Source organism: Drosophila busckii, chromosome 2R (genome assembly GCF_011750605.1).
Source record: "Drosophila busckii strain San Diego stock center, stock number 13000-0081.31 chromosome 2R, ASM1175060v1, whole genome shotgun sequence".
Classification (NCBI taxonomy): Eukaryota; Metazoa; Arthropoda; class Insecta; order Diptera; family Drosophilidae; genus Drosophila; species Drosophila busckii.
In genome coordinates, this window is record NC_046605.1 from 9,788,564 (window position 1) to 10,009,623 (window position 221,060).

Sequence of the window (221,060 nt, forward strand, 5' to 3'; positions counted from 1 at the left end):
GTGTCCCAACTGACTGTAACCCAATGCGCACTACAGGCTGTCAATGTCCTGGGCAAACATCCTGGCCAATATTGCAGTTTCCAGTTCCGCTTTGGCGTTCGTGATGCGCTGGCTGTGAAATTATTGGCACTGTTCCACACTTAGCTATGGTCATGTCGTCAGTCAGCCATTGTTTGTGCAGTGTCCACTGTGCACAGTGGGCTGGGAACACCCGCCAGGCCTTGTGTCTGCCTTCGAGCCTTAATTTGTTCAAGGCAAATGCAATTTCAACGCTTTCAAAAGGCGGCGACGCGTCTGTTTACGGCAAATAGAGTTGGCAACAGCAAGTAGCATGGCAAATTGCATTGCCTACGGCCAGAGCTCAGTGCATCCAGTTTGGGCCAGTAGCTGCTGCTGCTCTAATCTCTGCCAAACAATGTTAGATTAAAGCAAAATCATTTAGTATGCGGTTCGCTTGCTCTACGTGCTTTACTTTGCTTTATGCAAAGCACAATAATTTCGAAGACTCCAACACTTGACTGCACTCAGCTGAGCTATCTAATATACAAACAAAGCAACTGATTGGCTTACTCTAGATACTTGACACCTATCAGGTGTCACTTCTTTTTTTATAAATGTTTAGCTTATGTGGCAGTTTTCATAGATACAAGAAATTATTTCCAATTTGAGTATAATTGAGTATATCATAAATTCAGAATTATGTTCAAGCATAATTGAATTTGAATATTTGACATAAATCATTTTAAAGAGTTATAAAGATTAATAAGCACTTAAGCAAATTGTATTTCAATAATTTTTAAGTTTATTTGAATGTAAAAAGAAATAAAATTGATTTCTGTTTTCAGTTAAGCTGTAAGAAAAATATTTTAGTAATAGCATATTTTTTAAAAATATATAATACTATTTATATTAATATTATAATACTTAGACTTAGCTACGAATATTTATAATTGAAAAAAAAACTTTTTTTATAACAATTTTGTTAAGCAGTGTAAAGCAATCTAAATAACATACATAATGTATATCATATTAACAAACAAAAAACCTCAATTCCGGGCTAAAGAAAAAAAAGAAATGAGAGCACCAACTGCTATAGTAATAAATATTTATTTTTTCTATATAACTTTGGCGCATTCGTTTGTGCGATTCCACAAAATTTTGCCAAATCATTTGTTAACTGCATAAACACACATAAGATTTTATTATTGCTCGATACCAAGTAAACAATCAACAATTGTTAGCAGCTAATTTATCCATCAGTAACATGTGCGATAAGTAACTTAACAGCTGCCGAAACTACAACTAAATTTGCAGCAACTTTGTCTAAATGTCTAAACATTACATTGACCTTGCTACACACCCAAGCACACACACTTAGACAGGCAATCAAAACAGCCATTAAAAAAACAAGTTCATTACGATAGTGTTGCTTAGATAATCAATGGAGCCTAATCTAATGTGTAATATGCCCATGTAACCGAGTATCCCACACATATAAGCATTTCTCGAAAATGAAAAATATAAATTCAAATCTTATTAATGGCAGCATCAGCGCATGCTGTGCACAGTTTGCTGCAAAGTGAAGCTTCGATAACAACCCAAAAAATAAAACATAGAGTTTGAATTTTTATGACGCTAAGCCGGCTCACGCTACGGCTACGGCTCATAGTCGATACAGCTACAGATAGACACATGTACAAGCTGTAGCCCGGCACAAGCTAATGAAAAATCAATTTGATGCTAATGCAGTCGCATAGCCAAGGCCAGGGGTGTGGGTGTGTGTGGGGAGCTCCAACAGAGACGACAACTGTGCAAGATCAAAAGGTAGACACCAAAAAAAAAAAAAAAAAATGTTTTTTAACTTTTTTTTTCGCAGCATCATAAAAATGTACATTAACTTTTTTTTTTTCATCTTTGGCTGTTGTTGTTATTTTAGGTTTACCCAAATAACTCGAGTGGCCCATACACGTGCACATGTTGCTGCAATAAACAAACAAATGGCAACAAAATAAACAAATTGACGTAGTCACAAAACTCTTTGAATTGTAGATAGATTCTATCGGATGCAGCGGCTCTAGTCAAATATAAGTTTTGACGCTAAAATGCAAGAAAATGTTAAGTGCAGTCTTAGAAAATAAAAAAAAAGAGAGTTGAGCAGACTTAGAGATATGCTGTAAATAGGCAAATCTAAAATAAAATGATTTAATTAAGAGTCGATAGCCTTAGCAACAAGCTTCACTACACTTTAGTTTTTATATTATGTAGTGTATAAATAAATATTTAATTAATTTGTTCAAAAAAAAGCTAGAAACGAGTGAATTGGAATTTGTACAGAGTTCAAACAAACAAATCATGCATAGAAAATAGAGATAAAATAAAAATCACAGCTCAGCGCCAATTGAAAAAATTAACATTAATAACAAGCTATAAATTGGTAAAGATTATGCCATCAATAAATTAATACATTTATTTACAGGGTATCAATTGTAAATATTTTTTAATCAATTAATTTTTACATTTACTTACAGGGTATCGACTACTTCCATGCATATCAAGCAACTTTTTTAAGCGCTCGCTTCGCATCTTTTCAAGCGAGAAGCCTTTGTTTGGCTCGAGCTAAATGCTATGCTAATCTCCGCCGGCTACTGCTCTGGCTGCCACTCATCATCATAATATATTAGCATAGTAGAGTGTTGCATTCAAAGCGAGTTGGCTACTGCGATTTGTGCCAATTAATACACAGTCAATCAAATGCCAACTGGATTTTGTTTTCGATTAACATAGTTTACATTTAAATGTAAATTGCATGCAAGCGGCGTAGCTATGATTTGTTTTTTGTTTGTGCGGAAACGTTTGTTGTTTTTTTTTTTTAAAATTTGACCACCGGAAACTTTGGTGCTGTTGAAATTTAAAACATTAGCTTGTGGTTTTTTGCTTACAGCGTCGTCGTCGTCGTCGTCGTCGCCATGCGATAAGCAGGATTTGAATTTTGAATTTGAGCTTGATAGACAGCTACAAGTTCAAGCGTCGAATGTTGCATGCAACGTGACCACAGGCAGCAGCATGAGACAGCAAACACGCTGGAGGAGTCAACCAAGCCATCCATCATTTCGACCATGGCCAAGACGTGTTGAGCGCTGGCCGCAACGAAAAATTGAAAAGCATCTAATTGGTAATTATGAGCTGAGCGCGTGCTTGTAGCCCAAACACAAAAAACAGTCTAAAAAAAAGCTGTAAGCAACATAAAAATAAAACTAAAAATATATGTATATGCTACAAGTCTAAAGTGTAGGGTCGGGTCAGTCCCGGGCTTTATGATCAAGCAACATTTTCGTCTGGCTGCCAAAAAATACAAAAATAATATGTACCAGAGCATTTTAAGTTTTAAAGGTAAAAGGCAAGCCAAATTATATGGCTCTGGCACATGCGAGAGAGTATTCTGAGCAAATTGGTAATTGTCTAAAGTGTACGCCGCTCCACGCTATGCCGTGACTTTGATATTTGGCTATAATGCTTGCCACAAGTGGCGCTAATTTGCTCGAGAGTGCCAGTGCCAGTGTCGAACTTATTAGCTTAATGGTTATTAAGCTAATAACGCTTAAAATCCACAACTAAGCTCGAGCCAAAGTCAACACAATTCAACATTTTGCAGCATTGCCCCAAATTAAGTTCTTAGCTGCGGTCGCTGCAAAAATAATAACAAATATTTGTGCACTCGCCCAGTTCGCCACTCGGCGTGTCACTTGAGCCAAAGCTAAAGCCAAAATTGAAGTGTACTCCAAAGCAAAGAGAAAAGAATAACATGCAATTGTATATTTTAACATTTTAATTAAATGTCTGTGGCAGTGTTGTGAGAGCAAAAAAATAGAAAATTTAAGAAAAGATTTCATTGAAATTGTCCTGCAGCATAATAACAATATTTCACCCTCGCCAAAAACTGATGCGGCATTCAAACAAATGGTTGCTGTTTGCCCTGTGTCTGTCTCCCTGCGTATCTGTGTGTGTGCGTCTCTGTCTGTGTGTGTGTGTAGATAGATTTTTGTTGCACTCTGTTATATTGTGGTGTTTTGTTTCGAGCGCTATGGCTATCCCCAGGTCCCTTTGGTTGGCCACAGTTCTTGTTTGGCTTCGCTTACATTTTGTTTCTTCTTTTATTTTTACTTTTACTCCAGCCACAGAGAGTTAGAACTGTAGCGTAAGCGGGGTGCTAACCAAGGAGAGCGGGGGAGAGAGAGAGAGCATAACAAGCCAAGCAACGCTCACGCTGTTCTTTTAGTAAAAGTGCCAGCAGATGAGCGGCACTTAAATACAGTAGCAGCTCTTAGGCTTAATTTAATCCACAACAAAATTAGCTAATATTTTTATATATATATTTTAATTTTATTTATTATTTTTAAACACTAATACTGTAATGCACATCAGCTGGAGAGATAAACAACATAAGCAAAACAGAGCAATAGGCAGCAAAATAAGCAAGAGAGTAAGCAAGAGCGTAAGTGCGTTTTCAAACTCTGTACATAAAGCATGAACGAAAGGGTCTAAAAATGCGGCATGTAGAGCGCTGTAACTTCTAAATCAATTTAAGCATTTTATTTAAATATTAATTACTATAGATAATTTTTATTGAAAGATGTTCGATGGCCTTACACACATACACAACGCGCTGTACAGCGTCTCACACTGTCGGTTGCAGCCGGCTGTACAACTGCCAAAATGTACAGCCCAAAACTTGTCAGTCGTCTTTCTTTTGGAGCAGAGAGTGAGGGCGAGGGTGTTTTACTCGACTGCAAGAGAGAGGCGTTGTCAATGAGATGAGCTGCATCATTGAGCTGAGTTGATTTGGTGGTGGTTTCTGCTTACGAGCGAGCGTGAATGTGAGCGTGAGTGTGAGCGTAAGCAGCGACTGAGAACGCAAGTGTGGGAGAGAAGTTGCTTAACCAGAAGAGCCGTAAACACAACAAACGCTGCAACAATTCAAATCAGTTTTTGGCGGTACGCGCACCAAGGCGGTTCGTTCGTTTAGCTGCGGCGCACAAATAAAATTTAACTTGAAAACTCTCGCAGTCGAAGTCGAACAGCTCATTGCTGAGTTTAGTGTGCGTATAAATTTTTGGCGCGTAGAGCCAAACAAAAATTTGTTTTAAAACGAGTTCTGTGCAAATAAATTAAGCAAAGAGGCAAACTATGCATTAAGCTGGCTAATTTGAGAGTTGGGAACTTTGCTAATTGAAGTGGAATTCTAGTGAAATTTATATGTGATGGCTGCCACGCCTACAATTGTGTTTGAAAACGGCACCATGCTGGGCGCCATGAGCGAGCAACGGAAGCTGCCAGCGACGGCAACTCCAACATTTGTCATACCGGAAATTGTGATTAGCAGCAGTCAAAGCAGCAACAGCCTCAATCGCAGTCGCAGCGATATGACTGCGATGCAGCCAAATGCCCATGAGGAATGCACTGCACTCTTGGACTATCAGCAGCAGCAACAGACACAACAACAGCAGCAGCAGCTGGGCGAGGAGGATACAGAGTTTGAGCAATTCATTTTGAATCGCACCACATCCGAGAGTAATATGCTCGAGTCAAGCATCTACAGTGAGCTGCAATTTCCGCACTCAGTGCCAGCAGCACAAACAACAACAACAACAACAGCAGCAGCAACCAACAATATGACGGCGGCAACACAACCACCCACCACGCTGGTTGACATGCTTAATACGAGCGCCTGTTCGCGCTCCGATTCACGCCAGAGCAAGCGCACGCGTCGCAAGCTGCACAAGTCGCGGAGTAAGTGCAGCAGCAATGTGGCAATTGCGGTTGCTGGCGCGGGCGCCACAACGGCAGCGACAACAACCAGCGTGGCGCCACCTGTTGGCAGCTATCCACCGCAATACACAACCATCTTTCTGGATCACAATGGAGCAGCAGCCGGCGCAACGCCATTCCTCAACGCCAGCGCCGTCAATCCGGAGTCCGCTGCCAGCTATCTGCAGCAGTATCAACAGTTTTATCAACAGAACGTTGGACTAACCCATGCCCATCATCATCATCATTTGCATCATGCGCGCAGGTAACGTTGCAACCTCCAAGTGCCATAAAATTGACATTAAAATGACTTTAAACGGACAGCGCTTGGCCTGTAGCTTGGCCACGGCTACTGTGCGGACTGCAGAGAAACTGAAAGTTTGACAGACGCATTTAAAATTATAATTGGCAGGCTGGGGCTGCGGCATACAAAAAAAAAAGAAGAAAAAACTTTTATCATGCAACAAAAATCATGTCACGCAGCAGAGAAAATAAAAAAAGACTGCTCCATTGTTGCCCCTATTCAAAAGTGGAGCAGAGATTCAATGTGGCAGCTTCTGCGACTGTCTGTCCGTCTGTCTGTCTGTCTGATGGGCTGTCAAGAGGCAAGGGCACGCAGACAGCAGCGCAGCATTCGTTGCTATGCCTAGGCACAGGCACTTCATGCCTTATTGGGCAGATTAACTGACATTGATATGCCCAGACCCAAATGTACTTACTAGACTCGCCATAAAGCTTTACAGATATACACGCCCCAGCGTCTTGTACGCGCACTTGGGTCTGGGTTGGGGTCTGGGTCTGGGTATGCGTCTTGGGCTTATGTTTGCATATATATGAGTATGAGATACTTGTAGGCTGATTGTCTGTGGAGCTCAAGCTGAAGCTGTTTAACATGTCACATGTTTAGCCTTCGTGATTATCACAAATGCTGTTTTGCATGCTCTACAAAAGCAAAGCCAGAACGGGTATATTAACTACAAAGTCAAACTTAATAGACACGCACATTGATTTGACTCAAAAGATCAATTCAACTTGCATATTTCATCATCAATTGCTGTCATTCTTCTAAATAAAATAAAAGTATTATTTAGCAACTTTATATTTAAAATTTACTTTCATTTTCTTTATAGAGCATCAGCTAGTCTATTCTAATTTCACTTACAATTCTCAGAACTTGCTGCTAGGCGCATAAAAATTAATAGTGGCGCATAAATTTTGTACGAGCAACAAAAAACATGAAACAAGTTGCCCAAAAAACAACAACAAAAACTGCCTTTGATTAATTGCCATAGTTATTTTTAGGGAAGTTTTTAACTAAGAAAACGCAAGAGCAACAACTAAAATAATAATTAAAATAACAGCTGTGATTAATGGAATACAACACAGCAGCTACCAAAACAATTTCAAGCGAAACAGAAACAGAAGCGTTGGAAATTCCTAAGTTGTAATCTCGGCATAACGAATTTTTGATAGACAGCTAATCAAAAAGAAAATAAAACTTGCAACGAGCAGCTTGTTGTCTATGCTAATTGACAAAACCAATAAAAAATTGATGGACAGCAAATTAGACAGTGCAACTTACAAGCTGTCGATGCATTTGATAAGGCCGGCCCAATGGAGCTCGAGTCAGAGAGTCATGAAGTTAACGAGACTGGCAATCAAATATTTACTGTCATAAAAGAAAGAAAGGAAAAAGCCAATATAAAGCACTCGACTGGTAATTGAAGGTGGCAGCAATAACAATATCAAAAAAAAGTTCAAAAGAAAAATAACAATTTTTAACAAACTATTTGTATGTCTGTGTGTGTGTGTGTGTCAACAAAATCAATATATTGTGACGCTTGAGCGCGTTTGAGGCACGTTTGCTGGTTCTTTGAACTTACAACTACAGCTGTGTGGCAGTCATTTGACACCGCAGCAAGGCAAAGTCTGTGGGGCAAGAGGAAGTGCCATCAATCGTGCGCCTTGGGTTTCATATTTGTGGTCAACTGTGTCTTCGTCCTTTTGCCGCAGCCAATGTGTGTTGAATGAACAAAATGCTGCCACTGCCACCGGCTTCATTCATGCAGCAGCAAATATCAAATAACTTTATGCCTCTTAATCTGCGACACGCACTAGAAACTTATCAGACCATAAAATACTCATTACTTTGCCCAAGTTCCTGCTTACCCCTGAGTACGTTAACCTTCAACCCTTAGCAACTTAAAAAAAACACGTCTTGAGCTCAAAATTGAATTTAAATTGCATATTTTATCAGCCCTGAAGCAGGCAAATGGAGCTGGGGGCGCAGCAAATTTGATTTGAAGTTGGCTCAAGGGTTGTGCCTACTACTTCTAATAGTTTTCAACAACCTCAAGCTGTCAGTTGCAGCTAACGCTGCTCTAATGACATTTCTATATACAGAACTTGCCTCAAACTTAAGTGCAGCTTAATGTGGGCATTCATTAACGGAAAGTAGGCGGCGGCATATAAAAAAAAAATACATTAAATCTATATATAACAGCAGCTTAAAGATAGCCCAGCAGGCAAGCTAATGATAGGCCCGCTGCCCCAGCTTAGGCGACTCATCATCATTTTTCTTCTTATGCTTTTGCTTTTTTTTTGTTGCATTGTAAACAGTAGCTCCACAAATTGTGGCAGGCAGCGTGCTTTTGGTTAAGCTGCCAACAATGGGGCAGCCGTAGACTGCGGCTAAGCAGCTTAACTGTAACACTTAAGACATGAGCGCGCGACTCTTGAGCTGCCTACAATAAATTTAAATAATTCTAATGCATTATACAAGCTTTGGACATTGCCGGCTTAATTATACGCCGTATTTACATTTACAGCTGCGTCAACACGCATTTCCTATCAGTTTATACGTTTTTTTTTGGCAGTCTGTTTGTGGCTGTGGCGGCAACTGTTTGTTGCACGTAGCACAAACCATTTGCGCTCTAATGACATTTCTAATTGTGCCTTTCTTTCGCTCTCTTCGTCGCTACTTCTTTTCTATTGCTTTCTTCATTACAAACTGGCTACGCATGCGCAATGTAATTTGTTTGTGTTGTCTGTCCATTAGCCAAATTTCCAAAGCGTAAGTAGGCAACGCTATTAAGGAAGTAATTATGCCTAATGACAGGGCCAACTGTTGCTTCACTCAGCGCTCAGGCAAAAAGTGGGTCAGCAAGTGCAGTCGCGCTAATGACAGAGCGGCCAAGTCAGAGTCAGAGTTGAAGGCAATTGAGGCCAGCGGAAGTTCAAGCTGAGATTTCCTGTTATGACAAAATTTTCAAAAAACATTTTCCAACACCTCAGTATCTTAGACACCTGGCTAGAACGTCTGCTTATCAATAAAAATATCTACAGGATAGCTGCGGCTGTGCCTATAAATACACCCAAGTGTCGCCTCTTGCCGCATGTGGCACATTATGCTTATAGTCTGCGCCTCCATTTTCATTTCAATGCACCGCTGATTGAGTCCAAGACACGAACAATTCGAAACGAGAAACTGACAAGAGGCCCCGACAAACGAAATCTTTATGAGCCAAGCGAGTGCAGTCAACAATTTTCGAACAATAAAATGTTATGCCACACCAAAGCACATAAATTAGCTGCGCTTATGTGTGTGTGTGTGTGTCTTGCCTGTGTGTGTGTGTGTATCATTAAAAATGGTGGCAGTGTCAAGCGTTCTGAAATCTATACCATAACTCACACAGCAAACAAATCAAGCGTGCGTGCGTGTGTGTGTGTGTGTGTATCTGTATCTTTAGCTGTATCTTGCTATTAGTTTGCTGCATCTTTCAATAGTCGGCTGCTGTTTTGGGCGCTGCAATTCGCTGCGCTTGGCTAATGAACTCTTTGACAAATGGATACAAAATATATTTTATACAGTTAGTTGCACTTTGATTGACAAATGCGCTTTAAGCTTTAAGCAGCAGCCATTATTTATTTTCGAGCTAAAAATAATAAGCAGCTGCAACTTAAAACATGCGCGTATTTCATTTATTAATAAAAAGCTCCCTTTGATAAATATCTAATTAATGTGTTGCTACATGCCACAGCGCTGCGGCAAGTTTGTCGTTTCTTTTTGTTTTCCTCCACTCTCTTCACTCTTTGCTGCTTGACAAATTGCAGTCAATTGGTCTGTGCAGAGGGCGTCAACCCGCGCCCGCAGCTGCCGCCGCTGCGCTTGTAATTAAAATGAAAATCTTTAGCTATTTTTTAAGGCTTTTCAAACGCTTTTGCTGCGGTTGATTTTTTATGCTGCCCGCATTGATTTATGCGCCTCATAAAAACTTATTTTCACACCTAAGCACAGGCTTTTGATAATATTTAGCCTGCGGCGTGGCGCATAAAAAACATTTCAAGCATAGTTTTTATAAATTTATAAACCAGTTGCAACTGACCTTTTGTTTTTGGCTAAAAGCAAACAGAAAACGAAGAGCGCACTAAAAGCAAATCAAATGAATAACAGCTGCTAGTTTTTCTATAAAACAAAAATCAAACACACACACGCACAGCGAGGGGCAGCAAGGAATTGAAAAAAAGAGCAGATACATTCAATACAGGCTCAGAATTCTAACTGCGACAGGCAGGTGCAGTTTGTATCTTAGAAATTTATGCAGGCAACAACAACCGGACAACAACAACAATGCGCTTGTGTGTGTTCCAAATCATAGATTTAGTGGCAGACAAGGGCAGCGACGAGATAAATGTGTGCCTAAGTAAAAAGGATAACAGCAACATGTGGTCCAAGGCACTTTAGAGCTATGCTATGACGTAATGTGAGTGTGTAAAAAGTCCTTGGACTACCTGCCCAACAGGTAGGCCAGAGCTAATAATGCACTCTACACTGTAAGAAATTAAAGAGCAACACAAAAAATACTTTTAGTTTTATTTTTTAGCACCAGAAACTCACGTTTAGTTCTCTCTCTCTTAACTTGCAGAACGCTTTTGGACGTTGCTGTACCGCTGGCCGGCAGCAGCGCCGACGGTTTGAGCGCCGCCGGCAACAATTTGGCCAGCACGAATCTCAACATGTCCAACTTGGCTAATGGTGTGCTGAGCAACGCGGAGCTGGGCTCAACGCCCCTGGGCTATAATTTTCGCAAATGGTTTGCGCGTCCTTCGTTGCCTTTTGTGATTGGCATATTTGCTCTGGGGGGCGTGGCCTGCACGCTGGGTGGCATTGTGCTGGGCTCCACGGGTCTGATTGAGCACTCGACGCAGTATCTGAGCGCAGCGCTGCTAATGATTGGCATTGGTGTATCCTTGCTGGTCATTTCGGGCGCCATTTGGCGTCTGAGTCTGCCGGACGATGTGGATGATTGTCCCTGCTTCAGACGCATGGAAACCTGCCGCAATTGCAACAGTCCGCACTGCAATAATCGACTGCTGCCCGGCAGTTATCTCTATCCAGAGTTTCAGCATCGTCCGCCGCCGCCTTCGTATCTAACCTCGCTGAATGAGTATGCGTTTGTCTATCATCCGGGTGCACATGCTCAGGCCGCCGCTTATGCCACAGTGCGCATGAATACGCCGCCGCCGCTCTACCGCTCCACCTACTCCTTGAAGTGAGTTCAACTAAACAACGCATAGCTAAAGCTGTAACTAATTTTCCAATTTGCTTTACAGCACGTCGGCTGCACACATGCTTAATGCTGGCATCTCGCTGCCGCCCACTGGGGAGCTGCAGGGTGAGGAGCCGTGCCAAGTGATTTGCACACGTGAGGCGCTGAGTCAAACCTCGTTCAAGGAAATCGACATTGATGAGGAGCAACAGGCGAATGTGCCGCTGACGCGCGAGGCGCAAAGTCAAACGCTTTTCAAGGAGGTGGAGCTGGACTAAAGCAGCGGCAACTCTCAATCTATTTAACACAACAAGAACAAGCAACTCTGACTGATTTTTATACTAAACATATTCACAAACGTAACTTTAACACATATTGACAACTGTACAAATTTAATGTTAGTAGCAATTAAGTAGTACCCAAGTGTATATAATTTACATATATATTTATAAATGTCTGAGCATCCTATACACACACATATGTAGCGTAGACTGTGCGTTATTTTTTTAAATGCGCGCAAGCAACGTTTTTGTTTTTAAGTTTTAGCCAAATGCTGCCTACGGCTACTTTGGCTTTTATTTTATTATGTTGATCATATATTCCAAAATGCCAAATTTAATAATAAATGTCATCGAGTGGCCTGAATGTGAATTTGCTGTGTGTTTTACTTTAAATGAACAGCTGCTCTGACTATTATTTTGGACAGCACTGTAGGCAGCTTGAACGATTTGAATTTAACAGTCATGTTAATGTTAGCGCGCTGTTATGAAAATGTTACTGCAAGCACTTGTTGCAAATATGTTTTTACTAATATAAATGTTATGGGAAGCAATCAAAAACAAGCTAACGGTAAAAATAACCTACAATTACCTTAACCCAATTTCTGTATAATTTTGATTTTTTAATAAGCTTGTTGTTATATACGCCAAACTAATAATTCGTATATGCGTGCGTGTATCCCAGTTAATTAAATAAGTTAGTAGCAGCCAGCAATATGCTGGGCTGGGCTAATTAACAATTTATGAAGCACGCATTAAAAATGCTCAAACACTGTAACAGGCAAAGTCTTAAATGAGGACAGCTTTATCTAAGCCAAATCAAAACGCCTTGAGCAGTCGAAGGAAAATGTATCTACAAGTGATAGTTGTGTCTTTTTTGATTTTATTGCTAGGCGGGCTTATAGGTTTTCTAGGCTTTCCTATGCTTTTTGAAACAATGGTGAAAAAGGTATATTTTTCACTGTATTATTGGTTAAAGTGCTTAAAATTTAATTTGTCATAGAGCGTTACTTTGAAGCCAGGCAGCGAAACGCGTCAGATATGGGAGAAGCTGCCATTTCCCATGACTTTTAAGGTTTATGTTTTTAATGTAACCAATGTGCAGGAAATACAAAATGGTGGCAAGCCCGCATTGCAGGAAGTGGGACCATTTGTATTCGAGTAAGTTTCAAAAACAAAGTTTAAATAAATTGACGTGCATATTTGTCTTAGAGAGTGGAAGGACAAGTACAATGTGCAGGACATTGAGGACGAAAACGCTGTAAGCTTTAATATGCGCAATACTTTTAAGTTGCGCATAGATTTAGGTCTAAGTGGCAAGGAAATTATAACTCTGCCACAGCCACTGCTGCAGGTGAGTGACAGCAGCTCAGTAGCGTCATAAATACAGTTATTTTTCATAGTTTATGGCCATAGCGACGCTAGGACAATCAGCTGAAGTGCACGCTGCTGTGGCGTTGGGTTTAAATGCGCTCTTTAAGCCACAAACTGCTTTCATAACCAGCACGTTTATGGAGCTATTCTATGAGGGCTTTGATATAAACTGCGCTCAGGTGGAGCCCGCTGCTGAGGCCATTTGCCAGCAGCTGCAAGCTGGCGCTGTCGCTGGTGCTGTGCCCGTCAATGCAACACACTATAAGTTCTCATTACTTGGCGCCGTAAGTTCGAAATGACTTTAAAAAGCGCATTAAACTTGCATATTCCTTTGCAGAGCAATCACAGCAATGCTGGACACTTTAAGGTGCAACGCAGCAAGCCTGTGGGACGAGTGCTGCAGTTTAATGGCCTGCAGCAGTTGCATAATTGGCCAGAGGTTAACGCTAGCTGCAACAGCTTACGCGGCACAGATGGCACCATCTTTGCGCCATTGATGAGACCACAACAAGGCTTATGGAGCTACTCTGCGCAGCTTTGTCGCTCGCTGTCACCCAAGTGGATGGGCAAGACCAAATATGCTGAACTGCCCGCTCAACGCTATGAGCTAGACCTTGATGCAAGCGAAGTAGATTAAGTCTACGCATGTTATTCAATTACTTAAAAACTATTTTGAATTCTAGTTGAGTTGCTTTTGCACAACATATCCCACGGATTGTCCAGCGCAGGGCACAATGGATTTATTGCGTTGCAGTGGCGCACCTTTAATCGCTTCCTTGCCTCATTTTTATCAAGCAGATCAGCAACTGCTGCAGCAGGTCTCAGGACTAGCGCCCACAGCGTCCAAGCATGCATCAGTCATAATCTTTGAACAGGTTTGCTTACAACTAGACTACAACTTACCATATGCAAAAAGTTAATTCTGTTCTTTGTTGCTTAGTACTCCGGCACTGTGCTCTCTGTATACAATCGCTTGCAGTTCAGTTTGAAAGTAGCGCCTGTTGAGCAAGTGCCGGTCATGTCCAAGCTGCGTCCATTAGCTATGCCGATTTTCTGGATTGAAGAATCGCTGCAGCTGGATGAGTCCATTACCAAAGTGCTGCACAAAAAGATATTTGCGCAAGTTGAGCAGCATTCATTTTATATGCATATTTTTAAATTGATTTTCCTTGTAGCGTGCTGAATGCCAACAATATATTCCGCTGGCTGGCCATTTGCATAGGCTCCCTGGGCCTTGTGCTGGGCATCCTCTTTAGGCAGCTAACTCGCAACGATGCCAAGCGTGTGGGGAATACAACAGACCAACCTGAGCTCCACTAGGAATTCAAGCATTAACAAGCAATGGTTTACAGTTTACAGTCATCTGCAGGAATCATCCGTTTTATATAGTTTGATGCTTTTCGTTGCTTTGCCATGGTTACAATTTAAAATAGTTGATATTTATGTTAAATGAGAGTGCGCTGGGCTGGCATCAGCCTTAAGTGTACATACAATTTAAGAACTTATTGTAAAACATTCATATGTCCTATGCTTAATTAAAGTGTACGAATGTGTGTGAATGTAATTGTGTGGCATAAAATGATAATGCTTAAGCATTTGAATTAATTTTGCCGTCGTGACTGTCGCATGTTTTTTTCGATCTCAAACTGACGTAGATCGGTGCGCTGCAAAAAGTCCTGGCGCTCCAAGAAGCTGGAATCAAACCAATAATTGTTAAACACAAATACTTAAAATGTAAGCTAAGCACTTACCCATCCTTGCCCATGTTGTGGGTGCGTAGCTCTTCCTCAATGCCCTCTTCGCTTTTAAATGACTTCCAATCATGCTGCGATTTTTCCAGCACAGACATTTTTTTCTTTTTGCCCAGCTGATTTAGCAGCGAGTCCAAGCCAAGTGCTGGAGGCGCGTTTGCCGTACGTTTGGCTGTTCCAAAAGTCTTGGGGCTAACGGAAGACTGCTTTTGATTCTCTTTTGCGCTCGAGCTGGAACCGTTCAGGGGCCGTGCTACCACTACTTGTTCGCCGGCAAAGTCTAGAATCTCTGTTTTCGTGTCAGCCACAGCTGGCTTTTTCTCTAGCTTAGCCGATTTGGGCGACTCCTTGGGCTTGACTGCTTCTATCTTTTCCATAGGCTTTGCTACTGGTTTACTAACTGTGCCTACATCACCCAGAAAATCTGCCCACAACGCATCGGAGCGGGACTTTTCTGCCTCCTCGTCAGATTCCAATTCATCTTTTTCAGCTGCTTCACGACCATTTTCTTTTGCTTCAGTTTGTCGCGTGCTGCGTTTACTGCTTTCAGGCTCTGTTTTCAAGTCTTTCTTTTTTGTTAACTTCGGCGCCTCCTCATTGTCAGAATCATGTTCGCTATCGCTTTCTTCTTCTTCGTCACCAGAGTCAGCTTCCTTTTCGTTTTCTAGACAAAAGTCCTCGTCACTTTCATCGCTATCTGATGCGTAGTCTTGTTCCTTGCTCATATTTCTATTTTATCTAAAATCACTGATTAATTGCACGCCCAATAAGTTCGTTTCCGGCAATTTTTTCGTGCAATACACACAATTTATGTGACACAAAACACAAGCGGCACGAAAATTCGAAAAACAGCTGATTATGCTGGATGATACATGTTGGCTCACAATCGATTGTGTGATCGATATTTGTCCTTCTGCGCAAAATCAATATTTGAAAATAAAAACAAGACTAGTTTTCAAGCAAATATGATTTTCATTTATTAAAAGCTAAGAAACAAAAGTAATATGTAATATAATATATGAATATTGTAACGCAAATAATACTTTTTAAGTTCAAGTTAAGGCCGTTTGATTTGATCCGCAAATGCTTTTAAGGCATAAGCACTGACGAGCGTGATGTAGAGTCAATGGACTGCTGGAATGTTTTATAGGCAACATTTTCGTCATCTAACTCTGTGGCACTATCCGTTTCATACCCATATCTTGGAGTCGGCTTCCGCGACTTCTCTAACGATTTTCTGCCAAGACTACGTCTACCTAGGCCTGAGCTTCGACGCACAATGTGGTCCAGCACATAGACACGCTTTAGCGGCGGCTTTCGGACATTCATGGTGTTCAGTGTTTTGATTAGATTACGTTTGACGTTGGGTGTGTGAGCCTTCTCAGTTTGAACAGCATTAGGCAGCTTTCTTTTATTCAAATTGCCAGTCGTTTTGGAAACCAATTCATGCTTTCGATTGGACGGAGTTTTATGCAAGTTCACTGTTGATGATGTATTCTTTAAGGGCGTGCGTAGTGGCATCAGTTTGACCGCCTGTTTACGAGCCGAACTCTGCTGCTGCTTCGCCTGACGAAGCTTTTCCCAATCCTTAGCCATTGCTTCCAGTATGTTCTCACCGTCCACCAGAAATTTGGAAATATATCGTTTCTCATAGTCTGCAACTAGCTGCGTGATCTGCTGCTCGATCTTGGGCAGTTTGCTGGCCAAGGCCTTGCGTTCCCGCTCCTCCCTCAGCAGTTTGCCGCCACGATTAGTAAAACGATTGGGATCATTAGATTTTTCCGTCATGCTTTGCATACGCTTCCACAACTCTAAGCGCTCTGCATAAAGCTCGAAGATTTGTTTATTGACGTTATAGTTACTCTTAAGATCCTCCAGTTCGAGCTCATGTAGCTCCAACAAATCCTCATTGTAAAGCTCATTGTGCATATTTACAAAACGTTTACGCTCCTGCTCCGACTTTAGGTTCAAATCCCACCAGTGCCTAATCTCCACACGCAGCTGTTCGATATACGTTTTAAGCTTCTGTCGACGCAGCTGCCTACAGCGCTGCAGCTCTTCATCAAGTATATTGTAAGTATGCTGTGTATAAGCTTCAGCATCAAGCACACGCCGTTTAATAGCCTCGTCAGACTGAGGCAGGCGCTGCCAGAGCACCTTAATCTGCTGGCGCATGCCATCAATGCGTTCACAGAGCTCGGTGACACGATCAGCGTAATCACTGTGCAATAGTGACAGTTTTTTCAGTTTTAAAGGCGACAAGTTCGGATTGGCCTGGTTAAGCAATAGCTCCTCCTCGACTGTTTGTGGCGTCAACTCTAGCTGCTTCATATCTCGCTTAATTTCAGTACGCAGTTGGAACAGCCTTTCCATGCGGCACTTATGTTCAACCTGTAGACGCTCCAGATTTATACGAAAAGCGGTCATCTCCTGCGGATCGGGTAACGGATCCTCCAGCAAAGTAAGTGGCGTTTGGCCAAGCTCATCACACAGAACCTTTTGTTCCTGTAACAGCTCGCATATCTCCATGCGACGCAAATGCAATTCCTCACGTAGCTCTTCAATACTCTCGTCCAGTTTTTGCTGCCACACCCGTAAAGGCATGTCATGTGGACGCTCGCCCACATCTATACTCTTATGCAGCAGACGTCCAACATATGCTGCCTCTCTCTGCAAATCAATTATGTCCTCATTAAGTAAGTGCAGCTTCTCGTCGGACTCTTCTGACAAATCCTTGAAAAAATTTTCCACTCTTTCCTCCAGTCTCAGCATCAGCTCCTGGCTGTAATTGGCGTCAAACATTTGCGCCCATTTGCTGCTGAGGAGATCCACCTGTTCGCTTGTTACACATAATATGTTTGCTTTTGTTGCTGTATGCCCGTTCATGTTATTTATTTTGAACATTTAACAAATAGACGCCAACAGGTAGACACAGTTGCTCAAATTTGAATGTTGTGCACAGAGCTGCCAACTTTTTTCCAGAAAAAAAGCTGTAAAAGCTAAATTATTTCAGAAAGAAGGCGGCATTACAGCGCTCGATACATGTTCGATAGGCTTAATTTGCCTTAGTTGTAGGGAAAGTGTGCTATCGACTATTTCATCTTATCGAACCGGTAGCGATAATATAGCTATATTTATCGTGAAAATAGCTAAATTGGCAACTCTGTACCTGTTTGTGTTTGGCAGCTGTAAATCTTCTTAAAATTAAAAAAAAAAATAAACAACAAAGAGATTCGGGTTTGAAAAGTGCATTGTATGGATTTCGTTTATTGTGGCAGCGCCGATCAAATCGGCGATGCTGAGGATATTCTAAGTATGTTTGTTTGTGTGCTTGCAAACTTTCTCTTTCTCCTGTTGGATAAACGGATAATTCATTTTGTTTATTGTTGCATACACTTATACATGCATGTATGTTTGTGTTTCTAGGTGTCTACGAGACAGATCCTGCGCGCTCTGAACACTATTCGCCTAGCTATAATGGCTTTAATATAGGCTCCGCCGATGCCGACTATGTTGCAAGCCCACTTCCAATTCTTGCTGACGGTGGTGAAAATTTTGGGGTTTCAACCGTGGCATTTGATGACTACGAAGAGCTGCTATGGATGGGAAACCAAGGCGTAAGAATGCAAATAAATAGAAAGAACGTCGATAATAAAATTTAATGTACTGCTTCATCACAGGGTCATGTTACTTCATACTACACCAGTTCGCTGCAGAAGTACACATCGTTTCAAGTGCACGCCAGCGATATAGTGCGCCAAATTATCACAATAGATGCGGGCGTGCTAGTGCTAACGCAAACTTCTCTACGTCACCAAATACGGCGTGGCTTGCCAAAGTTTACGCACAAGTAAGCATTTTTTGGTGCTCATTGCTTGTATATTACTTTTACTTGCCACTTGCCATAGATCACCCAACATGTTGGAAATGGTGTGCATGCTGCAGTTGGCACCACATCGCTTGGTCATGGCTGGCTTGCAGGAGGAATTGGTTGAGCTGGACATGAGCACGCTGAAGGAAACTACTCTGGAGCATGTTGGCCCAGCCGGCATAACAGTGCTGCGCAAAAACTCTCGTTTTCTCTTTGCAGGTGATCAGTTTGGTACGGTGACATTGCGCGATGTCAACAACTTAAGTGTGGAGCATACAATTAAGACACATACACATAGTCTATCGGACTTTGATGTGCAAGGAAATTATCTAATATCATGCGGCTATAGCGGACGTCAAAATAATCTGGCCATAGATCGGTTTCTCATGGTTTATGATCTGCGTATGTTGCGTCCAATATCGCCCATACAAGTACTTATTGATCCACAGATGTTAAAGTTCTTGCCATCGCTCACATCACGCTTGGCGGTTGTATCGAGCTATGGCCAGTTTCAGCTGGTTGATACGGTTGAGCTTAGTGAACCGCGCGTCTCCATGTATCAGATCAACACAAATGGCAGTCAGTGTCTAAGTTTCGACATTAGCTCTTCTTCACAGGCAATGGCGTTTGGTGACCAATCTGGGCATATAAATACCATCACCTCCATACAAACGCCGCAGCCACAATTCAATGCATTCTCGCGTAATACTGAATTTGCTGTGGTGCCCCCATTGCCTATGGTGTCACTAACGGACACAAATTTTCCATTGTCATCGGTTATGCTGCCACATCTGACAACAGGCACGCGCTGGTTTTCCGACTGGCCCGAGGAACTGCTACATTACAGCTATCATCGCCCAAAGACAATTGATGTCGATGTGCTTAGCAGTATGAAAATGCAAGGACCCATTGGCTACTCGCCCAATCCGCGAACAGCGCGTCGCAATCAAATTCCCTATTGTCTAGTAGAGCAAGGACAAGGCGGCGTCTGCAATGCAAATGCAAATGGCAGTGCGGCAACAGCCAAGGCAGAAAATGGTGTCAAGATTATACCCAGGCGTTATCGCAAAGTGGAGCTAAAATATACCAATCGTGGCACACAAGATTTTGACTTTGAGCAGCATAATCAAACTTGCTTTGCAGGTCTTGAAGCCACCTTGCCAAATTCATACTGCAATGCCATGCTACAGGTGAGCATTATTTAATAGCTATGTATACATTTGTTTATATTTTATATATTTTGTTTTAGATATTGTACTTTACGGAGCCTTTGCGTGTTAAGCTTATTGGTCACAGCTGCTCCAAGGAGTTTTGTTTGTCCTGCGAATTGGGATATCTGTTTCATATGCTGGATAAATGCACTGGTTGGTTTAGTACGCATTCATATTATGGCTATTAGATGATGTACGCAAAACTTTATTGTAGCTTCTACGCCTTGTCAAGCGAGCAACTTTTTGCGCTCATTTCGCACAGTGCCCGAGGCTTCAGCATTGGGTCTAATACTTTCGGATCGTTCATCTAATGTTAATTTGATAACTCTAATTCAGGCAAGTGTAAGCCATAACATCAAATTGTGCTTGTTAAAAATGCTTCTAACTTTTAGAACTGGAATCGTTTTATACTGCATCAAATGCATTATGAAATACTGGATTCGGGCAAGAACTCTCTATTAAATGGTGAGCATATTGTAGTCATGCATTCAACATAATTTGATTCCGACTCTTTTAGCTGAAAGTATGAACACTACAGAGAATTCCACACACTCGTCCTTTTATGAATCCATGGCTGGTTAGTGTCAAGCTTTAAACCTTAATTATAGTTAATTAAATAGATTTATTTGCTGCCTACAGATGACAGCGCCAAAGAAGAAGAAAGAGAACGCTGCAAAATCAATGCGGAAACGGAAATAAGTAAAATCTTTGGCACCAAACAAATCTGCATAAATCGTTGCATTAAATGCCAAGCAGAGGTAAGTTCTCAAATATTTTTAAGTTTAAGACTACAATATATTGTAATGTTAACTTGCATTTTTATAGAAATCGAAGGAAAATATTTTGCTGGCATGCAATTTGACTTACCCCACGCATATCAAAGATAGTGAGCAGTATTTTGATTTTGGCAGTATATTAAAGCGTTCGCTGAGCTCAGAAAAAAATATACAAGCATTTTGCGAGAGCTGTAAGAAATTCTCACCAACCAATCAAAGCGTTAAGGTAAGCTCACCAACATAAACATTTTAGATACAAATTAATATGAATATCATGCCTTTAACAGGTCACACAACTACCGCAAATGTTGGCAATTAATTGCGGCCTAAATAATGATAAAGACATAAACTTCTTGAAGCATCAACTGAATCGTAGCACGGATAGACCAACTGTGGAGACAGCAGCTTTAAGCACCAGCAAACCATGTCGCTATGGTATGAACTGCTCACGCAGCGATTGCCATTTCATGCATCCCGATCGGTTAGTTCTTGCAGTGTAGTGTGCGAACTCCCTTTACTTAACTTAATGCAATTTCAGTAAGTCTCCATTGCATACCACACAAGCGCCTGCTACTGCAAATGCCACTAATGTAAACAGTTCGCCAAGCGCGCGTCAGAAATCCTGGTTCCCATTGACCTTTGGCATGGGCATAAGCGAGCAGGGCGAGTTGCTTGTGCAATCGCATATGGAATGTGGCAAAGCCGAGCAGGAAGACGATGACAAATCGGAGGAGCAAGAATCAATGTCCGCAAGCCAAGAGAAACGCATGTATGCCTTGCATGCCGTTGTTTGTCAAATTGATGATGGCACACAAAAGAATTTGGTCTCTTTGGTAAATGTGCAGTCGAAATATCATCTGATGAAGACTGCGGAAACCCCTGACGATGCACAACATCAATGGTATATTTTTAATGACTTTAGGTAAGCATAGTCTTATATGTAAATGTTGAGCAGCTTAATAATTATGGCTTTTGTAGCATATCACCTGTTGCGCCGCAAGAATCAGTTTGGTTCACGCTGGACTGGAAGGTGCCGTGTGTGCTTTTCTATCGCAGCCTCGAAGATGACGCCGATGCAAGTATGTCATCTGCCAATGCCGATGAAACTGAGACCACAATATCAAGCATGGCAAGCGAGCCTGCCAATACACCCATTACTAATCCATTTATGCAAGTAAGTATTAATCATTTATGCCTACAATTAAATTTGCTTAAACTTACATGCATTTTTACAAGGACATACTGAAGCCGGCGACAAGCAACTTGGGCACTGATGCCACATTGAAAGCGCTGCAAGCGGATGAGATGCCACAAGCTGGTGATTTAATTGCCATGGATGCCGAATTTGTTACTCTGAATCCGGAAGAGAACGAAATACGGCCGGATGGCAAGACAGCAACTATAAAACCCTGTCATATGAGTGTGGCACGCATCTCCTGCATTCGTGGCCAAGGACCTGACGAGGGCGTACCGTTTATTGATGACTATATATCCACACAGGAGAAGGTTGTCGATTATCTAACACAATTTTCCGGCATTAAGCCTGGCGATTTGGATGCCAATTTTAGCAATAAGCGCTTAACAGCCCTGAAATATTCGTATCAGAAACTGAAATTTCTTGTTGATATTGGCGTCATATTTGTAGGACATGGTTTAAAAAATGATTTCAGGTAAGCAGCATTGTGCATATATTGAATAGTAAACAGCTGTGAACAAGTTTATTTTTATAGAGTTATTAACATACACGTACCGTCGGAGCAGATAATTGATACAGTGCATCTGTTTCATATGCCCCACCATCGCATGGTCTCACTTCGCTTTTTAGCTTGGCATTTCTTGGGTAAGTCTGATGCCTTATATCTTAGATTTGGATTACTAAATGCATTTGCATATTTCAGGCACCAAAATTCAATCCGAAACACACGATTCTATAGAAGATGCACGCACAACGCTGCAGTTATACAAACATTATCTAAAGCTGCAAACTGAGAATAAATTTACAACGGCATTGAAAAATCTTTACGAACGCGGCAAGCAGCTGCAATGGAAGGTCCCGGAAGAGTAATCAATCAACAAGTTAGAACACCGGAAGAAAGGAACGCAGTTTGTCAAATTATTGTGTGTATTTTGAAATTTAATTCCATTTACCTTGTAAGCTCTTTTATTCGGGCTTGCAATATATGTATGTATACTTAAAATAAAATCAAAAAACATTTATTTTTATAAAATTGTAATCACATAAATCGTTTGATTTGTTGCACTGATTGTCGGCTTGTAATAAATTGTTATCAAGTCTATAATTATGGTATAATAGAAGCAGCAGAGCATCAAAGTCAACACATACATTTGTGCACTTAAGTGTAGTATGTAGATTCTATACTACTTAATCGAACTTGTTTGTGTCTTGGGTATTGCCCATCTGATTTCTATGTAAAATGCTTCGAGCGCAAAAATAAAACAAAGCAATACGCAATAAATATTAAAAGCAGCAGAGTGTAGTGTAAACGACATGAATGGACTCTGTACATAGAATAAAATTATAATAATCATTTAAGTACGAGAGCAAACTTGATTTCCACAGCTGTCAAAGCACAAATCTTTAACGAAACTAATAGACTAATATAATCTTTTTACAGAGTCGAACGAGCTGTATTATAATCTATCAATATGTTCATCCATATAATGTCACAGCTTAGCAGGAACCAACTAATTTGTTACAAATATTTTGTCAATATTTACTGTTATATATATATATATATATATATATATTATTTTAATAGATTGGTGCTATGTAGGTCAGTAAAGCCAACTAGTATATATAGTACATATATGTATACTATATACATTGCAAGCTCAGAAATTCCCAAGCGCAATGGGGAAAATCACTTGCTCGCCGGCGAAACAAGCTCCCATAGCTATAAATACTTTGTGTAGAGCCGCGTTCTTGGCATTCAGATTAAAGTAGAAGATGAAAACATCACTGATAATTGGATTGAGCGCTTGCCTCTTGCTCGGTGCGGGTAAATTAATAACAAATGCTAACAAATCTATCCATGCTAATTGGTTAATCTTTCCCAGCAGCTGTGGATGCGCAGCAGACTTATGATGGCCGCAATGGACCGCATGTTTTTGGCAAGCCGGGCGAACAGGTTTATATTCGCGGTCAAAATGAGGGACCTTACACTGTGCCCGGTGTGGGTGGCACTTTCCAGAATTCAGCCGGCGGCGTTCATGCCTATACGGACGAGCGTGGCAACACTTATGTGCATAACAAGAATGGCGGCAAGGGACAGTCTACACATAGCATAAGCGGACCCGATCTAGTGGCTCATCGCGGCCCACCTAGTGCTGGCGGCAATCCAAGCACTGGCGACTATCGTGGTAGTCGTCAAACGCATATATCCCGTGGTGATGGACGCTCTGTCAGTTATGGACCTGGTGGTTTCCATGCCAGTGGAGCTGATGGACGCACTGTATCTTATGCTCGTGGTCGTCGTCAAACCCATATTCAGCGTGCTGATGGACGCTCTGTCAGTTATGGACCTGGTGGTTTTCATGCCAGCGGAGCTGATGGACGCAGTGTATCTCATTCTCGTGGTCGTCGCGACACATACATAGGCCGCCCTGATGGACGCTCTGTTAGCCTTGGACAAGGTGGTTTTCATGCTAGTGGAGCTGATGGACGCAGTGTATCATATTCTCGTGGTCGTCGTTACGTCGACTTTAGTGATCCTGATAGCTACACTCTCACCTATACACCAAATGGTATCCATGGCCTAAGTAGGACACGCACAAATCCCAACGCTCATTCACGCCAGCGTCGATCAAGCTGGAGTTTGGAATGATCGAGTTTCAGTTTGGAAACGTCCCGATGGACGCACAGTAACTGTGGATGCGGCTGGCAATGTTATCACATCGGGCAGTCCCAATGGACGCGGTCCACAATACGTAAGTGATATTCATAATATAATATCTTGACGTTTATTAATTGTATTTTCTACAGTATCGAGGTTAAAAATAGAACTGAGCGGAGCCTGTATACTACTTAAATGAAATAGATGTGTATTAATTAGGAAAATGAACCTAAAAATTTCGAAAAACAATAAAATAGTTACAATATTTAAAGAAGAAAATATTCTTTTATGTAAACTCAAGTTTACAGATTCTTTTTTTTTATGCTTGTTCTATTTAGATTTACCTAACAAGCAGAGCATTTATTGAACGCTTTTGAAAATAGTTCACCTTGTTGCGCTCTTATTTGGCGAGAGCTGCAATATTTAAATTTAGAAAATCAGGACTGTTGATTAGCTTGTACAAAAGTACGAACGTATGCACATATGTACGGCGTACACATATTATAAATTACATATTGAATACATACAATGTAAAAACAAATTGGCATTTTCAGTTTGATTCTCAGCCTGTGCCCCAACACTTTTGGAAAACATTTCATATTAAATTGGCAGCAAAATACAATATTTCAGTAATTTTAAAAAGTATAGGAAATGGAGACAATTTGTCAATTTTTTCGCAGTAATTACATCTTGGCCAACTGCGAGGATGTAATTTGCAAAAAGGCATTTTGCTTAAATCTATCGCACTTTCAAATGTCCGAGCTGCCTGAAATTATTAAGCACTGCGAGACGTTGATGAAATTGTTTCTAAATCAGAACAAACTCACAAAGGTAAAGCGATGTAACAAATACAAAAGGCTCAACTATATTTGTGACGTATTTATAGTTGCCCTCAAGCCTGGGTACCCTAATACGCTTGCAAGTGCTGACACTGGACTACAATAAGCTGGACGAGTTTCCAGAGTGCGTTTGTCAGTTGGTTCGATTGAAATTCCTGAATATAAGCTGCAATAACATAAGCCGCTTGCCGCCAGAATTCGGGCAGTTAACAAATTTAGAGACATTCTGGTGCAATCATACGGGTCTGCTACAACTGCCTACGGAAATAACCAACTGTGAGCATCTCCAAACTCTGGGCATTCGTGGTAATCGTTTGCGTTCCCTTCCCGATGCCATTGGATTGCTTTCTGAGCTGCGCTGGCTAACGGTGGAGTGTAATCAGTTAACGGATTTGCCGTCATCATTTGGCTTGCTGCAAAACTTAATACACTTGAATCTGAAGGGCAACCAACTTAGACAATTTCCACGCAGCATGCTGACCATGCGTAAGTTACGTTTCATATTCCTCAATGAGAATCGCATAAATGATCCGCCAAATAACATTGATTTCGATGAGCTGCAATCTGTGCGCATGTTAAACTTGTCCAAGAATCCAATTGCACTAAATGTGGAACTGCAGCGCTTGGCTTTGGTAAGTGACTAGCTGTTGTACTACCTTGATAAGTAGAGCTTTACACTGGCAACGTTATACAGCTTCACAACAATCTGTATGTGGAAATAGAGAGTGAGTCAGCAACACAGCCTGGCCTTATGCTCAACCGATCCTCAGCCAACTTGGCAGACGAGTTGAACGTTGAACAGGAGCAAGATTCATCCTCTGATTGGGAGAACAGCGTACGCACCAGCCAACTGAACAGTTCCGATGAGAGCGAATTGGAGAACACCATTGAGGATTTAAGCGTTATGCTGCCTGAAATGTCGCGCTTTGTTACCACCTTTTAAGCTATAATTCTAGGGCAAATAAATCTCACGTGTACTGTTTACTTGTGTTTACGTTCTAGTTTTTGTTTATCTGTAACGAAACAATGTAACGACAACTGAAATGCACTTGAGAATTGCATCAATATGAACAATTCGTTGTAACTAATATTTAACTAGACATTTTCTTCATAAGCTCCTCATCCTGCATGGACATAGCCGTCAGTTTCTTGCCAATTTTCTCATGTATATCCAAATATTTCGCCACACAACGGTCTATGCACACCATCTCTCCCTTGCCTGCAAGCAACAATACATTTTAAGAATATTAAATACGTTTTAATTGTTTCATAAACAGTCCTCACCCAATTCAGATTCGCCGTAGCGCGGTGGTATACACTTCTTATGACAGGCATTTGTCATGCGGTTATATAAATCCGACATCATTTCGATTTCCATTTCTTGCATCAGCTGAAGCTTTGCTTGGTCGTTGGCGCTTATTTGTGGCATAGCCATTGTTGCAGTGTTGTTTTTATTAAAGTTTTCGTCTAGTTATAAAATGTTTTGGGTTTTTTAGTCAAAACGCCTGTCCGCAATAGTGTGATCGTAGTCGCCGTGATTTGCCTTCTTCATGCGCTCGCGTACACGTAAAGTTTCAACTCGCCGGGTGTCCACAGATTTTTTTGACAACACAAATGCGTACACTCCACCAATTGTTAGAAATCCCCTGATCAACACGAAATATTAAGTTTTCATTTAGAATTTGACAATTTGCTGAAAATTGTTACACACCAACAAATAGCAATACGGCCTGCGTTTCCAATCGGCATGTTAGTTCCAATTGAGTAGAGGTGTACAAATTTTCGTTCAAGTCACGCCAAGTCACGAGCTAGAAACTTGCTTCATGTCAAAAAATAAATAAATAATCTACGGCACACTGCGTTTACTTGTGTAAAGTAAAGCTTACGTGTATTATAAATCTTATTGAATCAAGTCAAAAACATAGGTATTTTTAATTCACTTGTAATTGTGATTTTAATTTAGTTATTGTAAGCACAGTCAGAGCACATCTCTATTACAAATAATTTATCGATTGTGGCGGTTGGCTAATAAATATTTCTTTCATAAGAAATTAAAGTAATCGTAGTGGCTGTTAACGTTCGTTTCAACGGTTTGACGAGAAATATATAAGTTCATATATAAAATATAATTGTTAACAATATTTTGATACATAAAAGTGCACTGATAAATATTTGCACATATAAAAAAACATTATAAAAATCAATTTAAGCATTTGCATTGCATTTATGCTTAGATGTAAATGTAAACAATTTTGATTGCAAATTGAAAGACTTCGGCTTGCCAAAACAATACTTATTTTAATATACATGTAAGTTTTTGGTTAAATTTTGATATTTGAACAAAAAATTCTACATCACAATAAAATGCTTGATATTCTTGTAACTCTACTTTCCAAAATTATTGTACATGGTACAAATTACGATTAGAGATAAAGGTGTACATATAGGAATGTAATTGCACATGTTGATCCATAAAGAATTACCCTTAAGTAACCTGGCAGCCTTACAGCTTAGCTTGGCTTTACGCCAAACCAGCTCATTTTCCAATTTAAAGTATCATGCAGAAGTTTCTCTTCCTCCGCAGAAAGCTGAAGCAGCGTGGACACAGCTCTCACTAGATGCCGTGCTTCGACCTGGAATGAGTAAAATATAAAATATACATATAAGTATATAATTATGTTCAGTACATACCTCTCGGCTGGTTAGGAATTTGACAATGACGTGTTTTAAATACTTAAAATTTACTTCATCCATAACTATGCAATTTGGTTTATTGCCTGGTTGAAAGGGCTCGGATATTGCGTTGGGAAATTTAAAGGCGGCTGACAATTGATCAGCTTCTATGTCTGGAGCTGTCGATTGCGAGCTACGGAATTCTTTTTGCAGCGTCTTCTTTAGATCTCCTAAACGTTGATTAAGCGTTTTGATTGTCTGAAATGCAAGCGTAAAGAATGTGACTGACTCTTTAATTGAAATATTTGTCTTACCTTATTCTTTTCGACAATTTCGCGTTGAGTAAGCTCGTACTTGGCCAAGTCAACAGCATGCTGCTGTGTAGCATTTGTAAGTATTTCCAATGCCTGCCGTGCCTCTTTCACCTCATGCTCTAGCTGCTTGTTTTTATCGTGTAAATCATTCGATTCGTTTTGCTCCAGGCGCAATTCTTTTTTAAGAATCTCTTCGCTTTGTGAGATCTCGGCATTTCGCAATAATGCTGTTAGTTTCTCTTCGCGTTCGGTTTCTAACTTAATTAGCGACTCACTTAACTCTTCTTGTTTTTCCATAAACTGAGCTCGTAACTTTTGTGCGATTTGTTCAGCATTTTTAACATATTCACTGAATCTTTCATCAGCGGTGGTTAGACGTAAGCCTAAGTCTTTTACTTCAGCTGCCAGTGTTTCCTAAATTTGTATTTAACATTAAGACATATAAATCTAAATTTGCACATAAATAAACGTTTATTGGCTTTGAAATTATAAAAAAGCAATTTAATAACGAAGGTTTAGATTAAATTACAATGTGTTAAGGAGCATGCAATCCGAAAGCAATTTATGAAATGTACATGCTAACAAAAAATGTTGGTTAGTATTAAAATTAAATAGTTAGATTTACTAATAGAAATGTCTGTAGGTGTGAGTGTGTGCTTGTATTTTCTAGCTGCCATAGTTAACCGCCAACATCAGAAGTGATACTCACGGATTTATTGCGCTCAAAGATAATTTGCTGTTCATTTTCCTCACGGCACTCCTTCAACGCAACATTTAGCTCATCGACCTCGTCCTCTAAAAGTTTGATCTAACATGCAATAGAAAACTAAGTGTTGGCACATAAAACTGTAACTCATTTACCTTTTCATCCCTTTGCTTAATTTCAAGATTTGCCTTTTCCAGCTCGAATTCCAAGTGTTTCCGAGACTCGTTGGCATCATCACGTGCTTTGAAGGCTTTGCGTTTTTCTGTCGTTTCCTCGGCTACTTGCTGTGACAAGCGACTGACTTGTTTCTCTAGCGCAAAGTTCTGGCCACTCCAAGAGCTCTTTATGTCAGACAGCTGAAGGTGAGCCTCTTCTAAATGCTGTTCGAGTAACTTGTGCTCGTGTACAAGCGCCTGCACTTGTTGTTCAGCATTGAGCTGTGTCAATGTTTCTAGTCTGGATTGCTCAACAATTCTGAAGCGCAATTGCATATTACGATTCTCTTCCTGCACGGCAGCCAGTGTCGTCGTTAAATGTATTTTCTCCTGTTGGGAAGCATGACGCAACTGTTCGAGCTCATCGCGTAAATCTTCCGCAATTGGTTCCAGATTACGTAAACGTTCCAGCTCTTGACTGAGGTTTTCAATTTGCTGTTGATACTGACGCATGGCACTCATATGGTCAACACCTTCTTGCTCTCGAAATCCGAGCAGATTCTTTAGCTTATCAATTTCTACTTGTTGCAAATTTTGAATTTTCTCTTGCTCCTCGCAATAAATGTCCTTTTGCGTTTGAGCAACTTTCACTGTTTCCAATAAAATTTCATTGGTTTTGTCCACGCGTATCTTTTCCTCCTGCAACTGCTGTAGACCTTGACTAAGATTGGCCACCTTCGATGAAAGCTCGTTGCACTGACTGCGTAATTGGCACAGCTGCTCAGACTACAACAAAAATACAACAAGAACCAAAACAGGTACAGATGTTTAATAAAACTGTGTTTAACCGAAATATCGTGTTTGCATTTACTTTACCTCATTATAAGCCCCACCCCCGCCCACACCAACACCCAACTCGTCAGCAAAGTTTGAATTAATGCTCACACGTCGGCTACGTATGCGATAATTGTTGTTATTATTGTTGGCGTAGCGCTGCAGTGGCTGGCTTGGCGACGTGGACACATCTTCTCCAGTTTCTTCCTTAATTTTGTTTTTTAACGTTGCAAACATGCTTAGCGCTTTTACCACTTTCAACAAATAGTGTATCGTATGTATTAACTGGGTTTATTGTGCAGCGGCAACGGGGTTATGTTAACTTGATATTGTTCATTGCTCCAATTAACGCCTGTGGTTCGTGGTCTTATCAATAACAAATGTAAATTGTTTCAAAATTTTAGCTTTAGTGAATGTTGATAAGTTGTGAGCAATGTTGCCACATTAATGTCATCGTTGCCGTATTGTTAAAAATAAGACAGAGAGCGTTGCAATTTATCGAGCACCTGCTCGATATTCTGAGTATTGCAATAAGCCGTACATTTGTCATCTTTAGCATCTAACAAGCGCGCAAATTTGTTATAATTGTTTGTGTATGACTATTTATTTCCAATCTGTCAACAATTAAACCATATATATATAAAAGTCTGCCGTGATATCAGCATGGATCAGAATCAAGCAAAACACAGGATACAGGAGAGTAGCGAAAGTGCATACAACTGCACCTCGTCCTTAAAGGAGATTTCTCTTATTGAGACTGTGACAAGTTTCTTGGCCGAAAATGGAGCTGCCGAAGTAGATCCAAAAGTGTTGAAACATTTGGCTGAAGCCTTATCCAAGCGCATTGACACCGATGCCTGCGAGTAAGTTCATTAATTTTATTTTATGCATTTTGTGCATGTGCCTTTGAAGTTTGCGTTTGCTGCACCTTTGGCCAAGCGCCAACACTTTGTATTAATAAGCGTCTAACAAACTAACACAAACTTAGATGTCAATGCTCAGTCGTGCGTGTAACCGCACAGCTTGTTGACAGAAATGCACAAATTACAGTAAAAGATCACAAATAAAACGGGCAATAGAAACGACCGCGAGTGCTCTCAGTAGCGGCACATGCTCCCGCTCCCCAAGCTAAAGGGAGCTGATTAAACACATACACACGTATTTGCCTTTGTGCACCGTACTCTTAATTTACACGCACACAAGTTATAGGTGTATGTGTGTGTGTACATTACCCACCCCATTTTCTGTGAGAGAAAATTGAGAGGCCATATGGCTGGCGGGTGCGTTGAGCGTTTTGAGCACGCTACGGAAAACATGAGCAACATCTGGCGTGCATTTGTATGCGAGCTGAGCGTACTTTCCTTACGGAGCGAGGAACGATGATGCTGATGTTCTAGCAAAACAGTGGGGGTTTGCTCTCAGCCTTGCTCATCGCGCATTTTTAGTTCAATTTCGTCTTTCGGTTCATTTGGACGCGCTGCTATATATTTTCGAATTTAAAGCGCATTGTAATTTTATTCGTTTGTTGTGCTCTTGCTTCGTTTCGTTTATCAGTTCTATAAGTGTGTGCGTCTGTCTACATATATGCAAAGCATAAACATACAATAATAAACAAATATATGAACATATATGTACATATGCAAAGTAAACGCTGCGGTCAAGACAAAGTAAATAATTACTTACAGTGAGAATAATATACATAAAGCAGATAAAATCGTAACATTTAGCGATGAAAGCTTTGCTTCTGTAAAACCAAAATAATCTTATATAAATTAATCTTGTGTAAGTGTGTGTGTGTGTACTTGCCTCATACGTGTTGTTGATTTGATGCTTTGTCGTCGTCGTGCTGCTGCTGCTGCTGCGTCTAAATATAGTTGAGAGAAAAATATACTTACATATATACGCATTTTAGATACGATATTTATGGCTGCATATTGCATTAATGCTTTTTATTAAGGGCGCGTTTAACTTTTAATCACAACAGAGCAGGATGTGCTGAAAGTTCATACACGCATACATGCATACAGCTGCTTGTGTATATGAATTTACAGTGTCTCACAAGTGGCTCTTAGTTCTTTTACACTAGCAGAGGCTGCTGTGTTGTGTCCTTTGTCCTGGCGCCTATTGTGTAAAGCACCACCAAATGCCACTTACGCGCCTGCAGGCAATAGTAGTACAGTTGTTTTTGTTGTTGTTGTTCGGCAACTTTTGTTTTACTGTACAGTTTGTTGATGCACAACGCTAATTACAACAAAATGCGTTTATTTATGGGCAAAAAATGTGAAAACAACTATTTGATTAACGTAATTTTACAAACTAGATTCACATTGTTGTATTATTTATTTCACGGTCTTGCTAAAAATCAAAACAATACAAGCTACTGGCGCCTGTTTGCACATGTTTTGCTCTGATTTATAATTCAGGTAGTGTGTGTGTGTGTGTGTTCTTGAAGATATATACCTGTATAGCTGCAGTATAGATAAAGATAAAGGCTGCTCATTAGAGGATGAATGCAGTAAATTAATACACTTTTATATGCAAATGTTAAAATGCGTTTGAAATTCAATTCATTTGATGGCAGTGCAATAATCATACGCATAGTTGTATTTACTGGGTCATAATAGTTACACCTGTTGTTTTCTTCATGCATACCTGTTACACATATTGTATATCGTATATAAAATTGATTTTTGAGCAGCCGTAGTTACCAATTATTCGTATACGTAGCTATGGCAAGTCAAAACAAAACGTTTTAGCAACAACAACAACAACGAGCACACAATTTTGTTAGCCCAGAATTTTGCTAGTTTCAAGCAGAGTGTGTCAATTTGTTCTTTATTTTTTTTTTTGTTGTGCTTTGTGATTTTTGCTCATTTCTTAAAATAATTACAAACGCACGTGAACTGCGCCAAAATGCGTGGCCCACAAATGTCGCTTTTCACCGGGCCTCATGCGAAAATTGACAAACCAAAATTGTCGGCTGCAAAAGTTTTTATTTTTTACAAAGCTTGCCACCAACAAAAAAATTTGCAACTTGCCACGCCAACGACAACTGCACGGCATCTTGCGCACTTACACGTTCAATTAATTGCATGCCATATTTAAGCGTATATATGTACATTTGTATGTCTCTCAATGTGCTCCTGAGTGATGTGCAATCTCAATTTGGTTCACATGCGCCTTGGCAGCAGCAACAGCGCCGCGTCAATGACTCATTTGCCGCCTGTGAAGTACGTGACGTATACGTAATGTAACCACAATACTACGCATACTTTTTCCTATACCCACAGTGAAGTTGCATTTATAGACAGTGGTTTCTGTGTGTGTGTGTGTGTGCCAAGCTATTTAGCATAGGCCTCAACGCGAACAAGAAGACGCCGCATGGTGACGCATACGCTTCCTAACAATTTACAACAAATCGTCAGTATTTGAAATGTACTGGAGTAACAAATAGCAAATCGCCACATTAATGCAAAAAATACCGTACGTAAATACAAAAGATAATGGCGGGCATGTATCGGTCCACATCTCTAAATAGTTCAAATGATGTACGCAGTCCAATGCGTAAAAGATTCTCAGTCTGCACCGGAGCTGGTGCTACCTTCTGGTAAGTTCTTGATGGACAGCACAGATGTATTTATAGTTTATGGACTGTGTGATTAAAATTTTATTATAATTTTTGTAACATTTGCTAAGATATTGTCAAGAATTTAAAAAATGTAAAGTGGGCCGTAAATTAGAAACTTGAAGCTAAAAATATTCCAAATAAAATCTTTAAGCATAAAAAAAACTTTTTCAAATAAAAGTGCAAGCGTATTAAGAAATAAACTCTCAAATCTTCAGCCTAAAATTGAATTCAGCCAATTCCAACAGCCGATCTTAAATGATAACGAACACAATGATATCACGCTCAATATTCTAATTACAGACAATTTTAAGATGTGATCATGCACTTTGTACTACTCTAGACAAATTCAACAAGCTCAAATTAACTTAATTAATGTTTATTCAAATGTAGGCAAGCATTGTAGAAGATTGTGTTTAATTAAAAAAACAAAAACAAAAACTAGGTGTGTTGTAGAATTTTTACGCTTGACTAAATTGAGAGCAAATTTTATGTTTTTGGGTTTTATTTGCTTAAAAGTACATACAAAATTTTGTAATAGGGAATAGTTTACCTGAAGCTATGAAGCATAAAGGCAAAGGCTTTATAAGGAGCACACTAGGCATGTCTAAAAGAAATAATAATTCAATACTAATTGAATTTGAAGAATAGTTGTAATAAATATTTATATAGTAAAAGCCTCATGATTAGTTTGAATTAAATCGCTGCCTATAATATATAGTTAGGTTGAATAAACTACAGGCTAATTATAGTTGTTAAGAACAGCATTTTAAACAATTCAAACCTGTTTTAATTGACCTCTACATTGACACTAGAGATGTAAATTTAACGTGACGTGAGAAATTTCAAATAATATTGTCAAAAACTTAATGTTATTGATGACATGATTAAACAAGTTTATTTGCAATGGAGTTTTGTTATTCAAATATACTACCCATCTCTACTTAATGCTGTGAATGACAAGCGTTAACTTTTAATCATAAAACAAACTTAGTTGTATCTTAAACGCTGCCAGCGTAAAATGTTTAGAATCGCTTGCGGATTAATGTTTTGCTTATTAACATGGGCGGCGAGCTTGGCGCGTCGCTTGGAGCCTTGTGAGCTGGCTGGCCAGCTTTATATATTAGACGTGCCCAAGCCGGAACTAGCCCAGTGGCTGTGCATTGCAGACTTCGAGAGTCGCTTCAACACCCACATTGTGGGCCAGGCTAACGCGGATGGCTCCAAGGACTATGGCATCTTTCAGATCAGCGATCGCTTCTGGTGTGCTCCGCCCAAAGAGACATCCTACTATGCATTCAATGAGTGCAACATCAACTGCACTCAACTGCTGAGCGATGATATAACAAAAGCTGTACAATGTGCAAGGCTTATCAAGAGACGGCAGGGCTGGGGCGCTTGGTCGGTCTATCCAGAATTCTGCAATGGCACTTTATCGGATACCGATAAATGCTTTCAGCATAATGTTACTGACATTAGTGGGCAGACAAGTGGGACGCAAGCGGGCGACGAAGAGGGGGAGGCAATGCAAACAACTGCGGAAGCAGATACAGCTGTAGAAACGACAACGAACATGAATGAAATTTGAATTTATAATTATAAATATTTCTACTTAATACACTGCCAGCTGCAATTTGTTTAATTTATCATTAAATTTTGTAAAAACTTAAAATTAATGCAATTTTTTTTATATGCATAAATAATAAGCATACAATTTATTCACTGCCAGCTGCAAAAAATAAAAAACTTGACAAAAATGCATTTAAATATTTTTACTTAAACCTAAAAAGTGAAATTAAGTAAGAAAGTTTTTATACACTTTGACATTTTGTTTGCTGACATGCACTAGTCAAAGTGTATCTAAAATTTGGTTGCGCCCAACTTTCACTTGTCCACTTGTTTATTTTAAAAATAATCTTTTTTATACTTTCTTTTACTTTTAGCACAAGTCCTGGTGGTCTGCATGACGTAACAATGGAAAGCTCATGTAAGTAGTAACTTAATATAATTATTTAAACACTTTGTTATATTTATTTATGTTGCTGTGAATATTGTCAAATTGTTAGCAGTCGTTGTGGGGCAAATCTATTTTTTTTTTAAATGCACAGTTTAGTTTTTGTTAGTTTTTTGTAGCAAGTAGTATACTGGACTTAATATTTCTATAATGCCATAATTATTACGAATTTAGTTTGGCTACACCCATCGTAACAATTACAACGCAACTCAAATTTTCCAAAACTATATATATATACATACTATATATTTTTTAAACTTGACGAAATGGGAAAAAGTAGTTTTCGACCAATAGTGTCGCCGATAAAGAATTCAGCGGATGGCGCTAGCAATACACAAGGTGCCTCCTTTGACCACAGTCGAAATGCTTTATTAACAAACTGATTGCTTCTACGCTTGCAGATAATAGTTTCGATGCAGCACGTGCACCAGTTGGTGGCAATCACTCGCCACTGGTGCTGCAGGGACGTTCGGTGCGTGAGCTGGAGGAGCAAATGTCGACGCTGCGCAATGAGAACTTCAATCTAAAGCTGCGCATCTACTTCATGGAGGAGAATCAACATGGTGGTGCGCGTGAAAAGAATGCGGGCGATGCCATGGCCAAGCAGCTGATTGATGCCAAAGTTGAGGTCGAAGTGCTGCGCAAGCGCATCACAGAGAAGACTGAGCTGCTCAAAGATGCGGCACATGCCATAACACTGCACGAGGAGGCGCAAAAGAAGTCGGATGCCGAAAGTCAGGCAATGCTTGAGCATATGCAGCAGTATATTCAAACGCTGGAGGTAAGTGCTCCACATTACACATTAACAAGCGCCAAGTGCTAAGTGAATGTATTTTAATTGCAGGCACGACTAGAGAACACAACGCAGCAGCAGACGGCTGAACAGTCGAGGCCTATGCAGACAGATATTTTAAGGCTGGAGGAAGCGCTGAGTGCGGCGGAGAGGCAATCAAGCGAGTTCCAGGCACAGCAATCGTTGCTGCAGAAAGCGCTTAACGAGAGCCAAGAATCGCTGCAGAACTGTGAGGCTAAGATTACGGAGCTTGCCATCAAGAATTCCGAGCTGGTTGAGCAAATGTCGCAGCTGGCAGAGCTGGAGAAGGTGGCCAATGTAAGTGTCCATGTGTATTTTAGAGTGTAGTAGGATTAAGCTTCAACTCGCAGCAAACGATTAAGAACCAAAAGCTAGAGCTGCATGCCTGCTTAAAGGAAAATAAATCCATTTTGTACAACATCAGCGCTGTCGAGCTTGAGTTGTTGCAACAGCAGCGTTGGATGAACGATGCGGCAAGCGTGTTGCATAGACATGGCAAGACCCTGAACCTAATGGAAGTAAGTGTTGTCGCTGAGCGTTTTCTCTGCCTTAACGTCAACTCTTTTTAAACCTAAGAACATAAACCATCAAAAGGATCGTGTTTATAGCCATCTGTTTGAACGAATTCTACGCAAGCAATGCGAGCTTGGCTGCTTGACTAGTTATTACTGTAGAGACAGCAGCAGCAGCATTCCACGTGTCGACAATGCCATGAACAGTTTATTGCTTGCCAAACGTTTGGCCAACTGTGGCAAGGTCGCAAACAAATTTCAGTTTCCCATAACAAAGGTGCACTAAAAATTCTTAGATAAAGCTTTCAAGGTTTTGATTTGATTTGTTCCCTAGCATGGAAACACTTTGGCAAGACAAACCATATCCGTTGCTGCACCCAGCACTGCATTTACCAACTATTCCGTGCCGGTATTTCCTGGGCTGAATAAGTTCTTGTGGCGCTGGTATCGTCCCTATGGAAATAGTAGCTTCTAAAGCAGCAACTATGTGCTTGCAAGCTATGAATGCCACTGCGCATTGTTGCGTCATTTTACACACACACACACGCATACACACAACGTGTTGCATCTGCACGGTTGAGCGGTAAGTGCATCATGGCGCAGCTGCTGCACAGTGGCATCATTTGAAAGCAAGCGAGTGTCCTTTGTCGTTTAACGTTTTGGTTATCAATTCTTGTTAGTAAAGCGCGCGCGTAGTTATGCAATTTAAATTCATTGTTCACACACACACACTGCATAAATCAAGTGTAAATCAAATAAAAATGTAATAAATAATTATAATAAATATATCTATAATGCGCATTGCTTTGTTCTTACTTGCAGCTTGGTCCACAGCTGCGAGCTCAGTTGGCCGACACTGCGTGCGAGCTGCAGGATACGCAGGAGAAGCTAACGGAGTCTGAGCGTGTGCGTGAGCAAGCTTGCCGCACCATACAGAAGCTAATGCACAAGATAAGCAGCCTGGAGAACGAACTAAAACTGGCCAAACAACAGCAAGCCAAACAGTTGGTAAGTAATCTGCGCTTAAGATGGCAATAGAAAATGATAAATTCTCTGCTCTTTTTATTCCCAGAACGCCAATGACAAGCCAATAAAAGCAGCTCATTCACAAAGCGATACGGAGCTGTGTCCGGAGGGCGGCATGTCGGCTGGCCTAAAGCAGCGCTATGAGCAGCAACTTGCCGACCAGGCGGAGCTCATCACGCAGCTGCAATCGGAAGTGAACAAACAAACATCCAATCTGCAGCAGCTGGTCAACAATGAGCTATGGGAGAAGAATCGCGAAGTGGAGAGACTCACCAAGCTTGTCAGCAGTCAGCCAGCAGCCGAAACAACTGCTGATGACTCTGCGGGCGAGAAATCCTTCACCGAAGCGGACTACACAAAGGCGTTAAAGCGCAGTCAATTGCTGCAGCGCAAGGTGGACGTGTTGCTGCATCGTCTGGCGGACGTGCAGCAGCATAGTTCGCTGACTGAGCATCTGCGTCAGGAGCTGCAGGCAACGCAGGCGGACATGGAAAGTGCCAATAAGTGGCGCATTGAATGCGCTGAGGTATGCAGTGTGCTAACCAATCGACTGGACGAGCTGGCAGGTTTTCTCAATTCGCTGCTTAAGCACAAGGATGTGTTGGGCGTATTGGCGGCGGATCGCTGTCGCGCCATGCGACGTGCCATTGATCGCAGCTTGGACTTGTCCAAGAGTCTCAACATGACGCTCTCCATCACGGGCACAACGCTGGCTGATCAAAGTCTAGCGCAGCTGAGCAAGCTCTCGGAGCTGTTGTACACAGAGGCGGATAATTGTGATCGCACATACAACTCGCATGAGGAGAATCAATCGGCTGTGAAAACGGAAGGCAAGGTACTTAAGTCGGATGCACAGCCGCGCAAGGAGCGACGTTCGCTGATCGTGCCTGTGGACAATCAAAGCGAATCAGAGGCTTGGTCTGAGCCAGATCGCAAGGTGTCGCTGGCGCGCATTGGACTGGAAGACACCTCCAGCAGTTTGGTCGGCGAGCAGCAGCACAGTGAATCCGACAGCGAGGAACAGGCATGCTCGGCTAATACCGCTAAGCAGGAGCGCAGTCGTCAAAGCGAGCGCATTACACAACTGGAGGCGCTGATTGCGCAGCGTGATGAACGCTTGCTGCAAGTGCAGTGCCAGCTTGTGGATGCAGATAATCGTCTGAAGCAGGAGCAGCTGCGCGTCTTAGAGTTAACTCAACAGTTGGAGCAAGTGCGTGCACAAAATGAGGCGCTCGTAGCGGATCTGCGTGCAATTGGCACGCAGGAAGAACAGGAGATGGTGGAATTGCAGCAACAGTTGCAGTCAAAGGCAGAAGCGCTGCAGCAGCAGCAAACAGCATATAAGACACTCTATGCCGATGCCAAGGTAACGGAGCTGCAGCTGGAAGAGGCACAGCAGATGCTCAAAAACATGGAGGCGGAGCACATGGCAAGTCTGGAGCATGCGCGCGCTGAGCTAGCGCAAGCCAAGCTAACAGCTTCAGAAGCGCTGGAGCAGCAGGCGCAGCAGCAACAGGAAGATTTAGCACGTGATTGGGTAGCCGTGGATCGCTTTAAGCAAATCAGCAGTCAGCTGCTCGAACTACAACGCACATCGGAGTGCCAACAAGAAACTGAGCGCGAGCTGAAGCAAACGCTGGTGGAAAGCGAATTGGCCACTCGTGCGCTTAAAAAGGAACTGCATGAAAGTACGCTGCAGGCTTCCAAGGCTATAATGGAGCGCACCAAGGCCTATAACGATAAGCTGCAGCTGGAGAAACGCTTGGATGAGCTTAAACTGCAGTTGACTCAACTGCAGCAGGATGAGCAGCGTCAACAGTCGCAGTCACAATCGGGCTATACCTCTGAGGAAGTACCAAATGCCAATGCACCCAATGCTTGCTCCACAGCTGTCGCACGCGTTGACAATCCGTCGCCAGACTTGGGCATTGAAAGCGATGTGGGACGCGTTGTCAGCGTGGAATTGTCCAACGCACAGCGCACACAGCTTAAGACAGTAGAATTAAAGGCTGCCGACTCGCAGCAATTAATCATAAATGAGGGTAAGTTAATGTTAAATTATTTTTTACTGAACTTGAGCTAAATTTTGCACTTTTCTCTTTAGATACAGCGCTCTCTGATGAGGCGGCTGCACCCGAGACTACGGCTGCGATGGCAACTGGTGCTGCAACGCCCGCAACTCATGATTGTGCCAAGGTAGATCAAGAAGTGGCCGAATTACGGCGCAAACTAATACGCACCAAGCGCGCATTTGAAGACACATATGAGAAATTACGTATTGTTAACCTTGCTAAAGCACAAGTTGAAAGAGACATCAAAAATCAAATACTCAAAACGCACAATGTTCTGCGCAATGTGCGCTCAAATATGGAGAATGTCTTATAACACAACACAAGATGATCCATTAGCATCCTTTCTTCTACCAGCAACATCAACGAAATTCAAACACACATATTTCATTTATCAAACACAAAATTTACTTATTTTCTTTGGCTTTTGTTTTTCTAATACTAACGATTAATGTTCCTTTTTGTACATGTTTCGAGTTAAAATTACGTTAGTAGCCAATGTTAATAACAAACAAATGCTGCTTGCATTTTCTTAAGACTGTAAAATAAAAATATATCATGTAAACAATGCAAGTTCGTTCTCGCACAACTCTAATGTATACATATATGTATATTGACTAAACCAACTCCTACTACTACTACTACTTAACTGGTCCAAAAGCCATACAAATTCGTTCATATTGAATGACTTAAGCGTTAATAGCCCCTAACTAACCACCTTAAAATGTAAAAACTATTTATGTACATACGAATGCATGTAAACAAACTGCTTTAGCATTAACTAAACACTGATTACCTGGAAGTCCTCTTGCCATATCAACATAATTTACTGTATACAAATTTGCAGTCGAAAAATGCTTGAAAACTACTTAATAATTTGCTTGAATACTTCTTTTTATTTCACACACAATGGAACCCTCTTGAATCTAGTTAACAATCGAAACGGACATTGAAATAATATTATGATTTTATCTATCCAAGATTGCTTGCCGCCCTAAGACATATTATATGGTGTACAAACTTGTATAATCTGTAAAAATCTGATCTTATAGTGCTTAGACCTTAAGTGTTTTGTACCAAGATATTTTATTAAATAAATTAATTTTAAATGAGCTATTGTTTTCCATTTGCTAATGATTTTGGGGATCGGTGTATAAGCTATAATTTGAAAAGATTTATTAGCGAAAAGGTTACAATTTAGCTAACATAAGTTATATTCATAGTTTTAGGCTGGATTTAACGAGATACTTTTTTATTAGTTTATATTAGACTGATTAGCAAGCCAGTTACAATAAATGTCCGTTATAGAATTTTAAAATTTATAGCTAGAGATGACCAGAAAAGAACTAAATTCGCAACACTGTCTGAATTCCGTCGATTATAAGAAGTGTTGGGAAAAAATTAAAATATATAATCGATTATTGTATACCATGTAATTAATCGAGCCATCACTACTTATAGGGCTTCGGAGTCGCTTTTTTTCTGCGTAGATGTTTTGCTTATCAATTAAAAGTTGTTAAATAAAGAAAAGTACACAAGTGTGAATTATAAAGATAGAGATGTAAGCTTATAGTTACACAGAGGGCAAAAGTTCGATACGGTACTATAAATTCGTTCCACTGTGCCGTAAATTTGTAAAAACAACGCGCGCGGTAGTGACAACCAGTTGCATTTTTCGACAATATAAATATAAATAAACAAACGCACATATGGTTTCAAGATATCGTTTGCAACAAGAGGATGCGGACACCCACTCCACAACATTGCTTAATAGTGAGTACAAAATATAACAACTAATATTTAAAATTGGTCTTGTGATTCATAGACCTTGCTTTAACAAATACATGCAATTTTATCTTGTATTTACCGTGTGAATCAATTGAATCCCTTAGTTGAAGCTAAAATTAGGGAGGCGTAGCGCTGTGATAAGATTGCTTGCCGGCACCAATGACGCGTTAAGATTTGGCGTAGAATAAAAAAAATGTAGTTGGCCCATGAGGGGATCGAACCCGCGACCTTCGCGTTATTAGCACGACGCTCTAACCAACTGAGCTAATGGGCCGATGCGCAGACCAGCGCCTAAAAGCAAACATCACAACTAGAACTGCTTGTTAAAAAGATATAAACGAAATATAAATACAGTATATTTATTTTCGTTCATAGTCATAAACAAACGCAGCTTAGATTAGGATTCATATGCCGAGAGTTGACAAGGACTAAAACAGTGTGCGTGTTTTTATCTGTGTGTGTGTGCTATGAATTTTACAAATTATTTACTATACTCAACTTCGTGTGCGCTGACTTTGCCAACTTTCACTTCGGCTTCGTGAAAGTGGTACGAAGGACAGCAGTATTATTATTGACTAGCAGCGCTTTGTCGTTGTCTCTTTGCGTGAGAATTGTCCTTAGTTGGTTTTCGGCTCTCGAGTGATGCGGACGCGTGTAAAAAGATTATTTATTAAGAAAGTATAAACTACATTTCGCACTTTAGCTTACTTTAAAACTCTAGTCTAATGGAATAACAACAATAACTGTTACAATGAAGCTGAACGTGTGTAGCCAAGTTTATGCTACAACTGAAACTAAAAACTACTAACAATCAGTTCGATAATTTGAAGGCTTTTGCTTGACTGTAAATTTGTGCATTTAAATTACGACGATTGCTTTAAACTATTAGAAATGGTTGCTCGTATTCTGTGTTGATTATAAAACAATAGTTAAGCAAGTGCCTGCGTTTAAGCTTACATGCGTGACAAAAATAAATAAAAAATAAGAACAACTGCGAGTATGATTTTTTTATTTTTAAAATTGTCAGCTATGAAATGAATTTTTGATGATCTTGTGCAAAGTACACACAAAGTTGAAAGCTGCTATGCACAACACAACGACATACACACACACATACGTTAATACTAATACTACTTATTAGCCATGTCAGGGGCTGGTAGTTAGCCGTAGGTAGCTCCTGGCCGGATGCATTGTCGCCTGTCAGTTGTTTCAGTTCTCAACACATGTCAGGCAATAAGTTCAAGGCTTTGTGAAAAGTGAAAGTATGAGGTACTTACATGCATGTCGCCGCTAACGGTATTTTAATTCAAACAAAAATCTTTAAACATCGCAAACTACTCAGCGCGTGAGTTAAAGCAACAAATTATCAGGTTTAAGTAATAAAAGTATTTACCAGGTGCCTTAATGCCACACAACACAAAAAGTACCAATACTAAATACAACATAATTGATATTACCATAAGTGCCTTAGCAACAAAAACAAACCAACACCAACAGCAACATGTCCGGCTATTATCAGCGTCAAAGTCTGGAGCTGCAAACTCATGAAACTGCGCGCCATAGCAGTGCTGCCCCCACACTGCATAGAACCAATACGACCTCAAGTCAGCGTCGACGGCAGCAGCGATTGTCGCAGCATCGGCAAGAGTCCTGGTTTCGTCACTCAATGCCGCCGGCCATAAGTCGCGACTTTGAATCTCTGGAATATCTTACGCAGGAGACAGGCAATGGCCTGGACGAGCAGTTGGCAGCTTCACTGGGCGGCACATTGCCGGGCCAAAGCCATACAAGCATACACCTAAACAGTGCCAATAGCAATCTCGGTTTTATTGACTCCGATACATCGAATACGCCCATAACGCCAACATCCAGTTCAGTCGCAGGCACGGTGTCCTCCTGTCAGGCGGCCGGCCCTGGCCCTGGTCCTGCCCCTGTGGAAAAGAGTGCAAGACGCAAGTCGCGTAATCGCAAGGACTCCAAGGGCTCCATTTTGTCCAATGCCTTGGCGGCACGCGGTCTTCGCATGACAACTTCATTTCTACGCAATAAACGCAAGGAATATGAAGGTGAGTGAGCTATAATGGATCACTTATTTTATTTGCAAGGCTATCATTTGTGGCTACAAAACAATGTGAAATTTATAAACAATTGTATTTACAATAAGAGCAGCCAATGCGGACTCGCCTCGCAGTTTTGAATTTTATTACGTTTGTGTGTAATTCATTTAAACGTGGGATATATTCAATTGATATTCAATTGAAAGTTAGGACGATTTTTTTTGTTTAAATTTTGTTTCGCTGTCTGCTTTGTATATCCAAATTCTCAGTGCGGCGACGTTAGCATAAACGCCAGGATATCTTGGCTTAGCACAACCCTGTCCCCAGGATACAATGCCAACTAGTACGCCATGGATAATCATAGGTCCGCCAGAGTCACCTTGGCAAGCATCTTTATCTTTTGCATACGCACAAATCATCGAAGGTTTAATTTTATTGCCATATTCGTATTTATTGCTGGCACACGTCGCTCGGCGAACAATAAACGTCTCAATCCGCTGTAGTCGTTCGGAATTCATTCCCATGAATTTGGTTTTTCCCCAGCCGGTTACGTTAGCTTTGGCACCAGTCATCGGCGTCAAAAGCGCCAGCGAAGCCGGTTGTATTGTAAGGCTGAACACCAAATGTTCTCTTAGGCGCACTACGCCAATATCGTTGATCTTGCTTGTGTCATCAAACCTCTCATGTCTCTTGAAAGTAAGCATATGGAGGAGTACACCGCCTTCAGAGCGATACGAAGAACCAGCGCGAATGCGCATAATGTTTGGGCTTACATATTTGGGTATTAGGCAGTGAGCTGCAGTTATTATCAAGCTTGTAGAGTAGATGCATCCGGCACAAAAGTGTACTCCAAATCGCTGCAGCGAAACTTGCCATGGATGCAATTTAATCGCTGTATCAACCCCGCCTACGATGCGATGAGGCTCGTCAGCTTGGCATAGACTAATCGTTAATAAGGCAAAATATAATGCTACCATATTGGCGACACTGAACACAATAAATTGTGCTAAGCATATCAAAAGTCTTAACGAAACTAGCTTACTTCTGTATTGGCAATACTCTGTAACAAAGTTATAAATAAAAGCGCTAAGAGCTGAAACCTATCGTGACCAACATGAATAATGCTAAGTGTTTCTTAGTCGTAGTATATATAAAACTTATAATTATTAACATATGCATAAACAATCAGTTGGTTTTAGTTATAAGTACTGTTAAATTTTATATTAAAAGCGCTATATTATTATTAACATTTATTAAGATAACTTTCTCTATTTTTAACTTTTCTCATTGAAGATCTTTAATTTATTCTTCGCTATATTCCTCGCTTTCGATTTCATTTTTATTGTTTACAACCATAAGCGCGAGACTTGTTAGTCGAATCCAATCCCTAACATACGCCACATTTCTATATATACGACAGGATATTCGGGCACGCCGCAGCGTATGCCCCAAGACATGATGCCCACAAATTATCCTTCTGAAGTAAGTGGCCCGCCGGAGTCGCCCTGGCAGGCATCCGTGTTGGGTGCATATGCGCACATCATAGTACCTCGAATAGTTGCACCATATACAAATTTCGAACTGGCGCATGTCTTTCGATCCACTATTTTCATTTCAGCGCACAAGAGCCTACCTCTCTACTGCCTTTAGAAAAAATAAAAACAATTGTTTTATATTTTTTGATTTAATATTTTCAATTTATTCGTTATCGTTATTATTCCTATTTGGAACAACCATCAGTTGTTCACTTGTAAGTCGAATCCAATCCCTGACATATGCCACATTTGTATAAATGCCGGGATATTGGGGTTTCGCACAACCTATGCCCCAGGACACGATACCGACCAGAACACCAGCTGAGACAAGTGGTCCACCCGAGTCTCCCTGGCACGCATCCTTGTCGGGTGAATATGCGCAAATCACAGTCCTCGGTGCCGAGCTTCCATAATCAAATTTCGAACTGGCACATGTTTTTCGATCAACTATATTTGTATCAATAGCTAACAGTACGCGTGAAGTCGGGCCCTTCTCTCTTATTCTTCCCCAACCAGTAACAGTGGCTGGCTGATCGTGCTTGGGAGTAACAGTTGCAATTGGTATAGCTTTAGCTTTATCTGAAAACTTTATCGGTTTTGTTAAGCGAAGCATGCCAACATCGTAAATATTTGTCTCCGTGTTGAAGCCATAATGGTAGCGAAAGCTCAAAACGTCATAGATAGTTCCACCAGCTGTACGATATTTGGAACCAACGCGTACATTCAACTCCTTCGCCGTAAAGTCTACCAGACAGTGCGCTGCAGTAATAATTAACCATTTGTTGTAGATGGCGCCACCACAGATATGTGTTCCATTGTCTAGTATAGAAACTTGCCACGGATGATCTTCGATTTCAACTGAATGTCCGCCCAGAATCCGCTCTGGTTTGTAAAAACTCAACTGAGCGTTTCTTAAAAGAAACGTAAGTAACAGCAAGAATAATTTCATATTGCGACTATTCTGTTTAGCTGCTGTCAACTTTTAAATTCAGAACTGGCTTACCATATAGCGAATAAAATGAATTACATGCATTGTAATGTGTTTGTAGACTTAATGGTAGAAAGGATTTAGTTTTATAAGTTGTTTTGCTATGCCTCCTTCTGCATCCTTTATATAATAGTTTGACATTTTACGAAACTTAACAGTGACTAAGGTCAAAGTGTATCAAAAAATTGACTGCGTTCTTGTTGATTTCCGCTTACTTGATTTCCGCCTACAATGCGATTTTAAAGAGTCAGCTGTGCGTTTCTTAAAAGAAGCGAAAATAACAGCAAAAGTTTTTTCATATTGCAACTGTTCTATTTAGTCGTGTGTTAACTGTTTAAATCTCAATTTAGTTGTTATATGGTTCTTACAATACTTTAATTGGGAACAAATGTGATTACATTAAACAACTTTACTTGTCATCTTGATCCAATCCCTAAGCTTCGCCACATCAGCAAATACACCGGGATATCTAGGATGAGCGCAGTCAAAGCCCCAGGATACGACACCGACAAGCTCATTGTTGGCCACCAGTGGTCCACCAGAATCACCACGACATGCATCTTTATTGGGCTCCACTGCACACATCATTGTATCTTGTATATTTGAGCCATAGCCATACCTGCTGCTGGCACAAACACTCCGATCTATTATGCTCATCGTCACCGACAATAGTCTTTTCGCGGCCGATCCTTTGTTATGTGTTAAGCCCCAACCGGAAACAGTAACTCGGGTACCTGCCGCGGGTGTGTATTTGGTCAAGCGTATCGTCTGTATGCCTTTGCCAAGGGGCAACCTGGACTCCAGGCGCAACAGTGCAATGTCGTATTTATTATGTTCGCCGAATCCTCTATGATATATGCCATTAGCCACTCTCCTGGTGACGCCACCATAGTCGACATAGGAAGATCCTGCTCGCACAGTAAGCGTATCCAAATACATAGTCTCTATGCAATGGGCTGCAGTTATAATAACTGTGGCACTGTATATGCTTCCTCCGCAATAATATTTGTTGGAAGTGTAAATGGCAACTTGCCATGGAAAATCTTCGATATTTGCCGCTGCTCCGCCCACAATACGATTTTGTTTTATGAATTTTGCGCACTCGATTCCATACTGTGCGCTTAAAAAAAGAAGAAGTAGACTCAGAATCATTTTATAATCCAACGTCTAACGCCCAACTTTATGAACAACATCTGTTTTGTTTTCTACAAGTTCGACCCAGTCGATAAATTAACATGCCTTAATCCAATTTTATAATTATTGCCGACTTGCAGTGTGAAGAAAGCTACAAATTTCAATTGATTCTGAACACATTTATTGGATATACTGTTTTTTTTTTATTCATATATTGCAATCTCCAAAACACACACAGACAATTTTGCAGAAGTTTAACTTGAAATAAGATCAAGTTATTTATCCGGGACTGTGCTTTTTGCATTTAAGGCTATTTCGATTCAAATAAATGTTTAACTTTAATTGAATTGTATTTAATAATAAATATGAATTGGTTTTCCAGTACAGTATAGAGAAGAAAGTCTTTATATTAAGTATTTTCTAATTTAAATTGGTTAGTGGCGGTTATATTTGCCTAGCACGGCTATCTCTGTAGTTATTAAATAGTTAACATTATCGATTGACAAGGGTAATATTTTAATTTAATTGCTTGGGTTTTATCTATTATGCAATAATGACTTTATAATTAGTTTAAACAACTGCGAACAAGAAATCGGAAACGCCTTTCGACTAAACTTAAAATGTTGAGTTTTAACAATTGTAATTTATTGTATTCAAATACAATTCAATACAAACTCTATGAGACGTCTTGGCATTAAAATGTTTTAGGGTTGTTACTGAAAATATATCCACGAATAAGAACAACTTTAATATGTACCACATAATAATTTGTTAAGTAACTTATATAAAGTGTCACGTCGCAGACATAAAATGAACTTCAAGTTTCGTCTTATGCTTTGACTGGATGAAATGTTAAGTGAATATGAAGATGACGTTATCAAGAAGTAGCTTTTGAACTCATGGCTGGCATTCAGAGCAGCTGTCATCCTCGTTTTCGTTGGAATATGAAATGTCATCCGGATGGCTGTTTAATAGCTAGAGGGACAGATTATTAGCATTCATTTGATTGTTACTAGGAATATTGATGGCAAATACCAATTCATATTTGGAGACCAAAGAGGCGTCTATGTCCCCATTCTCACTATACTCATAGGTGTAATATTGTGCGAAACGCTTGAAGGACACACGCTTCTTTAATGGCTTGGCAACATCTATAGCTGAAGTGCTTTGCTTGAGATTAGGCTTGCGCCCATCGTCTGAGCCAGCGGTATTCATTTGTTAAAAAAATATATATGGTGTGTGAAAATATCTTTTAAAATGATAACTAAGTAGTGGGCTTGCTTGTTAAAACTACGTAAATATTTATTTGTTTAAAACTTAGAATTATATTTTGTTGCTGGCATTTAGCGCCCAAGTACTAAGCTCAGCCACATTGGCAAAGACGCCAGGATAATTTGGCAATGCGCATTCCTTGCCCCAGGATACGATGCCAACAAGCGTGCCTTTTGCCACAAGCGGTCCACCAGAATCACCTTGGCACGCATCCTTGTTGCTCGCAATGGCACAAATCATGGTCGATTTAATCTTGGAGCCATAACCGTATTTAGAACTGCCGCACTCAGTGCGTCCCACAACATTTGTCTGTATGTATTGCAGAGTGTTGGAGGCCCTGCCATTGAAGCTTGTATAGCCCCAGCCCGTGCAGTTCACTGCTGTGCCATGTTGTGGTGTATTGCTGGCCATGGGTATCGTCTGAATGGTGCCCTGTTTATTCGCCTTAAATGCGGTCTTCAAACGCAGAATGGCAATGTCGTACATCTTGGTGCTGCTGCTGTAAAGTTCGTGCACCTTAAGTGCTGCCACATCGTGAATGGTGCCACCACTTAGGCGCTGGTTGGAGCCAGCGCGCACTTGCAGTTGGGCTGGGGTAGCGCCTGTGGCCACCAGGCAATGGGCTGCCGTAACTACAATGTTGAACTTGATCAGACTGCCGCCGCAAAAGTGTCTGCCATGGCGCATTAGCGAAACCTGCCAAGGATGCTGCTCGATTGTTGTTGCTGCACCGCCTACAATGCGCCCATCGGGGCCCAAGCTGGCGCCACTTGTGGCTGTCGATAGGGCCAGCAATACTACAATTATTGTTGAGTACATCTTGCTTGGTTAATGGGAAACTTGACAATAGTGCTTTGGCCACGCTGCTCTTTGCCTTTTATAAACAATCGCAGCGTAGTTCTTTCCATATCATTTACAAGGGCTTGTAAATAATTAGGGCAATAAATTTAATGCCACATACTTGAGACTGAAGTGATAGTTCTTGTGCCTCGCCTGCCGAAGTGTGCAAGTGTCCCGCTCAATTGCAATCAGCTGTGTTTTTCCTAAGGTGTTGGCATTTTATTGGGCGGCTCTTAATTCAAAACTGCTGTGACTTGTTAATATACTACAGGAAAACGTGCATTTGCTATATTTTTTAGTTCCTACGTCAATTCTCACTTGTGCAAACAAAGTCGCAAATTCTATTGATTATCCGCAAACTGAGATAAAGTTATTGTAGTCTCTCCACCTGCAAATGCATTTGTTGTTATTGCCGCACGCTTTTAAGTTTCCATTATTTTAGTTATATGCTAGATTTGACATTTTCACTTAACTGTGTCATTAAATACGGACAGGGCTAGCTCTGACATGAGATCATCAATGTCTGCACATAAGCGTACTTTTTTGATTTTTCCTTTGCGCCTTTGATTATGACATCATCAGCAGCAGTTGGGGGTGGACTGAGACCTGATATCCTAATGTGCTTGCCATGAAAAGAGCATTACATGTTCAGATTGTGTTGGCCAAGTTGACAGTTTCTAGTCGTTGCAAAAAGCTTTTTAGCAAAACGTTTCGTGCACCTGCTACTTAATGTATCCTTATAGATAATGCTTGTTAATTAACGAATTGCTAGCCCTAGACAACACACAAACGTAGCCATTATCATTTATACTAAAGTGGTGTTAAAATAAAATATATAAAAAACTTGCTTTCAAAAAAATTGTTGCTGGCCCATGAGGGGATCGAACCCGCGACCTTCGCGTTATTAGCACGACGCTTTAACCAACTGAGCTAATGGGCCGTTGAGCTCTGCGTCGACTAAAGCGAAACAAAAGCAAGTTCGAGTGCTCAAAGCGTCATCTAGCGTACACACTCAGTTAAGTTGGAACTCTGACGCGCTCTCTACACATGTCAGGATGGCCGAGCGGTCTAAGGCGCCAGACTCAAGATGTTAAATCTTGCCTCTCTAACAGGGGTTGATGTGAGCGTTCTGGTCCTCTCTGAGGGCGTGGGTTCGAATCCCACTTCTGACAAATATCTTTTTTATTTTTTTTAATGTTTATTTATTCATTTATTTATTTTCCATAAAAATATTTTAATTGTAGAAACTCTCGCACAGCTTGTTTCGATTAAAATAGCAATTTGAATTCAAGTAAAAACTAAATTACATATCAGTGCGTTAATTTTCTCAGTGTATATCTAGTGCTCTCTCTTGGTTTTTACGCACAGGTGGGTTTTGAGCGAATATAACTCAGTTGCTCGCCAAACTTACGCGCGTGAAGACGTCAGACCGCGGGTCTGTTGTTAAACAAATTTTCATAGTCGTGTTTATTCTATTTACACATGTCATATAAATAATAATACGTATGCATACACACGGATTAAAGTATTAGAGTGCATTAAACTGTTGCAGAAAAAAACAAAAATATAAATATAAATAATTTATTTAATACGAGTTTTGGCAACAATTCGGGTTTCAATATATATTTCACATACGCCACGTTGTGCATGTATTGAAAGTTTAAGCCAAAGCCATGACCAGTCCAAAGCTAACATTTAAGTAAACATTGTTTGTGTGTGTGAGTGACTGAGTGTGTGTGTGTGTGTAAACATCTGTGCGAATTGGCGGTTTCTCTATTAGATTCTGTGCTAGAGATAAGAGCATTTCCCAGTGTTTGTCAACGCCATTCGGCATTTGATTTCTCTCTCTTTATTGTGTTTTTGGTCATTTCACGTCGTTTATTTCATTGCCATTGTAATGTAATTGTGTGCAGCGCTCTCTTACATCTACTAACATAAATACATGTATGCATGCATATATGTATGTTCACTTGCATGTGCTAAAATGTTGTTCAAACTAGTTTCTTCATGTTTTGTTTTGAAATGTTGCGGTCTCCCCTTTGGTTTTGCTTTGCTACTTTCTGCCCGCATTTATTTATGCATATTGTTTTTATCGCACCTTCTGCAATCGCATGTTTCAGTTGTATTCTAACATTCACATTTGATTAAACATAAACTACAATTTGAGCCCTTGGTTGTCAGCAAGTAATTGAATATAATAAACGTCAAATGAAACATAAACTAATAGAAGGTAAATTGTGAAGAAAACGTTCAGTGTACAATGTGTGCAAATTGATATTTTATGCTAATTTGGTTCGCTTTAAATTTAAAAATAATAACGTCATCGTTGCTCAATTGTACTTGAGCCAATACAGCTGATCAACAAAAACAACGCACAGTGCCAAAATTAAAATATATATATACATATATATGTATAAGCTGATGTATGTATAGGCATTTTAATTGACGCCACTTTTGCTTTCATTAAACATACTACTATATTCACAATCGATCTTTCTATACAAATATTACTCATATATAGTATAGCCGCATACTCGTTTTGAGGTCTCAAATGTCAACACACACTATTTGAACAATAGAAAAATAAAAAAAAAGACGTTTACACTAAGCAACTTGTCAAGTTTGCTATGCATGACTTGATCTACCCACGCATATATAAAATAATTGCAAGTAAATTATAAAGCAAGTCAAGTCTGAGCAGTTTTATTATTTATAAACAATTTGAGAGATGCCCAACTTATGAGTAGAGTACGGACACGACTGACAACAATTTTGTATTGATTTGCTTGTTTCCAATTTCCACTGGACGTCGCTATATAAATACTGACAATACTTTTACATTGAGCCAGCCAGCCCGATGACAAATTGTATGTTGAGCACTTAGTGTGCTGTGTTGGCCTTAAAAAGAATGCTCCATATATTACATATATATGTAAATCGTGGAGTATAGTAGACTGGTCTATATGTGGGCGTGTGTTTACTTGTTATTTCGCTGTTAGATTATATGTTTACGTAAGTGTTGACTGAGCAACTGTTTTGTATTTGTTTCGCTTTAAAATGTGTCATTTTGAAACAGACTTGTTGGGTGAGTCAGCAGCGCCTTTGAGTTTTACAGCTGAGCGAGAAAAATAATTTACAATAAAATAAGTTGATGCCGCCGTTTCAGCGAAATGCGAAAGTAAATTGAATTTTGGAATGAATCCAAAATACAAATATGCATGCATTTGTTTTATGTTACTATTTTTAGCTATAAAATAAAAACAAGCAAACAAGCAGTTCCACACACAAAAAAACAAAATCAACGAATAGCTAATACACTAAAAATAGCTATATAACAAAAGAATTATGCTTATGCTTAACTTTTTGCATGCTTAACTAATTGTTTATATTATATAGTATGCATATATATTTATATAGCTGGGCGTTACCCTTGCTGTAGTGCATAACTAGGCACAAAAATAAAATCTGTTTATATACTTGGCCTTAGTGGCAGCTCTTGAAAGAGTTTCCATAGCACATTTTGTTTGCTTATTCTGATTTCTATATAATGTTATATATAGTCCAGACTTGCGGTTGGTTAACTCTGTGTCGCTCAAATGCGCAAACCTCATTACTTATTCCATTAGTACAATCGGTAATTATTTTGCCAATCTAGCCTAATCAATATTTAAAGGTAATTACGTTTTTAAGCACGTAATGTGACTAAAGTTAGTCGCAGTGTGTATGTGTGCAGTTATATTTAGAAAGCTATTATTTGTTTAAATTTTTATGTTTTATACAATTTTCTATGCACTCGCATTATATCCTTAAACTTTGGTCAATGCATTCAAAGCACGCCAAGGTTCATTCTAACACGCAACTGAATGAACAGAGTTTGTTTACTTATGAATGAATGAATGAATGGAACTTGTTTGTTTATAAATTGTGCAGACAACTTGAGTGCTGCACTATATGCTGTTGACCCAATGTTGAATTATATATGCGCCTAAGTTCGTTGACTTGCCCAAAAACGCGCAAGCATAGAAAAAAAAGCTTTAATTGTTAGTTCCTGTCTCTTTATTAACACTTACGGTAAATATAGTGCCAGCTATAGCAAGAAATCAATAAACTGTTTGGGGCGTGCATACGTGAATGTGTGAATAATTCAAGAATTACGTATATTATCGAAACGTAGTATGCTTTGGAAACATGCCCAGTAAATTTAAATTCAAAAGTGCAATCCTAAATTCGCGTCAACAATAAAAGCAACAGCATGTCAACATGGCAGACTCCAACAACAAAAGTGTTAGCAACAATGGCAATCAACAACGCAATGGCAACAACAACAACAACCACCACCACAATCATGCCCAGGCATCGACTAGCGCCCAGGCCAATGCTCCGCCAGCGTCTGCACAGCGATCAGCTCTGCAGCAGCTGCAAATGTGGGGCAAGCGTTGCCTGCGGCAGCTGAGGGGCGAGGCCTTAAGGCATACGGCCACAACGGGTCCCGTGCACTTTGCGCCCGATGCCAGCACCAACACGGGCCCAGCTGGAGATGCCACGCCCAGCAGCCCGTCCGAGAGCGACGAGCAGCGCAGTGCGGAGCAGGTCGATGGAGAGATTCGGCCAGTGCGGCTAACAGAATCGAAGCAGCGCAGCAAAGAGAATTGCCTAACTGCCTCGAGCCGCCGGCTATTGGAGAAACTGGGAAGGAAAAAAAAGTGCAAAGGTTAATACAAATTAGCGTAATTATTATAAACAATAAGCAAGCCGCAAGGTAATTAGTGCGTAACAAATTACACACATTATTTTTAGTAACGAATTTTTACGTTTGATTTAATATTTCACTAAGCTGAAATTTAAATATCAAAACGCTGCACACAATTAATTTTATTTAAGTGCTGCAAATAGTTTGAATTCAAATGCAATGAATTAAAGCAAAACTCATTTAAAATTTACATTTAAATCAAATTGCAAGCGTATGCAAGCGCTTAAAATGTAAATAACAAAATGCTATGCAAACATATTTTTTAAATGTTTCAAATACTACAATTTAAATAAAATTTATCAAGCGTTTCAAGCTGAAATTTAAATTAATTAAAAATGCTACTAAATAATATTTGAACTAAACTGCAATTTAATGAATTCATTTTTTTAAATTAATTCCATTTTTTCGCTGTGTAAACTTTACCAATCTAACGCGTTTAGTGCTATAAAAAGTGATTCATAATATTGCCAAGGGTATTTAAGCTGTTCGCTTGACACAGTTTATATACTGCTTGGCTTTTTACAAGTCCCCTGCGTATGCGAGCCCAAAACACACCCCCGAAAGGACTAAAATCTGATGTGAGTGGCAGCAGCAACAACTCAGAGCACCTTTTGTTTGAGCGCGTTGTCTGCTCGCACAGAAGCCAGTTGTGAGTTTCAGTCGCGGCAGCAAACTGCCAGAGAGAGCACACGCAGTCCAAGCTCTGACGGTTAAATAAACAAATAGCCACACTGTGGGTGTGTCCATGTGTGTGTGTGTTGTGGCAGCATAAGCTGTGCGTCAATTAAATGTGCAATTGCGTTAAATTAAATGCATAATTATCATATTAAGCATACGCAGTGTGTTGCGTATGGAGTGCATCACGTGTTTGTGCTTCTGCTTTGAAATGTGTGACAAATCGATAATTTGCGCACTTAACACGCAGCAGCAGCAGCAGCAGCAGCCAATGAAAAGCAGTTGCAACATTGAATGAAGTAGTAGCTAAACGGGAAAACAACATGTATGAAAGCAAATTACATATGTATGTGTATCTGTGTGGCGGCGCCATTAACAGTTATTGCTGTGCACAAAATGTCAAAGGTGGCCACCAATTTGAAACACGCTCCAATGCCAAACGTATGCGCAGCAACTAAAGCGCAAGCGTTGCCCCAACCACAACAACAGCAACAGTTACGCCCACTTGTGGCACGTACCACACACTTTACAGTTTGAACATTTTTGAGTGGCAATCTGGCTGCAACAAGCAGTAGCAGTAGGAACAGCCGGGAGCGCATTGCCTTCCACGCCGTGGAGCAGGAGGATCTGGCATCGATTGAAACGGCTGCCACCGAGTTGCTGAGCAATCTAGACGATTGCCACAGCATTTTGCGTCGCCGAGTGAGCAGCAACTCAGCAGCAGCAGCAGCCGCAGCAGCGCGTCGACGTCAAGCGCAGAGCAGACAGCGTCGACGCTGGTGCAGCAGCATGAACTTTCGCAATGTCTACAAGGCCCTGCGCATACGTTGGAATCGTAAGTGCGCGCAGTGTGCTTTGCCCCCCAAACCCACTTCCCTTCCCTTTAAAACAAAATTCTCCATTGAGCTGTCATGTTTGTCAACTGCATAACACCAGATGCTGTCAAGGAGCTGGCCCGCCTGCTCAAGCAGCATGGCCTCATACCCGACGTTTTGTCCTGCCAGCCGCAGCAGGTCATCGATTTGCGCTATCGCTGCCGCACCGATGTGCATCCGGGCATTGAGCTGACGCCCACGCTGGTGCGTCATCAGCCCATCATACGCTGGCTGGCGGATCCGCGTGTCTACCATACGCTGGCCATGATCGATCCGGATGCGCCCAGTCGCAAGCATCCCAAGTATCGCTGCTGGCTGCACTGGCTCGTGGGCAATGTACCAGGCTGTGATGTTGTGCGCGGTGAGCAGCTCTTCGGCTACATTGGCAGTCGCCCGCCTGTGGCCACTGGCGCGCATCGTTATCTCTTTGTGGTCTTCAAGCAGTACTGCCAGCTGGACTTTGACGAGGACTCTGTCAGCAGCTGCAGCTACGAGGGTCGTCCCAGTTTCAACATCAAGCGCTTTGCCAAGAAATACGCACTGGGCAATCCCATTGCGGCCACATTCTTTTTAGCCAGCTGGGAGCAAACTGATTTCTACTAAATAAATTGCATAGTTATCAATCGCTTTAGTTCACATTTAGTTTTTTATTTAAATTTTGAAAGCTAACTCAAGTGCCTGTGCTTGTTTCTATATTGCAGACGAGGAGGAGTTCCCATCCTCCGTGGGCTTTGACACAGACGATGGCGAGAAGCGTATTATTGCCATCAATTCGCCGCAGCCCACAAAATATTGCAATAATCGCATAACAACGGCGAAATATAAGTAAGTATACATATATATATATATTTATATATCTGCTGCAATATGTTCGGGCTTATCGCTATATTTATCTTTTGTCCATTTGCTTGATCTGTTCAAATGATAAGATATGCCATATACACAAATTATAATTACAACAATTATTACTCACTCTCTAACTCGTTCTCTCTCTCTCTCTCCATCTCTCTCTAGTTGCCTCTGCTTTTTACCATCGTTCCTCTTCGAGCAGTTCCGACGCTATTCCAATTGCTTTTTTCTACTTATTGCATTACTACAACAAATTCCGGATGTATCTCCAACGGGTCGCTATACCACATTGGTGCCACTCATATTTATACTCTCAGTTAGCGCAATTAAGGAGATCATTGAAGATGTGGTAAGTTATAGTTTATTATTTGATCTGATCTTGTTAATTTTCAATTTCAAAGCTGTGAGTCGGCGATTTAAAAATGTGAAACAAGTAAACCAAATCTTAAGAGCTTTAAAAATATTCAAAAATATATATTATATATAAAATAATATTGAAGAAATTAAAATAAAATACTTTACAGTTTTGAATTTAAAATGTGAGCTCTAAGAAATATTTAACTACACTGTTTTTTAATTAAAGTCTTGTATTTATAAAATAAATAATTAATTACTTTAGTAACAGCTATTTCTAATAACTTTCTCTACTTTCTTTCTATAAATAGAAACGCCATCGTGCGGATAATGAAATCAATCATCGCTTAATTGAGCGCTTGGTAAATGGCCAGTGGACCACTGTGCGCTGGTCCGCGCTAACAGTGGGCGATATTATCAAGGTAGTCAATGATTCATTTTTTCCCGCTGACCTCATACTCTTGTCGTCCAGGTAAGTAGCTTTAATTACATTTAATTATCTCTAGTGCAAACATTTGCTTAATGTGCATCCGCCGCAGTGAACCGCAGGCGATGTGTTTCATTGAGACGGCAAACTTGGATGGCGAGACGAATCTGAAGATACGCCAAGGTGTGCCGGCCACAGCCAAACTACTGGAAACAAAAGACTTGCAGCAACTGGAGGGACGCATCGAGTGCGAATTGCCAAATCGCTTGCTATACGAATTCAATGGTGTGCTAAAGGAATATGGCAAACCGTAAGTATAAGCCCAGGAAGGAGTCCTTAACTAAATATAATCAATGGTTATGCTTTGTTTGGCAGTGCCGTTTCGCTGGGCAATGATCAGATCCTGCAGCGAGGCGCCATGCTGCGCAACACGGCGTGGATCTTTGGCATTGTGGTGTACTCGGGACACGAGACGAAGCTGATGAAGAACTCCACCTCGGCGCCGCTGAAGCGCTCCAGAGTAGACAAGCTCACCAATACGCAAATACTTATGCTCTTCATGATATTAATTGCGCTCTGCATCACCAGCGGACTCTGCAATCTGTTCTGGACTCGCGAGCATGCCAAGACGGCCTGGTACTTGGGCATCGGCGACTTTGTGAGCATGAGCCTGGGCTTCAATCTGCTCACGTTCTTCATTCTGTACAACAATCTGATACCCATTTCGCTGCAAGTCACGCTGGAGCTGGTGCGCTTCCTGCAGGCCATGTTCATCAACTACGACATCGAGATGTACCACGCGGAGTCCAACATGCCCGCCAGCGCGCGCACCTCCAATCTGAACGAGGAGCTGGGCCTGGTCAAGTACATATTCTCGGACAAGACGGGCACGCTGACGCGCAACATCATGATATTCAAGAAGTGCTCCATAGCCAAGCAGATCTATCAGCCGGAGCGCACGCCCGAGGAGTCGGCGCTGGTGCAGAACATTCTGCGGCGGCATGAAACCGCCAGCGACATTGAGGAGTTCCTCGTGCTGCTGGCCGTCTGCCATACAGTCATACCGGAGCGCAAGGAGGACGGCAGCATTATCTATCATGCAGCCAGTCCCGACGAGCGGGCGCTGGTTGATGGCGCCCGTCAGTTTGGCTACATATTCGACACACGCACGCCGGAGTACGTGGAGATCAATGCGCTGGGCGAGCGCAAGCGCTACGATATACTCAATGTGCTGGAGTTCACCTCGACGCGCAAGCGCATGTCGGTGATAGTGCGCACCCCGGAGGGCGGCATTAAGATCTTTTGCAAGGGCGCCGATTCGGTGATCTATGAGCGTCTGGCGACGCGTAATCAGGACTACAGGGAGGCCACGCTGCAGCATTTGGAGGAGTTTGCCTCGGAGGGTTTGCGCACTCTGTGCTTGGCCGTGGCGGACATTGAGCAGGACGTGTACGAGGAGTGGAGTCAGACGTATCACAAGGCGTCGACGTCGCTGCAGTATCGCGAGCGCAAGGTGGAGGATGCAGCGAATCTCATTGAGATCAATCTGCGCCTGCTGGGCGCTACGGCAATCGAGGATCGCCTGCAGGACGGCGTGCCGGAGACAATTGCTGCACTGCTCGAGGCGGGCATTTACATTTGGGTGCTGACGGGCGACAAGCAGGAGACGGCCATTAACATTGGCTACTCCTGCAAGCTGATCACACACTCCATGGACATCATCATTCTCAACGAGGAGAGTCTGGACGTGAGTATAGTATAGCTATGCTAAGCTGCAATTTATTTAATTTTCACTCTTTTGCTGCAGGCCACGCGCGATGTCATCCATCGACACTATGGCGAGTTCAAGAGCACCACCGCCAATGATGCCAATGTGGCGCTAGTCATTGATGGCAAGACATTGAAGTACGCGCTGAGCTGTGACTTGCGCGGCGACTTCCAGGAGCTCTGCATCATTTGCCGCGTCGTCATCTGCTGTCGTGTGTCGCCCATACAAAAGGCCGAGGTGGTCGAGATGGTGACACAAAACACCAAAGCGGTCACGCTGGCCATTGGCGATGGCGCCAACGATGTGGCCATGATACAAAAGGCAAATGTGGGCATTGGCATTTCGGGCGTGGAGGGACTGCAGGCGGCCTGCGCCTCCGACTATTCCATTGCCCAGTTTCGTTACCTGCAGCGCCTGCTGCTCGTGCATGGCGCTTGGAACTACACGCGGATAAGCAAACTAATACTTTATAGCTTCTATAAGAATGTCTGCCTGTATGTGATTGAGCTGTGGTTCGCGCTCTACTCCGGCTGGTCGGGCCAGATACTGTTCGAGCGCTGGACCATTGGTCTGTACAATGTTCTGTTTACCGCGATGCCACCGTTTGCCATCGGGCTCTTCGAGAAGTTCTGCACGGCGGAGACGATGCTCAAGTATCCGCAGCTGTATAAACCATCGCAGAGTGCCAAGCTGTTCAATGTCAAAGTGTTTTGGATATGGATCTTCAATGCGCTGCTGCACTCGGTGTTTCTCTTCTGGCTGCCCATGGCCGCGTATCAAAGCGAGGCCATCTGGTCGGATGGCAAGACGAGTGACTATCTGCTGCTGGGTAACATGGTCTATACGGTGAGTAGTTCGCATTATTCATTCACTTGTTCAACACTCATTTGTTTGTTTGTGTTTGCTTGCAGTACGTCATTGTCACAGTTTGCCTGAAGGCGGGACTCATAACCAACTCGTGGACCTGGCTAACGCATGTGGCCATTTGGGGCTCCATAGTGCTGTGGTTCACATTCGTCCTGATCTACAGCCACTTTTGGCCGTCTCTCAAGTTTGCCAGCAACTTCGCCGGCATGGACATACAGCTGCTGTCAACGCCCATCTTCTGGCTGGGCCTATTCCTTGTGCCCATCACCAGTCTGCTCATTGACGTCATCTGCAAACTGTATGTCAGCCACGCCCACTATGTGCGCATATTTGTTAATATTTATTGCTTCTTTTAGCGTACACAATACTGTGTTTAAGACTCTCACCGAAGCCGTGCGTGAGCAGGAAATAACGCGCAATGATCCTTCACAGGTGTTGAATGAGTCGCGCTCATCGTAAGTATTCCGCTAAGCGAATGCATTATTTCCGGGCTTTTACTTTCGATTGGCAATTGATAACAAACAATAACCAAAGGCTCTGCCATATTTTCAATTTGAATTGTTGCGCCTTGTTATAGTTTCTACTATTTATAGTTTATAGCTTATACTTTGTATTGTTTGTAGCAGCATTTTTAAGTTACTTTTGTTAACCTATGCACACTTCCTGTATCTGTATTAATCGTAGTCATTAGCTGTCATTATGCATTAGCGCACTTGATTTAAAAAAGCAAAAGCAAAAACAAATGCATTCATTTGTCTAACTGTTTCAATTGTGTTTGTTTAACTCTCATGTGTGTAATTGCTTTAAATTGATAATTGATTAAACACTTGATTATATTTATGGATTATATTTTGTACAACATGTGAAAACTAATACTTACATATAAATACGATAGGCCACAAAGCAATTTAGTTAGCTTATGTATCAATTGTTGGACTATTTACAAGTCAAAATACACAGAAAAAAATTTAAAAATATATATATATATATGTTACATATACTTAATTTAAGCAGGCTTACTACTTAAGCATTGGTTACACGCATACATACAAAGATGTAGTAAATTGTTTACAACTATATTTCGGAATTGTTTAGTTATAATTGTAGCATTGCAAGTAATTTGTTAAAATAAATATAAAATTATGTTGTTCAGTAGAAGCAAATTGCATTGAATGAAACAAACACAATTTTGTTAAAAAAAATTCTGTATATAATAATAATTGGTTATAGTGCCATTTATTTAAATATTATGTTCCGACTTATAACATTTTATTAGCAACAATAATTTCAGAAAGACAAACGCAATTGTAATTCTCTTTTCTCCTCTATCCTCTATCATAATGTCATATTTATTATATATACGCTGCTCAAAATGTATTTGCTCAAACATTGTAATCAATCAAAACAAACAAAAGCCAATCCAAGCTACGCAGACATTTGGCCAAGCTTATGGATTCCAGCAGAGTCAAGCTGAACAAAGCAAACCGAGCCAAAGCGAATTCCGGCGGTAAGCGCAGCCAGAGCAAATATTCGGTCAACTCAAAGCGACGTTTACGGGTGGAGAGCCTGGATCTGGATGAGGACAGCTACGAGCAACAGCGCTACAGACGCCACATGACGCTCGGTGTCCAACAAAATACCAGCATGGGTAATGAGACCCTGCACATTTAAATGAAATGAAAAAATAATGTATTATAATTTATGTGTGCATATAGTTTAAGCAATAATTGTTGTTGTTGTGAAAGAATGTTAATTAAATGTAATTCGTTAATTAATGTGTGCTCAGGGCTGGCAAGGCCATATATACATATACATATACATTTCAAGAGAAACTAATCAAAACCACTTGTAACTTTCATTAATTACATATTGATAGTGCTAACATCTATCCAACTGTGATATATATAGCATATGAATTGTGTGCAATTAGATTTCCAACTTGTGTACATATACATACATACCTTTTATTTTTGTGATAGCTATGATAGATATGTGAAAATCTACAAATGAAACACAACACAAATCAAAAATACAAACTTTATCCTAAGCTAAGCCTTATAATCTTAAATATTAATGCAATACCGAGTTGTTGATAATGAAATATGCCCACATTAACCAAATATTTGGTCACCGGAATCGGAAAAAGCTATGTATTTGTAATGGTTTATATATTTTGCCATGTGCCTAGAATATTTAAATTAATCTTAAGCATTTCATGTTTGTAATACCCCAGTGAGAAGTACTTTCAAAATTGAAACAGGCAATTGCAACGAAATTTCATAACGTGTATGTGAATAAACTTTATTAAATTCAATAAAAATGTCTACTGGGAACCCCCGACTAGCGTTCCTAACTGCTTGTGTATGTATTAGTTTTCATGATGTATAACAATAATTTAACACAGCTCGCATGTACCACAATTTAATTATATCTTTTGGTTAACACTAACTGCAATTTCCAGCACATTGCAATGCCGTGCGCCTTGCACTTTTGTTTATTATTTTATTTGTTTTTGTTTGTTTAATCTTAAGTCGAACATGCAATAAAAATCAAATTGCAATAGTATTTTTTTTTTTCTCCAAAATATTGTACTTAAAAATTTTCATAAATATTTTCTGTGTTTGTGTGCGCAGTACTATGTATGCCTTGGGATCGATTCTTCGGTGTAAGTAATTCATAGAAAACAAATGTAAATTTTAATTAACTTTATGCACATGTACATACATACAAAGATCTACACACACTCACTCACACACACACACATAGAGTCACTCATTCAGAGCATTTTCCGAAGTTTATACAAATTAAATTATTATCTCTTCTCATTCGTTTCCCAGCTGTGGTTGGGGCATAATTGTATTGAACTTACTGCGAGTGACAATAATTGTGTAAAATTGTTATTTGAGTAAAATAATTAAGCAAACGCGTACACTACTTAACTATAGGTCTCCCCTTAAGTGCTCGTAGTATTTGCAGTAATTTAGATATACATACCAACTATTATAAAGATTATCAAGTAATTGCATGTCATATTTTTCATAAATCTGCCATTATTTTTGGTTATTATCTCTGTTGCCGATTGTCTTTTGTTTGGTATACATCTGAGAAATTTGCATGCTCCCAAACATATGGTACGCCTGGTACACATTTTTGTCCACCTTCTAATATATTTTCTTGCATACATACATACTATGTAGCGTCAACTGCTCTTGATCTGCCTCACTTATGATTTAAATATAATTGTACGCCTCTGCCAAAAATTAGATTGCTAACAATTCAAACTGAAAATGAACATTGCCCTTTATAATAATATTAATAAAATGAATAACAGTATTAAACTCCTCCAAAATATTATCCATAACTAAATGTCCTCCGATGATTGTCCCCTACAACATATTAATTCAACAGATTCACTGAAACTGCGAGATTGCTACGTAATGTTTTCACCCGTCGTGCCAACACAAGAGTCGAAACGGAACTAGAATTATCGCGTGAGTACTACCCATTTTCCTAGCAGCAGCGAAGTGTACGTGTCCAAGGACATATCAACGTAGTGACAGTAGCTCATTTCCGAAAGGGCTCGCTAATTAGTTTTGTTTTTTAATTGGAGATTTATCACGATTGCGCGTAGCTTTCAATTAGGGCTATCGTAAATGATTAAACAGCAATTTATTGTGATTGGAAAGAGTATTTTATATAATTGGCTTGTTAGTAACGGTTCATCACATACATTGCTGAAACACTTCATCATCATGACCATATTTTAACGCACACTTGTGAATACTTTAAGGATATTCGAAAATATTAACTTTACATTTATTGTTGCTGTTCACAGATGGTTATGCATTTTCTCAAGAGGAAGGCGGTGCTGTGCCTCAGTCTATAATTATACGCGCCTATGACACCAACTTACCCAAGCCAGAGGGCAATTAAGAGTCTACATACCTGGCAAAATAGCAACAATTGTATTTATGGCATGCATTAGTTGATATACACTCTTAATCTATAGCAGCTTATGTGTTTGTAAAAGGGCCAAAGAATAATAATCATTTCAGAACACATACTACTATATCAGATAAACATAAAAAACCCACACAGTTTTAGTCATAAGTAAATTTGAAATATATATATTTAACTTTTGTGAAAATTAGTCTTTTTTCCTCAAATTTATGCATCACGATATTCTACATGTGTCTTACATTACTACATATTTTTTATAAATGCATGTAATAACTTCAGCAACTATGTACAATTTGTATCTTAAACGTTATTTATTTTATAAGACAAAACACTTGAAATAAAGAGGCTAGTAAAAGCTTAATATTCCATCTTTTAAATGCATACTTAAAAATGTTGCCAAACATTGGCATCGATACTTAGTGCCCTAATGTGCTCCAACACGTAAATATACGACAGTGTTGGGTAAACGTTGTTCGATTGATTGAACAAGTTCAAGTTCACATTGTGTGAATTAATATATTTAGTTAACCAACACTGATAAACTTTGTTGACATCCAAAATAAGCAACGCTACAAGTAATTCTTAAAGAAAATATAAAAATGTCCCGCAAAGAAGCTCTTTCTCAGTTTATAAACCAAATACATGGTCGCCCAGTGGCCGTCAAATTGAATAATGGTGTAGATTACAGAGGTAGGAAACTAGATCCGGCATGTGACTTCACACATAAACGACTAACTTTTGTATTCAATAGGTGTGCTGGCCTGTCTTGATGGGTACATGAACATCGCGCTGGACCAGACGGAGGAGTATGTTAACGGACAGCTGAAGAATAAATACGGCGATGCGTTCATTCGCGGCAACAACGTGCTTTACATATCCACACAAAAACGTCGAGTGTAAACTTAGATTTATTTTATAAATACACTAAAAAAAACTATAAGCATTGAAATCTACTCAGCTGTTGTAGAAGCGCGTGCCATATTCATAGGGAATGGCGCCAAAGTGTCGCAGCTGTTTAATGGAGTAGCCAGAGCCGAGTGCGGCTATTAAACGTTCGCCGCGGCGTCCAAACTTTTTCTCGTATATTGGTCGCCAGGCGCGTCCAAAGTGAGGATCGAAGGGTATTTCGGTAGGCTGTTGAAAAGGTGAGTTGCCCAGAAACAGGCGTTCCAGATAATCTAGAACGGCTTTCTTTTTCTGGAAATGCACTATTATTGGATTAGCCTGGGCACCTGTACGTGGATCTTGCGAATCAAGATTCTTGAAATACTGAAAGTTGACCAAGTCTACGTTGGAGAAGTCAAAGCCCTCATGCAGCGTGGCAAGCGCGGTCGGCGGCGGCAGCAGCTGGAGGCACTAGACAAGGGCAATGTTAATGAGCCATTCAAATTCTGCAAATATTTGCGTACATACCATTATTGCGACTACAATTAAAACGTATTTGCACATTGCAAATGATTTGCTTTAGCTAATTGATGTCTCAGGGGAGTAGACCGAACGCTTCCTCGCACGAAATTCAACTGATTTGAATAAATTCGGCCAACTGCTTGACATGTTGTGTCAACAACGGACTTTCCGGTTGTGTGCCATCAGTTTCCAGCTCTTGTATTTTGTTGTAATCAATGCCAGATATTACTTAATGCCCAGTGGCTGCCCAACCAAATGTGACACACAAACACACGCTCACACCCGCTGGGCAATTAATTAGTATGCATGTCGCATTCGGCTCCCTCTCCATGCAAGCCATTGTCAGACAACGCGTCGATTGTAGCGTGCAGCGCTGCGCGTATTTAAATTTTATTTTTTTGGGTGTCCATAACAATCAGTTATCAGATTTTCTTAATGAATCTTACTTGTCTGCAACGCATGCAACGCGATTTTTTTTTAAGCTTTAGAGTTTTAAAGTCAATATTGGCTAGACAAGAAATTGTGAAGTGGAGCAGATTTTCAAAACTTTAAGTAGAGCAAGTAATTTTACGTTCCATATTTGGTCGAATTATTTGCCAAGTGTGTGTTGGGAGACCCGACATTTTTTATTATTATAAAATCACATTTCTATATGTTATTATTATAGGTGTAAGTTTGTGTATGCGTGTATAAGTTTGAAATCTGATTTAAGCTTTTACCTTTTCAACTAAAAATTTTCTTAATTAATAAGTATATCGAATTTGCAGTTAAAACAACAAAAAACTGGTTTATTATTTTTGCAAAACCAAAGAGGAGATTTCGTTAGTGTTTAATTTGCCCAAGATAGTAGTTGCTTCATGTCTGGATCATCTGTAATCACGAATACAATCAGTTAATCTCTATAATTTCTATTGGTTTAATTTTACACACCATCATCAGCAACTGTCACACCTGGATTTGCAACGGGAGCTTTTTTCTTCTCCTTGGCTTTTTCGGGCAAGTCTTCTGAAGGCGCTTCTGGCAATGTTGGCGTTGGCTCTGGTATTCCAATAATTTCCTTATCAAAGTTCTCCTGCTCGAGCTCATCGAGTTCCCGCTCGAGATCCTCGTCATCCAAATCGGCCCCAAATGCCACTGGATTAGAGATGGCATCAGAAATTTCACGTGCGACATCTTGTTGTTCGGCAATATCGTCCATCATATCATGTACCTTGTCCACATCCCTAAAAGGAAACACACTCAATATATGGTACTTTAATGAGATTTGGGTACTACTCACATGTTCTGATGCGCTGCTTTAAGAGCATCGGCAGCATTCTTCATTACGTTCAAGACAGATGTGTTCGTGTTAGCGCTCTCCAGAGCCTCACGTTGCATTTCGATAGTGGACAGCGTGCCATCGATTTGTTGAAGCTGTTTCTCCAGTCGCTTCTTTTTTTTGAGAGCCTGCAAAGCCACTGAAAATTGTTGAAATCAGCAAATTAGTTTGGATAAACATTAAGTAAACAAAAGTCTTTCAAATGTGATGACAAATTTTGTTATCTCTATGTGCGGGTCCAATTATAATGAAAATACGCAATGATATTCATGGCTACAGCTACAGCTTGTTTGTTAATATGGAATGTTTATTTTTATATTACGTTCTGAGCATAAGAATGTTTAGTGCGTCCGGAGGGCAGCCCATCATGGTATGCAGATGTATAGTATGTGGAGCGTATAAAGAAAGGCGAAGAAATACAAATAGTTCTTTAACTTGGTGTTCTAGGATGGTGTTGGCAATGATATTTTTACCAGCATAAAACAATAACAAAAAACATAGCAACCAAAAATGAGTCATATTCATTCATCACTGATTAGAGCACGGGGTAATCCCAGCATGTTCTGCATGTCTGCTACTTGTCAACTCCACCCTCACCTACCTCTTTTGTTTTTCGATGCATTTTTTCGTGCTGTATTCAACTCCTCCTCAATTTTGGACTCCAGAAACTCTTGTTTCTTAATCAACATATTTTCAGTCTCACGCAGCTTCTGTATCGCCTCGCCCGTTGACGGAGCCACTTCCTTTTTGCCACCAAACATTTTCCCGAAAAAGCTCATCGTGATTCCTTTGTTTCCACACGCGCAACCAGCACAAATGTCTATTTAATTACGATTTTCCTATTGCGTTTCGTCTGCAGGCAACTCCTGTGTTGTTTTTGTCTACGGGCGAGAGTGCGTCATCATTTCAATAGTTGGCAACTCTGCTAAATATCGAGCGCATTTATCGGAATTAGAAGCAGCCCTGCTTAAGTTCTTTTAGCTGGTTCATTTGGACAAAAAAAAAAAACAAATGTTTATTGAGTGAATTATAAACACAAAATATGGCAAATCGCACGGTAAAAGAGGCGAAAAACGTGCACGGCACTAATCCTCAGTACCTGATTGAGAAGATTATACGCTCGCGCATCTACGACTCAAAGTATTGGAAGGAACAATGTTTTGCACTCACTGCCGAACTTTTAGTGGACAAGGCTATGGAGTTACGATTTGTAGGCGGCGTTTATGGCGGTAACATAAAGCCGACACAATTTCTTTGCCTCACACTGAAGATGCTTCAAATACAGCCAGAAAAGGACATTGTGGTAGAATTTATTAAAAACGAGGAATTCAAGTATGTGCGTGCATTGGGAGCCTTTTACTTGCGACTAACCGGTGCTGCCATAGATTGCTATAAATATCTGGAGCCGCTTTATATAGACAACCGCAAGTTACGTCGCCAGAATCGTTCTGGGCAGTTTGAAATTGTATATATGGATGAGTATATAGATGAATTACTGCGAAATGATCGTGTGTGCGACATTATATTGCCGCGCATACAAAAGCGCTCCATACTGGAGGAGAACAACGAATTGGAGCCCAAAGTATCAGTTTTAGACGAAGATCTAGACGATGAAGTGCCCAGCGAAGATGAGGCCAAGGAAATGGAAGAAAAGGAGTCAAGTCGCACGAAAAACAATACATCGACTTCAGACAGACGGCCAAGGCGCGGTCACTCTAGATCCAAATCACGCAGTCGCGAGCGTGACAGAGAAAGACGTACTGCCCAAAGTGGCAATGGACGCTCCAGAGACTATTACGAAGACTTGGAGGATTATGATCGTCAGCGTAATCGCGTGCGCAACCACAGAGACACTCAGAACTACAGCAATAGCAGTCACAATGAGGACTACGACAGGCGTGTGTCCAGTCGCAACGACAGACAGGATCGGGAACGCAACGACAGTAGACAGGATCGGGAACGCAACGATAATAGACAGGATCGGGAACGCGATAGACGTGACAGGCGTTACGACCAACGGGAGCGTGACTCACGTAGCGAACGTGACCGCAGACGCTACTAAAATGCATTTTTAATATAAAACAAACTTCAGTAAAATAAAAACATTGACAAAAATACAAATCCATTGTTTCAAAGGCAGCGCAATGAAGTGAAAACGTGAGTTATCGCTTATCGATAGAACGCATGCAGTGAGACCAGTGCATCTAGCGCAGCTGACGGTAAACAAGAGCAGCTGTTTGAGCTTTACCATTAGAAAGTTAATAAAGTTATTTGCACAAAGTCTCAACAGTATTAAAAGTAACGTAAGCGAGATAGATTAAATGTGCCGTAACGTTAAATTACACGCATACATATATACGGCTGAACAATAAACTGAAAGAGTCTACGTCGCAAATTGTAAACAGCGCCAGCGTTTAGTGGCTCACTTGAGCTTGACGCGCATAGGTCTGTTTGATAAAAAACAAAAACACATAGAATTGATACGTATCAATAAAACGCATCATGAATTGCTAGTTTCTTTGTCCTAATGCTAACAGATTAGCTGTGCAATTAAATACTATAAAAACAAGTAGTTAAGCTCAAAGTTCAACGTGATGAACAGATCAGAGGAAGCGCCGCTGGTGAGCGACAGTGACAATGATGCTGAGGTTACATATGCAGAGCCCGCGCCACGCATACTGGATGCGGCGCAACCAGATGAAGCGATAGTTGAGCCCACCGTTGTGCCTGAGACAAATGAGCGAGCCGGATTTGGTTCAAAATGGTTTATACTGGAGCCTGCCGTATTTCTAATGTTCTTTGGTCGCTTTCTTATTGGTGTGTATACAAATTAAGTTTAACTTATGTTCACAAACTAATTTTGATTTTTAGGGGCGGTTTTTCAGAATCAAATCCTCTATCAAACATGCGTTACCATCTACAAATTTAACGAATCCGACTGTGAACCCCTTTTGGGAAATGATCGTGGCTCGGAAGCTAGTAAAGTGAGTACATATTAAAATATATTCGTTTCATTTTATCTTGTTTTGCGCTTTGTTTTATGCACACAGCTGAATCTGAGCGTTAATAAGTATTAAATGATTAGGCTACTTAACGATCTATTGTTTAGAGATAAGAACTTGTACGCACACATGCATACAACATAGTTAACCTACTTATTGTTAATTTGAATTTGACGCAGCTTCAGCTTTCAAGTCGTTATCATTAAATTGTAAAGCGGACTGACAAGTGAACGCTTAAATTTTTTTATTATGACTAATTGCTTATCAGTTAATTATCGATGTATGGATACAAGTATATTTTAGTAAAGCTTTATAAGCCAACTTCTATAATTGTATGCCGTTGTGAGTCATAAAAAACGTGCTGCCATTCATAAAAAACAGCTGTGGTATTAATAATAATAACAAACAAATTCCTTTGCAGAGTCTGGAAATAATAGTGCAGCCATACTCGGCGAATATAACAATGGCTGTTTCGCTACTGGAGAGCATAATCCCAGCATTTGTCAGTCTCTTTATAGGTCCGTGGTCGGATAAGTTTGGACGACGACCCATACTAATAACAGTGTTTACGGGTGAGTTAGATATATAAACATAAAGAAATTATGTTTAATAACAATGTGTTTTATTTACCAGGCTATGTAACAAGCGCTTTAATACTGATTGTCATAGCTGCGATTACCATGCATCAGAACATCAATCCCTGGTGGTTTTTGTTGCCATCGGTGCCATCAGTGTTAAGCGGTGGTACTTGCGCCTTGATTACTGGCATATACTGCTATATATCCGATGTGGCCAAGGAACGCAAGCGTGCTATGCGGTAATGCAATATTTGGCTTCAATGAAAATGCAATATATTACTCACAATATTTATATATTCCCAGCATGGTGCTCAACGAGGCTTCGCTGTGTACTGGCATGATGATTGGCAATGTAGCTAGTGGTTATATTTATGCCGCAACCAATTCGGTTACAATTTTTGGTGTTGCATGCGGACTTATGTTTCTTGCCTGGCTTTATGTGTTCTTCTTTGTGCCCGAGAGCTTGCCGCCGGAGGATATACACAGCGGTTCTCGCATACGCGAATTCTTTCGTTTTAGTCTGGTCAAGGATCTGGTGCGCACCAGCCTGCTGCAGCGTGCCAATTATGATCGGGCTATTATCTGGCTAACAATAATAGCGTTAACCATTAGCATCTTTAATATGGAGGGCGAGAACACATGTAATGTGCTCTTTATGCGCGAACAGTTTGACTGGACAATCAAGGACATTAGCCAGTTTAATGCAGCTCGCATTGTTGTACAAATAATTGGCAGCACTGCTGGCATGATCCTGCTGCGTCGCATACTTAAGGTGTCTATCATAACCATGACCTTGCTTGCTATGGGCAGTTGTGTGCTGGAGAGCACTGTGCGTGCCACTGCTGTCTATTGGTGGGAAATGTATTTGGGCATGCTGCTGGGCATGATGCGTGGCGTGCTGGGACCCATGTGTCGCGCAATTCTGTCGCTAGTGGCACCCCCAGAAGATGTTGGTAAGTATTTAATACACTATTACGCTAGTAGCTTTATTAACTTGAATATTTCTTCAACCTCATTAGGCAAAATCTTTGCTCTGACTACCTCAATCGAAATGGTAACTCCTTTGGGAGCTGCGCCTTTATACACTAGTATCTACAAAGCCTCTGTTGCCATCCATCCGGGCATTTTTAATATCATTAGCGCTGGCACCTCTTTTGTTGCTTATATTTTTATTGCGTAAGTGCTTGAATTTATATTGATTGAATTTCTATTTAATTGAACTCAACTCTTTTTTCAGCATCATATTTGGCATTCAAAAATCTTTGAGCAATACCAGCGCTTATAAACAAATAGGCAGCTAACCATGTCGTTATTTTTTATTTGTATCTAGTTCAATTGACCAAAATTTTAAAGACAACTGCAATATTTTTTATAATGTGGCTTCTAATTGTAAAAGTTAATAATTTGTATTATTTTGTTTTATTATGTATTATCATGTTTATCTCAAAAGGTTTTTTATCAAATCTACATAATAATTTAATTCTTACCGGAAATCAGCAAACTATATGTAATATAAATAATTTTCCGGTAGTTAAACATTGTATATTAAATTATATATTGCGGGTGAATCCCAAACACAAATACAAACTTAATATTTTGTATAAGCCTTTCTTTTGAAAGTACAAAGCTGTAAATAAAATAATTTTGCATATTAGAAGAACATAAACATGCTATTCAATTTATTGATACTACAATTTAAGCATACAACTTGACAGAGTATTTTTTAAGCAAAAGATAATGTTTATAACGCAAATATATATATACTACAGAAGTACATATAAAATATTATATATATAATATACAATTTATCAGGCAAAGTATCAAGTGAACATAAATTCATAGTTGACAAAATTCTCGGAGAATCTCTGGCCACGTTTCAAAGAACGATGCGCTCAGAGCGAATATGCAACAGCGCATGCACATATATGATTAGTTATGGAGATCGCTCCACTCTCAGTAGAAGATGAGGCTGTCGCAGGCCTTAGCGTGGACAAAAACCAACTCAGTTTGTCTCTTCAATTGAGAGCGGAGCTGGCTGTTGACGAACATACTTAGCTTTGATCTCTGCATATGTCGAGAACACACTGTACTCAGTGTATTTCAAATATATAAACAGCAACACTTTATTGCTGAATAATTGTAAACAAACAAGACTTTTTTTTTGCTAACGTTGTTATTGAAGTTACAAAACTGTAAATAAAATCATTGAATATACGAATTTGAAAAGCGTTCTATTTAACTTATTGCTTATACTAAATTTATACATATCACAAGCATAAGTATGTCTTAAACTATATAACAGCTTATTTAAGCACCTTGGCATAGTATTCTTTATGCATTAATTTAATGCGTAGCACACAACTGTAAAGAAAAAGTTTATAATATTAAGCGAAACTGAGATTAGCAAGCTCACTTACCCTATAAATATAAAGGACAGTAAATAAATTGCAGAGCTGACAAAGTTGAATAGCCCCGGATAGGTAGTTAGCGAACTTTTGTAGATGAATGTGTACAACGGAGCAGCAACTAAAAAATTATTAAAGTGTTAGAAACCGAAAGAGAGAGAGCAAACCAAAGATTGCTTACCGAAGGGCGCAAATGATTGTAAAACATTTTTAATTGAGAATATTTTGCCTGTAAGAAGAATTTTTAGTTGAAGCGTGAGCAGCTGTTGTAGAAATCTAATGGAATGCAACTTACCCAAGTCTGAGGCGGGCACTATATTGGAGACTATAGTGCGGCACATGGGGCCTGCTATGGAACGAAACACGCCCAGTACGACAGATAGATACATATGCCAAGGTTGTGAGGCACATCCTCTCGCCAAGTTATTAAGTATTTCCGAAAAGAAAGCCAAAAGTGCGAGCGTCACCACCGACAGTCGAAAGATCTTGCGCAGTATAAGGAAACCAATTATGGCGCCCACCATAGGCACCAGATGACTGACCGTCTCGTAGAAGGTATATTCTCGCACCGACCAATGGAACTTCTCGCGCACAAACAAGTACATGACAGTCATGACACCATCTAGGAACAACAGCAAATTAATTACCAAAACATGAGCTAACCACGTGAGCACACTTACCAAAAACAAAAATCGAGAAACACATGGCGAATGTGACAAGCCAAATAATGGCACGCGCATGATTCTCTCGTGGCTTGGTGCAGGTGCTAATCATGTCTTTAATGTGCTGCTTGCTAAATAGTCCAGCGCGCTTAGGCTCTGGTTTTGCTTCGCTTTCGGGCTGCGCACGGCGCTTGGCTGGCAAGCTCTCTACATACTTGGCCAGCAGATCCTCATCGAAGGCCATAGCCGGCGTAGCTGGCGTGGGCAAAGCAATGGGCGCCACCGTCTTTTTGGTCTCCTCGCCATTCATTAGCTTGGGTGGACAGTCAATGGACACACAGTCTATTTGCAAATCACATGGTGAAATGGGCACTTCTTTCTCAGACTTGCCGGGCCCAGCTTTAGTCTCCTCCGCATCCTTAGCCTGTCGTAAGTGCAAGCTCTCTGGCACACAGAAGATGACAAAGAGCGTGCCAAATGTGGTTATGATGCCCGAGATGCCAATTGTTATGGACGCATTTGTTGCTGCGTACACAAAGCTCGACAACAGCGATCCACTGGTGAGTCCAATAAAGAACAGGGACTCCATAAAAATCATCCTGTAGGGACGCGTCTTGGTGTCTGTTATATCTGAAATAAAGCAGAGTGCGGCTACGGAGAAGACACAATTGCCGCCCAGCAACGAATGCGGCACTGCAGCCACAATATACCACCAGGGATTAATTACATAAAAGCTGGATAGCTCACAGATCGCAGCCGTCACCAGATGTGAGGCAGAGAAGCCTGCAGTAGCCAAAAGTATTGTTATTAAAATAAATGCCTAGGTGGTAGCACCAGTAACGCCTACTTACCAATCATCGATACGGTGAGCAATGGCTTGCGTCCATAGTGATCCGACCAAGAGCCAATGAATAGACCACAAAATGCTGGCACAATACTTTCCAGTAAGGTTCGCGATAGAAACAGATTTGCAACATATGGTTGGACTTCTGTTTCAATGGCCTAAGAGCAAGGGTAAACAAACTTGTTATTATTTTTATGTACTACGAAGCAATACAATTTGGTTGGAAAAAATAGTTGAACATGAAATATACATTAAATATTTTGTGGGTATTTAATGAAACTGCTGCAACAGTTGTTGTGGCGTGTGGGCGAAACCCTAATTAATTTCAAACTAATTAAACACAATTTTAAACATATAAGCAACTTATTTATTTACCTTTATCTCAGCACTCGCATTCTTATCATCCAGCAGCTTGCAATCGCTCTCATTATAATGAAAGATCACTGTACACGTTTGATAGATGACCTGGTTTCGCATAATTGTATCTGCATATTCAAGAGATAACAACCAGTCACAGAATTGCATTTTAGAGTGCGTGTTATTTTCTTCAATTACTTACTAGATAAAGTCAATGAGAACAGCAGCATAAAGACAACGGGTTCAATGTAAAACATATGAAATATACGTTGCCATTGCAAGTTTTGCAAGCGCTTCAATGTCAAACTGTGCGAGATTTTTTCGACCATTTTGGGCCAACACGAAAGTCAAGGGGAACTTGAATTACGTATGCACTTTGAAAATCGAATTTGTATACGCTTCTTAAATATTTAATGTGTATATTTGGCACTCAATTTGCAGTTTATGGCTTTTGATTAGCTTGTAACTACATCATATGTTTATTAATTAATAAATAAATGCATAAATCGCACACACGGCACCAAACTGTTAATTTCGTATTACGTATACGCAGCTATTAAGTATTCTTCTCTATCTGCTGTAGTATGTTTGTATAAGTATTATCTATAATATTATTTGAGTTTCACATTAGACGCATCCGTCCGGCTTGTGTTAGTTTCCAGCTAAGGCACTGAGCACTGGGCACTTGCCACCGGGAATTAAATTTAAAACCAACACATTTGACGAATCACTGAAGCGACACGAGGCGAGAACTGTAGCGTAATTACTATGTATTCACGATTGGAGTTTGAATCTAGCAATGGGCATCTGTCTCAGGGCTTGTGCGCTTATATAGTGGCCAACAGCAGCTGGATTTACGACAACATCAATAACAATAGCTGCATCAATAACACATGTTATGAAGCACATAAATATTTAACATCCACACAACACTTGTTCATCAAAAATCCAATGTTCAGGAGCAGCACTTATATATATATATATATATAATGCATATATGTATCCGATCCGATAAGTATTACAAAAAAAATTCCACTATTGTGCGCTAGTTGTAGCGATGGATTTACAATTAGCCGTTACAGCCGCTTGACACTGCAGCGGCAACGTTACCGATTCGTTTAAATTTTTTTTCTCTGCGTAGCGAGCTTAAATAACGTTTTTATTTATTTTTTTTTCGGTAGCTTCCCCTCTCTCTGTCTCTCTCTCTCAATTGCATACACCTGAGTGAAACACTTCTGAGTCGGCATTTGTTTTGTTATTGTTTTAGATCTGTTGTTTTCTCTGCTTTTATCTCGTATATCACGTAAATGAGAAACACGAGCTTAAATCAACTTAAGAAAACATTGAGGCAGGGCTTATGCCTGTCAATCAAAACTAAATGAATACAAGTAACTAAGCAATGTGTGCTTTATGTTCTAAAATATGTCCAAATAATGCATTTGTTCTTATCAATGTTAAATCAATCTGAACATCTATATGATCATTATAATATTTGGTATTATTACATTATAGAATAGTTTAATCTGTCACAAGGCCGCTAAATCTTTGGCGACTTTCATCAAATTAGTAGTCACAATTAGCATTTCAATTAATATACACTTAACATCACTCAAGTGTAAACAACATTTTCGTTTTTTCTTGTTTTTAACATTGATTTGTTGTGTTCTTTATACACATAACAATTTGTGTTTAAAGCACGCGTCGATTTTAGGAAATAGTGAAAGAACAAGATATCAAAAGGGAGTCCCAAATGGGAGCCAATTAACAAATGGCAAACATTAAGATTGTAAGAGATAAATGATGATAAATAAATTAAAACATTTCAATAAATAGAAAGCGTGACCATAATGTAAAAAGGTATTATTTACTCAGCTATAACAATAGATGTATAAAATCCCCATGTATATAATGTTTACATTTTGCTTTTACTATGTGTGAATATGCAAATAAGTACGCTATTTCTCTTTATGCATGTGTTCATCTGCTAATGGCGCTTGTCAATTAGTATAATTGGATAATGACTTGCCAAAATATGTGACTTCAAAAGAAAATTGGATCATAATGAGCAGCATTCGAGCTTTTAAGTCTCCAAACGATTCTGTAAATATCATTTATAGTTAGCATAGCAGCGGGCACAATTGTCAAAGCTCTAACTTACAATAATAAGACAATAGCCAGGCCAAACAAAGTGCCGCTGATTAGATTAAACAATCCAGGCGCAGTGTCTAGTGTATCTGCATAGATGAGTGCATACAGCGTGGCTCCGATAATCGGTGACAGAGTCTGCAGCACACTGAGCATGCCAAACACTTTACCTGCATATTGAAATGATAAAACATATGTATATTTATATAAGTAATGAATATACAAACCACGCTCATTAGTTGGCAAGAGATTTGTAATCATGGTACGGCCCATGGGATTCACCAGGGACTTGAATACACCCAAGCCAACGGCCAAATAGATTTGCCAGTCCACAAATGCAAACGCCGTCATCAGACTGCTAGACATGTGACTCAGCAGCGATATCAAAGCCAGGCATAATATGGCTGATTTAGTATACTAAAATTATAAATTTAAACTAATTATTATTTAAATTAATGTTTAGCGTTGTTTATGTTGGACTCACATGTCGTAGTGACCAGAGAAAGAGCACGCCGCCCGAACCGGCTACAGCGGGGACTAATATGCTTACGGTCTCAAAGTTTGTAAACTCACGCACCGTCCAATGGAACTTTTCTCTGACGAACATATAGAACACCACGTTGTTGCCATCTGGAGTGGACTTAAGTATTTTGAATTGAAATTAAATAAATGAAGTGCAGACTCACCATTTGCAATAGTTGCCAGCAGCAATATGCACATGATTAGAATGAGTATGGTACGATCTTTAAATTCACGACGGCCAATGCAGCTGCGCCACATTTGCCCAAGCCCAAAGCCCGTATTTAATTGCCGCACGCGCAAACTTTCCGGCAGCAGCAAGGCCATAACAAGCAAAGCGTAGAATATGCTGGCGGCAGAAATGACAAACACTATATATGCATTACTTGCTTTAAACACATATCCAGAACTGTAACTGCCAAGCATCAGGCCCACATAGATGCACAATTCAACGGCTATCATTCTGCAAGTAAGCCGCAACTATAGTCAATCTATAGCATAAAATAATAAATAATGCGCACACCTGTATGAACGCATTCTGCCTGTGGACACATCGCCGATATAGCAAATAGCTGCCACTGAGTAAGTGACTCTGCTGCCCAGCAATGAGAGCGGTATTATGGTAATCACATAGAACCAAGGGCTGACCATGCCCTGACTCTGCATCGCTACGTAAGCTATGCAGGCCGAGATTAGATACTGCAGTCCATAGCCTAAGAGAAACACATTAAGCGCTAAAAGGCATGTGACTGCAAAAACTTACCCAGAAAGGAAGCCATTAGCAGAGGCTTGCGTCCATAACGATCTGCCAGGGCGCCAACAAACAAGCCGCAATATGCTGGCACTATGAACTCAATAATCGTCATCGCTGTAATGACACGTGTTGCATACTGCTGCACAGCATCCTCCATGTGTTTGCTGCTGGCATTCTTTGTGCCCAGCAGCAGACAATCGTCATTAGGATAACCCAAGCCAGCGGTGCAGCTTTGGTAGATTATCTGAGCCTTCAATATGGTAGCTGCCATTCAAAAGAATTGTGTATTAAAACTGTTTAGATGCATTATTAATTTGGTCTGCTTACATGAGAAATTGTAGGCAAACAGTAGTATCAATATCAGAGGCTCCAACAAAAAGCTTCTACCGGATTCACTGCCAACATTTGCATCCTCTTCAACTGATCTGTAATCATTCGTTGCAGACACTGTATTTTCCTCTGACGCATTATAAATATATTTCTCGCTGCTGAGACTCCGGTTTGTTTCATCAACCATGCGCTCATGATCGTGCGGTACATTCCAAGTATCCTCGTCCATTTCTGTTTCGCAACTGAGGGCGTATTATGCTTGCCCCGTATATTCAGCTAAAAAGCCTTAAACTTGCAGATAAAATATCTCAATATAAAGTTGTATTTGTGCGGGGGTTTCATACGATATGCAATGAGTCAGCCATAACCCGGGCAACGTGTACGTCTCAAGCCGCTGTTCCGTATGTTATACACACAATACATAAACGACGTGCCTTATCTAATTTGCAAATCGAATAACGTCAAAGCACATTTCAGCAAATAACATGTGAACTGTTGTTTTTATTGATTTCAATGTAATTTGATAAGCATGGAATATTCTTTCAATTAAAAAGAAATATAATTTTCAAAAGAAATATAATTTTCAAGAGAAATGTTTTCGAATTTTGTTGTAACTGTAATTTTAGATTAAGTGTGACCATACAAAACAAGCCTCGAAATCCTAAAGGAGATATCGGCGATCAGTACATAGATATCAAACTTTGTAGTTGTAAAATTAATCGAAATCAAAGCACAGGCTTATTTGAGCATAAATAAAAATATAAAATAATATAAAACAGCTCTTTATTTAAGATGGAATCTAAGTCCAAGCTGCACACGTTGATAATGAAAACGACAGCAGGTAAAGATCTATCAGAGTACCACTTGAGTTTGCTGAAAAAGCGTAACATTACCACTCCGCTCGAATTTATGACCGCCAATAACTTGAACAAGCTCTTGGCCATTAACGTTGAGGATATTGTGAACATAAAACGTGAGCTACAACCTTTATTGGTTAGTAGTGCCAAGCTGAATGAACTTTACCAGCCTGAACCTTTTAATTATTCTACCGGTATAAAGGAGTAAGCTATTATTGTTTGAACTAACTAGGCAAGACATTATATTGTTTCTGCTGATAGATTGGATGCTTTGCTGGATCGGATTGGACAGCCGCTACGTCCTGGACGTGTGTGGGAGCTGTGTGGCGAAACAGACGTTGGCAAAACGGAACTGCTATATACATTGGCTGTAAACTTTGTCAGCCAATATAAAGAAAGCAATCAACAGGTTCTCTTTATAGACAACAAGCACAGCTTTAGCAGTCGACGGTTTAATCAGATATTACTAGAACGTAAACTGGACACAGCGACCATCAATAAATGCTTAAGTGTCATACATGTGGCAGAAGTTACTACTGCAAAGAACTTCATTGAAACATTAGAAGGGATGCTGGAGACTTGCTTCACCTACGCTGACAATAATGATATTATGGCAAATATTAAGCTTGTAATTGTTGATTCCGTGACGGCTTCCTTTATGTTCATGTGCAGCAACTTTGGCCGCAATCAAGGACGTTACTTCTTAACCGAACTGGCGATGCTTGTGCGGAAATTGGCTTCTAAATATGGCATAGCCTTTGTTTTGGGAAATTTAACAATGTCATGTGAAGGCAAAGCTTAGTTTTGCATAAGACTACGTACAACTATATTTACAAATATTTATATTTTTATACAGATGACAGTGATGAGGACGGTACAGAAGCTACCGACGAGTTGCAGTTCCAAACCGGTTCTATGTTGGGAGCCTATTGGTCTTCGGTGAGTACGCTGACACTAGCACTGGAACTGCCAGAGGGGAATAATAGTGACGGGCTGCGGCAGGTGAATGTCTTGAAGAACTGTTATGGCATCAGCACAGGCAGCTGCGTGCTACGGATTACAGATGCTGGCGTCATTTAAGCCTAGTTGGGCGGGTGGCGTACTCCACTGCCCTGCATTTGGTGCTGCTGCTGGTAAGATTTCATGACTTTTTTACCAGGTTCTATAGCATCACTTAGACCTGGTCGTTTGCGTTTACTGGCATTCGTTTTGTTTCCACTTGAAATTGGTGTAACTATAGTAACAGCAGTTTTAGCTTCTTCAACAGATAAATCCGAGTCGTGTGCGTACTGACAGTTTGTGCCAAAACGACATCTTCCCTTTCTGTAATTCCAACAGATTTTGCGACCATTTTTCAGCTGCAAATGAGCATCGTTGTTAACCATTTTTACGTGACGTTCTAGAGAGGCGGTCTTGTGCAGCTCTGCTTCCAAAAAGGGATTACTCAATACAACTCCAGTCCGTTTGGCTGCTGCATTGTCTAAAGCATCACTTGCACTAGGCAACTTTATTTGATTCTGCACAGGGCTTAAGCTATCGATGATTGTAAGTTGTAAATAAGATATCTCCATTAAAAAGTTATGTATTTACCCGACAGCCTTGTTTGATTCACTACTCGTGCTCTCGGAATCGGATGAATCGCTATAATCAGCCACAAGCGACATTGTTTATGTTTTGCTTTACGATAACAAAAATTCTAGAGTGACCGTGTTGAATAATATACCAAATACCAAAGTGTAAGCCATGCATACCTGTAACGATAAAATAACAAGTGCCAAATTTGATTTGGAATATAACTTCAATTGTTAATCAGAACTAATTTCATTTTTAATGAGTTCACTTGTTATTCATAATACATATGTATAATCACTTTATGCATGCTCTTGCTGATGTGTATATAGGTGTATGTGTGTGTGTGTATGGCTATTTACTAATTATTTATACAATTTATATAAATATAAAAAATTTAAACGTTTCGTAGACTTTGTTACAGTTTGTTAATTATATATACGTAGCTCGACGGCTTTGTAAAAATATGCAAAAATGTTTAATACAATAAAGGAAATCAGTACACGTCCATGTCGAAACTCCTCTGGCAATTGCAGGCATCCTATGCGCAAAAATCATGGGTAAGTTTAATTTTAGCTTTATGGTATTGCTGGTAAATAAGGACCCGCTAATCAACAGGAGGACGTGCTGAAGGATCGTCGCGATCAATGGGCGGCGGTGAGGTCAGCACTTCAACGCTTTGCGCTGGTCCAGCGGTCAAATAGCCCGCTGTTGGATTGATACCTGTAGGAGAAAGACAAACAGTATAAAGTAATTTTGTTATATTCAATTAGGAATAAGTTACCCGTAAGATAGCCACGTATATTGGTGTCTGCAATAAAGAGATCGTGTCGTTGATCCTTGAACTCTGCCCACACTGGATGCTTGAGCAATATTTGAGTGACACGATCACCATAGTTGAGATTATGTGTCATGCCTTTGAGCGCAGCGACAATTTGTGCTTTAACTGCGGATGGACTGTCAACAAATTCCAAACGACTGTCCAGTAATCCCAACAGATAGGGTATAAGTCCAACTTCTAGCGATTGACTAATAAGCGAGTCCTGTATGGCATAAACAAGAAAAACAAGAAAATCATCGCAGATTACGAACTGAATGGGCATGGAACTTACGTGTTGCTGCTTAAATAGCCGACTCAGCGTTTCGCAAGACTTTTCTATGCACTCGCGATTTTGTTCCATGCATTTCTTGAGTGGCGCCACACACTCCGTTTGCGCAATGGCGCTCACACAGAACTGTGAATATTTTACAAATAATATTAGTTTGTATGTAAAGCTAGGATAGGTATTTAGCTCTCACCTCTGACAGCGATAGTTGATGTAATACTGAGAGTGTGTTCTTTGGTTGCACCGACAAAAGATTGAAAAGCTTGGGTATGTGCCCTAGAACGGGTATATCATCTGCCAGATTTGGCTGTGAGCGCAGTAGCTCCACCAATGCTGTCGTTGATAGATCCAACACATCCTGCTCCGTTGAGCTTTTGCTGATCTGCTCCACTACGAAGTCCAATAGATCAGAAAGAAATTGTTTGGGCTTGCGCAATGTCCATGCCGGATTGCTGACGAACAGACGCAAGTAAACGCCGGCGACGATAATCTCATTGGACACAATATCCTTGAGAATTTCTGGATCCTTCCAAATATACTTGGGATTTGACTTCTGCTGCTGATAGAACCGATTGCAAGTGTCCGCTACCGCGTCGCAGACATTCGAGCGCGTAGAATCATTCCAGATAAGCTCCGGATGCTCATGTATAGACTCAAACAGCTGTACCGACGTGGCTGGCGACTCGATCATGGCATCTATAAACAGTGCAGGCAGAAACTTTGAAACACTAATGCGCACCTTGGGCCCACTAAGACGATCCGCTGTCATCTTGGCTAAAATTTCAGCACACATTTCTCGAATTTGAGGATTGCGTGAATTACAGAACATATCCAGCAAATAGATGGCAGCGCCCTTCGCCTGCGCCTCCTTGATCATCTCCTGCACGTTCATTAGACCGGACAGCGTCTCTAGCACTTTGACTTGACTCGCACGCAGCTCCGGATCCTTCAGTGCCACCAGATAGTTGCCCAAAATCTCACAGGCAGCAACCTCTGAGACGCACTCCTTATTGCGTGACACCAACGCGACCACTTCCAAGGCCACAGCCTTAACACTGGAGTTCTGCAAATAAATTAACAATGTTAACAAAATAGTTAGATAAAATGGAAACGCTGCACTTACATCTGGGAAAATATTGTTCGCCAGAAAACCAAATATCATATCGAAATTGCCAATGCATTGTATCTCGACCTCGGCGTTGGCTTTGATAACCGCTATCAGCGCACGCAGCACCATAGTAATATGCTGCTCGATCTGCTTATCGCTGGAGAAGTCATATTGACTCTGCTGCACAGACTGCTGCTGCTCTGCCTGTGCGTCTGTCTCGAGCTTCTTGCGGCTTTTGGAGCGATTGTAGGCGTTGAGTACTTCATCAAAGGTGCTGCCACGCTGTTGTTGTTGCTGTTGCTGCTGCTGCTGCTGTTGCTGCAGCTTTGGATGATTAGGCGCCAGAGTGGGCGTTAGTATGCCATCGGCGTTCATTTTGGGCGCTGCCGCAATTGATTTGCCTTGCTTGAGCTGCAGATATTGATAGGCATGCTTTAAGTACTCCAACAGATCCATTATAAACTGCTTGGGTTGCGCTATGGCATGCGTGGGCATATCGTTGTAGATTCGTATGAATATGCCGCCAATTTGCAGCTCGTCTCTGTGGAAAAAGAAAATATTAAGTAAAAAAAGCTCAAACACAAATTCAAACTGAAACTTACTTGTGTGCATCAAACTCGAAATTGGCCACCAGCTCATAGACTTGTGCTATATCCTCATGCGTTTCCTTGGCGGAAGCGGTGCGCTGCTGCTCCAGAAAGTCTTTCAGTTGAGCGCGCGTGCCATTATCCCAGATTAGGTAAGGGTTGCGTGTATTCGCCGTCAGCAGCTTAAGCACTTCGGAGTCACGCGCCGTGGCCAACTGGTTGGCTATATAGCCTGTGAGTAAACGATCCAGCACCTGCTTGATGAGCATGTTCTTCGCCTCGCCGGTGACAATATACTTTTGTTGTATGGCATTGAGGCGCTGCTGTAGCTGCTGCTGCTCGCTGTCGGTGGGCGTGGAGCTGGAGGTATCGCTGCTAACACTAGAGTCCTGTTTGGTAAGCACGGCAGGCTCCTTGCCCGTGGTAATGGCCAGCTGTTTGCTCTGCAGCGGATTGTGCGCATTTTGCGTATACGCCGTATTGGGCACCACCTGCGTAGGCTTGGGCTTAAGCGGGGGCGCTGCTTTAGCGGTGCTGCTGGAGGGCGAATTATTTTCACTGCCCGTTATGGGTTTATTCCGCAGCTCCATGCTGTAGCCTGCCAAGGATATGCAGCCCAGCACAGCCATTTTGGCCAAGTTGTTGGCCAACTGCTGTTGATTTGACTTATCGCTCACCTCTACGCCACTCTCATCCAGCGTGTAATCGTACTCAAAGATGAACAGCAACAGCGACCAGAGCACGCCATTGCGCGACAGATTGCACTGCAAGTCATAGTTGTTGGCAGCCAAACTGGTCACCAGGCTGACCGATAGCGTATGCTTGAAGTAAACCACGCGACAAACATCGGAGAGCAACTGGGGCAATTGTATAATCTTTTGTTTGCACTTTTCAAAATTGCAAGCGACCTCAAAGCAGCGCGTCACATTCGATATAACCTGATAGTGCAGTGAGTCTGGCTTGGAGTCGACGCCCAATATGGACACGCAACGTGTGTAGGCCTCCAGCAGCGCCTCTATGCCCTCCTCGCGACGCAGCTCCTCCGCATTTAAGGCCGAACAATGCACCGTATGATAGCACAGCTCTGAGGCAGCAGTCAACAGCTGAGCCTCCTTGGAGAACAGCTCATCGTCTCGTGTTTCCAAGCGTATAGTTTTTATCAACTGCGGATAGCCAGCATATTTATAAGGACGCAGCACTGCAAAGCAAAAGTAAAATAATTCATTAATAATATTTATACTTATACTTAAGTGTATAACTTACCGTCTGGATAACGTTCAAAGAGAATGCTCTGCGTGCGCAATATCAAGACAATATTGTTTGGATCCGGTCCGCCAGAGCTCCAGACACTGCGTGAACACAAAAATTCGTAGGCCTGATTGACCTTCTCGAAGATCTCGCGTCCATTGGGATTCTTGTCCGGATGATACATTTGCGCCAGCTTATAGTAGCTCTTGCGTATCATGGACTCATCGGGTTTGGGTGTTTTAGTTAAATCGATGCCAAGATCTTGATAGGCCTGCTGTATGGTCATTTGTGGCGGCTTCTTTTCCACCTCCTTGCGCCAGGCATCCAGCGTATGCTTGAGCAGCTGCACAGGATCAGCAATGGGCCAATTGGGAAACTTTTGTGTGTCGCACAAATGGCGCAGGTAGTAAATGTGACAGAAGAGTTCATGCTCTAGCTGTGGATAGCTGATGACCGGTATGGCTAGATATGGATATCTGGCCATAGTATGGCCACGCAGACGCGGCGTAAAGTCTGCAATATGCGCCGCAATTTTCTCAATCAGCAGGCGACGCATTTCAGAGCTCCAGATAACCTCCGGCGTATCGAATTCACCCAGAAATATTTCTGCAAACTTTTCAGCGCTGTAATTTTCCAAAAAGCAGACCATAGCCTCAGGCAGCAGCTGTCCCAAAATACTGCGATGCATAATGCCCGACTGGGAAGTCTCCTCGCTGCGGAAACCCTGCTTCATGTGCGTCATCTTCAAGAAGCGTGTTATGGGCAAAATATTGCTGCCCGTGTACATGAGCATAAAGTAGAAGACACCCGTCATATAGACCTTGGGCATTTCCGGATTGTCCTCCATTATCTGGCAGAGCAGCGTGGCGACGCGTTCAAGCAAACCAGGATCATGCGTCAGACACACCTGCACCACATGCGGCAGGCATATGAACTCTGACAACTTGCGCGACAGCTTGGGCCCAGGAATGAGCACAGCAACGCCATTCTGAGTGCGACTGGGAAAGAAGCTGGTGCACTTGATCAGTATGTCGAGTATTTTGCACGACAACTCGGTTTCGTCGTATAGTGGCGTGCCCTTGGCTATGAGGCACCACTTCAATTGGGGTATCTGCTGCAGCGAACGCCAACCGTCCATGCCTATAGCCCAGCAACGTGTCTTGGGCGTAATTTGTCCCTTCTGCCAAAGCTCTTTCAGCTCGGAGTAGGTTATGGGACCTTGACGCTCCGCCTTTTGTCCCTCCTTCTCTATGTTGTAGTACCAGTCCTTCTCCTCATAGGCAGCCATATTGGGACCAGCTTCAATCACATTGGTTTTGGTATTAAGCTGTGCGCGTCCCTTGTGCAGATGCGCCAGCGTTATAAGATCCACCAGACACTGCACATGATCGATCAAGGCGCGGCAATTTGCTTTTTCCAGCACCAGACAGGATATGAGATTAATTAAGGCATCGCGCATGGACGGCGAAAGACACTAGAAATGCATTGCTATTATGCAACTAATAATTTATTTAGACTTGATCAAACTTACGCGATCACTGAGCTGTAATATATAGGACATGTCGCTGAATTTGCCAATCTCCTTGTGGTAGCGCCGGTAGACCTTGGCCAAGGCTTGCAGCGAGAACACAGTCATCTGATCATCATTTACACGCTGGCGGCACAGCACGCGTCGATATAAAGCATTAAAAAGTTCAATGCTAAAATAAATCAAGTAAAAGTTATTAAGTATTAATTAGAATTGTAATTAAAAACAGCAATGCTTACGGATCTTTGACCAAGTTTTGCGGCCAGTCATCCTTTTCCAGTATGAGGCGTATATAATAATCCCCAATTTTGATTTCCTCAGCCAAACACTGATAGCCTACTTCAAATTCCTGATAATTCCAGGCCACAATCATCTGGCCAGCCAAGTCACGATCGTTAAGAAATTGTCGCAGCTCATTCTCCAAGCACATGCGCAGCTCTTCACGCGTCTGTATACAAAATAGATTTATTAGATTTAATTTTCATAGTTGATTACTCTGACGTACCTTGTGATTCCAGATCAAATTGGGCAAACTATGATCTTTGGCAAAATTATAAAAGAAATATGGTAAATTCACAATTGCTTCTGAAGTCTTTTTCTTTTGGCGACGATTTCGCAGCACAACGGGACGATTCTTGAGCGCCTGTGCAGCGCCATCCTGCTGCTCAATAAGATTCATGCCCCAGTGCTTAATGCCTTGCAAATGCTTTTCTATCACATTTTTGCGGGTTCTTTTGGAATGTTGTATTGCGAACTTGAGGTTATCACGGAAATTCAATTTATCCTCCTCCACATCCGTATCAGGCACATTCTCCTCCGACTCCAAGAATGTCAGCAAGCCAGCGGGCTGTAATGTAAACATTTTTAGAAACAAACAACTAAATCGCTTTCGACTACAATTGCTTACAAAAATACGTTTGAAGAGCTCCATGGCCTCCTCGCTGTCGGTTAGCCACAGTCCTATCAAGTGACGCGACAGCTGACGATGCGTTATGAGCGTGGGATCATTCGAGGGCGTGTAAAGCGCCACTAGCAAATGACGACAGAGCGCTGCCTCATCCAGGGCCAAAGCCTGCATTTGTTGCGCCACATGCAGTTCACCCTCCTCTATAATGGCGCGAAGCACCAAGCCGGCACCCTTGACAATGGCCAGCGAAGGATGCTGGAAGAGTTTGTAAAGATAACGTCCGCGCTCGGCAACGAGCTCCAGGAGTATATCAAACTGCTTGCCATCGGTGGTTTCGCTGTAAGGCACACATAACGCAAATGTCATAAAGTCCAGCATGGCGGACAACACCAAAGCCCCGCTGCCATGGCTCTGCAAGCAAATACAAAGTAAAGATTAATAGAAACACTAAACTATTCAGCATTCGTAGCTTGAAATTGTGGGCGTAAAGCTCAAAACTGTAATTTAGCTTACCACATGCATGGTCCACATGTTGAGCAACGTTTCAAGAAATGACTTGGATGACAGTATGGAAGATTTGTTTAGCTGCTCCTGCTTAAGGTCATGATCAGTGTTGACCGAATGCATCAACGAGTTGATCATGTCAATGGCCGAGTATGTGACAGCCAAATCCTTGCGACGCAGCGCAGCTACAATTTTCGTGCCAATTATTTCACGAAAACTACAAAAGATCAAGGCAAACAAATGTATTAAACTAGTGCATTAATATAATCTTATAAAGGGCAAACATACCCTGGCAAATTGGTGAAAGCTGCATAGCCCACTTTACTGGCCAACAAACGCGTTAATGCATGGAAGATGGCCTCCAACTCAATGTTACTCAATTGCGCTGTGGGACTATCGAGCTCTTTTTGCGCCAAGGACTGCAGCGCACTTAAGATTAGTTTCTCTTTGTTCTCCGCAAACAGACTCTGCAAGCAATGCATAAACAATAAATTAGTCTTTATCAATTATTAAGCAATATGAATATAAGTTAATTACATCTTGCGTTACGCTGTAGTTTAGCCCGCTGTGTGGCACATTGGCATTGAAGCGCTCTAAAATTTCATGTCGTCTGCTTGGATTTTGAAAATTATTAATAACGAGACGCAGCAAGCTTGCTTCGGTTTCCTCGTCCACTGAGCTATTAAGCGGCACATAGCGCTTGCCACGCGGCGTGTTGCCAATGCGTATGTGCACATCCTGGTTACCACTGGAGCGCACGGCATCCAGCATCGTGGCCAGCAACGAGTCACGATCATTGGTGCTATAGTTGCGCACAATGCCATTTTTGTATTCAATACAAAAGCGCTGCAGATTGTCCTTGTCACGCACCAAAGCGAATACATCTGTGAGTGGACGCAGTGTGCAGACGCTATAGGTTTGTGGATCACGCTCCAGAAGCGTAAGCTCAGTGAGGCAGAGTATGCGCTTTACTGGATCCGGATGACGCGGTGTTATCTTTTGTACTGTAAACTCGGTCATTGAAGTTTGGAACTGATCATCGCTGCAGGAATAAAACAAAATCATTAAAAGAGTGAGTAAAAAAGTGAATATACCAGAAACTTGCCTGTATTTTCCAAAGCGCTGTCGCTCGAATTGTTCGCGTGTTATCTGGCTCTTGAGTATTTTAATTTCGATGCCGAGAAACTGTGAGCAACGCTGGGCTATATTCTGTACAATTTCATGATGATTGAGCGCCTTGAACATATGCAGGCGACTAAAGCCCCCATAGGCCATCACAATGCCATTTTCGTAGTCCGAGATGCCTGCTTAAAACGTGCGCGAAACGATAAAACCAATAAAGATGAGTGCAAAAACAAGAAACAAAGCGAACGAGAATTAAAATTACAATAGGACAGCACACGAAGGACAACAATTAGTGCACATGGTTCTTGAGCATTTGCAAGCCTTGCTATAGTTACCTATTATTCCTTCAATATCCTTATACATATAGCTTGTGAGCACATCGTTTGTGGTCGGATCTAACTGATCCAAGGAGCATGGTGTCACCTCCAGCACAGTTGGCAAGCTAATACCGGACCAGTGGTATTTGTAGGCATTGAAGCGCTGAACAATTAATTTGATTAATAAGATTATCATATCAATAGCAATGCATTATCTTTTACCAACGCATTCTTGGGCTTGTCGGCAAACTCCCTATAGTATTTCAATATGGAGCTGAGTATGTCGTTGCGATATTCCGATGAAAGCTTGATCGTATCCAATTTCTTGTCTTTCTTTATGGTGAGCACAAACTCATTGGGTATCTGCAACCGTTTAATTGAATTAATATGCCAAGCTGTCAAAGCAAATACAAATACAAATACATACATTTGTGGATTTGGAGGGTGTGGAAGCCACAATATCCGAGTACGACCAGCGATTTGTTAAATCAAATCTATCTGGATTATATGTGGATATGCCACCCGTGCCTATGCTTAGTATCCGTTTATATCTGCCTTTCCATGCATGTTTAGTGACTATAAAGCACTCCAGATCAACATTCTCCTTCGCTGGCAACATTTTGTCGTCAGCGTTATGTCCACGAACTTTACTCCACTAGTCAACAAACTGCAATGAAATTTCCAATTGGATATATTTACGTTGTATGATTATTTTTGGTGCACAGCTGATTCACGCCCCACCGGTTTGTCCGAAAAAACAAATTCACTGCTGATTAATCAAGTGGCTATTGGACTTGGCGACTTATCAGCTGAACTGCCAGCGACGCGGCAGTCGCAGCCCCCACACAACAAAGACCGAAAAGGGGAGTAAACGTGACGACAACATCTATGTGCTCCAATCAAAAGCAGAGCCAGCGGCGTCGGCAATTAGCTTAAGTGTTTGCCATTGTGGCGCCCGTATTTGTTGCTCACCTCAAAAAATTTACAACATTTCACTCCCAGTCTCGCGCTTTGTAATTAGTATTTACTGCAACTATTACTAATAGATGTTTTAGCTACTTGCTAATTTTTGCATTTGCATTTTTTTTACAACAGCAACAGGCAATGTGACCAAGGTGTAAAAAAACCAAGAGCGGATACTCTAAAACTGGTTAACAATGTGACAGCTAATGATACCTTAGCGGTTAACTGGAGAGCAGTTGCTGTCAAACTATGTTGTCAGTACATAACACCACTAGAAACAGACTTGCCATATCAAGCGTATGGCAGCACCCAATATTGGCGCTCAAGTTCAAATTCACCAAATGTATGTGGTGTATAAATAAAAGCAACATACAGTTTTCGGACCTTTTTTGACTTGAACTATAAAAGCAAACTTAAGCATAAACAAATGGTTGTTGCATTTGTTGTTGTATGCGTTATATCGAAGGGCACACGCATCGACACCCAAGATAGCGGAAATTTTGAAATCATGTAGTTCGTTGACTTTAATCGTTGGACAGTAACCCCTAAAAATTTTCGAGAATGTAGAACGTAATAAAAGAAAGGCTTTTAGGCTTAACTACAATTTAAAACTTTATTTGATTGCGTGCAGATATATAAATGGCTTTCTGCTGTAATCTCTTGAGATAAAGTAAATGCAAATAAACATGACAGAATCTATGACATTTACGTATATGTATGTAATTATGTATTTTTAAGAATAAAATCTCCGTAACAAAAGCAAAACAAACAAAAACAAGCAGACGATTCGTATTTTACAAAAAACATGTGTATGTATGTATGTATAATGATTCTGCGTTATCTCAAAAACTGAGCTCTAGCTAATAGTAGTTAGTTAGAGGTGCGTGTGGTGTGTGTGTGTGTGTGTGTAGTATGTGTGTGTGTGTAGTATGTGTGTGTGTGTAGTATGTGTGTATGCATAGTTAATTTAAATCTACGCACTGCCCACTAAACTCGCTTTACAATTGTCACAGATAAGCGCACTGGTTATTTATATAGGCAGGCGTTTGCATTTTGTTGGCCAAATAAACGGGGCCAGGTATAAAAGCTAAACAAACGGTTTGGCATATGTATATCTTAATATCTCACACTGAATGAAAAAGGTGTAGACGCTTATAAAACGTACGCTAAGTCTTAGATATACACACACACATACACAATTTACAAGAAAACATATTACATATAGAATATTATTATTATTATTATCGCGCTCAGACTTTGGTTTGAAAAGCGCTTCCAAAAGAATTGGAATTGCGTCAACAGGTCAGCAGGAGCATTTATTCTTGCCCTCCGTGCCCGTATCCGTCGCACTGCTCAAATTAAATTTATCCGCATCAGCAGCATCGGCACTTATAAGTTTGTCATTGATGAGAATCTGTTGGCGAAAATTAAATGATAATTGAGCATAAAGCAAATGGTTTTCTAAATGCCAAGAGCTTACTTTATTCACCAAAGCACGCGCTGATTCATCGATGTTGATGTTCTCCTTGGCGGATGTCTCAAACCATCCGGCGAAGCCATTCTCCCTTACATACTCATCCATGCGCTCCGGCTGCGTGACAATTCCCTGTTTCTCCTGATCGCACTGTAAAATACCAATAAATAAATGATTAATAATGAAAAGTAGACTTCGTTTAATAAAAGCGAAAGATATTGAACAATTAATATGTGTGCCTACCTTATTGGCCAGTAGTATGCAAGGTATGGGACTGCCATCTGGCAGCTGCACCTTGGAGTCCAAGTCCTCCTTCCATTTGCTGACGCAGTCAAAGGTGCCGCTGCGGGTGACATCGAACACGATGAAAGCGCCAACAGCTTCCTTGTAATAGACACGCGTCATATTGCCAAAACGCTCCTGGCCAGCAATGTCCCAGAGCTGCAATCGCACTATCGTGTTGGCATCCCATTGGAGCACCTTGAGTGCAAAGTCAACGCCAATGGTGGCGCGATAGTTCTGGCTAAAGAACTGATGCACATAGCGCTTGATGAAGGATGTCTTGCCGGTGCCCAGTTCGCCGATGACTAGTATCTTGTAAAGATGTTCGCGCTTCTCTCCGCTGGGCGACATAATGGTCTGCAATAGAGAAAGAGAGAGAGAGAGCGTGTAAAAGTTGCAAGTTGAATGACACAGAATGCGGCAGCAGAAATATATATATATATACTTAAGAGGTAAAATCAACGTATAGAGAGATAAGTGTGGCAAATGTGACGACAAACATGAAACACTTTTGCGGCTTCGCAAGCTAAATCAACGCCCGTTGCGTGCCAATCAGTCGGTCAGGTCACCTTACCGGTTCCATCTGCTGTTCCATGGTTAAGTCCCCGAATGCCGGCATGGGTTTGACAATGCAGTCCTCCTGCTCCGACTGCGAGTCCTTGGAATCGTTCGAGTACTCGCTGGCCACGGACTGATAGCGCAAAGTCTCGCGCCTGCCTTCGATGCTGTCGTGATCGCTTAGGGCAAACTGTTGCTGTGCAAAGCTCAAGCGTCGCAGGCTAGAGTCGCTGGGCTCCTCGGTGGAACTGGGCTGTTGATTGGCGGCGGCGGCTAGGGCCAGCTCATAGGCGTCCGGTGCACGCACAGCGCTGCCAACGGCGAAACGCACTTGGGGAACAGCGGCAGCGGCACTCTCCGCTAAGGATACGGCGTCCACTTGCTCCTCCACGTCGCTCAGGCTCAGCAGCACAATGGTAGCTGGATTGGGAATGGGCGATGGCGTCACTGGCGCCTGCACTGTATGCACTGGACTGGCCGTTGTGTTACGATTGAGGCGATGGCCGCGCTGCTGCTGCTGTTGCATTAACTCACGCTCCTGCTGCTTGCTGCTGCTGCTGCTCGACTTGCGCACTGCTCCACTGCTGCTGGCGGACTGAATTGGCAATGCAGCGGCGTTGGCAGCACGACTTGGCTTGGCTGGCGCACGCTCACGCGGCGGCGTATCGCGACGACTCTCGGTGATAACGATTTTCTCGTCGTCGTTGGCGGTGGTTGTATAGGTCGCTTTAGGTTTCTTCTTGGCAGCCGGCTCTTTGGACACCTTGGCCACAATTAGCTTAGTGGTGCGGCTATCGTTTGTCGTTGTCAGCGTTGTAGTCGTTGTGGTTGTTGATTTTCCACTCCCAGTTGCTGCCGCAGCCGCTGCTATTGCTGCTGCTGCTTCAGCTGCTGTTGGTGTCAGATAATCCGTTTCGCTTGCTGCGCTCTTGCTTTGGCTCTGACTCTGACTCTTACTTTTGCTTTTACTTTTGTCTTTCTTCGCTGGCTCTTTGCCTTTGAGCGTCTCCACCTTCTTGCCGCTGATTGTTATCTGCAACGTGCTGCTGCTGCTGTTGTTGCTGCTGCTGGCCGGCAACAGTCCCGACTGCAGGCTAATGTCATCGCTGGTCGCCAGACTGTGTGGCCGCACCTTGGACGACGACGACAACGACGACTTGCTGCCCACCAGACTGCCCAGCAGCAAACGTCGCGTTAGGCTCTTCTTCTTGGCCGCCTTGACAGAGCTGTCCGTGCTTAGGTCACCGATGCTAAGTAGATCCTCGACGCTGCGCGGCTTCTGTGGCTGTGTGGCGCTGTCTTTGGGCCTTTTGCTCTTGGGCCTGGACAGACTGCGAAAGGCGGCGGAGAAACGTGAGCGCGGCTTAAGCTCCCGCTCCCGCTCCTCATCAGCTGAGGCTACCTCTGTCGTCGTCGTCGTCGTCGGCTCTTTGGCTTTGTCTGCTTTGCTGGTTGGCGTTGCAGCGCTTTGCATTTTACCTTTGCATCCTTGGCTCGAGATGAACTAAATGAAACACCGCAACACACAGTTTAAGCGAACGCGACGCGCACTGAAATTCAAATTGTTGCCGTCTGGCTTTTTATAAATTTTGCAAATTATCTTATTACCTGCTGGCGTCCCCCTCTCTGTCGCTTGTGGTGAGAGCCGCCCAAAAAGGTTTTACATTACACTCGCTCTCCCCCAAACAGTTTAAGCTGCTCACAGTGTTGACTAACAACACTACTTGTTGCGCAACCAGCGTGAGAGTCGTGGGCAACAAGCGGCTTTTAAATGCGCCCAGCCAGCCCAACAGCGCCCGCTTATCAAGCGGACACAAAGCCTCGCGCTGTTTGCGCTGGCCAAGAATGATAGTTGCCTGTATTTAAGCGCAAGGTCGTCAGCGGGAAATTGATAGGCTGACATCATCACCAGCATCATAATCAGCTGGGCATCAATGGCAATCATTGAGCCATGGCGGAGCAGAGCAAACTGGTCTAGCCGGCTGGACACTGATTAAGTGGGTTAGTAAGCTGGCAGCCATGCCTGACCTGCGCTCAGCTCAGTCAGCTGTCCAAATGCATTGAGGCAAGCAATTTGCAGCTATAGAAGCTACACGCACTTGGCTGGCTTCCTGACTCAAGCTGAGGATTAGCACGGCCAGAGTGTCAAAGACTCGACTGCAGCATAATTGCTTGGGTCTGGGGCTGGGGCTGAGCTTAGTGGGTGGTTAGGTTGAGCGCCACAGTTGGGGCTCAGCTGTTTGAGTATATAGAATTACGTTTATTACAAAACGTGGTGAGCCACAATAAAGACATATCGCACACATATCCTATTTCCCTATATGCGGAAGTCAAGAGCGCTCAGTCTCACATAACTTACTTAGTTAGTTTGTATACTAAGGCACAAATCAAACAATTAGATCTAAATCTAATCTACTAAATTGGAATTTCTACGAGAGCGATCTGGACAGATTGCTCAACAAGATCTCTACTCAAAGTCATGCCCAACAGTTTAAGCAATCTCTCTATATTGCACTATTAACCCTTCTCCCTCCAAATCAAACATTGCTATGGTCAAAGTGTATATAAAATTTAGTTGGCGCCCATTTAATTTATATTCAAAACAAACAAAAAAAGTTGCACTTCGATTCAAAAGTTACAAAAAAGGTTTTTCTGTTTATTATAAAGTCTGCATTTCATTAAAATAAATACATTAAAATAAGTGATTGAACTGTATATACCACACACTGTAAATAACATTTAGAGCGCTTTTGAAATTGTTTTAGTATAAGCTTTAGCTATATACTGTTAGCATAATTTAAATTTGGAATTAGGAATTAGAATTCGTGGACATCGAACAGAGCAAATAAGTATTGCTAGCTTTGGAATTAAATGACTTAGTTTAGTTTAGCGTTGCTCACACCTTAGAACGGCAGTGATGATCACGGGCATTTTAAAAGTATTTGACAAGCCACGGCCAGGTAAACTAAACAGCAATTAAAATGCTGGAGCTCAGCACTCAGCACAACATTATTTAATTTTAGATCCCGATGCGGCAAACTGGGCACTTTTGGAACCAGGATGGCATGTTTTTTTATTATACGCAGCCTATGCCGCATTTGTGTTTAGGGTGGGGCGAAAGTTCATGGAGAATCGCAAGCCCTTGAATGTGAAAACTCCAATGATTGTATATAATGCATTCCAAGTTGTCTACAATTCCATACTGTTCTATAATGTGAGTTCACTTGCGTGCTTAGTTAGTGCGCCAAAACATTCATTTGCATTTATTTTTGCAGCTTGTGTACTACATGTACGTGGAGCCAATGTACGACTTGCGCTGCATGGAGACTCTGCCCCTGGATCATCCCAAAAAGAACGTCGAGCGCTGGATTATGTATGGATATTTTATAAACAAGCTGCTGGATCTGCTGGACACGGTGTTCTTTGTGCTGCGCAAGAGTTACAAGCAGATTACCTTGCTGCATGTCTATCATCATATATTGATGGGCCTAACGCCCTATTTTATCGGTCGCTTCTATGGCTTTGGCGGGCAATTTGTGACAATTGCATTGCTAAACACACTGGTGCATATTGTTATGTATTTCTATTACCTTATCTCGGCCATGAGCACAAAGCTCAAGGGCAGCATCTGGTGGAAGAAGTACATAACAGTTATACAATTGGTACAGTTTGTCATTTTACTAGCGCAAACGCTTTACGTGAAAGTCTTTGAGCCCGACTGTGGCTATCCAGCTATTCTGAATTATTTGCAAATGACACAGTCTATAACAATGATTATTATGTTTAGCAATTTCTATATTAAGTCCTATGTCAAGACGAGCCAGAAACAAACATAAATACAAATTGTGTAAGCTTGAACTGTTTACATTTTTCAATTCTTGAAACATTGAGCTCACGTGTAAGTAGTTTGCATTAGAAATTCATTTCACTTTTACTAGCAAACGTCAGCTTTGTGTGATTTAAATGTTTGCATGTCAACGAACGAACAAAGAGTTCTAACCACACATGGAAACATGGCAAGTATTTTCATCTAAACGCTGCAATTTACCAACGACCTAAATTCTCACAACAGCACAAAAGCTAAAACACTTTTCAAACTGCTGGCGTTCATGTGGAGCTGCAAATACTTAGTATGTTTCATTTGAAGGAGTTTATGGCACAGGTCACGAAAGTATGTTCGTAGCTTTAATTTGAGTTGCATTGAGTAAAATAAAATGAGCGTACATTTATTTAATTCCTAAGTAAATCCTCTATAAAGGTTAAATTCGTTGTCTAAAATATACTAGTGAGCATCACATCTAAAATTTGGTGTTACTTTAAGTAATTTCCTTCTTACTTATTCTAAGCTAAGTTGCTTTAAACAGCATAATAATTAATTACATATAATAACAGTTATAAACAAGTATTCTTATTTAAAATAATTATTACAGCTATTACATTTGAACACTTTGCTTGCAGTAATTATTTCTATTGTTGTACTGCTCTTTGTTGTGCAACCTACTTAACTCTAATTTTAGTCAATTTTCTACACAGATGTGAAGTTGACATTTTTGTAAGTTTACCTTCTACTCCTTTCTCCTAGATTGGCCTATTTATTCGCCACTTTGTAATAAACTTGCGTTAGTTCGTCTTTAGCGTAACAAGCATAAATGTTGTAAATTCGTTGCATACTTTTAGGCTTTTATTATAAGTTGTTGACATTTTGTATTTTTGTAGTACAGCAACATTTGTTTAATGTTTTGTTAATAAAATTAGATATTTGCAAAATATAAAAATGTAATTAGATTATAAAACCAATAGAATAATTAATATATATACCTAGGTAAGTTAACCCTAATTTTCAAACGACTTTCGCACGTGACATTTTGTGCTTAGCTCGACACTTGAACTCCAAATGCATTAAATATGAAGCTTGCCACACGTTGCGCATAGATACATTTGTAACTCACAGATTCATGCAACGATATGAGTTGTACATTCATAAAAAGTGCAACTGTAGGCAACCTTGCGTGCTGATTTCAATATGCAAGCAACTATTGCTTTATTTATCAGTCCCAACTGCAATTAACATATAAATGTAATCACAACAATAAATGCAAAAACACAAAAACAATAACAATAACAAAAGGCGGCCACAAAGTGCATTGCCTTTGGGGCCAATGATGCGCTAGCAGATTATATAAAGCAATAGCAAATAAAACAAAAATAGTGAGCTACAAAAATCATGACGATTGCTAAAAGTAATGCCATATATACATAAAGATTCCGATGAGTGTATTATGATATCTTATCTAGACTGGCAAAGTAGTTCCCTTGCAGCGTGATTAGATATACACTAAGCTTAGAATGGAATGACTCAGCTTGTCAATGAAAAAAATGTCAACAATTTTCTTTTAATTGCACATGCTGCTTAATTTAGACTTTTCGTTGTCTTACAGACACTTTCGCTTGACCTCAAAACGTGGCATGAGCCGATAAAAACGGTTGCAAGTGGCCTCAAGCTAGGGTTCCCATAAAACGCAGACACAGGCTAACTAAGTAGCTAAAAATCGTTAGAGTAACGCAACACACCCACAAACGAGTACGTGAATTGACAAGCGACAGCTGCACAGTGTCACATTTTGTAATATCAATAGATAAGCTTAGTAAATATTCAAATTTATCGCTGACTTGCATTTCACATAAATTAATAAATAGTGAGCAAACTTTGTATATATAATTCATTCATATCTGTTCTGCGGCAAAGAATATCATCGTCCCACTGTAAGCTCTCAATTCAAGGCGGGGGAAATTCCATTTTGCCATAACACGTGCCCCCAGTGGGCAAGCAGACTGTGAAATTCGCTTTATTTGTTGACTGGGCTTGAGGGGTAGGCATTGTCTATGGTTTTATCGCCATGTTTATTATATGGCGCTCTAGCTTTGGCTTTCATTTCCTCTTAATTGGTGTGTAAATATCTCAAATACCGTAAATATCTTTTAACATTTAGCTATGACATAAGCTTAGACACCACAGCGCACTTTAAGCTTTTCCCACAGTTCTCAATAAAAATATAAAACAAATGCAAATACCATTTCCATTGACATTTGCATGTTTAGCAACTTTACTGAAATTAATTAAAAAGCGCCAAGCAATTTCTATAGCTGACACAGCAATGTTATAACAATTTATTGCAAAACTTGGTCAATACGTGTATATTATAATTTTGTTGGACTTATTTGCTGTTAACAATGTACAACAAATACAAGAAGAGCTAAGTTCAATAGCAATGCGCTTAAGTTGAATGAACATTTGCCAAAGTCTTGAGCATAGTTTTAAAATAAAGCTTTTAATAATGAAACACTTGCTTAATTGTTTATCCTATAACATTTAAATTTGAATATTTAGTATAATTTATTTGATTAAATTTTTATACAATGTTTTAGAGCTACCCTCGCATCAATAGAAAACATACTCTGGCTTAATGTTGTTACAAAACTCACCCCGTTATATAGATAGCCGTTATTCCGATTGATATCCATATTAGTGCGTATCCCAGTCGTAATGCTGAGCGCCTCAACGGCGCTAAGATCGATTTGTGGCTTCCGTTCGACGTAAGCAGGAGTTGCACTGCGCAAGGAGTACGAGTGGGTGGTGAGTTCCGACTCCGACTCCAACTGCTGCTGCTGATGTCGCACAAATATGGGTGACTCTTTGGCGCTAAGCGTGCCCAGTGCAGCGTTATTGGCGGCGCGATGTTTGTGTTCAACGGGTGATGTCTCTGCCGCCAGTTGTTTTTGCAGATATTGACAGCGTAGGCAGGCACAGCTAAGAGGAGATGCTTTGGCAGGCGACTTGGAGGAGCCCTTAGGTGTTGTGGTGAGTGTAAGATCTGCCACAGAATTGCAGATATTACGGCGACCGGCCGAGGAGGAGACTACGCTGCAGCGTATGACGCCGGTTGCCATGCAGCGTTGGTTAGAGAGTGGGTGCAGGAGTTGGGGGCGGGCGGAGCTTTCTTGTAGATGCTGCTGCTGCTGCTGCGTGTTATTGCTCTTTAGACTTTGACAAACACATAGCTTGGCTCGCTTGCTATCTCGCTTACCCGCACGCACTGTTTTTGGTATTGCTTTATATGTGTGTTTATCACGCGGCTCGCTTGTCACACAGTGGCTCAGTCAAGGTCATTCGCACGCGCTTTATCTATTTTTGTATGTTACTTGTGTGCAAGTATGTGTGTGTGTGTGTGTGAGTATGAGACACTCAGTTCACTTACTAGTTGATTGGCAAATGTTTTTTAGTTGTTTAACCAAGCGCCGATCGATGTTATTTCATTTATTCAAATTACTTTCTGCGCTTCGCCTTCACATTTACGTTCACGTTTACGTTCTCGCTTTCATGCACACACTTAGAACTTAACGGTATAGCTTTGCACTCTTTATCTCTTTTAAACGGTAATTAAAGCGCTGCTCTGCACTTGCACCTTTTATTGTTGCTATCAAAAATTGCATTTAATGCCCAAAACACAAAGATTTGCGTTATCGCCTTAGCTGCGCACTTTGCACGGTTTAATGAACTCACGATTTCTGACCAGTTGCTGCACAATATTTAACTTTTTGGCCAGCGACGAATTTGTTGCTGCAATTGCAAATGCAAAGTAAACACAACTGAAAACTGGTTTGCTTGTCCAGAGCGCGACAGTCATTAAACATTCACTGGAACACTTTACTTATTGCATAAGGCTTTAATGTACTTAATTTTTATATCTGCGTGAAGTGCCTTTGTTTTAAGTCACAAACAGTCGGTTCTCACATGTGAACGTCTGAAGCAGACAACAACAAACACAAAAGAAGCAAGAGCACACGCGTTATTCAAAGCGCCAAAGCTGTATTTAAATAGTATAACTAGCTAATCAATTTGCCTTTTATCTTGATTGGCAACAATATCCAAATCTAATCATTTGCTCTATAACAAAATTCAATGCTGTTTGCAAATGTCACCGTTGTTTCTATGCCACACACGCTGTTTAGAAAAACTATACACAATTCTACTATTATTTACTTTATTTATGTACACTTATTGACAAAAACAATTATCAGCCGTAACACGCGCGCAACGTTAAAAGCAGCAGGTAAAAATAAAGATTTCAAACTATCGATAGTGGAATAAAACTGTCGCACAACATAATACCGATAGCGAAAACTCCCACAATCGATAGTGTTAAGCTCACAATTTATTCCAGATCAACAGTTGGTCAACAGCGTGTTGTAGAGCACTGTCTTAAAAATCAGCTGTTCTCGCGCGCCAATTGCAAAATTTGAAAAACACTTGTTGCTACTTCCTTTCATTCTTAAATATTGTGAGTAAATTTCTCTGGACACATTTTATAGGCATTTTAGGAGCTTATGTTTCCAAATACAAATGCTTAAACGTTTTTGGGCGTTTATAATTTCAGAACTTGGCGTGCGTCCATCCAGAGCAAAAACTTTCTCGAGATTAATGTTTTGTTGTTTTACAACTTTTGATTAATTTATCTACTTTTGTTTGGGGAATTCTGGCTGCAACACAACCGCAAAGTATACTATGACTAGTTAATGTATTAAGTTAAATTTTATCACATTATTAAAAATCATTTCTTTGTGATGTTGCTTACAAAAATATAAATTTGTATTTATTTTTTTAACATTATTTAACAACTACAGCATCTTTTCATTTGTGGCTACCATTGCAGGAATATCGTTTTCATTTTATATATTTAATGCATAATATCTATTGTTTAATATACAATAAGGAATATAACAGTATTTGGTTAAATGTTCAACACAAAACCATTTTGAAAGCTGTACATGACTACAAAAATTTGTTAAGGTACGTCAAGTTATTTGGAAGAAAAACTTGTGCAAATCCCCACTGTTAAAAGCCTCCTCATTTCTTTTCCGAAAGATCACGAGCCAATAATTGACGCTTACGATGGTCCAGCATGTAATGCGATACATTCTCGTAGACTAGGAACGTGATCATACAAGCGGGCACCACACGTGTCAGACTTGCCTGCAAACCCTTGTAGAAACCGGGCGCACCCTCATATCTGCAACGAGAACGATGATATAGGGGGGAGGAGATTAGTGAGCGTGACCTAATAATGCGTAAAAGCTACTTACAGGGACCTGTTTTCAATTTAGCAAAGAGATTCTGCATAACAGTTGACATTGGTATTTATACGTGTATATCTACTTACAAGATCGGATGACAAGTTGCAGTAGCGGCTGAAAGCCTTTTTTAAAAGAAATGAAAAGACTCTGGGCTGAAGACTTGGAAACTTTTCGTTTGGTTTCTTGGCATTTTAATATATGTACTATGATTGCGATTGTTTTCATTTCTCAAAATAGACTTATTGTTTTCAATCTTGCAATCTTTTTTTTTCTTGTTTTGTTCACAATGCATTTTGATAGACATTCAGTTTTTTTTTTTGTTGTAATGCTTATAAATGTCAAAGTAAATTTATAATTAGAAAACCATTTGCAAAATTATGAAGAATCTTTTTGCTAAACTGAATAAATTATGCAATACTTTTAAAACATATATACATATTTGTTTATCGAATAAATAATTTATCTAAACTATAAACTGAAAATTATACAAATTTGATTTCAATGTTTCCTTATGTTAATACATAAGCATACAAGTTTACTTTCTTGTTTGCGCATTAGCTAATCAGATTTTAAGGCCTAGCTATGGAATAGGCTTAAAACTAAATTTAAGTTGCACTTAAATGTACTTAAACTAAATTGAAATTAAAATACGAAAAGAAAAAATTTATATGCGTAGATATAAGTTTTGTCATTTGTTGCGGATGGGGATGCTCGTTCAACTTTATATATGTAAGTGGTGTGTATGGGGCGTGTGAAGATTCTATATTTTATAGTTGACTAAGGCTAATACTCTAGGGTCCAGGTCTGGACGCCTAGCTTGTTAGCTTTTCCCAAATGAGCATAACCATGCAAATGTTGGGAGTTACGTGAACCAAATACGGCACCAGTCCCTTATAGAAACCGCGCGTGCGTTCGTACCTCCAAGTCTGTTTGATGCAATCCCAGGTGCCGCTATAACGATGGTGATGATCCTGCAGGCGTGCCCGCACCACCTGATATGGATACGTTGCGGCAGCAGCAATCAGTTTCGATATGGCCGCAAATGCCAAATATTCACTGGTAGCCTGTAAAAAATAAGTTAGATCTCTGGTGAGCAAAATTATGAAATCTTGAACGTCTGCCAAATAGCACGAGCGTCAATATATAAATATACATATATAATTTAATGCCACGCGCTGTTTTATCATGTGACGAACGTTTGCGTCGCAAATAAAATATACGTACAAGTTTTGTATCGATGGGCAGCTTGCGATATTCATTGTAGGCATTCTTCAGCTCCTCGTATGTCATAAATTGTATGGCACCGTGAGAGACACCCAGCATGCCGGGCACAAAACCTCTATAGAGTCCACGCACGCCCTCCTCCTTGTAGATTTGTGCTAGAGCATGCACCATGCCACGGTATTCCGCACTGCTGGCTGCATCACATTGCAGGCAAAGACGCGTCTTGACTACCCAAATGGGATTCGTAAGCAGCAGCGTCAATGCGCCAGACTCTGCAGCAGCCAACATGTGCATGGTAGGACCCAAAGGCATTGTAGTGTTGCCGCCCTGTATAAAGGTCTTGATGGTGTTGTAGCTATAATAAAGTTAAACTTAAGCAAGTGTTTTTTTTTTTTTGAGTGCCTCTCTTTAGGTTTACTTACAACATAAAGTACAGGCCCCAAGATGAGCCAGAGCCCCATATATTTGGTGTTACACCCTTGTAGAGGCCGCGGAAGCCCTCCTGGCGAAATATTGTAGTAAATGCGCTGCCCAAGCCACGATACTGTGGCACTGTTGCTGTGCGTCCATCATTAACTGCAAATTGAATAATTAAACAAAATTATTAGTGTTTATTTAGATGTCTTGACAAAAACAGAAAATGCAAAAGCAAGCTAAGCCTTTATCTTTGCATATGTATATGTGTGTGTGTCTTTTGTTTCTTATAGCTGCATATTTATATTTGTATGTATAGGAAAACCAGTTGCTTAAAAGCTTTGTTGATTCAAACAACAGCTGCTCGACTGTTCGACTGGCATTTTGGCATTTTTTGGTCAACTGTACTCCCATTTCGTTGTTGACTTTTTGGACACTGCCTTACAGCAAAAACAACAACATGTTGTTGTTGTTATTAACAGACTCTGGTTGCTGCTGCTGCTGTTGTTGCCAATACAGATATCGCTAATTGCGCGAATGCGATAAGCTTACTTTTTATTATTTTTACGTGAAAATAAGCTGTTGCTTGGTGGGGGCCATTAGCATGTATTGTCTATATATTTTGTTTTTTTAATAAAATACATACACAAACTTAGCCCCATTAGCTAGCATGGGCGAATTTGGCTTGACAACAAAAAGGGGGCTCGTCACCTCATCGTTGAGCTATTTATACACACACATGCTCATGATCTTGCTAACCTTGGACACAAGTTAAATAACTAAGAACATATGGAACAATCGATGAGCAGCAAAGTAAATATGAAAACCCATTGAAGTTACCAGCAGTTGTTGCCGGAGTTTTCAAGTAGAGTTGCTGATCAAACCAGTTAATCAAGCGCTGACATTTGCAACAGTTTCCGTTAATAACGTACTCGCCGCTGTACAGTCAGTCACGTGATTTTTTAAGCAAGCTTGTGCAAAATGAAAAAAAAAATAAATAAAAAGATAAACAAGTTTCTTTTACGCTGCTGCTGACGTTGTTTTTCCCCTCGATCGGAGCGTTTGGTGCGTCATAGCATAAAATAACAATGAACACTTGCTTGCGTTTTTTCTGCGATTCCTAAGCGTATGTTGTGTTGTTGAAATCAACAACAAGCAGCACATTTCGCATAAACAACTTAATTTGCTGTTTATACATCTTTAAGATTTTAATGAAATTTGCATTGAAGGTGCGCTTTACATACTACAGTTCAACAACAGTTAAGCAGGCTGAAAGAATTTCCTTGAAAATGAGTAAATAGCAATTTGTTTACGCCAGCAACTTGTTCCGATTGTTGTTATGAAAACAAAATCTTCATGTACATAGAGTATTTAAGCGGAAGTATTGTTTACTGCTTATTAAACGAGGACAACTACATATTGAGCCCAGTAATAAGATTTCTAGTTACCGCTTTCGTTATTCAGTTGGTTCATCGGTCATTTCATTTATTGCAAAATGATTCATATGTGCATATTGTTGCTTATAACTTTTATTTGAGCTTTGTACTGCGCCCTAAAAGCTATTGCTACAAACTATTCCAAGCAACAACAATATTGCCAAATTAATATGTACATATGTATGTATGTGTGTTCATATAAAGTGGGTGTGTTGCTTTCTAGCTTCTTCCACACGCATTTAGATTGCGCTTATCAGCTTAGACTAAAATTAAAGTCTAATCTTACAAGTAAAAAAGCTCAGCTGAGCTGTCAACAAATCAATAAATAAACGTTACCCTCAGTTGAGAATTTATGGCGTAAACAAGTGCAATAATAACTAAAATTTATAATTAGTTCTAAACTATACACGTGCCAGCGCTTCGCTGCATTTGTTTACAAATATAGCGTAACTTCCGCTCAGCAGGCTGGAAAATTTTCCAGTCGCAGCTAACAGTAAAACAGCTGCTATGCAATTGTTTCCCGCTCTCTCAGTCGCCTCTCTTTTCCCTATGTCTCTGTTTCGTACTCACCCGCAAAGCGTATTTTGATGAGATCCAATGGATGCAGTATTAGTGTAGATGCCACGCCTCCCGAAATGCCGGCCACAAGATGCTCGTATTTGACATGAGCAAATAAATTAAACTTTAGCTTGCTGGGGCTGCCCTGCGCTGTGCTTGCATTCATCTTGACTTTGAATTTGTTGATTCCTTTGACTTTTAAGTATTTCTATATGTATTGCTATTGTTGTGCAATTTTGGTGCTGCTTAATCACTTTTTTTCGCTGCTGTTGCTGTGCGTCTCTATATATATATTATATTATTTATTTCTATGTATTTATATACAATCTTTGGCTTACAGCTTCTCGCAACCTTCGTTTTAAAAACAAAAAATTGATTGAAATCACAGAAACTCGTTCGACATGCACGCTTGCTTGTTGCTATGCGCCGATTTTTGTCTGCCGTTCTTATTATTGCTTGTGCTGCTGTTGTTGTTGCGGCTGTTGCTCTTGTTGTTGTTGTCGATACTACTGCTAAGCATACTTATACATATCGGCCTTTGTTTTGTTGCCGAGCACATATTTTCACTTTGGCAATTTGACGATTGTTTAGCTTATTTTTTTTAATGCCAGTGCTCTCTGTCTTTCTCTTTGCAGCTTTAACAACTTTGCACATACATTTGCACACGTATGTGCGTGTGTGCGGGTAGCGCTAAAAATTTTGCTGATGAAATAAATATTTGATACGTTCATGAAGCGACGAGACTGCTCCGTTTTCAATTATTTTCAAATGACTTTTTACTTTAGGCCATTCGCTTATGTAATCCAAATGGCTTTTTAGACAGCTTGACCAGACACACTTGCATTCATGTGTATATTATAAGTAGAAGCACCCACGTGTGCTGTGGAATATTTTGTTTTTGTATTTGCGCGTGCACTCTTTGGAAATTCAATTTTCTTCGCTGCCTCCGCTGATATGACTATGACGCGCGACAAATGTTTAAATTAAACTAACTAAGCAGCAACACGTCTGATTTCGTTAACAAATAGTGTTGGAACGACTCGCTCGCGAATGAATGAACAAATTAAAAAATTGAGCGATGAGTAAAAACGCGCGATGAACAAAATCGAACGAACGAACTAGTTCAGTGCAAAAGAATGAGCGGGTAAACCGATAATTAGTACTACCTGTTTTAAATAAACATTTTCAAAAACCTATTAGTTATTTATTATTTTTCAAATAGTCATTGTTTGATGAAGAAATCAGATCTGTAAAACAGGCTTGAACGCACCTATTTTAAGTATTGATGGGACTTTATAATTTAGCTCTATGATAGTTTCCTTTTTATTAATGGAAAAACAGGAAATTTATGTAGTTTCAAATCTTAAAACACAAATAGAAAGAAAAAACAAAATTAAAAAAGTTATTAGTCATCATCAATAATTTCAATATCACTATTGGAAGACTTGAGTTCCTGCAGCTCTTCCTTAAGGTCTTCTATTTCTTCTCTCAGGTCTTCAATCTCTTCTTCATATTTACGCTTCTGCGCTGCCATCTTTGCTTCATGCTCTCGATTCAGGAGCACTTTCATTTTGTCCATACGCTCCTGGTTTGCATCTAAATTGGTTTGTATACTGTCCTGGAATCTATCTGTAAGCTCCTTGCGCAGTTTCTCTTCTTGCAGCTGCATTTGTAGCACATTCTCATATCTTAATCGCTCTATTTCGGCAAGCAGACTGCAATAGATTAAGCAAATAATGAATATGTATGTATATATATTCACTGGACAAAGTGGTTGTAACTTACCTATGATTCTCTTCCTCTAGTCTCTCCACATATTGAGTGTCAATGCCATTGGACTCGGCAAAAACTGAGTAACGCTTCTTATGTCGCATAATCATAGGTTGCTTGAATATAATATCTTTGGCTATGGATGCAAAGTTGACAACATTTAAGTTCTCCTCATAGTATTTATCTAATGGTGTCACTGTGACAATCATGGCCAGACGTTCTCTGCCAAGAAGTGGTGCCTGCAGCAGCATCGTTAGCTTTGACTCGCGATAGGGTATGAGGTCAGTATTGTTCTTTTTCTGAGACGAGCTGGCCGCGTCGAGACAACGTCCTAGTACCATTAGCGAAGTATTGATGCTCTGCGCCTCCTTCAGCCTGAAACCCTTAGTACCAGTTTTATCGACACGCTCTGAGCCGGCTAGATCACAGAATTTGTAGGAACACTGTGTAGTATTGCCACTGCGATAATACTTGAGCACATCTAGTGTAAATATGCAGTGACTACGGCTGGAGTTCGCATTAACAGCCGTCGAGGCATAAGTGAGACGTTGCTGTCCCAGGCGCAGCAGTTTAAACGCTTCCTCACTGCGCTTCACAAACACACTGGTTAAACCCTTTATGAAAGCCTTCCCATTGTTGCCGACTATCTTGAGATTTTTGCGGCGCGTCTCGCATTTGCTCGACTGCTTAGAAGAAAGCGTTAGCAGATCATACACCTGCTCATTATAAATCTCCGCAAAGGAAACCCAAATCATAACAGAGACATCACCCAATGGTTTCGGCTGAAACTCGTAGTCATCCTCTATGACCTTCTGCTGCCGCTGATGCAGCGACGATATATCCGGGCATTGGGCAAGCATGGCAAGGTGTATCTGTAGCTCTTTCGCAATGGCTGAGTCACCCAATATGTTCAACTCTGAATTGACCAACTTAAGACTGGGTGTATTATAAATGCGCGTGCCATACATTCGAAAAATATTCTCTAAAGCTCGTGGAATGACTCCAGGTCGAACGCAGTCCCCTAATACAGAGAATAATTAATTATATATAAATGTCATATAGGCTTTTAATAGCTACTATTACCCAACAGCGTGTATGTCTTTCCAGAGCCTGATGTACCGTAGGTCATCAATGTCAGGCACTCCTCCTCCAATATTTTTGGTGCCACACACTTCTCGTAAATCTCCTTCTGATCCACATAGCTATCAAATATGCCACTAAAGCTATAATGCTTCTCCATGCGATTTACATTATTGCTGGTATTCTCATTTGCTGGCGGATTCACTATCAATGTATTGCCGCATTCTGAGACAACGTAAGAACTGGAGTCCAAATCAACTGGACGCAGGCGCAGAAACACTTGAGGACCGCTCTCAATCTCTTTAATGTCTGCTGTAGTACCATCGTCAGTGAAATTTGGAGTTGCTTCTGTATTCTCTGACTCTGTGTCTGAGTAATCTAAGCTATCCTCTGATTCCGGTATAGCCTCATTGAACAAGCGCTTTTGCTTGTTCGGACGAGGACGATATCTGCGATCAATACTAGGCTCACGTGCGCATAGAAATGAACGTGCATCACGTTTATTAGTGTTTTCTTGACATTTATCCATTTATCGACACTTTATATATTTCTATTGCTTATTTAGAGTTAAAATCAAACTTTGTTGTTTATTTAAATTTAAAGTTGGGTACGCTACCCAGCTAAACAGAATATATATCGATAGTATCGGCGCCAGTGTGTTATCATTGTTTGTGCAACACGGCTTTCAGTGTTTGCACACCAATTAAAAAATGTATTTTTAATTAAGGCTAGTCGCGAATTTCTTTAAATTTGTTTTGTTTACTCCTGAGCTTTGAAATTTCAAAAATCTTGTAGTAAATTCAAACAAACGTACTAATCGTTTTCATTATACCTTTTGCATTAAGTAAACAATACACTGTCATCCTTATGTAAACTTAAATATTTATAGTAAGAAAAAGAAATATAAATGATGGCCTACTTGGATGACTTTTAGCTACAGAAAAAGTACTTTTTTTTTTTATCATTTATTTAAAAATTATTATTTTATTCAACTTTACTTAAACCCCTCAAATTGATTTAAATTCTTATATTTGTAAATGTTTATTTCGTATCAAATTGTTACAAAGGTGTATAAATTCTAGTCGTTATTTTTACATTATTGTTCATTATATCAAAGGCAAAATTTGACGACCGCTTTGAAAACTACAAATAATAAAAAATCAAAAAAGGGTTTGAAAATGATTCGTTGGTTTTCATTTATTTTTACAAAATACATCTTATTAGTTAGAACGATATATTTTAAAGCGGTGACGACGGTGGACCAGAATAATAGTTATAAATTTGTTTTCCTTTTTCTTTTTTGTGTACTTGCCTAATTAATAATATAAAAGCTATTGTCATGAAAATATTGCCTCGATTCGGGTCTTTGTCAAATAGTCATATTTATGACGTTAGTATTAATTTAAAGTGGTTGTAGTTTAGTCTATGCTTTGATTTTTGTTAAATTTACAATAATTTCACTCATGCGTGACGCATTTTGTAGGTAGTTCGTTAGGTTCTTTATATATTTTTGGCAGGATATTCTGTATATATGTTTATATGCGTGTATGTATTGTATTTTGCTCTGATTGCTGATGATACTTTTGTGGTTGTTTTTGTTGTTGTTGCTGTATTTATCTTTTACTACGCTCAATTCATTTCGCTCGTATTAAGACCTAATATTAAAATTACATAAAATAAATAATCGAAATTACAATCATAGACGTCTCTCAATTAGCGTGTACAAAACAAAAACGAAAATTTTCATTAGAGAAATTCAAAAACGGTAACGACGAGCTTCTTTCAAGCAGTTAACACTCTCTCTCGATCTTAATCTCTCTTTCTATTTTCTCTTAAGCCTGCGCGTCTAAGCTTAATCCTCGTTGTGGGTATTATCTGCCGCTGCTGTCGCTGCATTGGCACTTTCACTGCTGTCCGCTGTCGCCGCTGATGACGCAGCCTGACCGCTGCCATTTTTATTGCTATTGCGGGCGTCCGTTTCATCGCCAGCGGCGTTAACCTTTGCCTCCAAAGCTCGTATGCGATTCTCTTGTTTGACAATGATGGCCTTTAGCTTGCGAATCTCATCTAGTATGTTGCGGTGATCTTTCTCCTACAAATAAATGATATTTAAATACTGCGCTGTACATGCTAGACATGCTGGTCCTGTCTACTTACCGAGAATATCGCTGGTGGCGGTCCACTATCCTCATTGTTGTTGGCGGATGAGTGATTGCCACCGCTTAAGCTGCTGCCGGCGCCGCCGCCGCCACCTCTCGATGCCGATGCCTTGTTTAGTATGTTGGCCTTCTTGCTAGCCGCAAGCGAGTTGTTGCCACCTGACGAGACGTATCCACCCTGTACAATGGAAACACGATCCTGATTAGGTTTTTTAGCATAACTGTTCCTTGGGGGTGTACAACAAACAAAGAACACAACAACAAGCGCCACGCAGCGTGCGTGTTAAGGCGTATGTAAGCCGTGAGTCAGCATATAACTGTGTGTGTGTGTGTGTGTGTGTGTATGTGTGGGCCTTAGTATGGGTGTGTGTGTGTGTTGTAAGCAAGCGAGGCTTGGGCAGACGAGACACAAACGTAGATAACAGTTAGATTCAGGCGGCAGGCAACTTTGGTAGCCACAATTGGATGCAGTTAGGCAACTACAAGGAACTGGAACGCTGGAATACGATTCTAGGTCACACGCTCGCTAGGAGATGCGTCATTTCTCATTATCGGGACATGCTGTATGCTCGTCGCTGGGCAAACGTCGCATGGCTTGGGCGTCAACGTTGCTGGCTTAGCTTCAAGAGCACTGTACTCCAAGCGCTAGGGGTTAGTTGTCTGGTTGGAGTGGGATACACTTACTTTGAGCGAGAATGTCAGCGGATCGGCATCCTTGCCGGCAATCCATTCCTCAGCCGTAATGGCCGCATCTTCGGCAAGCGTATCCGGGTATAAATCTTCCTGAAAGAGATCGGATTTGCGTGGCACCGTCATCGAAATGACTTGGCAGAGACCATTGTTGTTCAGGCGATAGAATTTGGCTATTTCGCAGGTGGTGACATCACAGCCGCGCTTTGGCATCAGTCCAATGCCGCGTTGCGGATCTGGTGTTTGAAACGTGTTGATATAATGCACAAATGGCGGCTCTGGCGTCACCTGCAATTGCAAATATTGCTCAATTGTTGAACAACAAGTGAACAACTGTACGCACCTCGAAATAACGGATCACAGAATCGCCCTTGCCACACAAATAAATCAGATTTGTGTCTGCATCGTAGAGGGGGAACATCACACCATTCGATGTGTCCAGCTCTACCATTACGATAGGCTCATTAAGGGCATCCGGCGCACGCAGAGAGTACTGGCGCTCTGAGCTGCGATTGAAGCCGGTTGTGAAGATTAGACCATGACGCAGAAAGATGGCGCGCGTCGCCTTTGAACCCTCATGGCACATGGCTTCGCTCTCCAGTTCGGCTGTGCGTGGATCATAGATGCGTATCTTTTTGTCCTTGCAGGTGGTGACCAGCTTGGAGCCGTCCCAATTGAAACAGGCACTGTACACAATATCCGGATGGGAATCAATGTGCGCCAAGATTTCACCGGTGCCCACGTTCCATATCACAACCTGTGTGTTAGCAAGTTTGGAAATTAGTTAAGGTTCAGCCCCAGGCTACAAGTCAAGGCACTCACGTGATTGTCAGAGCCGGCGGTCAGGAGTACATTGAGTGCTGAGGGATGCCAAAGCACCAGGCCCACGCGTCTCTGATGGAACACCAGATCCACAACGGGTTCGGTGAGTGTGCGCGACAGGCCGCCGTCGGGTATTTGCCACACCTTGACCACACAATCCTCAGAGCCAGAGGCGATCACATTGTCGTTATGCGGACACCACGCAATATCCAAAACGGGACCTTTATGTCCGCCCACCAACGGATGATCTGCCGCAATGCGTCCAACCTGCAATCAATGCCATCGAATTGTAATTATTTTTATTTGCAGTATATAAAGTATATAAAAAAAAACGTTGCCTTGCAGACAGGTGTGTGCGATTTACAGGTGTGTGAATTAAATTCACTTGCATTTCTACTAAATTTCTTGATGGGTTTTCTCGGTATATATGCTATTTAAAGAATATTATACACTGCCAAGCGATAACGATTTCTCGTTAATTAAACTAATTTGTCAGCCATAAGCAATTTGATTATACATACATATCCCTGTATCGGTATTAAAAATGTAAAAACCAGGGCAACTATAGTAGGCGGCTACATTTAAATTTTATCTTATTGCAGAACTCAGAAAGCGTGGGACCTAACCGATAATAATTGCTCAGTTAGTAAACTTTTCGTTAACATATTAATTGGCTTTTAAGCTCGAATTTTAGGTAAAACTGAAAGTTTTACAAATACAACTAACGGTAGTCATATATCTGCATAAGCAAATGAGCAATTTGAATTCTAATGAAATACAAATGAGTTAAACAAACGAATTCCAATCAGGGATATAGTTTATTCGTTCAGTTTAGCGACTAACTCCAGTGCATATGTACGAGCTTATAAATAGGTTAGAATTTATTGTTTACTATCAGAGACAGACATTAATTTTTAACAACGAATAACTTAAGAGAGCTATTAAGATTAAATTATGGCAGATTAGTATTCTATTTATTACATTTTATAGCTTGAAGTATGTTATAATAATTTGGTAATTAAAAAATCGACTCTTTATTAGCCCACTACAGCCACAACTATTAGCACTGGAATCATTTGACATAAATCGTGTGAAAGTCGCTCTAGATTAAAGACGTTGCCATTTAAGTGACAGCTGCTCAGCATTTATTAAAAGCCAGTGTCGGCATCGCCATCGGCATCGGCGGGTGTCTATTTGCATACAAATTTATTCCAATTAGAATACTTTGCTTGTCTGTCTGTCTGTCGGTCCGTCTGCCTGCTTGGCTGGCTGGTGGCAATGGGTTTTGACCAAATGTGGAAATCTCACAAATTTATTTGGCAGCGCCCACGCAGACAGCAGCTTTCAATGCTGACAGGCGAACGCCTAAAATAATTTTTGGTAAAGTGTGCAAATTAAGCAATTTCTTGGTTTTTCTTTTGGAAATTTATTTGCAATGGCAAAATATATTTTTAATTTGCCAATTATCAATATTTTCCAAAATATTTATTTTGTGTAGCACAAGATACATATCGTTTATTTATTTATTTTTTTTTTTTTACGTTTAATTTTAGACAATTTGTGTGTCATGTTGGCCAAGCGCCAATATTGAAAAGTGCGTATGCAGCATGAAAGAGAGAGAGCAAGTTTTTAAAGAGAGAAAGCTGCTCTCGCTCTTTCAGATAATACAAATAAATGTGCTGAGAAAATAATTGAAAAGTTTGCAGAGCCTATCAGTAACTATGAATTGCCCCCTTATTTATATCCTGCCCTCGATTCTTAACTATGAGATTTAACTTTATTTATAACAAAATCGCTTGCGCATGTTTCATTCCAAATCATTCTCAACGTCATTTCCTATGCCGTGGCGTGGCAACAAGCCCGCAAATGGCCGCAAAAATTGTTCCCTATAAATAGCGCGATATTGTATTGTATAGAAATATATATAATTACAAACTTGGACACTGTGCGCTCAGCATATTTTCATGCGTTGGCCACCAAACTAGGTATTCCTTTTAGACTTGGGTCTATCCTATCTATATTCAATTATAGTAGTAGGTATACTTACTTTATTGTGTGGCAAAACAATGAAAGCACCGCCGCCCGCTGATTCCACAATAATGGCCAAGAATTTTGGATTCACCGCACAGAATGTGGAGTCCCAGCTGGATTTGGAGACACGTATATTATCATAGCATTGCTCCCGTTTCAGCGATTGTCCATAGACGTGACGAAATTTTGAGCTGCGCACTACACGAAATGACATTTTTTCAACAAAAAATTTTCGGTTTGTTTTTTGTTGTTGTTTTTTCTTTCTATTGTTGTTGCTGTTGCCGCTGCTCTCCGGTAAAGTTTAAAGTTACACAGAAATTTTTGGTCTCTACACACAATAGTCAACTATTAATGCCGGTTATATTTATTGTGAGAATTCGGTTGTTGTGTTATTTTTTCTCTTTTTTCTGTGTGTGTCTGTGTGCTTGTGTAGTTGTTTGTATTATGATTGTTTCAAAACTTTTTAGTGTGCTGTCGAACTGCAAAGAGAAAGACAAGAAATGCTTTGTTAGATTGTTTAAAGAGTTTTTACTGTATATCGAATATTTGAAATAACTACAAGCTATCGTTGATTGTTGCTGCCCCTGATTAGACGCCACTGTCTAAGTCTGCTGCTAAGTCGTTTTGCAACCTCGATTTGCTTAATAAATTTGCATATTACGTTGTTGCAAAAATAAAGCATAACAAAGCGTAGATAAATAATACAATCAATGAGAGTAGTAGTAGTAGTGGCGACTATGCAATGTTGTCGCCGCTTTCGCGTCTCAAAATTTATGCAGAAACAAAATGTTGGCATTGTTTATGTTGCATAAAAGTTGATCGCACACATACACCTGCCTGCCTGCATGCATTTTGGCCAAAAATTGAGTTTTAATTGGTAAGCATTAGTTGGCCCAGAACACTTTCACTTGACGCTTCGCTTTCTACACTTAATCGCAAACACACAAACGTGTCAAATTATAAAAAAAATTGCGACAAGCTATAGCAACAACTATGGCGATAATAGCAACAACTATAGCGAAAGCATTAACGTTTGTTGTTTATAAGGCTAATTGAGAGTATTTCATTTTATATGACATCATAACGTTGAATATAACAAATTGCTGCCCGAATACACGTGAATTATGACTCCACACACACACACAAACAAGCGAAAACTCAAACACAAAATGTATTAACTAAAAGCAATAACAAATGTGCACAACTCTAACTTGGGTTGGGCACAAGACACACACACACACACACACACATATATACATACTTCAGAAATGCCCGTAACCCCCTCGTACGTTGAGCTAAAAGGCCGCTAGCTGACTAAACGTCGTTGCAAAGCTTTCGTTTTTAATCAGTAAATAAATAAAATAACAATAATAAAACTAAGAGTTTGAAGCAGCTACGCAAGCGAGAGTTGACTAATAAATACCTTGTAATAAATGCAGCAAATGATTCTGACAACACTTTTGTGTTAATCGATATATAAACCCATTACTGTATTTCTAATCGAAATGCAACTAGGTCTTAAGGCGCTTTAGCTTTGCTGTCATAAAAAATGCTCAAAGGGTATAAGGAATTAAATAAGCTGACGCCAAAACGAAAAAGAATGAATGCCATAAAATTATTAATATGCTTTTTTGGCTTAAGGTATTTATGTATATATCTTTATATATATGTGCATAAGTGTGTGTGTGTGCTATGGGGCACGGTGAATTTGTCATTGACCTGCTAAAAAGCATAAAATCTTTTTATACCAAAGTGTATTTATATACATACAGTATATTTTCTTTTGCTTGCAAGGTAAACTAAACTCAATGTGAGTGTGAATCAACCTCGTTGTGGGTGTTGCTGTGTGTGTGCGTGCGTGTGTGTGAATGTCGCTGCTGATAAAGAAAATTATTAGCTAGAAATGCCTAAAAACAAAAATTAACGATAATATAGCACTCGACACAACGAGCAAAGCAGATAAATATTAATATATATAGCTATACAATCATAACATACATATGTACATACATATATTTAATAATAAGTGTTTGCATTCGATTTATTTATGTTGTTGTTTTTAGATGCCTCAAGAACACCTTCGCTGTGAAAATTGAATACATTTCACAGCTGTTGAAGGTCAAACTTATTAATAGAAAATTCAATCATCTTGAGCAAAATTTAATTTTCATATAAACACACACACACACACATACAGAGATAGAAAGAGAGGAAAAGAGCGCATCACACTTTTAGCAGTCACACCCATAGCGAGCGTGCTTTATAATTTGCTTTTGATGTGTTTATTTATTCGCTGGCATCTTTGGCATTTAACATTTGCCTAACCAAATTGCAACACAATTGCAAAAATGCAACGATCCACCCCCCTGCCCCCCTCCCACATCTTTATGCAATTTGCAACTTAAACAAGTTGTCTTGAACTTGTCTTTGCAGGCAGGCGCGCATTCCTTCAACTAGCGATAATACCTCACACTTATTTTCAACGGAAGTTGATACAAAATGTATATGAAAAAAAAAAATACTTAACATTTTATGTTGATTATTATTAAATTTGCTTATATGTGTAACAGAAGGCGCTTGGCTGCGGGTTCACTGATTGCGCACAGTGCACTCCAAAAGTCTATGCACGCACATTGAAATATCGTATGTTTGTATTAGTCATAGTAATAATTTCTTCCCCCCAAATTTATGTGAAAAGGGTTAGCAAACTAAACATTGATAAGATATGTAATATCAATATTTAACTTTTAAGTTAACTGCACAAGTTTTAGTTGCAAACCGCTTCAAACGAATGCCAAAGTAGAATTTACAATCTTTTATTTATATTTTGATTAAAGGAATTTGCATATAAATAATAGTAACTACTGTTTTCATTTCTCTGCCATTTTGTTAGGCACTGCTGATCTCAAGCGGATTGATAAAGTGATGAATGCAACGACGACGGGTTACAAATTGACTTAATGCTTGATTGGAAATCTTAACGCTTTGTCGAAACGTTCACCGGTCAATTCTAATTGCTATTATTGTTGTTTGTTGTTGTTGTTTACAGCGTGACCAGCGTGCGCCCCACACTGCCCCCCACTGTCTGCATCAATTGAAATCAAGTGCAAGAAAGAGAAAAAAAAAGTTACAATGGGCGCAGCAGCAGCTCAAGCTTCAATTGAACATTAGCAGTCTACAAATGACCGTTATAAAAAGCAACTGTGCAACATCTAATTATGAATGTGTCATGAACAGACGACGACCATAACAATAATCATAATAATAAATACAATAGCAATAACAAAGAAGTGTTGTGAGCCTGCATTTGTTACACTTTACAGTGTGGGCATGAGTCATGGAACAGACGCCTCAGCTGTGCAATAGGCATCAGCTGCAAGCTGCAAGCTCCAAGCGCATACTTTGGCGTCGCTTATCAGCGCATAAAAATCGATAGAAAACTTTCGCCATTGCCGGCATTTGGTTTGGAGCTGCACTGCAGCCAGCAGTGCATGCGAAACTTTGATGATGTCATTAGGCTTTATATGTGCTATAATTGCGCATTCGCAGACAAGCAGACAAGTCATGATGATGAGTTGCTGTACTTAGGTTCATCAAACTGTAAGCTAATGTGATTAACTTGACAAAGCATAAAACTATAACAACTGAGCTATATAGAAAGTAATGTCACCCGTTTAAATGTGCGTCGACTAGTGCTCTGCATAGAATTCATAATTTGAATTCTGCTCATGGCTAGCAGGGGGGGGGGCCATGTTGGGGGTTTGCTGAAGTGTCGTCGGTCGAGTGAAAGTGGAACTCTGTAGCTAAATTTAAATATGCATTGCTTGCTGTTGTTGTTGTTGTTGTTGTTGCTGTCTTAATTGCACGACACTGCTGCGTTGAGTTGCGAGTCTACTTGTTGCTATTTTCTGCAGCATTAGCGCTTAGTCAGACTGGCGGCAGTTGCTGCTTTATATCTTTCTTTTTTGTTTTGTAGTCACTTCATTTGCATACACACACACTCAAACAGACTTAGCATGCGTTTTTCATTTATATGTGTGTGTGTGTGTTTGTCATCGCATTGGTTAACCCATTTTTGGACAACTACAGCCTGACTATAGCCACAGCAACAACAATGACACCAATTATAACAGCAACACCAAAAACAAAAACAACAAGAACATAACATTGCGTGGGGGCGTGCTCGCACGCGCTCCTACACTTTCGAAGAGAGCGCCACAACACAGCTAAGCGAAACGCAGACGCAAAGCGCTGCTGGAGGTCGTTTGTTTTTTCACACTTGTTTCAGCCAGACAGGGAGAGTGTCTATGTATGTGTGTGTGCATGAGTGGGTGAGAGCGAGAGCGCGAGCGCAACTGTTGCTGCTGCTAAGAAAAAAAAAGTGTGTAATTCAACGCGCTGGCCAACTTGAAGCCACGTTTTCCTAACAATTGTAACAATATTTCAATTACGGCTTATCGCTAGCCCCAGCCGCCCACAAACACACACTTAGAGAGAGAGAGAGAGCGAGCGCGCGGCAGAGAGCACCACCCCCGCGTTCTAAGCGTTTCAAAATTTTGGTACTTGTTGCTTGCAGAGCAACAATTGGCTGCGCTCTCTCTGGCTCTTAGTTTTTAGCCAACGCTTTATAAACAAGCAAATGTTAGCCGGGAAATGAGAGACACACAAGCTTTACACGCAAAAAAAACCAAAACATACAAAAATTACAGTTAGCTAAAAACAAGAAGCAATTAATTTAAATGTATATATGCAAGTGTATAAATGCGTTTGCATGTGTATATTTGTCTGCCCGTGTGTGTGTGTGTGTGTGTGAGTTGGCTTGCTTTCGTTTTGTTTGCTTTTCTTTCATTTTGCAACATTTTTCGGCGTTCGGTTTTTGTTGTTGCCGTCCAAGACGCTTCTCATTTTTATTCCCTTTTTTGGAGTGTTAGTGTGTTTGCTACTCATATAACAGTGTGTATAGCTGCACTCTTCACACGCACTGCGCTCTCTATTTAAGCGAGCGACACGCACACAAACACAAATCTCGCACTTTTTTTTTTGTATTTTGCCGTGATTTGAAATGATTTTGTAATACGCGCGTTTCTTATTTAAATATACACTTTTTGAAATATATACTATTATTTATTATTAATTAGTATCAGTGGCTGCCAGTTGATGTCTGGTGGCCAAAATGTCACAATGATTCATTGACATTTATATCGTAAATGCCAAAGTTGCGGCATCACAACACAAAAATTTACCCACACACTCACTTTAATTTATGTGGCTCAAACAAGTGCACTTCGTTTATGTATGCGTTGTAACAGGGAATTTATACAAAAATCCATTAATCAGTACACTTATTTAATTGAAAACGCTTTGCTCTGCTTCTGGCTATAAACCGCGCGACAAGTTGTTTTATTTTAACTCACAAGCGGCAGCACGTCTGTTCGAGTTGGCGAATGATAAGACAAAACAGACCGAGAGAGTAGAAAGAAAATCGGCAACACTGAGAGAACGAATAAATCGATAACATGGTGCGAGCGAGAGAGCCGATGTTTGAGAAGATTATCGGTATCGATATCAGTGCAAGCGCAAAGGCGCTGCCAAGTTGCTTAAAAAATACCAACAACTATCAACTTGTGTGGAACTGATACGGTGGTTTATTAATTCAAATTCTACTTTTTATAAATCACTATCACTATTTTAGTTTGATTAACACTTCAATTGCATCGCCTCATACGTTGACAGACTTTTGTAGCTCGTCCTCGATGTTCATTTGCAGTCCACTTAAATTGCTTGTTTCATCTTTACTTTTTAGTTTATGCTGCATTGTTAACAGTCGTAAGACTTCCGCTATGGGATATTCAAAAAGAAGCGCCATAAAAAATGCCATAATTTGTGTGAGAACAAAGACCAGCAGCACGTTGCAAAACTGAGAAAAGAGAATCAAGTAAAAAATTTCATAAACTTTGAGAAAAACTGATTGCTTACCAAGAAAAAACTGTTGACATAAATTGGCTCCCGAAAGTAACCAGCCACCAGGCGCAGCACAAACACATGCCAAAGAAAAGCTTGAAAGGATATGCGTGCCAAGGGTCGGAAAATGGAGAGCGAACAAAATTCATAGGCAATCCCTGAAATAAGTCAATATGAGTGAGTGGTTATTATGACTTGCTGTTACTTACAGCCCACTTTGAAGCACATGCAGCAAACAAATCCGGCGCAAATTAAAATCCACAGATTTTTATAAACTCCAGCATAGAGCGCCAACCAAATCGAAGGACGCGAAAAATCATGTTTGATGAATATAAAGCCAGAGAAGAGCACCAACATGGAAGCTGGAATTAAAAGCCATAGAAACAATTCAAATTTCCAATTGCCTTTGAAGGCCGTGGCACTAATGGAACTGCGCATTTTGAGATAGAAGTGACCACAAAGAAATCCCACTAAGTAACCGCTCAAATTTGTATAAAATGGTGGATATATCTGATAAAAGGTTTCCGCATTCCGAAAGTACAAATAGCGATACGTTCTGAAAGCAGAAAGGGATTGAGAGTGAGATGAAGAGAAATGAGTAACTCAACTTACTCTGGTTTTATGTGATAGACTGCATCTAGTTTTAGAAAATAAGTTAAGCAAACAGGCACCAAGAAGCTGAACAGCAATAAAATGCTGTATATTAGTTTGGTTAGCACTGGATATCTGAAAAATAATGTTATGCAATTTTAATAAATAATTAAAGAAGATTTAAACTCACTTTTTAATTACAATAATAATGATTAAAAAGAGTTCAAAGAGCTGCATATCCGCTGCCATATACCAAGTTTGTTGAGCACACTGCAAACAAAATTAAGCAGAGAATATAACAGTTTATCTTGATAATTTGGATTACCTAAATTTACTATATGTCATACTTACACTGTCTTCCAGCATATAATTGTTGATAAAGAATACGTTCTTCCACCACATGGAGCGACAAAAAACACGCTCCGCCTCGGTTAAATGTCGCCAGAAGGGTCCGTCGCCCAAGCGAGTGAGCAACGTACCGTTAAATAAAATTAGCAATACCAATGAGGGCAGCAGCCTAAAATATCTTGTAAAGAATACTCGAAAATAAACGCCTATGCAGCGGCAAATGCTTGTGCTCTTATCAACCCATTGGCGTTCAATAAAGTTCACATAGAGGAGAAAGGCGCTCATGACAAAAAAGATTTGTATAGCTACATTGCCATTTTGAAATATAGACGTCTCAAATTTATAGAGAAATTGTTCAAAGAACTCGGGATTTTGAAGCTGCACAGTCATAAAGACCATCAAGGTGTGTCCCAGAATGACAATAAAAACGCAAACAACACGAAAGGCATCGAAGAAACGCAGATCCTTTGCATACTGACTGCTTGTGGGCAGGACGAGGCGATAATAGTTGCGGCAAATGGAAAAGGCACAAAAGAACCTTTGAGCTGTCAATAGACGGAGCAATTAGTAGTGTATAAAACTGCTGGAGCCGTCACTTACGAAGTGATTCTAGTGTCTGCTGATAGAATTCATTTCCTTGATTGTTAGCGGGCTGCACTTGCTGTCTCTTGAGCCTATAATCGTAGGAACTTGAGCTTATAGTAAGCAGCAGCAGCAGGGCTAGTAATATATAGACTGTTTGATCCACAGCATCTGTTGTAGATAATATTAATCGTCTATTTATATTCATTTTTGCTGCGTATTGCTTACCATGCTCCAATTTCTCATCAGCTCGTATGCAATACTCGAGATTGCTGCGAAGTCGCAGTTGATATTTCTTTTCAAATTTCCGATTCAAGCAACTATTGATGACATGATCATAGCGCATGCGTTCATCTGATGCACGCGTATGCACTTTGGCATAATAATCGCTAAGCTGAAAATAAACGTGTATCAAATTAAACTGCATTAGCTTGTGCTTTCTAACATATAAAATAACTTTGAATGTCAAGCTATCGTCATCCGTTCAGAGTAGCTTTGACACTTCGGAATTACCCTCGGCCTTTCCCCATGACTGACATTTGATTTAAATTGTTTTGTATACTTACCTCAGTATCCGAAACTTTGCCCTCGTACAGCTGCTGCTTTTGATATTTAGCCAGCGTGCTAATCGAACTCTTGCAGCTTTCCAAGCAAACGCCCATGAATAAAAGATCGTGTCGAAAATTATGTTTATCATCCTGTGATGTGCGCTCGATTTGCTGCCAAAGCGTTGAGCTGGCATTGGGCACGATTTCCGCATAGACCAGGCAATAAGTGGGATGGTAGAGTAGTCTGTGTGTGGGCGGTGAATGCTGTAGACACAGATCGTAGTCATCCAGTTGATACATGGCAGGCATTTGCTTATAGAGAGTTACTGAAAACGCAAAGAGTTATAGCTCTGGCTTAAACTTATCCAAGCTAACTTTACTTACAATTAAATTGCGTATACGTCATGTTGGCGCTGCCACATTGCAAGCAGCCCATAAATAGAAGCAGCAGCTGCAATCGTTGCATTTTGTTTAAAGTTTGAAATTAAACTAAGCATTTTGGTGACTTTTAGCTTTTGTTTAAATATTAAATTGCGTGCCTGCTAGCTAAGCTTGAATGGTTTAGCAATAGCATTTCTATAAGGTCATTACGAATCAATCAAAGTGCCTGCTAAGATCAGCGTTAAAGTCAGCGGCGTTCCCAAGGGGGACTGCGTATACCCATTAGTTTATTTATACAAAAAGCAAAAACTTCAGCTCCACTATTTCGAGTACGATCGAGGCAACATTTATAAAGAATATCGTGTATAATAGCAATCGCAATTCTATGATTTATTATAGTTTATTATTATAGGTTTGCTTAATTAGATTATAGCGTTGCCATCAAGTCAAATGTTTGTCAGTGAGGAACAGCATATCCCGAACACACTTCAAACCCGGTCATGTAATTATAATATTTATATAACAGTTTATTGAACCATTTTGTATTTTGTTTAATTAAGGTTTATTTGTATTTGAACATTATTGTTTAGAATATAAAAAGTAATACAATAAATTTTGACGCCAAGCAGTCTCAAATACTCACGTGCAAATTACTAAACATTTGCAATATTTAAGGCTTTTGTTGTCTACCAGCAAAGAGTACAATGTTTTGTTTATTAATAATATAATAATTAAATGCATGGTCGGCATAAAAATATTCCGGTTCCGGTTTATAACTAGCCAGCGACATTACTTGAAAGCACATTCCTGCGAATATGAGAGATGCAGACATGAGAGAATCTATAAGAATGGAGCCCAATGTAAAAGTAAGCTGGGAAACTTACCGGTGGCGGCGGCTGCCTCAGTGCCCTGCTCATTCACATCGATAAAAGCCTTGTGGATAATGGCCGACACCTTCAGCGCTTCCGGTTCCGTCAGCATTTTGCCGAACTGGGCATTGTCCGAGAACATACGAGTCATACCCAACTGCAAAATCAATCGAATTAGTTACAATTCAATTATAATGCTAGCTGGACATACCTGCTGGAAAGCTTCAGAGAGCTCCACCTGAAATTCGGCCTTGAACTTGGGCAGCTTGACCTGCACCTCCGTGCTGCGCAGCTGCTCAGTAATCAATGAGATGGGCGTGGATCGCAGTTTTTCCTCCAGCTGGGTCAAACCCGTTTTGGTATTAGGCAGCACTATCAACATGGACAAGTCCGAATCCTTGTAGGGCATTTTCAACGCGCTGGCATCCAAATTGGGCAGATTCGCATATCGGAAGCGTGCCTTAACATTCATCATTGGCACATCAATGCTGTCCACATTGTTCAAGTGGAACTTGTCATTTCTTGTTGCATGCGCGGGGAACTCATGCACCCAGTTACCCTTGAAGTGAATCGCATTCACCAGCACCAGACGTGTGAATCCGTCCAGTGCACTCGCCGGCACCAAATCCTTAATCAAATGATTCGTTTGCTGCTCCACCCACGTATTGATTTTTCCTGCGGCTTCAGCGCTGCGGGAGAAGTCCACATTCTCTGCGCCAGACAAAAACTGCTTGGAGAGCAGCTCATTGAACTGAGCGCGCAGATTGTAGCCCTGCATAACATAGATCTTGTTGGCAATACGCAGAATGTCGCTCTTCTCGTAGGCACTGATCACTTGATGGAAACTCTCTGCAATTTGACGCTCATCGGTGGAGACCAGGCCAAGACCACGATCGAGCTCAGCTGCTGTCTCACCCTCAGCGCCCAGACGCGCCATCGCAGCACAGCTCTGTATAGAGAATGGAGAGAAGACGACATTCTCATTTGGTTTCATCAGCGACAGTTTGTTGTACATGTTGACAGAGAATATGGCCAGCCGGCGTGAGTACTCGGCCATGTTGTTGCTCTCAGCATTGGACATGATGTGGCCGCTGTTATTCAAAACTGAGTGGAAGACTTGCGTGGGAGAGCGTTAGATTTGAGAATCTATATAATTATTGTTGATGGCTAAGCTGATTCACCCTCACGTACATTTGTAGTTTAATATTGGGCGTTGGTTTGACGCTTTTTGCAATATTTTTAACAGCTATGCTTATATTTTCTTTGACTGTTGTGATATCTTTGGGGTTAAAGTAACAATAAATACTTGCTCTTATATTTTGTTGTTTTTATAACAAAATACCCACAGACCCAGTGGCGAAAATGTCGATTACGGGATCGATTGCTATAAATCGTAAAATAATATTGCCCGTTCGATAAAGTTCAATTGCTCCAATTTCTTATTAGCTTGCATACAATGCCATAGATAGTTAATCACCAAGCGAAGAATAACTGTCATCCGCTCAGAATTATTTTTACACTTTGGAATAACATTGTCGATAACCTGCCTTATTGACCAACGGCTTAAACTTAGTTAAGCTAACTTTACTTATAATTGAATTACGTATACGACATGTTGGCGTTGCCACATTGCAAGTAGAAGCAATTGTTGCATTTTGTTTATAGTTTGAAACATTTCAGTGACTTTTAGCTTTAAATATTAAATTGCGTGCCTGCTAGTTAAGCTTCAATGGTTTAGCAAATGCATTTCTATAAGGTCATTACGAATCTTTTCCCGCTTATACCCATTAGTTTATTTATAAAAAACGCAAAAATTGCAGCTCCTCTATTTTGATTACACTCTTGGCTACATTTATAAAAAATTTGATTTATTATAGTTCATTATTGTAGGTTTACTTAATTAGATTAAAGCGTTGACCTCAAGCCATATGCTTGCCAGTAAAGAACAGCAGATCCCGCTGCGTCTTTATGTAGTAGACAAACGGATGCGTGGCATGGAAATGTTTACGCCGGAATCCCATAACAGGCATAATACGAAACACTGTGAAACAGTTTATAAAATCATTTTGTATTTTGTTTAATTGAGGTTTTATTTATGCTTCAACATGCTGGTTTAGTATATAAAAAAGTAATAAAATAAATTCTGAAGGTGCGCAGTCTTAAATATTCACATGCAAAATGTTAAAATTCTTATAATTCAAAGCTTTTGTTCTCTGCCAGCAAAGAGCACAACGTTTTGATTATTAATAATATAATAATTGAATGCATGATCGGCATAGAAACGTTCCGGTTCCGGTTTGAACATGGGCATCGATGCAAAGCACATGACCATTCCTGCAAATATGAGAGATAGAGACAAGAACAAGAACATATAGGTTAAGTATAAACCAAAAACAAGACGCATTAGTTTTGAAATGGGTAAAGCAACAAAACATATGTAACTTAAAGCTAAATTGTATACGTGTCGTAGACTTTTAGTGCCCACTGTTAGCAAAGAAATCAGGCAAAGACAATACTTGTGCAATTTGTAATTTTATTGAGATTTTCATAATTCATATAAAAATATAAAAGCTTATCCAAACTCAGGGCTTTTGCACTTTGCCAGCAAAAAGCACAAGGCCCTGGCGATTAATAAGAAAATATGCAAAAGGCTGTTTAGCTTGGAAAGAAGGTGGTGGTTTGATAGGCTGGAAAAGGGAATATCCAACCAACAATATAGCTGTGAAAGTTGAAAGACAAGACAAACTTGAGTATTATGAGATTAAAGGTAAAACCCAAATAACTAATTAATACAAAGAAGTCACATTCATTTTCAAATGGTAAAAACGCAACAAAACATAACCACTTAAAACTAAATCTAAATGTAAGAGTATAGCCCATTATTAATTAGGAAATCAGGCAATACTTTTGCAATTTGTAATTTTATTGAGATTTACACAATTAACATAAAATGATATAAGAATTTCTCCAAAACTCATTGGAGCTACTTCTTAAGGCTTTTGCACTTTGCCAGCGAAAAGTACAAGCCCCTGGCGATTAATAAGAAAATATGCATATGGTTGTTGGGCTTGGAAATAAACTGGGGGAGTGAAACGGTGGAAAGCGGTGGCTCCAACCATAATCGTAGCTGTGAAAGTTGAAAGACAAGACAAACTCGTGTATTATGAGATTATAAATAAAACCCAATGTAACTAATTAATATCTAGCTGCCTTTATTATAAAGTAAGTATTTCAAAATAATACCCGTTTGCACTATTACTAATGAAGGTACTGAGAGGTATTTAGAACTCGTCATGCTCGATGCCTGGTGCCGCACAAGCGCTGGCAGCTGCTCCCTCGAGCCGCACTATGGAACCCATGAACAGTGGTACTTGCTGTTGATGCACCAGCATATAGATGAATGGATGATCGGCATGGAATACAACTGGCTCAGCCAGTGAAATGAGGCTGCGCTTCATGCGCACTACAGCGCCTGACAAATGAGAACATAGACAAATGTGGATAAGTATGAGAACCCAGAACATGCGAAATTATATAAGAATGGAGCCCAATGGAAAAGCAAGCAGTGCAAACTTACCGGTGGCGGCTGCTGCCTCAGTGCCCTGCTCATTCACATCGATAAAAGCCTTGTGGATAATGGCCGACACCTTCAGCGATTCCGGTTCCGTCAGCATTTTGCCGAACTGGGCATTGTCCGAGAACATACGAGTCATACCCAACTGCAAAATCAATCGAATTAGTTACAATTCAATTATAATGCTAGCTGGACATACCTGCTGGAAAGCTTCAGAGAGCTCCACCTGAAATTCGGCCTTGAACTTGGGCAGCTTGACCTGCACCTCCGTGCTGCGCAGCTGCTCAGTAATCAATGAGATGGGCGTGGATCGCAGTTTTTCCTCCAACTGGCTCAAACCCGTTTTGGTATTGGGCAGCACTATCAACATGGACAAGTCCGAATCCTTGTAGGGCATTTCCAACGCGCTGGCATCCAAATTGGGCAGATTCGCATATCGGAAGCGTGCCTTAACATTCATCATTGGCACATCAATGCTGTCCACATTGTTCAAGTGGAACTTGTCATTTCTTGTTGCATGCGCGGGGAACTCATGCACCCAGTTACCCTTGAAGTGAATCGCATTTACCAGCACCAGACGTGTGAATCCGTCCAGTGCACTTGCCGGCACTAAATCCTTAATTAAATGATTCGTTTGCTGCTCCACCCACGTATTGATTTTGCCTGCGGCTTCAGCATTTCGGGAGAAATCCACATTCTCTGCGCCAGACAAAAACTGCTTGGAGAGCAGCTCATTGAACTGAGCGCGCAGATTGTAGCCCTGCATAACATAGATCTTGTTGGCAATACGCAGAATGTCGCTCTTCTCGTAGGCACTGATCACTTGATGGAAACTCTCAGCAATTTGACGCTCATCGGTGGAGACCAAGCCAAGACCACGATCGAGCTCAGCTGCTGTCTCACCTTCGGCGCCCAGACGCGCCATCGCAGCACAGCTCTGTATGGAGAATGGAGAGAAGACGACATTCTCATTTGGTTTCATCAGCGACAGTTTGTTGTACATGTTGACAGAGAATATGGCCAGCCGGCGTGAGTACTCGGCCATGTTGTTGCTCTCAGCGTTGGACATGATGTGGCCGCTGTTATTCAAAACTGGAGGGCTGGGCGGCAGGCTTGCGTGGGAGAGTTGCAAGAGCAGCAGAGAGAGCGCCACGCAGACTGTAAACAAAATATACGTATTATAGCGTTAGCTTTGATGATTTCATGAATTTATGTAATTATTGTTAATTGCTGAGCTGAGTCACCTCCACGTATGTCGTTTAATATTGGGCGTTGATTTGCCGTTTTGCGTTGTTAGACTAACGCAGATTAACAATAAATACGTTTGTATTTGTCTAGCAGACGCTTTCTCTAATGTTTTTTAACAGCTGTGCTTATATTTTCTTTCACTGTCGTTTCACACAGCGCTCGTTGTGATTATCTTTGGGGTTAAAGCAACAATAAATGCCTGCTCTTAGTTTACACATGCTTTTATAAGAATAGAGCCACAGACCCAGTGGCGCTGGTGTCGAATACGAGATCGATTACTTACAACCTACATTGTTGTCAGCATGTGTACTGCAGCCTTTTGCCGATACTGATTCAGCGGTGCGCCACTGGGTCTGTATATATCCAACAGGTTCGCTCTGCATTTTGTAACCATTTCTCTTTGTAACAAAAGCATACTCTTGCATTGTGCGCGCTCTCTTAATAAATTAACAGTTGTTGTTATTGCTGTTTGCTTACCGCTTAACTTGCAGAGTTTATGCATTTTGTTTTCTTATTGTCTTCTTTAACTGCTTTAGTTAATAGTTTTTTCGCTTCAGGTAGAGATTTCTTACAAACGGCTGCCACGGTAGCGCGTTTCAGACTATTTCGAAAAATGTTTTGTATATAAAATTACAGTTGCTGCTATCGCCTGTTGCTCTTATCAGCAATATTGAATGAAATGCTCAGGCAAATTAGACACGTTTGGCTTTCAATCTGCGCTTCAAATACAAATACATGCAAATAAAATACAATAAATAATATGTGTATACGCAAGAATATATTTATTACTTTTTTTTTAATGAGATAAGCTACACTAAGTTGGGGTTTTTGGCGCTCTTATAAACACATAGTACATGTATGTGTGTAAGAAATTTGGTTTTGTTGTTGTTCGCTAATTAGAGCTAATATTTCGTATTTTAAATTTGCAAATTTTATAAGTTTTAATCTTTTGTATCTAGGTGTCAAGGTTGTGCAGCTCAAAGTGCGTTGCCATTTTAATTAATAATAGGTATAGCAACTTAATCAGGGATTGTCATAGAAAAAGTTTAGATTCCTGTATAAAAACTGCCTTTGATATTGTTTTGGTGACTAGCTGTAGAATTGGTAAACAAGCGAAAAGCAACTCTTGTTCTGTATGAATAATTTTATTAAAGTAGAGGGAGAATCCAAAAACTGTTTATTGCTACTAGCAACATTTGTATTACGCACATTATTTATAAACAAATTGGTGAGGCCATAGCTGACTAGGTACAGAAAATTATGAAGATCTGTATCACACTTCGTCATCCCGCTCCTTTGGAGCTTGTACTCTCATCTCTCTCATTGTGACACTAGCAGAGATAATAGTGATAACAGAGTAAATACCCCTCTCTATAAATACTCGAAGTAAACAATCATTTGGCTCTCTTTATTTCTTATCTAGCCCTCTTTGTTTATCTGGCTCTCTGCCGTTAATTGTAACCGACTTAGTCACCAGTTTTTTAGTCAGTTCCTTGCGTGTGCTTTACTTTATCGGTTGGTATTCAGCACTTCCATAACGTTCATTCAGCTTACCTTCACCTACTTACTTTCACTTTAGATTTACATTTATCTATTTCCTTTTTATTTATGACTGCTAGTATAATGTGAAAATTTATAAAATCAGTGTTCTTACTATAAAATGTGTAATCTACAGTTATCACTTTGATTAATAAATATCAATTAAATTGCTGTCTCTGATAAGCTATCAAGTGTTGGCAATATATATAAATATTGTCTGAGGTTGTGTGTGTCTGTGGCAAGAGCCGAATAATCTTCATTCATTGCAAAAAATATTTAAATGTTAAGCTTTAATATTCATTGCACTTGCTCTGCAGAAAATGATTGAAGATCACGAAGGATACATTGAGTTTGCCAGAGAACTGTGTCATGTCGTCGCCAGGGACTTAACACATCTTCAGTCCGTAAATACTATAGTGTCACCAATCTGCATACAAAGCTCTTTGATCTTAGCCTTTATGGGAGCTGCGGGAACAACGGCGGAAGAGTTGCGGTTGGGTCTTAAGCTGGGACAAGGCGATCGCCAACATATAGCTAGAAGGCTTAAGGATTTCTGGGCAAATCATAGCAGCCGGGACGCTGGTATTACTCTTAAGTCCATTAATCGTCTATTTGTTAGCCACAAGCTGCAGCTGCGAAGCGAGTTTCAAGAGCTTGCGGCAGAACATTTTCAAATGCAGCCGGAGGTTTTAATATTCTCAGATGCTGTGGAGGCAACGAAAAAAATGAATGCGCTGATAGCGCAGGATACGGAGCATAAAATACGTAATCTAATGCAGTCGAATGCTGTGAATGCTGAAACGAGTGCAGTGTTGGTAAACGCGCTTTACTTTAAGGGTAAGTTTAAGAAACCTTTTACGCCAGAGCTTACAGAGCCAGCTGACTTCTATGCGGATCAGCAGCGCCGCTTCAAGGTGCACATGATGCATCAGGAGGATAAATTCAAATATGCAGAACTGCCCGAGCTGGCAGCCAGAGCAGTGCAATTGCCATACAAGAACTCGGACATAACGCTGCTAATTCTGCTGCCGAATGAGATTTGTGGCCTGCAGCGCTTGGAGCAACACATGAGAAATTTTAATCTAGCGCATATTGAGGCCAAGCTGTTGACACAGGATGTGGAGTTGGCGTTGCCAAAGTTCAAAATTGAGTTTGATTTGGATTTAAAGTCAACGCTGCAGCAGGTGAGCAACTTTTATTACTTAAAGTGTACTTTGCTCTGAATCTAACTTTCATTAAAGCTGGGCATTTCTCAAATATTTGCGGATAATGCCGATATGGGGCATTTGTTTGACTGCGCAATGGGACAGAAAATATCAGAGGTCAAACATCGCGGTTACATAGATGTAAACGAAGCGGGCTCCGAAGCTGCAGCGGTCACAGGTCAATAAAATAAAATTATTTTAATTCTATTAATTACTTTAAATTCCATTGCAGTTATAAAATATGTGAATATGTCGCTGAATTTGAATGTGAAACATTTTAAAGCGGATCATCCCTTTCTGTTCTATATACTTAACAGCAAGGCGATATTCTTTGCTGGTCGCTATGTGCAACCGCCAACTGATTTGATTTAACTAAGAATTAACTAAAAGACATTGATGGAATGAAAACTAAAGTCATAAGTTGTTTAGCACACTCATAAATCTAAAAATAAAAAGATAAGAATAATACCTGAGTTGTTGTTACAGCAATCATAAATTTTGATACAATTTGTAAAACATGTGAAAATTCTTTACTATGTTTGTCTGTCTGGAGTTTATTTTGAAATTTTGAATTTTCTATATAGCACAAATAGCAGAAGAAGCTTGATGATGCAAGCTATTTAAATTCAAAAATGTATGTTTTGTTTTTTAAGATAGCATATATTTCACTAAAACCAAAAATAAACCACTTAGGGCCACTAGGGTCACATTGCCCTTTTATTCAATTATCATAAATATTTTATAAATGAGCAACAGCTGTTGACTAGAAAATGTTTTCCAACTTAGTTTGTATCTGCCCGCAGAACTCTTCACATCGATAGCTTACTTTTTATATTTTCTGGTAATTAAACTTTAAAATAAAGAGTTAACTATATTTTGTTTAAGTTCTAGAACAAATATTCAGTTTTCGAGTTTACGTTTATTAAATTTGTTTATTTTTAAAGTAGTTTTTGTTTTGGTTTTCTATTAAAAACAAACTACACATAAACAAAGTGACATCATCATTTGCTCTAAATATGAAGCTAGCGCAGAGAACGAAAGAGAAGAGAAATTAAATGATTGAAGAGAGAGCAGCAAAATACAAAGAGCACTAGAGATAAGCATGTGAAAATATTTGAGTAGTTGTGTGAAAATAAAACAAATTGCCTATGGAATACTCTAGAAAAATAAATAAAAAATAAAAAAGTTAATAAAATAAAACTACAAATTTAATAAATGTGTTATTAAAATGTATAACACTGGATTACAGCTATTTTGCCTGACAGCTCTAAATGTTTTCTATATATTTTAGCGTTTGCATTTCGATAAATATTTGGAGCACAAATATAGTAGTTCAATTCTTTATTTACTGCTGGCGATTAAGCAAACAGTGAACTAGCTTACTTACATTAAATCTATTGAGTTTGTTTCACCGATAGTAAATATTTATAAGCAAATGTAATTTAAGATTTTTGCCTAATTATACTTTAATCTATGTATGCCACGTAATTGTCAAATAGACAAAAGTTTAATGATTTTAATGGATTGTTAAATATTTTGACAGCTCAAGCACAATATTTGTATAGAACAAAGAGCTTAGGCATATAAGACCTGTTTTTAATTAGATGACAGTTCTTTGTTCTCTGGCCCTATAAAAGACATGCCAATGTCTTGAGTTCAGTTTAGTCTGCTGGCAACCTTAAGAATGTTATGTAAGCGCTTAATAATACTCTTTTAATTTATGCTACAATTTGTGTTTCTTAAAGTCCACAAGCTTGGTCTATTATTGTGTTTGCTGTACACCATGACAGACGCTGCAGCTGTTGGGGATGGGGCAAAGGACGTCACCGCAGGCGAGGCAAGGTTTGCGTCAAAGCTTTACGGCGTATTGTCCAAAGCCCGGACGGCTGACAATCTCATCGTATCGCCGGCAAGCATTAGAGCTGCATTGGCGATGGCATATCTGGGCGCCGAGGGCAGCACGGAGCTGGAGCTGCAGCGAGGTCTCGAATTGCCTGTTGGCAACAAAAGTCAGGTGGCCCAGCAATTTGCAGAGCTGCTAAGCGCGGCCAAGGCCGAAGTGGCGGCAGAGGATGAGGAGGAGCAGCCAAAACTGAAATACGCCAATCGCATTTACGTGACGGACAAATACGCATTGGCCGAGAAATTTCAGCAGCTGGCCAGCAAATATTTTGGCGCGGCAGCGGAGAGTGTAAGTTTCGAGCAGAGCACGGAGACAGCGCAACGCATCAACGCTTGGGTGGAGCAGCAAACGAATGGCTTAATCAAAGAGCTGGTGTCGTCGAGTGGGCTGAATGCCCAAACAGCGGCAATGTTGATTAATGCCATCTACTTCAAGGCTGATTGGCGCAACAACTTTGAGGATTATGCCACATCGCCACGTGAGTTTCTGCAGCGCCAGGGCGAGCGCATAACGGTGGACACTATGTATCAGTCGGACTACTTTAACTACGCACAGTTGCCAGCACTTAACGCCACCGCAGTGGAGTTGCCCTATAGGGGCACAGATATTGTCTTTATGATCATTCTGCCGCAGCAGCAGCAGGGACTGGCGGCACTTGAATCCAAGCTGGAGCAAATGGACTTGCATGCAATCAGCTCGCAGTTGCGTAGACAGAAAGTTGAGCTCTCGCTGCCAAAGTTCAAATTCGAGTTTGATGTTTCACTGCAGCAGACGCTGGAGCAGGTGAGTGTTACTCAAACTGTAAAAAGTAGAGATATTATTTGATCCGCCCAATTGCACAACATGAGGATTAAGGCTGAAGTGAAGCTTGCAAGCCAAAGCCTAGTATCCAATAGAGATACATATTCAGCTGCTAATTGAGCTCAATATTTATCTAGCAAAAGTTTGCTGAACACACAATTAATTTAGCTTTTCACACAGTAAGGAGATAATAGTTAACAACTGTAGGAACTCATTCAACTTTTCTATACATACAAGTTTTTCATCGTTGACGTTTCATGATTTAAGTACGTCAATGAAAAAGCTTTTTATTTATTATAATGCACAATTTATAAACAAGCTATTGCCTAGGCTAATAATTGACAAGCAGAGTTGGAAAACAAATTTAGTTTAAGTGGCGACTACTATCTAGCAAAATATTCTGCCTGCATTTTAGATATAGATTATAAATTTTTAGCAGCAATTTACTATTGCTCTTATTTAATCACTTATATAACTTAAATTTGCTGAAATTTGAATCTTTAAACTCTTGGCTTACCTATAGTTGGGACTCAAGGAGCTGTTCAGCACGCAGGCAAACTTTGGCAGCATGTTGCAAGCAGCAGCGCCGCTGCACATAAGCGAGGTCAAGCACAAGGCTTACATAGAGCTCAACGAGAAGGGCACGAGTGCCGCAGGCGCCACCTGTAAGTGTTGAAAGGATGAATTAAAGTTACGCTATTGTTAATTTGTTGCTTTCAGTTGTTAAAGTGTCGCTGGAGTCGTACATTGAGAACGAAGTTAGCTATGAGTTCAAGGTGGATCATCCGTTCTTCTTTGCCATCAAGAACAGCGAGCACATTTACTTCATGGGCCATGTCAATCAACTGAGCTAATAATAATGAATAAATAAATGAAGCTTGTTTGCTGTGCTAAGAGAAAAGAAATAAAATAAAGCATAGTCATAGTCATAGTCAGTTGCCACAACGGACAGCAAATAAATCAAAGCGACTGCAGCTATCAATCCTCGGAAAAAACCAACAACAGTCAACAATTTGAATGCCAACGATAAGTGGCCCAATAGCAAAAACTGGCTATTTGCAGCAATCGTTGCCACCATGCCCCCTGGGGTGCCACGCCTTTGTTGCCTGCAACTGCAACTCATGTGTAGGCCAAGGACTTTGTCCAAATTTTCATACGCATTTGCTCGTTGTCAGTGGCAACTTTTTCGCTATGGAGCGCAGTTTTTCTGCTGTCAGGTCGGCCAGGTGGAGCAAAAGAGCAAAGAGCAAAAGAGATAGACATGCAGACAGAGAGAGAGAGACAGAGCGTGCGAGTGATAGAGATTGTTAGTTTATAGAATTTGCATTTATGAAAAGCTGTTGGTTGCCAAAATCAGTTGGAAACAATTATTTTGAATTTAGCGAGCATGTAAAACATTTTTAATTAAAGCTGGTGTTTGGCCTTTTGTTAACTTGAATTTTATGCTCGCTCCAAGGTCCTGCAACAACCGCAAAATGCTACTAATTGGTGGCAACAGCAGCAGTATCGGTAACAGCAGCAACAGCATCAACAGCAGCAGCAGCAGCGGCATCAGCATTGAGCACTTCAATTGAAACTTTTGTGTGTTGTCCCGGGCAACGTTTCGCGTTTCCGTCAGTAAATTGAAATTGTAATCGCTCCAGACGGAAACGGATGTCAATGCAAAGCAAAAGCGTTGCAAGGCAATGCAGACAACAAATAAGAAATTTCACGGCTGCGGCTTAAGGTAGAGTGTGGCAAGCATGCCAATTGCAGCAGAGTTGCTCGTCTGTTGTCTGTCTGTTTGTTGTTGCTGCCACAAATTTGCTACGCTTCGTTGGACACTGCAACAAGCTTGCCACTGTTGTTGTTGTTGTTGTGAGTGCTGACATTGACAAATTTTGGGCATCATTTGCTTAAATTGGCATATGCTGCGATGTTTGCTGTTGGCACACCTTACATCAATTGACTGCCTCTGTGTGTGTGTGTGTGTGTTTGAGAAAGGACACAGCGATGAAGTGTAGGAGATTTGGCAGCAAATAGTGTTTGCCAAACAAAGCTGCGCATTGCACTGAAGTCAGAACTGCAATGTTAACTTTTATGTAGAAAGTTAAACGTTTTAACGATTTTATATATAAAACTTTTTCTTAGTATTAACACTTGCTTATCCCAAGCAAGGCAACCTATCTAACATTGCTTCAGGCAGTAAAACAATATAAAATGACTTTTTGCACTGCTTGGCAGCTGAAAGTTTGAGAGAAAAATTGTTTAAAAATATAATAAAACTATTAAGCTAACGAAGGTTAGTCATCCCAGCAGATGGTCAATAACTGAAACGTTCGTTAGTAGAAATTGCACTACATTTAAAATATTTAACAACATTTAATTTAGCTTAGAGCTAATACATACATAATTTTAATTTTAGCAAGTCATTATCAAAATATTATAAACATAATTAATTATTATTCCGCACAACTTTCGATTTCGATTCCGAATTTCTTTGAAGATGTTTCTTGTTCTAATTTGTTGGCACGTCGCAATATTTGTAAATCAAAAGTCCAGAGAGCTTTGCTACTTGCTCTCTTAATGAATATAAAGTCTTTTAGTATTAAGTCATACTAAAGAATAAATAGTTTATTTGAAATTTTACTATAACTGGTACTGCGCTTTAATTCAGACTATTTTGCTTTCAAATTAAGAATTCCAAGAAAACAGTTTGAGTTTTCACTTCTTGCAGCTTCTTGCAAACAAAATGCTGGTAACTGTTCAAGTGTCAGTAAAATGGCAATGTGAGGCAGGCAAACAAGTAGACGCAAGGAAATAACAACAACAGCAACAATAATAAGCAAAGCAGATTGGAAAAAGTGACTACCATATATACATATATGGAAGGAACTTCGTTTGCATTCAGTTGCATGTGACAACTTGGGTAATTAAGGAATTATGTCATGCGCACTTTTGCACTTACTGCTTTGGCATACGTACACACACACACACACACACATACACATAAATGTGTGTGTGAGTAGCTTTTGATAACTATTTTGGTTACCATGGCTTTCTTTGCATATTGCAATTGGCATTTCATTTAAAAATGTTTCCTTGCAGCAGTTTGACAACAGTTAAGTAGATTTGCCCTTGAACATTTAAAATGTTAGTTTGTAATGAAAGTTGCTGTTAAACAAACACAAATTGTCAGCTGCACAGTTCAAAAGAGCAAGTGTCAGGGCTGAGTGCAAAAAAGTATATTGACGGCTGAATATAGTCAAAACTTTTTTAAAATGATAATAAAATACGTGGGCGGCAGGCAACCCCAACTGCCATATTGCCCACAATCATTTACGCAAAAAAAAAAAGGGGCAACAACAGCATGTTAACGCCTCTGTCTAGGCAGCTGCCATGCTGCGTATCTGGGCGAGTCAGGTTAATGAAAAACTGAAAGTTGCTGCCATCAATGGCGCTGCAGGTGAGCAATAGAGACAACAGCAGATGATGACCAGAACAAGCGAATGTTCATTTTGGCCATGCAAAGTGCCAAATGTTGTACGCACTTTAAAATTTAATGCTGACGCACATGACGCTGGCAACGCTTGAACTCTTCATATTTCGTTTGCTTATTTGTCGAGGAGCAAAGCAAAGCAAAGCTGTTTGTTAATCAGCTTTGCCTAAATTTGTTTTGACCATAATGAACATTTTGGCATGTCAATATTGACAGCAATTGTGGCAGCATTGTCCATGCCAAGAGCTCAAGTTCCTGGCTCAGTGCTGTGGTCAAGTGCTCTGGTCATTTGAGTGGCTTTGTTAAGCGCATTTGATTGCAAGCCTATCACTTCACATTCGACATGCCAAAGAGCGCGCATCAAGAGAGCAATAAGTAGGTTTTGGTTGAAAATCATTTACTTTTTCGTATGCTGACTTGTTATTGACGGTTTTGTTGTTGCTGTTGGCTTCTGTAGTTTTAATAAAGCGAAAACCACAACTATGCAATATAAGCAATGGACAATATTAAAATATCAAAGCTCTTTACGCTACTTATTACTTGTTTGTTCAATTAAATTGAATATATAATTCAATATAATATATTGAAGAGAAAGTCTAATTGTAAGCTTATATAGAATGCTCATTTTATTCTTGATCAGCAAGAAAGACTGAAACGATTGAGCCATGACTTGCTGTTCATATGGCTATCCATGCGTATGCGTATTAAAATCTCAAAGATTATTTGAACTACAAAAAGTTCATATAGAATTTATTAGATAATCCTAGTCGCAGATCGAGTTTGCATTGAAAATTTGAATTTGTTTTCCCCTTTCCTTTGTGAGTGGAAACATTTCCAGCTTTTGGCGCTCACAAGTTCGAGTTCAAGGAGCAAGATAGTTGGACGCCTGCGCATTGGCTGCCTGGAAGGATTGTTTTGGTTGCAAGCGAGCTTGCAACATGTTGTGTTTTGAAAGCCAAGTTGGCGGCTTTATAAAAGCAACACGCTGGCCAGCGCATAAAACAGTTATCAACGTATTTGCAACGCGCGCGCTGCTCTTCGCTGCTTCTGTGTGCGTGTGGCATGTGTTTTCATAGGCTAACGTGTGGCAAGTGACGGTTAAGCCCATATTTTTAATAGTTGTGCTGGGCTCTAGAATTGTGGCGCGGCACCATTGATGCCGACAACAATAAATCAGTCGCTTAATCAATCTCACGTGCCAGTGCACAGTTGACCTTTCGTCTTTGCTGACAGCGACAGCGACGGCGACGGTATCATTTTCAGCTATAGTTACAGTTACAGTTACCGTTACAGTGTTTTACAGCTTTGGTGATTAAGTAGACGACAGGTAAGCCGCAAAATAGCAGAATAACTAAATCTCTTTGACCTACAAAAAAGCCAGCAAGCAGTCCAGTCCAGCTATTGTGTACATGCATAGCTTCTATCTGGTCTGCTCCATTGCTCCATGTGTATGTGTGTGTGTGTGTGTGTGTGCGGTCATTTGGACCACTCGCCCTGCTGTACAATGGTCTGGCTTGCATTTTACGAGCGCATTAAAACATAAACAACACAACACGCAAAAAACAAAGCACGTTTCAGCCAGCAACAAAACGAAGCATTCAAATTCGAATTTAACCTGAGCATAGCACCTGCATAGCTTTTGTCCCTTGGCAGGGCATTGGGGAATGATCCAATTTAAAGCACAAGCGCTTAATGAAAATTTATTATGGGCGCTTTAAATTTTATTTTATTTGCCACTCGAAAATCGAAGTATTTAAGCCAGCCAGCCCGAGCTGAGCCAAATTTCCAACACCTACGTCTCCAGCACCCAGTGCTATGCTCTGAATTTTTATTATTCTCGCACATGGCGGCATCAGGGTGTGGGACCGAGCAGCGCCTAAGGACTGGCTAAAGTATGTGCGAGACTCTATCATAAATTTTACATTTGTCAAAAAACGAAGTCGAAGCAGCAAATACTAAAATATATAAAGTAAAAATACAAACTCACAGCTGTATTTATATTTATGTGCTTTTACATATGATTGTTGTTTGGCATAATCGGATTTTGTCATGCCTGCGAGCACTTTTGCCTTTATAGATATTTATATACATTTGTTACCTATCCCATTCATTTTCTATGCCAAGCATATGTGTGCCAGCTTATTCACAACTACAAATTGCTCAAGTCATATTCATAATTTAGTTATATAAGTGTATGCTTTTGGCTAAAAACTCGTTTTCTCTGAACTCTGAATTTATTGCTCAAATATTACTTGAAAAGCTTTGCGCAATAAAGTATGCAATAGATAATGTCAATGTGTAAATACATTTGGGCGGGTCGACTTGGAAGGATTCAATAAATATTTCTCATAAATATGATGGCTCTAAAGTTATTCTCCTTACAAGTAACTTATTTTTGAATCTAACTTTTTGTTCAATAACATATACTCCAAAAGTTAAATGTATTTGATTTAAAAATCTGCTAGACATAGCTGCAGGAAAAAGCAAACAGCGCAACAAAGTTTGCCATATACATTTTTAATGTGGAATTTTTCACTTATTGCCATTAAAATGTGCGAATTGCGAGCTGAAAACCTTACTCTCAATAATTTTTATTGGGAACTGCTCACTTTGCCAACAAACTGCGTGAAAAGTCTAGCCACAAGTTCAGTTGAATTTGCTGTTTGTATTTAATATTAAAATTATTTCTTAGCGTTCATGCTGTTTCATGCGATGAATTCAAGGAAATCCAAGAGCATATTTTTGCAAAATTAGCTTATTGCTACATATGATAATTTGGCCATAAGAAAAATCTTTTTGTTGATGCTGCCAAGCATGTTGAATAATGAATTTGAATTGGGCATATACAGCAAAGTATGTACATAATGATGATGAAAGGCATTTTAAAATGGTTTTACCCTAGCTTAACTCAAAAGCTCAAATGGGACTCAACGTATTGACTAAAGTTAAGCAAAAAGAATCACAATGGCTTAGCCAAAGTACTCACCTGTCGAGTCATAAGCACAAGCATACAGATATCCACACCCACAGAACACACACACCCACTCATAAATATACGCAGCCATGTGTTTATGGTAGATTAAACGTTTGGCTGTTAGCAGCAGCTGGGAGAAAGCAGCAAACATGACGCACACACACACACACACACTTACGAGCATATACATACAAATGTATATGTGAATATGAGTACTTTTATTTGTGTGTGCCTGGCATATGTTGTGCCTGCTGTTGTCTGATATTTTTATTGTCATAATCGTAGCTTTAAGTACGCTGCTCACATATGATAAAGCCAAAGCTAAGGCTAAGCAGCTGCGTCTTTGCCAACTGCCAGCTGGCACAGCATGACAAGCGCGTCGGCAATGCGCTGTGATAATGAAGTCTAGACCGGATGCCACAATGTGCCGCACTTAGTTAGCACTATATACAACGCCTTAGCTTTGCCCTACATACAATCATAAAATACACAGCGAAAAATAGTCAAAAGCAATAGAGAAGTTTTCAATATTTTCAACCAAAAGTACATGGAAAGGAAAACATGTTGTAATATTTACAAAACTATAATGAGCTAGATAGCTGAAGCTTAACAAAAGCTAGTTATTAAATTTAATGCCTAATCTTAAACTTTTTCTATTGTCTTTCAATGCGATAAGCAAAATTACGAAAGCTGTACAAAGAAAGTTTGATAACAAATTGTTTAGTGTATCTAATATATATTTGAGTGAAAATATGTCTTTGTATATCTGTTGTCATTGGCAGTTATTAAAGATTGGTCACGTTGGTCGCTTTTGTGGCTCATTAGTTGGCCGCATCGTTAGCATTTGTCATAGACAAAAGCCACAGTCTCAGTCACAGTTGTTTATACATACTTTATATGTATATATGCATGCATGTGTGTGTGTGTGTCTTTGAACATCTTAGCAAGTGCGTGCGTGTATGTGTTTATACCACTGATAACTGCGGGCTATTAATTATATTTGTACTTACTAATTGATAAACTGTTACAGACCAAAAGTCTGCGCTTGATGTTCGAACACCTTTGTCGAGCTGTGTAATTAATTGCACTACAGAGTTAATGTAGCTGCGATTTACTTCAGTGTTGACCACACAGTGTGTGCTGTGGCTAATGACTGCTGCTGACTCACAGGGCGTATGCGTTATCATTTACATATTACGCATACGCATACGCAGCTCCAACCGTTACATGCAGCGCATTAAAATCAAGTGAATGTTCAGTCAACAGGCAAAACCTTTTCTGTTTTTTTTTCTTATTGAAATTAAAATTAAAAGCACATAAAAGGTTTACTACATAGAGACGCATAAAAGGTTCAACTATGTCAATAGCATGTGCACGGTCTAATGCGCCCATTTCCACTTACTTTAATAGTGCTTCTTCTTTTTCGCCAGCACTTATAGGCCAACTCTAGGCCGACACCGCAGCCGGCCGCACTCAAGTCCGAGCACACACACACACGCACACACAAAGCTCAAGCCGCATTGAAATCCTAAACACATTCACATGGGACATAGAACAAAATGGTTGGCCAAGCCCCTGGCCTTGATTAAAGTGCCAGAAACATTTGATTGCTTGATGTTGTGTCTTGTTGTGGTCAAGCAGCTTTTGAATTGGTTTATTTGGCCTTTTTGTTTTGATTGCTGCTCAGCTATGGTTGAAGAAATTTTTATTAAAATTCAGCTGTACTTATGTGCTTTTGTCAACAAGTTTGTGGCACTTAATGACTATAAAATGTTCAGTTTGTGACTGCGCGCTGAGACAAAAGCAAACTAAAATTGTATTTTATTAAAAGCAATTCGTGCTCGGCGACAAATGCCCATTTGGGCTTACAGACAGACCAAGGACAGAAGGGGAACAGGAGAAGCATTGTGAGCAATCAGTGTAAACTGTTTGAGGCACGTTTGCCGTCTTATTGTCAGACAATTTTATATGTATTTAATTTAATGTATGACAACAAGTTATATAATTGCGCAACAAATTAATTTGTTCAACTGAAAATTGTGTCATGCTTAGCACGGAAGCTGAGATAATGCATTTATGTTTGCAGTGGCAGCAAAACCTAATTATCGCTAATGCTGAGCAGCATTATTAATGCATTTGCATAAAGATATACATACCATGCACATATATATATATATATATAATTTGATAATACGCCTGGTTGCACCGTCAGGTGGCAAGCAGCTAGCATTTGTTGCTAGAAATTTGCACTCCATCAAGTGGAAAATCAAAACTAAATACACACACACACACACACACACATCTATGCAAGACAAACAGTTGTTCAGGCTGCAACAATCGATTGCACAAGACACTGGGGCAACAAGCGACAGCCAACTATAGACAACAAGTTCATGCCACAATGCTGCTGCGGCTGCTGCTGCTGCTGCTGTCGACTGACCGCAGTTGCTTGTCCTTTGTCTATTGACAGTTTTAATAAGGAAGCATTGGCCAGGAACTGAACTCGAGCTCATGCTCGATTGCTGCACAAAGTTCTCTGTCTCTCTATCTGTGTAAACCAAACTGGCTAAATAACTTGGCTTTAGCCAGCCGCAAAACTTTTACTGGCTTTAACCGCAGCGCCATTAAATGCCAAATATGCAGCGAGTGCCTCGTGATAATGTGTCTAAAGTTTTATTTTCTTGCGCTTATTTACAGACATTTTATTATACTCTAAACAGCGAGTGCCTTTTGATTTTGTCGTTAAGTTGGTTAGTAAGCAGCGTTCAGCATTATAGCTTGGAAAGCTAGTAAAAGCGCATAAATAAAAAAATTGTTTTTTTTTATATTTTTGCTTAAAAATAGTTTAAAGTGTTTATTTTGAGTATGCTTAATTTTCTTGATCTTGTTAGCTTGCTTCTTGGATGACACTGTGTTGCGCGAGCATGTCTTACAAAAGCTCACTGATCTGCAACTTTAAATGAGCTTGCTATGTCAGAACTTCTTAGCTTAGTTAGTTTATTAAAATTAATAAATATAAAAATGTAACGTTTAAGATCTGCGTTTAAGTCTTAAAAGTCTTTTTTTTAGTGCTATTTAAATTGCTTTTCTAGCATAAGGTTCAGCCAGTCAACGAGAGCAGCAGTCAAACAGTTGTTCAGTCTATTTATTACACACATACACACGTGTACAAACACATATACATACATTTGTATATACATTTGTACATATGCTGTTGTTGTTTAGCTATTGGCAATCTCTGCTTAGCTTCCGCTGCCAAACACAGACCGCCACGTGCTGGATTCTCTATAAAATTCTCATGTACACATACATATATATTTTTAAACTGAAATTGCCAGAGCAATCAATAAGTTCGCATATCCATCCATTGAATGCCCCGTCAATGCAAAGTGGCTGAATGAGTTTTCAAAAAGTTTTTTTCGTTTATTTTTTTTTTTTCCTCTCCCCACACTTTTGTCTATTTCGTTGGTATTTGCCACAGCTAAGCTGCCGCTTTCAGCGATAATAATAACAAATTGAGGCCGTTTTATTTTAACCAAAATGCCCGCACAGTTTAAAGCCTGCGAACGGCCAGCGAATTTTAAATGCGGCGTCGTCTGCTTTGTAAGGATCAAGCGCTTAAAATAATTATAGAAATCCATTAATGAAACTTTGCTGAGCGGCTTTTTGAAGAGCAGCATAACGTTTAAGCATGACAAATTGTTTTTTTTTTTGAGGTGGGCATGGCATGAAAACGTTTTATATATATTTATGGCAACCCCACAGCTCGAGTTTGTATATAATTAAATCAAATTTTAATAACTTGCGTTATTAATAACGGCAAAATTTATGGATGATTTTTTTGTTGACAGTTTGATGACATAAATTATAAGCAAAAAGGATTAGAAGAGTTTTTGTTATGGCTATTAAAGTTTAATTAATTGAAGAAGAAGTAAATTTGACTTTTTTATATTTTGTCTAACAAATTAGTGAATACGCGCTTTAACCTTTAGATCGAATAAAAGAAATAGTAGCTATGGCATCATATTATGTATACGCAATGTTGGCTCTGAAATCTAGGCTAACGCTTGACCCAAATGCTTAGCACGTATTTCCTGCCTTGCTTGCCTTTAAATTAAGACAATATCCTTATCAAATGCTGAATAATAAAGATAGAAAAGTGACAATCTGTCCCCAGCTCGGGTTGCTAATGATGACTGTATTATTAACATAATCGAGATTGTGATGACTGTCATCAGCGGCTAATCAACGTGGCCCACTATATTTTTCCATATATATACATACACATATATATATATATATATATATATATATATGTATTTTAGACCCAAATGTCAAAACACTGACAGCGTCGACAGACAAATCTTTTTATAATCGCGCCCAATGACCTTAAGCTGCGAATGTGGGAGGCGACCTGTTGGCGTCCTAGCTTATTATGCCTATATACATACAGATATATATTTATTTGTTGACATTTTGCAATTTATTTTATACATTTCTGTAGCTTGTAATGACCGCGACAGTCAACGCGACTTTTGCTTTTTTGTTGTTGCTTCTTTTTTCTTGCTGTTTTGCTTTTGTGGCACAAATGATGTTCAAGTTGTTTGTGCGCTTGCTGTCCGGCCAGCTGTATTGTTTGTTTGTTTGTTTGTTTGCTGAGCGACGCTCTGTCAACGCCGTTGGCGTCTCGTTGTGCTGCGCTTTTCTTCTGCTCTACACTCACCGAAAATGTTGGCATTCGACAAAAGGTAGAGTTTAGTACTAAGAGAGGCTGCCATGGCGACAAAGCTGCTTAAGGCTAAGAGCATTGATTGTTGGCAGGCGATAAAATATGCTTGTAAGCTGATTGCTCAGCTGTCAATCAAATTGTCAACATAACAAGCATATATGTGGCTCGAAGAGACGCTTAAGCAACTTCAAATTAGACGGAATTACTTCAAGTGTATTCGCTGGTCTTCTAGGTGGCTTTCATTTTGCTCAGCTCTGTTATTTGTAGCTCATTTCATCGTTTTGCTGTCGTGTGCGCTTTGTAATGCTTGGAATTTTGTTTGTGATTTGCTTGTAATTTTTTTTTGCTGCTGCTTTTTTCGCGTTTTATTTTTGCTTTCGTTTTATATTTTCTTCGCTCGCATTTCACGTTAAATTCAGTCACGCGTAAGCAACGCACTGCGCACTTTATGAATTTCTGTGTGTTCCAGCTCTATTACTTTCATTCCTTTTTTTTCTTATTTTTTTTTTGAAAAGCAGCCAGTCTTTTTATTTGCGACTTTTGTGTTATTGCCATTAGCGAGTGGCGCAAGGATTCCAAAAAGTTGGCTAGAGCGCCAGCCAGCCAACAACAATGCAATGGGAGTGAGAGCTCCAGCTGTCGTTGTCTTGGCAGTCGGTGTTTATTAAGTCTAATTCAATTTTGTGTGAATTTTATTTGTTGCATACATTAAGGCACGACGCCACACGCGCTCTCGCATGACGTTGTACGTCTTGGTATTGGTAGCCCAGATTCAGATTCAGCTGGAAACAGCCTTGAGGGCAGCTGCCACAAGGTGTGCAGTTAATGCCTGTCGTCGCAGTTGTAATTACACACTTGGCAATTTGGAGACTGCTTGCTATGAAGTTTTTAATTAAAACTTTGATAAATAAGCTCAATTTATCCGTCAGATATTTGGCATTTTAAGTTTAACAAAGACGCACACACACGCTTACTCTCTCTCTCTCTCTCTCTCTCTCATACTTTCACTCACTCTCTGGCAGCAAGTTTTTCATTTAAATTGAAATTTAACCAAGTAAATTGAAAGGAAAGTCTTTGAAATGTCAGTCGTGCTGTCGTACAAAAGCAACAAATTAATTTTATGCTTAAATCTAGGACAAATGCTTGCCACAAATTTATTATGTCAGCAACAGTTGATGAAGCTGGGGTGCGTATACGTAATGTACTTGGGCAATATCATTATGAAATTATGCTAGACATTTCTACAGAATTTGCATTTCATATTGCTTTGAACTCTACTCTCTACTATATATGCATATAAATTTATGATGAAGCTGCTGTGCCATGCTTGCCATTTATGACTGTCAATGTTTCAATTATTCACATTTATTTCTCTGGCTCACATGATACGCAAGCTTATCAATTTTTATTGTGCCTGACAGCAGTGCTAAGCAAATACATTTGTCTACTCAAAGTTGCCAAAATTGTGGCACGCTTACAACGAATATCTAACCCAAGTGGGTCAGCATTGTGGCAAGTGCAATCTGTGGCGTGAAAATGGTGCACAAACACATTCGTTTATATATGCGATTAACCTACATGCTGCCACACACACACACACACAGATACACATACGCATGCTGAGCGTGCAACTTGCTGCAAATTGAGGCAAAGTTTAAGAGAAGTCGCGTGCTTCGTGCCACAAGCCGATTGCAGTGGCAAGTGGCCCTGACAATGCCAACAATGCCACATGCCTTGGAGTAACAATGATGATGATGACGCTGAGTAACGCTGATGATGATGATGATGTTACAAGCTCTTTGCATGCATTTTGATGCAAGCCCCATAAGAAAAGCCATAGCAGCCAGTTGAAAGTTTCTTGCCGTTTTACTGCAAGTGGCAATGTCTTCAGCGTACGTGGCTCCGTCACATGCTGTTTGTGTTTAATTTGTGGCCCAAGCCACACAGCTGTTGTCAATCGATGTCGTCATTGCAACATGCCAAAAAACAAAGATAAATGGAAGATAGCTACAGTGCTGTCGTTACAGCGCTTTTCACGCTAGATCTGCTAAAGCGAGCTAAGATTAAGTCTTAGTTGAGCTTAAGCTAAAGTTGTTGACCTTTATGTTTGGCTTTATTAATTAACAATTATTGGCTAGTTTGTGTTTTTATATATAAATGCAAACAATCCAGTCACTTTTGTCAATAAAAAACTATTATTTTGTAATTTAAAAATATAATTACATTTTTTCTTGAACGGTTATGCCTACTTAAAATAACAATTATATTCGCATTATGCCAAGCTGCTTTAATTATAAGCTGCTATAAGCTTGCATATCGGCTGGCTACACGGAAAAAATAAAATTGTGTTGCATTTTATATAAAAGCTATAAGCGAGTATAAAATATTTTTATTGTGTTAAAAGTAATTTCATTAGAAAGCTTGTGCTTTAAGATAAAGATGATAAGTAAAGAGTTTACTCAGTGAAATTCTGATGCTGAAATGCTGTTCTCTCTGCTAAGATGTGCAACAGTGTCTTTGACAATTTTTGTGCAACCTGGAATTTGATTATGCGCCTGATTAAGTTGCTGCACTCATCGCCATTTGTGCCCCTTGGTTGAAGCATGTTGCTGATTGCTTTTAGGGTTAGCTGCGTGGCTCTCTTTAATCCGTTTTTAGCTCAGTTTGCTGACCTTTTTTATGCTGCAGAGAAAACGCGCGGTCGGGTTTTACGCTTCAGTTACAAAGAAATTTATTCGATACACACAAATTAGAGAATTTCGTTATCCTTAGCTGACTTTGATGCTGTTGCTCTTTCGGTCGGTCTGATTGCAAATTCGAAGAAGGGAGAAAAATTTAATTTAATTTTAAAAATGAATTTCTTGTAGAATTGTGTTGCAATTAGCCAACTGGTTAGCCACATGCTCAGCTAATCCAATTTGCATAAAAACAAAGTGCCCAATGCGCACACAGTTTCACCCTCGTTAAGCTGCAACAAAAGCTGTGTGTGGCAGCAAGAGCAATGGCAATGGCAACGGCAACGGCAGCATAATGAGCAACCAGACTCCAAGTGTTGGGGGAAAGTGGCGCGTCGCAGGTTAAGGACTTTTGCAGTGGGCACCAACTTTGGCGCAGCTCATTGTGCAGCTAAATTTAGGTAACTCAACTCAAAGTTTTTAATAACACTTAAGGCAGCATCCAAGCTAAGCGAAGAGCCAGCCTGCCCATACTTGACCCAGCAGCGCCAGCAGCGACTGACAGCCACTGACAGCGACTGTCTCGCAAGTTGTTTGGATTTCAAAAGCGTCGGCAATTTAGCGCTGATTAGTATAAATATGTAACAGTTAGTGACCCATTTTCTGCACACCATTGAGCCAGAAAAAGGCTTTAATGTATGCCTGTCTCTGTCTCACTCTTTCGCACACACACACGCACAGATTGCTGGCTCTGTCATAAAAGGGCCGTCGGCATCATCATGAACAGTTTAACGCTGTGTTCCATGCTCTGGTTTACAGTTAACGTCTGGCGCCATTTTGTAATCATTAAGCCTGCCTTTTTGCACACTACTACGGCTAAGTAGTTGTAATAGCCACACATACAGAAACACACACACGGCTGTCGTAAAATAATTTGTTTATGGTCTGCGGTCGTTGCACCATTAAGAGTTGAAATTAATTGCAATAAATTTGCCAGCAAACAAGCCAAAAGCTTTGCATATTTTTTAGCGCGCCATATGCGTACAATTGCCTTTCTGCGAATGTGTGTGTGTGCTGGAAACATAAAAGCGTATTTTATGATTTAAGTGGCGTTAAGCCACAAGCCAGCCATAAACATAAACACTTAATTTAAATGCCGTTGCCCAAACCATAAATCTGACTAATTATATCCTGCAATTGTTGCTCAATAAAGTATTTTGATTTTTGTATTAAAGGCTGTTTATTTTATTTGGAATATAATAGACATCGAGCTAACGCTCATATCAAGTTTACCTCGTTTATGTTAACACAATCGTTGTAAGTTTTCCATCAATTAATTGCACAGCAACTTCTAGAATACCTCGGCATTCTTGCAGACTTATATTAATTATTCTTCTCTCGCTAACTAATCGTCGCATTATGCGCGGCATCATGTTTATGATTAAATTAGTGAATGACAAAATTGACTCCTCGTAAATCTCATTTTTCAATCCCTTTGCACTACTAATTATTTCCTACATTAACACTGCGAGTGCGTGCTGCTGATTTCAAGCGACTTTATTATGTCTGCAGCGCACAGCCAACAGCTTTGACTATTACGAACACTATTTTATTATATTTAAGTGTTAATAAGTATCACAGAGCTCATTAGCTGCTTAATTTCTTATAATTACGTATACTTAATTTTATACTTATACGCATATTGAACTGTCCAGCGGCGACGTTAAACACACACAAAGGCATCAAAGCTGTCTCTTAAATGTTCGCGTCAGCGACTAAAGTAGTGCCGGCTTAATTAATTGCAGTCAAGCAGCAACTCATTCATACGGAAAACAATTGCAACTACTGGAGTGTCGACTTAAAGCCATAAATAAACTGACATGGCCAAAATTGATAGAAGTCTGCGCTTGATGCCCAGCAGATTGAACTTGCTATCAGTTTTCGCAACAATGCTGAGCATTCAAGCGGAAGTAGCGTGGTGCTGACATATGCACACACCCACCACACCACACCCCTCCCCTTAGCACACACACACACACACACAGATACTCTCTGACGCATGCCAAGTCGCATCAATTTTGTGAACTTTTCTCATATTTTTTTGTTGTTGCTGGTGCGCGCGACTTTTGTGGCCAACAGGCGTTTGCGTTCGCTCGCTTGCAGTCTCGTCAGCTGTTTGATGCTGCCAGCTCGCTGTCAGTTTTTCTACTTTTTTTTTTAGCATAACCCCAGCGGTATTGCTGGCATTTTAATAAACCACATACCAAGCCGAAAACCCTAAACGCCAACGCGCGCTAAGCCTCAACCAGCTGGCCAAGCGTTACACTAGCATGCGGCTAATGAATATTTATAAAATTTGCTGGCCAAACTATTTGAGCTCGCCTGACAGGCTATAGATATGGAAATGGTAGCGCTGCCTGGGCAGGCGAAATAGCTTGCATTATTTGTTAAGCACTTGCCGTCAGCTCGTCAGTTGGACAGCAGTTTTCTCTATAGACCGCTGGTCAGTGCTGCCAAAGCAGCTGTCAAAGCGCCAACACAACACTTGTGTGTGTGTGTGCGTGTGTGTATGTGTGACAATGCCACATGCTCTCTGGATGTTTAATCCCTCGTAACCAGCGTGAGTTTTTAAGCCTCAATGCTTCGGTTTTTATCGTTGATATTACGAGTGCTCCACACAAAGCAGCTCTAAGTGCAGCTTTCATTGTTGTCCTTGTTGTTGTTGTAGCTGTTGCTGTGTGTGTGTGTGTGCACACAAATGTACTTTTGATGACATTTTAAATGTCGTCACTGTCAGAGGCTTGTCAGCTTTAAGTTACTTGCCTTTTGCCAATAATGCTGTGTGTGCAATAAAATATATCTTAAAATAAAGGTCAGATTGATTTTACTGTATAAATAAAGGGTGTACACACTGTTATTTTCACTTGCTTAAGCAGCAGGCCGCAAAAAAATAAGAAAACAAATAAACAACACGCATCATAAAAGTTTAAGAGTTCTTACCAAAAAATAAAATATACATGTAAAATATTTATGCATGCTTATATTTTCTCTTTTTTTACAGCACACAGACACAGATACACACATACACACACACACAAAGAAAATGTCAACAGCAGCAGCTTGGGTTTTTATTTACAAAACTCTTTGCCACAACAAAACAACAAAAAAAAATTTATTCAAGTTATTCTTGCTTTAAAATGTAAAGCAACAAGGCGACGCATGACAATGCAAAGTTGAGTCAGGAATCTTACAGTTCTTGCTGTTGCTTTTGTTGTTGCACACAGCTGGCTGCTTGTCTATGGAGGCCTACTAGATTTAATTAAAGTTTTATAAAGCCAGACCGAAAAGCAAAAGCAAAATAAACCAAAGGATTCGCACACAACTTTTGTTTTTCTACTCGACTGCCAATGGCTGGCAAATTATATTAAGCCAACACTTGTATGAGCTTCATTATTTCCACACACAAACACTTTACAAAATATATAAACAATTTTGCGCACACTAATTTTATTAACAAATTGTACTCATACTAAAAACAGCATTTTAGTTAAAGCAGCTGATTAGCTAAACGCATAGTGCAAGCCCTTCAGTTGGCACTCAAGTCTGCTCAATGTTGCATGGAAATTATTACAGCGCATACTTAAGCAGCATTTTACATAAATTAAGCAGCCAAAATTTATTTCATTATGCATGAGCCGAGGCGGCACTCAGCTGAGATTTGGGGCACAGCCTGAAATTTCAAGCGACACACGACCGGCCAACTCTCCGAGGGCTAAAAGCTCAAGTTTGGCCAGCACTTTGGCTTTCACGAGTAATGGTAAGACATTTAAAAGAAATGCGCCTGCTTGCTTATAAAGCTGTCGGCACCTTAGCTGCAAAATATGGCCAGTCAGTCTGGTTAAGAACTGAATTGAAGCTGACAGCAGAAAAAACGTGCACTGAAAAAAACAAATTATATGAAATGATGAAAGCCCTTTTGTTATTCATATTTCAAATTTGAATTATTTTTGCTTTCGTTTACTACACATAATCAAAAATAAAACGCATTGTTGTTACACAAGCTTGAATGTAATATTTTTTTACTTTTTGAATACGTAAGCATGTTTAAAAACAGAATTTTTATTCACTACCTACAGTGTAAAATCAACACACAGCGTGTGTCTAGCTGTGAAATATCATAGGCAATGTTAGTCAAGCATAAAATTTGCATACGCCATGTAGGACACTTGTAATTTAGCAGGTTGCCTCATATGAAGCACTAGATAAGTTGCCAAGCCCCTGGACAAAGTGCTACTCAGGACACACACAAACGGACAGACAGACAGTCAGGCAGACAGACAGGCAGATAGACTAGCACTGTTATAGTTTAGAGTCAGAAAGTTTTTGAGCCCAACAATGTTATTGCTGAGTGTATCAAGTTTTAATTTAAGCGTTCGCAAACAGTTTGCAATTTGCATTTGTGCCAATACTCGTGGCGTTGTTGTTGTCGTTGCTGCTGTTGCTGTTGTTCAGGTAATTAACACTTTGGCATGCTGTTAGCTACAAAATCGAAACTGTCAGCCAACTGAACGTGCATCGCTCAATCTTTGCAGCTGATTGCAATAAATTAGATTTTGCGAAACAAAATGTAATTATATCAAGTTGCAATTCCAATTAGACAGCGCTGCTGATGCACACAAACACACACACATACACACAGAGGAAGAGTCGTTGTCGGGGTCACACACACACACACAGAGCGCATGCCACATGACTGCTGCATGTAAAATACTTTAACTGCAAAAGCGGCTTAAATCAATTGCCTCGGAATTGTTGTTGCTGATGCTGCTGCTGTTGCCTGCGCTGTAAAATTGAATTGCCTGTTGCACTTAGCATCTAATTCACCTGCTTGAGACTGAGACAAGCCGACAGTTCGACACACGTTTGCATGCATGTGTGGCATCTAAGGACTTCTTAGCTCGGCACAAAGCATTTGCTGTCTCAAAGTTTATTTGCAATTTGCGATTGCTAGCAAAGGCGTTGAAATTGCTGTTTGTACCACCCACTGCTGGGCTAAGATAAATAAATGTTTGCAATAAAAAAATCCAAGAACAAAAAGCGCTAAGCATTAATTAGCGCACAAAGTTTATTGATCTTACGTTTTGTATGCCCAAAATATATTTAAAAAACTCATTGAAGTGAACTTAATTTCAAACAGCAATAATTAACATACCAATTAATTTGCTGCCTCTATAGTCTTCATGAGTTAATAAATTGCTACTAACTATAAATATTGCAGAGTATCGCTATCGCAGCAACTAATGCAATTTGATCTCAACAAGTTTTTGGATTTACCATGCGCAACTCGAGTCGTGCACAAATTTATGCTCAACACTGTTGTGTGTACATTTCTAGTTTGCCCTGATGCGAGTAAATTCAAAGCACTTACACGTACGCAAATTATGATTACATATGCATATGTATATATCTGCCAAAAATATAGTTATTGCTAGTTGGGCAATGTTTGCATATGCATTTGGCTTTGCTTACAAAGTAAAGTGCAATAATTTATATAGTTAGTAGCTAAACAGATGATGCGGGATTTGATTTGCTGTGCATGGGCAATTATACTGAAACAATAAACAGACTGCGCTAAACTATCAAAAACAATGCGTAAATTGGCAAATGGCGTTTATAATGCCCTCAAGCGTTAAACTTTATACATGCGAGCTTAGTTTCAGTTTAGTTGTGCGGCTCTCACTCACTTTTTGTTTTTGTTTCTAGCCACACAGCCCCCCAATTGCAGGCGGAAGGAAGTCGCATAGCGGATGTCTAAGCTGTTGGTTATTTAGCTCATAAACACTACAAATTGTGGCAAGGCAGTCAAGCGTGCAAACAAGAAACTTACGTTGCCAATATAATGCCGAAAATCAAATGGAAGTTGATAAATAAAAAAACATAATGCCGCAACCGAGCTACAATAATAACAAGTGAAATATTTTCTAACGAAATTGAAAATTGTTTGCCGACAACAATAGCGCGCAAACCTTAGCACTTTATTTAACAACCAGCGATTTATAAACGCTTACAACAACAACAGCAGCAGCAACAGCAGCAGCAACAACAGTTACAGCTACAACAATAACAAAATGGCCGACCTGGAACGCATTCGGCTGGTGATACTGGGCGGCGCGGGCGTGGGCAAAAGCTCCATTGTAAAGCGTTTCCTATTCAAGACCTACACGGACAAATATCGTGCCACCGTCGAGGATCTCTACAATCGAGAATACGACCTGGGCGGCGTCACACTAAAGGTAAGCAACGTGTCCTTTATGTTTTTATTTTTTATTTTTCGCACTCACTGCATTAGTGTAAATGAGCACTTGTATTACTCTTAACAAAAAGGTTTATAATAATGCAATGGCAAAGCCAAGACGAAAGTGCGCTGCTTAAATTTAGCGCACTAAGTGCACAGGCTGAAGTTATAAATTTAATTAGTGTACGAAAGATTTATGCTTAACTTAATTTAATTTTGCAGTTTTGACAAAACAAAGTTGGAATTAACAATCTAAACCTTAGTTATTGCTTTTGCTTAAGACTAGGCTAAATATAATGTTGGCTAATTTTAGAGCTGCTTAAAGTGTGAACAACTCAAGCTTTTGTTGCTCCACTTGAGAGCGGCTGCTGTTTTCTAATTAAAAAATACTTAACTTACCTACGCTCTATCATACATTCAAATTAAATTGTTACATTTAACTTGCACTTAGTTATTTTCTTAATTTATATTTAAGTGTAGCACAGCTTTGCGCATTTAATCTCAACAATTATTTCATAGCCACTTGATTTGCATATTTTGATTTAATAAATTGAAAATCTTGAATTTCACTTGGCTTAATGTTGCAAGGGGTATTAAATGTAGTTAGTTCTCATAGCAGCTGCAGCTTAAGGGACAAGCAAGACGCTTAAACAGGAATTTACAAGCACAGCATGAAAATGCGCTTAGATCTAGTTATTGTCTCTGGCTGTGGCAGAAGTGAGCACTCGAGTTGCACAAGCCATAACGCTGGTTGCTCATGGCAACTTGAGGCTGTTGCAGGCTAATTAAATCATGGCTGCGGTCAATTGCAGTTACGCTTACGCTTCATGGGAAGCGCCTGCTGGCGACATTTGCATTTATTAGTTGAAAATATGAGACGTGCCACACACGTGCGGCAAGAACAGAGATTGTGCCTGTGGCAATAACAATAAGTTGATTACACATTTAAGCACTAGGCATGCAAATTGAGCAAAACATCAAATGGATTAATAGTCTGGCACACGCCCATACGCCCGCAGACAGGCAAGGCAAGCTCATTAATCAAATTTACACGCACTGCCGCAAAACTGTGGCAGCCAACTTCAAAACTTGAGCTAAGGCTGAGGCTGCGTCATGTTATGGATATTAAGAGCGTTAAAAGTCTGAGGCGTATGAGGCTCTGTGCCCAGTCAACGCATGCGGTGAACTTGCTTTTGCTTTTGATGGCACATCATTCAAGCTACGCATTCGAGCTGATTATTTGCAAAAGTTCCATATCGCCCCCGCCACTCTCTTTGCCACAAAAAGTTGTAACAAAAAGTTGATTAATAGGTATGCCGGGCGTTTGCTTTGGGGCGTTGTTGTCCTGGTTGCGCAGCAGCAGCAAATTGATGTTGACTAAACTGCTTGGAGTCTTCGCCACGTTCTCGACATTGACACTGTTTGCCGCTGGTGCTGATGCTGCTGCTGCTGCTGTTATCATCGACAAAGTCATCATCTTGCTCATCATCATTATCGTCGTCATCAAGCTAAAAATTTTGTTTTAATTAATTTCATTCTAACGCTTGCAGCTAGCAAATGCTTTGGGGCAAGCCACGCTGTGGCCTGTAAAATGGTCAGCAACTAATACTTGTTGTTCGTTAAAAGTTACAGGCGCTTGATTGAATTTCGTGCTGCTTCACCAAGTTAACATTACGCATACGCAACGTGGGGTCGCACTTTAAGCCTTTCAATCTAACAGCAGCTTGCAGTTTGTATGGAAAATCAATTTAAAAGCTGTTCGTTAACTGCTGCTACTGCTGCTGTCGCAGTCAGCGCTGCGGGTCAGCGCTCATTATAACATGACTCAAACACAAGCGTTTAACGCCTGTGACCTTAATAGCGATGCCGTGTTGACGCAGCTGGAGCTGCAGCCCGCCACCAAACAATGCTAAGCCTGAAACCCCCAAAAAATATGTTTACACGACGCTTATGCCCACAACATTGTCTCGCTGTGTGTTTGTGTGTGCTATAATAAAGTTACTTGGGGCAGCAGTCGAGGCTGCAACAATGCGCTGCAAATTGCACAAACAATACGCGTTGCACAGACAATGGCCACACTGCTGCCCCCACCCCCCCTGGCCACGCCTGCGGCCGCGTTATGTCAGTGTCGGGTTGCCCACGCTTAATGTTAACGGCTTTGGCAATGCTGTTGACATTGCGGGCTGCTGCTGAACAATTGCGTATCGCGCGAAACGAATGTCTATCTACAGTATATAGCATATATATATATATATATTTGTATATATAATACAGCCACTGACGCTTGGGATTAGTTGGCATCAAGTGAGCATTGAACGGCATTTGTTTCTCGTATCTTTTTTCCACATGCCTTCACGCCTGCAACTTCCCCTATGCGTAACACAGTTCAGCTGGCTGCTGTCTCAATTGCTTGTCACGCCCACAATATATTGTTATATTGTTCAATTTAAAACTCAAAATTAAATGCCAATTCGCCTAACGCAAGTGCAATTTGCTTGTTCATTTTCATTTCATGCAGATGCAAAAAAGCAACAGCAACAGTAACAATAATAAAATGTGTAAATGTTTTAAATAAATTTAACAAAGCGCTTGTTATGAATTTACTGAATTTGCATTCTACAAATATTTTTGCAGAAATATTTAAAGTGCAACTTAGCTTCACATATTTATTTATATATTTGTATTTTAAAGTGAACATCGCTTACGACACGATTTTCATATTATACAAATATTACTTTCATTCGTTATCAAGAGTCGAAAATATTGTTTTCATGCCTTAGGGTTTGCGTTCCTAGAAAACTTTGCAGTCAGCACGCTCAGCTCTGCTAATGGATGCTCTCGAATGTTTAGCCAAGAGATTTGAATGACTTACGCCTATTATTCACTTGAATTCCAGCAAACTAACAGCTTACAAAACAATCTGCAATTTAATTTGCAATGCAATTTTGCGCTCTACTAGTGAATACCAACAGAAATATGTTTAAATTAAAGATAAGCTTGCAGGCTTTGTATCGAAAAATAAGTTAAAACTAATGTTACTCAATACTAATTGCTAACTTGGTCAACTAACAACTGTGCGTTAAAGTTAAACTAAGCAAGCGCAAATTCCTGCATTCAATTAACAAAAATTTAAATTTTAGCAATCGTAAAAAATAGGAATAGTCTTAATTGTTAGTGCATCCAATATACATTTAATACTTATGAATATTTATTTGCATCTGCTACACCTTTTTGCACACAATTTTATTTATTTTGGAATTTATATTTTCATTTTGAACAAGCAACTTTTCACTAACTGGTTTCATTTGTAATCCATTTATGAGTGCTGGCCTGCAAATATGTTGAAAAGCCAAAAGAGTAAAGTAATGTGGGTTGATTTGGGTGTGATGCATGAAATTGATAACGCACTTGAATTCCAACTGAAAATGTTTGCCATGTGTGGCACTTAAATCAAACTGTTTATGGCATCAAATTTGTTTATTAAAATGGAAACCGCAACGTATAGATAGTTTGTGAAAATTACGCATACGCAACAGTGGCACGTGTAATATTTCCTGATTACTTTTTTTTGGTTGGTTTCTTTGACAGTTTTTGTTTAATTATAATGCAAAGTGCTTGTGCGTGTGGCCTGCCGTTTGTTTATTTATTTATATGTATATGCGTTGCTGTTGTCTTGCTTGCAGGTTGACATTTTGGACACATCCGGCGACATGCAGTTCCCCGCCATGCGACGTCTTTCCATTGCCACAGCGCACGCTTTTATGCTGGTTTATGCCACAACCTCAGCGCCCAGTTTTCAGTGTGTTAAGCAATGTTTCGAGGAGATACGCGAGCAACGCGCTGACTTTCAGGTGGGTAACTACAACTAGCATTTGCATTTTGCATGCAATTAGCAAGCATAACAAATGCCCAAAAAAAAAGAAGAACAAAACAAAAGACAACAAGTGCATAGTAAAGTCGAAGACAGACATACACTTTTAGTAGGAAAACACAGCAAACATACGCAAGTCTTTCCTAGAGCGCCACTTGGAACACTTAATAAGTCCAAAGTCCATTTATCCGATTGAATTGATTGCTAAAACTTATTCTAAATAGATTTGCTTGCCATCTCTAACTAAAGAGATATTAAACTACCCCTTTCCATAACAAAAGTTTCCAAAGTGTATAAAAAGAAATGCTTCATATTCCAAGCAATTAAAATACAGCAGCCAAGCTATGGCACTCCATTGTTGCGGCTTGGCAGTTAGCGCTGCGCCTTTGTGTCAATTCTAGCGAGATTTTCTTTTGTCAGCAGCTTGACTTTCACTTCGTTGGCCACAGCGAAGCGAGCGAGCGCAAGAGCCAGAGTGTGAGTGAGAGTTTCTAAATTGTTATCTTTATGCTTACAGGATATACCCATTGTCATAGCGGGCAACAAGGCGGACTTGGCCAACACGCATCGGGAGGTGCGGCATGAGGAGGTGACCGATTGGGTATTCTGCGAGCTACCGCGACTCAGGTAAGCGCGCTAATGCTCGACATTTGTTATGGGACAAATGCAAATGTTGCTGCTAATGTGGCAAACGATTGCGTTGCCAACAGCAATTAGGCCGAAATGGCAAAAGTTGTGCGCAGAAACAAACCGCAATGGGGCAGCCATTTTCATAAGTAATGCCGCAATCAAAATGTGCAATAAATTTAACTGCAACCTCCAGCCCCCAGCGACTGTTGCAACAGCAGCTGCAACGGCAACGGCAACGACCAAATGCAATTAAATGCAACAAATGAAATTAAGCGACAAAGCGCGTGACTGCCAGCAATGAGTTGGCAAAAGGTTGCCAGCCCAATTTCAGCAGCTAGCCCCTCTCTCTCGCCTTGCTGAGCGCCATTTGACGGCGTAAAATACTTGGAAAAATATATATTGCATTGCTTGAACAAGCAGCGAAAATTACAGCTGCCAATTTCACAGCTGATGGCGCTATTGAATATATACTTACAACATATAGACGAGCATGCATAAAAAAAATAAAATAAACCTAATTGCCACTCACTTGATGTCTCTGACCAATTTGCATTGATATGCCAACGGCAAGGACGTTCAATGCACTCCTCGCTATCCGTGCAAAACGCGCTTTGCATGCTAAACAGCCCAACAGCGACAAAAAGCAAAAAAAAAGTAGTGCAGCCGTAGAGACGTAGCCAAGATATAGTGTCTGGCTAAAGACTGCATGCATATGCATGAGTAAAAGCGAGCGAGAGCATGTGGCTGCATTTTTTAGTGTCTAAACTGCACATTTATCTTGCGCACAGCATCTAACTTTGTGGTGTTTAGCTTAAGGTAATTGCAATTATGGCTTACGTAGCTACAACTATAAATCCTTTGCAGCAAAATGAGTTTAATTAGTTTGCTAATACAAGCCGCTTGTAGTTGTGTGAAATATAAAAGCATGGCAGGGCTCTCTGGCTTCTAGCAATCGAACTATCATTAATTTTTAGACGCTGTGCATAAAAATGTAAAATAGGCGCTTACCTATAATTTACTTAAACGAGATTTGTGCCTAGCAGGCGTGCCAGACAGCATAAAGTTTATATTTTATATTGATCAAGCTAACGAGCCAGACATGTCTCATCATACATACAACTGTTGTACAGGGTCTCAAAATGTTAGCTGCGCCAGACTTTTAGCACTTTACTTATGATGATGGTTTCCAAGAAACTTTTGTAGCAGTTGCAATTTAATTAATTTGCCCTTTTTACATTTTTGCTTGGGCTCTTTGGCTTTCATTTTTAGTGCGCTATCATTTAAAATTAATTTTAGTAACTTTTGCTTTGTAAGACTTTTTAATTAAAATCGTACAAAATTTATTATTTTCAGCTTTACATTTTAACACCAAATCATATTTAAATCTATGCAATTAATTTCTGAGAAATTCGCTTTGCATGATAAATAAATATGCCAATAAGTCAACAAAAACAAATTGATGCATTTCTGAAAGAAAAACAAGCTATAATATATAAATACATGCGTTTCCAACTCTGTGTGTGGCAAAAGCAAAACGAAAGACTTCAAACTGGGCATAAAAAAATAAATACAAAGTTTGTTAAATTGCTGGCCTCACACATAAAATAAACACTTCGGCAAGTGCATTAAAAATTTATTTGCTGTGTGCATTTCAATAAATAATATAAGCAAATAAAATAAATTTTGTTAGTTTATTGGCGTGAACTTATTTTTAAGCCACAGTCAAACCCATTTAACTTTCAGTAGATTTATGAATGCCATTAAGAGTTAACCTTTTTTATGGTTTTGTCACTTGCAGTTGGTTATCTTATGTATCTCGATAAGCATAACACATAATTGTAGCCTTAATAGCTTGTTCGCCCATAAGGCTCACTTCGCCTCGAAGTCAACTGTGTGTGTGTGTTGGCCACACTTGCCATAATTTCATGGGCCAGTGGCTCTGGCTAAAACATGCGTGTGTAAACTTATTTAAAATATAATTTATACATATATGTACACAAAGGGCGCGACACATAAACACACACACACACACAAACAAAGCGCAGGCAGTCAACCACAACACGCAACACACACACATACACGCATAGCTGTAAATACATAGAAATCTCTGTTGGATTAAACATTTAAGCAGATTGATGGTGCGGCTGGGACGCACCTTGAACTTTTGTCTCTGGTGCTGGCAGCGCTTTATGCCTTTATATCCTTTTGCCACACACACACGCACGCACGCACACACACACACACTGATATAGTGACTGTCCGCCGCTGCTGTCACTGCTCATCACACATTTCCACTTCACGTGCTAACTTTGCACTTTTTTGCGGCGGTTAAAGCCTTTGCGGTTCGAGAGTGAGATGGATAGATAGACAGACAGACCGTCCGACCGTGCGACCAGAGTGAGAGGCTGTGGCCTGCAACATGTTGCAATTTGTTGCTGCTCGCCTGTCTGCGGTTAAACGCTTCAAGAGTACAAAGCAGAAGTGCATTTATCTCACCTGACATGTTTACAATTGCATAAGTAGTTCTGTTTCCATATTTGCTCGCACACTCACTCACAACATAAAACAATTTTCCTTTGTTGTTGTTGTTGTTGCTGTTGCTGTTGCCGCTGTGTGTTTTGCTCTCACTTCACTGAGTGCTTGTAACATAAATAAAACAACATTTTATGCTTGTGTAGCACTTGTTATTGTGTGATTTACACTTATTGCATTTATTGTATAAATATTTTATGCGCGTTCTGTTTTTGTCGAGCTGGCATAAATGCAAAAAATAATATATTAATAACCAATTGCCTTGAACTAAATGTGAAGAGCTTTAAAGTAGCAACTCTCAGTTGCCCTTGTAAACAGCAATCGTGATAACGTGTTCGCCTCTTTGTATAGCGATATTACTAATTTAGCCATTAACTGCAATGTTAGCTGTTGGCCAATTTGTTGCCAGCCTTTAACACGCTTTGATTGTTTGCCATGCTGCTCGTTCGCTTCCGCTTGCGTGTCTGTCATTCAACACGCACTCAAGTAAATAACAACTTTGTGTTTGCGCATGGAACTTTGTAAATTATACATTTTGTTACATTGATATGCTGTCAGCAAGCGAAACATTTTCCAACCATTTAATTGAAGTAGCGCGTATACGTAGCACTGAAAAGTAGGCAATACTTTTTGCATACCTTTACCATGTCGTTGTTGGTTTTCATTTTCAGAGCCAAGGTGCTTGAGTGCTCAGCCAAGGAGGACACCAGCGTGACCGAACTTTTCAAGACGCTGCTTTCACTCTCCCGTTATCTGCCCGCTAGCAGCGGCAGCGGTGGTGCAGGCGGTGCCGGCGCCGAGGCAGCGCCCAGCGGTTTCAAGCGACGCTCTTCAGCGTATGTCAGCGCATCGTCCAGTCGCAGTAAGTACAAAAGAATCATTTAAATAAAATGCAAGCGGTAAACTGACAACATTGTCAGAATGTTAACTGACAGCTCAAATAATTTTTTTGTATGCGTGCAGTTAGCATTTGACTGCAAAAAATAAAAGTATGACTGAATGCAATGCAGCACTCTACAGCGTAAAATATAAAATTAAAATTGACATTTTGTATACAATTTCAATTTCACGAGTTAACAGCTTGTATATGTCATGTATCATTTAGACAAAAAGATACCATATATTGTATATTTTATTTAAGGAGTGCCATTTGTTTACCACTAATCGTGCAATTAAAGATTTCGCTTGTCGATTAGTGTGTGAATAAATCTAAATAAATTTATGTAGCAAAACGAAGCACCCATTATTTTACTAAGAACTGTGCTAAGCTATTTATTTGCTATCTTAGTTTGGTCAAGCCTTAAATAGCTTGACTATGGCCTTGAGTGACAGCTTGCTTCGATAGCTTAGTAGCTAGTTTATGCTTTGTCACCAACCGATCACAAGATTCGGTTGACATGTGCCAGACACATGCCTTTCAACGCTTCCAAGAAGCAAACAATTCAATGCTTGTGTACATTTGTTTCTAATAAATATTAAAATTATTTGGAATTCATATTGCTTTTGTTAATGTCAAGCATATGAAACAACATTGAAACATTGTTATCAATTAAAAAAATATGAAAATCTGTACAACTGGCAATGTGTTGTGGCATTAATATGCAGGTGTGAACACAATTAATTTTAATGAATTTAAAATACGCGTTTTTAATTAAAAAGAAATTATATAATATGTATATGAATTATTGCAATTGCTGACAGCCGCGTATTATATTATTTAATTATATCGCATTTATCTCAAAGCTTTTATTCATCATATTTCGTATGTTTGCAAATGACGAGCAATGAATGCTGCGTCTGTTCGGCTGGGAAATTATTAATCAAATCGACAGCCAATTAGTGGAAATTGTATTTTCTTGAATAATGTGTGTGCCTATCATTGAGAAATTGTCGACAATTTGGCTAATTGAATGTAATTAACATGGCATCGCCGCGCTTCAGCTGTATTTGACCCAAATTAATTGTTAAAATTTGCGCACACAAAAAACTTGGCAGTACACAAAAAAACAAAATAAAGAATCCCTTTTTCATTATCCCCCAACATTTATTTATGTACATAGCGTGCAGCGCTGCCATTTACAGTTAAAAAGGTAACAAATAAATACAGTAAATAATTAGCTAAAGCAAAGGAAACAAATTTTCCATAGCAAACATATTCCTTCCCACGCTTTAAGCTCAAAGCGCCGTAGAATTCGCAGCAGCGCGAACTTTTTCTTCGGTACAGATTTTTGTTGCCAGTACGTGTATTAATTATGTAAATAGCCTGACCTTTTAAGTAGCCATTAAGGAACTAATTTCCATTGGCCATTGGCATATTATCTCGTTACAAAATAAAAGTTTGCAACTTGCCACCAAGCTCAGTCTTCAGTGTGACTAATAAATAAGCAGCTAATTGAAGCGGCGCCCAAAAATAAGTTTCGTGCCTTAGAAGTTGTTTCATCTGCTGTCTCAAAAAAACAATTTGAAGCCAATATTTTAATTGGTAGCCAACGGCATTTGATAACATTCGCTAACATAACATAAAATTCATTTAAACAAAGTGCAAAGTTGCCCAGCAGCAAAATGTAATGCACTCAACTAAACTGCGACTAAAACAGTTTTATTTACTCTTGTTGCCAAGAGCGTGAGAGAGAGCCAATTGTGGCTGACAAAACAAATATTCGTGTGTGTCAGTGTGTGTGTGTGTGTCTCTCTATCAAACAAACAAAGGTCGTACATCAAAATTTGGCAAATACTTGTGGCAGCTCAATTGACGTAAGCAGGTTCATTTAAAGTCGACAGACAAATGCCAAAAATAAAGTAAGTCTGAACACTTAATCACCCGTATTGAGGTCGCCAAGTAATTGCCTTAAAACCAAAAAGAAATATATGTACATGTAGTACACGGCGTATGCGTAATATAGTCTATCTTATATGCAAAGCAAATCAAATCGTACAGGTTTTTATATTCTTCAAGTTGCTTATGTGATTGTGTGCCTTACAATCCATACACGTGCTGACAGCTCAATGTGCCTTTGTGTGTGCGTGTGTGTGTGTGTGTGTGTGTGGTGTGTGTTGAAGCATAAAAAATGACATAGCGCGTAAGCTGAGACTCACTTGCCTTTAACAATTGCTGGCGGGCGTGCGTTCTCCTTGCACACACCCACGCACAAATAGACACACACACACACACACACAAATAGACAACGCGTAGCCATATGCTGGGTCCTCAGTTGTTGCCTAGGCAGCTGAGGCAACTCGTCATGCGGTTGACTTTGCTTCTTTCTTTTTTTTTTTGGGGGTAGCGCAAGCAAACTTAACTCAATCGTAACTTTAACAAACGCGTTTGGCTGTCACGGAACCCTCTTCTAGCGCTCAGTCTTCCCCTCCACACTCGCTTGATTGCTTTAAAGCCTCGACTTGCCGCCGACTCGCTGTTGAGCTGTAGATATTTTTACGCTGTTTGCCGCAACAGCGCCGACCGTTGACAACCCTTTGTGGCACCAAAAAAAAAAAAGAATATGAAAGCCCTAACAGCACAAAATGGAAAATTGTAATTTAAATTTCTGTTTCACACACACACAGACGAGCGAGCGGATGCTACAAATATTGCCACATATGCAGAAATTTTGAGCTGCCTTTGTGCCACACGATCTACAATATTTTTTTTCAGGCGTTGTAATTGTAATTTGGGTTAGCTACATAGAGCATAAGAGAGGTTATGAGTATGTGTGTGTGTGACACGCCGCATGCGGTCGCTGGCGACACACTAAACTCAATTTGGACCGACTCTAGCCATACACATGTACCATACCATATATATAAATATTTTTGAGGCATTTTTCGCGTTAGCGTTTGCGTTTTGTGGCAGCGACAGCATTTTCATTATATGCGTACTCGTATGCATTACAACAATGGCGTCGGCAGCCATTTTGTTTGCAGTTGACACTCAATGCGTGCTTGATGCATACATTATATGCGTTGCCTTAGCCTAATGAATATGCCAACACACACGCACACTCGCGCACAATTCAATTTAGCAAATGCCTTCAAAACTGTTCCGCGTTCGCTTTAGGCTTTAGGCTTGCAGCATTTTTCTGCGCTAATGCGCAGCTGCCACATGCCACATTACACCTTTTGTGTGAAGCAAAGCCTTTACATATTAGCTAAATTACCAACAGCAGCTATACATATGTTATATATCTTGTTATCAATGTCAAACTGTCATACTACAGTTGAGACGACAACGATTTAAAAATCGCCTGGAGATGACGCATTTCCGAGCAATTCCTCTTATCCGCTAACTATTCTTTTCTTCGAATGCAATTGTTGAGCTCGCTCTGTTGAGTTAATTAGACCGAATGAACCTGCTACAGCTGCAGCCTTTGCACACATCTCGTTGCCATGGTAATGACTCCTTGACCGTGCTGAATTTGTATTCATGTTCGTGTCCAAGGCTTTGTGATTAAGGTAGCGCGTGTGTCTGGAATCGCTTTCTAGCAACTGCCAGCTTCAGCATTGTTGCACCAATCGTTAAGCTCTAGTATATAGAGAGAGAGCGAGCTGTGTGTGTGTGTGTGTATTGGTGCCTGTGTCTGTTTGTATGCAATAATAACTGCAGCGCATTGCGAATACGCACTGCAGTGCTATGCCGTAAATTGGATTTTCATACATAATTGCATTCACGTGTTTGTTACAATTTCGTAAATTCACTTTGTGGTTAAGAGCCTGTGTCTGTGCATGCGTGCGCTCAACAATGATTTTATGCAACTTCAATAAGCTGATGCCATAAATTTATACCCTTGTGCATTTCATTGCAGACAAAAATCGCATGAACAGCCCCTCGGTGAGTGGCGATAAAAAGTCAACGCTTGTGGATGCTGTTGATGTGGCAAGCACCAGTGCAGAGGCAAAGCTAAAGCCACGTTCCAGGTAAGCTACTATAATTGTTTTATCGATTTATAAACTAATCATTAGCTAGACTTAAGCTAGTTGATGATGCCTAAAACAAAAGTAGTTTTTTGTCTAGATTATTAACATGTATGGCATGATTATACAATATATGATGATTATATATGAAAATATATTGGCAAATAACGATCAGAAAGCAATAGACACAAGAATAAAATGCAAGCGTAATTTTTAAATCGCATCTGAGTTTTAAGTTCTACTAAAACATTCAAAGCGTAATCAAATGTTGTTTTTTTTATGACAATCAGAATTTCTTTATGATTGGCTAAATGCTAGGGCTTACTAGTTGATTTTTCTATTCAATAATGTTGTTTTTGAATATTACTTATGCTTATAATTGCAATTTCTTTATTTCTTTTTATATTGACAGATCGCTCATACGCCGTGCATCACGCAAGACCAAACAGCAAATTAACAACGCATCCGATGATTGTAATTTGCAGTAAATTTAACCAAAACAAGTGTTTAAATGATAATTTAAGTAAGTGCACACACATATGCATACACTATGTGATGTGGTGTGGGTGTTAAAATATTTATAATAAATGTTTGTTAATTACAAAAAGTGTTCGCATATTTACTGTGAGCCAAAAGACCATATAAATGAGCTAATTATTCTAATTGTAATTGCTAAGTTGCGTTTGCTCATATAAATTAAAAATACATATATTTACTGTTAATTCGTAATGCGTACAAATACATTTATGAACATAAACTAAAGTAAATATATGTGCTACGTATAGAATGTACGTATGAAAAATAAATTCCATTTAGAACTGATTTATATAGTAATTAATTAATAATTATACATTTTTTTTTACAAATTTCATATATTTTCATTTCTCAAATATTTATTATGGGGACCAGTTTTATTTGACATAACATTATCCAAATTTGCTACACTCCAGGCTACTACTTTCCTTAATTTTTTAAAGAAACATATTTTTTTATAAATGAAAATCATAAAGTTCCTTGTAAAATATAAATATAAGCGCACCATTTATATATAGAGTAAAAGACTTTGAGTTTTATTCAGTTTCAATTCTATTCGCAACTAATTTCCAACTAACTTTCAGTTTGCTGCTTTAAATCTAAGCGAATGCTAAATGTATTTTCTCTAATAGAACTAAGTAGTTGTCCAAGCAGAATGTTTAACGTTAGCATTATTTAAATACAATGTATTCAAATATTTAATCAAAGTTAATTATAAACTCTATGTGTTTGTTACATATGTATGTACTTAGGAAATCTCGTTGTAACTGATTTGTGTGGAAAAGTTGGTTATGTGTTGCTAGTTGGTTGAAATCATGCACAGAGCCAAAGGGCTCTAAAATGTTGACCTTGTTTAAGCCAACTTAGTGCAGAGCAGAGCAGCACAGAGAAATGTTTAAGCAATTTACGGCATTTTTCTTTCAACTTTTACTCAAACGAAATCCAAAGGCAAAATTAAAAATAAAATATGAAAATATGAAAGTAATTTGCAGCTATAAGCACAATAATTTGTTATGTAAAGTGAGTGTGCAAGCTTACTAATTAATGTTTGTGTTTGTTGTTAGCATAAAATTAATGAAAATTGCGAATAATGGCGAAAATTGTTTTGTGATGATGATTTCCATTTGGAGTAGGCACAATTATTTTTGTTATGTATGAGATTATATTCATAGTATAATCAAGGGTAAAACAGGGTGTATGCTAAATGCCAAAACTTGAAGCCAATCAAATGCATATTTTGAAATATACTATATTATACTATATACTTGTATTGAAATTTGTAGCTTTAAGTGTTGATTTAATTGCAGTAATTGCCTCTTGAATCTCAGCAAATATATAAATGATGTGTTTGAAACTTGTTTTTATTAGTGTGCTTAACAAAGTAAGATTTATTTACAAGACTACATATTAAATACATTTGCTTTTGAGTGTAATGAAAATGCAAAAAGCTTGGTAAATGCAATTTAAATGGATAAATGCGCAAGATGAAAGCGCTCTTGTAAATGAAAACAAACATATAAAATGGCAGATGCAAAGTGAATTGTGATGTTATAGTATATACGGTATACTAGTATATAAATAAAGATATTTACATGCATATATGCAGTAATTAAATATAAATTATGTGAAGCCTAAAGCAGTTTACTTCCATAAGCGTAAGCTCAGACTTATGTTAAATTTGATGCGGAATGCGTTTGGTCCAGTGCAACTTACAGTTGCACACAGACTAAATTACATATTTATACATTGTTATTATGAGTAGTCAAAAGGCAAGCCCAAGAATCAAGTATCAAGTCAATAAATATTTAAGTAAATTCAGCGATAAATGGCAACCAATTGTTGTTAATGAACGGTTAATCAAAACTTAACTGCAAGTTTTTGTTACATACTATAATTAAAATGAAGTTTTGAAGAAATATACTTACTTATGTATTTGTGTACGTAATTCGATTGTTCTTAAAACTAGAAGATTCCGAAAATCAAAGCTGAGCCACAATATATCAACAAACTAAAGCATATGAGAAATGTAATTTTTAAATATCAACAAGCAACAAATAAACTTACTGAATGTGTCCATTAAATTACACAAACTATAAATCATTGTTTTATTGCAAGCAACTTTAAATTGCTCTCTTCTGCTGTCACCTGGTAATATACTCTAATTAAATTAACATTTAAATTATATTATTTATGTAGGTATATGCAACGCTTGCCATTACAATAAGCCACAATGTACTGAGCCAGCTGTGAGCTGCTTTATATAGAAAATTATTAATTACCTCTCGCATGGTCGTTTAGTTGCTGCTACCTTTGCCTGTACATCAACAATTGCCGCCCCTAAATCAATTAAATGATTGCATAATTTTTCTGCTCTTTTGCACCCCTTAACAGGCATTGGCGTTGGCTTTGACGTTGGCGTTGGCGGTGTCGCTGGTGTTGGCAACTATCGGAGTAAGCCAACCACAGTATCCATTAAAAGTAACTAATGGAATTTTATACAAATTATAAATTGCATTTCCAGTAAATTCCACACTGCGTGCTCTGCGTTTAAATGAATATGTCACTGCATTAAAATCAATTGATTTTCGTTCAACTTTCAATGCCACAACTTTTAGCAGCAGGACTTCGTTTACAAATCAGCAAGTTTGATGCGCATATAGGCAATAAACAGCTTTGGTCGCGGCGTGATTAGTAAATTTATGCATATTTGTAAATGCAATTTGCCATGGCATGGCGTTGATTTTGCATTAAAATAGCTCAAGCTATTTAATTGGTATATGGCATAAATTAAAATTTATTACGGCACGCAACTTCAACCAAAAGTAGGTCAGCGTACGGCTTAACTTTAATTGCAGTGCTATTATGAATTATAATTATGAATAAATTTACATTGGTCAGAGCTTATGATTAGCGCCAATGCGAACTGCTCGTGTCGACAGACCAGTAAATTTCACCCCCAGTCACAATTTACAGATAGGGAGCAGAATACAGGTGCGTAACTTCTCGCATTTTTTATGGGCTAAATTACTTTGTAGACCTTGGCTACAATAATCTCGGCGTGGTAGTATATAAGGAGCGGCTAGATTGCCTACAAAATTCCCAATAAGAATTACAATTAACTTAACTTATTAGGAATCAAAATTATATTTTCAATTTGAAAACAAATTTCTGAATCATTTTTAATTCAATTCAAACAAAGTGCTCGTCAACTTGCTTACGTATAGCTGCGTCTGCCACCTCACGTATCTTCTTGAGTTCTGCTAACTCACTACGCACTTCCTCTATCTGCTGCTCTGTAACAGTAACTGGAACATCACAGTCAATCTGCTCCTGACGCACAAATTGCATTTTGTTGATTGCATCTTCTAAATAGGGTATCTGTTGCGTCTGCAGCTGTTTGTGATAGGCTTCCAAACGCTCCTCCTTAAGTTTATCGCAATATATGTCAGTTAATTTCTGCAGCGACTCCTTGCGTGTAATCCAGTGGAAATGCGTTGGCGGTGGCTTATAGACCAAATCCAGTTTCTCCAAAATCCATTCAAAGCGTGGGTAATCCCAACGTCTTAAGTATTTTAGAAACTTTTTGCGCTTGTCTATGAGCTCCTTTAGACGTACCTTAATCATCTTGTCGCGTGGATGTGCGTCCATGTGAAGCTGATAGCGACGTATAAATGCTGTCATCTTTGCCACTGTGAGGGATACCATTTATAAATATTGATTATGCCATATTGGGTTTCATACATACACTTGGCCTCCATGGATCCAAAGTCTTGCGGATGTCGTTGCACCTCCTGCACAAACTGATCACGATAATACCGTGTAGTTAGATGATTCGCGTTGTTGCTTAGCCGAAACAGCTGCTGCACAGACTCATTCGCACTGAAAATAAACGTTTATTTGCTTTATTATTTTGATTGCAATTCATTTAGGCTATGAGCTTACTCTTTCAGCTCCTTGCAATCTTTGTATTCCGGCAGCAATTCATCCTCATGTAGTGGCGGCAGCTTTCCCAGATCACCACTCTTCTCTGGCTTGATACAGCTTATTTTCTCGGGACGCACCCATTTGATTTTCAAGTCAGACTTGAAGGCATATTCACGCACAAATTGGCGCGGCACAGCCTGCGCTATAGTTAATAATTTATTCATAAAAAATAACTTTACTTATTTATTAACAAGCAGATGTATGCCGTAGGTTACGTCACAAATATGATGTGTACACACTGCGCGTTCGGGTACACAAACAGCTGTTCGTAATTTAGCCGGCGTATCCCTGGTATTCCGAAAATAGTGTGTACACACTACTCATCTGAGTAAACATTATCAGCTGTACGTGCCGGTTTTGCCTATCAATTAATTATTAAGTGACGCATATACTAGTTGAGTCTCATAAATAGTGTAATTAGTGAAAATAATATAATACCCAGCTTAATTGCGCACGAAAGGCGTTTTGCCGAAATAAATTATGCTGGATGATAGTTGCCCTAAAAACATGTGTTAGCCCGGCATGAAACTTGTAAGAATGGCGTATAAGTACATTGGTTAGTTTTAAATTAATAAACTGCGTATAAATTAATGCTAAAAACATCAGTTTTACAGACATTGGAGCGAATTTGACTGATTCCATGTACCAAGGCTGCTATGGCGGCTCAACAAAGCATCCGGCAGATTTGGACATTGTTTTGAAACGTGCTTGGGATCATGGACTGCAAAAATTAATAATAACATCAGGCTGTGTAAAAGACGTAGATGAAGCGCTAACATTGGCAGCAAAAGATGGTAGCCACAATATAGTTATAAATTCAAACTCTTACAGTTAATCTCAACTTGCAGAGCGTTTGTATACTACGGTTGGCACACATCCTACGCGATGCAGCGAATTTCTGCCAAGCCCCGAGCAGTATTTCGAAGATTTGCACTCTAGAATTAAGGCGAATCCACAGAAAGTTGTAGCTGTGGGTGAATGTGGTCTGGACTACGATCGACTTCATTTTTGCGAAAAAGAAACACAGCAGCTGTACTTCGAAAAACAGCTTGAGCTTGCGGAGGAATTTAAATTGCCTCTATTTTTGCATATGCGTAATGCATATACGGATTTCATGTCCATATTGGAGCGTAACCGGGACAAGCTGCAGGCCTGCGGCGGCGGTGTGGTGCACAGCTTTACAGGCAGCCTGGAAGAGGCACAAGGCATACTAGCATTTGGAGGACTGTATATAGGTATAAACGGTTGCTCTCTTAAAACAGAGGAAAATGTAGAGGTGGTTAGGCAGCTGCCGAATGATCGCATTATGCTGGAAACTGACTGCCCCTGGTGTGGCATTCGTCCAACACATGCAAGCCACAAGCATTTGACAACAAAGTTCCCAACTGTGAAGAAAAAGGAGAAATGGACCGCCGATACGCTTATCGATGGACGCAATGAGCCTTGTCAGATAAGGTAAGTCCGCAAATTGCTTGATTAACTCGTTAAGCTAATACACATTTATTTCCAGTCAAGTGCTGGAAGCCATTGCGGGCATTAAACAGGAGCCCAAGGAGAAACTAGCAGAGCTTTACTATCAAAATACACTAGATATGTTTTTTAAAGCGAAATAAAATCAATGAAAGCTTTACATTTTATGCGTTTACATTTATTGTATGTGTTTATTGTTACTCATGTCCTAAATGCAAATGAATTCAAAAATACGCATTACAACTTTAATGTTCGTATATAATTTAGATTTGTTTTTATATATTTATGTATATATTTTATGTAGTTGGTATGTAGAGTATTTTCTTTTCTTTTTTGCAATTAACACACAGAAACACGTTTAGATTAACATTTAGATTTGTAAATAATTGTTTTGTATTAATTTAATTTTTGGAATATGTAAGTGTTGATGCTCGCCAAAAAATATATAAATATATATATATATATATGTTTGTATGTGTATATTTAGGTATCAGCCCAACTTGTATAAGGACTTTAAGGACTAGTGAAGTTTTAGTATCTTAGTTATTGCCAATTACCAATAATTATTGAAGCCTTAAAAAGCGTATATACAAAATATTTTGTAAATATTTAAAAAGTCTGTTAACTAGCCATAGAACTTTTGGAGTATATAGTATATGTATTAAGAGTTATGTCCTCATGTGTAAATATGTTGTATATGTATAAATGCTATCAACAAGTTGCTTGCCAGCTTGCTTGGTTAGATTTTAATTAGTTTGAATTACTGCTGCAAGCCTTTTAATTTCTAATGAATTACTTCTATTGCAAGAGCGCATTTTAAAACCCAAAATCTTAAGACTGCTGATTTAGTTCTATGTATTTTATATTTTTTCGTTAACTGATATGAACATAAATGATATATGGCTATATTCTATTTGAAAAACTGCTCTCTAGTATACTCAGTTTGCATTTAAAATGACAATTTGTATGTTTGGTAGTACAATAAAAGATTCAGTCCAATAGAAATACTCTAGCTCAATGCTCAATTGATATGAACTATATATATACTATATATGTATAGCACGCTACGTATTAAAAGCGTTGCTTCGAGCTTGACGATATAGTTAAAAAGTTAGTACAATGGGATTTAAAAATAGTTATATTAAGTATTCAGTTTATGCGTGCTTATCAGATGGCGTCTATAGCATCTAAAGCTATTTAATTATTTATAAAAAGTATAATTATTTGCTTAATACGCTCAGACCTTTTAAATTGACTCACAGTTGTGATTTATCTCCAGATGAAAAAAAATCAAACAATAAACTAAAAAGGAAAACAAAAGTTTGAAGACGACATGTTCGTTTATTGGGCGTCATATGAGTTTTGTATGTTAAATAAAATCATAGATATTTACATAAACAAATAGAAATTATAAATAGTATTAAATATGTGAGCAGCAACAAAGGTTTACTAACATTAAATTCGAGTTTAAATTGTAGATAATTCATAAATGTTGAATTATTTCAAAATATGTATGTAACTTCAGTGTCTTTCGTTCAGTTTCTGGTTGCATACAGTTCACTTAACAAACAAAATTAACTTAAATACATTTTGGATACTTTATATGTAGCTATATTTGTATATAATTAAATGTGTATAGTTATAGGAAAAATAAGATAAATGCCAATTAGCTCAACTTTAGCAAACAGAGATTTATCAAGAGCTCTCCGTTCATTGTTTTTGATTTTAATATGCATTGACAATATTAATTGTTTGTTTGTATGTATAGCAAGTAGTTAGTTATGTTTAGCTTATATATCAGTTATGCAAGTATCTTATAGGTTGGTTTTATTGTATAGACGAGTTTCTTAGTTTCAAACTAAACTCATTGCTCTTTGTTAATGCGGTAATAGCTAATAAATAATATGCGCTTAGTTAGGATACGTATTTAATGTATTTTGGGTGCGCTGCGATCGTTGATTTTCTGATTACGCTTAAGCGGTGCGCCGCGCTTTATTTGATCCATTAACGACTCATGACAGATGCGCGGATCCGGCTGTAAGAATTACGAAAATAAAATTCAATTAGTTGCGAATATAAAATGATAAGTAAGAAAAGCTTTTTAGCAGTTTGTTGTACATTCAAAGTTAATGCTGGCATTTTGTGGAATTGGGATTATCAAGAACACATTAACGAAACGAAACCAAACGAAACCAAACGAAAATACCTTAACACTGTTCATCACAAGTGCCGGAGTTGGGATAGGTGGGTGGTCTACGATATTGTGCACTGGGGCGCGCTAGATTTTGTGGATTTTGATACATCTAACACATTGTGGGTAACACAATAAATATAATATATAGAATGTTGGTCAACTCAAGTGTCTGGATGGATGGCTGGTTGGTTGGTTGGTTGGTTGGGTGATTGTACTTACCAGGGCCTTGCTGTTGATTAGATTTCGCACTGCAAATGCACGTCCGGACATGCCCTGTTTGGCCAATTTCGCATTGAGATTCTCGAGAAATTCAGCCTTGGTCTTGGCACGTATGTTGCCAGTCTTTTCGATATTTGTGCTCGCGGCATAGTCTAAGGATATGCGTTTGCATTTGGGGTGCAAAAGCCGAAAGAAAGCAGAGAATAGACATAAAAATTGATGAATGAATTGCAGCAACCAAAAACAAAATGCTTGGGCATTAAATATAAAAGCAATAACAACGTAGAGAGCAAGTGCAATGAGATGTATGAAAAGTTGTTGTGAGTTTGATGATGAATATGTGATGTACATAGAGATCATTCATTAGCAGCAGCTGTTTTCGCATCTCAATGCAATAAACAAAATCAAAATCAATAATCAATAATAATAACAAAAGCAACATGCAATCAAATTTGTACAGCGCGCGCACAAACAATAAAAAAAGAAAACAATTATTATGCAACGAATTAAGAATTCAATTATCCAATGTCAATATAAAACGAGAACGAATGCAAAATGAAATAAAAACGCAACGAATCAGCGAAATGAACAAACAAGCAGCGACTCGAACTCGAGCTCAAACGACTTGCAATCAAATCAAATGAAATCAAACGCGCGCTCACTTGAATGATGGGCCTGGGCCTGGACATGGGGCATGTGGGGCGTATGGGCGTGAGCGTGGGCGTGGGCGTTGTTGTGGCTGGCATAGTAAACAGAGCCGCCATTGCTATTATTGCCGCCAGCAACATCGCGATAATAGTGTTGCTGCTGCTGCTGCTGTTGCTGATGATATTGCTGCGAGGCAGCAGCGGCGCCGCCGCCACGCGCTGTTGTGCCATAAATGCTGGCCAAAGATGCAGCTGCGGCGAGCGAGCCGCAGGTGGGCGAGGCGGCGGGCGTTGAGTGCACCGACGATGGCGAATGAAACTTGACGGCTGTCGTTTGTATAAATGGATTCGTTGAAACGAAAATCTTTTGCTGCACACTGGAATGACGCGATGGTATGGGAGGCTGTCGTTGCTGCAACTGTTGCTGCTGCTGCTGGGGCAGTGGCATTTGCGAGCGCTGATTAGCGTGACCATTGCCAACGCCTGCGGGCTGATGATATTGTTGTTGTTGTTGCTGCTGTAGCAAACGTTGCTGTTGCTGCTGCTGTTGTTGTTGTTGTTGGTGTAGCATGTTTTTGGGCAACGTAGCGCTGGCTGAGGCTGCAGCATAGGCACTGGCCATATGATTGGACATGTTGCTGCTGCTGCTATTGTTGCTGTTGCCATGATGGTTGCTGTTGTTGCTGCTGTATGCAGCATGAGCGCGTGACATTTTCTTGGGCATAGTGGCTGAGTAAATGGGCGGCGGTGGTGGATCTTCTAATGGCGGTGGGCATGTATAATGTTGCTGCTGTTGCTGTTGTTGCTGCTGCTGCTGTCGTTGTGCTGCTTGTTGCGCAGCTGCTGAATTTTTGTTAAACGAATTTGTATAGTTGCTAAAATCTTTATTGCCAGCTGAGCTTGGCGCTTGCGGTGGCTGATAATGCGTTGTGTTGTTGGTTGCTGCTGCGGCGGTGGCTGCTGCTGGTGTTGATGAGTTTGAAAATGAACTGACTTTAGAGAGCAATGATGAGGTGGATGATGATAGCGGAAAGTGTGGCAAAGCATTGAATGAGCATGAAGAAGTTGAAGGTGAGAGCACAGCAGCAGTTGCAACTGTTGCTGCTGCTGCTGCGGCCGAAGATGAACTTGCTGCTGCTGTCGCAGTTGTGGATGAGGTGCCGTAACTAGCATAAACTCTTGCAAATTTATTATGTTCAGATTTACCGTCAATGTGTTGCTGCTGTTGCTGCTGTGTCATGGAGAGACCGCCGCGCATGTAAATGTTGTCGCCTGCATTGCCATAAATGCCTTCGGCAACATGTTGCTGTTGCTGGTGTTGCTGCTGCTGCTGCTGTTTGCTGTTGATGCGTGCATTGAGCTGTGCAATTAGATTCGGATTAGCCTTGGGCTGTGTTGGTGGCAGCGCATGAGCATGTCCATGACCATTGGGACTGGGACTGCTGGTGCGAAAGCTGGACATGTTGCTCATCAGCTTGGGCTGCGCGTAGATGCCACCAGCGCTGGGCGATGAGGTGCGAAACGACTGCGTGCAAAAAAAAAAAGAAAACAAAGCATAATAAATTGCAATGTGTGTTGCCAATTGCACTGATGAGATGAATAACTAAGACTAAGTAGGTTAAGACTAAGCTAAGGCAGCGAACAATTAGAAGCAAGATTAGTAAGCAGTTGCTGTTGCTGCTGCTGCTGTTGTTGTGCTAGTTGCTGTTGTGGGTTAGTAGCACACACAGTTGTTGCACTTACGCCATCTGCCGGCGGTGGAGCTTGATAGGGCGGCGGTGTGGGCGGCTGCTGCTGCTGCTGATAATGAAGTTGCTGTTGCTGCTGCTGCTGTTGGCTGTTGGCGTACGCATGCAGCTGCATATAGGAGTTGTAGTAAGCTTCGTAGTCTAGTTCAGCGCTAGTTGCTGGGGACTGGTGCAGGGACTGAGTGTGTGGTGTTGTCTAATTGTCAATGTGCCATGTTGGATAGTGTAATTAAATGATTGTTGTTGAAATGAAAAGAAACTTAAAGAAATTATAGCAAAACGTAAGCTGAAGCTAGCCCAACCTGCAGTGAAGGCGCGCGTTGCTGCTGTTGCTGTTGTGTATGTTGCTGCTGCTGCTGTTGCAAGCGACGCAGTGCAACAGGCGAGGCTGGCTGATGCCGCAGCGCTGCCAAAGCGCGCACTGTCTCTGATACTCTAAGCGCAGAGCTGGGCATATCTGTTGCTGTGGTTGCTGTTGTGTTGTATGTTGCTGTTGCTGCCTCAAGCATAAAGGCGGGCGGCGGCGGCAAATGCTCGCTGGAGTTGCTAAGCATTTGTTGTTGATGCTGCAGCAGCTTTAAATTAAATTGCAAGTGTCAGAAATAAAACGTAAACGAAACTCAAAGGCACACAAAACGCGTTTTGTACTTAACTTAGACTAACTTAATTATAAACTAAACTTAGCAGTTGCGTTTACTTACGTTGCTATTGTTGGGACTAGGCGTAACCGAGGAGCTGCGTCGCACTGGCGGCGGTGGCTTGGCTTGATTTATGGACGAACGACGTGCAATGCGCGTGGAGCTGCCGCCCAAAGCAGCTGCTGCTCCAGCTCCAGCTCCTCCTGCATAAAATATAAACATTAGCAATTGTTGCAATCAAAAGTTGTTAGTTTGATTAGTCACACACACGTTTCGACACCAGTTAACAATAAATGAGACTGAGTTATTAACTATAGTTAAAGCCACAACATTTAGCTATATCCTAATATCCAAAATAACACCCTACACCCAATTTCGTATACGTATTGACAGCGTTATGCGCATGTGTGCGTGTGTGTGTGTGTATTAGTGTGTGAGTTTGCAATGAGATGAGCTGTGTTGTTAAACCTTTGCCAGCGTTTTTAATGATTAACCAAAGCCAGTAACAAAAACAAAACAACAGTTAAGTAAAGCAAACAAAACAAATATTTGTTGGTTAAGTGAAGTGAACATTAGAAAACTTGTGCGAAATCAAAATTATAAATTATAAACGAACCGGACAGCGATGCCGGCCTGGGCGTTATGCACGGCTTAACTTGGGCATGGGCATTGGCATTGGCATTGGCATTGGAGCACATAAATGAATTGGAAGTGATTGTGTTGTTGCTGTTGGTTGCTGCTGGCGTTGGCGTTGCTCTGGCGGGCAGTTGGGGCATGGCAGGCAGCAATGCGGCTGAGATTGCTGCTGTTATGGTGGATGATGTTGGTGAAGATGAAGATGAAGTTGATGATGATAGCAATGACAGTTTAGCCGCAGGTGTTGTTGTTGTTGTGGTTGCTGTTGTTGTGGGCGTTTTGTATGGCGCATGATTGTATGTTGCTGATGTTTGATTTGGTTTTGGCATACGATGCAGATGAATTTGGCTTAAGCTTGCTGCGATTGCTGATGCGCATGCAATAGCGTCTGGTTTATTAATGACATTACAGTTTATTGAAGTAGTAGTAGTTGTTGGTGTAGTTGCTGTTGTTGTTGGGGGCGACTGTGTTGTTGTTGTTGTTGGTGAGTGTGCTGGCAGTTGCTGCTGTGAGTTGCTTTGCTGCTGTTGCTGCAATTGCTGTTGCACTTTGAGTTTCTGCTGGCGTATTTTGGCATCTAAATCAGCCTTAAAGTCAAACTTTCTAGGTATCACTGGCTTGCTGCTGCTGTTGCTGCTGCTGCTGCTGTTGCTCGTATCGAGCGTGTTGGCATTGAAAATGCTTAAGCTGCTTGGCTTTGGCGGCAGCTTAAGCCGCAAGCCATTGCTATCACTGGCTATCAACTGTTGTTGTTGTGGTTGCTGCTGCTGCTGTTGTTGCTGCTGTTGTGGTTGTTGTTGTTGCTCTAAACTAGGCCTTACTGTACCTCTGTGCGGACTTGCGCGTCCCAGCAGCTGCAGCTGCTGCTCACTTGAAGCGCGAAATGAGGAGAGTCGCTGCTTGGCAGGCGCCACAGTTGCTGTCGCTGCTCTTGGTGCGCTGCTGCTGCTGCTTGTACCAGTGGCGCCATCTGGCGACTCGGGCGAGCCAGCCAGATTGTCCGGCAGCTGCTGCAGCTCACGCATCTCATGCAGCTGCAGCTGCTGCGGATCTTTGGTGCGCAGCAGCACAATCTCCGAATTCTGCTTCACAAACTCAATGTCCGGCGTATTGGGAATCTGATGATCATAGATGACGACCACGGCGCTGCCGCTGTCGCTGTCCACGTACGCGTGACGCTGCTGGCAAACTGTATCCGATGCAGCCAGCGAGACGCTGTCCGCGTACAGCGAGCGACCCTCGCTGCCGTCTTCGCGCTGCGCTGCAAAGTGAGCGAATGTGGGATTCTCATAGCCGGCGGTCAGCGAGCTGGTCTCGCTTACATAGCAGCGACTCAGCTCGGAATCGCTGGCGCCCAGACGACTGCTGCTGGCTGCAAGCTGCTGTTGTTGTTGGTGCTGCTGCTCCAGCTCCTCGGAGGTGGTGTCCGAAATGTCAGTGCCGCAGCCACTGGAGTTGGTTTGATTGCTGATCGAGTCGATGGTGGTTGGCAGCAGCAGCAATTCCTGGTTGCTGTTGTTGCTGCTGGCGCCGCTGTTGCTATTGCTGCTGCTGTTGTTGTTGTTGTGCTGCTGCTGCTGCTTGCCCTTGCCCTCATCGATTTCACGTTGAAAAGAGTCTAGTTCGCCAATTAAATTGTTTAAAGCTTGGATTGAATCTTCGAAAGATTTGTCTAATTATTGTTGTTGTTGTTGTTGTTGGTGTATTGTTGGTGAAATAGAAACGCGTAATCGAAAGTTGTTTGCAAGTTTGAAATTTTGGTATTTGGTTGTGCGTGGGTGTGTTGGTGTTGGTGTATTGGTGTTGGTGTGTTGTATGCACAACAAACAAAAAAAAACAAAATTGAGCGAAAGAAACGTGAGGGTTGGAAAAAAAACAAAAACAAAAAAATAGAGAAAAACGGGTTAAAAAATATTGTTGTAGTATTTTATATATATAACAAAAATGTAGCAAAAAAAACAAAGGGGGCGGGGCATGGAAGTGGGCAACAAGTGGTGGGGCGTGGTTGAAAGTAAAATTGTTGAATCTTGTACGCTGAGTGGCGTCACTAGCTGCTGCTTGTTGTGGTTGTTGTTGGTGTGGACTTACCCATTTCCTGCTGCTCGGCAACGCGAATCTCCTCGGAGCGTCGCGGCACATTGTTGGGCGCAGTTGTTGCTGCCGCTTGCTTCTCGAACATGGACGCCTTTTGCAGCACAGAGGCGCGGGAGCGCTCGTCGGCTTCGGCGCTGTCCACAGTGGCTGTGGATTCGGTGATCTTGAGCGGCTCGTGGGCGCTGGGCGGTGGCGTTGGTGAACTTATCTGATAGACAAAGCCGAGACCGCTGGCAATGCTGCCGCCGCTGGGTGTACCTGCGGCAGTGGACGTTGGTGAATTGGTTAACAGTGGTGAGTAGTGATTCTGTGGCGTTGAGCAGCCGCTAGAGGGCGTTGTGGTGCTAGTGTTGGTGTAACCAGCAGCAGCGCCGCCGCCAGCTGTGGCCACAGCCGAGTCAAGTGAGGCGTGTGAGTGCAGCGATGAGGCTGTGTGCGACGATGCCGACGAAATGGAATGGGAGCGAGGCTGTTGATGGTTCATGTGCTGTTGCTGCTGCTGCTGCTGTTGGTGCTGCTGGTGCAGCAGCAATTGCTGCTGTAGCGAGCTAGTCGACGAGTCATTCGAATGCTGCGAGCTAATCGAGTCAATGCTGCTCTGCTGCTGCAGCAAAGGAGTCGATTGCTGCTGTTGCTGCTGTGTTAGTTTCATAGCTGCCAGTTCACAGGTGTTAACATAGGTGGGCGCTGGCTGTTGCTGCTGCTGTTGCTGCGGCTGTGATTGCTGCTGTGCATGATGTGCTGCGGACAGCTCTGTGCGTTTAACATGAACAAATGGACAAAGCATGCGCAGAGGATTGGGGGAGAGACAAGTAGCACAGTAGACATGTGTTTCGGATTAGTAAGAGACTCCATGGATTAGCGCGTTAGGGCGTGCACACAAAGGACACCACAGTGGCAACAAATTGCAGCTTTCGCTTACCTTTCGTGATATGAGCTGGAATCGGCGATGGGCACTGACGCTGCAGCAGATTCTGTGCGCTATTCTGGCGATGATTGCTCTGCGCCGACAGCGGACGCTCCAGCGATGAGCAGCGCTGCAAAGTCAATAAAAAAATATTACTAAAAGTTTCGACAAAAGTGCGTAGGAATTTGCTATGAGGCGCAGTGGATTTCTCTAGCTCTAGGCGCATGCAAATGTAGCTTGGCGCTTGGTGTGGACACAATAAATGGGCCTGGCCACTTACCACATGCGCCGGCTTCTGCACAGAGTTTGGAACAATTGAAAGGCAACAAATTAAACAATAGCTTGAGACATATAAAGCGGGGGGTGGGGTTGTCTACCTACCACTGGCAAGGGCGGACGACTGAGCGTTGCCGCTGGCGATTTTTGTGTTGCCGGCGTATTCTGTCCCGAGCTGCTGTTGCCAGTGGGCACCAGACTGTTGCTGCTGCTGGACTCGTGTATGGTCTCGGGATTCTGGAACGTGTAAACAGTTAGCGGCGGACGCTGATGTCCCTTCTCATAGGTGGTGCTAATCGTATGCGGACGATCCGCAGTTGGTGGCAGCGTATCGACAACATCCTGCGAATGTGGCGGCCAAGTGGCAACAGCATGTGTCTGGTTGCTCGCATTTGTAGCCTGCAGCAGAGCAAAATTTTTGATTGTTAGTTATACAATTTAATAATTTAGTCACGAAAATACACGCAGCGTTTAATTCAAAGCAAAATAAAATTAAATGAAAACCTGTGTTGTTAGCGCTGGCGATGAGCAAAAGCCACTATCACTGGATTCACCAGGTTTCAAGCGAATTGCGGGCGTTACAAACTAAAAACGATAAAAAATATAAAATATAAACAAAGTACACACAACACAGAAATACAAACAGAAACAAAAAGTTATTAAAATTAGAAATTATTGACACAAACATTGACAACAAATACGACATAAAAAAAATATTTACAGACTATGCAACAAAATTCAACAATTGATCAACATGTTTATAATTTAACTTACAATATTTAATATATAATTATTATTGTAATTACAATTAATAAGCTTTAACTATTGTCTTGAACTTGAAATCAACTATTATCATAATTTATGACCAACATATTTATAATTGAACTTACAATATTTTTCAAATGAATGTATAGAACACTTTTAATTTTTATTTGCAATTACAATTATAAAGCTTCAAAACAGAGTTATAAATTGTATCATTCATTTGATATCAATTATTAAAAAGTTTTACAATTTTTTGTTAATAAAGTTCAGACTTGAACTACATGAATTTTTGTCTAAAGTTAGTCTGTTTAATGAGCTCTTTAAACAAAGTCTAAATGTGCAACAATCTAATATATAAACATTAACATATAAATTAAAATGTTTGAGCAGCTCAAAAGCTTTGTAAAATTCTTAAAATTCTAGCAAATTAAACTGCAACATTTGATTTAAATTAAAACAAAGTACATATTAAAGAATCTAATACATTTAGTAAATATTTAATTTAACTTTACACAAATTTCTAAGCTTTTATATATCAAAATGAATACAAATTAAATCAACACATTTAGTAAATATTTAAGTTAACTTTAGGCGAATTGCAATGCTTTTGCATTTATGCCGCTTTAAATTGTTGATCAATTGTTTATAGCCTAAACATGAATTGTTGTTGTTTTTGGCTACAAACCTGCGACAATGAGCGTTGATAGTGATGATGTCCCGGTGAGTTGCTGGAGCCGCTGCTGTTCATGCTGCTGATGGAGCAAACGGAACTTTTGCGTGAGCCCAAAGAGTTGGAGCAGCCGCCGCCCTGTGAGCCGGAGCCGCCGCCAGGTGACTCCGGATATAGATTGATGCTGGCCTTGGCCACATGAATCAGCTCCTCGGAGGCCTGGGGCAGCACGCTGGGCTCCTTGGTGACCAGCGCAATCGACTGCATGGCTTCCTGCAAATAAAAACATTTGAGTTTGATTGAATGACGAACTGAATGTGAAGGCAAACAAACCTGCAGATGGCCCAGCTCGGACATGACCTCGCATTCCTCATGCACCACGGGCTGCAGCATGTGCACGAAGCTGCAGTAGCGCAGCCGCTCCTCGATCATGGCAGCGCGCAGCGACTTCTTCTCGACATCCTCCAGCTCGGCGCGCCGCAGCGTCACATCCTGCATATGCGAGTCCATCAGCGACTGCAGACTGTTGTCCGTTTGGCCCTTGCGCGCTTTTTTCTGCAGTCGCAGCGTGTCGCTGGAGCGCTTCTTCAACTCGGTGCGGCAACGCTTGTGCTCCTTGGCATGATCCTTGTCAATGGTCGCCACTGTGCGCTTCCAGTCCTCGATTTTGTCCTGCAGCGGCTGCACCAGGCAGTCCATGATGGCGCCCGTGAACGATTTGAGGCGCGTCTCGACCGCCTTGTGGCGCAGACAGACGCGCGTCAAGGCGGTGCCGATTTCCTTGGATGCACCTGCAGCAAAAGTGAAGGAAGTGAGCATTAAAAGTTGCTGCCACACAGTCTGTATGTTGCATGCCACACGGCAACAGGCCTGCCAACTGCTTTCGTGTGTGCCCATTACGTCTGCCCCCCACCCCACCCCACTCTGACCGCCTGTCTGCCTATCAACTCGAGTGACAGCCGCACATGGCTAATAATCAGTGCAAGCTTCGTTGGCGCTGGCACAAATCTAATTACCACTGCATAATACAAGCGCCTAAAGCAAGTCGCTCAGTCTATAAAAACGTAACTAAATCTACGCTCATAAAGCGCTCAGCAAACTCAAGTTAATTGAATATATAAGTTATCCCAATTTATGTGCCTCAGCTACAGTCTGGCGCGCTTATTTCCACCCTCGTATGTGGCACAGCCATTAAGCACGGCTAAAGGACAATCGACACTTGCACAGGACTAAGCCAAGTAACCACTGCACACTAATGAAACCATTTAGTGAGTGCAAAAGTACAGACAGACACACAAGAGGGTGGCCAAGCAACCAATTGCTGCAAGTCTATGGCTGTGTGTGTGTGTTGCATGTGGCAGCGAATTGGCCAGTGGATCAATAAATGCTAATGAGCACACAATACTGCAAAATACGCTTGAGTTTATTTGAAAAGCGCTTTAAATAATATGAAGCAGCTATGTCTGTACATAGAAACTTAAGAAGTAGCCATAGCCATAGACTAACTTTAAACGAACAGAATTGCATAAATGAATAGTAAACTTGTATGCAATTAATTTGCTTTAAATTTAGTTTAGTACCAAATTTCATTGTTAACACAATTTGTTTGATTCAAAGTTAAAGTCGTTAAGCAAGCATTAAATAGCAATAGCATTAGATCTATAAGTTTATCAATAATTTTAAATAATTTTTAAATTTAATTTTAAATATTTTAATTAATTTATTTTAATAGATTAAGTTGCCCCAGCGGTAACAGCAAGCTTGTTTAAAATAAGTAAAATTTTTATACATTTATAAAAAAAAAATATATAACTAGTCAAGCTGCCAAAAAGATAGCAGAAAACTAGTTAAATAATAAAATATACAAATTAAAAAAAAAATAAATAAATAAATATTTTTTGTAATATTTTTCTTTTATCGTTGAATGTCCATAGTTGACATTAAATAAATAAAAGTAAATTCTATAATGAGTTTGCTTTGTTTAATTAAACAATTAATAACATGTATTTATTAATAGATTCATTGCAATTCAATGCAGCTCAAGCTTAAGCTACTTAAGCTGAATTTAATGCTTAGTTTATTTGATTTTTATGCCATTTACTACTTTGTTAAATGAAAGTCTCAAGTCTGTACTGCTCTTAATAAATTTATTGCAATTGCTTAACTCTTTAAAAAGAAATAAACAAAAGCAAGTTGCTGTTGTTGTTGTTGCGGCTTTGCTTCCTCTACAGCCCACATATTCGAAATAAACTCAAAGTGAAAATGCAAATGAGGCTGCCAGGTGAGGAAGCAAAGTTGCATAATCAAGTGCCGAGCAGTCGTTCGAATGCGTACAAATCTATATTTAATAGCAAAAGAGCGTGAAATGCGTAGAACAGCAGAACAACAACAATAAAAAAAAAAATCAGATCGTTGACCGATAGACTACAGACTAGAGAGCGGACTGCGGCGTATTGAGACACGACACGACAACAAAATCGTGGCAATCTTTTTGCATTATTTTTGTACTTACCTCTGGAATTGGTGGCCGCATCGGCAATTTTTTGGAAGGCATCCAAATAGGCAGCAATTGCCTGAATAGCAGCGCTGCAAAAGAAAAAGCCAAACAATTGATTATAGCCTGGCCAAAAACAAAAAAAAAAACAAGCAGACAAAATGTAATAAACTTTGGCCCCCGGCGGGCGACATTTCAATTGAAAATGGCAGCGTTAGTTTGTATATATATTAACTATATATATTTAAGTTGCTGCCTGTTGAACGTTGCGTATGTGTGTCAAGCGCAAAAAAGAAAAATTCTTTCACTCAGCGACAACGACACAAGTTTTATGCTTCGAATGATTAATGCAGCTTGTAGTATATAGACAACTATATAGCTGACTGGCTGCCGCTGGCGTCACCGATTGAGGGCAAGTCTGCGCATAAACAAATCGCAGATCGTTGGTGGGCTAGCCAAAAATAAACTATAAACATAGCGACGAGCGAGCAACGAACAAATTGTAGGCATAATAACAATAATAAGCCCCAACATTCGTTTATGCAGTCGGTCGCTTCTTGTGGAAGGAAGTTTTGCAATAGTTTTATATGCTTATGCTATTGTTGTTGTTGCTTATTGTTATTGTTGTTTACTTACCGCAGACATGTGTGCAGTTTACTGGCCTTTGCCACAAAATCCTCCCAAAGTGGCGAAGTATTCTGTAAAATGAAAAGAAAACACAATTTAGTGAGCCCATGAACAGTAAGTTTTATAGCTAAGCAAATATTTGCGTCGTAAGAAAGCCAAAACTGATCAAAGCCAATTGACTTTTCAATCTCAAATGGCAGCCAATAAACCCAAAGACACAATTACGCGTTGGGCATGACAAATGAGAAGCTGCCCGCAGCTCAAAGGTTGCCACTTGGGTAACTTGCACCACGCTCTAACTAGTGCGTTGCCTAACTACGAAGGTGGAGTCAAGGGTTAGTTTGAGCTTTGGCTTGGCATTTAGACAGGCAATAAATGCAGCAATTAAATATATTTCAAATTGTAGCTAAATTGTAAATAATGCGCCAAGAAAAAGCAATAAATTCTACAAAAAATTTAATATATTTTTTGTATGAAAAATCGCATCTAATATGTGATAATAATAATTTAAATAATAAATGAAAGGCTTAATTAAGATTAAAATAATAATAATTAATGCCTTATGTACTTTTGCTTAGAATCATAAATAGTTATTGGAATATTATTACAAAATAAATGTTACTTTCTACTTAATAATAAATACTAAAAATATGAATTAAAAAAAAATAAACGAAATTTCTAGTGGCTTGATGAAATAATAAATACTTAATAATAAATACTAAAAAAATAATGGATTAAAAAAAATAACGAAATTTATTCTGCTTGATGAACATTGTCTGATTTTATTACAAGCGATTTATTTTAACTTTTTCAACTATTTAAATTAGAACTAACCACCCCTGAATTGTGTTTTTCCCGAATCCTTGCAAATCTTCCTCGAATTGTTTGCTCTGTTAACCACTTCCAATCTATAATTCTTATCAAAATTTAAACTTAATTTTTATAATTATAATAATAATAAATAATGTATTTACTTTAAATTAGCACAAATTGGTTTATTAAATTGTTTACAGAACTGCAGGGTAACTAACTAAGAAAATACTTTTTGTTGCTGCTGTACGTCGCAAAAGGCAAAAAGATACAAAGCTACAAACAAAAAAGGTTCTCATTTATTGACTGTAAATAAAGCTAAAAGTTGCTAGAGATTTCTGCAGTAAACATTGTTCACACTTGATTAAATTAAAGCTTTTAGTGCAAATTGCAAATTTAAGCAAAGATTTAGCCACAACTTTGAAACCGCTTCAGGCTCGTAAGCAAGAAACATTGCATACTTTTGAGGCAAGCCAATTAGCAGGACATGTTGTCCTTATGTCGAAACATGAGCTCAGCACAAGTTTTGCTTTGAATAAATCTGTGAGTGCTTCAACTGAATGAAATGAGTTTTAACTTTTGTTGTCTGTGCTTTTCATTAAATTTGATTAAAAAGCAAGCAGTTGTATGTGTGTGTGCTTGTGTGTGTGTGTGCAAATTTAATTCAATAAAAGTGATCAACACACAGTTGTCTGTGCGAAAATCTTTTGCTTTCATTTAAAGCGCAGCTGACATCATTTTAACCTTGAACTGTAAACTTTTGTAAAAATTAAAACTTAACTACAGCTGCGTTAATGTTATTAATTAATGGCTGCGCTTTCAGTTTTAGAATGCAGCAGAATGAAAGTGATTTAGGCCAAAGACCAACGACCAACGACAATTCAAAGCGTCAGCAGTCGATTCTCGCTCACTGTTGTTGCATATGGTCAAAACCACAGGCAGTTGTATTAAGCTGCTGGCTTCTGCTTTTATTTTTTACTCGTTTCATTGCCAGCCCATAAAAAGTCATGCGGCAGCAAATTGCACACATTGGATAAATAAAAAGTTTTATACATAATTTAAGAATAAGCGTTGCACGCAAAAAAGTGAAAACAGGTTTGCAAACTTCACATAAACCAAAAAGTCGTTATGACCATTTTAATTTTACTGCTTTTTTTCACGCTGTGGCAGTTACACAATTCTATTGACATTGAAAGCAGTGCGTATTGATCAATTGTCTAAAGGGCCAAACTGTTTGTTGGTTTTGTTTTCATTTTGGCAAAAGTTCAGGCAGAAAATTCGCTTCGCTTTCGCTTACAATTCCATTCAAGCGCGAAAAAGAAACTGAAAATACAAATTCGAGCTTCAAACGCATGAGCGAGGGTTGGGGGCGTGGCGTGGGTTGCCCTGTGGGCCAAACAATTGCATAAAATAAATAAATAAAAGTTGCAACGCAAATCGATTTCGCTCTCTCTCTCTCCCTCTCTGTCTCTCGCTCTCTTAACTTTGCACATTACTTCACTTGTTTCATGCATTTTAAGTTTATATTTTGAACTTAAAAATTAGCACACTTAACCGTTAAGTTGCTTTTGTTGACAACATGTTTATAGCCTCATTTAACCTTTTTCTTTATGTTTATTTACTTTGGCTTTGCCGCCACATTAGCGCAATGTTGCTGCGAAGTGCCAACCAAACAATAATAAAAGCCACACACACACACACAAAGGCACACACACACACACACATGTGCATTACAATTCATAACACGAAGTCTTTGGCTTGACTTCAAAAGCTTCTCTCAACTGCTGCTCACTCTATTGTTCTCTCTTTCTCAATCAGCAAACAACAAACTGTCGCCTTTTTTGGTAAATGCAACATTTTGTGCTCTCTTCTTCTTTTTCTCTTTGTAATGTCAATTCAAAGGCAGACAATTGATCACTTGACCTACCGCAATCAATTGTATGTTAATGTGTGTAGACAGTTAAAGCAAAGCGCATGAATAAAAAATTGAGCATACAAATAAATTGTTATAATAAATAAAAAAAATATATATATATAATAATAATAATATAATAACAAATAAAAATAATATATATATATATATATATAATATAACAAATCAATATAAAGCAAATAGGTCAAACTAGCTCAATTGATTGCAAATTATTGCAATTATTTGTTATTGTTATTCCAGTAAATCGCTCACTACGTTCACCGCCAACACTCAACACGTAACTGACCTGCAACTGACCTCGCCCTAGCTGCCAGCCTCATAGAAGCTGAGCGTGCAAGTCGCTCAGAGCGCTTGAACGACAGACAATGCTTAGCCTTATTTGCTAGCGAAAGCAGCGCTGCTTGCGTCTTACGTTCGCTCAATCGCTCTGAGTTGCTGCAACTGAGCGAGAGCGACTGAGTTGCTGCTAAGCGATATTATCATAGCAAGATGTGACTAGATTTTGCTTTGACTGCATTAAGCGACATTTGTACAGACATAAATATATTTATATGCGCTCAGGCTTAGCAAAAAATCAGCTAATTAAAACAATTGAGTTCAGAGCAGCGTTAAATAAAATGCACTGCGCTAATAATTTAATTACAGATTTATAGAATATAAATATTGATTAGCATGTGTTTAATAATATTACATAACAATTCAATAAAATTATTGCTAAGCCTTAATTATGCTTTAAATATGTGAAGCTAAATGTTTAACATACAAATCGTTTGTATGAGAGAAAATCGTTTAGAGAATTCAATTTGTGCTTATGACATAAGAATCAGCATAAATATTTAATAATAATAAAAACTAAGCACAAAACAATTTTAAGGAAACTATTTTTGTATAAAGTTGGTAAAATCGATGCTAAGAAATACTTTATTATAATATAAAGCGCTCTGAGGCAGAACAAAAATAAATGTTTGTAAGTTCAGTTTGATTGTAAATAGAAAAAAATTCAATTAAAATTTTTAGACAGTCTTAATACTGTTGCTTGCGCTTGTTGTTTAATTTTATATATTTATTTATTTTTAATTGTAGCCTAGAGTTAAATTCTATGGTAGCCAGAGCAACAAAGGCCTTCAGGCTGTTTTGCTAAATTTATTTAAGTGACAACAACTAGCGCTACATTAAAATAAGCGCACAAAAAAACTTAATAAATTGTTAAAGTTAACAACTTTAAGCTGTAGCGCATTCTTAAAATACAAATTTGTAGCCAATGCGTGGGACATGCAAAGCAAAAAAGCCTATTAAACATTTTAGCAAACAAAATATAGTCAAGGCAACAAAAATTATTATAAAAATAAATATATATCGAGCAATTTCCGTGTGATTGACAAAGCGTGGCTTACAAATATCGTCGGCCCACATGGCAAGCGACAGCAACTTGATGCTGCGACAGCAACAGCAACCACAACAACAACAACAGCAACATTAAGTTGATAAGCGTCTTTTGCGCAGATGTTGAATGTTGAATGTTGCGTGGGCCAGCGTCATGACGTGAGACTTGAATTTGGCGGCATTTTTATGAATGAAAAATACAAAAAATTTGCAGCCAGAGCATAACAGATATTTTCAACTCGTACGCGGTCAATTGCGCACACAAATACAAATGTAGCGTGTGTGTGTGTGTGAGCCACACGCAAGGCTGTCATTATTATGAGCCAAGTTGTTGGCGTTGGTTGCGCCTTAAACTCGCATGTCAAGTTTTTCTTTTTTTTGCTGTCTATTTATGAATGAAGCGCATTTTAGACAATGGTCAGCATATAATAATTTTAATTTCTTAAGCAGCAAGGCGCAGGCTAAGAAAAAACGAAGCTAAAGTTATTAAATATATAGAAGCTAAAAATTATTTGCCAACACTTTCCAGTTTGACTGTAGGCTGCGCATAATCTAACTATGTGTGTGTGTGTGTGTTTCTATTTAGTTGCAACTGTGCGCGACACCTAAAAACCCACAATTTATGCCAAACATACAACAAGCGGCAGCAGCAGCAGCCAAGAGGCGTTGCCAACAAGCCAACGAGGCAACATGCAACAAACTGGAAAAGTTCTCACACACACTCACAGCTACATACATATTAAACTCTTGATCTTTCCAATAGCCTACAAACATCCTACACAGCCAACGTTGCAAGCTGCGCTGCCAGCCAGTCAGCCAGCCAAGTTGCCACAACTCTCAGCTCAGCTCAGCTCATTCATGCAACAATTTTGAATATTGCTGCTGTTGCTGCTTTGGCTGTTGTTTGATAATTTTTGCAAGCTTCTCTTTGAGCTTAGCTTAGCGATGAGTTTGAAAACTGGGAGCTGGACAAACGGGTTCAGCTCGTCCTACATAGCGCCTTTTATATTGCAATTGTTGTTGTTGTTTTGCTTGTTGTTGTTATATGCAAATGGAGCAACTTTAGTTGTCTGTATGACTAACGGGCATAAAGGAGTTCTAGCAATTGATTTTCCATATGCAAAAAGTTTGTTGTTGTTGCCTGCGGTGCAATAATTTTCAGTTTGTGCCTCTTGGACAAAATCGTGCGCTGATAATTTGCACCTTTTTGGCCAGATTTGTGTTTAGAAAGTTGCCCCATGCATAGATTTTTATACTTTATATTAAAAGGAATTTCAAATGAAAGTGTTGCGGCTTTGTTTTTGGCAATTCATGGCAATGAATTTAAATTCATTAGCTCACAGTTGAGTTTTTGCGTTTCGTTTAGCAAATGTTAGCCATGGCCAATTACAATATCAGCTGTTGCTGTATTGCCACATGGTAGCAGGTAACCTAAGACTATGACTGCGGCTTGCCACATGCAACACACAAGGCAATGCAACGCTTCAAGTATTTGACGACTGAAAGACTCAAATGACAGTTGAATGACTGAAGCGCGTGCCAAAAAGGCAAAAGAATAGAAAGAAATAAAAGCCATGGAGCATGTGCAAAGTACAGTAAACATTGTGCATAAGCAACGTTTGCTGTAAATATTTACACAATTATTAATAAATATAGCGCAGCATTAATTAGTCAGACAATCAATCAAAATCTTGTTGCTGCGTCTAATAAATAAAATTTAATTTCTAAACAATAAATTAGAAAAATATTGCTTTAAGTTTTAAGTCTTTAGTAATAAGCTTTGTATTAGGCTTAAAATTATTTTTAACATTATTTACACAAAATAATGCACTCAATTATTAATAAATATAGCGCTGAATTAATTTGTCGAACAAGCGCTTAAATCTTGTTGCTGCGTCTAATAAATAAAATTTAATTGCTGCTTATTTAGCAATAAATTAGAAAAATATTGCTTAAAGTCTTTAGTAATAATCTTTGTTTTAAAATTAAGATTATTTTCTAAATTATTTATCGCTCTGCTGTAAATATTTACACCAAATAATGCACTCAATTAAATCGACAAGCAATTAAATCAACTTTCATTACTGCTCATTTAACAATAAATTAGAAAAAGATTGCTTTAAGTTTAGTTGCTTATATGCAATGTTTACTGTAGAAATATTTTGTTGTGCTTGAAAATAATATTTTATTGCCAACTAATTTTATTATTTAAGCGCATTGAATATTTATTTTTTATTTTAACAAAATACTGTGAATATTTGAATTTAATTTTTTGTTATTTGCTTCATTGATTGATTTGTTCAAAATCGCCGCGAATTTCAAAGCAAACACTTTCGGGACGCCTGTGATTCTCCTTGTCGAATGCCTCCAGGGTTGCCACCAATTTGTAGCGACCCTGCAGTATCGGGCCACGCATATTATAGAGTCGCATTTCCAAATCAAAGGGTTCATGCTCCATTATGGTCTAAAGGGCCAAAAACAAATTCTATAAGCAGCTGAGCGAGCTACTGCAAATCAAAATAATAAAACTCACGCCCGGATTGGACAGACATTTGTCCTTAACATCCGCCGCATTGGTCACAAAGCGTGTCCAGTATTTATACCAATACTCATTCGGATTGTACATCATTTTGCAAAAGTCCTGCGTGGCAATGTTGAGCAGTGTGGGTTCCCACAAGCCGCGATTGAATTTCATTATAGTGATTCCTCCCTGTTGAGCTTGAATTGAGAATTAATGAGCACGCCTAGGCTATGTCTGATTTACCGCTATGCGATCGCCGGGCTGTATGTTCCAATTGGTCCTGGCCGTGCCCTCAACGCGCACCTTATAGCCATCGAGATGCATTGTGATGTCGCTTAAATCCATCAGGCCATGAATATTGACAGCGCCGGGCGGCGCATCAGTGCAATCCTCGAATACATCCGAATCCTCCAGTATCATTTCATAGTCTGCCGCCAGCACCTGGGCGAGCAGGCTCGAGCTGAGTAGCAGCCACAGAGTTGACCACATTGCAAAAATTGAAACTTGTGCGCTTAGCTCGACTAGCCGCGCATATTTATATGGATTAAGTGCAGCGCTTTAATTAGTGTCACTAGCTAACGGTTCTAATCAATCAATCAATTGCTGTTTACATTTGCAGCTTGTTGTCGATGCCATCGAACAAGTTGTTCCATCTCTTCATGTTAATTCGCCTGCCACACCCACAACTCGTGTATATCTTTGGATCTTAACATTCATTTCATATGCATTTTAATTAATTGCAGCTTGTTTGTTCGCATTGTCTCGCTGCTGCAGCCGCTAAAGCGTTTCAATCGCATTTCCAACACGCCATCAAATTTCGCATTCACATCATGTCAAAATGTCAGAGCAACAACAACAACAACAGCAATAATTGTCCGCACTTTGGTTTAAACAATAATGCAAAGTAATTAATATAACGACGCGACGTCTGCGTCTCCAGCTCCAGCTCCAGCTCATTGTTTCTCTTTTGTGGCGCCTGCAGCGGCAGCAGTTTTTGCTTGCCTCAGATTACAGCAGCTCACTCTGATCTCAGGCGTTAAGTGAGGCAAAAGATTTCACAAAAAACAAGCTCTGACATTCACTTGATCCCACAGATTTATGTGAATTTTTGCCATGTTAAGCAAATTGTAAGCGCATTTAATAGTTTAGCAAACTCTCTTGTGCTCTCTCTCTCTCTCTCTCTCGCTCTAATCACACGCAATGCTTTGCACGCCAGCGTGAATTCTAAGAGTTAATTAAGCGTATAATTGTGACCTCATACTATTGGCATAACTGGTTCACAACTATCAGAGATGTAGCCAATGCTAAAAGCCATTTCATTGTTGGCTGCCAGCCTTGTGCCAGTTTCTAGTGCCTTGATGGCTCACATCCTGCGCACTTCCTGGCACTAAACACAACAGGCTCACAGCAGAGCGACAAAAGCATTGCCACAATACCAGTTGCAACTGCTTCTGGCCTTGAATCCGTCTTTATGCGCAGCCAATCGTAGTTGAACGAGATGTTGTCATAGCAGTGTCAGCTTATTGCGTCAGTGTCTGCAATTGTTCAGCTTCACTGCTATAAATAAAAGCCAATAAGCTATATAAACATAGCATATTGGTATGATATATTTAAATATACATGGCCTGCACAATGCAACAGTTTTTAATTGCTTGTTAGCGCGCAGAACTTTCAATAACAATGCAAATAAAAATAGCATTCTTCACAATTTAAAAAAAAAAAAAAGCAAAAAAGTATTTTCGCCCAACGTGGGGCTCGAACCCACGACCCTGAGATTAAGAGTCTCATGCTCTACCGACTGAGCTAGCCGGGCAGTTGTTCATGTTTCGCCAAAAGCGCTTTTTCCTATGCAGCGCCATGTTGTATTTGCAATTGCACTGATGCTGCTTATTTCATTTGTTAACACGCAATATACAAATATAACTATGCAAAATAAATAAAATAAGTTGGATATGCATACTAAATAGAAATTAATAAGCGCAACGAAAATAAAAAATAAATAAGCAAATTAAAGCATGTAAAAACAAATAAAATGGCATTAAAATAAAATATGCATAATGCCAAAGTGCAGCTTATTGCAAAATATATAGTATACTATAAAAATCAATGCAACTAATTGAAAGAAATAAAAAAAAACAAAAAATTTGATTTCGCCCAACGTGGGGCTCGAACCCACGACCCTGAGATTAAGAGTCTCATGCTCTACCGACTGAGCTAGCCGGGCAGTTGTTCGCTAGCCAACCAATGCGCTACTTGAATGGGAACGTTTCATTTGCCACTGTTCCGTTTCACTTGTATGCTGCGGCTTTTCTTCAGATATGTTTATGCTTGACCTTGTGCTGTTAATGTGGCCCAATTTTCGTGGCTATGAATGTTAACTGGTTTCTTGGCTTATTAACTAATGAATTGAGTGTTGAACATTTTGCGCTATTTGCATGGAAATTTAGCTAATTATGTTGCCCAATTTAAATATGGCTTTGTTTGTATGCAAATGGCAATAGACATAGTTTATGTTGAATTAATTCAATTTTCACAGTCGCTTTTAATGGCATGTTGACATAAAAACAGACTGAAATTTAATTTAAAATGCATGTTCAATAAGCATTAGTTGCGCTCACAATGTTAATTGGCAACAAGCGAATGCCATTAGAGCCTGATGTGCAAAGGACATAAAAGTTATAGCGATATATGCAGCAGTGTTTAGTGCGACATGGAGCAGCAAGCAGTGCACAGGAAAAGCAAAGAACCAAAAGAGAAGCAGCCGATTGCCAATGGGGAACAGTCTGAGGACTGGTGGGCAGAATTCTGCAAGGCATCCGCTATACATGGCATGCCCTATTTGGCGCGCAAGGACCTGCACTGGATAGAGCGCATCTTTTGGTTTGCTTTTATAATCGCAGCGGCCTATTATGCCATCAACAGTTGCCTGGACCAATGGGGACGCTTTCGCAACAAGCCGATTGTATACGAATATGAATATTTGTTTGGGCTGCGATATTTTCCATTCATGGGCATCACATTTTGCACGCAGTTTGTGAAAGTCGAAGCCGCCGATGAACTGATAATGGAGTAAGCATTAAAATAGTTCACAATAAACAAATTTAATCAAATGAGCAATTAGCACTTGGCAGATGAATGAAACGCTAGATGCTCAAGCGACCGATTACTATCGTAACTTTTTGCATAAATTAAATCATCTAAACTACGCTAATCTGATTACATTGGAGCCCTATGAGAATGACAGCAGCTTGGCAAATCTGAGCTTTGTCGATATTATGCTTAAGCAACAGCGTCACATACTGGGACATACGAATGATAAGGCCGAGATATTTGCACCCATGCTTACCGAGATGGGACTTTGCCAGACGACCACACAGCTTATGCGCTATGGCAATCCCTACGGCAAAATGTAAATTGTATTTAAACCTCAACAGAAAGTGTTGACTGTACTTTTGATTTTTTTTTTAGCGAAAATCAGGACGTTACACCTTCGCGCAGATGCGACTACTTTGACGAATGCAAGGCTCTATTCACGCCATCCATACAGAACACCAAGGTACTTCTTTATGTTCATGATGTTAAGGAGGTTATGTTGCCGCATGATCGACGCAGTGTCTTCTATAATGCCGAACCAAAAATATCGACTACACTCATAATGCGACTCGATCCCATTTCGGCGGAGAGCGCAGTGCAAAATCTGCCCATTGCCTATCGCAAATGTCGCTACGTCAAAGAGAACTATCTGCAGTACTATAGCGTAGGTTTTCCTCTTAAAGAACGCACTTCTTTATCAATTGACTAATCCATTGGCAGCCCTATCATCCCAGCCTTTGTCGCCTGGAGTGCCGCATTAATGTCGCTCTGGATCTTTGCCACTGCAAGCCTTTCTTCTATGCAGCAGGACCGAAAACACCGCTTTGCGATGTCGCTGGCATGTTGTGCCTAGCACGGAAAAAATGGCTGGAGCAGCCTTGCAACTGTTTGCCGCTTTGCAAAGAGAACCTCTATATATTCATTGAGGAGTCACAACAGAGCGGCGTCAGTTAATCAAAATTTATTGCTTCAAGCATTTTCTACAATTTGTTCCTTTTTTGCTTCACAGGGTGCCGATAGTTATGAAGGCGCTTCATTTGAACGCACTATTATTCTAAAGATGGAGCTATCCAAAATGGGCGTAAAGCGTCGCGTTGTCTTTAGCACGGATCAACTAATAATGTCTTTTGGCGGTGCCATTGGCCTATTTTTGGGTGCAAGCTTTATGACACTCTATGGCTTAATTTATTATGCATTGTATTTCGTAATGCTCAAATGTTACAAGAGATGCAAGAAAGTCGATAATGAGAAGAGAATCGCATGAAAACTTTTTGATGAAAGTACCGAATCAGAATTAAGATAAAGGGTTTTTATTTTTGGAGATGCTCAATTGAAACAAGACAATACTACTCGAAAGGTGATTAAAAGGAGGATTTCATCATCTAATTAAGATTTCATATAGATTTTTAAAATGGAATAACAAATATTAGCACCCCTTTAATATTACAAATGTGGAAATGTCATACATTATTGAATTTAAGTTTTAAAATATATCAAACTAAACTTTCAAGTCTTCTTTGTTTTCCAACAGCTCGACATATGTAAAAGTTCTCAACGTAATTTGTTTAAAACTACTTGGGACTCTCGCCTATGACGTCAACTCTAATAAGCTTAATGCGTATGAAAATAGCAATAAAAAATATAAATAAAAAAAACTGTAGCAAGCTGAGCCGAGGAGGAAGCCACAAAAGTGTTGCACAAAGAAATCGTTGCGCGTTGTCTTACAAGCCAATTTCACTTTTGTGGCACATACGCATACATTTAGTGGTAACTGTCATGCGTTTGTCTGCGAAATTATTGTCATCAAATTGCGACAATGTGTCTAAGTGAGCGCATGACAGTTCCGACAAACTAACAACCAAAGAAGCGTTGGAAAAGTTAGCGAAGCAGAAAGAAAAGTGTGAACAACCTTTAAAATAAAAACGAAAAAACAAAAAAATTGTTTGCAAGTTGCTTAAATTTGGTTTTGCGATTAGACGGCATTTAATTGCAACTTAATTAGTTATGTACATATGTTTGTACAAATGCCGTTAGTTAATGTCTATAGTCGGGCTATATGGGCATAAATTTGTTCTGGTCTGCTGGCAATTAAAAGATTTTGCCAGCCCAGACGAAAACGCAGCGAAGCAATTAAGAGAGCAACGAATTGAAGTTTTGTTTGCGGCAAATTAAAGTTTGTTTAGATACGCAGCTTTGCATTTGCATCCAAAAGATACAAATGTAGCTGCAGCAGCTTTTAGCTGACATTTACATTGGCATTTGGCTAACACAACAAAGACAGCTTGTGGCTTGAATAGCAGCAGCCAACACACACACACATACACACACATACAGTCGACTGCCTTTTGGCGATTGCTTACAGATGATGCACATGCCGCCTTGAGGCAACTTTCTGCTCTGATTCGCACTCAGGCCAAGCAACATGTATAACAATCAGCTAACAGCAATGCTTAGCTTGGCTAGAGCGTGCGCACATATTCCGAAAAAAAGCAACAAATTTCATAAATACGAAATGCAGCCGCCCGCATCCGCAGCTGACTTTACTTTTTACCTTTTGGTGGCACAGCATGTGCCTTTGACTGAACTGGAGTGTCTCAAGGTGCAGAGGCCACATAAAAGACCTTTGAGCATAATGGCATTATAAATAGCCAAACAGGCAACAGCAGCAGCAGCAGCAGCGCCTTTTATCTCTTTTGCCACTGTCTGTGCCCGTGTCTATGTCTTTTGTCTTTGCTAGATTTTTGTTTCGACAAGGCGTCGAATATTCAACACCTGCCACACAGCCAGCAAATATTTCATTTCAACAGCTTGCAAGACTTTGCCACATGCGGCAGGCAGCGGCAGCTATTTTTAGTTGAACATAAATAAAACGCGACTAAGCACTAATCATGCGCCCACTTGGCATTAGCCCTGAGACAGCCAGAGCTTAGTCTCTAGCTAGACCCATAAATAGCGCACAGAACAGAACTTTAAGCAAGCCAAACAAAAACAAAAGTTTTAATTGCCTGACGCTAGATAAAAAGTAAATACGTTAGTAAGCCAGTCGATTGAAACGGCCATTAAATTATAATTATTTCGTTTGATCATAGTTAAACTTAGAGCTGCCGCATAACAACAATAAATGGCGACATTAAAGCAATAAATTACAGCAGCATTGCAATGAGTTGGCAATATAAATAAATATGTATGAGTGTCATGTATTAATTAGAAAATGTGGCAGAATATTGTAACATAGGCCTATACCCAGTAAATTTTTATAAGAATTTAGCTTTATGTTGCGCTAATAATAAATAAAAGCGGACTTTTGAACTTTGAAAAAGTGAAAATTGAGTACTTAAAATGTTTTAAAAATATTTTAAATATATTTTGAGTGTAGCTTAGTAAAAATATTAATTTTTGAAGTCTGCAGCAGACAAATGATAATATAATATATTTTATTTTTGACTCTAATTTTCGAAACTACAGCATAGAATGCATGCAATATTTTTTTATTTATTTTTAATTAATTTCTAAGACAATTTTATTATTTAGAAAAATTGAACAGCACAACTTTGGAAATTCTAATACAAAAGATTGAATGCTTTGCTTTATATCAAAGCTTAAATCTTTAATAATAGCTTTGATTATATGTTTTAATTTATGTCTTAATAGTTCATTATACCCTCCAATTGCCAGTCAAAGTGCGTGGCATCAAAATCAATTAACGTTATGTTTCGCTTCCTTTTTTTTTATTTTGTCTGCTTATTGAACTCAAAATGTGCCACAGTTTGCGTCGATTAATTGAAACATTTTTGGCATTTTTAGCTTTTGCAACAAAAAGCGAATCAATTAGCAGCGCACACACAAACACAAACACACAAATAATATATGTGTGTGTGTGTGTGTATGTTTGTTAATCAATATTCGAACATCTTTCACACGCACAGCAATTTGAAGAGTTTTTTTAGGCAACACATTGCCAAAAGTCAATTGTTTATCTAAGCAATTCAACTACAGTTCTGTTTACAAACTGAACTCAACCGACATATTGCATTAGGTTGACCTTGTTTTTTAATTATATATCTAACTGAACTGCTGGGCTTTGTTTACAATGTGTGTACCCGACTTGAGAGTTCTTGACACACTCAGACTCAGACAATGCGTCGACTGCATTAACATATGGAGCAGAAGTTCGAACAAAAGAGAGCTAAAGGTATTGAAATGCATTTGAGAAGTAAGCAGCAGTCGTAAATTACAACTGCAGCAGTCAGAAAATTACAATTGTGCATATATCAATTACACATTTGACACGTCTCCATTTGCAGTTAAGGCTAAACTTTCGACTTCGCTGGAAATGAGTCGCCGCTTGCCGTGTGTGTGTGGCAAGCTAATGCTCTTCCCGCTTTACAAACTCAACTCGGTTGTAATTCTTGGGAAATTGCAACTTCCGTAAAAGAATTTTGTGCTTCGCTTACCTTCATATCGTTGATAATCTGCTGAAACAGACTGCCCAGCGCAGAGCTGTCGCGTTCTAGACTGAGATCCATGTTGTCTGACGTTTTCCTAACCTGCAGTCGTTCGAATTCGATTTCGGATTCGGATTCGTATTCGTTTATAATAGCAATCTATTGATTGTTTGCTGTTGACACACTTTGATTTAGAATTTTGATATTCAATTTGCTTTAGTAGAATTTTCTTTAAACTTATGCGATTTGCGTTTAATCGACATTGTAGTCGTTGATCGTTCGTTAGAGGTGATTTAAGAAGTTATTCGGACAGCAGCTGTAAGTAAAAGAATTAAGTAATTAATAAAGGAATTATATTGATATTGAGCTTAATATTAAAGTGTTTCTATTCAATGAAATCATCGTTAAACTAGCAAAAATATAAATGAGCACAATGATATAATAGACTAACTGTTTAAATTAGAATTCCGAAAGATTTTGATTTTGATAGAATTCGAAAATGGCAGTATAACGTAAAGAAATATACATATATAGTTAATGAAGAAAGTTGTAGAAGATAATAGTCCAAGCACTGGTACCAGATTTGAGAGACAACATTGCTAGATTGACGGAAAAAATAAGCTAGAATAAGCCTAGAATTCTAAATTTGCGTGAAATTCATGTGAAACCCTAAAAAAAAGAGTCTAAATTAATGAGAAAAAAATGTCAGTGCCTGCAAATTTCATTTAATTATGAAGACATTTGACCAAAATTTCCAAATTCTATAACCTATTAGTGAAATACAAAAGCTATATCTAGCTTATAATAAGCTAATATGGACACACTGAGTCCAAGACATGAGATAGAACATAAAAAAGGAAATCTGGAAAATATAAGCTAAGGGGCTGCAATATAAGAAGCGTTCGGTGTTACAATAGATGTTCCATTTAGAAATTAAGCAACCTTCGGGGTTACCATAGCTCTAACATTTAGAAAATAATATTAAACAAATTACTGAAAGCAGTGAAATTACTTTCCAAGTTTTCTAAAAAGAACACACTCTCTTTATTTCTTCCATGGCTTATGCGTTGGTTCATAACAAATTTGAATATCTCTAACTCAACACGCGCTGCCCACACAGACGCTTCGCTATCATCTGTTGGCCGCTGATTCATTTACAGCATATGCAGTCCAACTTGTGTGGAAGAACTAAAAATATAAATGCGTATACACAAATGTGAGAGAGCGAGAAATAAACGAATCGATTCAGAGCAAAGCTCAGATATATATATAATATATATGTAAGTCATAAACATAAATCTATGAAATTTGTCTTGAATGTTTGTTGTGTAGTAATGTTGGCTCGTAAATAATTTAATGAAAACTGTGCGCATATTTCAAAACAGAAATTATGCATAATTATGCTTATTAATATGTATGCTCTCTAGCTATATTTTCTATTTCGTTGCGAGTGTGTGTGTGTGGGTGTATATAAAGTCAATGTGGCATATATGGTTGCCACACAAATTGACCCAAATAATGATATCAGCTGTGATTTATTTGTTAAGTGCGTGCGGCTCAAGACAAGTGAGCACCACACTGAGTTAATTGCTTTAATGCAATTGTTAATTATTAATTGATATGCCAGCACACACAAACACACACACACACATATATGATGCGTGTGTGTGGAACAGGAAGTTGCAACTTGTGCCTTGTTTGCAGTTATGCTTTGTTAGTTATGCGCATATTGCTCGTAAATAAAACCATTAGCAAGTCTTTAAAATGGGTGTAGTTGACCCATTTTATGTGTGTTGGGGGTGGGTTGGGCTGTGTGCTGGGGTGGCAAGTTCAATGCACAGCTTGAAGCAGTTTATAAATATTTGAATGCAGTCTCAAGTTTAATGGTCACTTCTGCGCCTCAAGCGCCTTAAGGCCACAAGTGAAGCGAGTGAAGTGTCGCGCTGCTGATTATGACACTGACAGCAAACTGTCAGCGCATAGTGTGAGCGGCAATTACAAACAAGATACACACACTCTACATAGATATAGATACAAAGTTGCAGATACGCGCCAAACACAAAAAGATACAAAAGTGCAGGCGAAGCGCACACACAATGCAGCAAATGATAAATGCAGCAACAACAACAACAACAACAAAAACTTGAGTGCTAGCCAACAAAAGCTGATTGCCATGCCGCAGCGCAGCGCGCGTATCTGTTAAGTTTGCTCTATGCATTTGTGTGTGTGTCTGTGTGTGTGTGTCGCTGTCTGTGTTTGTTAGAAAAAGCATCGAGAACAAGTTGCTTGAAGAAATCGCTGCCAGCGTCAACACATCTCTCTGGGCAGTGTAAATGACCTCTCAAGATATCAAGTTGTTGTTGTTGCTGCCAGCAGCGACAGCCGCAATGGCGGCTATTGTTGTTGTTGCTGTTGTGCTTTTGTTGCTGCTGCTGCTGCTGCTGCTAACTAGACTTGCAATTTCCGTCGTAGCGGAAATAAGTTTTTGGCCAAAAACAATTGCAAAAAGTGCCAGAGCGCAGCTACGAAAAAAAAATTAATTAGCAAATGGGCAACAAGTTTTATTGTTTGTGCTTATCTTAGCCATTTTTATCTACTAGCAAACTAATGTAATAAAATATTATTGTTTTTACAACTAAATGTTATTAAACAATGCAGTAAGCAGTAGCTTACGTTCTTTTATATGATGCAGCTTTATTCATAAATCTTTGAACTAATTTGCAGCAGCATAAATGAGAATTTTACAAGATTTAACTGAATTGCTTTTAAATGTTTGTTGGCAGTTAAGTCGATAGTTTTAGTAGCTAGCACTCATCAGCTTTATTTATTATATTATATTTTATATAATATATAAGCTTGTGTATAAATATTAGTGGGCAGAACTCTGCAGCTATAATTAATTACTTAAGAAAATTGAATTTCTGCTAAAAAAGGAAAAATATCCTCCATAAATTTAATAAAAATAAATTAGTGAACTTAATACTGCTATAATATCAAATGAAAAATACTAATATAAAATTAAATGTTTATTACCAACATAATATTAATATTTATTTATTATTATAATGAAGCAAGCCCACGCGTGATTCATAAACATTTTGAGATTAGAGTGAAATAATTATGATGACAAAACTATTGGCGCTTATCAGAGAGAGGAGACCACAAAGGCGAATTGTGCAGCGAGTTTGCTGCCAGCGGAAGCTGAAAATAAAACATAAACAAACAAAAAGCTATTATAAGCAATGGCCCCAGGGGCCAGTTCAAGCCCAAGCCTAAGCCAAAGCCTAAGCGGCGGGTAAACTTTTGCAGCTGGCGAAATGAGAACGCGCATAAGGGCTGGGGCAGGGGCTGGCAGCCAGCTGGGCAAAAGGGCAAGCTAAAAGCCACAAGCGGATCGAGGGGGATCGAGAGAGAGGTGGGTAATTGCAAGACCGGTCTACAATCAACTTCCCATTGCCTTATGAGGTCAGAGAGAGAGACTGCAAAGCACAAATCGTGATGTGATCTACTGCAAATGTAGGCTCGGCTCTTTGCTGTTTCCAGAGATTCACAGAGAATTCTTGGCCAGTAGCAGCAGCCAAATTAACAAATCGTGCATAACTTGTTGCCAGTCTCAGTCCCAGACGAAGCACAAATCATGCAGCGACTGGGAGCAATCCGCATTAAGAAATGTCAAGTTGGGTATTGGAATTCGAGGCTTTGGGAAACAACTAGACGCATGATTTTTTACGCCCTATTTGTCGCTCGTTGTGGTTGCAAGCAGCTGTGGCAAGCGACGGAAGCTGCAGCATGTTGCATGATCGCGCGCCCTGGTTTCTATTACAGGAAGTCAAATTGACAGAGTTCGTCGTCTGGCGGCAGTCTTTGCCCCGTTCGCAGACACTTATTCTAATTGTGCCCCCAAGTTGCAAGCACACGCACGCACACACACACACACACACACACACGTTTACGTCTTGTTGTAATTATGCGTAAATGCGAGCGAGCGACTTCAAATTGTTATAGACAAACAACACTTGCCTGTCAAGACTGCCAGCTGACTTGAGCGTAGCGGGGAGTGGGGAGCGGGGAGGGGAGCGCAGCTTATGAGCGTTTGATAATGTGCGCAGACATGCCAAGGCTTAGCCTATGAATGAGGCTGCTGCTTTCGTAATTGTTTATAGAAAAGGTTATACAAATAAAATATATTTATTTATGTATTGTACCTAAGACAAGCTGCAATTGGCATTAAGTTTTTTATGTAAAGTCAGGCACATTAATTTGCTTTATTAAGCTTAAAACTAACTACTTTATCACAATTAATTTGCTTGTGATTTATATTGTAGTTTTATTAAGTGAATGCAATTATTACATTTTTTTGTATAAATTCATGAATGAAATGGCAAACGCTTTTGTATGCATTAAAAAATATTTGATGAATGTTTATATTTCCGCATTATAAAATTGATCTTTGCCGGCTAATAAACATTTCGTTTAATCATTTTGCATAATTCTTCACATAAAAAATACAAAATATTCTATAATTTATCTGCAAACTTATATATATTTTTTGTAGCTATTGTTGTTTGTGCATATTTTTGTATAATTATTGCAAAATATTTAATAATTTATGTATAGTTTTGCTCAAACTTAAATTTTCTTGTAGCTATTGTCGTTTTTATATATTTTTGTATCATTATTTATATATATTTTTGATTAAATAATTATACAAAATAAAAATTAGATAATTATACAAAAATAAATACAATCAACAATATCTATAAAAATATTGCTGAAATTTAATTTCTTATACATTTTTTGCTTTTGAAATAATTAAAATAATTTAGCAATATTTTTATTAGAAAAACTAATGTCGATCTCAAATAAATAAACTTTATATTTATATTTTATTTATTGACTGTAGTGTATACTCAACTGGCAATTGATTTAAGTCGATATAGTGCACCGATGCTATAATCTAAAGTTCTAAGAGCTACTTGGCTTAAGGCAATGTGTTGACAGCTTGTTTTTGGCTTAAATGGAACTATGAGCTTGGCCAGCATGGAGAGCGGGCTTAGCGGGGCATAGGAGGTGGCAGGCTGCAAGTTAAACGATATGCAGCGGGCAAATCGAACAGCAAAGCCGCATGAGTTTACACTTTCACCACAACAAAAGTAAGAAAAGCAACAGCAGCTGCTGCTGCTGCGGTCAACTGCAAGTGGCGAAAATAAGCGGCGGCTACTTAATGCGAAGCGGGGAGCTTAGCCAGCAACAAGGCGTAGGTTGTCAACGTTCACTGTTGGGTGTTGCTGCTGTTGTTGTTGTTGGGAAAGCGCTGACAGCAGCGTGCGGGGCGCGATCTGTGTTTTCTTTTTTGAGAAAATGCATTTCAAAAGAACTCATCAGACAAACGCTTTGAGTCTGTTAATGATCATAATCTTGAGATTTTCTTGTTGTTTATCTATGTGTTGTTTCTTTATCTGAGCACATGTTTCATTTGTTGCACACACACACACACACACATCTATAGCTTTTTGGGCTGCATTTGCTTTGAGTGCGTCATTAACCCAAATTTCTATAAATATTATTTAGCAATTGAAACAACAAAATGGCATAAAAAGCGTTGCATGTGCTCTCAATTTATGTTTAGATAATAAAATATATATTTTCACAGCCAATTGTTGAACAAATATAAATATTTTTTACTCGCCAAGCATGTGGTCTGTTTAATGTTTATATCTTATCAGCCAACTCAGTTTAGTTGTCAGACACGAGTTCTGAACGTTGTTGCTGCAATCGATTATCGATCGAAAGTTATCAACGACGGCCCCAAAGTAGCGCAAAGCAAATTTCGCAATACGCCCACCCAAAAATGCTTAATATGTAAACAAAGCAGCGCCCAAAAATAAAAGTTTATGTCTGTTAATAAACTTTTAGCACATACAGCGCTCCCAACTGTTTAATCGTTTAGAAAATTGTATGAGATAACAGCCGCTCTATATAAACAACTTGTAACAAATTGTTGTAGATAAGTTTATTGATTTTGCTGCCGGGTTAATAAAAATACATTTGAGGCTTGACCAATTCACTTTACTTTGTAGTTTATAAATTTTAGCATTTGGCTTATTAATGCTAAGCATTTGCATTAACACATGTCTGCAGTTTATTTATTAGAATGTGCTGCATGTTAACAAGTTAATAATCAGCACTAATTGTTTTTGCAACTAAACTTAAAGATTGACACAAATCTACAGACAACTCTGCACCGTTAGACGCGCATATGTTATTCCTTTTATTATTATTATTAGCTATATGTGTTTAGCTAGACAGTTTTCTTTTCTTTATCTAACTTTTGCGCATGTTTTTTGTTATTTTCACTCGCTCTGGCGCTTTTCTAAGCCGCATTCTCTTGGCCTCAAAAACAAAATAAAGATTTCTATGCTTAAGTACACACAACATGTGCAGCTGTATGCGTGTGTGTGTGTGTGTGTTTGTCAGTCTGTCCATCTGCTTACTACTGTTTGCTTTAACTTGAAAGCATTTGCAAGTTAGCTCAAGTCGATTAATGGGCTGAAGCGCAAACTCATTGGCAACAAGCAAAAGAGAGAGAGAGAGAGAGAGAGAGAGAGAGCACACCTTGAGTCTTAATTAGTTGCAGCGACTTTGCTTAATTTAATGTCAAGTTCTTGGTACGCAAAAAGTAGCAGCCAGCGCTGTTAAAAAAGTAGCATAAAATAGCAGTAGCCAAACAGTGTTGCTCAACCAAGTTTTGCATTTAGTATTAAAACTAGCAACGCTTACTAATGTTTTTCCATTTAATTATTAATTGATAAGCACTAATTTGTAATGCAATTAATATAATTTATTTATTTATTGCCAGCTGTATTAACTCGATAAAATTCCATTAGTATGCGCGCGTTCAACTTTTGACATTCTCGAACGCATTAAAAACAAAAACTTTTGCTTTTAATGAGCTTTCATTTGAGTATCGAGAGAAGTTTTAACACAACGCTCATTAGCCACAGCTATGAGTTGTGTAGGCTTTAAAGCCTCTCCTTTAATCTTTTGACTGCTTTTGTATAGATTTATTCATAGAGACACCCATGCAATGAAAATGAAAACGAAATCGAAAAATACATAAAGTTTTTTTTTTTTTTGGGCTATTGCGAGTGGGTGCTGAAGCCAGACGGCCAAAACAAATGCAAATCCATTCATTCAGTTTTAGCCGATTTGAAGGCACAGTTGTTGTTGTTGTTGTTGTTGTTGCTGCAAGCGTTGCATGCAGCTTTTGCCAAATGTATTGCGTTGGCGTATGCAAACAACTAACAAACAAACACACACACACACACAGTTAAATTTTCTTTAAGTGTATAATTAAAAATTACATGGCTCACAGCAGCAACAACAACAACAACAACAACAAAGTTGCATGCGTGCTTACGTAAATATTTTTGTTGTTGTTGTTGCCTTTCATTTGCAATCGCTTTTTTAGGCTAGAGCTCAAAGCAGAACGGAGAAGCAGCAGCAGCGCAGCGGCAGCGGAGCAGAGAACAGCGTAAAGCACAAAATTTACTTTGCCTGCTGGCTGCGTTTTTACACTGTGACAAATTTTATAGCTGCATGCAGCGCAAGCTTAACATTAAAAATAAAATTAGTTATGTGCAAAATATAAAAAATATATTTTTTATGTTAAGACGTTAAGCTTTGAAATTTGGCAACATTTTTTATAAATTTATTTGCTACTTTTTTGTGTGTGTGTGTGTGTGTATTTTATACAATTGCAGTTTTGTTTGCTTGTTGATACAGCCGCAGCCACAGGCCATAAAGCAGACACACACATATGTATGCATGCATGTGTGTATGTGTGTGTGTGTGTGTCTGTGTTTGTTTTGGTCTCACTAAACAAGCATAAGCATTTAGTTAAAGTATAACAACAAGCCAAACAAACCCAAAAGTTATTTTTGCTGCCCAGCAGCTGTTGATTTTACCCCCTCCCCTCCCTTCGCTTCCACTCTCTTTCACGCTATTTGTTGCTCTCAGCACAGGTGCAGCTTTTTTTATGCTTTATCTGGCTTGCAGATTGGGTTACCAGTGGCATCTCAGATAACGCAGCGCAGCGCGGTAGGCTTAAGCCTTAAGACATTCCAGCGCATATCATATTTGTTAAGATAGAATAGCTAACGGAACTCGAAACTAGCGGGCAGCAGCAGCAGCAGCCATGCATATTTGTCTGCATAAACAATTGCAAACTTGAATAAATCATATTAACAGCTAGAGAAATTCTAAACGCGTCTCGCCTTATCAATGCGAAAGTCGTTTGAAAGGTATGCCAAGCCTCAAAGACAGACAGGCAGACAGACAGACCAGACACTGAGACTTTAATGATAAGACAAACAGCAGCAATAACAATAACATTCAAAGCAGAATGCTGTAAGTACAACAACAAAACATAGAAAATTCTAATTAAACATTTACAGTTCCTACAGTTGACAACTGACGGCGTAACGTGCGCTTACGTTTCCTGCTCTGATTACGCCGTAGACACAGACACACACACACACACATACTTATTGCTGCATTGGAGACATGAAAGCAGTTCAACCCCAAAATGTTCATATCATACCCCCAAAGTTATGAATAAAAAGGCTGCAAACTAACAAAGTTGTTCACAAACTGTAATTTGTTATGTGCTGTGCTTATGCATAATGAACTAAAGTCAATGAACTTTACAGTTGAAGATGCTTTGCTTGATTGCACGCCAACGCCAAATTGATTATGCGCTATTTGATTGATGTTGAAAAACAAAGTTTGCCAGCTTTGTTTTCACTGTAGTTCTCGTGTCGTGTCGTGTCACGAGCAACTTCACAGCGTCCGAAGTACCTGCACGTGCGCAAATAGCGCGACAACTTCAAAAAGGAAGCACACACACACACATACACAGTACTGACTGTTGTTGTTGTTGTGTTGTTGGCCATGAAAGGAGTTTTTGTTGTACTGGAATAGGCACTGGAAGGCCTTGAATACTTTCATCTCCTTTGTTTGTTTGTTTGTTTGTGTTTATGTCTGTCTGTGTGTATAAACTGGAAGCTGTGATAAGACAGCCAAGCACTTTAGGCTTTATTTTCTACAACAATTTTGCAATTAGCCCACTTGATTTGATACTTACATAAAAGAAAATGCATACAATGAATGCAGCCAACTCTCGACTCGACTCGACTCGACTCAAGCGGCGCTGTCAATGATGTTTGTATGTATTTGCCAAATGCATCCCAATTGCACTTTCGTTTCGTTTGATGCTGTGTCCCTCTCTTTCGCTTTTGCTGCTGCCTTCTGCAAACAATTAAACAGCGTTTCCTCCCCGCACCACTTTAACCGGTGCGTGTGTGTGTCTGTGTATTTGTCACGGTTGTTCTTGTTGTTGGGCTGCAGCAGCGCATTCCAGGCGGCAAAAGCGCACAAAAGCAAAGGAGAGCAGAGAGTCCTGTGCGTGCCCGTGCCCCCGTCGTCGTCGTCGTCCTCTCTGGCCCTTGGTTCACTGCTGTTGATTTGATATTGGGCTTTGGCCTCTGCCTCTGCTTTGTGTTTATAACAAACTACCCTGTCGGCGACGCCGGCGTTTTGGTTGATCCTTCCACAGTTGTTGTTATTATTATTCTTGTTGTAGACATTACACACACTCAACTACACACACAAAAACACTCGCGCTCACACACACACTCTCTCTCTCTCTCTCTCTCTCTCTGTCTAACTTGCACACAATGACAGACGTTTGAACACAGTTGTGTGTGTGTGTGTGAGTTTGCAATTGCATAAAATTATTCACTTTCAATTTAAAAAGGTGCACATCTTTTGCCGTTTATTCACTTCCTCTATCGCTCTCTTTCTTTCTATGCGAACCCCGTAGAAAACAGTTAAGTGCTGTCCTCTCGCCGCCGTAGAACAGTTATTTTTAGCGCGATTTGCTTTGATTTTCGCCGTTATTTAATCCAATTGTATACACTTGCGTTGCAGACAGCAAACAAAAAAAATTGGACCAGCGGCAAATTACTTTAGCAAGACACAGACTCAATTCTTTGCAAAATTCTAGTCGATTTCAAGCGTTTTACACTTTAACGAGCACTTAAATAACAATTTTCTTTGCTATTTTCTGACACTTATTATTCGTTTACACTTTTTTTAAAACCGCGGTTTCAGCAATTATGTTTCTAGTTCGATGACTCGACCGCACGCACGTACGAATACTATTTCATACAATTTATTTACTTTTTGCTTATATTAAAAACAAAAACACCCGCACAAAAAGCGACAACCTCCGCGTTCGACACTAATTTTAAAAATGCTCTTTCTCCCTCACTCGATTCTGCCATTAGAGATGGAACAGAGTATTTAATAGTGTTAGGTAACAGCGGAAAATAACATTAGAGCAGTGCAACTAGGAAAATGTATAAGTGCGAGCGATAAATTGGCGAGTATCATCTACAATAATATTGTTTGACGTGCGTGCGCAACTATCATCTAGCATACTTTATTTTTTCCCAGAGCATGGCAACACTGCGCAAAAGGTCAGCTGTTTCAACAATCAGCCACCCACCACAAACTCTTTTCGATTGCAGTAAATGCGCGGCAAGAAGACAAATTTCGAATGATCACTTATTAAAGTTACTGTATAATTTATCTACATTAGTTTATTGTCGCCTAAAATGTATAAATATTTACAAAGCACTATTAAACCTACGCTATAAATCTTAGGTATAATTTTTAAAATCACACATTTTCATTTCTGAATTTTGGCGGTGCACACAAGTGAACTTCATCACCTGTGTGCCCTAGAGTGGCACATAAAAGCTCCAACAACCATTGCTCTAACTACGTGGGTGTTTGCGCAGCTCGCGATGTGGATGGTGCCGTTTCCAACGCGCTTATCGTGATTGCAACTGGTGCTCCAACAGGACTTGTGTGCGGATCAAGCTCCGAATATGGCGGTGCTGGCAAAGCAGCAATACCAATTGGGCCGCTGTCCATTGGAGTTACTGCTACTGCTGGCAACGCCGATGTCGGCGCCGCGGCTGCCGTGGGCGAGGTTAGATTACACATACGCATCACTTCGTCATAGCTGGGCAACTCTTTATCATCCTTCTCCAGCTGCTCACGTATGCGAGCGGCCTCCGGACTGTTGGGCTCAATGTAGAATATATCGGCATAGTTATTGTGTTGCCGTCCCAGCTCCGCAGTATTCTGACGATCTGCAAATAGAAAGGTGTGTCTGCTGTTAGTTAAACGCAATTAATTAAAATTCTAGATTGGAATACCAAGTCTAGCGCGCTGTTGTCGTTGTTGTCGCTGGCGATTCAACAACCTGGACTGGTGCATACGCTTAGCCAGCTAATAAAACAAATTTAGTCATTAAATTATATTGCTCGCACAGCATTAGAAGGTCTAATTACAAATATAAGCTGACTTATGATCAAGGCGGCGAACAGGAAGCCCAACGCCAGCACCAAATTGGTTGTTAGACTCATATTGCGACTGTTACTAAAACTCAAGTGTTAAGCCAAACCAAAACACATGATGATTGACAATAATATCAAGGCGAAATTGCTGCTTGAGCGATTAGATAAACCAAATTCTATATGCTATAACTTATTGAATTTGTTACTTTTGGCACACGTTACCATTAACAATGAACATCGGCTGGCGACGACGACCCTGGTCACGACCACAACCATGACGCGGTGGACAGATTCTAGCCAGTGTGCGACTCTTGAAGCGCACATGGAAGCAGACGACGGGTATGCAGCAGCAAAAGAAGATCACCGCGAGCAAATAGATGCCAGCCTGCAAGCCAAATTCGCTGGCCCAGTTCATGCTAAGTAGTTAGTGTGCGTTACATACAAGAGTAAATGCTATACTAAACACCACAAAATGGCAAAAAACAAATAATAAATTTGTAGTTGTATTAAAGCTAGCACTGGTTTCAGTGTTGCGATAAGATTAAACACATTCCCATAAACACCTACGCAATTTGATAAAAAGAAGTTTGCTAAACGCACTAACACCCACTCAGCTTCAAATTAGATATGGACACGAACCTTTTTGCAAAATGAGAAACAAGTGCGAGCCCAAGAAAAAACAAGGATCTCAAAGCCAAAATACTATGGTATTGGACTTGGCTGCAGCGCAGTAATGAAGGATAAACTGAATATGAACTTACGGCGACTTCTCGTACGCTTGGGGCAACATAGCTTGACCACACAGAAGACGAAAGTCTAGGAAAAGATTTGTCAATTTATATGCTTATCTTAATAGATTACAGTTACCTGCACTATCATAAACGTTGTAACGCTAACGATGAAGAACAATGTGAAATACAAAAGCGGACCCGCTACCATTTTGCAGCCAGCTCAGCAAAAAACTAACTGAAGCGACTGAGAGAAAAGTAGAATAGCTAGCGAAAAGTCTTATCAGAGCTACATCGGGTTTGACATATAGATATATTTAAGTGTGCTACTTAGCTGACGCTAGAAGAAATCTTGGTTAAACATACCAGGAAGATCTTGCCGCACAATATTCCGATTTGGGCATTTGGAGAGGCACGCCCAAAGCAGAAACTTGAAAAACAAATATATTTATATAGCTGTAAGAGCGATTTGCTGATTTATTACCAGCAAGAGGTACAGGAAAAAGAAAAACACTGTGAGTGGTAAAATAAATACGCCGTTCATACTAAAGCGTTTGAATTAACTTTAAACACTGACTGCCTATCAATAAAAACTTGAGCTATTAACAATTGGCTAACAAGTGAAGCCAACATATAGACTTGATTAGATTAGTTACGCGAGTCATTAGAACTAGAAGAGATCTGGGTTAAACGTACCAGGAAGATTAGTATTTCGCTGTGTATTCCGATTAGGGCGCTTTAAGATGCACCTCCAAAGCAGAAACTTGAAAAAAATATATATTTTTATATAGCTGTATGCGCGATTGACTGACTTATTACCAGCATCAGGTACATCAAAAAGAATGCCACAATTGCTGGTATAAAAAATACGATGGACATTTTTGTTTATACCAGAGCGTTTGAATTAACTTTGGACACTGACTGGCTTTCAATAAAAACTTGAGTTAATAACAATTGTTGCCAAATATTTGATTTGATTAGATAAGCTAAGTGATATCTTAGTTAAACATACCATGTTCAGTATTCCGACTTGGGCGCTCTATGCCGCAGCATTTCTTAAAGCACCACCAAAGCAGAAACTTGAAAAATAAATGTATTTATATAATTGTCTGCAAGAGCGATTGATTGATAAGTTACCTGCAACAGGTAGTAAACAATGGGAAACACTATGACAAACACAAAGAATAGTAAAAATACTGGTACAAAAATTTCGCCGGCCATTTTTGCTTAAACCAGAACGTTTGAATTAACTTTAGGCACTGACTGCCTATCAATGGCACTAAGAAGTGAAATTACCGATTGCCTTATAAGTGTTGCCAAAATCTTGATTTGATTAGATTAAACCTACCGATTGCCGTTCCTGCTTGACACGCCTCATAGCAGATCCAAACGATAAGCCGCAGACAAAAGCAAACCAACATGCAACAGAATAGTAAACTAAACAGACCCGTAAACATTGCCATTATTTCTGGCATATTAACGAATGAATTTCATTTAAATATAAATGTGACTAGAAGTATATATTTATTTTTTTTTTGTTTTTTGTCAACCAACACACACAATAGCCGCGGCCAACTGTGCTCTGCTATTTTTAAGTTGAGCGCTTTTCTCAATTATTTAAAACAACTCGCAGCACTTGACTTACGCATTTATCGTCTGATAAGAGAGTTCAGACTGATAAGATAAGCTTTGCCACACTCTGTCCACATATGTTGCAAGTACAAGCCATTAAAACAAAAATATGAGAGCCCAGCAAGAATCAGACGCTCCACACCACGGAAGCTAACAAAAAATATAAATTAATGCAAAGACAAAGCTCGCATGTGGCTAATTAATTGTTACACAAGCCGCCAAGACAAAACAAAAGCACATTTTAATGTATGGCCAGCACGGGCTATTAAAGTGTGTGGCGCTTGAAAACTCTTATGCCATATTAAAGGCGGAAAAGCGATTTTCACATGCTCAACGTGGGTTATTTTCAATGTCAAATTATACAGAGCAATTGTATGGGTTTGGATAGAAGTGGTAGGAAGTACTTGCAGCTGATAAACTAATGTAAATATAAAAATAATGTAATTAATAAATTCCAAAGGCTTCTAACTAATTAAAACTTTTATGCGTGAACTGATTGTAAGTGAAATTAATGAAGTGTGAGCAACAATGATATGGGAGCAGAATCAGAGCAATACTTGGGAGTACAAGTTGTGGTTCTAGTTACAGCTGTGAGCCACATTAATATATATTCTTAAAAGACATAGCTCACTATCAACAAGATTGTAATCCGGTTGACTACAATATATATAAGTTAAAGACAATATTGACATAGAAGCAATGCAGGAAATGGAGGCCATGTAGGTTTAAATTAATTCTCAAGCCCTACATTGCAGATTCAGTTGAGTAATTAATTTCTTGCCTTAACTTCAATATTAAATCAGCCTGCACTTAACTCGACAGCACTGTTTACAGCGTCTTATTCTATCGATTGCAGTCGACTGTACTTGCCGAGCTTAATAAAATATAAAAATAAGTTGTTGAGGCATCCGTTCATTGATAAAAATAAGTACTAGTCTTTAATACGATGCACTTCAACGCTGAGTCGAAAATATACTTTAAATAAAATGTCATTTGGGCGTTTAAAGTTTCGTTAATTGTTAAACTGTTGTAAATTATGTTATCGAATAAATTTTTTAATACTCGGCTGCACTAATAGAGTGGACACCTGTCTAGTGTCTAGACATATAGAGTATCGGTCAAGCGTTATTATATTGAAAGTGATCTGATCTGATCAATCACTGGAGGCGGTCAACATGTGAGCTTTTGGCTTGTTAATCCAACATACGCACCGTTGGCGGCACAGTGGGCGCGCGTTGATAACTCTTATCAGGGGATACAAATCATAATTAAGCTCATGAATCAGCGGAGGCACAGTTCAATGTATTCTCTCTCTCACCTGCATCGGTGGCACCAGGTGGATCAATGCGTATTTGTTGCAGCACACGGGGCGGGCCACGCCTACGCGGATTCTGTGACAAGGGCACCGGACGATCAACAATCGGCTTATGTTTAAAACACACACAACACATCTAATTGTAATTGACAAAATGTGTAATTAGCAAAGTGAGAAACTGAAGTTCGAACTTGCACTTACACGCACTAAAATGCAAATGATAACGACCACAATGATATAGACTATGGTGAGGCTCCAATCGACAGGCATTTTTGCTCAATAAAAAACACACACATGGAGCACGGACGTTAGTTGGGAGTTCGTTGCGCGCAAGAAACTTTTTTATAATGACAAACGCCCAATGGACACAAACGGGGCAAGCAACGATAAAAAATAATAAAACTTAATCTTATCGGCAATGGGTGGTGGGCTGGGTGTGATTAATATTTCTATTAAGTATTTATAATTGACGCGTCACTAAACACTAAACAAAGTTGCGCAGCGTGACTTCGAGTCAATAATTCAACTAATATTACGCATACGCACCATGAACATTGCTAAGCTCCAACGAACTGTTGTTGTCGACACTTGAACGTTTATGATTGTGCATGGCTTTGTACCAGAGCTAAGCATAAGAGAAACATCAAATGTCAGCATGATATAGCTAAGCACCAACTTACGCCAGATATGAGCAGTACCAACACTACTATATATATTATATCGTTCAGATACATTTGCTGGCTGCAATGGGTGTAAGCGTACTGAATTGAGCAATGCTAAAAGTTGGCAAACGCCAACTGTAAGTGGATTATATAGTGTAGTGTCTGCTATCTAATCAATGCTATAGCTTTTACGATCCACAGATATAGACTATATCTCACTCTGTCTCGCTTACCCTCAAGTGCCAATCGCAGCATAACTTCGCGTTGCAATAAAACACGCTGCTGCCATTGCTCCAGACGCAGTTTAATATATAGATAGCATTCCTTTAAAACAATTATTGATTAACTGTGCTTCAAACAAGTTGCAAGCTCAAACGCTGCTTACCCGCACCATTAATGCCACCACGACGCCAATGATCATGCCACAGAGCCAAAATTCTGTGTACATCAGATGTGTTTTATTTGTTTTCAATTTGGTTATATTTATTGTAGTATATACAATACTTTATAAATATTTCTAGTTGGACTTTAAAGCAGCAAGCTACTTGCTAAAAACACAAGCAAGCTTTACTTTATTATAATTTGGATAAGTTTGAAACCAATATGCAATATATTTTTGATTTATATTAAATTGAAAGTAGAAACTTTCGACTAATCAAAAATTAGACATAAAATTGGAATTTCTTGCGCATTGTTTTATTTAGCTAACTCTTAGTTACGCTTCATGATTTTAATTAAATTATTGCGCTTACCGTTGGCTCGACTTAAGCTGACACGCTGCTCCTGTTGCGATCCTCTGCAAGCCTGCCAGAGCACCTTGCAAGCAAAGAAACAAATTCCAAAGCTCAAATACTGTTAGCAAATCCTAACAGAGAGCTGCAACCATCACAAAATCAATTAAACAACATTGAATTGTTTACTATGACTCAATCGAATGATGGTTTTAAATAATTTTCCATTGCATTCAATTAAATGTTGGAATGCATTCATTTTATAGTAATCTGAACTTCAATTTAGTTGATGTAAATGACGATTGCAGCTCTCTGAATGTTCTGCTCACCCATGTGAGTAGCACAAGGAAAGCTATGAAGCTAGCTATGAACTGCAACCATACACCTGCCAACATTTTGTTGTCACGAATTTCACAATACTAACGGTGGATTTGTAGCTTTGGCTTATATATGGCATAAATTTATGTTTATCTAATCGTTTTGTTTGAATCAAATAACACAACTAAAAGTACGCGAGGGATTTTTTTTATGAAAGCTTACCCTGATGCGCTGGGTCCAAGAATTTCAAAGCAAACTTGAATAGAAAACATTACTATTAACTAAGAGCAAATTAAATAGTCGCTAATTCTTACCCAGCATAGTAAATATATAGCAGCGTATATAAAAATTATGGCGAAAACAAACGTTAACATTTTCAATGAAAGCACATTGCAGCCAAAAGTTCAACTAACTTGAATGTCTTAAATGCGACTAATTCGTTTAAAAAAAAACCTCCTTATCGTGCTCAAGCGAATAATCGTTGTTTTTATCAGACATACACTTGGTATAACACTTAAGTTCAAGCTGCAGCAACAACTCACCCACGGGCACTTGATTTATGCAGCATAAACTCCAATAGCGAAATGGTCCCAGATAAGTCTTGAATAGGCAGATAAAACCAACTTTAAAATCCAGCTAACTGTCTCTAAGTATTTTGGCTTGAAACTCACCCGAAACAGTATAAGCATTATAAGCAGAAATGTTACTAGATAATACCATTCCATAAGCTCCATTCTATAAAAGTAGAAACTAACTTGGCTGCTGGCTTAGCAATGAATGCGGCGGAGGCTGTGCGAGCAGCTAATATCAACGCTGCTTAGCTTGCGATAAAAATCAAAATTAAGCAAACAAACAAGATAAGTTAAAATAGCTATTTTCCACTTAGTCTAATACTATAACAAAACAGAAACTGTTTACTTTGCTTATCTAGTTATATGGCTTACCAATTGTGCTGCTTGCGGCAAGTCGCGTTAACTTTTTGTATGCCTTGGCCAGTATCTTTGGAAAAGTTATTTTTGCAATTATATATTTTTAGCATTTCATGTGCTTACCCAGGCAAAAAAACATGTCATTAAAATGAAGACTGCGAGCACAATTAAACCGTCCTCCGCCATATGCACAGATATTGTAAATAAAAGTCAAGTGAGCCACATTCTCAACGAGCACACGACTCGTAAATATTATCTAATCGACAAGTGATTAGAGCAAAAGTAGAATAGGAGTAAAACAATTGACTTGCTGGTTTTTGTTCTTGGCAATTTAAGACAGTTTGATTTTAATTGCAAACGCATCTGCTGAATTTGATTACAACTGGGGAAACGCTTTGGTAAAGATCTCTAAGCATGCGTAGCTTAAGTAAAGTCTAAAACAAGCAAGTTTATTATGAAAGTAAAAGAGCAACAAACAAACTGCAAGTCATTGCTTATCGATTCCGTTTATTGGAGAATTATTCATCAACACCAAAGCTAATTTTGCAAGCAACCAACAGATCTAAGCACGAATTTCCTAATATTCTGCTTATGGAAACTCTTGTACATTTTATATTCTATTGAATATATTTTTTAATCCTTGACTTAACACAAGTTTAACATTTAAATAGCCACAGCCATAAGTGTAGTCAATCATTTGAATTCTTGCTCTACTCACCGAATTAAATTTGTTCATTAAGCCTATAATATAGTTTGATTAAACTTATGCGGCATTGTTAATAAATTAATTTATCATAGCTGCAAATAAATTATCTTATCTCTGCCCAAACTAAATACGTCACTAGCCATAGCTAATTGCAAGACAACTGACAGTTGAGCTTAACAATTGAATTAAGTGCCGAAGATTCTTTGCAATATTTTGCTTCTTAGTTTTAAAATGTACGAAGCGCTGCTTAAGCAAGTTAATAATACTTTATTATATAGAAGTAGAAACAAAAGCCACTACAAATTCTGATGTCTTACTTTTTGAACTTTTCCGTTTTATGCACTAAGAGCCATAAGCTTGTTTTCAATGGAACTTGGAGCTTACCTATGGTTCTGTTTCTGCCTGTAGTACGCTGTCTTGAGCTTCGATTTCTACGCGCATCGTTTTTGCAGGAGCTTATTATAATCTTGGCAAGGAAGAAACTCTGGATTAGCCACAGCTCGAATTACTTGAGCGTACGCTTCGCTTACCCATATGAAAAATATGAATATAAAAAAAATCATAGTAAATACATCCCAAGTGTTCATGTTGCTTTAATCCCTTGCACTACAAACTTGCTGGAAAGCTTTATGTCAACTGCTGGAATTATAATTGTGACGAGTTCTATATGCATACATCAATTGATAAAAGCTATTTATAGTGAATCATATCGCATAAATACATTATCTAATCACAACAAAGAGCTTTCAAAGCACTTGAAAGCGCACTCAAAGCTTGCAACAGCTGTTATGCAAGCTTTATGCTTGCTGTTGGCTACGACTAGCAGCAGCAGAAAGCGTAAGATAGTAAGCACTACTAGACTTCAAAGCAATTGATTACTTACTGTTAGCTCGACGTCGATTTGCGTTTACAAATGCCAATAAGCCAATCTGTAAAAAAAAGATTTGGATGTGCGCATCATTTTTGTTTAAACTCTTGTAATGCTCACCTTAATAAATATAAATACGGCCATCAGCAAAAATATAATACAAATATATAGTCCTATGGCCATTTTAGAGACAGAGAAAAAACTGAAAATGACAGTCAGCTGCTTTAACTGTTTGTTTACAGTAGCCAATTATGAATCGAACTGAATTGCGCTGCTTACAAAAAATAAAAATGGGCACGCGCGATAAGCAGACACTTTTTATTTTTTATAGATGCCAATATAATCGTACAATTCGTGTGTTATCGGTTAAATAGATTATGTTTGCGACAGCCCAAATTATTGTAGGTTGTACTTTTTAATTATAACAGCCACAATGGCAAAGAGTTTTAAAGGTCAAAGTAATTGATACACAAACAAAGCAAATATTTGTAACTAACTTCAAGTTCAGCAACTGACCCATTTTAATAAAGCCCCAAGAGCAATTATACAGCGCTCTGCTCAAATGTATATAATTATGACTCTAGCTACAAACTTGCTGAAATGGTAATAGTACGTACATAAATAATAAGCAGCTTGGGCTTGGGTGAGGCACAAATTAGTGGAGCGGCCACCCAGACCAGGCCCAAGACAATGGCATTTAAGTAACAAACGAACAAAATAATGCGAATCTCAGTCGCACTCGCAGTTACATTTCAAATCTTCAATAGACTGCAGGGGCTGACGAATACGAATAAAGACAGAGACGCCTTGAACCGAAATTAATTAGACCACATTGCTGTGCTATAGCTCAGCATTTCTTTTGTTTGCCCCACCGCCAACATCAATTGGCAACGCCTCGAAGTCTGCCACTAATCAGCCAGCCAACCAGCCCAGTCAGCTAGCCATGCCCAATCTGGAGCTGCCAAGCTGTCAAGGTGATAGAAAAACAACACAACGCATTCACAGTTAGCTGTGGGACATGCCACACGCTTCACGCTCTCTTAAGCGCCTCAACTAACAAATATGATTCAACAATAGGCGTTGCAATCGATTTGAAATACTTTTGTGCATAAAAGTTACATGAATTGTACAAAAGGCAAGTGTCACAAGTTGGCTGCGGCACCTACGTAGATATAAATATTAGAGATTGCAGCTTAATAATGCAGCTGTCAATGGGTGACCTTGCAGATTGCAGCCAAAAATGCAGTTTGACCTAATTCATGTACGCACGACGCATGAGAGAGACTTCGTATAGTGTATATAGGATGAATCGATTTGAATATGGTATAGATAAATCCTAATCTACGGAAGATTCTAAAATCAACAATGATTCCAATACCAATATTGATGCAATCTTATACTTCAAGATGAGTTCAATGCTCATTTAAAAATCAAATTATTTACTTATTATAATAATAAGCCTGAAGAAACGATATAACAATAACTGCACAATTTAAAATTTCTCAGTTAATACTGATTTGTAGATAATTTAATTGTTTCTGTTGCTAATAAATACTATAAATGGCCGGAGATGTCTTCTTACCTCTTCTTTTCCTATGTATAGTTCATTAAGAAAATGAACAGAAGAAATTCTACATTTTGCTGATTGATAAATAAAATTAAATAATAATAATAAAAATAATTATAATAATAAAATAGTTTGAGTGAGTAACCCCAGCCATAAACCAATTATTAAAACGTTTAGTTCGAAGGCTCCAGTTAGCTCCAACTTTTCTTTGTTTTTCATATGTTTAGGAAAAACTATGCGTATTCAGTTCACAGCTCAGCGAACTTCCGTCCGCTTTAAATCACTTAAGTAAAAGAAACAATTTGCATTTGCATTTCTTTGCTTGAGTAACAGACACTTCACACTTCAGCCCGCCCCACTCAATGTCAAGTTCAAGATATTTCCGCATGCCCGAAAATAAAACTGCTGCACACAGATTAAATCAAAAATCTTGATAGCCCCAAAGACAAAAGACACAAAAGTAAAAACTTACAAATCATGCGGCAA

General features: G+C 39.6%; 44 protein-coding genes and 5 non-coding genes across 111 annotated transcripts; 20 read left to right on the plus strand and 29 right to left on the minus strand.

Annotated features, from left to right (window-relative positions):
- Nucleotides 1-4,843: 4,843 nt before the first annotated feature.
- On the plus strand, nucleotides 4,844-12,005 carry LOC108597778 (maker76). The gene is made up of 3 exons (XM_017984493.1): nucleotides 4,844-6,070; nucleotides 10,731-11,357; nucleotides 11,419-12,005. Exons 1-3 carry the CDS (start codon nucleotides 5,259-5,261, stop codon nucleotides 11,630-11,632), a joined length of 1,653 nt encoding a protein of 550 aa, XP_017839982.1. The 5' UTR covers nucleotides 4,844-5,258; the 3' UTR covers nucleotides 11,633-12,005.
- Nucleotides 12,006-12,479: 474 nt separating this feature from the next.
- LOC108594799 (sensory neuron membrane protein 1) lies at nucleotides 12,480-14,270 on the plus strand. The gene is made up of 8 exons (XM_017979937.1): nucleotides 12,480-12,581; nucleotides 12,636-12,793; nucleotides 12,845-12,986; nucleotides 13,036-13,290; nucleotides 13,344-13,634; nucleotides 13,690-13,881; nucleotides 13,947-14,129; nucleotides 14,229-14,270. Exons 1-8 carry the CDS (start codon nucleotides 12,480-12,482, stop codon nucleotides 14,268-14,270), a joined length of 1,365 nt encoding a protein of 454 aa, XP_017835426.1.
- Nucleotides 14,271-14,351: 81 nt separating this feature from the next.
- On the minus strand, nucleotides 14,352-15,607 carry LOC108595594 (craniofacial development protein 1). Its single transcript, XM_017980857.2, has 2 exons — nucleotides 14,758-15,607; nucleotides 14,352-14,698 (listed from the first exon to the last, which is right to left on the minus strand). The coding sequence occupies exons 1-2, from the start codon at nucleotides 15,480-15,482 to the stop codon at nucleotides 14,608-14,610; spliced, it is 816 nt and encodes a 271-aa protein (XP_017836346.1). The 5' UTR covers nucleotides 15,483-15,607; the 3' UTR covers nucleotides 14,352-14,607.
- A 187-nt stretch (nucleotides 15,608-15,794) lies between these two features.
- Nucleotides 15,795-17,676, minus strand: LOC108595504 (protein regulator of cytokinesis 1-like). Its single transcript, XM_017980757.1, has one exon. The coding sequence runs from the start codon at nucleotides 17,659-17,661 to the stop codon at nucleotides 15,847-15,849; it is 1,815 nt and encodes a 604-aa protein (XP_017836246.1). The 5' UTR covers nucleotides 17,662-17,676; the 3' UTR covers nucleotides 15,795-15,846.
- An 80-nt stretch (nucleotides 17,677-17,756) lies between these two features.
- LOC108597484 (PAN2-PAN3 deadenylation complex catalytic subunit PAN2) lies at nucleotides 17,757-22,801 on the plus strand. Its single transcript, XM_017984061.1, has 16 exons — nucleotides 17,757-18,070; nucleotides 18,184-18,374; nucleotides 18,438-18,607; nucleotides 18,666-19,818; nucleotides 19,878-19,992; nucleotides 20,054-20,175; nucleotides 20,232-20,304; nucleotides 20,357-20,416; nucleotides 20,479-20,597; nucleotides 20,665-20,841; nucleotides 20,903-21,096; nucleotides 21,154-21,537; nucleotides 21,594-21,789; nucleotides 21,852-22,285; nucleotides 22,346-22,455; nucleotides 22,514-22,801. Exons 1-16 carry the CDS (start codon nucleotides 18,013-18,015, stop codon nucleotides 22,678-22,680), a joined length of 3,723 nt encoding a protein of 1,240 aa, XP_017839550.1. The 5' UTR covers nucleotides 17,757-18,012; the 3' UTR covers nucleotides 22,681-22,801.
- Nucleotides 22,802-23,531: 730 nt separating this feature from the next.
- LOC108597480 (immune-induced peptides-like) lies at nucleotides 23,532-24,740 on the plus strand. Its single transcript, XM_017984055.2, is given in 4 exon segments — nucleotides 23,532-23,635; nucleotides 23,697-24,437; nucleotides 24,439-24,563; nucleotides 24,619-24,740. Coding segments are annotated over 4 exon segments (930 nt in total). The 5' UTR covers nucleotides 23,532-23,583; the 3' UTR covers nucleotides 24,631-24,740.
- A 276-nt stretch (nucleotides 24,741-25,016) lies between these two features.
- On the plus strand, nucleotides 25,017-26,292 carry LOC108597477 (plant intracellular Ras-group-related LRR protein 1). Its single transcript, XM_017984052.2, has 3 exons — nucleotides 25,017-25,300; nucleotides 25,356-25,940; nucleotides 26,003-26,292. Exons 1-3 carry the CDS (start codon nucleotides 25,121-25,123, stop codon nucleotides 26,249-26,251), a joined length of 1,014 nt encoding a protein of 337 aa, XP_017839541.1. The 5' UTR covers nucleotides 25,017-25,120; the 3' UTR covers nucleotides 26,252-26,292.
- Nucleotides 26,289-26,766, minus strand: LOC108597478 (mitochondrial import inner membrane translocase subunit Tim10). Its single transcript, XM_017984053.2, has 2 exons — nucleotides 26,593-26,766; nucleotides 26,289-26,527 (listed from the first exon to the last, which is right to left on the minus strand). The coding sequence occupies exons 1-2, from the start codon at nucleotides 26,741-26,743 to the stop codon at nucleotides 26,400-26,402; spliced, it is 279 nt and encodes a 92-aa protein (XP_017839542.1). The 5' UTR covers nucleotides 26,744-26,766; the 3' UTR covers nucleotides 26,289-26,399.
- A 19-nt stretch (nucleotides 26,767-26,785) lies between these two features.
- On the minus strand, nucleotides 26,786-27,141 carry LOC108597479. Its single transcript, XM_017984054.2, has 2 exons — nucleotides 27,020-27,141; nucleotides 26,786-26,954 (listed from the first exon to the last, which is right to left on the minus strand). Exons 1-2 carry the CDS (start codon nucleotides 27,055-27,057, stop codon nucleotides 26,801-26,803), a joined length of 192 nt encoding a protein of 63 aa, XP_017839543.1. The 5' UTR covers nucleotides 27,058-27,141; the 3' UTR covers nucleotides 26,786-26,800.
- Nucleotides 27,142-27,585: 444 nt separating this feature from the next.
- Nucleotides 27,586-41,129, plus strand: LOC108596643 (centrosomin). Of its 8 annotated transcripts, XM_033293331.1 has the most exons (9): nucleotides 30,620-30,853; nucleotides 35,559-35,602; nucleotides 36,031-36,410; nucleotides 36,474-36,740; nucleotides 36,794-36,961; nucleotides 37,778-37,963; nucleotides 38,028-40,023; nucleotides 40,086-40,177; nucleotides 40,981-41,129. In XM_033293331.1, exons 1-9 carry the CDS (start codon nucleotides 30,654-30,656, stop codon nucleotides 41,014-41,016), a joined length of 3,369 nt encoding a protein of 1,122 aa, XP_033149222.1. In that variant the 5' UTR covers nucleotides 30,620-30,653; the 3' UTR covers nucleotides 41,017-41,129. The 8 variants fall into 8 exon arrangements, with proteins under 8 accessions (XP_017838106.1, XP_033149222.1, XP_017838100.1 ...); XM_017982617.2 differs by lacking the exons at nucleotides 30,620-30,853; nucleotides 40,981-41,129 and adding an exon at nucleotides 27,586-27,617 and having other exon boundaries at nucleotides 40,086-40,963; XM_017982611.2 differs by lacking the exon at nucleotides 40,981-41,129 and having other exon boundaries at nucleotides 40,086-40,964.
- On the minus strand, nucleotides 27,605-30,419 carry LOC108596644 (golgin subfamily A member 1). Its single transcript, XM_017982619.2, has 6 exons — nucleotides 30,033-30,419; nucleotides 29,157-29,942; nucleotides 29,005-29,103; nucleotides 28,296-28,709; nucleotides 28,000-28,239; nucleotides 27,605-27,941 (listed from the first exon to the last, which is right to left on the minus strand). The coding sequence occupies exons 1-6, from the start codon at nucleotides 30,225-30,227 to the stop codon at nucleotides 27,819-27,821; spliced, it is 1,857 nt and encodes a 618-aa protein (XP_017838108.1). The 5' UTR covers nucleotides 30,228-30,419; the 3' UTR covers nucleotides 27,605-27,818.
- LOC108596645 (lysozyme P) lies at nucleotides 34,628-35,236 on the plus strand. The gene has a single exon (XM_017982620.1). The coding sequence runs from the start codon at nucleotides 34,637-34,639 to the stop codon at nucleotides 35,201-35,203; it is 567 nt and encodes a 188-aa protein (XP_017838109.1). The 5' UTR covers nucleotides 34,628-34,636; the 3' UTR covers nucleotides 35,204-35,236.
- Nucleotides 41,130-41,647: 518 nt separating the features above from the next.
- Nucleotides 41,648-64,377, plus strand: LOC108596478 (probable phospholipid-transporting ATPase IA). Of its 7 annotated transcripts, none has more exons than XM_017982244.1 (11): nucleotides 53,746-54,375; nucleotides 56,666-56,789; nucleotides 56,979-57,162; nucleotides 57,479-57,639; nucleotides 57,707-57,904; nucleotides 57,970-59,341; nucleotides 59,402-60,208; nucleotides 60,274-60,527; nucleotides 60,586-60,684; nucleotides 62,863-62,894; nucleotides 64,065-64,372. In XM_017982244.1, the coding sequence occupies exons 1-11, from the start codon at nucleotides 53,925-53,927 to the stop codon at nucleotides 64,160-64,162; spliced, it is 3,780 nt and encodes a 1,259-aa protein (XP_017837733.1). In that variant the 5' UTR covers nucleotides 53,746-53,924; the 3' UTR covers nucleotides 64,163-64,372. The 7 variants fall into 7 exon arrangements, with proteins under 7 accessions (XP_017837736.1, XP_017837737.1, XP_017837733.1 ...); XM_017982242.2 differs by lacking the exon at nucleotides 62,863-62,894 and adding an exon at nucleotides 63,638-63,720 and having other exon boundaries at nucleotides 64,065-64,371; XM_017982247.2 differs by lacking the exons at nucleotides 53,746-54,375; nucleotides 62,863-62,894; nucleotides 64,065-64,372 and adding exons at nucleotides 41,648-41,823; nucleotides 61,645-62,757.
- On the minus strand, nucleotides 42,039-42,112 carry Trnai-aau. The gene has a single exon. It is a non-coding gene; the product is annotated as a tRNA-Ile (tRNA).
- LOC108594614 (trypsin alpha-3-like) lies at nucleotides 44,102-44,872 on the minus strand. The gene has a single exon (XM_017979758.1). It carries the CDS (start codon nucleotides 44,870-44,872, stop codon nucleotides 44,102-44,104), a length of 771 nt encoding a protein of 256 aa, XP_017835247.1.
- On the minus strand, nucleotides 46,818-47,570 carry LOC108594612 (trypsin alpha). Its single transcript, XM_017979755.1, has one exon. It carries the CDS (start codon nucleotides 47,568-47,570, stop codon nucleotides 46,818-46,820), a length of 753 nt encoding a protein of 250 aa, XP_017835244.1.
- On the minus strand, nucleotides 48,876-49,643 carry LOC108594611 (trypsin alpha-3). The gene has a single exon (XM_017979754.1). The coding sequence runs from the start codon at nucleotides 49,641-49,643 to the stop codon at nucleotides 48,876-48,878; it is 768 nt and encodes a 255-aa protein (XP_017835243.1).
- Nucleotides 50,531-50,604, minus strand: Trnai-aau. The gene has a single exon. It is a non-coding gene; the product is annotated as a tRNA-Ile (tRNA).
- Trnal-caa lies at nucleotides 50,714-50,836 on the plus strand. The gene is made up of 2 exons: nucleotides 50,714-50,751; nucleotides 50,792-50,836. It is a non-coding gene; the product is annotated as a tRNA-Leu (tRNA).
- LOC108596479 (protein D3) lies at nucleotides 55,958-56,584 on the plus strand. The gene has a single exon (XM_017982250.2). The coding sequence runs from the start codon at nucleotides 56,001-56,003 to the stop codon at nucleotides 56,565-56,567; it is 567 nt and encodes a 188-aa protein (XP_017837739.1). The 5' UTR covers nucleotides 55,958-56,000; the 3' UTR covers nucleotides 56,568-56,584.
- A 353-nt stretch (nucleotides 64,378-64,730) lies between the features above and the next one.
- On the plus strand, nucleotides 64,731-65,126 carry LOC108595768 (U6 snRNA-associated Sm-like protein LSm6). Its single transcript, XM_017981058.1, has 2 exons — nucleotides 64,731-64,879; nucleotides 64,941-65,126. The coding sequence occupies exons 1-2, from the start codon at nucleotides 64,789-64,791 to the stop codon at nucleotides 65,087-65,089; spliced, it is 240 nt and encodes a 79-aa protein (XP_017836547.1). The 5' UTR covers nucleotides 64,731-64,788; the 3' UTR covers nucleotides 65,090-65,126.
- Nucleotides 65,127-65,137: 11 nt separating this feature from the next.
- On the minus strand, nucleotides 65,138-65,783 carry LOC108595767. Its single transcript, XM_017981057.1, has 2 exons — nucleotides 65,603-65,783; nucleotides 65,138-65,545 (listed from the first exon to the last, which is right to left on the minus strand). The coding sequence occupies exons 1-2, from the start codon at nucleotides 65,636-65,638 to the stop codon at nucleotides 65,144-65,146; spliced, it is 438 nt and encodes a 145-aa protein (XP_017836546.1). The 5' UTR covers nucleotides 65,639-65,783; the 3' UTR covers nucleotides 65,138-65,143.
- A 408-nt stretch (nucleotides 65,784-66,191) lies between these two features.
- LOC108595597 (charged multivesicular body protein 4b) lies at nucleotides 66,192-67,816 on the minus strand. Its single transcript, XM_017980860.2, has 4 exons — nucleotides 67,516-67,816; nucleotides 66,876-67,053; nucleotides 66,527-66,819; nucleotides 66,192-66,466 (listed from the first exon to the last, which is right to left on the minus strand). Exons 1-4 carry the CDS (start codon nucleotides 67,691-67,693, stop codon nucleotides 66,426-66,428), a joined length of 690 nt encoding a protein of 229 aa, XP_017836349.1. The 5' UTR covers nucleotides 67,694-67,816; the 3' UTR covers nucleotides 66,192-66,425.
- Nucleotides 67,817-67,920: 104 nt separating this feature from the next.
- LOC108597588 (pre-mRNA-splicing factor 38) lies at nucleotides 67,921-69,111 on the plus strand. Its single transcript, XM_017984207.2, has one exon. It carries the CDS (start codon nucleotides 67,957-67,959, stop codon nucleotides 68,974-68,976), a length of 1,020 nt encoding a protein of 339 aa, XP_017839696.1. The 5' UTR covers nucleotides 67,921-67,956; the 3' UTR covers nucleotides 68,977-69,111.
- Nucleotides 69,112-69,358: 247 nt separating this feature from the next.
- On the plus strand, nucleotides 69,359-71,889 carry LOC108597586 (proton-coupled folate transporter). Its single transcript, XM_017984206.2, has 7 exons — nucleotides 69,359-69,731; nucleotides 69,786-69,898; nucleotides 70,338-70,488; nucleotides 70,550-70,733; nucleotides 70,798-71,447; nucleotides 71,514-71,670; nucleotides 71,732-71,889. The coding sequence occupies exons 1-7, from the start codon at nucleotides 69,509-69,511 to the stop codon at nucleotides 71,793-71,795; spliced, it is 1,542 nt and encodes a 513-aa protein (XP_017839695.1). The 5' UTR covers nucleotides 69,359-69,508; the 3' UTR covers nucleotides 71,796-71,889.
- Nucleotides 71,890-72,716: 827 nt separating this feature from the next.
- On the minus strand, nucleotides 72,717-75,672 carry LOC108595152. Its single transcript, XM_017980317.2, has 8 exons — nucleotides 74,965-75,672; nucleotides 74,781-74,890; nucleotides 74,413-74,563; nucleotides 73,580-74,344; nucleotides 73,195-73,521; nucleotides 73,081-73,128; nucleotides 72,912-73,020; nucleotides 72,717-72,855 (listed from the first exon to the last, which is right to left on the minus strand). Exons 1-8 carry the CDS (start codon nucleotides 75,089-75,091, stop codon nucleotides 72,798-72,800), a joined length of 1,695 nt encoding a protein of 564 aa, XP_017835806.1. The 5' UTR covers nucleotides 75,092-75,672; the 3' UTR covers nucleotides 72,717-72,797.
- A 963-nt stretch (nucleotides 75,673-76,635) lies between these two features.
- On the minus strand, nucleotides 76,636-78,987 carry LOC108595629 (tetracycline resistance protein, class A). The gene is made up of 9 exons (XM_017980899.2): nucleotides 78,855-78,987; nucleotides 78,508-78,801; nucleotides 78,190-78,444; nucleotides 77,950-78,139; nucleotides 77,594-77,889; nucleotides 77,392-77,537; nucleotides 77,135-77,324; nucleotides 76,921-77,077; nucleotides 76,636-76,860 (listed from the first exon to the last, which is right to left on the minus strand). The coding sequence occupies exons 2-9, from the start codon at nucleotides 78,737-78,739 to the stop codon at nucleotides 76,803-76,805; spliced, it is 1,524 nt and encodes a 507-aa protein (XP_017836388.1). The 5' UTR covers nucleotides 78,740-78,801; nucleotides 78,855-78,987; the 3' UTR covers nucleotides 76,636-76,802.
- A 315-nt stretch (nucleotides 78,988-79,302) lies between these two features.
- Nucleotides 79,303-80,467, plus strand: LOC108595483. Its single transcript, XM_017980734.2, has 3 exons — nucleotides 79,303-79,571; nucleotides 79,629-80,158; nucleotides 80,224-80,467. Exons 1-3 carry the CDS (start codon nucleotides 79,303-79,305, stop codon nucleotides 80,445-80,447), a joined length of 1,023 nt encoding a protein of 340 aa, XP_017836223.2. The 3' UTR covers nucleotides 80,448-80,467.
- On the minus strand, nucleotides 80,440-81,115 carry LOC108595484. Its single transcript, XM_017980735.2, has 2 exons — nucleotides 80,958-81,115; nucleotides 80,440-80,900 (listed from the first exon to the last, which is right to left on the minus strand). Exons 1-2 carry the CDS (start codon nucleotides 81,029-81,031, stop codon nucleotides 80,450-80,452), a joined length of 525 nt encoding a protein of 174 aa, XP_017836224.1. The 5' UTR covers nucleotides 81,032-81,115; the 3' UTR covers nucleotides 80,440-80,449.
- A 68-nt stretch (nucleotides 81,116-81,183) lies between these two features.
- Nucleotides 81,184-90,444, minus strand: LOC108596965 (dnaJ homolog subfamily C member 13). 2 transcript variants are annotated; one of them, XM_017983213.1, is made up of 19 exons: nucleotides 90,339-90,444; nucleotides 89,794-90,033; nucleotides 89,589-89,729; nucleotides 89,385-89,529; nucleotides 89,030-89,228; nucleotides 88,462-88,966; nucleotides 88,213-88,391; nucleotides 87,934-88,141; nucleotides 87,421-87,831; nucleotides 87,019-87,360; nucleotides 86,753-86,961; nucleotides 86,517-86,685; nucleotides 85,001-86,459; nucleotides 83,753-84,935; nucleotides 83,166-83,691; nucleotides 82,236-83,105; nucleotides 82,049-82,171; nucleotides 81,721-81,979; nucleotides 81,184-81,659 (listed from the first exon to the last, which is right to left on the minus strand). In XM_017983213.1, exons 2-19 carry the CDS (start codon nucleotides 89,983-89,985, stop codon nucleotides 81,544-81,546), a joined length of 7,236 nt encoding a protein of 2,411 aa, XP_017838702.1. In that variant the 5' UTR covers nucleotides 89,986-90,033; nucleotides 90,339-90,444; the 3' UTR covers nucleotides 81,184-81,543. The 2 variants fall into 2 exon arrangements, with proteins under 2 accessions (XP_017838702.1, XP_017838701.1); XM_017983212.1 differs by having other exon boundaries at nucleotides 89,030-89,231.
- Nucleotides 90,445-91,119: 675 nt separating this feature from the next.
- On the minus strand, nucleotides 91,120-100,339 carry LOC108596991 (ras-related protein Rab-32). 3 transcript variants are annotated; one of them, XM_017983261.2, is made up of 4 exons: nucleotides 99,127-100,339; nucleotides 92,047-92,442; nucleotides 91,810-91,953; nucleotides 91,120-91,743 (listed from the first exon to the last, which is right to left on the minus strand). In XM_017983261.2, exons 1-4 carry the CDS (start codon nucleotides 99,589-99,591, stop codon nucleotides 91,633-91,635), a joined length of 1,116 nt encoding a protein of 371 aa, XP_017838750.1. In that variant the 5' UTR covers nucleotides 99,592-100,339; the 3' UTR covers nucleotides 91,120-91,632. The 3 variants fall into 3 exon arrangements, with proteins under 3 accessions (XP_017838750.1, XP_017838751.1, XP_017838749.1); XM_017983262.2 differs by lacking the exon at nucleotides 99,127-100,339 and adding an exon at nucleotides 94,252-94,383; XM_017983260.2 differs by lacking the exon at nucleotides 99,127-100,339 and adding an exon at nucleotides 92,660-94,193.
- Nucleotides 95,510-96,513, plus strand: LOC108596993 (elongation of very long chain fatty acids protein F). Its single transcript, XM_017983263.2, has 3 exons — nucleotides 95,510-95,603; nucleotides 95,667-95,857; nucleotides 95,919-96,513. Exons 1-3 carry the CDS (start codon nucleotides 95,561-95,563, stop codon nucleotides 96,477-96,479), a joined length of 795 nt encoding a protein of 264 aa, XP_017838752.1. The 5' UTR covers nucleotides 95,510-95,560; the 3' UTR covers nucleotides 96,480-96,513.
- A 993-nt stretch (nucleotides 100,340-101,332) lies between the features above and the next one.
- On the minus strand, nucleotides 101,333-105,689 carry LOC108597628 (mitochondrial folate transporter/carrier). The gene is made up of 5 exons (XM_017984271.2): nucleotides 105,420-105,689; nucleotides 103,422-103,575; nucleotides 103,000-103,354; nucleotides 102,694-102,839; nucleotides 101,333-101,711 (listed from the first exon to the last, which is right to left on the minus strand). Exons 1-5 carry the CDS (start codon nucleotides 105,571-105,573, stop codon nucleotides 101,549-101,551), a joined length of 972 nt encoding a protein of 323 aa, XP_017839760.1. The 5' UTR covers nucleotides 105,574-105,689; the 3' UTR covers nucleotides 101,333-101,548.
- Nucleotides 105,690-106,812: 1,123 nt separating this feature from the next.
- On the minus strand, nucleotides 106,813-108,840 carry LOC108594798 (kinesin-like protein subito). Its single transcript, XM_017979936.2, has 3 exons — nucleotides 108,261-108,840; nucleotides 107,193-108,198; nucleotides 106,813-107,122 (listed from the first exon to the last, which is right to left on the minus strand). The coding sequence occupies exons 1-3, from the start codon at nucleotides 108,784-108,786 to the stop codon at nucleotides 106,813-106,815; spliced, it is 1,842 nt and encodes a 613-aa protein (XP_017835425.1). The 5' UTR covers nucleotides 108,787-108,840.
- Nucleotides 108,841-109,431: 591 nt separating this feature from the next.
- Nucleotides 109,432-119,385, minus strand: LOC108597312 (coronin-1C-A). Of its 2 annotated transcripts, none has more exons than XM_017983799.2 (7): nucleotides 119,215-119,385; nucleotides 113,976-114,438; nucleotides 111,929-112,195; nucleotides 111,450-111,863; nucleotides 111,101-111,394; nucleotides 110,415-110,594; nucleotides 109,432-110,349 (listed from the first exon to the last, which is right to left on the minus strand). In XM_017983799.2, the coding sequence occupies exons 2-7, from the start codon at nucleotides 114,171-114,173 to the stop codon at nucleotides 110,110-110,112; spliced, it is 1,593 nt and encodes a 530-aa protein (XP_017839288.1). In that variant the 5' UTR covers nucleotides 114,174-114,438; nucleotides 119,215-119,385; the 3' UTR covers nucleotides 109,432-110,109. The 2 variants fall into 2 exon arrangements, with proteins under 2 accessions (XP_017839288.1, XP_017839287.1); XM_017983798.2 differs by having other exon boundaries at nucleotides 109,433-110,349; nucleotides 110,415-110,615; nucleotides 119,215-119,383.
- Nucleotides 119,386-119,591: 206 nt separating this feature from the next.
- On the minus strand, nucleotides 119,592-122,454 carry LOC108595569 (nose resistant to fluoxetine protein 6). The gene is made up of 10 exons (XM_017980830.1): nucleotides 122,374-122,454; nucleotides 122,008-122,315; nucleotides 121,670-121,835; nucleotides 121,460-121,612; nucleotides 120,863-121,404; nucleotides 120,702-120,781; nucleotides 120,533-120,646; nucleotides 120,130-120,476; nucleotides 119,936-120,078; nucleotides 119,592-119,876 (listed from the first exon to the last, which is right to left on the minus strand). Exons 1-10 carry the CDS (start codon nucleotides 122,423-122,425, stop codon nucleotides 119,679-119,681), a joined length of 2,103 nt encoding a protein of 700 aa, XP_017836319.1. The 5' UTR covers nucleotides 122,426-122,454; the 3' UTR covers nucleotides 119,592-119,678.
- Nucleotides 122,455-123,040: 586 nt separating this feature from the next.
- Nucleotides 123,041-124,519, minus strand: LOC108594796 (serine protease inhibitor 42Dd). Its single transcript, XM_017979935.2, has 3 exons — nucleotides 123,451-124,519; nucleotides 123,255-123,396; nucleotides 123,041-123,177 (listed from the first exon to the last, which is right to left on the minus strand). The coding sequence occupies exons 1-3, from the start codon at nucleotides 124,318-124,320 to the stop codon at nucleotides 123,041-123,043; spliced, it is 1,149 nt and encodes a 382-aa protein (XP_017835424.2). The 5' UTR covers nucleotides 124,321-124,519.
- Nucleotides 124,520-125,113: 594 nt separating this feature from the next.
- Nucleotides 125,114-128,656, minus strand: LOC108596680 (serine protease inhibitor 42Dd). Of its 6 annotated transcripts, none has more exons than XM_017982695.2 (4): nucleotides 128,539-128,656; nucleotides 127,013-127,971; nucleotides 126,817-126,958; nucleotides 125,114-125,280 (listed from the first exon to the last, which is right to left on the minus strand). In XM_017982695.2, the coding sequence occupies exons 1-4, from the start codon at nucleotides 128,561-128,563 to the stop codon at nucleotides 125,159-125,161; spliced, it is 1,248 nt and encodes a 415-aa protein (XP_017838184.1). In that variant the 5' UTR covers nucleotides 128,564-128,656; the 3' UTR covers nucleotides 125,114-125,158. The 6 variants fall into 6 exon arrangements, with proteins under 6 accessions (XP_017838184.1, XP_017838180.1, XP_017838183.1 ...); XM_017982691.1 differs by lacking the exon at nucleotides 125,114-125,280 and adding an exon at nucleotides 125,359-125,573; XM_017982694.2 differs by lacking the exon at nucleotides 125,114-125,280 and adding an exon at nucleotides 125,738-125,958.
- A 905-nt stretch (nucleotides 128,657-129,561) lies between these two features.
- On the plus strand, nucleotides 129,562-131,266 carry LOC108596682 (serine protease inhibitor 42Dd). Its single transcript, XM_017982699.1, has 4 exons — nucleotides 129,562-129,576; nucleotides 129,918-130,784; nucleotides 130,842-130,983; nucleotides 131,038-131,266. The coding sequence occupies exons 2-4, from the start codon at nucleotides 129,921-129,923 to the stop codon at nucleotides 131,175-131,177; spliced, it is 1,146 nt and encodes a 381-aa protein (XP_017838188.1). The 5' UTR covers nucleotides 129,562-129,576; nucleotides 129,918-129,920; the 3' UTR covers nucleotides 131,178-131,266.
- A 318-nt stretch (nucleotides 131,267-131,584) lies between these two features.
- Nucleotides 131,585-134,457, plus strand: LOC108596681 (serine protease inhibitor 42Dd). Of its 2 annotated transcripts, none has more exons than XM_017982698.1 (4): nucleotides 131,585-131,646; nucleotides 132,551-133,491; nucleotides 134,033-134,174; nucleotides 134,230-134,457. In XM_017982698.1, exons 2-4 carry the CDS (start codon nucleotides 132,589-132,591, stop codon nucleotides 134,361-134,363), a joined length of 1,179 nt encoding a protein of 392 aa, XP_017838187.1. In that variant the 5' UTR covers nucleotides 131,585-131,646; nucleotides 132,551-132,588; the 3' UTR covers nucleotides 134,364-134,457. The 2 variants fall into 2 exon arrangements, with proteins under 2 accessions (XP_017838187.1, XP_017838186.1); XM_017982697.1 differs by lacking the exon at nucleotides 131,585-131,646 and adding an exon at nucleotides 132,410-132,496.
- Nucleotides 134,458-137,838: 3,381 nt separating this feature from the next.
- LOC108597352 (GTP-binding protein Di-Ras2) lies at nucleotides 137,839-166,245 on the plus strand. Its single transcript, XM_017983858.1, has 7 exons — nucleotides 137,839-138,314; nucleotides 153,129-153,658; nucleotides 157,344-157,511; nucleotides 158,049-158,158; nucleotides 161,365-161,555; nucleotides 165,493-165,604; nucleotides 166,014-166,245. The coding sequence occupies exons 2-7, from the start codon at nucleotides 153,494-153,496 to the stop codon at nucleotides 166,087-166,089; spliced, it is 822 nt and encodes a 273-aa protein (XP_017839347.1). The 5' UTR covers nucleotides 137,839-138,314; nucleotides 153,129-153,493; the 3' UTR covers nucleotides 166,090-166,245.
- Nucleotides 166,246-169,298: 3,053 nt separating this feature from the next.
- On the minus strand, nucleotides 169,299-170,319 carry LOC108595259 (28S ribosomal protein S15, mitochondrial). Its single transcript, XM_017980470.2, has 3 exons — nucleotides 170,078-170,319; nucleotides 169,881-170,014; nucleotides 169,299-169,824 (listed from the first exon to the last, which is right to left on the minus strand). Exons 1-3 carry the CDS (start codon nucleotides 170,281-170,283, stop codon nucleotides 169,325-169,327), a joined length of 840 nt encoding a protein of 279 aa, XP_017835959.1. The 5' UTR covers nucleotides 170,284-170,319; the 3' UTR covers nucleotides 169,299-169,324.
- A 191-nt stretch (nucleotides 170,320-170,510) lies between these two features.
- On the plus strand, nucleotides 170,511-171,737 carry LOC108595258 (putative deoxyribonuclease TATDN1). 2 transcript variants are annotated; one of them, XM_017980469.2, is made up of 4 exons: nucleotides 170,511-170,675; nucleotides 170,726-170,913; nucleotides 170,968-171,574; nucleotides 171,630-171,737. In XM_017980469.2, exons 2-4 carry the CDS (start codon nucleotides 170,760-170,762, stop codon nucleotides 171,730-171,732), a joined length of 864 nt encoding a protein of 287 aa, XP_017835958.1. In that variant the 5' UTR covers nucleotides 170,511-170,675; nucleotides 170,726-170,759; the 3' UTR covers nucleotides 171,733-171,737. The 2 variants fall into 2 exon arrangements, with proteins under 2 accessions (XP_017835958.1, XP_017835957.1); XM_017980468.2 differs by having other exon boundaries at nucleotides 170,512-170,675; nucleotides 170,734-170,913.
- A 1,247-nt stretch (nucleotides 171,738-172,984) lies between these two features.
- On the minus strand, nucleotides 172,985-209,983 carry LOC108596490 (AF4/FMR2 family member 4). Of its 25 annotated transcripts, none has more exons than XM_017982281.2 (19): nucleotides 208,835-209,983; nucleotides 199,699-200,005; nucleotides 185,514-185,575; nucleotides 184,896-184,969; nucleotides 182,717-183,174; nucleotides 182,399-182,656; nucleotides 181,453-181,533; nucleotides 181,054-181,347; nucleotides 180,953-180,967; nucleotides 180,688-180,802; nucleotides 179,760-180,518; nucleotides 177,652-179,289; nucleotides 177,099-177,238; nucleotides 176,700-176,972; nucleotides 176,393-176,593; nucleotides 175,856-176,174; nucleotides 174,665-175,492; nucleotides 174,003-174,154; nucleotides 172,985-173,624 (listed from the first exon to the last, which is right to left on the minus strand). In XM_017982281.2, the coding sequence occupies exons 2-19, from the start codon at nucleotides 199,768-199,770 to the stop codon at nucleotides 173,517-173,519; spliced, it is 5,847 nt and encodes a 1,948-aa protein (XP_017837770.1). In that variant the 5' UTR covers nucleotides 199,771-200,005; nucleotides 208,835-209,983; the 3' UTR covers nucleotides 172,985-173,516. The 25 variants fall into 25 exon arrangements, with proteins under 25 accessions (XP_017837770.1, XP_017837767.1, XP_017837766.1 ...); XM_017982278.2 differs by having other exon boundaries at nucleotides 174,665-175,489; nucleotides 177,652-179,343; XM_017982277.2 differs by having other exon boundaries at nucleotides 177,652-179,343.
- LOC108596493 lies at nucleotides 191,864-192,648 on the minus strand. Its single transcript, XM_017982309.2, has 3 exons — nucleotides 192,395-192,648; nucleotides 192,164-192,340; nucleotides 191,864-192,094 (listed from the first exon to the last, which is right to left on the minus strand). Exons 1-3 carry the CDS (start codon nucleotides 192,638-192,640, stop codon nucleotides 191,915-191,917), a joined length of 603 nt encoding a protein of 200 aa, XP_017837798.1. The 5' UTR covers nucleotides 192,641-192,648; the 3' UTR covers nucleotides 191,864-191,914.
- Nucleotides 193,892-193,964, minus strand: Trnak-cuu. Its single transcript has one exon. It is a non-coding gene; the product is annotated as a tRNA-Lys (tRNA).
- On the minus strand, nucleotides 194,303-194,375 carry Trnak-cuu. Its single transcript has one exon. It is a non-coding gene; the product is annotated as a tRNA-Lys (tRNA).
- On the plus strand, nucleotides 194,862-196,508 carry LOC108594610. Its single transcript, XM_017979753.1, has 5 exons — nucleotides 194,862-195,220; nucleotides 195,273-195,560; nucleotides 195,620-195,908; nucleotides 195,965-196,189; nucleotides 196,254-196,508. Exons 1-5 carry the CDS (start codon nucleotides 194,862-194,864, stop codon nucleotides 196,506-196,508), a joined length of 1,416 nt encoding a protein of 471 aa, XP_017835242.1.
- Nucleotides 209,984-210,336: 353 nt separating the features above from the next.
- LOC108597604 lies at nucleotides 210,337-219,205 on the minus strand. 15 transcript variants are annotated; one of them, XM_017984241.1, is made up of 3 exons: nucleotides 219,128-219,205; nucleotides 219,023-219,068; nucleotides 210,337-210,911 (listed from the first exon to the last, which is right to left on the minus strand). In XM_017984241.1, the coding sequence occupies exons 1-3, from the start codon at nucleotides 219,188-219,190 to the stop codon at nucleotides 210,535-210,537; spliced, it is 486 nt and encodes a 161-aa protein (XP_017839730.1). In that variant the 5' UTR covers nucleotides 219,191-219,205; the 3' UTR covers nucleotides 210,337-210,534. The 15 variants fall into 15 exon arrangements, with proteins under 15 accessions (XP_017839730.1, XP_017839721.1, XP_017839729.1 ...); XM_017984232.1 differs by lacking the exons at nucleotides 219,023-219,068; nucleotides 219,128-219,205 and adding exons at nucleotides 218,524-218,605; nucleotides 218,670-218,757; XM_017984240.1 differs by lacking the exons at nucleotides 219,023-219,068; nucleotides 219,128-219,205 and adding exons at nucleotides 217,449-217,503; nucleotides 217,557-217,632.
- Nucleotides 219,206-221,060: the final 1,855 nt, after the last annotated feature.

Bases quoted from the DNA above. Each gene is read 5' to 3' on its own strand.
- LOC108595629 (XM_017980899.2), bottom strand. From the start codon at position 78,739: ATGGACGAGGATACTTGGAATGTACCGCACGATCATGAGCGCATGGTT. The intron at 77,890-77,949 runs GTGTGCGCATTA...GCTTACTTGCAG, and splicing joins GGCAGAATGCGTTCATACAG to AATGATAGCCGTTGAATTGT. The intron at 77,538-77,593 runs GTGAGTCTGCAC...AGTCCACTCCAG, and splicing joins GCTGGCAACTATTGCAAATG to ATGGCAACAACGTGGTGTTC.
- LOC108595258 (XM_017980468.2), top strand. From the start codon at position 170,642: ATGAAACTTGTAAGAATGGCGTATAAGTACATTG. The intron at 170,676-170,733 runs GTTAGTTTTAAA...TCAGTTTTACAG, and splicing joins AATGGCGTATAAGTACATTG to ACATTGGAGCGAATTTGACT. The intron at 170,914-170,967 runs GTAGCCACAATA...CTCAACTTGCAG, and splicing joins AACATTGGCAGCAAAAGATG to AGCGTTTGTATACTACGGTT.
- LOC108596682 (XM_017982699.1), top strand. From the start codon at position 129,921: ATGATTGAAGATCACGAAGGATACATTGAGTTTGCCAGAGAACTGTGT. The intron at 130,785-130,841 runs GTGAGCAACTTT...CTTTCATTAAAG, and splicing joins TAAAGTCAACGCTGCAGCAG to CTGGGCATTTCTCAAATATT. The intron at 130,984-131,037 runs GTCAATAAAATA...ATTCCATTGCAG, and splicing joins CGAAGCTGCAGCGGTCACAG to TTATAAAATATGTGAATATG.
- LOC108597479 (XM_017984054.2), bottom strand. From the start codon at position 27,057: ATGCCGATTGGAAACGCAGGCCGTATTGCTATTTGTTG. The intron at 26,955-27,019 runs GTGTGTAACAAT...CGTGTTGATCAG, and splicing joins GGCCGTATTGCTATTTGTTG to GGGATTTCTAACAATTGGTG.
- LOC108597588 (XM_017984207.2), top strand. From the start codon at position 67,957: ATGGCAAATCGCACGGTAAAAGAGGCGAAAAACGTGCACGGCACTAAT.
- LOC108596644 (XM_017982619.2), bottom strand. From the start codon at position 30,227: ATGTTTGCAACGTTAAAAAACAAAATTAAGGAAGAAACTGGAGAAGAT. The intron at 29,104-29,156 runs GTAAATGAGTTA...ATTGCATGTTAG, and splicing joins TTAAGCAAAGGGATGAAAAG to ATCAAACTTTTAGAGGACGA. The intron at 27,942-27,999 runs GTATGTACTGAA...TACTCATTCCAG, and splicing joins AATTCCTAACCAGCCGAGAG to GTCGAAGCACGGCATCTAGT.
- LOC108596993 (XM_017983263.2), top strand. From the start codon at position 95,561: ATGATCACGGGCATTTTAAAAGTATTTGACAAGCCACGGCCAG. The intron at 95,604-95,666 runs GTAAACTAAACA...ATTTAATTTTAG, and splicing joins ATTTGACAAGCCACGGCCAG to ATCCCGATGCGGCAAACTGG. The intron at 95,858-95,918 runs GTGAGTTCACTT...TTATTTTTGCAG, and splicing joins ATTCCATACTGTTCTATAAT to CTTGTGTACTACATGTACGT.
- LOC108596991 (XM_017983260.2), bottom strand. From the start codon at position 94,117: ATGCAAAGCGCTGCAACGCCAACCAGCAAAGCAGACAAAGCCAAAGAG. The intron at 91,954-92,046 runs GTAGGCACACAT...GGTATTTTACAG, and splicing joins GCATACTACTGGCCAATAAG to TGCGATCAGGAGAAACAGGG. The intron at 91,744-91,809 runs GTAAGCTCTTGG...TTTCGCCAACAG, and splicing joins CGCGTGCTTTGGTGAATAAA to ATTCTCATCAATGACAAACT.
- LOC108596965 (XM_017983212.1), bottom strand. From the start codon at position 89,985: ATGTTGCCAGCGAAGGAGAATGTTGATCTGGAGTGCTTTATAGTCACT. The intron at 88,967-89,029 runs GCAAGTTTCTGG...TTATTCCTGCAG, and splicing joins CAGCGCTTTGGAAAATACAG to CGATGATCAGTTCCAAACTT. The intron at 81,660-81,720 runs GTAACTTATTCC...TTTCTCCTACAG, and splicing joins TATACGTGGCTATCTTACGG to GTATCAATCCAACAGCGGGC.
- LOC108595259 (XM_017980470.2), bottom strand. From the start codon at position 170,283: ATGAATAAATTATTAACTATAGCGCAGGCTGTGCCGCGCCAATTTGTG. The intron at 170,015-170,077 runs GTAAGCTCATAG...GTTTATTTTCAG, and splicing joins GATTGCAAGGAGCTGAAAGA to TGCGAATGAGTCTGTGCAGC. The intron at 169,825-169,880 runs GTATGTATGAAA...TATCCCTCACAG, and splicing joins TGGATCCATGGAGGCCAAGT to TGGCAAAGATGACAGCATTT.
- LOC108595768 (XM_017981058.1), top strand. From the start codon at position 64,789: ATGTCCCGCAAAGAAGCTCTTTCTCAGTTTATAAACCAAATACATGGT. The intron at 64,880-64,940 runs GTAGGAAACTAG...TGTATTCAATAG, and splicing joins TAATGGTGTAGATTACAGAG to GTGTGCTGGCCTGTCTTGAT.
- LOC108594614 (XM_017979758.1), bottom strand. From the start codon at position 44,872: ATGGTAGCATTATATTTTGCCTTATTAACGATTAGTCTATGCCAAGCT.
- LOC108597484 (XM_017984061.1), top strand. From the start codon at position 18,013: ATGGATTTCGTTTATTGTGGCAGCGCCGATCAAATCGGCGATGCTGAG. The intron at 20,305-20,356 runs GTGAGCATATTG...CGACTCTTTTAG, and splicing joins CAAGAACTCTCTATTAAATG to CTGAAAGTATGAACACTACA. The intron at 22,456-22,513 runs GTAAGTCTGATG...TGCATATTTCAG, and splicing joins TTTAGCTTGGCATTTCTTGG to GCACCAAAATTCAATCCGAA.
- LOC108594796 (XM_017979935.2), bottom strand. From the start codon at position 124,320: ATGTCCAATGCTGAGAGCAACAACATGGCCGAGTACTCACGCCGGCTG. The intron at 123,397-123,450 runs GTATGTCCAGCT...TTGATTTTGCAG, and splicing joins TCTCTGAAGCTTTCCAGCAG to TTGGGTATGACTCGTATGTT. The intron at 123,178-123,254 runs GTAAGTTTCCCA...TCATATTCGCAG, and splicing joins TGAGGCAGCCGCCGCCACCG to GAATGTGCTTTCAAGTAATG.
- LOC108596478 (XM_017982240.1), top strand. From the start codon at position 53,925: ATGGCAGACTCCAACAACAAAAGTGTTAGCAACAATGGCAATCAACAA. The intron at 54,376-56,665 runs GTTAATACAAAT...TCTATATTGCAG, and splicing joins AAGGAAAAAAAAGTGCAAAG to ACGAGGAGGAGTTCCCATCC. The intron at 59,342-59,401 runs GTGAGTATAGTA...CTTTTGCTGCAG, and splicing joins TCAACGAGGAGAGTCTGGAC to GCCACGCGCGATGTCATCCA.
- LOC108594611 (XM_017979754.1), bottom strand. From the start codon at position 49,643: ATGTACTCAACAATAATTGTAGTATTGCTGGCCCTATCGACAGCCACA.
- LOC108597352 (XM_017983858.1), top strand. From the start codon at position 153,494: ATGGCCGACCTGGAACGCATTCGGCTGGTGATACTGGGCGGCGCGGGC. The intron at 157,512-158,048 runs GTGGGTAACTAC...TTATGCTTACAG, and splicing joins AGCAACGCGCTGACTTTCAG to GATATACCCATTGTCATAGC. The intron at 165,605-166,013 runs GTAAGCTACTAT...TTATATTGACAG, and splicing joins AAGCTAAAGCCACGTTCCAG to ATCGCTCATACGCCGTGCAT.
- LOC108595504 (XM_017980757.1), bottom strand. From the start codon at position 17,661: ATGTTCAAAATAAATAACATGAACGGGCATACAGCAACAAAAGCAAAC.
- LOC108596643 (XM_017982611.2), top strand. From the start codon at position 30,654: ATGGATCAGAATCAAGCAAAACACAGGATACAGGAGAGTAGCGAAAGT. The intron at 35,603-36,030 runs GTAAGTAGTAAC...CTACGCTTGCAG, and splicing joins CGTAACAATGGAAAGCTCAT to ATAATAGTTTCGATGCAGCA. The intron at 36,411-36,473 runs GTAAGTGCTCCA...TTTTAATTGCAG, and splicing joins AGTATATTCAAACGCTGGAG to GCACGACTAGAGAACACAAC.
- LOC108595484 (XM_017980735.2), bottom strand. From the start codon at position 81,031: ATGTCGCTTGTGGCTGATTATAGCGATTCATCCGATTCCGAGAGCACG. The intron at 80,901-80,957 runs GTAAATACATAA...AATCATCGATAG, and splicing joins GAATCAAACAAGGCTGTCGG to CTTAAGCCCTGTGCAGAATC.
- LOC108596645 (XM_017982620.1), top strand. From the start codon at position 34,637: ATGTTTAGAATCGCTTGCGGATTAATGTTTTGCTTATTAACATGGGCG.
- LOC108597604 (XM_017984227.1), bottom strand. From the start codon at position 215,063: ATGCCTGTCGATTGGAGCCTCACCATAGTCTATATCATTGTGGTCGTT. The intron at 214,930-214,994 runs GTAAGTGCAAGT...AATTACAATTAG, and splicing joins TCATTTGCATTTTAGTGCGT to ATGTGTTGTGTGTGTTTTAA. The intron at 210,912-214,796 runs GTGAGAGAGAGA...TTCTATTTGCAG, and splicing joins ACCTGGTGCCACCGATGCAG to ATCGTCAGAATACTGCGGAG.
- LOC108596493 (XM_017982309.2), bottom strand. From the start codon at position 192,640: ATGTGGTCAACTCTGTGGCTGCTACTCAGCTCGAGCCTGCTCGCCCAG. The intron at 192,341-192,394 runs GTAAATCAGACA...CAAGCTCAACAG, and splicing joins AGCCCGGCGATCGCATAGCG to GGAGGAATCACTATAATGAA. The intron at 192,095-192,163 runs GTGAGTTTTATT...TTGGCCCTTTAG, and splicing joins AATGTCTGTCCAATCCGGGC to ACCATAATGGAGCATGAACC.
- LOC108596681 (XM_017982697.1), top strand. The intron at 133,492-134,032 runs GTGAGTGTTACT...GCTTACCTATAG, and splicing joins TGCAGCAGACGCTGGAGCAG to TTGGGACTCAAGGAGCTGTT. The intron at 134,175-134,229 runs GTAAGTGTTGAA...TGTTGCTTTCAG, and splicing joins GAGTGCCGCAGGCGCCACCT to TTGTTAAAGTGTCGCTGGAG.
- LOC108594612 (XM_017979755.1), bottom strand. From the start codon at position 47,570: ATGATTCTGAGTCTACTTCTTCTTTTTTTAAGCGCACAGTATGGAATC.
- LOC108597628 (XM_017984271.2), bottom strand. From the start codon at position 105,573: ATGAATGCAAGCACAGCGCAGGGCAGCCCCAGCAAGCTAAAGTTTAAT. The intron at 103,355-103,421 runs GTAAGTAAACCT...ACTTTATTATAG, and splicing joins TGGGGCCTGTACTTTATGTT to CTACAACACCATCAAGACCT. The intron at 102,840-102,999 runs GTACGTATATTT...TATTTTTTACAG, and splicing joins TGCCCATCGATACAAAACTT to GCTACCAGTGAATATTTGGC.
- LOC108595152 (XM_017980317.2), bottom strand. From the start codon at position 75,091: ATGGTCGAAAAAATCTCGCACAGTTTGACATTGAAGCGCTTGCAAAAC. The intron at 74,891-74,964 runs GTAAGTAATTGA...TTGAATATGCAG, and splicing joins GTTCTCATTGACTTTATCTA to ATACAATTATGCGAAACCAG. The intron at 74,345-74,412 runs GTAAGTAGGCGT...TGGCTACTGCAG, and splicing joins GCTCACCGTATCGATGATTG to GCTTCTCTGCCTCACATCTG.
- LOC108595569 (XM_017980830.1), bottom strand. From the start codon at position 122,425: ATGGGCTGCTTGCAATGTGGCAGCGCCAACATGACGTATACGCAATTT. The intron at 120,079-120,129 runs GTAAGTAACAGC...GACTTATTTCAG, and splicing joins CATGTGCTTCAAAGTGGGCT to GGATTGCCTATGAATTTTGT. The intron at 119,877-119,935 runs GTAAGCAATCAG...CTCTTTTCTCAG, and splicing joins ATGTCAACAGTTTTTTCTTG to TTTTGCAACGTGCTGCTGGT.
- LOC108594610 (XM_017979753.1), top strand. From the start codon at position 194,862: ATGGAGCAGCAAGCAGTGCACAGGAAAAGCAAAGAACCAAAAGAGAAG. The intron at 195,221-195,272 runs GTAAGCATTAAA...ATGAGCAATTAG, and splicing joins GCCGATGAACTGATAATGGA to CACTTGGCAGATGAATGAAA. The intron at 195,909-195,964 runs GTAGGTTTTCCT...ATCCATTGGCAG, and splicing joins ACTATCTGCAGTACTATAGC to CCCTATCATCCCAGCCTTTG.
- LOC108597478 (XM_017984053.2), bottom strand. From the start codon at position 26,743: ATGGCTATGCCACAAATAAGCGCCAACGACCAAGCAAAGCTTCAGCTG. The intron at 26,528-26,592 runs GTGAGGACTGTT...TGTTGCTTGCAG, and splicing joins CTACGGCGAATCTGAATTGG to GCAAGGGAGAGATGGTGTGC.
- LOC108596479 (XM_017982250.2), top strand. From the start codon at position 56,001: ATGTTTGTCAACTGCATAACACCAGATGCTGTCAAGGAGCTGGCCCGC.
- LOC108595594 (XM_017980857.2), bottom strand. From the start codon at position 15,482: ATGAGCAAGGAACAAGACTACGCATCAGATAGCGATGAAAGTGACGAG. The intron at 14,699-14,757 runs GTAAGTGCTTAG...GTTTGATTCCAG, and splicing joins CACAACATGGGCAAGGATGG to CTTCTTGGAGCGCCAGGACT.
- LOC108597477 (XM_017984052.2), top strand. From the start codon at position 25,121: ATGGAGACAATTTGTCAATTTTTTCGCAGTAATTACATCTTGGCCAAC. The intron at 25,301-25,355 runs GTAAAGCGATGT...ACGTATTTATAG, and splicing joins ATCAGAACAAACTCACAAAG to TTGCCCTCAAGCCTGGGTAC. The intron at 25,941-26,002 runs GTAAGTGACTAG...AACGTTATACAG, and splicing joins AACTGCAGCGCTTGGCTTTG to CTTCACAACAATCTGTATGT.
- LOC108595483 (XM_017980734.2), top strand. From the start codon at position 79,303: ATGGAATCTAAGTCCAAGCTGCACACGTTGATAATGAAAACGACAGCA. The intron at 79,572-79,628 runs GTAAGCTATTAT...TTCTGCTGATAG, and splicing joins TATTCTACCGGTATAAAGGA to ATTGGATGCTTTGCTGGATC. The intron at 80,159-80,223 runs GCAAAGCTTAGT...ATTTTTATACAG, and splicing joins TTTAACAATGTCATGTGAAG to ATGACAGTGATGAGGACGGT.
- LOC108596680 (XM_017982690.1), bottom strand. From the start codon at position 128,563: ATGCATAAACTCTGCAAGTTAAGCG. The intron at 127,972-128,538 runs GTAAGCAAACAG...TTTTGTTTACAG, and splicing joins TAAACTCTGCAAGTTAAGCG to TCTGCGTGGCGCTCTCTCTG. The intron at 126,712-126,816 runs GTAAGTTTGCAC...CTCATTTGTCAG, and splicing joins TGAGGCAGCAGCCGCCACCG to GCGCTGTAGTGCGCATGAAG.
- LOC108597586 (XM_017984206.2), top strand. From the start codon at position 69,509: ATGAACAGATCAGAGGAAGCGCCGCTGGTGAGCGACAGTGACAATGAT. The intron at 69,899-70,337 runs GTGAGTACATAT...ATTCCTTTGCAG, and splicing joins GTGGCTCGGAAGCTAGTAAA to AGTCTGGAAATAATAGTGCA. The intron at 70,489-70,549 runs GTGAGTTAGATA...TTTATTTACCAG, and splicing joins ACTAATAACAGTGTTTACGG to GCTATGTAACAAGCGCTTTA.
- LOC108596490 (XM_017982277.2), bottom strand. From the start codon at position 199,770: ATGGATCTCAGTCTAGAACGCGACAGCTCTGCGCTGGGCAGTCTGTTT. The intron at 181,348-181,452 runs GTTTTCATTTAA...GCTCTGCTGCAG, and splicing joins CGCCAGCGCTAACAACACAG to GCTACAAATGCGAGCAACCA. The intron at 176,175-176,392 runs GTAAGTGCAACA...TTTTGCACGCAG, and splicing joins CTCCACCGCCGGCAGATGGC to TCGTTTCGCACCTCATCGCC.
- LOC108595597 (XM_017980860.2), bottom strand. From the start codon at position 67,693: ATGAGCTTTTTCGGGAAAATGTTTGGTGGCAAAAAGGAAGTGGCTCCG. The intron at 66,820-66,875 runs GTGAGTAGTACC...GTTTCCTTTTAG, and splicing joins AAAGCAGCGCATCAGAACAT to GGATGTGGACAAGGTACATG. The intron at 66,467-66,526 runs GTGTGTAAAATT...TCGTGATTACAG, and splicing joins TGTGACAGTTGCTGATGATG to ATGATCCAGACATGAAGCAA.
- LOC108597312 (XM_017983798.2), bottom strand. From the start codon at position 114,173: ATGTCATTTCGTGTAGTGCGCAGCTCAAAATTTCGTCACGTCTATGGA. The intron at 111,864-111,928 runs GTGAGTGCCTTG...GCTAACACACAG, and splicing joins CCGCCGGCTCTGACAATCAC to GTTGTGATATGGAACGTGGG. The intron at 110,616-111,100 runs GTAAGTGTATCC...AAACCTAATCAG, and splicing joins CGCTGACATTCTCGCTCAAA to GATCGTGTTTCCATTGTACA.
- LOC108595767 (XM_017981057.1), bottom strand. From the start codon at position 65,638: ATGTGCAAATACGTTTTAATTGTAGTCGCAATAATG. The intron at 65,546-65,602 runs GTATGTACGCAA...GCCCTTGTCTAG, and splicing joins TAATTGTAGTCGCAATAATG to TGCCTCCAGCTGCTGCCGCC.
- LOC108594798 (XM_017979936.2), bottom strand. From the start codon at position 108,786: ATGGATAAATGTCAAGAAAACACTAATAAACGTGATGCACGTTCATTT. The intron at 108,199-108,260 runs GTAATAGTAGCT...TCTCTGTATTAG, and splicing joins AAAGACATACACGCTGTTGG to GGGACTGCGTTCGACCTGGA. The intron at 107,123-107,192 runs GTAAGTTACAAC...AATCTATTGCAG, and splicing joins CTAGAGGAAGAGAATCATAG to TCTGCTTGCCGAAATAGAGC.
- LOC108597778 (XM_017984493.1), top strand. From the start codon at position 5,259: ATGGCTGCCACGCCTACAATTGTGTTTGAAAACGGCACCATGCTGGGC. The intron at 6,071-10,730 runs GTAACGTTGCAA...CTTAACTTGCAG, and splicing joins CATTTGCATCATGCGCGCAG to AACGCTTTTGGACGTTGCTG. The intron at 11,358-11,418 runs GTGAGTTCAACT...TTTGCTTTACAG, and splicing joins CGCTCCACCTACTCCTTGAA to CACGTCGGCTGCACACATGC.
- LOC108594799 (XM_017979937.1), top strand. From the start codon at position 12,480: ATGTATCTACAAGTGATAGTTGTGTCTTTTTTGATTTTATTGCTAGGC. The intron at 12,794-12,844 runs GTAAGTTTCAAA...TATTTGTCTTAG, and splicing joins GTGGGACCATTTGTATTCGA to AGAGTGGAAGGACAAGTACA. The intron at 13,635-13,689 runs GTAGATTAAGTC...TTTGAATTCTAG, and splicing joins TAGACCTTGATGCAAGCGAA to TTGAGTTGCTTTTGCACAAC.